The sequence below is a fragment of the Vulpes lagopus genome, chromosome 1 (genome assembly GCF_018345385.1).
Source record: "Vulpes lagopus strain Blue_001 chromosome 1, ASM1834538v1, whole genome shotgun sequence".
NCBI classification, from domain to species: Eukaryota; Metazoa; Chordata; class Mammalia; order Carnivora; family Canidae; genus Vulpes; species Vulpes lagopus.
The window spans coordinates 120892557-121107230 of NC_054824.1; the positions used below are offsets into that span (position 1 = coordinate 120892557).

The 214674-nt window shown below is 46.5% G+C and overlaps 1 protein-coding gene and 1 long non-coding RNA gene across 2 annotated transcripts; one reads left to right on the forward strand and one right to left on the reverse strand.

Annotated features, from left to right (window-relative positions):
- Positions 1-61237: 61237 nt before the first annotated feature.
- LOC121489950 lies at positions 61238-70774 on the reverse strand. Its single transcript, XR_005987464.1, has 4 exons — positions 70660-70774; positions 64588-66306; positions 63249-63365; positions 61238-62362 (listed from the first exon to the last, which is right to left on the reverse strand). It is a non-coding gene; the product is annotated as an uncharacterized LOC121489950 (long non-coding RNA).
- CABLES1 (Cdk5 and Abl enzyme substrate 1) lies at positions 70241-189317 on the forward strand. Its single transcript, XM_041753429.1, has 10 exons — positions 70241-71319; positions 121185-121256; positions 127198-127290; positions 145642-145719; positions 163565-163661; positions 164905-165061; positions 166073-166176; positions 180367-180473; positions 181668-181875; positions 184972-189317. The coding sequence occupies exons 1-10, from the start codon at positions 70385-70387 to the stop codon at positions 185110-185112; spliced, it is 1992 nt and encodes a 663-aa protein (XP_041609363.1). The 5' UTR covers positions 70241-70384; the 3' UTR covers positions 185113-189317.
- Positions 189318-214674: the final 25357 nt, after the last annotated feature.

Consider the following 214674-nt stretch of genomic DNA (forward strand, 5'->3'; position numbering starts at 1 on the left):
TACAAATAAAGCGGCTGTGAGCATTCATGTAGTGGTTTTTGTGTGAACACACATTTTCATTTCTCTGGGAAATTGCCCAAGTGTCATTACTGGATCATATGGTAATAGCAGATTTAGTATTTGGAGAAACTGCCAAACCATCTTCCAGAGCGGCTGTACCATTTTACATTTTTCGAAGCCATGTATGAGGGATCAGTTTCTCCACATCCTTGTTGGCACTTAGTATTAGCGACTATTGTAATAATAGTCACTATTTTTTATTTTCACCACTCTGATAGATATGTAGTGATATCTCATTGAGGTTTTCATTTGCATTCCTCTGAAGGCTAATGATGCTGAACATCCTTTCACGTGGTTATTTCCATCTGTATATCCTCTTCAGTGAAATGTCTCTCCATACATTTTGCCCATTTCTAACTGGATTTTTTTAGCTGTCGAAAATGGTTTACATTGAAATGGAAATCTACTTATTTTTGTCAAGAGGAAGTCCATCTTGCAAAATTTATTTAAATGGAAGTCAGCTTTACCTCATAGCAATTTCAGAGGTGCTAAGGCTATTTATGGCTACCTGGTGAGTACCAGGGTTTTTAAAAAAGATTTTATTTATCTATTCGTGAGAGACAAGGAGAGAGAGGCAGAGACATAGGCAGAGAGAGAAGCTGGCTCCCTGTGGGGGACTGGATCCCAGGACCCTGGGATCAGGACCTGAGCCAAAGGCAGATTCTCAACCACTGAGCCACCCAGGTGCTCCTGAGTACCAGTTTTGTTTTTTTTTTTTTTTAATTTTTTTATTTATTTATGATAGAGAGAGAGAGAGGCAGAGACACAGGCAGAGGGAGAAGCAGGCTCCATGCACCGGGAGCCCGACGTGGGATTCAATCCCGGGTCTCCAGGATCGCGCCCTGGGCCAAAGGCAGGCGCCAAACCGCTGCGCCACCCAGGGATCCCTGAGTACCAGTTTTTAAGATAGGATCAGAAAAAAATAAATTGCGTGCACTCCCTGGATACTTAGGATTTTACTCCCTTCTGGGGCTAATGCTTCACACACACACACACACACACACACACACACACACACACACACACACTTTCCACAGGTCTGCTTGTTCATATCCATTTTTCAGCAAACGGGTATCAAGCCTATATGAACTGCATCAGGTGAAGGCATAGACTGAAGTGGCTTGTCTCAATCCAGAGCATCTATCAGCCCCTGTTCCATGGTGAGGACCTTGAGAATCAATCACCTGGGCACAGTTAGAGGGTGAGTCAGACATGACCACTGGTTCCCTCTAGATTTTCTCACTTCCAGAGAGTGAGTGGCTAGCAGGTGTGCCCTAGAGTCCAAAAGGAGGGGAAGACAAATGCCTCCAGACTGGGCATCTGTGGGGGCGGGTAGGAATCAGAGAGCAGCCTCTGGGGAAGGCCGAGGACTGTCCAGCCTTCGTCAGCAATCGTAAGCTTTCAATGTTCTGCGCCAACCTACCTCATCAAAGCTCTCAACATATCAGCCCAGGCCAGCACTCTACAACTCGCTAAGCTGTTCCAAGCCTGACAAAAGATTTTAAAAATATATCCGAAAGTGCTCACTCCAAGCTTTGATTCCACTGTCTGCACATCCTTTGATGTCACATAAAAACTTTCGTCCCGTTGCCCTTGCCCTTCTGAACACAGTTCTGTTTGGTCAGAGAAACCTAAGATGTCTGTTTTCTAAAGAAAGAAAGAAAGAAGAAAGAAAAGAAAGAAAGAAGAAAAGAAAAGAAAAGAAAAGAAAAGAAAAGAAAAGAAAAGAAAAGAAAAGAAAAGAAAAGAAAGGAAAGAAAGAAAGGAAAGAAAGAAAGGAAAGAAAGAAAGGAAAGAAAGAAAGGAAAGAAAGAAAGAAAGAAAGAAAGAAAGAAAGAAAGAAAGAAAGAAAGAAAGAAAACTTTTCCCATTTCATTTTATATTTTCAGTTCCTTTTAGTCTGTAAGCTGACATTGGAGCACACTAATTGGTTATGTTATTTTTAAATGAATTTTTAATGGCAAATAATTTGTTCCATCTGGAAAGAGGCTGATGGTATTTTCAGCAACCAGGCACAAATCAAGATGGATTATTTCCAGCATTTAAAAAAAAAAAGTTTATTTAGACCCACATCATCCTGGTCGTTCAGTGTCAGCGGCATTTCCTGATCCTAAAGAGGGCTGAGCCCTTGGCTGCTTCTGTCATCCCTGAGGCCACCTGCCTCTCACAGTATTAAAGACTTTTGCTCACCACACTCTTACCCTTCCATGGTTTCTGTCAGCCAGTTTCAGGTGGTTGCTGGGGACTCCTGTGGTTCACACTGTGGTGGTAGTTCACACTGAGTTCAACCCAACCATTGGCAAAGGCATTAGGTGGTGTTTTGCATCAGCCACTGAACTTGGCTTCTCCAGGTGCTGTTCCCATAGTACATAACCTCTCCTGTAAGAGGAGGGAACAGAAAGAGCCATCAAGCACTTAGAGAAAGCAAAGGATAAGATAATCCTGGGGTCCTGTTTTGATCCATCCAGCTCTCTCATTTGCTGTCCGGGAGCTCCAGAACTAAAGGCATTCATAAAAGAAAGGAAAGAACGGTTATTTATACACATTCATAGCAGCATTTTTCACAATAGCCAAAAGGGAAACAACTCAAAGGTCCATGCAGATGAATGGATAAACAAAACGTGATCTATATGTACAAGGAATTATCATTCATCCAGAAAAAGGAAGGAAATTCAGACACATGTTACAACCATGGGTGAAGACATCATGCTAAGTGAAATAAGCCAGACACAAAAGAATAAATGTTATTATATGTTTCTTCTTACCTAGGGTACCTAGAGCAGTCAAATTGACAGCAACCGAAAGTAGAACAAAGGTTGCCAGGGACTGGGAAAGTGGGAAATAGAAAATTGTTTAATGGGTATAGATTTTCACTTTGGGATGATGGAAAGTACGGGAGACAACAATGTGAATGAATTTTATGCCAGTAAACTATACACTTAAAAAATGATTAAAATGGTAAATTTTGTATGCTTTACCACAATAAAAAAAGGGGGGGGGAGGAAAAATGTTTGTGTTCTTCACTGCCCCCAAGTCCTTTCTTAAAGAAAGGCAATGGTTAGCAACCAAACTAGCCAGTGGAGTGCTGGTAAATGTTTATCAACCGGCTTCCCAACAACAAAATATCTGTATGCAAATATGTGTGCAGAAGTTTATTATAAATTTTATTGATATGAAGGATGTGAGTCACATGATTTACAAATGATAAAATATACAAGCTCTTGGAGATCAATTCTCAATAAAACTGAAAAAATATATACAAACTTTTCATTTTAAATTCCTCATAGGCAACTAATTTTCACGAAATGATTTCGTTAACTTTTGCTCAACTCTTGTATCCACAGCCAACAGTGGTTGCAACGGATGAACAAATATAGTTCTGACATGAATATTGGTTGATATTTAATTTAATAAGACAAAAATGAGACAATAAAGACAGGTGAGAATATCACATCAATGATGAAAGCAATTGTTTTTAATGAATTGGATGATAGTTTTTGTACTGTGTTGTTTTTAAGTAGGCTCCATATCCACATGGGGTTTGAACCCAGAGATCAAGAGTTGCATGCTCTATCAACGAAGCCAGCCAGGCATCTCTTCCCTCTCTTCTTGACCTAGCATAACAGGGACTTATGCTTACAAGGGAAATTAGACAATCAGAAAAGAAGGAGAAACTCTACAGGATGTATTTTAGGTGGGAATCTTGGGGTTGCTGCCCATTAAATGGGATTTCTTTTTTTAAAATATTTTTTTAAAGATTTTATTTATTTATTCATAGACACAGAGAGAGAGGCAGAGACACAGGCAGAGGGAGAAGCAGGCTCCACACAGGGAGCCCGATGTGGGACTTGATCCCGGGTCTCCAGGATCACACCCCAGGCTGCAGGCGGCACCAAACCACTGTGCCACCAGGGCTGCCCTTAAATGGGATTTCACTAGTGAGAAAATCATATCACAGAAGGTGGGAAACCTAATAAGCCCTATGATAAAATGAGGCAATAAAAATAGTGCAAATTTCTATTTATTTTTTAAAGATTTTATTTATATTTATAAATGTTTTAAATATTTATTCATAAATATGTATTTATTTATTCATTTATTTATTCACAATCACCTTTGGCTGTTGTGAATTTACTTATTCAATATTTATTCATATTTATTTAAATATTTCATTTATTTATTCTGTGTCTGTGAGAGACAGAGAGAGAGAGGCAGAGACACAGGCAGAGGAAGCAGCAGGCTCCACGCAGGAAGCCCGATGTGGGACTCGATCCCAGGTCTCCAGGAACATGCCCTGGGCTGAAGGTGGCGCTAAACCACTGAGCCACCAGGCATCCCTATTTATTTATTTTTTAAGTAAACTCTACACCCAACGTGGGGCTGGTACTCACAACCCTGAGATCAAGAGTCACATGTTCTACTGACTGAGCCAGCCAGGTGCCCCAGAAAGTATTTAAAAAACAAAACAAAAACAGAAAACTCAGTGACATCTGGTCATCAAATATTATGTAATTCATGGGCCCTTTTAAAGAGGAAAAAAATGTTGCAGACTTAGGTTAAAAGAAAAATAATTCTCATGGACCCTCAATATTGCCTTAAATGATTATTATGTTTTTTAAAGAGTACGAACATAAACTAGGCATAAAGTCCATATGCTTATAACCCTCATATAATTGTAAAAATAAATAAAAAATAAATACAAACAAAACCATCCATAATACTTTAATAAACAACATTAATTTGATTAATTTAATGTGATGAATGATATTCTTTTTTTTTTATTTGATGAATTATATTCTTAAAAATAAGTTGCCACTGTTGGGGTTTAATTGGCCTGTTGGAAAAAAAATAATCAGTGAATAAATCTTTTTTTTTTCAGTGAAAAAATCTTGACTTAATCAGTGCCAATAGCAGGCAAATTGTGGCACCCCTGATCCTTCCAGCGTCCCCAGCTCTTCCCTGCTATATAAATGTCAGGGGCGGAGAGCCCTAGCTCTCCTATAAGGAAGTTTCTTCTCTCTTATGTTTTCTCACATTTGTCACTATTAATAAACAAACAAAAGAAGAAAAAGCAGGGAGATCACATTCACCACTTAGCTCATAAATGTATTTGGAGTTTAATTTTACAGTATGAAAGGTTGCTTGGGGAAAATTTTTTCTCTTGCTTCATTTTCCTATAACTGATTGTATATTGCTTGAGACCCCACTCCTGTCCAGCAATGAGAAATACCTTACCAATACAGTCCCTCCAAGGGGACAATAGTCTCTGGTGGTCTTCCTGGCAAGTAATCCCTCTCTCATTGCCATTCCCCAGCAAGCAGGTGGCACCATCCAGCATCACCATAAACAGAATCTACCCTGGGACTGTGTCTGTAGTAGAGGATGGTGCTAACAACAACTCGCACCCCACTTTCTCTTTTCTACTGGAACTATGATGTGCTTTCCTGCAGGCGGCGGGCTGTCCTGGCACCCTGCACACCCCCCACGCCCCCCCACCCCGGGGTAGCCCCATCGTGCCCTCAGGTCTTTCCTGCCAACAGAGCTCTGTGCTCGCACCCAGGTCCCTGACTCCCTACCCCCACTGAACCAGAGCCACTTTCTTAGCTCCAGTCTGAGGGCTTTGTCCTCTGCTGCCTGGGTGGAATCTGGAAAGGCAGGAGGTGGGAGGAGGTGCCATAGTCAATGCCCGACAGAGACTGGGCACGGGCATGACTTTGTGTTAAGTATTAGCGCTACAGCAAATTCTGTGGACTTTCAAGGGGAGCAGATTTTGCCCGCCGTCCCCCCACCCCAAGATATGCCTCTTTGGCATAATTATCTTAAGCTGATTCTTTTGGTTTTTAAAGATTTACTTATTTATTTGCAAGCGGGCAAGGGGCAGAAAGAGGGAAAGGGAGTCTTAAACAGAGCCCGAGGCTGGGCTCGATCTCACCACACTGAAATCACAACCTGAGCTGAAATCCAGAGTTGATCGCTTAACTGACTGCACCACTCAGGCGCCCCTTAGGCTGATTTTTTTTTTTTTTAAGAAACTGCAAACACAGGGTAAGCTAAAACTGAGAAATAACCCTTTTGTAGGAAACATTTACAAGAGAAATCTCCATTTGTAAGGGTGTCTCCCACAGGACCCTGGAAGAGGAGGACATCTAAATCTCTAGAGATCTGTTATCAATGGAGAATGCAAGGACTTCAATCTACAAGACAACTTTACCTCTGCTTCTCCTGGTCTCCTCCCATAACACACTCTCCACCCCCCCCCCCCCCCCCCCCCCACCCCGCATCTTTAGTTTTAAGCGTATTTGCTTTGGCCCTTTTGGGGGGTTCTGTTTTCTTGGGCCTCTCCCTTTCTATACAGGAGGTATATCTGTTATTAAACTGTCGTTTGTTTTTCTCCAGTTACTCTCTCATGTCAATTTAATTATTAGACCAGCCAAAGTGCCTGGAAGGGAAGAAGTAAAACTTGTCCACCCCTACGTCCCCCATGACAAACCAGCACTGGGAGTACATCCTGAGCACCCACCATAAATGTTTCCTTGGTGGCAGATGCAGCTCCGGGGAAACTTTCATCTACGGCCACTACTAATCACAATCGAAGCTAATCGGACAAGAATCAACACAGAATGGATAAGATCAACCATCTGCAGAAGCAAAGCACTTCAGTCGTCAACAGGAGCCAGCAGCTCTGCCAAATATAATCAGGAGACAGAGCACCTCTGAAGCCAATCAAGAGACCAGAGGTTCTCTATCATGTGGGCCACTCCATCCTTACGCCTGGAGTCTATTTTATTTTATTTTATTTTATTTTTAAAGATTTTATTTATTTATTCATGAGAGACACACAGAAAGAGGCAGAGACACAGGCAGAGGGAGAAGCAGGCTCCATGCAGAAAGCCCAATTCGGGACTCGATCCCAGGACCCGGGATCACTCCTGAGCCTCTGGGGATCACGCCCTGAGCCGAAGGTAGATGCTCAACTGTTGAGCCACACAGGCATCCCAGGAATCTTTTATAAAGGTGCTTGGATGGTTCAGTCAGTTAAGCATCCAACTCTTGATCTCAGCTCAAGTCTCGATCTCAGTTTCGTGAGTTCAAGCCCTGCTTTGGGCTCCATGCTGGACATGGTGCCTACTTTTAAAAGACTTTAAAAATTAACCTATTTTGGGATGCCTGTGTGGCTCAGTCGGTTGGGCGTCTGCCTTCGGCTCAGGTTAGGGATTCCAGGGTCCTGGGATCGAGCCCCATGTCAGGCTCCCTGCTCAGTGAGAAGTCTGCTTCTCCCTCTGCCCCTCCCCTCCACTTGTGCTCACTCTCTCAAATAAATAAATCTTTAAAATAAAAATTAACCTTTTTTAAAAAAAAAATTAGCCTATTTTATCACATTGTGACTGATGACCTGATAGAAGGCTGGTGTGCTCTGTATGCTAGAATCTAGGAGAGAGAGCCAAAGAGTAAATATTTATCAGTGTTCATCCTGTGCTGGAAATACTATATGTTTGACATGTCACTGGATAAAATAAAAGCCAACATTTGCAGGACACTTGCTGTAAATGCCTAGCCACAGGTAAGGAAGCTTAAAATCCACTCTCAGTTAATCCTGACAAACACATAATGAGGTAGGTTTATTCATCAGGCTTTTGTGAGTTTGATTATTGTGAATCAGTCTCCTTTGGGACTGATTTGCTCTGAGGGATCAAATGATACCCAATATCTGAATTTGCAAAGCTAAAAGTTTGGAACATAGTGACCCCGCCAACATTTAACTACCACGAGGGTGCCAGGCTGAAACAGATGGCTGGACTGTCTTCAATCATCTTGATTACAAAAGAGATCATCTGTTCCAGCCCTTGGTTGACCCAGGCAGCTTATCAAAGTCATGTTTTTATTGCAAGATGCTAGACTCCAAATATGCAAAACCCAGATTGGAACAGAGACGTGACATGGAGTTCAAATGGGCCAGTCCCTGCAGAAACTGGAACTGTTTTCATCATACATGCTTTACTTCAAGGACTCATAAATAGAAACAAGAATGCCTTTCACTAAAGACAGGTGACGCGTCTAGAATGGCTTTTAGGGAACAAGAGTAGGCACAGAGCGGGAATGCATTGTCAAGGATTCTAAGTGCCAAAAAAAATTTAAAAAAAAAAAAAAAAAAAAAAAGGGGATTCTAACTGCCAGGAAAGGAGAGGAACCTCTGCTCCCAAAAAGCCATCCTTTTTTTTTTTTTTTTTTTAAGATAGATTTATTTATTTAAATATTTGACAGAGAGAAAGAGAGAGAGAGATAGCACAAGCAGGGAGCTGCAAGCAGAGGGAGAGGAAGAAGCAGGCTCCCCACTGAGCTGGGAGCCTGATGATCTAGGGCTTGATCCCAGGACCCTGGTTTCATGATGGAAGCCAAAGACATACGCTTAACCATCTGAGCCACCCAGGTGCCCCCCCAAAAGAAGCCATCTTGATAGAAGATTGAAAACTTGAATTGGGCAGCCTGGGCAATTTTGGGCACAAAGCAGTTTGGCGCTTTGTGATCCTGGAGACCAGGGATCGAGTCCCACATCGGGCTCCCTGCATGGAGCCTGCTTCTCCCTCTGCCTGTGTCTCTGCCTCTCTCTCTCTCTCTCTGTTTCTCATGAATCAATAAATAAAATATTAAAAAAAAAGAATACTTGAATCATCAACATTATAATCTTACTGCAACATGTAAATATCTAAAAGAGGGAATTATAATTATTCTGACACAGCTTAATGTCAGTCTGAGCTGCTGACTCTAAGACAAGTGATTGCCCTGTGGCGTGGGGAACACCCATCCGCTGCCCTCACATAATCTAAACCAGCAGGGCTGGAGAGGACTGTCATGCTGCTATTGCACCAAGATGAAAGTGGCTAGCTAAGTGTGCCTGGTTTGGTAATTAGACCCTTTACGACAGCTCTCAAAAGTAAAGCCAGATCCAGCAACTTTTTCTTTCCCCAGCAACTTTCTTTGATAACAAAATATTCCTGCCTTCTTCCAGACATGGAAATATACAAAAGTATAAAATATGCATGTGTATGTTTATAAAATATGTATAATGTATTGAAAATCAGAGAAAACTTATAAAACAGTATATATCTATGATCTGAAAGACAGCGAGACAGCCTCAAATACGTACATACAGATGAATAAATGGGGATCCATGTTGCATCAATGTGGACGCCATGGAGATGTGGGCAGAAAGGAAAAGGAGGGGCACATAGGTGGCTCAGTCAGTTGAGCATCCAACCCTTGGTTTTGGCTCGAGTCAATGATCTCGGGGCTGTGGGACAGAGCCCTGCATGAGGCTCTGCATGCAGTGCAGAGTCTGTTTGAAATTCTCTTCCTCTTCCCCCACCCTCTTTAAAATAAATAAATAAATAAAACTTAAAAAAAAAAAAGAAAGAAAAAGGAATAATTTGTAAATATTAAATATATATTTATATTTTATTTATACCCATTTATTTTTTAAAACACTGCTTTTACATATTATATATAATATAATCCTCTTATATATTATATATAATATATTCATATTTTATTTATACATATATATTTTTCAATATTCCTTTTTCTTCCTATCCATGTCTCCTTAAAGTCCATGATGGTGCAGTATCTTGGGTCCCCATTCATTCATGCCCCCCTGCTTTCTCCTATTCTTCCACAATCAGATAAGGGAGATAAGATTTCAAACAATGAGCATAGTATTTGTGGTATTTTAGTTTAAGGATGTGGGGAGTAGTACAAAAAGGCAGCTATTTCCAACAGGACACAACAGTTCCAATGAGTCCAACCATCTCTTTCTTCTTCTTTTTTAATTAAAACAAAAAAAATTTTTTTTAAGTAAACTCTATCCCCAATGTGGGGCTTGAACTCATGACTTGGACATCAGGAATTGCATGCTCTACAGAGGAAGCCAGCCAGGCGCCCCTTCAACTGTGTCTTTCAATCAAACCAAGCGTGATCTGTCCATACCCCAGTGAAATCAGAACATCTAATCCTCACAGGTCTCCATGGCTGTGTGGACAGAAAACATTGACCAGTCTGACCAAAAGCTAGAGCCAGGATAATTCTCAGAATTTTCCTATTGCAATTTTTTTCCTATTTCAATTTTTTAAAGAGACAGTTTCAGAAGGGTGGCAATGATAAATTGAATGAAAGTTTGGGTGAGCCTGTGGACCAGTGAAAATAATGCCTTTTTAAAGATTTTATTTATGTATTCATGAGAGACAGAGAGAGAGAAAGAGAGAGAGAGAGACAGAGGCAGAGGGAGACACAGGCTCCCCACAAGGAGCCCAATGAAGGACTCGATCCCAGGCTCCGGCGATCACAACCTGAGCCAAAGGCAGACACTCATCCACTGAGCCACCCAGGTGCCCCCAATAAAAATAATTTACAGGCTGAAAATGTTTTTTACAATTTGACAATTTTTTTTTTTTACTGATTAGTAAAGTAATATAGCTCATTATAGAAAATATAGCAAAGCATAAAGAGACAGAAAAGACTCCAATAGCCCTTCTCCCACCGTGAACAACTGTTTCAACTTAAGAGGTGGAACTAAATGAATCTTTCATGATCAACAAATGTCCTCAAGTATTCTGGTGTCTGCCCCTCATTCTAAGAGTTTCTTAACCACACTCTCAAAGTCAATGACACTTCTTAGGCCAGCCTTAGTCTTGGACAGAGTGGGGAACCCCTATAAAGTGAATGTTCAGGGCCCTCAAGGAGGCTTCTGCCCAGAAATACTCTGTTCCAATCTGCTCCCCAGAACCAGAACTCAGGGAACAGCACCTGTTATTTCACGGTGAAAGTGGGCTAAAAGTAAATACCCATTGCCTTAAACTCATTCATGCTAAAATGTAAATAAGAACTGTTTGATGTTTCTACAAGGCATCTGTGTTAGGAGCAGGGTGCCAGGAAAGACTGCCTTTCAGGAAGGAGCCCTATTTGTTGGTGACTCTTTTAAAGCCTAAATGGGGCCCTATCATAACTTGAAGCATGGCTGTTCTTTGAGCAAAAGCCACAGAACTGGTGCTTGTTCTACACTGAAATGGCACTATGGCACCTCTGTCAACTGGGAGAGAGGCTCTTGCACACAAAGTCAAAACACAGACATCCCTTCACGTCTACCTTCTCCACCCCTCCCTTTTTTTTTTTTAAGATTTAAAAAAATTTTTTTTTTAATTTATTTATGATAGTCACAGAGAGAGAGAGAGAGAGGCAGAGACACAGGCAGAGGGAGAAGCAGGCTCCCACCAGGAGTCTGGTGCAGGACTCGATCCCAGGACCCCAGGATCACGCCCTGGGCCAAAGGCAGGCACTAAACCACTGAGCCACCCAGGGATCCCCACCATCTTCCCTTTTGAAAATAGCCTCTTACTCTCACATCTCCTAACTGTTAAAATTAATTTAAAATAGCAGTGAGACTATCAGGCCAAGTTGTCCAGTTTCACATGAGAATTTTTCATCAATCCCCAGGACACAATCTTTCACAATTTGCGTCCATGTCTGAATTAGACATGGTTCTGAGGTCATTGAACCCCAAATGGGTTAAATCCCTTGAATCGGCTTGTAGAAAGAGTTATCCTGTGTATTTATTAAATAAAATTATCTAGTGTCTTTCAGATTCTTTTACAATGAACTAATTCCCTTGCTTCCTGGGAATTCTTTGATATTCCCAAAGCTTCTGGCACATCTTACATGAGACTCTTCTAGGTTCTTCTTCCTTAGAAACAGGAAGTTGACAAAAAGTCCCAAACATTTATTTTAGTTCCCAAAATTGGGATGGATGTCGAGCGAGTTCCAAAAATAGGAATAGCCGTTCAACATTGAATTTTGCCTTTACTAAAATAGATTTAAATTTAGTCTGAAATTTATCCAAGACTCACCTGACTAGGTTTAGAGGCATCTTTACACTCACAAATATTTTCAGCTCTGAAAATATTATCCCTGGAAAATTGCTTTATTTCCATTCTTTGACAGAATAAATTATTTTAATAACAAACATCACTGATGATGACAGCATGCTTTTCATTGAACTATTCTATTCTCTTTCATAACAGGAAGTGCTCGCTATATTATCATCTATGGGTCATTACACCTTGTTGCCTATTTGCTTTTAATAATTTGTTGAGACGAGGGATGCCTGGGTGGCTCAGGGCATGATGCTGGGATCTGGATCAAATCCCACATCAGGCTCCTTGCAGGGAGCATGCTTCTCCCTCTGCCTCTGCCTCTGTGTCTCTCATTAATAAATAAAATCTTTAAAAACTTTTTAATAAATAACAAAATAATTTGTTGAGGCGAAATTGTTATATAATTAAAGTGTTTTCAGGGTCTAGGTGGCTCAGTCCATTTCTGCCTCTGGCTCAGGTGATAATCCCAGGGTCCTGGGATCTAGCCCTGAGGAGGTGCTCTGTTCACCTGGGAATCTGCTTCTTCCTCTCTTTCTGCCCCTCCTCCCTGCTCATGCTTGCTCTCTCTCCCTCATTCTCAAATAAAATCTTTAAAAAAAATTAAAGTGTTTTCAAGGGAACTGTTTCAAAGTGAACAGTTCAGAGGCATTTATTGTAACATTCACAATGTTGTGCAACCACTATCTCCATCCAGTTCCAAAACATTTCCAGCATTCCAAAGTAAAACCCTGGGCACGTGAAGCAATTTCTCCCCATTTGCCACCACCCCCAACCTCCCAGGCCCTGGCAACCACCCAGCTGTGTTCTATTGCTCTGGATTTATCTATTCTGGATCTTTCATATAAATAAAACCATACAATATGCAGTCTTTTGTCTAGCAAAAGACTTAGGGTCATGGCAAGAACTTCATCCACAATGTCAGTACTTAATTCCTTTTTATGGCTGAATAATTTTCTATTGTACGTACATATAATAATTTGTTGATCCATTGATGGGTATTTGGTCAGTCCTACCTTTCACCTGTTATGAATAGTCCTGCTATGAACATGTTTGTACATGTGCCTGTTTAAGTTCCTGTTTCAATTATTTTGGGTATGTATCTAAAAGTAAAACCACTAAGTCATATGCTAATTCTGTTTAACTTTTTGAAGAACTGCCAACTGCCTTCCCCAGTGGCTATACCATTTTATGTTCCTACTAGCAATGTATGAAGGTTCCAATTTTTTAACATCCTTCCCAACGCTTTTTAAGATTTACTTACTTACTTACTTACTTACTTACTTACTTACTTATTTATTTATTTATTTATTTATTTATTTATTTATTTATGAGAGACGCAGAGAGAGGCAGAGACACAGGCAGAGGGAGAAGCGGGCTCCATGCAGGGAGACTGACATAGGACTCGATCCTGGGTCTCCAGGACCATACCCTGGGTTGAAGGTGGCGCTAAACCACTGAGCCACCCAGGCTGCCCCGCTTTTCTTTTTTTTTTTTTTTTTAAATAATTGTTACATAGAGTAACTGGCTGGCTCCTTTTAAAAAAATTATTGTTGGGCAGCCCCGGTGGTGCAGTGGTTTAGCACCGCCTGCAGCCCGGGGTGTGATCCTGGAGACCCTGGATCGAGTCCCACATCAGGCTCCTTGTGTGGAACCTGCTTCTCCCTCTGCCTATGTCTCTGCGCCTCGCTCTCTCTCTGTGTCTCTCATGAATAAATAAATAAAATCTTTAATAAATAAATAAATAAATAAATAAATAAATAAATAATTATTGTTATATGGGGTCAGTTGAGCATACGACCTCTGACCTTGGGGTTGTGGGTTTGAGCCCCACGTTGGGTGTGGAGAGCACTTAAAAATATTTTTTAAAATAATTAAGAACAACATTATTGGGATGCCTGGATGGCTCAGCGGGTTGAGCGTCTGCCTTCTGCTTGTGTCCCGGGATCCTGGATCAAGTCCCGCATCAGGTTCCTTGTGGGGAGCCTGCTTCCATCTCTGCCCCTCTCTCTCTCTCTCTGTGTCTCTCATGAATAAATAAAATATTTAAAAAATAAATAGATAAAATAAAAATAATAAAATTACTGTTATAGCCATCCTAGTGTCATCGCCTGTTTTTTCTAAATAAAGTTTTATTGGAACATAGCCATGTCCATTCATTTACATGTCTATGGTACTTTTGATACAATGGCAGAGAGTGTATGACCCATAAACCTAAAATATTTACCATGTGGCTCTTGAGAAAAAGTTTTCTATACTCTGGTTTGGACGATTAGCCCTTCTTTTTAATTTGTCATTTCATTTGACAGCTCCCTCAAATAAGACCAACTAGTATTACGACCTTGGATAAGTTAACTTATTTTTAGTCTTATATTTCCTTATCTGTAAAAAGATACAGTAGGAAAAAAAAGATACAGTAGGCCTACTTGATTTCTAAGTTCTCTTTTGGAACTTTATAATAATCTGAAAAACTATGGTACTTCCAAGATGGGCAATTAATTTGCAGTTTATATTTTTTGTAGTCTGCAACTTGCTCAGCTTTCTTCTGGCTTAAATTAATGGTTTCCTTCATAATTCTCTTTGATCTATTCATCATGCAAGTATAGGACAGTAGCCAGTTCCCAGCTCATGCTGTTCCTTCTCTGTACCAAGATGCAATGATTTGGTGGGATTGTCCAGGAAAGTGAGGACAAGCAAGCAAGTGAAAATTCCTGGCTCCTCTAGCAAGGAGAAAAGAAACCCTATCAAAACCAAATGGGGGACTCCTGGGCGGCTCAGCAGTTTAGCTCCTGCCTTCAGCTTAGGTTGTGATTTCAGGATCCAGGCTCGAGTCCCACACCAGGCTCCCTGCGAGGAGCCTGCTTTTCCCTCTGCCTGTGTCTCTGCCTCCTTCCCTGTGTCTCTCATGAATAAGTAAATAAATCTTTAAAAAAACAAAAACAAATGGCATCAGGGGCACCTGGTGGCTCAGTTGGTTAAGCATCTGCCTTCGGCTCAGGTCATGATCCGGGGTCCTGGGACTGAGTCCTGCATCAGGCTCCCTGCTTAGCAGGAAGTCTGCTTCTTCCTCTCCCTCTGCTCCCCCCGCCCCCTCTTTCTCAAATAAGTAAACAAAATCTTAAAAAAAAAATAAAAAAAAGTCTTCATTAATGGTTTCTAAAATACACAGCTGTGCCCAGTTTAAGAGAAAGGGAAGGAGAGAAGAAGTGAGGGAGAGAAAGAGAGAACAGACCATTTCGTGGTATGTTGCCAAAGGAATGCTTGACGGGATGAGCACTGGGTGTTATTCTGTATGTTGGCAAACTGAACACCAATAAAAAATAAATTTATTATTAAAAAAAAGGAATGCTGACATTAGACACCTCATATTAATAACCTATTTACCCCCTTAGAAGGCTGTAAGGAAGAATGAGATACTTAGCAGGCATCTCAATATGCCAAGAGTTGGGTGTGGATGAGACCCCAGGGAACACTGTAGCCTGGGCCCTCACTTTCAAAATGAAGAAACAGAAGTCAAGTTCCTGGCCCACATTCACTGAGGGACTTGGCTGCAAACCATGGATAAGCCCAGGTGCCCTGACTCCAATCCAGAGAAAGGAAGTACCAGTGCGGACAGAAGAGCGGATGCTTTGTAACTCATTGGATGACATGTATATGGCGGCCAGGAAGTAAGGGGGATGTTCTGCTGGTGTGACCATTCTGACACCAGAATAAGTGTTGCCTGCAGTGGTCAGGAAGGACATACCTGGTCCACGGAGAGCTGTAAAACATACCTGGGCATTTCTTACCCTTGGGTCGCTAAGATGGTTTACATGAAGCCACACCAAGAATTGGGCCCTGTGTTACGGTTTACTCATCAACAAGCTGGAGTGTAATGGGTAAACAGACTATACACACTCCAGAGAGGGCTCAGAAGGTGGGTGTCCAACCTTGCGCACACAGAACCAGGTGTTCTTAGCCAAGTACAACGGGTGCCCCAGCTTGGCCAGGTGTGACTCAGTTGAACCAACTTCTGTCATCAGCAAATCCTGCCCAAATATCCCCTGTGGTCCCACCAGCGGCAGCCCTGAACTAACTGCTACTTGATATGAAGCTCTTGTTATTATTGTGGAACATCCTCTAGTTCTGAAATTGCTCCAAGTTCATTTTCTCGGGATGCCTGGGAGGCTCAGCGGTTGAGCGTCTGCCTTCGGCTCAGGGCGTGATCCTGCGTTGGGATCCCCGCGGGGAGCCCGCTTCTCCCTCTGCCTAGGTCTCTGCCTCTCTCTGTGTCTTTCATGAATAAATAAAATCTTTTTTAAAAAAGTTCATTTTCTCCCCAGCTCTACTGAGGCATGATTGACAAAAATTTTATCAATTTAGGTTGTATAACATGATCTTTTTTAACGCGTACCATGAATGTGTGGATTGATATATGTGTCCATTGTGAAAGGGTTACCACAATGAAGTTAAGGAACACATCCACACCTCAATTAGCTAACTTTTTTTTTTTTTAACTTCATTTTTAAAATCCAGGGCCACCTGATCCCTATTCAGGTGCCCTCTCTTGCTGGTCCCCCTCCTTCCTCTCCACACTTTTGTCTCCTCAGCTGGAAGGCACAGGTTCTATATTTCGGCCAACTTCTACAAATCTCTCAGGACTCAAATCCCATACCACCTCCTCCAGGAAGTCTTCCCTGACCCCATCGCTTTCCCATCTCACATTTACCACAGCATGGATCATACTCTAACATGCTTTCCCGTTTACTTGTCCTCCGTCACAGCGAGTTTGTCTCTGGAGGCCAGGCACTGGCTCTTCCACCGCTGCCTCCCTCACATTTAGTTCCCTAGCGGCTTGCAGCAGGCACTCCAGGATGGAAGGGATGAAGGAATCAGTGATCACGGGGCCACCTCTCCCTGTGAGCACCCTCCCTGATGAGGCTCTGGGAAGGGGCTTCCCTCATGGGTGCTTTTCATAAGAGGGCAGACTTTTGTCCCCATGACCCTGCTGGGGTGTGAGCCAAAGCTGTCCTCATCTGGCTTTTGTTCAATGGTCACCACCTACGCAGTCCCTCGGCTAGAAACCAGGACGTGATTCTTGGCTTGAGTTTTCATACTTGCCTCAATAACTTCTCTTCAATTCTCCTACTGTCACCTGCTGCAGAGGGCATGTACCCCCCAGAGATGAGCTGGGGAGCCAGCCTCCTGACTGCACTTCTTCCATAGCACCTGAACCTAACTCCGGAGCCAGCGCAGCCACATGGCTCCCCTCCTTAAAGTCTCCCTGGCTCCCTGCCCCAGCGGTCTGCAGGATCCCCCCCCACCACCACTACCGAGCCTCGGTTCTCCCCAGGTGCCCACTGATGCCACCTGCCCACTGGAAGTCCCACACTCTCTCCTGACTCTGGGCCTGTATCTGGTTGTCTCCATTTCCCCCTTCCTTGAACCCCTTGGACTCCTCCCCAGCTCAAAAATCGCCTTCTCCGTGAGCTTTCCCAGTCCCCCCACACACTGGGCAGTCCCCTCCTCCTACCGCCAGTCTGGCCCCTCTGGGAGCACCTCCACCTACCAGACTACCTCCTCCCCAGTTACCTGTCAACTCCCCAAGGGCTGTCCCTGCTTTACTCACCTCTGCAGCCCTGACAGCGAACACCCTGATGAGCAAGAGAGTTGCCTTTAAATGGGTGTCCAGGCCAACTGGGCCTTGGGGTCCTCCTTAGGCAGGCGGTCCAGGGAGCAGAGAGGCAGGACTCCAGCCCGAGGGAGGCGCCCCGGGCTCGTGTTCCTGGTTGGAAGCCAAATACAAACATAGGCAACACCTGCCTTCTACCAGCTGAGAGTCAGCTATGGCTCTGCTAATTTTGCATGCAAAACAGCCACATATCATGCCCGCCCAGACCAGACCAGGCATTGGTCCTGTTAGCAGAAAAGAGACAGGGCTGAGTGGGGAAGTCTGGGTGACAGCAGCAGCTGGGCAGCAGAGGAGGCCAGTGGCTGGTGATGAAGGGGCCCCAGGCAGCGCCTGGTGGGACTGCTACACTCCTGGCCCTGCTCGGCTGCTATCACGGAGCACGAGATCCATCTCATTCTGGCAGGACACATTCGTCTCCCCTTCCCAGCCAGCACCTTCTGGGAAGCATTACGGGTTTCCGGGAAGAGCCAGGCCTGGGAGCTGCGGAGACCTGGGCCCGGGTCCCAGCTCAGCCACTGCTAGTTATGTGATCTCAAGCAAGTTACTTAACCTCTCTGGTCTTCACACTCCTGAAAAAATTAGGAATTAAAAAAAAAACTTACTTTACAGGATTATTTACTCTTAGCGAAAATATTTTTTGAGTCATTTGTATCATCTCTTATCTAGTCAATGGGAATATATAAGTCTTTAAATATTAGTTCCTTTTCTTTCTTCTATTGATTCCATAGTCTAAGCCCAGAATCCTTAGAGGAATCCCCTTCATTCCTTCTCTCCTCCAGGGTATGTTATATTTCCCCCAAGGAAAGATCATCTGATAATAATAAAAGATCATCTGATTAGTATTGTATATATATTTCTATATTATATATATTAAATATACACTTCTATATTATATATAGAAAACTATAAAGTGCTCTGGAAATGTGATCAATTATATTATCACTATTCTGTAATGTTTATAATAAATATAAATATAATAGTAACACCTAATACTTGTGAGGTATTTCCTATGTGCTAGGCACTATTTGAAGTACTTACATACATTTACTAATTTAGTGCTCTTAACACAAAGAGGTGGAGATTTTACAGGTAAGGGAAAGGAGGCCCAGAGAGCTAAGTAAGGAATTTGTCAAGGTCACGCAGCCAGTAAGTAATGAAGCTGGGATTTGAACCTGAGCAGTCCAGTTCCAGCCCATAGTAAGAGCCAGTATGCTAGAGATCATACAGTTTAGCCCGTCTGGATGATAACTCGTCTGCCTAGCTGTCTCTCTCCCCAACCCCTTCTTTTCTCTTCTCTCTTCTTCTCAGCTGAAGAAACTAAAGGGCAGGCACTTAGGGCAGGGTTAGGCGACATGCTCAACGTTACGCGACTACTATGGCGTTTGTCCTGAGCCCCCTCCCTGTGCCCTTCCTATGACATTGGGCAACCCTAGACAATCACTATGAAAGCAAATGGCTGAAATTAGTTACTATTTTGAGTAAATCATTTATACGACTTTATCCTTTTAGTTGTAACGATCATTTGAATGTATCAGATCTGATGCTTAAGAAAAATGTATTTCCATTAGATACCACAATGTTTATTTTTGTTTAATTAACACCAATCTGAAATGCATTCTTTGTTTTTGCTAGTGTTTCAATTTCCGCCCCCAGAAATATTTGTGCTGTTGTCTTAGTTTCAATTAGCTTTTGCTGTTTTCCTTGGACTGGGTTGTTTTGATGGGATGGGGGCGGAGTATTTCTAGTCATCTTCGAAGCTCTGCATCCCCAAAACCACAGGAGCCACAGCTCAGAGATGACATCGACTTCAGTCAAAACAAGCCCAGGGTGCTCCGTGAGCTCAGCAGCACTGTGTCTCAGTGGCAGGGTGACCCTAAAGCTGAAGACACCCAGGGGCATCCTGAACACCAGGAACAAACCCTCCCCTGAATCTTCATGAACTTTGCTCTTGAATCGACTGGGGTCCCCACAATCCAGAACCTAAGTCTCGGGACCAATGCTTTCTTGTGTCAAAGGGGTTCATGACCCAGCAGATGAGAATCAGTGGGTGGCATGGAGAAACTGGGGCTTAAGTTTACAGAGGGCAGGGCAGCTGGTGAGACATGTTGGGAAGAAAACTTTGCAGATAGAAGAATTTCCCAGCTCACCTGTACAAGTCAATGCATTCTGAGTTTTGATTTCCTCATCTGTGAAATGGGAATAATAATACTTGTCTTGTTTCTTCCCCAGGGACCAAATGAGGAAATTAAGTAAATGGGATCAGTTTGAAAACTATGAAGTGCTCTGGAAATGTGATCAGCTATATTATTGCTCTTCTGTAAGGTTTATAATAAAGGAAGTAGCATTTCCCCAGAATAGCATATATAAGAGTGATTTCCACTAAAATGCACTAGAAAAAAAAAATGACACAGCTCATTATGAGAAATATCTATTGCATTTTTAACCTAGGAAAAGAGGGACAGCTTTGCAAACATAATAACACAACAAAACACAGCAAGGTAGTGCTGGATGGGGACTTACTCATGGGCACCAGCCCTAAGTGTTCCAGACACCTGGAAGATGGTGAGGCCAGTGACATGCGCACCATGGAAGAGCCGAGCTCCTCTATGTGCACAAGGCTGGACCAGACAGAGTTACTGGGGCTCCTGCCCCAGGGTAAGGGTAACCCAATGTCAAGGCAATGTTAGAGCACGCTATGGATATGTTGAAGCCCCAATCCCCAAAGTGGCCATATTTGGAAATAAAGTCTTTGAGAGGTAATTAACATTAAATGAGGGCATAAGGATGAAGTCCTAATCCACTAGGACTGGTGGCTTTGTAAAAAGAAGAGCTGTCCCTCTCCTTCCCCCCATTCCCTCTCCCTCAGACAAAAGGCCACATGAGGACAAATCAGCCAACTGCAAACAAGGAAGAGAGCTGTCACCAGAAACCTAACCCTGCTGGAACTCTGATCTGGACTGCTAGCCTCCAAAACTGGAAGAAAATAAATTTCACCCAGTCTATGGTGTTCTATTATGGCAGCCCCAGTAGACGAAGGCAGTGACAATGTCTTCATTTTTGTTTTAAAACTAAAAAGAAAAAAAAAAAAAAAACTAAAAAGAAAAATCAGGTTTTCTTTAAAATACTCTGAAATTGGGGATCCGTGGGTGGCTCCGTGGTCTAGCACCTGCCTTTGGCCCAGGGCACGATCCTGGAGTCCCGGAATCGAGTCCCACATTGGGCTCCCTGCATGGAGCCTGTGTCTCTGCCTCTCTCTCTGCCTCTCTCTCTCTCTCTCTCTCTCTCTCTCTCTCTCTCTCATGAATAAATAAATAAAATATTTTTTAAAAATACTCGGAAATTTCTACCCATATGTCAATAAAAACGAGAAAAACACAATTCCAGTGGAAAAGTCTTACTGGGTACACTTTTGTCTCAAGGTGATCGCTTAGAGAAAAAGAGATTTCACAGCAGCCTGCCTGCCCTTTCTCCTCAGAATTGGTCTGCTGTCTCTTTTTTTTTTTTTTTTTAATATATTTATTCAGAGAGAGAGGCAGAGACACAGGCAGAGGGAGAAACAGGCTCCATGCAGGGAGCCTGACATGGGACTCAATCCCAGGTCTCCAGGATCACACCCCGGTCTGCAGGCAGGACTAAACCTCTGCACCACCAGGGCCGCCCAGTCTGTTCTTTTAAAAGTTCACAAAATCAGGGGCACCTGGCAGGCTCAGTTGGAGGAGCGTGGGGCTCTTGATCTCGGGGTCAGGAGTTTGATCCTCATGTTGAGGGTAGACTTAAACAAAAATTTCTTTAAAATTCAGAACATTAGGGGGCACCTGGGTGGCTCAGTGGTTAAGCATCTGCCTTTGGCTCAGGAAGTGATCCCGGGATCCAGGATCAAGTCCCCACATTGGGCTTCCTGCATGGAGCCTGCTCCTCCCTCTTTTCTATGTCTCTGCCTCTCTCTCTCTTTGTGTCTCTCATGAATAAATAAACAAAATCTTTAAAGAAAAACATTAAAAAGTTCACAAAATCAAAAATAAATAAATAAATAAATAAATAAATAAAAATAAAAAGTTCGCAAAATCAGAGGATACCAGAGTTGCAGAGGATCTTAAGTGTTACTGATCCAGTCGTGCAGCAAAGCTTTAATTTCATTCCTACAGTGAACACACTGAAAACTCACATTTTGGATTTTGACCACCTGCCATCATATCCTGGCTCTCTCGCTTCTTGGCTGTGGGACTGAGAAACTTGAAAAATCTCCAAATCCCAGTCTTCTCATCTGTAAAAGGGGAATCATAACAGCATCCAGCTCAGGCCTGTTGTAAAGAAGAAATGAAATAATATACCCCAGGGGAGCGTCTGGCACCCAGTGAGGGACCAGTTAATGTTAACTTATTACTATCAATCTTAGAAAAGTCAGACCCAGGATACAAAATCCTCTGCGATGAAGCTAAAGCTACAGACCTCCCATTGGAGAGTCAACCCCAGGGCCTCCCCGCCCCCCAATTAGCTATCTATGGCTCACTAAATTAAAGCCAATTAACTGAGTTTCTGCGGAAGGGTAGGAAAAGTATTAGAAGTGAATGAATAGAACTAATTTAATGAAATCCAATTCAGGAAATCCTTTCGCCCAAGACAAGTGAAGCCATTGTCTCCATGACACAGAAACGTATTATTTGTGCAAATGTGCCCGCTGCTCCACACAATGAGCACCCCTGCTGGAGTAGTGTGCAAAGGGATGTCAACAGAGAGGCTTGCAGGATGCAGGCCACTTCCCAACTTGGAGAATGGCTGGCCCTGGAGGATGCAGAGGATGCACCCTAGGCTACGGGGCATGAATATGGCCCAGCTTCCTGGAGCACCAATTTTATGGAGCAAAATGCAAACATTTGCATGAATTTTAAGACAATATCTAATACCAGAAAGAAGAACCTTCTGACATATCATATTCTGTTTCTGGCTGAGCGTCCAGTCCCACAGTTGCCTGTGAACTAGGCTTTGCCGGGGAGCTCCGGGGCAGGGGGAAGAGCCCAGGACCTGGAGGCCAGTGCTTTCTGGACTATCCCAGCAGCCTCCCAGCTGCTTCCTTCTTTCCCACAGAGCGATCTTTGTCAAACTGGACAGGCTCAGCCCCTCCTCCCTGAGGAAACATCTTCCACACCTCCCTCTGGCCTGTGCAATGAAGTCCATGTTTCTTTAACTTGTCACAAGGCCCCACAGCCTCACTCCCCACAGCCTTTCAAACACCTGGCTCCCTCCACACCTCAGCCCCCAGGTCTCCAGCAGGCTTTCCCTGTCCTTCCAGGGCTCCCCTGCGGGCCTGCAAAACCCTGCTGTGGGAGAGTTCATTAGCAATCCCCTCCCTCCACCCCCTCCTCCGTACCCCCACTCGTCCCCTACCTCCCCTACCTCTGTCTCCCTCCTGAGCCCCCACCCCTGGTGCCCAGAACGCAGAGCAAGGTTTACTACCCTGAATACGGTCAGCACCTAACTCCCAGGATTCAGGGGCAACTCAAATTCCTATTTAACTGGCCGTCCGTAGGTAGGCGCTATGACTAGGATTCTGTTCTCATTCGCTTTTCCAGTTTGCAGAGAAAGTCTCTTGATGAGGTTTGAATTGCTCTTTTGAAGTGAAATCTCAGCAGATTTCATTTCCAAACAATTAAAACAGGAAGTGAAATTCTAAAGTGCACTCCACTGTGACAAAAGTCACATTACGAAACCCAAATGTCCTTGTCTGGTAAGTGGCTCCAGTGGCAGGGGTGGCATGACTTCCCCGACTCCCCGCAGTTGAGATTCCCTTGAAATTCAACCCAAAGAAGTTCTCAACGCGTTTATTTCACTGGAGACCAGCAAGACGTCTGAGGGTTTTGGATGCCAGAGGAAGCCCCTGCAGCCGAGTCGGATGGCGGGAAGAAGGGGCTGCAGCGAGCCAGGCCCGTGGCCAGCAGCAGCTCAGAAGACGCGACAGTGTTCCCTTTAGTTAAAAAAAAAAAAGTTTGGGGAGGAAGTTTGGTGTCCCCGGGCAAGTTCTGACTTCACTAAAACAGCTGAGCTAAGCCCTGCCCTCGTGTTCCAGAAAGAGGGACAAGAGAGAAGCCTGCCTGCCCGCACAGCAAGGCGAGGCAGCTGACACCGTGGCGCTGTCCCGCTCCTACGCAGCAGCCCGGGCCGCCGGCTGGCCCCGCGGTTTAGCGCCGCCTCGGGCCCAGGCCGTGATCGTGGGGTCCCTGGGGTCCCAGGGTCGACTCCCGCGTCGCCCCCCCCCCCAAAGAGCCTGCTTCTCCCTCTGCCTGTGTCTCTGCGTCTCTCTGTGTCTCTCATGAATAGATAAATAAAACCTTTAAATAAATAAACAACAAACCAACCGCTGCCCACTCTTATCCCAAAGAATCCAGCAAAACCTGACTTGCTGTCAGGACAGCACCAGTTCTCAAATGCTTCTGGTTTTGTCTGATCCTATTCATTTCTTTATTTTGTTGTTGTTTTGCTCTTCCCACAACCGGAAGTGAACAATCATCAACAAACAAATGAACTACAGAAAAAGAAATCAACAGGCACACAGGAGGGTGCGGGGCACAGGCGCCTGTCCCAAATGTGGGGTTTTTTTTGCTTTTTTGCTTTTTGTCATCCATCTATTCATCTGACAGTTACTAAGCTTTATCGTATGGAAAGTCACTAACACAATGGTAATTTTTTTTTTTTTTAAGATTTTATTTACTCATGAGAGACACACAGAGAGAGGCAGAGACACAGGCAGAGGGAGAAGCAGGCTTCCAGTGGGGAGCCCGATGCAGGGCTTGATCCTGGGACCCTGGGATCAGGGCCTCAGCTGTAGGCAGACGCTCAACCCCTGAGCCGCCCAGGTGTCCCAACAGTAATGGTTCTTTTTTTTTTTTAAAGATGTATTTATTTATTTATGATAGACAGAGAGAGAGAGAGAGAGAGGCACAGACACAGGAGGAGGGAGAAGCAGGCTCCATGCAGGGAGCCCGATGCAGGACTCGATCCTGGGACTCCAGGATCGTGCCCTGGGCCAAAGGCAGGTGCTAAACCGCCGAGCCACGCAGGGATCCCCAACAGTAATGGTTCTTATGCTGTAGTGCTTACATTCACCCCAAGACTTACTAAAATGCAGACACGGGACCAGAATCCCCCGGTTTCTGCTTGTGTAGAGATGGGTTGGGGCACTGCAATTTGCATTTCTTAAAAATTCCCATGTGTTGCAAATATTACCAGCACTAGGAGCACAATGTGAGAAGCCCTGCCTGAATATATCCACCGTCAAATCCCTAGAAGGCCCAGAACTTAGGCGATGGTTCAATAATTACTCATTAAACTAAATTGGAGCTACTTTGAAACACTCCTGGACTCCCTGAGATAACAGGCCGGCTTGTGCAAATATTTACACGCGTTTTCGGCTGAGACAGACGCAACCCTGCAAGAACAACTTAATAGAGCACAGTGCTCTCATTGTATGTCAAGTATTCAGCTGAGAACAGGGTAATTCGCAGCTGATTTAGTGGTGAGTCGACACAGGTGTGGACATCCTGGGAATTATTGAGAAAAATAGGAAAACTACTTTCTCATTTTTACCACCTGTGCCTGCAGGCTCGTCCTCCTTTACTCTTTTTCATCCTCCCTCTCCACCTTGTCCTTTCCCTACTCTCCCTCTTCCCCACCCTCCCCCCTTTCCTCCATCTCCACAGGGCTATCAGTGAATATTTGTACAAATACTTTGAGTTGTTTGGAAGAGAGAAACTGTATTGTTGCCAAATGAAATAAACAATTCCTCTGTTCTTTAAGAAGGTAGATAGGGCAATAGTATAAAAAAAAAAAAAAACCAACCCAGCCCCCCAAGTTGTCTTCCTTCTAACATCTTATGTATGAAACTTCAGGGTAAACAGACCAAAGGCTCACTTTTTTATGACTTTGAAGTCTATAGTCAAAGGTGATTTGTAGAGTGGGTTTACCAGTTGGCTATTTTATATAATACTTTTATACTTCTAATGGTGGTTTGTTTTCTATAAATAGTGTCATATCAAATATCTTCTTGTGTTCTTGAGTTCTCTCACTATTTTCAAGGTTTTTTTTTGCTACTCACCAAGTGGCAAACCTGGAGAATTGTAAATTACATAGGCTTATAATTTAGCTTTTGTTCCCTCTTGGTTATCTTGCAAAGAGAGAAAGTAACTTTATAATTCTTACAATTTAAAAAATATTCATCAGCCATTAACTTATTTGTATTTCGGATTACCATTCCAGGTAAAAAGTAAGTGAGCATTTTAAGTGCAATGTGTCTCTTATACTTCAATCTGGTTCTTTTTTTAGTGTTTTGGTAACTTTTTTTTAAAAGATTGTATGTATTTTAGAGAAAAAATGTGCAAGGGTGGGGAGAGGAGCAGAAGGGAAGAGAAAGAGAATCTCCAGCACACCCCCTGGTGAGCATGGAGCCCTACTCAGGGCTTGATCTCATGGCCCTGAGATCATAACCTGAGCCAAAACCAAGAGTTGGATGCTTAACTGACTGAACTACCCAGGTGCCCCCTGTTTTTAAAGCTTTCTTTTCATTAATCTTTAAAAGATGCACCATATATATGCACCCAGTGGGGGAAGCTACAAAGACACCTAATGAAATGTCTGGTAGCAGATCTTTTTAATATACCTCTGTATCGGAATCACAAATAGCACATTTAACTACAGGAGCTCTAAAGTTTAACCTTAGCTTTAACCTTGTATATAAGGAAAGGTTGACAATGTAAACTGAAGCTGTCCTCTCATTAAGCTGCACAAATAATCTAGAGGGTGGCCATCAACCACTCAGAGGCTTAATGGAAAAGAAACAGACCTCCTCTGCTTCCTAATACATAGCATCCAAACCAAAATCACAATGGTTCATATGAGAGCCACAGAATATTATTAGCTCTACGGTCCCTACACACTTTCATAATGGTGAATGGGAGATCCTAGAAAAGTGTACAATCTCCCAGAGGTCTTTCTTGTTTTTAAGGATAAAAGATAGGAAGAGATGACAGATGGATAGATGATAGATAGCACCTATCATTTATTGAGCACTTATTGCATGATAGCTGCTGGGCCAATTGCTGAATCTTTTTTTTTTTTTCAATTGTGGTGTAATTCACATGCCATAAAATTGACCCTCTTAAAATTGTACAATTCAGGGGATCCCTGGGTGGCGCAGCGGTTTGGCACCTGCCTTTGGCCCAGGGCGCGATCCTGGAGACCCGGGATCGAATCCCACATCGGGCTCCCGGTGCATGGAGCCTGCTTCTCTCTCTGCCTCTCTCTCTCTCTCTCTGTGACTATCATAAATAAATAAAAAATTAAAAAAAAAATTGTACAATTCAGTACGGTTTAGTATATTCACAAGGTTATGTGACTATCACCACTATCTAATTCCAGAACATTTTTATCACCTCCACAAGATAAAACTATTATAAAATTAATTTTCTATGTAACAAGATAAAGACAATTTTGACCTCTTAGTGGTGGTATAAGAATTCCTTACAGGAAGAACCTTGCTTTTGCTGAGGAGATGTTTTAATAAGGTCAAATTGCAGAGCAAGCGGAATGTGACTGCATGACAGAGGAAGAACTCACTGTGGCCTCCTGAGAGCGAGGGGCCGAGGGCAGGGAGAAAGGACCATGCTGAAGCAGAGGTTCTGTTCAGTTCACTGATATAGCTCCCAAATGTCTGGAACAGTGCCTGGCACATAGCATATGCTCATTATGTGTATGTTGTCTGGTTTCCTTCTACATGTATTAGATTTCAGGCTCTAGTTATATCCATATCTATTAGAGCATGTTTTATTTTATTTTTAAGATTTTATTTTGTTATTATTATTTTTAAAGATTTTATTTATTTATTCATGAAAGACACATTGAGAAAGAGAGGCAGAGACACAAGCAGAGGGAGAAGCAGTATCCCTGCGGGGAGCCCGACATGGGACATGGGACTCAATCCCACGACCCCGGGATCACACCCTGAGCCAAAGACAGGTGCTCAACCACTGAGCCACCCAGGGATCCCGAGGACAGGTGCTTCTAACAATGAGTGTACAAGCTCTCATAGGGCCTAAGAGGCAAAGCAGGCCCTAGGGGGTATGTCATTTCTGAGACAAGTAAGCAGAAAAGGGGAAAGGGACTTTGATTTGGCTTTGGGGCTGAAATCTACTTATACCAAGTATAATCCAGGTACATAGATTAAAAAAACTATTACCTACTTAAGACATACAAAAATTTAGAGGAAAATACAGGCAACACTGTATATCCAGTCTCTTAGCTTAAGAAATAAAGCAGCATAGTCTCAAATGAAGCCCGTTTTAGCCCTCCCAGATCCCACACTTATCTTACTCTAGAAATTACCACCGAGACACATTTTTAAAATAATTTCTATGTGTGTTTTAAGATTTTCTATGGATGATAGCATGTATATGCATTGTTCTGCAACTTGTTTTTTTACCCAATATTATATTTGGGGAACTTATCCATGTTGATGAATGTAGCTCCGATTCCTTTATCTTAGTGGCTAAATAGCACTCCTTTGTATAAATATATCACAATTTAAAAAATTCTCCTGTTGATGACCATTTCAGTGGTTTCCAATATTTTGCTATTATACGCCATGCTGTTAAAATAATCTTGCCTCTATTTCCTTGTGTATATATAGAAAAAAATCCTAGGAAATAAATTACTTGACTTGAGGGTATATACACTTTAATTTTTTTCTTTAAGTAAGCTCCACACCCAGCATGGAGCCCAATATGGAGTTTGAACTCATGACCCTCAGATCAAGACCTAAGCTGAGACCAAGAGTTGGATGCTTAACCAACTGAACCACCCAGGCACTCCTACACATCTTTAATTTTGCTAGTGATAACTCAGTTGCTTTAGTGGTTATATCAATTTATTTGTTTATTTATAAAAAATTTTTAAGCTTTTATTTATTTACTCATGAGAGACACAGAGAGAGAGAGAGAGAGAAAGAGGCAGAGACACAGGCAGAGAGAGAAGCAGGCTCCCTGCAGGGAGCCCGATGTGGGACTCAATCCCGGGAACCCAGGATCACACCCTGAGCCAAAGGCAGACACTCAGCCTCTGAGCCACCTAGGTGTCCCAATTTATTTATTTATAAAATTTATTTATTGATTTAAGCAATCTCTGTGTGCAATGTGGGCTAAAACTCATGACCATGATATCAAGAGTCACATGTGATATCAAGGCTGACAACTGAGCCAACCAAGCACCCTAGTTGTACCAATTCACACTCTCATGGTAGTTTGTTCCCAGAGCTCCATATGGTCCCTAACCTTTGTAATTATCAGCCTGCTTTTTTTTTTTTTTTCCAATTTAGCAAATGTGAAGTGTCATCTCACTGTGGTTTTAATTTACATTTCTCTGATTACTCGTGAGGTTGAGCATCTCTGCATATATTGGTCATTGTCTTTTTAAAAAATCTTTTAAAGATTCAGGATCACACCGTGAGCCAAAGTCAGATGCTCAACCACTGAACCACCCAGGCATTCCTAAATGGTATTTTTTAGATGTTTATTACTGGCATATAATAATGCAATTGGATTTTTGATATATTGATATTATGTCCAGCAACCCACATATGTTCTTAAAGTTAGAACTTTAACGTGTGATCTTCCCGCCAATTCTTAGTGCTTCTTGGACACAAGGGACTCGTTTCAGTTTTCAAACCTTCCTGTGGATGATTTTTCAAGTCAGTATTTTGCAGAGTGTCAGGCATATTGCAGACACATTCAATAAGTATTTGTTCAATAAATAATGGTCAAAAGAAGACATTTTCATTTGAAGAATTATGCATTTCTCTATGATCTGCAAGTTCCGTATTCAGCTATGTAAGCATTAAGAATATGATATATGCATCCCCTCTCTTCCAATTTTATATAGGTAAGATCTGCTTGAAATAAATATTGAGGGCAGCCCCGGTGGCTCAGCGGTTTAGCTCTGCCTTCTGCCCAGGGCGTGATCCAGGAGTCCCTGAATCAAGTCCCACATCGGGCTCCCTGCAAGGAGCCTGCTTCTCCCTGTGCCTGTGTCTCTGCCTCTCTCTCTCTCTCTCTCTCTCTGTGTGTGTGTCTCTCATGAAATAAAATCTTAAAATAAGAATAAATAAATAAAATTTTAAAAAGAAAAGAAAAGAAAAGAAATATTGAGAGCAACCCTGGAAAGAAGGGAAGAATGGAATACCACAAGTTGATATCTAGGGGGAGGTGAGGAGAGAGCACTGTTGCTAGGCAACCGACTTCATTCCAGGCAGTTCTACCAGCAGCATCTCCTTTCCCTCCCTCCTCTTCGTCATCTCCTCCTCTTCTCAGGTTATAGACTGAGATCTACTTTCCCTCTTGGAGAAGGCATGTTGGCACTAAGTTCAGGTTGTGATATAGTGTTCATTCTGTGATTATAGATCTGGATTGTTGAGACCTAAAAGGAACCTTAGAGACACAGTGGCCCTGTCTCTGAAACCAATTATCCCCTGATGAGGAACTCATAACAGAATGTCGAATCAGATGGGAACTTCAGGGTAGGAATTATGGGTTCTGCTTTGGTATTTGAAGTGATTGTGGAATATCCAATATGCACACCGAGAAGTACGTGAGTGGCAGCAGCTGAACTGTTTGAAGAAACCTACATTTACAGGTCATCAATTCAGTGTGAGTGGAGGTTGATGTCAAGACAGCAGACAAATCACTGCAGAGGGTTTGTAGTGTGAGAAGAGAAGAGGCTGGGCATGGAGCTCCGAATATACCACCTCTTAGAGGAAGGAAGGCATGGCCAGAGGAAGAGATGCCTGTCAAGGATGCCTACGGGAAGGAGCTGGAGCGGTAGGAGGTAAAGGAGGGCAAGTTTTTGAGAGGAAGTGGGAAAGGGGCAGATGCCAAGGAGAAGTCAAGGACTATCAGAGAATGGACTTAGTGCAAGACGACCACAGGTAACCATGGTTGGTGGATGAGTTCTTTGCCCCTTGTCCTTGGAATGATGAGGCCCTGATCTGGCTGGTTTGGTCAAGCCACTTAGCCTCTATGGGTCTCTGTTTACTCATCTATCAATCTGGACATGCTAACAACCTCCTTCAGGACTGTTCTAAGGATTACTAAAAAGATGCTCAGTGTGTTGGTGATATCTCTACCCTTCACTCTTATCTTTGTCTTCTCTCACCCAAATCTCACCCTTGGAGCCCATCTGACAGCCTCATACCTCCCAGATCATCTGAGCTTCTCTCTGCAAATTCCTTTCTGCTAATTCCTAAGTGTTTTCTGAAAACCTTATTCTGATTCAAGCATTGCATGGTAGGAGAGGGCTGCACGGCTTCCCTCATCCTGTACTCCCCAACACTCCTGCAGAAGCACAACCCCACCCCATTCAGACCTCAGCCATCCCTTCTGAGCAACTTGTATTCTCTGGAAGTTGAGGGAACAAATGAGGCAAATGTCTCCTTGAAGATACACTGTCCTTTGAGTGATTCTAAACAAAGATATTATATAAATAAATAAATAAATAAATAAATAAATAAAATAAACAGATATTCAATTGACCCTTTTGTTTTCTCCCCTGAAAGGATGTATGGTTGCTAGGAAACCAACAATAGGTGTTAACCACACCTGGCAAGAAAATGCTCCAAACCTGAAGGGTAATTATATTCAGAAGAAATATTAGCTGCTGTTTAATGATCATATTTCAGAAATTTAATTTCATGAATATTTATCTAACTTGTACATGCAAGGAACTTGCAAAGCACGGATCTGATCACACCATTCCTCAACTCAAAGCCTTCCATGCCCTTCTATTCACAGAAGGAAGTCAAAACTGCTTGACCTACAAAGCCAGCCTTGCCTTACTACACTCCCTACTCCAGCCTCACCTGGCCACTGCTCACACTCTTTCCATTCTACCTTATGGGTTTTCCTGAAATCCCATCCTGCCCTTGTCTCCACAATGACTCATCATTGCTTTGAAGATACTATTAAGTCCAAACAGAATGAATTGCTTGTTCCCGTTCACTGATGATTTCAGTGCATGCATTCATTCAAGATTTTCTCTACTATATACTCAGAACCTACTAAGTACTTATTTGCCTTCTTTCTTTATAGGACACAGTTGGTTACTGTTCTATTATTGGCTCTATCATAAGGATTTCCAATTGGTGACAAAACTATAGCAACTGGTAATTCTTTGATTTCACAAATTATGGTCCTGACTTAACAAATACAGAGTTGAGAATTTTAAAATTTAAAAAGCAGCTAGTAATTATCCCAGAGTGGTTTTTAAAAGATTAAATACACCTTGTTACCCAATCATGTTTAGTACAGCCATGGGAGATGTCCTCCTATATCAAGGCTTTATTTGGGTTTCATTAAATTTGGATGTCCCCAGAATGTTTCTCCTTAAGAAAACAGATATTGTGTGGGTTTTTTTTTAAAGATTTATTTATTCATGAGAAACACAGAGAGAAGGCAGAGACACAGGAAGAGAGAGAAGCAGGCTCCATGCAGGAAGCCCCATGTGGGATTTAATCCCCAGACTCCAGGATCATGCCCTGCACCAAAGGCAGATTCTCAACCTTCTGAGCCACCCAGGCGTCCCTGAGAACAGGTATTGTTTGATGCTCCTTAGCTCATTCCTAAGGAAAGAAACGGCTTCCCCTCATGATACATAAACAATTCACTAGTCATTAGCCATCAAACCAGGATTACTAAGATAGCCAACTTTTGTTTTTCTTTGACACATGCTGAAAATTCTCTCTAAATCTCTTGGCACAAATGAGCCCCATTTCATGCAGCCCTACATTTCACTGGCTGCCACTGTGACAAAATATCTGATGGTGCAGTGGGTCTTTGAATGTCTTTACTTTGCCCCCCTTAGTATGTTCCCTTGAGGTGGGGTGCATTTCCCAGCATGATCCTAAATTACAACCAGTTGTATTGCCAGAGTCTAGTGTGAAAAGCAGAAACCAATTTGAGTATTTTGGAGGGAACTTAATAGAAGGAATCCAATATGTAAGTGATGAAAGAGTAGATAAGCCAAACAGAATAGCAACAGCTGGAAGCTGCTAAAGCTGAGAGGGCAGAAAGGGTTCATGGAGCCCAGGACTTGGCATCACCTGGAAGAAGCCTATACCAAAGAGGAGAAAATGCCATAACCAGAGACAGCCCAAGGTAGACACCAAGGGAGGAAAACACCATGGCTTCTCCCTTTCTCCCAACTCCAATCTTCCAGGAGTTTCCCTTGGTTAAATGGAAGCTACATCAAACCAGAGGGCATGAAACCTGAGAAATGTTGTTCCCTGAAATAGCAGACTTATCTAGAGGCAGGAAAAGAGCAGGGGAGAGGCAGGGAAGGGATCTGACTGCAAACAGGAACACAATCCATGTCTTGAGCCCCAAGGATGCAGCTCTGCTGCACCAAATGTTTTTTCTGATTACGTTAAAAAATCCTTTTTCTAAGGGAGAAATTAATACCTCTGCATTATAATCATGTCCCATATTTACCCTTTAAGTGGCTTTCAAGTAGTTTATCTCCAATTAATAAATGTCTTTCTTTTCAATATTTAATATCCAAATACCTGCTCATAAAAATGCATCTTACTCCTATTTTTGCCAGACTTAGTCCCTAGAGGTTTTCTTGGTATGGTTCTATGTTTAGCAGAACTTTCAAGTAGCATGTTGAGAGCTTTAGGCAAATTTAAATAATCTCCTTTAAATTAGAAGGAAACTCTTAATGCACTGCAGGATCCCTTTAGCGAGGCTGAGCTCCAGTCATCTGAAAGTCATTTGCCCCAAACATTCAGCATGTAGTCCTGGGAAATTCTGTACATGCTGGGAAGATCAGAACTATGTAGTGCAAGTAGGAATCTGCTAAAAAGCACCTAGAAAAAGGGGAAGCAACATGGAAAGATCATATTTCTATTCACAATTAAATAGGACTATTAAAATCATATAGTTACTTTTGGAAACTATAGTCTTCAGAAACTCTTGCCTACATTTAAGGCACAATATATAACCCCTTTACTATCATCATCCATCTTTTTTATTATAAAAATTATAAGTGTTCATTATAGCATATTTGAAAAAAGAGGGAAAGTATAATAGTTAAAATTTTTGAAAACTAATAACTTCAACATTGAAAGTTAACCTCTATTCTCATTTGAATGCATGTTGTGTGCGTGGGTGTGTATAAAAAAAAACCTGTGGACATACTGTACAAGCAGTTACGTATCCTGATTGTCATCCTTTACCATTTTATTCTGAGGATTTCCTCATACTGTAATTTTTCTCATCGAAAAATTATTTTAATTGGTTCATAATATTCCATTGTATGACTGTACTATAATTTATTAAGGTATTTCCCTTTCGGTAGACATTTAGGAACCATGCTGCCACTTATGTCTTGACAAGCCAATATGAAAAGACGTGGGTTTAGTCTATAAAAAGGAAATACATCATCTTGAAAGAAGCTGGCATTTCCTCTTCTCAGGCTCTGATTATCCCTCTTAGCTTTGGTTCACATTAACTGCTTCCAAAGGCTTCTCTTTCTGTTATTTTGAAGAATAGGGGTGAGAAAAGAGGCCACCATCCAAGGAACTCAGACCCAAGGGATGGCCATGGATAATTATCTGAGTGATAATTGTGAGGAAGATAAGCCTTGTTCTTGTTTATAAATTGCAGGTCACTGCTGACATACTTTAGAGTTTATTTATTTATTTTCAGATATATGTGTATTTATATAAAATTTAAATGTTTACATATAACTTCATGAACTAGTGATATAAACATGGACAAAAATATAGACATAAAATTATTTTTTTTAATTTTATTTATTTATTCATGAGAGACATAGAAAGAGAGAGAGAGAAAGAGAGAGGGAGGCAGAGACCCAGGGAGAGGGAGAAGCAGGCTCTATGCAGGGAGCCGGATGTAGGACTTGATCTCAGGTCTCCAGGATCATACCCTGGGCTGAGGGAGGCGCTAAACCACTGAGCCACCTAGGCTGCCCTAGACATAAAATTAAAAAATATTTTACAAACAGAAAACCATTGTGCACGGTTCTACAGACATATAGGCATAAATATAAACAAAAATGTAGACTTAGAAACAAGAGCCTAGCCAGGCATATAGATATGGCTTTTGTTATTGGCCCATCCTCCTTTTTCTCTTCCCTGCTAGTATTTCACCTTTATTAGGAGAACAGGTGAAGTGAAACTGCTCAAATATGACTTAACTGCTGAGATACTTCGGGAAGGTATAATTATGTGCTGCAGATATGCTGCAAAATCCCGCAAGGCACTACGTAAATCTTCCTGAACCCCTTGTCAAGTGGCTTGCTTTCTGTAGAGATAAGAGTGATACAGAGCTGGGCGAGGTGCCTTTAAACATTCTGCATTTCTTCTCCTTGTGTGCATGCAGGCCAGAGGAACTGCTCACTGAAATGCTCTGCCTTTGCTAACATGACACACAACCAGATTTCTTGCCCAGATGAATAAATGTTGGCCTTTTCACTTGGGCAAACTTTTTAAAACAAATTTATTTTTTACTTTTTTTTAAGACTTTTATTTATTCATGACAGACAGACAGAGAGGCAAAGACACAGGCAGAGGGAGACACAGGCTCCCACAGGAAGCCGGAGGCGAACTCCATCCCTGGATCAGGGATCATGCTCTGAGACATGTGCGTGGGTGTGCATAAAAAACCTGTGAACATACTGTACAAGCAGTTACGTATCCTGATTGCCAACCTTTACCATTTTGAGGATTTCCTCATACTGCAATTTTTCTCATTAAAAAATTATTTTAATTGGTTCATAATATTCCATTGTATGACTGTACTATAATTTGCTATAACTTTCTCTGGCATTTGTAATTCATCACTCACTTCTAAGCATCGAAATATATATATATATATACTCTTATTTGTCCATTGCTTTTATCCATCGCAAAACACCCTGAGACGAAGGCAGATGCTCAACCCCTGAGCCACTCAGGCATCCCTAAAAAAAATTTTTTTTCCTAAAAATTTTTTTTAAAACAGAGGATATATGCTTGGGCAGCATGAACATGCGTCTTCTCCTTGGTGTCAGCTTTGTGCTCTGCATTACTTTTCCAGGGCAGTGCTAGAGGTATCCATGCTTGCCACTGTCTCCTGCACTGATGGTATGTGTTGGGAGGTAGCCAGCTGGATGAAAGTGTGTCTCAGACTGCAGACCTAATGACGTCATTCCCATCAGTCCTCTAGTCAACTAACTAATCTTCATATATTAAATGAACCTCAGTTTGAACTCAAGACCAGGTCCCTGGAAGAAACACTATAAGGCAAATAATTTTAGCTAAATTGCTGATCCTCTGGGGCACCTGGATGGTGCAATAGGTTGATCATCCGACTCTTGGTTTCATCTGGGGTGGGGATCTCAGGGTCCTAAGATCAAGCCCCCTGTCCTGCTCCAAGTTCATCGTGGCGTCTGCTTGAGATTCTCTTTCTCCCTCTCCCTCTGCCCCTCCTGCTTGTGCTCTCTCTGTCTCTCTCTAAAATAAATAAATAAATCTCAATCAATCAATCAATCTGATCATCTGATCAGATGGAATTTCCCATCTTGGGAATTCCTAAGACATTCAACCCAGAGATGCCTGAGAGTTGATTGAGGTGTGTGTGTATGTGCAAGAGTGAGATGGAATGGAATGGGAAATGTGTGTTGAAAAGAATCTTGTCATTTGAAGAGTTATATGACAATATTCTCGCAGTAAAGAGCATGCATATCTAAGTGCAAATTAAAAGCGATGGACAAATAAGAGTATATATATATATATATTTCGATGCTTAGAAATCCCCATTGAGTGATGAATTACAAAAGGCCAGAGAAAGTTTTGGCAAAGTGCCTGATTTGATTTATTTGGGATGTCCATTGGGTTTTCTTGTTCCTTTTGTATTGTTCTAGCAAACATTAATGATTTGGAGTGGGATTGGTCCCTAGTAGTCTTTACAGCACTAAAAAAGAGGAGTAAGTGAGATGATGCATAAAGAATTCAGCTCAATGACTGATACACTGAAAATACTCCACAGATGTCAAATGCCATTAGTATCCTCAACAGTATCTTCATTTGAATAGGACCTCATAGCTTACAAAGACCTTTCACATTCATTTACACTTTCAGTTGCGACAACAACAAAGGGAAATAGGCAAGGATGAGGATCCTTTTTATCTGCAGGTACTTCTACACTGTAGTTCATGATGATGACTTGCTCGCTTGCTGATGGCATTTAAATAGTCACTCAGGCCTGAATTATTATAGACTTTGATTTTGGCAAAAGCAGATAGGCTGAGTGGACAAGGGTGGCAAAGTACTCTTTATTCTAGCAGACCTAGGCTCCAGACTCCTTGCTAATGAACTGTTTGATTTTAGGCAAGTTACTTAAATCACTCTCAGTGTTTGGCCAATGCCAATAATAATGATAATAATAATCCCTCTGTGCCCTCTGCCCTAGGGTTAACGTTAAAGCACAAAGGAAGATAAAGTAGCCAAAATTATGTCTTTTTAGGAGTGGAACATAGGAAAGTGTTTGGACAAGACTATTCTAAATAATAGTGCACTTGCAAATTAAATATAACAATATAAGCATTCTTACATGGTGTTTGATATGAACATTTAACATCCCCTTTCTTCTGCTGGATCTGCTTGCAGTCCGGTATACAGTAATCCTTCAAAGTGTTCCTAACATAGACTTACTCTCTTTTTAGAACTCAACTAGAGGCAAGTATCTCTGGGGGAAAAAAAAAACCCAAGAGGATAGCCATGATTCAGGACAGACTGGCTGAAAATTTGCATCCAGGTCAAAGTCATGGCTCCCCAAATAAGCTGAAGAGCCCAGGGGCCTCAGTGTCAATGGTTTGGTACTTATGATTGCTCTAGATTAAGGTTCATCAATTTGTTTTCAAAGAGCTGCCCCCAAAGTCAGCAAGGCTAATCCGTTCTAAGCACTAAGCAATCAAATAGCCAGCAAACACATCCCACAGGGGTATGAAGGAAGAAAGCCGGACGCACTGTCCTAATCATTTAAGAACCAGTCATAACAGAACTAATCATCCCAATGTTCTGTTGAACATTGGCACTCAACCATGAATGGACTCGGCTTTTTTCCCCTCATTTTCTTTCTTTTTTTTCTTTTCTTTTCTTTTCTTTCTTTCTTTCTTTCTTTCTTTCTTTCTTTCTTTCTTTCTTTCTTTTTTTCTTTTTTTAGATTCTGTTTATTCATGAGAGACACAGAAAGAGAGGCAGAGACACAGGCAGAAGGAGAAGCAGCTCCATGCAGGGAGCCGGACGTGGGACTCGATCCCAGGACTCCAGGATCAGGCCCTGGGCTGAAAGCGGCGCTAAACCTCTGAGCCACCCGCGAGCTCCTATTCCTGTCATTTTCAAAATATTTTATAAACACAACTGAAAAGCAATCTTTTTGCTTCCATTAAATGCTAGGATGAGGACTGTAACTTGAGTACTTCAGAAGGACACACCTTTTCCAAATTAGCAGGACAAGCAAGGAACAAAATAAGAGGGTTGGTTAAATCATGGGCTCAGGGTTCCCAGCCTGGCAGAGAGCTTTCCAGGGAATGCAAAGAGAGGCAGAAATAGAAGCAATATTTGGATGGGGTTAAACTGTATTTTTCTTTCCCCAAGAGAAGATGTGGCTATCAACTGCCTACTACAGTTCACCAAACTAGCACGTGTATGATACAAACAGCTGCTAAAACCAGAGCATGTGACAAATTCTTAACCTGGCTTGGAATTCTTGTCTCAGAAAATAGAGGAAGCAAGGAAGGTAGCAACAACCCCGGGTTTATGTTTGGTGAGGCAGAAGTAATGTGTGGGTGATATAGAAGGGTGGATGGGGTCCTGGAGAATAAAGCATATGTTTCACCTTACCCTTGTTGACTCAAAACACCTACAAAAAGTGTCAAAAAATTTATCAAAAAGATACATACAATGAATGAGGTCTGTGATTTGCTTCAAAATCATCCAATGGCAGCAGGGAATAGGTGGAGAATGGGAGGTGAGGGTATAGAAATTACTGGAATGTCTATAAGCTGGTCATTGTTGATATGAAGTGTTAGATCCATGGGGGTTCATTATGCTACTCTCTCCATTTGTGTATGTTTGACATTTCCCATAATAATAAGTAAAACAAAACAAAATAACATATGACTCATTCCAAGGCTAAAAAAAAAAAAACTTTAAAAGGAAGAATGACTTTAAAATATGACAAACTTTCAGAAAAGAAACAGCTTATTGATAGAGGCACAAACAATCCCATTTAGGGAGAAAATGTGTGTTTTTGGAGTGTGGGGTGAGAAGGCAGCATCTAAAGCAGTGTGACTCAACTAGGAGCCATTTGGAAATTTGTGGGGACATTTTTACTTATTGTAATCCCTGGCAAGGCTGGCTCTCAGTGCTAGAAGGCCATGAATGCTAAAACTCCTTTAATCCGAGGAGCCCACAACTGTTTCCTCAATGCCAGTAGTGCCCCCACCAAACAGCACTGATGGAGGAGACCAAGGACCAAAGTGATCACTGAGATGCTCTTCTTATTAATCTGATCTTAAAATCAGACTGTGGTTCGTAAAATCATGGTCCATGAATGGGAAGGATAAATAGTAAAGGTGCAATGAGAAAGGCCCACGTGGAATTGTAAAAAGTGAGTCAAGAAAGCCAAAGACTGAGTGGTCAGCAGTATCTTTAGGTACAAGAATATAACATTTACAGGTTTCAGAAAAAGGGGATAATTTCCTCTAATCTAGAAAAGGTAGCAGAACCATAGTTAAAAGAGAATTGGAGAGCAAAATAATAAGAGGATGAAAGCCCCACCAGGAATTTCTACCCATATCCCAACAAGGCTGCATCAGAGTCACCCTGGAAGACTCAACACTCACCTCAGCCTCTGGAAGTAATCCTGTCCTTAGTTTCTGTTTTGTTTTTTAAGATTTAATTTATTTATTCATGAGAGACACACAGAGAGGGGCAGAGACACAGGCAGAGGGAGAAGCAGGCTCCATGCAGGGAGCCCGACGTGGGACTCAATCCCATGACTCCAGGATCACGCTCTGGGTGGAAGGCAGACGCTCAACTGCTGAGCCACCCAGGCGTCCCTAATCCTGTCCTTATTAAGGAAAAATCTAATAAACCACGGGCCAGTGGCTCCATCGGGGGTTGAGCAGACCTGACCTCTGGAAATAGTGTGCCTGGTCTAGCCATGCACACTGTTGATCTGGCCCTAGTTTCAAGGAACTCTTAGAGCTCACAACACACTGAAACATCAATTCCAAATGTCCAAAGACACCAGAAGATCGAGTCCTAAATGAGTTGCACAGACAGTTAATGGCATAAGTCAAAGAAAGGAACAACAGTGGCTCAAGTCGGTAATGGAGAAAAGGGATATAACCCTAATATTAAAAGAGGAGCAGGTTTTGAAGAACCATAGGAAAAAAAAAGAGGATGCATTTGTGGAAAGTAGAGAATTGGGGAGAGGAAAGACAACGAACAAAGACCTCATGCTTTGACCATGTCTTAGTTTAGGACTTCATGTCTATGAACTTTCCTAGCTGGCATGTGACCTTCCTGTCTCTCTCAGCCCTTGGTATTTCTGAGCTCTCCACTTCCACAGCACACCTGCCTCTGACTCATCGCTGTTCAGGCCCTCAGGTTTCTATGTACGCTGGCCTCACATCTCTCACATCTCTTGGCCAAATGCCCTGATATCTCGGCCTCATACAAGGCGGTGTCACTGGCCACCCTTGGACAAACAGCCCAGACATGTTCCCAAGAAAGGGAATGAGCAGTGCTTCACTATGAAGCAAATTCATAATCTTCGGATGCTCTCATGTATCATGAGAAAATTTGTCTAAAAATGTTCTCTTTTTCTCTCTAGGGATAGATTCCTTTTGATTTAATTCACATTTTTAATTCCTAAAAATTGGTACCAAACCTGACAAAGAGAAATTCACTTAGACGCATCATGAGTGATAGACTGGAATGTTTTCAAATAATATTTGGTAAAATTTCTGATAACTGAATTGGTAGCAGGATGATTATCCGGAATCAGCTTAAAAAGCTTTGATCTGGGACGACTGGGGGGCTCAGTGGTTGAGCATCTCCCTTTGGCTCAGGTGATCCCGAGGTCCTGGGATCGAGTCCCACAACAGGCTCTCTGCATGGAGTCTGCTTCTCCCTCTGCCTACTTCTCTGCCTCTCTCTGTGTCTCTCATGAATAAATAAATAAAATTAAAAACAAAAAGCTTTGATCCATCGGCTCCACCCAGAGTTGATACATCTATATGAGCTGTGATACAAACTATGCCCAAAATACCTGCTTTGTAATCCATGTGTATGTTGGGGTGTAGTAATCATGATAACCTAAAATAAATCATCATGATCCTCTCAACGTGATTTTTAAAAACTGGGTATCATACATCTTTAATACCTTAATTAAATTTTTGACATCCACAGTCTTGTAATTAAGGGAAGATTTTTTTTTCTTCTAAAAATTAGAAATCATACTTCCTGATAAAATGCCCAAATACTAATAAAAATGCATTAAATTTTTCAAATACAGTTCTCTTGGAGGCATATGAGGTGAGGGCCAGCAGAACACTGTTTTTCTTTATTTACTGGCTCTGCCAACACCATGTTTGGGTTCTTGGGTTGGTGCTTATCTGAAATCATGTTGACACAGGCATGAATGTTCTGAATTTTTGAAGTGTGTGTGTGTGTGTGTGTGTGTGTGTGGCTGTTGTTGCTTGCTAGAGCACATTTCTCTTAATGAGGAGCTTTTGAGAAGCTGTAAAAATTTCACAACATATAGACATTTGATAACAACAGCATGTACTCCTTGGGAAAAACAACTGGAGCTTCAAAGCAGTTGATACTGTTCTCGTCCTACTGTTTAGTATAAAACACTTGGGGAGGAGAGGATAGTAGAGAGTTTCAATGAGGGCAGTTTTGTAGACGGTTTCTAGGAAGATCACAGCTTAGACACATCTTTAGTGTATTGGCAATTGAGTTTTTAATTAATTAGTTAATTAATTAATTAATTTATTTTTAAAGAGTTTGTTCCTTTATTCATGAGAGACACAGAGAGAGAGGCAGAGACATAGGCAGAGGGAGAAGCAGGCTCCCTGTAGGGAGCTTGATGTGGGACTTGACCCCAGAACCCCAGGATCACAACCTCAGCCTAAAGCCACCCAGGTGCCCTGGCAATTGAGTTTTTAGAAAGATTGTACTTAGCTCTCTATTTCGAACTTTCAGACTTAGTCTGTTCCACATTTTAATAGATTCAAAAATACTAATATCAACATAAACTGATGAAAGGATTTCTTCTGAACTAGAAAGTTCAGAAACTAGAAAGAATACTTTTCTTTCCCATAGAGCCTGAATAGGACATGAGATAATGACTCTAGCACAGTGTATTGTATATAAAGGGTTTTTGAACTCATTGCTCACATGTCTGTTGATGGATCATTAGCAAAAAGCAGATCAAAGAAAATATTAACATAAACTATGAAGTTCAGACTTCTTCAAACCCCAAACACATGGAGTCTGATTCATTGAAAGCAAGGATGCTTCTTTCTAAATTCTTATTCTGGTCTTTAAAATTCTTCAACTATGTTTAGAGAATATGTCATCGGCTCATCTTTGCATAGCAAACACACTTAGGTTCTAAGAAACAAATTGTAAATATGATGTTAATTTTATATAGCATAAAATATGTGAAGAATGTTGAATGTTATGCTCATACCATTGATTTATGGCCTCCATCTCTGCTGGACTCATCTCCTCTGTTGGCTGCAGAAAGCAGGTCAACAAGCCAGGACAGATGTGCAGCCTCCCTGGGCCAGGCTGAGAAAACATTCCTTGAGTGTGTTGTCTCCAGCCCAGCTGTTTGTCCAGCGGTACTGACAGAGCCAGCAGGTCACTTCTGGATCCCGGCCTGCTGAGTCCTTCCTGCTGTTGATGGGCCAGGCACAGCACTGTGAGTTATGGCTCTGCAATTCTAGGTATCAGTTAGCTTTCGTTTATCTTAACAAAACAAAACATCCCCCAAAACTCAAATAAACAAATGGCTTCATTGAACAGGCTACTTAAAACCATTTTTTAAATCAGCTTGTCCAACAGTGAAAGAACAAAAACAGCCAAAAGTTTATTAAATGCCCCTCCTTTGTTCCATCCTCACCCCTAGTGCTAATTTTTTCAGTGTTCTGGAATTCTCTGTCCTTAAAAAAGAACACTGGTAATGAGTTTTCACTCGTGCTCCTTTTGACACCAAGTGAGGATGCTTTTTTCGCCACATCAACCAATTCTGCAGCTCTCTGGACACCTGTGGATGTCGCACAACTTAGTTCTGTTCTGACGCTACTCGGAATTGGTACAGACTCCACAGGTTTAAGGGTTCAGTCCCACAAGACTGTTCCCACTTCAGATGCCAGCCACAAATCCCAATTTGTCACTGGTACTTCCAACCAACTGGCTTTAAATTCAGTGTTCTCACACACACCGCCCCCCCTTAGTTTTGATAATTAACCAGAAAGGTTCGCAGAACTCAGAAAAACACTTTACTTGACTATTTCTGGTTTATTATAAAAGATTCAACTCAGGAACAGCCAAATGAAAGGAATGCACAGGGCAAGGTAGAGGGGAAGGCCATGGACCTCCCATGCGCTCTCTGGGCACGCCAGTCTCCTGGCACCACAGTGTGTTTACCAGCCCAGCCGCTCTCCAAACCCACTGTCAAGGGGTTTTAGGGAGATTTCATTGCACAGGCATGATGGATTAAGCCATTTGCCACTGGTGTTTTTTTTTTTTTTTAAGATTTTATTTATTCATGAGAGACACAGAGAGGCAGAGACACAGGCAGAGAGAGAAGCAGTCTCCATGCAGAGAGCCCGATGTGGGATTCGATCCCAGGACTCTAGGATCACGCCCTGGACCAAAAGCAGGCGCTCAACTGCTGAGCCACCCAGGTGTCTCCCACCTTCTGGATCCCGGCCTGCTGAGTCCTTCCTGCTGTTGATGGGCCGGGATCCAGATGGTTGAACTCAATCTCTAACCCTTCTCCCTCCATGGAGGTCCAACTCTTTAATCATGGCTTGGTCTTTCTGGAGATAAGCCCCCACCATGAAGCTATCTCAGGGGCAGCCATGAGAAGCCTAATTAGAACAAAAGAGCCTCCTATTACCCAGGATATTCCAAGGGAATTAGGAGCTCTGTGTCAAGAACTGGTGACAAAGACCAAATACATACATATCTTTATTGTAATCACACAGGTTTGTTACTTCTATTGATTCAGAATACAGGAGAACAAACCCCATTACTCCCATCTTTTTGCTTCAGTGCCACCAATCCCACCTGGGAAGCTTGCCAGCAGATGCTAGCCTTCACAGCCATGAGAGACGGTTTCGGTTTAGGGAACATTGCTTTCTAGAAGCCTCCTTCAGCTTACCTTCCATTCTGGCTCTTGTGAGTCAATTGTCTGTTGATTGGTCACTGTGCTAAAAACAGATCAAAGATGGATACTAAAAATAAGTTAGGAGGTTCAGGCTTATTCAAGCCCCTGGCACACAGAGTTTCACTCATTTGAAGTGACTCTTGGTCCACAGATGAAGACAGCTTTTCTCCTTATCCTTGCTATTTGCCTTGGTCATGAGCTTCCTTGGGGGTTTGGGTAGGAACCTGTGAGGACCTTCGACCATGGGAAAGTGGAGTTTGACTCTGCTGGGCCCAGCAAAATCGGGGAGACCTAGCCAAGAGGGAGCAAGGGGGGAAGACTCCCATCCCCTCCAACTGTTTCTACAGGAACCCTGAAGTCTCCTTGCTGCTCTGTCCCTCCTCCACTCCACACTCCCTAAGGTGTCTCACAGATTCTCATCTAAAAGTGGCTGTTGGGATCCCTGGGTGGCGCAGCGGTTTGGCGCCTGCCTTTGGCCCAGGGCGCGATCCTGGAGACCCGGGATCGAATCCCACGTCGGGCTCCCGGTGCATGGAGCCTGCTTCTCCCTCTGCCTGTGTCTCTGCCTCTCTCTCTCTCTCTGTGACTATCATAAATAAAAATAAAAATAAAAAAATTAAAAGTGGCTGTTTTTCCAATTTCATTTAAGAGTAACTTCCCAAATGTGTGGGAAATATCAGAAAGGGAGACAGAACATAAAGACTCCTAACTTTGGGAAACGAACTAGGGGTGATGGAAGGGGAGGAGGGCGGGGGGTGGGGGTGAATGGGTGATGGGCACTGAGGGGGGCACTTGACGGGATGAGCACTGGGTGTTATTCTGTATGTTGGTAAATTGAACACCAATAAAAAATAAATTTATTATAAAAAAAAAATAAGAGTAACTTCCCCAGGGCTCCTGCAGGGCTCAGTCAGTTAAGCATCTGCCTTTGGCTCAGTTCATGAACCTGGAGTCTGGAATGGAGCCACACATCAGGCTCCCTGCTCAGAGGAGAGCCTGCTTCTCCCTCTCCCTCTGCTGCCCTCCCCCATTCTCTCTCTCTCTCTCTCTCTCTGCAAAATAAATAAATAAAATCTTAAAAAAAAAAAAAAAAAAAAGAGTAGAGTCACCTGGGTGGCTCAGTGGTTGAGTTATCTGACTTCGGCTCAGGGCCTGATCCCAGGGTCCTGGGATAGAGTCCTGCATTAGGCTCCCCACAGGGAGCCTGCTTCTCCCTCTGCCTATGTCTCTGCTTCTCACTCTGTGTCTCTCATGAATAAATACATAGAATCTTTAAAAAAAAAAAAAAGAGTAGCTTCCTGATATATAACCATGTATTCACAAGTACATTTTGGGATACTCTTTTCTCAGAGGCTCTGAAATATTTCCAGGTGTATAACAACTTGAGTTTTAAGCTTAGGTTGTTGGTCACCTCCTAAAAGCATCAGTGAGAAGTGGCAAGAGGAACCAGAAGCTACAGCCCCGGAACAGATGAGAGCTTTGAACCTCAGCAAGGCTGGGAAACACTCCAAGAGCAGATGTCACAGTTCTTCCCCCCAAGACCTCCTAAAAAGCACCATGAGAAATCCAGGAACCTCGAAGCCAGGGCCCCGCCTTACACAGCTCCAGGGGGAGCCATTCAGAGGCAAATAGAGTGAATGACCCTCCCTTCCCCCCTGGGCTGTGCAGAACCGGCCTCTGAGAATGAGAATGGTGACATTCTCTGGAGACACACACCACAGGGAGCTTCCTGGGAGAAGGGCTGTTTCCTGTCCTGGGCCTGGAAGCCCAACCACCACCCTGAGAGGATGTGGCCCTTGGTACATAGGACAGAATTCTGTTCTTCATCCACCCAGAGTCCTCCCTGAAGGCCTCCCCTCCTACTTTGGGAATAGCTCAAACTTTGGGATGAGGGATTTTGAAGCCTGGTTCCGCTACTTGAGGGTGCTGTGGGTTTGGGGAAGTTAGTTAACCTATTCTCCAGGGTCTCATCTGTCAAGGGAGTTAACTGTGTCTAATACTCTGTTATCACACCCAAGAAGGACAGTTCTCCCTCTCCTGGTAGATTCTGGGCCTTTGTTGTGGGGTTTGGGTAGGGGAGGAAAATGAGAAGGTCCAGGGTAAGCTGATTTGACTTATACAGGAAGAACAGAGAGCAGATATAGGAAGAAGGAAAGATCCTTTGGGAAAGAAGGAGCAAAAGAGGAGAGAGAAATGCCAGAGTCGGCTGAGCTGGGGGAAATCTGGGGGGTGTGAAGAGGAAAAAGAGGACAGAGATTCAGGGGAAGCCGAGGACAGGCAGGACATTTGAGGCATGTTTAGAGAGAGAGAGAGAGAGAGAGAGACATGGGAGGCTTTGTATGATTATTAAACTGTCCTTTAGGGACACCTGGGTGGCTCAGTGGTTGAGCATTGGCTGGGGGCATGATCCCAGGGTCCTGGGATCAAGTCCCTCACTGGGCTCCCTGCAGGGAGCCTGCTTCTCCCTCTGCCTACATCTCTGCCTCTCTCTGTGTCTCTCATGAATAAATAAATAAAACCTTTTAAAAACAAATAAATAAAAATAAAATGCAGCAGGTCAAGGGCTCAAACACACCATGATGGCCCTGGTCCCTAGCAGGTGTGGCTGCCGGGCAGGGAAGCCACCCATTGGATATGTCCCTGAATGTATTGTTCTTTGTGGTGGTTCCAAGTTTCAAGCCTGAACAAGGGTGATAGAGAATTACAGCCTTCTTTGACTTCATGATCATGGGTCACGGGTCCCATGAGGTACGATACGGAGACGACCACTCTGGGAATCCCTGAGATGGGTCATAAACTTTCTAGAAGCATCCACGCAGAGCTCATTTACGTTATTCAAAGCTTCCTGTATCCAAAAGAAATCTCATAAAGAGTCAGCTAAATCACTCATACATTTTAAGACATTTCCTATACTTTTGACACTGGTCAAAATCATACTAAATGCAAAAAAAAAAAAAAAAAACCACACACACACACACACACACACACACACACACACACACACAAAACCTTCAAAGTCAAAGGAAATGTCTTTGCTTATATTTATGGCCAGTTGGGTATTCTCCATTGTGAACTGACAGGCTTTAATATCTGATGCAAGCATCTGAACACCCATATATTTTAAAACTTTTCCTTTTTCTTTGTTGTTGGTCCTGTAATATTCACTGGTTTAAGTGGTCCCCAAAGTGCCATGGGATAGTTTTATATCGGAATTATATTTGGAAATAGAGTCCAAGGAATTCATGAAGCCTGAACCATAGGCTTATGTTACTTTTTAGTTTTAGAGACTATTCCCATCAGATTTCTTTGTCTGATTTTTGTGTATCCTCATAAAGCCAGGAGCTAAATAAAGAAGAAAATAAGTAAACTTTGTTTCCTTCTTGTGCTCCAACCCTCACACCCATCTCATTTTTACTCTGTTGCAGGATGCTGTAATTCCCTAAACCTCCAGCCCCTTGTGCAGTGCACAGAACAAACTGTATTGTCCCCTTCTTTCTGCCGAGACAAAACAAAGCAAATAAAGTGAATCCCTTGCCCATGAAACAAATGCTCCTGACAGGGTTGACATTTAGATTTCGAAGCCCCCCCAACTCACAGATCTCTCGGCATGATGCAGACCCAAGGGCAGAGAACCTGAAGTACATTTGCCAGCCCGAGGGCACACAAAGCACCTATTCCCACAGTCTTAAAAGATTTACTGCAGGACGAGTTACAAGTACAAACATTCACCCAAATTCCTCCCACCCCCACTCTATCCTCAGGAGAGAACAGGCCTTGTAAATGTGTGCCTATGGGGCCCCTGAGATGTTTTCAAGGGAAACAGCTAGAACTTGCATTCCCATCTATATTTCAGGGGCAACTTCCACACCACTTACAAGAAATAATTTTTTTTTGCCCTGAATGGAAAAAATGTTCATGCAGAAAGTTTAAAAATGCAAAAAAAGAGATCTGAAAAAGGAAAATCACAGAATGCTAAAATTTTTGGTGGTAAATCCTTCTAGGATGCTTTTATGCATGTTTATATTTATGGAATATATATATGATGGGGAAAAAGTGACTCCACGTTTGCTAGATAAATTGATTTTTTTGAATTAACTATATGTCATGGAAATGTTCCCACTTTATTCGATATTATTTCGTATGAGCATTTGAAATGGCGATTTGAAATGCTTGCATTAAAGGGGCACTATGATTTATTTAACCAATTTACATTAATCTCCATTGCTGGACATTAATCCCAATTTTCTGTAATTAAAATCAATACTTCTGAGGTATCTTTGTATAAACTTCAGTAATATGTTATTTGGCCTAAGTTAGGGGATGTGGAAATGCCAGGTCACAGAGCATGCCCATTTTAGGGATTTTTGACACGCAACTCTAAATGTCAATTTTCAGTGTTTCTAGTCTTGCTAATATTGCAAATTATTTTAATAAAAATACTTTGCCAATGTGATAAAAGAAAACAATGGTTTCACTGTGTTTTTACTATGAATTTATATGATTGCTAATGAGATTGAAGGGCTTTCTTCACTGTTCATTAACCATTTATATTTTTCTTTTCTTTTCTTTTTTTTTAAGATTTTATTTATTTATTCATGAGCCTGATGCTGGACTCCTCCAACGTCCCTGGGACCATGACCTGAGCTGAATGAAGGCAGACTTTCAACCACTGAGCCATCTTGGTACCCTATTTTTCTTTTTGTTTTGACTATATCCTTTCTTTAGTTTTTTTTGCAAATACTTGTCTTTTTCTTATAGATACAGAAGACCTCGTCACACGTTCAGGATAGTAACCCCCCGCCCCCTTTTTTTTTTCTTGATAGTAACTCTTTTGACAGAACATGAGAGACTCTAACTCTGGGAAACAAACAAGGGGTAGTGGAAGGGGAAGTGGGCGGGGGTATAGGGTGACTGGGTGACGGGCACTGAGGGGGGCACTTGACAGGATGAGCACTGGGTGTTATACTATATGTTGGCAAATCGAACTCCAATAAAATAATATACAAAAAGAAGGATGGTAACCCTTTGTTAATATATTGGCAAGTTTTTCCAGGCTTGCCATTTGCCTTAATTGTATTTATGATTTTTTTTAATGTATAGAAGTGTTTTATTTTTATGTTTTATGCAGTAGAAACTATTAATCTTTATGTTTTCTAGCTTAGCCTGTATAGGCTTACAAAGTCTTCTCTCTAAGTCCCACAGACTTTTTTTTTTTTTTTAAAGATTTTATTTATTTATCCATGAGAGACACACACAGAGAGAAGCAGAGACACAGGCAGAAGGAGAAGCAGGCTCCACGCAGGGAGTCCGATGTGGGACTTGATCCTGGGCCTCCAGGATCAAGCCCTGGGCCAAACGAAGGCAGGCGCTAAACCGCTGAGCCACCCAGGGATCCCCAGTCCCACAGACTTTTGTCAATAAATCATAGCCATATACTATACTGTCTTGTCATAGCTCTTCTATTTTTGTGCAAGGTCAATAGAGACTCAAGGCCAGGAAGAGCTCTTATGCTTACTTTCTGCTTACATGTCCTGTGCTTAGTCAATTACAATTCATTTACTAAAAACATATTTTAAGGGATGCCTGGGTGGCTCAGTGGTTGAGCATCTGCCTTTGGCTCAGGGCGTGATCCCAAGGTCCTGGAATCTAGTCCCACATCGGGCTCCCTGCATGGAGCCTGCCCCTCTGCCTCTCTCTGTGTGTTTCTCATGAATAAATAAATTCTTTTAAAATATATATATATTTTAATTGAGCACCTCCTGTATTCCAGGATTATCAAATGTAGATGACATAGACACCTGTACACAACTACTTCTTTGTGAATTTTACCAGCATGGACTGAGTAATTTGCATGAGAACATGCAGCGACAAGGACGGGAAGGGAAGCGGATGAATTTTTTTAAAGTCCCTGCCCCTTGGAAATTTAAAGTTTAATGCACCCTTGAGGTTTTAAAGAAACGAGATTTAGAAGGCATGTGAATAACTGCAATACAAGGGAGAAAATATAAGTAGCTTGGGAGATGGGTAAAACTTCTCAGCACTCCCACATTGGGGATCATGGAGGGCCTGTAGAGAAAGTTGCCTCTGAAGGAAGCTTTCCAGATGGGAGTTAAGGAGAGAGCACTCTCTTCCTCCTGCCCTCATTGAGGAGGAAGCAGGCACAGTTGACCCAACCTCTCCCTGTAGTACTATAAAAAAAGGTTACCAGTGAAATATGTTTGTATCAACCCACAATGCCCAGAGGAGTAGCTCAGAGAAAAGTTAGCACTTCTTGGCACTGCCTCTGGCATTTACAATTTTTTGTGGTATTGTGGGGGGTGTAGGTAATTTTCTTTGTTACATAGTTAAATCTTCTCATTTTGTGTTTTCCAAAGATGGCTGCACTAATATATATCCCATCTCACATGCTCTTCTCAGAATGTGACTGTAACAGGTTTCATTGAGAGATGGAGTCTATGTTCCCTGCCACTGAGCCTGGGTGGGCCTCCCTAATTGCTCAACCAGTAGAACGTGTCAGAAGTGCTGCTGCATGATATCCAAGGCTAGGTCCTAAAAAGCACTCCTAGCTGGCTCTCCTCTCTCTTGAGACGCTTGCTCTCTAAACCCAGCCCAACGTTGTGAGAAGTCCAGGCCACACGAAGGCCACACAGGTCTTATCAACAACCCCTGCCAGGTTCCTGGTCAACAGCAAGACCAGTGAACAGGAGGAGTTGAGGCTCATGATGTGATTTACATCTTGGAACAAGTCTCCTGAAGATTTGGGGTGGGGGTGGGGGTGGGCAACAGATCAGGCAGGGAGGCAGGGAGAACAGATGGGAGGCTATAGCCATAACCCAGCACAGAGATGATATGGTTAGGGTATAGCAGTGGGGTAGGTGAGAAGTAGTCCTATCTGGGAAATGCTGTGAAGGTAGAGTTGATGGGATTTGCTGATGGATTGATGGGAGTTGGGAGGCAAAGAGAGGAGTCAGTTATAATGCCTGGATTGTTAGCCTGAGCAGTTGGGTATTGGGTAAGTGATGGTGTCATTTATTCAGATGAGAACAGCTGAGGGAAGAGCAGCTTTTCAAGGCAGGATAGTCAGTAATTTGATCCTGGGTGTGTTCTAGGAAGAGCCTGTTAGACATCCAAATGGAAAAGCTGACTAAACAGTGGGAATTGTGAGTCTAGGGCTCAGAGTAGCTTAAGCTGGAGATACAAATGTGGGAATCATGGCATACAGATGGCATTCCAGATATTATTGCTGTGTAAGAAATGACCCCAAAACTTGGCTGTTTTAAGTGGGGTCAGGACAGGTTCTTGCATTGGCCATTGGCTGGGCCCAGAACCAGGCCTCTCTAAGGGGCACTAGCTGGGGGCTCAACTGAGCCCAACTCCTCAGTCCCACATAGATGATCAGTCAGTACCTCCAGGCTCTCAAGTGCTCAGTCTTCCATAACACAAGGCAGGGTGGATGGTGGTGGCCATAGACACCTCCTATAGAGAGGGGGTGGCCCCAACCCAGAAAAACCTTCCTTTTAGATTTATTTTATTTTATTTTATTTTATTTGACAAAGAGAGAGCACAAGCAGGGGAAGCAGCAGGCAGAGGCTGAGCAGGGAGCCCAACTCTGGACTTGATTCCAGGAACTGGGATCATGACCTGAGCTGAGGCAGACAACCGACTGAGCCACCCAAGTGCCCCTAGAAAACAATTTTTGCCCCTTATTCTTTTTTTTTTTTTTTAAGATTTTATTTATTTATTCATGAGACACACACACAGAGAGAAAGGCAGAGACACAGGCAGAGGGAGAAGCAGGCTCCATGCAGGGAGCCTGACTTGGGACTCCATCCAGGTCTCCAGGATCAGGCTCTGGGCCGAAGGCCGTGCTAAACCGCTGGTCCACCCGGGCTGCCCTGCCCCTTATTCAAGAGCTATAGGAGCCTCCATTTCACTCAACTTAAAACTTAACATCCAAACAGTAGCATCTCGATTTAAACTTAACCTGACTTCAGTTTCCTTTAAAGGTACTTGGTGAATGTTGTCTTACATCCTGGAGCATTTCCTAAACTAGGAGAATCCAAAGGTAACTATGTTCTCACCTCCAGGAAACTAAACTGCCAGAAGTTCCCTAAATGGCAGGTCCCAGAGAACAGCGCAAAATAGTTAAGTCCCTCTTCACAGAGACCCCACTAAAATAGTTAAACAGTCCGTGTGTTAGAGCTGGAAGGTCCACGATTGTGTAGCTGCCTTGCTGAAATGGGTTCTAAGCTCTCCAGAGTCCTAAAGAATGAGGCGGGCGCTGTTCCTTGACTGTTGCTCCTGCTCATGCAAATGATGCCCCTATTACACCCAGCAGCGCTTAACTACTAAGCTCAAAACAACCACATAGCAATTGGGCCCACTCTAGGGGGTGGAGTAGGTCCCCTCGCTGTTTTGTGGTTTTATGCAACTCGTATGTTGTGTACAAGGAGACTTGACCTGGGGCAGGCAGCAAGAAATGTGTAATTAGAAACACTTCCCAAGGAAATTACGGTGACAAGTGAAGGCTTGAGGATTTCCGCGGGAGCCCGGAGCCGCAGATCTTCATTATAGGTACTTGGGAGGCGCAGCTGCTCTGCTGAAAACCGTGTCTAATTGCTGAGCGGCTGGATGCGGGCCGGGAGGCCAGCCCAGGGCCGCGGGAGCCGGAGCCAGGAGGGGTGGCTATGGCAACACAACGCTCCATTTTTAAACTTTTCATTGCATAAAAAGGAATTGCTTACGTTTTTCTTTTTCTCCCGTTCTCCCTACCAATTTCAGAGTTTGCACCGGCAGTGAATCCCCTCTAGGTCTAACGTTTCCTGGTAGCTAATGACTTTCTGGGTTAAATGCTTTTGACTTTACCTCCAACCAGTCATTAATTAGGGCTCCAGGAAGCAGTTTCCAATCAAATTATTGTTTAACCAAAATAAAAGAAAATGCACTTTTACTGCTGTCAACAACAATTATCAACCCTCCCTCTGAGTCGAAATGGGGATGGCAAAGTTTTCAAATTTCAGAAGTGTCCCTCTGGGGTCAGTTCAGAAGGGCTTTCTCTAAATATGTCGAAGTTGCTCTGAGTGCCCTTGAGACCGTTCGCCGTGGGCTGGAAAGATGCTGACCCAGTGGCAGGAAAACTCCAGAAGTTTACACATTCACCTCCCTGGGTCCCCTGTCATTCTTTGTCAGTGTCCTTCTAACTTTGCTGTTAAGCCAAACGCCCTAAATGCTACCATGGGGGTGCCTGAGGGGGAAAAGACTGCTCCCCTGAGCAGTGGATATGCAAAACCCACGATAATAACCCCAACTCCCTGAGTCCCCACAATGTGCCTGGCAGGTGCTCCGCCGCATGGTTTATGCACACAGTCTCCAGGGAGCTCCATCGGCCCCGTGGGGAGAATTCAATCATTATTCCTGTTTCACAGTTGGGGAAACTGAGATTCAGAGAGGCTAGCTTGGCCAAGATGTACCACATCCTGGTGAGCAGCAGAGCCAGAACTCGATTCCCAGTCGCCCCGTCAGAGCCTTCACTTTTTTTTTTCCTAAATGTTATTGTCTACATTTCCTCTGATTTATTACCTATGTCTTATTTGTGGTAAAATACAGATAACAGAAAATTTACCACCTTCGCCGTTTTGAAGTGTGCACTTCTGTGGCATTAGGCACCTTTGCACTGGTATGAGGTCATCACCACCATCCATCTGCAGATTTCCATCTTACAGAACCAAAACTCCGTTCCCATTGAAATACAGCCCGCCATCCCCTCTTCCTTCACATCAGCCCCCAGCAGGCACCATTCCAACTTCTGTCTCTCTGAATTAGACTACTCTAGGTCATGGGCTTATACAGTATTTATCCTTTTCGGGCTGGCTTATTTCACCTAGCATACTGTCCTCAAGTTTCACCTACAGGTGTCAGAAGTCCCTTCCTGTCTAAGGCTGAATACTTTCCAGTGTGTGTATACAGCACAGGTGTTTGCCATTCACCCCCAGGTGGACACTCAGGTTGCCTCCACCTTTTGGCTGTTGTGAATAATGCTGTTGTGTTTAACTCTTAACCACTAAGACACATTGAAACTTGGAGTGACTCTTAAAGGGGGGCACACAATCCTTGGGTTGCCTAACATCCCAAACTGCCTATCGGCCTGGTAGCATGTGGCCCATCAGCTCATCCAGAAGGCACCACCTTCAGGAAGAAAGGTGCCTGAGGCCAAAACCACTTGCAGTTTGGCTACCTGGAGCTCCACAGCTCCTACTGGCTTCTTCCACCTGGTGGCTCCCAGTGGGGTCAGGGGTGAGCAGTGTTCCCTTTCCCTACCATAGGGGCTTTGTGGAAGTGTGAGGGGCATTCCGGATCGTTCTATGGCCTGGTTTGGGGGCACTACTGATATCTAATGTGTAAGGCCAGAGACACACATTAGGCTCCCTGCCATGTGTGAGGCAGTAGCCCACAACAAAGAACTGTTCTGCATCCTGAATCACTTGCAAATGTCCCATTAAAATGTATCTTGTAAGTGAAAACCTCATTATAATTATCTGAGCCTGAAACCTAATTATGTTTTACAAATGAACACGCAGTAATTTTGCATGGTTTTTATATGATTTTCCAGGAATGCAACTATTGAGTCAATTGAGAGAGACTGCCTTTTATACTTGTAACTTTACCTAGAGTTGGTCACTATTTTGGAAAAATCACTGCGACACGATTCCCGGTATTTTGGTTGCAAAAATGTATATACAACTTTATCAGTTACATTCATTTGAGTTTTTTCTTTCAAGTTTTTATTAAATTCCAGTTAGTTAACATCCATGGTAAAATTGGTTTCAGGTATAGAATTCAGTAATTTATCAGACACATACAACACCTAATGCCCATCATAGTAAGTGCCCTCCATAATGCCCATCACCCATCTAACCCATCCCCTACCCCACTCCCCTCCAGCACCCCTCAGTTTGTTCTCTATAGTCAAAAGTCTCTAATGGCTGGGATGCCTGGATGGCTCAGCGGTTGAGCGCCTGCCTTTGGCTCAGGTCGTGATCCTGGATTCTTGGGTTCGAGTCCCACATCGGGCTCCCTGCATGGAGTCTGATTCTCTCTCTGCCTGTGTCTCTGCCTCTCTCTCTCTTTGTGTCTCCCATGAATAAATAAATGAGATCTTTAAAAAAAAAAGTCTCTTATGGCTTACGTCCTGATCAGTTACATTTGAATTGGCACATTCAGGAGAGTCTACCTTCAGGAGTAAGTGCCCAATTCATTTTTTAGGTCTTTCCAGTGTAGTCCTGCCCGAGTATTTACATATTGAAATATACATTGTATTACTAAAAAATTCTAGTCTTAAAAAAAAAATCTTCTTCTAGTCTTTTACTTCTTCATTATACACTCAAGGCCATTATATCACTTTTATTTTTAAACATATGTGTTAGTTGATTATATTAGACTATAACTCCTCATCCAAAATTCTTGAGGCCAGACGTGTTTCAGGATTCAGAATTTTTCAGATTTTAAAAAAGTAGTGTGGTGCACACACGGTATATTATATAACCCCTCAGCGGGGTCTGAAACAGCATCCTATAATCAAACACACTAATATTTCTACAGTAAAACATAAATAGACAGCGTGGGATGAGTAGAGTCTATATGTAGCTTTGGAGGAGTTCAGGGCAGATTTTGCTGAAAAAAAAAAAAAAAACTTTGAGGAGGCCTGGGTGGCTCAGCGGTTGAGCATCTGCCTTCAGCTCAGGGCTTGATCCCGGGGTCCTAAGACCAAGTCCCACATCGGGCTCCCTAAGGGGAGCCTGCTTCTCCCTCTGCCTGTCTCTGCCTCTCTCTCTCCATGTCTCTCATGAATAAATAAATACTTTTTTTTTTTAATTTCAAAAACTTTGGATTTTCAGCTTTTGGGATTCTGGATTAGGGATAACAACTTCAATTACATGTGGCTCTCACTTGACCAAATGAAGAGGAATGAAAAGCCTTTGGCACTGAACCATGGCTCCACCCACCACCTGATGTCAGTTTCCCCTAGGGGGAAACTTCTTCCTTCCTTCCCAAAGCCTCTTCTAGGTTCAAGTGAATGCCAACCTAGAACCTTCTTTCCTGTCTGTCAGCTCCTGGATCTTTATCAAATAACTTTGTCAGGTAAGGCATCACAGGTGGTGCTGCTGGGATGTCTGCCCTGAATCCATCACTGCTCCCAGTGGGGGCCCTGTGTGCTTCCCAGCCGGCCTCCTTGCCTTCCACTCTCATCCCAAAGGTAAGCTGTTCTCTCTGTCTGAAATGCCTGCTTTATCCCCCTTTCCTCTGGGTGACGGATTCCTTCTTCAAGTCCCAGGTTCAATGTCACCTATTTAGGTGATTTCCCCAAAGCATCCAAACAGCTAATGGCATCTCTCAGACAAGATCTCATAACTCTTGGTATGTTCATTCATTACAAAACATATATTTTTGAGTGTCTACTATGTGTCAGACACTGGACTAGGCTCAAAAATGTGGGCCCTGTATAACCTTGGATTTCACTGGATTGTGTCTCCCAAGGCCTTGCCTCACAGCATAAGACACTCATCAGCCTTCTTTTCTTGGCAATGGAACAGGGGTTACCTCCAGGGCGCCCCTCCCAGGAACAGTTCCGTTCCCACAGAGACAGGAACTCGCATTTGTAGGGCAGTTACTTAATGTGCCAAACACTGCAAAGTTCTCTTCTCTTTAGAAAGGGGACACTTTTCTGGTGTGCCCAGAAGACAGAGTCCCAGAATAAATGTGTCATCTTTCCAGAATGTTAATTTCACTCAAAGATTTGAGAGGGAAAGTTAATTGTGTAAGATAAGTACTTTAAGACATTTTTTACATGACATCAATTGTTGGAGATATTGTGGAGCAGAGTGCTAAATGAACACATTTTTCTCAATTTAATTTATTATTTGAAGAGGTAATATATGCATGAGACAAAATTTGAAAAACATGAAAAAGAGTTTAGAATGAAACTGTAGCCCTCTGTTCTCCAGCCACCTGGCTTTACTCCCAGGAGGCAACTAGCATTCCCAGGTTCCTGGGAATCCTCCAGGAGATTATCTATAGGTAATACAAGTAAGTGCTTATGTACATGGTTGTTGTTTTGTTTTGTGTAGTACAAATGATAACATAAAACACACACTACTCTGCAACTTTCTCTTTTTAGATAACACTACATCTTGGAGGCCTTTTCATAGCATGTTCATAAAGAATTATGTCATTATTTTAACAGCTGCACAGTATCTCACTGTATGGATGTGCCAGAGTTTCTTAACCAGTCTGATGATGGCTATTTCTAGTAGTTTCCTTGTATAAACAATACCTCAACAAATATGACCTGGAATATTCTTCATCTGTACATATGTTAGCATATCTACAGAAGACTTCCTAGACGTGAATCACAGGGTATGTGGTAGGGTCCAGCTGCCCCCAGAAGAGCTTTTCCAATCTCTACTATATCAGAGTCTCTGTTTCCTCATCCCTTAGCCAATATACAATAGACAATAATGTGTTCTCAAACTTTCTGGCCTTGGCCAGTCTGATGTGTAAAAACTTGTATCTCACTAGAGTTTTTATTTGCTTTTCTTAAATTATGTAGAAACTTGAGTATTTTTTTTTAAGATTTTATTTATTTATTCATGAGAGATACAGAGAGAGAGAGAGAGAGAGAGAGGCAGAGACACAGGCAGAGGGAGAAGCAGACTCCATGCAGGGAGCCCAATGCGGGACTCGATCCCAGGACCCCAGGACCACGCCTTGGGCTGAAGTCAGGCACTAAACTGCTGAGCTGCCCAGGGATCCCTCTCTCTTTTTTAATATTTGTGATCCATTGGTATTTCTTATTCTAGGAATATTTTTTCATATCATTTGCCCATTTTTCAATTAGATTGTTGACTTTTTTGTCAGTATTTAGGATTTTTTAAAAAAGATTTTATTCATTTATTCATGAGAGAGAGAGAGAGAGAGACACACACAGGCAGAGGGAGAAGCAGGCTCCCCACAAGGAGCTGGATGTGGGACTCAATCCTGTCCCAGGATCATGCCCTGAGCTGAAGACAGCCGCTCAACTGCTGAGCCACCCAGGTGTCCCAGGAATTTCTTTCAATATTTAGGAAAGGTACCTTTTGTGATTTGAATTACAAATATTTCCCTTCAGTATGTTTGTCTTTTGATTTAGTTTGGCCCTTCCCTAACCCCCTCCCCCCCATATAGTTACTTGTAATTTTTTTTTTTTTGGTAGCTGGATTTACCTTTGCTTTTATAGCTTCTGAGTTTTTTCTACCCTCATTCTTAGAGAGGCTTCTCTCCTACCTGAGATGATTAAAAAAATATTTGCTCATTAATTCATGCCTCCAACGATGTACTGAGGTCTGACTGTGCCAAGCACTGCTTTAGGTGCTGGAGTTGCCCTGCTGAACTAAGCAAACTGTGAATGTGTGTTCTGAGTTCCTAGTACTTTTCTTAAGTACTTTCATGGTTTCTTTTTTCTTTTCTTTTTCTTTTTCTTTTTTTTTTTTTTTTTTGCAGTTAAATCTTTCTTCTGTTGGGAACTGAATCTGGTATAAACTGTGAGGGTTCTTTTCTTTTTTATAGATTTTATTTATTTATTCATGAGAGACACAGAGAGAGGCAGAGAGGGAGAAGCCGACTCCCTGTGGGGAGCTTGATATGGTACTCAATCCCAGAGCCTGGGATCATGACCTAAGCCAAAGGCAGTTGCTCAACCACTGAGCCACCAGGTGCCCTGGATTTTTTTTTTTTTTCCTTCCCATCTAGCAACCCAGTTGTCCCACCATCATTGACTAAACAATTTAATTTTCTTTACTGATTTGAGATGTCAGTTTTATCACATGCTAAATTCCCATAGTTCGTATATTTTTAAGTTAAAAAGAGGATGTCAAAGAAATGTCCTGCTTTGGAGCACCTGCTTCTCTCTTGCCCATGGAGGGAGGCAGAAGAACCTAATCTATAGAGGGAAATGAGCGGGAATCAGGCACTCGAGGTTACCAGGCAGGAGAGGGCAAGTCCCCAGGCATTCATGTCCAAGCTTCTCTGTGTGCCTGGCTGGGCTTTAGCTCCTACCCTATTTCCCTTGAGACTTTCCTATATCTTTAGAACAAATTCTCCTTAAGCTGTGTTGATAGGGTTTCTGTCATCTGCAATCAAAGGGATCCTAGGAAATGGCTGAACTAGGCCTGATCCTAGAAAGGTTTGTTTCCCAAGTGTTCACTCGGGTGTATCACAAATTGGGGCCAGAAAGCTATTTCAGCTTTGAATTATGCCTCAAAGGGCAAATAGAGTGCGTGATCTTGGCTGGCCTAGGGGCTCCAGTGGTGAGTGTTGCCAGCCATGCACCCTGTGAGCCCATCTGTAACCACATGACTGTGCCCGTACCAACTCAATGCCTACTTCCCTTTCAGTGGGATAAAGACAAAAAAAAAAAAACAACTTGTGATTTAGAAACATAAGATCTTAGGGCACCTGGGTGGCTCAGTCAGTTAAGCATCTGCCTTTGGCTCAAGTCATGGTCCCAGGGTCCTGGGATTGAGTCTCCTGTTGGGCTTCCTGCTTAGTGGGGAGTCTGCCTCTCCCTCCCTCTCTGACCCTCCCCACCGCTTGTACTCTCTCTCAAATAAATAAATAATCTTTAAAAAAAAATAGAAAGAAAAATAAGACCTTAGCCTTTCCATGAGGCCACTGTGTGATGGTGTAGGACAAGAACTCATGCCAAAATTTAGCCTGCATTTTCCCCTCTCACGTGTTCTCTTCTCCCTAGAGTACTCTTGGTTCTTTCACGAATTACAGCTGCACCCCATCCCCCTGCTGTTGGAAATCTGGAAGCCAGTTTCTCCTTAATGTCTCGTGCACTTGACCCTACTTTTCCATTGTCTCTGCCAATCCCAAGCCTTACTGCCTGTTGTAATAGAGTCCTAACATTGCCCCCGTGCCTTTGCATGACCCAAAATGTCCCTTCTCACATGTACACTAGAGTCCAAGTTCAAATATCACCTTCTCTGTGGGGTTTCCTTGACCTCTAGGATTTGGCTGTTCCCTGCTGACGCAGATCTCCACCCTGAGATATTAGAGAAGGAACTATGCAGGGATCAGCTGTGTGATCAGAGGCACGTCACCATGCTTAACTTTTCTGAGCCTGTGTCTTTATCCATCAGGCAGGATAAACAGCAGGGCTGTGCTGAGAATTCAATAAACTAGCATGTAGAAACGACTATTTCAGGGCTTGCATGTAAAAGGGAACCCACTCTTGTTCCTTTTGCTCTATTTCCCCAATTTTCTCAGCAGGTTGTTAACTCTTTAAGGTCTGGGACTTTGCCTCACTTTGAGTGCCTAGCAGAAAGCATGGCATAGAGCAGCTCAATAAACATATAAATGGAAGAATGAATAAATATCCCTCTTCACTCCTTTAGACTCTCTGTTCAACCCCAAATGCACATTTGCCAAATTAATGCTCTGTCCATTTGGCTCTTGACATGTTACTTCTTGTTTAAAAATCATCTATGGGGGTGTCTGGGTGGCTCAGTCAGTTAAGCGTCTGTTTTTGGGTCAGGTCTTGATCCTGGTCCTGGGATGGAGCCCAGCAACAGGCTCTCTGCCGGGGTGGGGGTCGTGGGGGTGGGAGGTGCTTGCTTCTCCCTCTCCTTCTTCCTATTGCTTCCCCTGCTTGTGCTCTGTCTCTGTCAAATAAATAAATAAATTTTTAAGAAAATCATCTATGGCTCTCTACTACCTATAGGCTCAAATTCCTTATTTTATCTTATTTATTTATTTTTAAGATTTTATTTTTGGAACACCTGGGTGGCTCAGTGATTGAACATCTGCCTTCAGCTCAGGGCGTGATCCTGGGATCCGGGATTGAGTCCCACATTGGGCTCCTTGCACAGAGTCTACTTCTCCCTCTGCCTGTGTCTCTGCTTCTCTCTCTGTGTGTCTTTCATGAATAAATAAATAAAATCTTAAAGAAAGAAGATTTTATTTTTAAGTAATCTCTACACCCAACTTGGGGCTAAGACTCACAACTCTGAAATCAAGAGTCACATGCTCTGCTCACTGAACCAGCCAGGCGCCCCTCAAATTACTTATTTTAGATTCAAGGGTTTCATGATGTGGCCCCTATATTCTGTTTTTCTTTTTTTTTAATTTGTTTTTATTTATGATAGTCACACAGAGAGAGAGAGAGAGAGGCAGAGGGAGAAGCAGGTTCCATGCACCGGGAGCCCGACACGGGATTCGATCCCGGGTCTCTAGGATCGCGCCCTGGGCCAAAGGCAGGCGCTAAACCGCTGCGCCACCCAGGGATCCCTCTCTTGTGTTTTTCAATCTTATATCCCACTATTCACTGCTACAATTCTTTCAATGTAACCGTTCTGGCCAGTGTACTCATTCCCAGTCACATCCAAAAAGTCCTTTCCTTTCTTATCCTTCATTCATTCTCAGCCCCCTTACCAAAAGGCATTTCCTTCATCTGCATCCTACTCAACAACAGCAGAGAAAGCTAGATGCCACTTAATATCCATAAAGAAACAGAAAAAAGTCCCCAATAATTCTACCATTTGTTTGGGCACATTTTATTCCAGAATTTATTTCCACGCATTTAAAAATATTTTTAAAAATTGTTAATTGAGAGGCACAGTTCCTACAATGACCACACGCTTATTTATACTTAGATAAACAAAACAAGCAAATAAAAATCACCATAATCCTGCTGGCCAGTGATTTAACTCTGGTCACAATGTAGCCTTTAGATACATATTAGTATTTAAAACAATAATTCCATTCATTGTTTACAAAGTTGAAATACTGTGATCTCTCTAGTTTCTATTCTGCTTTATTTGGTTAGCATTATTTAAAAAAAAAACATTGTTCATGTCATTAAGAAAGCTCAGTAAAGATAATCTTTTCAAAAATAGAGGCACAGTATCCCATTGTTTGAGTAAACCATAATTTACTTAGTGTTTCCAATGTTCACATTTAGGGCTACTTTTTTCAAGTTTCCTTTATGTAAAATAATGCTGCAATGAATATTTTTGTGCATAAATCTTTGACCTTGTTTCTCAATAGCTTCTGAGGATTATTACATTAACTACATTACTGGGAGCCTGGCTGGCTTAGTTGGAAGAGCATGCAATTCTTCATCTCAGGGTCCTGAGATCAAGCCCCACATTGGGTGTGGAGCCTACCTAAAAGAAAAAAATAATAATAAAACAAAAAGCAACAACACATTTCTGGGGTGCTTACCATGTACCAAGCATTTACTGTACTGTTAGTGCACTGAATCCTCATAACAATGTTAAAAAGTAGATATTATTCCCATTTCACATATGACAACACTGAAGTACAAATCAGTTACATGCTCTATATGCTCAAAGCATCATAGTGGGGGCAAAATTTAACCTAGCCAGTATGACCCCAAAGCTCATGCTCTCTATCATGAACTTTTTTTTTTTTAAGATTTTATTTATTTATTTGTGATAGACACAAGCAGAGGGAGAAGCAGGCTCCACGCAGGAGTCCGACACAGGACTCGATCCCGGGACTCCAGGATCACTCCCTGGGCTAAAGGCAGGCGCTAAACCGCTGAGCCACCCAGGGATCCCCTATCATGAACTTTTTAAAGCTCTTCATACATATTGCTACCGGACTTTCCAGAAAGGTTGTTCCAATCGACACCACCAGCAGTATGAGTGTCTATTACTCTTAATCATCTGTCTTTCTTCCTTCCTTGCTTCCGTGCTTTCTCTTTCCTTCTTTCTTTTTCTTTTTGAAAGATTTTATTAATTTATTTGAGAGAAAGAGAGAGTACACGCAGAGGGGAGGACCAGAGGAGAAAGAAGGAGAAGGAGATAATCTCCAGCAGACACCCCGCTGAGTGCAGAGGCCAGACAACAACGACTTGGGTCTTCATCCCAGGACCCTGAGATCCTGACCTGAGCCAAAACCAAGAGTTAGATGCTAAATGGACTGAGCCACCCAGGAGCACCATTAATCGTCCTTCTTTCGAGGGATTGCCAGGCATTAGCATTTCACCTTCTGTGAGTCTTCTCTTCATGTCATTTGCGCACTTACCAGTCAAGGTTACCATGGATCACCAATCGGCCCAGCTGAACTTCCCAGTGGCAGGCAAAGGGGTGCTGTTTCTCCCAGAATCTGGGCACATCCAACCCAGTCTGATGTGACAATGACCTAAGGAAATGCAAACACTATAAAATAATGCTGTTATGGGGGTTGGGGGGGGGGGACAGAGAGCTCTGTAGGCCTGCCTGTTTATTCAGAGTTTAGAGGAGCCTTCATCCGAGGCCTGTGCTCGCAGGCCGTATGTCTGTTGCATGTTTAGCAGCTGTGATTACAGGAGAAGTGCTTTCTTCTTTGTTCATGAGCTAGCTGTGCATGCATACCAGTATAATTTTTTTCAAAATGGTTTAATTTCAAAGAAAATGAAATGAAGAGTTTGCTATGATTTAAGTATAAAGGTACTACAACAAAGATAATGCATTGATTTTTTTTTTTCTTTAAAATACTAATACCATAAGAACTCCTCAGTTGGATGATGGGTGGCATTATGGGCATGAACAATGCCCTGCTGGAAGACTGAGGACATCTCATGGAAGCATCTGAAATGTATTTACCTAACACAGTCTGATGCCAGATTTCTATCATGTCCTCTGCCCACTTGCTCAATAGCATGCCTCTCTGGGGTTCCTTGTAGAAAGACACACACAGCCACCACTCACAATCATCCACTATGTGCTAGACACTTGGGAAATGTTTTACACATGCCCTGGCTCTAACCCGCACAGGTAAGGTAGGTAGGACTTGCTTTTGCCTTGAGATGGAGAAGCTGAGGCCCAGGGGTCATGGGGTTAGTGAGAGAGTTGGGATCTACAAATTCAAGCCTGTGTCCTTTGGCTGTGGCCTCCTCCTGTTATGTTTGTGGGATCGGCCACTTCACCCTAGATGGCTCTCCCTTCTCCTTAGCTTCATTCCTGATGGATTCCTGATGGATTCCTGATGGATCAGAGGAATTTGAAGAGTAAAGACATTTGCACTATTGTCTTTGGATATCTACCCTAAAAACATTGTGGATATGAGGAAGGGTTTTACTGAAACACATCTCTCCAGATTAATGAGATATCTAAATCCATTCTTGGCTTGAACTATTGCCCTTAATAAATTAGTAACACAGGCTTATGTGACTATTCATACAGTCTAAGGACGTGCCCCATCACCTATGTTTCTCAGTTTCTCATAGAAGTTATAAAAGCCTGGAGGCCCTACATCATCCGAGGCAGGGACTGTAGTAAAATACCATTCTCCCTCTGTCCTCCACATAGTGTGAGGGGTCTGGAGGCAAAATGCTCCTATGTGGGCCTAGGTGTGGACAGTGGCAGGGTCTGGAGGTACCAACCACGGAGGGAAGGGCAGGACTTCATGCATGACAAGGAGACTTGAAGGATCGCACTATGGCAGGAAGTCGCAGGAGTGCATCTTCCCTGGGCATCTCCTGTGTAGGAAGATGAGGGTGTCTTAAGTGGCTGGTGGTAGGGGCAAAGGCTGAAATAACCTCTGTTTTAGGAGGTATGCTGGGGTTTAGCTGAACTCCATGCCTACAGCTCTTTCTTTCAAATACTGATGCATTTTCGGTGACAATATGGACTTAGCTTTCTTTGCCATTAGTTTGAGGGCTCCAGGACAGGATCACACTCCGTTCTCCTTGGTATTCACAGAGCCTAACACAGAACCTAGCATGGGATTGGCATTTAGTAAATACTGAGATGAGGACCATGAGTAAGTCACCTTTTATGATCTGCTATACGCGACTCTATGTACTCACTGACTTCAATTCTTCTTTAAATATCTGAGCTTCTAGTCAAGTCTAATTTAGATGTTGCATTTGGTCTCAGATGTCCTGGAGAAATTAAGGAAGGAAATTAAAGTATCTGTGCCAAATTGTAAAGGGAAAACAGTGACACCTCTCGTAACTCACTGCCCGTCTCCCTGGCCAAGAGAAGCGAGAGAAACCATCAGAAATCCCCATGGGGGAAAAAGAATCCCCATGGGAAAGGTAATTGCAGGGAGAAGAGCCGGGGTGTTGAGGGCCATGTCTTGGGCATTCTCCACTTTTACTCTTGGCAACGGAACTTTCATTTGACGAAGGGAAGCAGCAGTTTCTCACAGGCACTCTGCCTGTATTTTAGACCTACTAGCCTGGTGTGAGTTCTCGCCGTGCGCAGCAGCCTGGGCTTTTATGGAACATGCAGTAATAGAATCTGATCCAAACTGAAGGTGGCATCTGAAGTTTCTCGTGGTCTTGCCTCTCTGGCAGGACTAGTGAAAACAACAAAAACGTGGAACCTAAGATATTCTGGTCTTTGTTGTGTGTACCTTTTTTTATTTTGCGTTTTTCTAATAATAGCTGCCTACTTAAGATCCTCTGCTAGTTACATAATTTATATGATCACGAATCCCCACAACTCTGCAAGGTAAAATATTATGAAACCTACCTTTACAGATGGAGCAATCCATGCAAAAGGTTTATAATCTTCCCAAGCTGGGACCCCAAAAAGCACAAGTCTGAAAGAACCTAAGCTGGCAGCGGAGCCCCTTGTTTCCACAGTGTCAGATGGCCTTTGTTCTGAGCGCCATCCACAGTCATCTCTAAGCTAATCTTCAGACCTCTTGTTCTGCAGAATTATTTTTTTTAAAGGGTCAGTGATTATTTGTAGGTTCTTTTTCTTTCTTTTTTTAATTGACTCCCATCCATGTCAATCAAAACAGTTGATGCATGCAGAAAAAGTTTTCAGAATGGGTACTGAAAAGGGGCAATATGAAACAGGGTGGGGGTGGGGGTATCCAAAACACAAAACACCTTGGCAGATCAAGAATTACATTTCAAGTTCTAGTCCTCTTTGCTTGAAATCCAGGGAGGAATTTGCATGCAGAACTTCCTCTCTCTGAAGTGTCCTTCCCTTTGCTCCTTAGCATCCAGGTCAGTTGAAATTCTGGCTCTTGGGCAGCCCCGGTGGCCCAGCGGTTTAGCGCCGCCTTCAGACTGGGGCGTGATCCTGGGGACCCAGGATCGAGTCCCACATGGGTCTCCCAGCATGGAGCCTGCTTCTCCCTCTGCCTGTGAATAAATAAAATCTTAAAAAAAAAAAAAAAGAAAAAGAAATTCTGGCTCTTACCTCAGGCCTCCCCCACAGGACCGACCTCACTTCAAATAAAAGGGTCCTGCCTCATATTCTGATAACCTTCACAGTACTAGTGGGATTGCTCATTTGAGCACTTAATCAGAGTCTGCCTCCCATTGTTATTTAAATGTGCCCTGAGCTTTAGCTTTGTTTTCCACTATTTTTGCTCTAGGGGGCACAAGGGCAAAGGACTGCGCTTTTTTTTTTTTTTTTTTCCCTTTCCTAGAGAGGTGGTGCTATGTTTCATTGTTCCTCAATAATATTTAATTAGTGATTAAGTAGTTGAAAAATAAGTGAATTTGGAATAAATCCGGGAGTAGGCAGATTGTGCTGGTAGAAATAACAACTGACTTTTTTAGAAAAGATTTTATTTATTTATTTAAGGGGGGGGTGGAGAGAGAGAGAGAGAGAGAGAGAGAGAGAGAGAGAGAGAGAGAGAGAGAGATCAAGCACATGTATAAGCAGGGATGAGGGGCAGAGGGAGAGGGAGATGCACACTCCTCACTAAGCAGGGAGCGGGACTCTGGGCTCCATCCCAGGACCCTGAGATCATGACCTGAACCGAAGGCAGATGCTTAACCGACTGAATCATCCAAGTGCCCCAACAATTTACATTTTTAAAAGTACTTTAAGGTTTACAAATACGTCTGAATCGGTCTCATTTGTACCTTGGGATAACCTGCAAAGGGAACTGGCTTGGAGAAGTTGCTCTTGAAACTCAGATCCTCTTCCTCCAAAGTTTGTACTGCTTCCATGATAGTTGACTTTTAAGTTCAAATATAAGATTAAATCTGGAGATGGACCTCCCCATAAAACATCCTCACCAGCAGAGGGCGCAGGACCACGTATGGGTCTTTGGATATGACAGGTTTGTGTACTGGCTCAGCTGTGAGCTAGATGTCATTGGGCAAATTATTTAATTTTTCTGAGCCTCATCCGTAAAACATTGAGAATAACACACCACCGCCCCTCCTTGCAGGGTGCAAAGAGTTGGACATGGAAATATTCTGTGGCTGGCACACAGTAGGTAAACAATAAACCGTATCTCATGATCCCTATATAAGAGAATCGATCACAGGAACAGTGTGGAGGTTAAATAAGATATTGATTCTTATTTGATGCTTTAATAAATATTTGAGATTAGTTTGCATGTTTGACACTGAAAATAGGCAAAGAGTTATATGAGATGGAGAAAGAAATGAAGATGGAAGAAAAAATTGACATTGCTGGCAAGAGTGTGAAGAAGCAAATTGGAACAACCTTTGGATGGGAAGCCTTGAAAACATGATGCTCCATTTGCCCCAGCATCTATTTAACCTAAGAAAATATTAGTGGATGGCAGCAAGATTTAGAAAAAGGAAGTCATCACCACTTTCTTTATAACAGCAAAAATGGAAACAACCTAAATATTTATTATAGGGTACAGGTTTAATAATTATAATCTCTCCATCGAACTTAACATCATGCAATCATTAAAATGATTCTATAAAAGAAAATTCTAAGTGAAAAGATGATCACAACATAACAAGCAAAAATCACAAGACGCGAACAGGATGCTTTGACTTGTTTAAAAACACAGGAGAAATAAAAAGTTGAAGTTATCTCCACAGCAGATGAGATTGTTAGTGATGGGCAGCCTGGGTGGCTCAGCGGCTTAGCGCCGCCTTCAGCCCAGGGCCTGATCTTGGAGACCCAGGATCGAGTCCCACAACCGGCTCCCTGCATGGAGCCTCCTTCTCCCTCTGCCCCCCTCTCTCCTCTCTCTCTCTCCTCTCTCTCGGTCTCTCATGAATAAATAAATAAAATCTTAAAAAAAAAAGATTGTTAGTGATGCTTTTTTATTAAAACTCCTCTTTACCTACCTTATTCTCAAAATGCTGTGCAATTTACATTTATCATTTTCGTAATAAAAAACAGGTATTTAACATGAACAGAGTTGGTGTCTTTCATTTAACACAGCCAGACCAGTGGTCACACAAATTAAATTAATTATAATAAAGCCACTTGGAAGTTTCAAGGTAGTTAGTTAAACAAAATAATCAAACTCCTAATGAAATTTCACAGAGCTGGTCACCGAGTTTTGACTTAGCTGCTATATAAGGCTGCTATAAATAGATCCCATTCTCCACTTTTTCAAAAAGGCCTAAAAATGGCATAAAATGCCTAAAAATGCCTAAAAATATGCAAAGGGTCATACGCTATGTTTGTCCTAAGCAAATGTAACCTGAAACTCACCCATATCTCATATACTCCAGGTTGGCTGCACATCTCTGGACAGGGTGTATTTGCTCTACATTACTCAATTTACTTTCCTGAACTTGAAGTGGAGTGGAATTTCAATGTAGTGTTACCCATTAGTTCCAGGGCTAAATTTAAACCTTTAATTAAATTAATCCCTTGATCTTAAACACATTGCTTCTCCCTCTGAAAAGTGTAAGAGAGGTGTCTTAGATGTCGTAGAGCTTAATAAAGTGCATTTGGTAAGTCATCTCAAACGCATAGGGAAACCGGTACTCGTTTTCAGATCGCTCCCGGTGCCTCCCCCGCCCCCCATCCCGCCCCAACATACTCCTCTGCCAACACAGGCATTTGTTGGGGGTTGGGGCCGAGGTCCAGCATTCTCTGACCACTCCCAGTCTGCTGCTCTGGAACATCACCGAATCCTTGGGCAGGTACCCATCTTAAGATATGGTAGGTGCCAAAGGGATGTTTATTTAAAAAAAATGACAGAAAGTAGCGGTCCATATCTTCCCCAGTTTACATGGGATAAAAAGAGATCAAAATCCACTAAATGTGCAGGGTGACAAGGGGAAAAGGGTGTGAGGCCATCATAGCTTATCTCGGTCCTCACAGTAAAAATTGATGTTGGCCTTTGCTAAGAGATGAAAAGTGACAGCACCATCGACTGGGGATGCGTACATCAGCCCGCCCATACAGGAGACGTTCGGCTGCGCCTGGGCTCTTAGGCACCGAGGGGTGTGGGTGTGTGGGTGTGTGGGTGTGTGTGTGTGTGGGTGGGTGTGGGTGTGTGTGCATTTATCCCCGGGGCTGTACCCTCGGCCCTCGGCCTGGGAATGAACGAGACACAACCGTAATAGCTCAGCGACCGCTTGGAGGTGGGGCTGTCCACGGACAGGCTGTGGACCTCCGCGCCTAACTATTAATAAGGACCCACTTCGCAGCGCCCAGGGGCAGCGCGGGGTCCCGTTAACAAGCTCGTGGGCCAGATCCCAGCGTCCCCCAAGTAACCACCCTGCGGACCCACCGCTCCCCGGGACCGCACGCCCAAGCCCCGACCCCCGGGCTCCGCTCGCACCACCGCCGCCCCCAACTCCCGGGGCGGGCGCCGCGGCACAACGTGCTCGCCTCCCGCCGCCGGCTCCCGCGCGCCCCTGGAGCCTCGCGCTCCCCGCGGGCAGCTCGGGCCGCTGCGCCGCCGCCGGACCCCTGCCCCGCCGCCCGTTCGGCTTTCCCTTCCTCCTCCTCCTCCTCCTCCTCCTCCTCCCGCCGCCTGCCTCCGCGGCCGCCGCCTGCGGCTTTGTTTTCCTCCCAGGTTTCATTCCCCACACGTGATACCGTGTTATTGCAAAGAGCGCTCCGGAGCGCGAGCGCAGGGCGCGCGCACCTATAAATACGGGCTCCCGGGCCGCGCCGCCGGAGCCCGCGAGGCGGCCGCGGAGGCGGGGACGGCTCGGACCCGGACCCGGACCCGGACCTGGAGCCGGCGGCCGGCCGGCGGCGAGCTAGCGCGCGACTCAGCCGGCACCCGGCAGCCAGCAGCCGGCAGCCAGCAGCCAGCCGCCAGCCGCGCGCGTGGCCCGGGGCGGCCGCGTCCGCCGCCGCAGCACCGAGGGCCGAGCATGGCCCGCCCGCGGGGGGGCCGGGCCGCCGCGCACGCCGCCCGCGCCCCGCGCCCTGCCCAGCCCGGGTCACCGGCGCTCGCGCTCGCCGCTTAGCACTCGGGCGCCGCTCGCTTCTCCGGGCATCGCGGAAATATCGCCGCAGACGGACACAATGGCGGCGACTGCCGCCACCACGGCCGCCACCGCCGGCACGGCCGCCTGCAGCAGCAGCAGCAGCAGCAGCAGCGCCGGCACCGACGCCGCGGGCACCAGCGGATTGCAGCCGCCGCAGCCCCGGCCCCGGCCCCGGCCCCAGCCCCAGACCCAGCCCCAGCCCCAGCCCGCGGCTGCCGCGCCGGCCCCGCCGCCGCCGCCGCCGCCGCCCGAGCCCCCCAGGAAGCCGCGCATGGACCCGCGGCGCCGCCAGGCTGCCCTCTCCTTCCTCACCAACATCTCGCTGGACGGCCGGCCGCCGCTGCAGGACGAGGAGTGGGGCGGCGGCGAGGAGGGCGGCGCGGCCAAGCCCGGCGCCGGCAGCGCCTGCGGCGCGAGGACTCGGCTCAGCCTGCTCGCCGCCGCCGAGCGGGGCGGCTGCAACGCGCTCGCCGCGGCGGGCACGGCGGCGGCGGCGGCGGCGGCGGCGGCGGCGGCGGCGGCGGGATGGGGCCCCTGCCCCCCGCAGCCCGCGCCGCTGCCGCCCCTGGCCCCCGGCGGCCACGCTGCGGGGCTCGGGCCCGGGGCGCCCCGGGGCTTCCTGAGCCCCCTGGGCGCGGGCCGGGCGTCGGGGGAGCAGCCCCAGCCGCCCCGGCCGGCGCCTCCCGCCTCCTGCGCCCCGCCGCAGCTGCCCGACGGGCCCGGGACCGCCGGGCGGGAGGAGCTGGAGGAGGACGATGCCTTTTTCAGCGTGCAGGTGCCGGCGGCCGCCTTCCTGGGCTCCGGGACCCCCGGGAGCGGCAGCGGCAGCGGCAGCCGGGGTCGCCTCAACTCGTTCACTCAGGGAATCCTGCCCATCGCCTTCTCCAGGCCGACTTCGCAGAACTACTGCGCCCTGGAGCAGCCGGCCCAGGGGGCCAGCGCCAGCGCCTTGGAGCAGCTGCAGAGGTCCCGGTGAGTGTGCAGGGCGCGACGCGCACCTCCCCCGCGCCCCTCCCCCGCGCCCCTCGGGCTGGCCGCCCCCGCCTTCGCCGCGCCCTGCGGGATCCCGAACCAGAGGGGCAGAGGCCGCAGGGCGTGTGCGTCGCAGGTGTGTGCGTGAGCCCCCCTCGCGGGGCGGCGGCGTCACGCTCGGGCTGGAAGTTGCGGGAGTCGGTTCCACAGCCGCCCCCGGACCTCGCATTTGCAGGAGGGAGATCCCGAACCTCTAGAAACCCGGTCGGGATCCGGAGGCGCGCGCTCCCCACGCCAGGCAAGACTTGGCGGGGCGCGGAGCCCGGCGGAGGTGCGGCTGGTGGCGGCGCGGCGCGCGTGAGCCCGAGCTTCTGGGAGACTCGCAGCGAACCCCTGCAGAGGGGAGTTGCTGCCTGCGTGTCCCAGGAAAACTTGGGACTCTGCCTTTTGCTTTCCTGAGAAATAGAAGAGCCTTACATTTCCTAGCACCGGGCGGGCCTTCCGAGTTTGGGGACTGGGGATAATTGGGCTTGAAGGTTTTTTTTTTTTTTTTTTTCCATCCAAGATGAACTTGCTAGAGCTCGTTAAAAGCTCGAATTTGCCAGTTTAAGTCATCTGCAGGTTTTAGGCATCTCAGCAAAACCATGAACATTTGCTTATTGTGAAGGAAATAGCTGGAGTTTGTCAACATATGTTCAGAGGACAGTTGGGAATTAGGTCTGTGTAGGGAGCGGGACCGAGTTGGGAAAAGAAGCGAGTGGGGAGCAGTGGAGAAATGCAGGCCTGATTCCTGGGAGGGAGTATCCTCTCGTTAGTTAATAAGGCCTCCTATGAAGTCACTTATAGCCTGGGCTCCACCTTGGCTCAGTCATTTTAACCTCTGGGGGCCTTAATTTCCCCTTCTAAAATGGAAACATTTTGCAGGCTTGGAGGAAGGAGAACATTTTCTGTGACAGCCTCTCTCCTGTACTGCTCTCCCCAAAAGCTCAGGCTTTTTCTGGCCTAAGTAAGAAGGTGGCCTATTGGAAAACTTAACTTCCTCCCCCAACGGACAAATGGGGAAAAACAAGACAGGCTCATCCAGAAATTTGCTCTTGAGTTTCCTTCTTCCCACAGGGCGAAATCTTGACCCTGCCTGATGTGTAGCCTCACGGTGTGATTGCTCATGGTTGCAGGGAGGGGCGTGAAATGGAGAGGCAGCGTGGTGTTTGCATGGATGAGTTAGCGATGCTGGCCACAGGTGACAGTATGGCCCTGGCATTTCTTGTCAGAGCACGCATCTCCCCGCTAGTGGGCAAGTGCACAAGAGGGGAATTCCCTTCTGGGTGATTGGTGCACACTCAGCAGCTTCTGGGCAGCTTGCTGTTACCGCTTGATATCACACACTGGTTCATAATGACTCTGTAGTTCAGGCCTAAGCCCAGCCAGGCCAGGGGGTCATGACAAGAATTGTACTAAACATACATGTTATTCTAAGCCAGTGTGCAAGGCTGGCCTGTGTCTCATGGTTAGACAGATGTGTTCCTGCGCTAGAAGCAGCTGGATTACCTCACACTTATATTTTTAAGTAATCTCTGCACCCAACATGGGGCTGGAATTTAGAACCCTAAGGTGGAGAGTTGCATGGTCCACCAGCTGAGCCAGCCAGGCGCCCCAGTGTTAGTATTTGTGATCAAAATAATAGCCAGAATTTAATCTCCAGTCTCATAAATATGAACTCCTTGGATGTTGTAGTGATCTCCTCACCCTCCCAGCACACACATTACGATGAGTCAGTCAGTATAAGGTGCTTCCTGACAGTCACATTCGTCCTACTACTTAGGAATTATCCATATCTGGCAACTTGATAAGAGGCTTCTTCTTCTTCTTCTTCTTTTTTTTTTATTACAGCTGTCAACAGAAACAGCATGAAATTTAACGTACAGAGAGGTGGTAAATGGGTAAAACAGGGATTTAAGAAAGGCCTTGAAGAGCCTTGCTTGGCCACAGCTGTTGGAGTGGTCATGAACTTAATCTTCTAGGATGCTTTGTTTCCTACACCATGCTGCTTTTGAGACTTTTGTCAGAAGCGTGCTGCTTTTATGATCACTACAGCCTACTTCCACCTGCCTAGGCTGTGTGATATAGGGTACAAACTCATTGAATACGGCCCAGGGCCAATTTATAAGAACGCCTTTGGCTTTTCCTGGTGGTCCTCCTTCAAGAAACCCTGCTAGGCAGGGTGGTTCCATATACTACTTCATGGGTGTTCTCTTGGGATGTCCTTTTTAAATCAAATTAAACCTTCCTTGGATGTGTCTCTTACTATTTAAGGAATTCCATAGAACCTTGCTGCTCAAAAGCGTGGGCTCTGGAACTTGAGCTTCACCAGAGTTCTTAGAAATGCAAACTTCTCAGGCCGCACTCCAGATTACTTGAGTGCAAATCTGCATTTTCACAAGATCCCCAGATGATTCATATACAAATGAAAGTTTGGAAAGCATTGCCATGGTTAACCTGAAATCTGCCTTTTAGAATGAACTTGAGATGTCCTCTATTGAGTGTGTTATGATTATATAAAAAATCAGAATTTCTCAGTCTAAAATCGTGAAACACTTTGTGTTCTTTCTGCCTGGACACTTGTAAAAACCAATCATTGCTTGTACTTGCAGATTTTAAAATATGACAGAGGAAAATTTCTGTGCCCAGGCCTGGGGACTACTTCTGTGCTTAGGGCTGGAAATTTGACGTATATGTCATTGACTCTGCACAGCCACCCTATGTGTAGATTGTGCCACAGACCCAGTGTTGGCCGAGAGAGGAACCCGAATCTTTGACATCCAAGTCTGGATGGTGATACCTTCCATGTGGAAGGCCCTAGAACACTTTTGGAGCTGTTGACTATAAATGTTTGGAATACAGCAGGTCAGTCATTCTAGTGTGATTCTCTATTCTTTAGCCACCCCCCACCCACCCCCTACATATTTAATCTTTGTTTGGGCCCCTACCTTTTGCTCCTGTTTCCGTTGGACCGTCTAGGGAACTGTGTCCTGCGGGCCTGGGCATCTTCCAGCCTGGTGGACAGGGCTCCAACCCTGGGAAGCCAACATGCTGGGGTTTGCTCTCTGGCTAGGTGTCAGAGGTGGGAAGCCAAAAAGATGCCTTCTAGCTTGACATCCCGTTGTGTTCTCTGTTTGGGTGGTGCCAGCTGCTTGGGGAAGGTGTTAATAGGTGAAAGGGAGTGTAAATTTATAAGGTGTGTTTTTAGGCTTCCTTTCACTTTAGAAATTTCATCTCTGGCAGCAGCTGGCAGCAGTCCTGGGTTGCTCCACCTCCTTGATCTTCTGAATGGCAGACAGCCTCCCAGAAGCAGAGTCGAGCCTAGGTGAGCCAGCAGTGTGCCACCGGGCCTGACAGAGGACCCTGCACACAGTGATCTGGGAATTAATTTAGAAAAACATGAGGGTTTTGCTTCTTCCAGCACCTGTGTTAGCATCGTGCCTTATGGGTGGAGAGTTAGCTCTTACATGGGAAAGAGGGTGCGTGGTACAAAAGAACTCCCAAGTCTTGGGTTCAAATTCTGAAGTTACTGCGTGATCCTGGGCAAGTAATCAGCCTTTCTGGGTCTGATTCCTCTAGAAAGCCTTGGCCTGGTCTTGGGCCCTTTCATGTGTGTATTGGGCTTACATAATTGCTGAGGGCTGACTCCGTGTGGGCGTGTCCCAAATGCTTGATATCCAGGCTTCTCAAATGTAAATATTTTTAGAATCATCTGGGACCTTGAAAAAAAAAAAAAGGGGAAGATTCTGATCCTGCAGGTCTGGGAGAGCCTCAGTTCTGTATTTCTGACAGCTTCGTGGGATGCAAATGAGCACAGATTTTGAAAAGGAAGGCTTTTCTGGGTACTGTGATTGTCCCGGTTGGTTGTAAGAGCAAGGAAACCAGGTGTCAGAAATATTAAGTAACATACTCAAGGTCACTCAGACCAGTTGGGGCAGAGCTCAGGCTGCTTTGGATCTTCTAACCACCCCTCCCTCTCCTTTGCCCCATTGGGGTGAAGGTCCATGTGCTGTAACTGTAGTCCTTGTCTTCACTGAAAAGAAAAACACATGTGGGCTCACCAGGGGATGGACGTTTCCCCTCAATTTTGTCACCTCCCTGCTTTGTGACATGAGGCACATCACTACTCATGTTCCTGTTGTAAGCCACCTGACCTGTCTGGATTTTAGAAATCCGTACAGGACTTTGGTCTCCTCCGGCAATAAGCAAACCCAGGTTATTAAGCCATCTTTCCAGCAACATGAACTGTAGAGGCCAGAGCTGCAGTCCCAGGCAGGCCAGGCCCTGGTCTGGACGCTTACCCAAGACTCTGCGGAGGCTGTGCCCTGTCGGGGTCTGAGGTCAGTGGCCCGAGGTTCACCCGCTGCCCTCCCTCGTGCGCTCACAAAGCCTGTAATGTTGTGGGTGAACTCAGAAGGGGAAATAAATCGGAAGCCTGCTCACCGCTGGCAAGTACCCAGGAAGGGCAGCTAGTTCAAGTGTGACCTTTTGCCCTTTGGAAGGGGGCAGGGCAGCAGCAGCATGGCTCTGTCCCATGTCCCTACAGCTGTTCTGGGGAGCTCCGCCTGCATGGACTTTTTCCCATAGGAAGGAGAGCTGTTAGGTGGGGAGAGGGGCCCAGGGCAGGTGGCCTCTAAAGCACACTGGGAAGGAATGGTGGGTGAGGCCAGGTGAGGTGACCTGTTGAGCATCAGGAATGCCAGTCAGCCCTTGGCAGCTCTGGATTCTGGGTCAGCCCTGGCTGTGCCCAGTAACCCTGGATGGGGTCACTTTACACCTTTGGCCTCAGTTTCCTCATGGACTTAGAGGGCTGGGTTAGATGAGCTGCCGCCTTCCTGGCCTGGGGCTCTGAGTGGTTCAGTCCTGGGCCTGCCACCGCCGAGGCCGGGGTGTAGGTATGTGTTTAGCTCGGGATGTGTAGGTAACCTAACCTTAGAATCGGCTGCAGAAGTGGCATCCACTTTGTCCCACGTGGGCGCCAGTTGGTGGGACGTGTGCTGACGAATGAGGGAATGAGTGGATTCCCCCCAGTGTAAGGGAGAGCTTTACAACCCCTTTGGCTATACTCCCTCTGGCAGTGAAGGTGTCATAACTGGACTGGTCACTTGAAGAGGCCAGCCAAGCTGGAAGCCACTGCCTCATGAGTTGGTCAGTCTGCAACTGACACCACCCCATTGAAAAAGAGATCTGTACTAATGTCCTCTCTTGCTCAGGGGGGGTCATCAGGTTTGCAAAGCACTTTGTAGACCTTGATTCCAGCCTAACGACGTGGAGGGGCAGGAATCCATGGTCACAGAGTGGGCAAAGGGTGACTTTGCAGGTGCTCTTGTCAGGTATGTAGTAGAGGAAAATTCTAGGTTGGGAACTTACTGCCTTGTGTCATTTATTCAACAAACATTGAACAGCTCTCACTTATGAGCTGCCAGTGTGCTAATCGTGGGAGATAGAGACCTGAAAGATGGTCCCTGTCTGTTGGGAGACGTAAATAACCGAAGTGGGCCAATGAGCACTTGGTGAGAGCTGAACCTGTTATTCACTAAACGCCCTCTCCCCTGGGACCTGGCTCTGGGCCTTGACACAGTATTTTTATTTACCAAACATGTCCCAGGTGTTCTCCTGAGCGCTTGATGAGGATTAAGCAAGTTGGTGTGTATAACCATCCGCCAGCACTCCTGCCTCACCCCCATTGTGAGGCGGAGGGTCCCTGGAGCCCGGACACGCAGGCCAGGGGTCCAGGTTCAGAGGCAGGCAGCCTGGCTCCGGGGTCTGTGCCTTCACTGTGGCTTGATGCAGACTCATGAGCGCTTGTTCACCTGGGCTCAGCCAAACTGGGCAGGAGGCGTGTGTGCGGAGGGCACTGCTAGCGCCCTGTGGCTTCCTCACTTAGGTTTCTGGCTTTCTGGCCTTTTGGGGGGCTTCTGTGGGTGAGGGCCCAGAGGATGGGCCTGGGTGGACACAGATTCCTGAGACCCCAGCAGCCCAGTCCGGCCCAGAGCTTGCCCTGCCTCCCAAACTCTTCTCAGCCACATCTGGATTTCTCTCACTTCTGTTGCTGTTTTGATGTATCTGCTGCTTTACCAGATGCCTTACGTTGTTTACAGCGTGGCGGGAATAGGCGTGAGCCTGGCACTCCGGCACTGTTTGTGGCCCCAGGGCCCTGATGTGTCCTTTGTGACCATGACCACCAGGCTCCCACCTGCGAGATGGGAATAATACTACCTCCATCTGGGTGTGTTTCCTTTGTTTGGACCCTCTGTATCTTCTCCCTCTGTATCTCTTTCCCCCAACTCAGGGGTCCGCTGACTGTGGCCCAAGGGCTGTTTATAAATAACATCTTCTGGAAAGCAGCCACACCCATTCATTTTTGTATTGTCTTTGGCTGCCCTGGTGCTACCAGGCAGCACTGAGTCCTTGTGGCAGAGACCACATGGTCCACAAGCCTAAACCATTTATTCTCTGGCTCCTTACAGAAGACGTGTGCGGACCCCTGGCCCTCGCCCAGCACTCTGGACCTCGGAGGTGTGCATTGGTCCCTTAGCCCCTCCCTGGCCACCCTCACTGCCCTTGCCTTCTGGAGGCTCCTGGCTTCTGTTTGGACTCACCCACTCCTTCTCTTCCCTAGGCTGCTAGAGGGAACTTTCTGAAACTCATGTCTGACCCTGTCAGGTTTAAATTCCTTGTATTTCATGTGTGGCCACCTTCTGGCAACCACCACAACCCCCCTGAACCAACCTCACCCCCATGCTGCCTGTCATGTCCATGCTGTGCTGGCTTTCCTCAGGGCACCCCAGGCTCTGACTCTTCTCCATGGGAAGAGTCCCCACTCTCCACCCCGCCCCCCCAGAGGCCCCTTCATTTCTGACCCTTCACCCTGCAGAGCCCTCATGTTTGGCACCAAGGGCATTGTCTCAGCATTGACTTTCTGTCTTCCCTGTGGGTCTGTACCTACTTGGCTGGACCCCTTTCTGGGTGTTGGCCCCTCGGGGGGCTTGTTGGTGATGATCTGGAGCTGGCTCTCAGCAAGGTGGAGAAGCTCCCTCTATAGAGCAACCACAGAACCAAACAAAACCCACATTCCCTGATTGTTGGTAAGGCAGTTTGATCCCAAGACACTGACAGACCCTCTTAAAATTCTATGGGGCACTTTTTTTTTAATAATAAATTTATTTTTTATTGGTGTTCAGTTTGCCAACATACAGAATAACACCCAGTGCTCATCCCGTCAAGTGCCTCTACGGGGCACTTTTATCCGCAAAGCCTCCCCCTTTCCCCAGCAATCCTGGTGACCCCCCCTACAGCTTTTTTAGGTCTTTTTATTTTAATGGCAGCGGTCACCCCCAACCCTTTATTTGGTAAAACCGCCTCCCCCACCGCCTCCTTCCTCAGTTCTGCAATAAGTAACCTCCCCAGGTGAATGTTGTGGGCGTGAGTCAGGTGATATAAGCTGTACCCCCATCCCACCCGCCCCACCCCTGCCCCGGGGGAGGGGAGGGAACAAGCATGGGGTTCTCAGTGCCTTTCAAAATCCTGTGCACTTCGCAGGCATCATTTTGTTTCATTTATGTAGCTATCCTGTGGAATAGGGATGCTATGTCTTAGAGCTATGGGGGCTGAGGTTTGGAGAGGGTAAAGGAAACTTGCCCAAGGCCTAATTGGGGTCTAGGGTTGGGACTTCGACTCTGGTTTCTCTGGCTTCTAAGCGGGTTCTGCTATAGACCCAGTGTGTGATAGCTGGCTCCTATACTGTGGTAGGACAACCAACTGGGGGATCTGAGCTGGTCGATACCCTGAATCAGTCCTGCTGGGATAATTTCCACCCTGGGAATCCATCAACTTTACAAGTCAGGAATCCTGACACCACCCCCCCACCCCCCTCGGTTTACTAACACGTGTATCAAGGCCACACCACACATCGTTTGGTTCCATTCTCCCCCTGGGGGCTGTGCAGAATGTCACCAGCAGAGAAAGTGTTGAAAACCAGAGGGTTTTTTGTTTTTTGTTTTTTTAAAAATAAGAATCTGTTCCTTCATACGATTTTGTGAATTTCCTCAAAGGCCACCCCCACTTTCCACCTCAAACACTGGACCCCCCCCCCCCTCAAGTTTCAGCCTACTTGCAATTTAAAAACCAAGCCTTATCACAGACACAGTGGAGCTCAAACAGACCATTTAGCGTTACGTGTAGGAGTCACAAAAGTATCAGGCATTCTTCCCTTTTACAAACTTTGTGATGCTGTATTTTTGTTTTTGTTTGGTTTTTAAAAGCTTCCAAGAACACATAACTAATCAGAGTTTCCTGGGTCCCCCCCCCCCCTTTTTGTTTGTACTAGCATTTTGGATAATTGCATACTAGTTTATATTTAACAGGGTTATCATTAATGTGGTTTGGAGTTTATTGCTGCACATTTAGTTACAAAGGCAAAAGCTTGTAAAGCAGCATATGCAAATACTGGAAGTTTAGGACTTGGACTATTATGATATGTGTATGTGTGAAAGGGCCTGGTCTTATGCTTGATGATTAAGATCTTATTTATTCATGAGAGACAGAGGCAGGGATGCTCCCTATGGGGAGCCTGATGCGAGATTTGATTCCAGGACCCCAGGATCACGACCTGATGCTCAACCACTCAGCCACCTTGATATAAGGCCAGGGTGTACTATCATGGAACTGAACCTAAGTTCAATTCCATGATAGATGACAAACCAGGAAGAAAATAGTAAAATATGGAGAATGCTAAAGATGCATAGCACATTGGCTTTTATTTTGAAGCACTTTACTCATTAACCCGGTGATTTATAAAACCAATGTTTATTACCTGGTGTCTCCTTTGATTGTCTTAGGAAGGGGGTAGGGAAGGTCAGGAACTGGAGGTCAGGCAAAGTCTCTAGTTTTGCTTAAGGACAAACGTTGGCATGCTAGAGGACAAATGGTTGGTCTGATGTTGAAAGGTGGTTCTCATTAAGTATTACATTTAATGAGTTGAATAAGGTTTGCTTTTGGAGGGAGAATAAATAATGAAGAAGGAAGATTACTGATGTCCAAGGTCATGTAGGGGTAATTGGGGGACTCGATTTTATCCATCACAAAACAAAGCATCTTATGATGTTAGTTCTATTTGCTTGTTCAGGGCTCTACAGTTTACAGAATGTTTTCATATATAATATTTTCATCAAGTTTAAAAAGGCAATGTGGTAGCCGCTTTTATAAATTAGGAAGTCAAGCCTATTAAGAACGAAGAGGTCCATGGTCATGAACTGTGTGTGTGGCAGAGCTGGAATTTTGTGTTCAGTGTGCTGAAGTACAAAGAAATATTGTGCCATAGTTTTGGCTAGCCAGTGCCTCTCAGCAGGCGGGTGTGCTGATTTTCACGTGATAACCTCTGGGGCAGGCCCAAGAAGCCTGGTTGTGGAATATTTCCCCAGTAACAACCTCTTGCTCCAACTCCTAGTTTGGTGGTATTCCTGCTTCTTTGCCCCTTGCTGCTGGGCCTCCTCCTAGCTCACTGGGCGAACGGAGTCCAGGCTGGAAAGACCAGCTTTGGATTTGGACGGCTCTGCAACGTACAATACTTTGAGGCACCTCATTTCACCCTTCTGAACCTCAACATCCTCATCTGTAGAATGGGATAATGCCTTTGGGATATTGCAAGCACTAAACTAAGAATGCATCATGAAGCACCTCACAGAGGTTTGGCTCTTGGTAGTCGATCAGTGAAAATAAGAGCTGGTAATTCCACTCAGAATTGCCCTGTGCCTTTTCTGGTCTGTTGAGAAGTAGTTGAGCCACTTGACAGGGTCTGCTAAGATCATCTGGAACACAGTTGTTTGCCTTGGTGGAGCTCATGCTATGGTACACTGAACAGATAATTTGCTGCATTGTTTTAATTTCATAAATAGTAGTAAAGTAAAATCAGAGCGATGAAGGAAAACAATACCCTTTCCATTAGGCCCTGCATTTTGCCTCTGTTTACACTGGAGTCTTGACAGTTTCCATTGCCAAATTGTCTCAGGGACAGGGAAACAAGGAGGGCTGAATTCACATATTCAGTGTTGTACCCTTGGAGCAGCAAAGTGGCTAGGTTAAGGGCGACAGCTGATCTGGCCTACACGCAGGCAGGTGGAAGATGCTGCCCGGGACACACACGGGACTGCTACCCCCAAAGACAATTCTAGAAGATGCACCTTTGCTCGCTCCCTTTGCAGAAGCCATAGCCTCATTCTGTGGTCTGTGTGTTGCCTGCCCAGCCTCCTTTTCTAAGCAGGATATCCTCTTGAGTGTGAGGGACCTTGGGGCACCCCTGGGGCCCATGTGTTCATGACCATGGAGTCAGTTGGGTGCTTCTCTGGTGGTTTGGCCTCCTCCCCTTCCCCTCACTGTTCATAGGTCCCTTTGCATGTGGCCTCAGCTCCTTTCTTTGAATAGAGTTAGAGTTGAGGCTTTGTCTATGGCTCCCAGTGTGGCTTGGCATTGGGTTGGCAGCAACCCACACCTGTCTTTGTGCTAGGTTGTTCACATGCCTCTGTGTGGACAATCAAGTGGGTTCACTGTTCATAGATCAGTGGGGCCAGTGCCTGCCTTCTAGGAGAGAACTATAGCCCAAGGCAGCTGGGCTCCCCGGTTGCAAGAGAGGTCAGAGTCCCGCAGCTGTTCCTACAGGGGGAGCAGAGGACCCTGAAGCTAGGGCTGCAGGCAGTGTGATGGCACAGCTCACTAGTACTTAGTTGTGGACATGAGCTTTATTTCAGAGGAAGGAGGGAGGCTTTTGAATAGGGGCAGTGTGAGCAGAGCTGGATTTTTGACAGCCGGAGGCAGGTCAGAAGGAGGAGGATGGACACAGAAGTACCTTATGTTTTTAGCCCTTTTTAGAAAATGTTATTTATTTGACAGAGCACAATTAAGGGGAGCAACAGGTCGAGGGAGAGGGAGAAGCAGGCGTCCTGCTGAGCAGGGAGGCCGATGTGGGGCTTGATCTCAGGACCCTGAGATTATGACCTGAGGTGAAGGCAGATGCTTAACCTACTGAGCCACCTAGCTGCCCCGTCTTTAACCCTTTTGGCATCCTAGTTGTCACTTCAGAAAGACCTAACTTGTGTGTGTCCAACATTTTCGTCTTTAGGGAGTTCATCTGCTTTTTACACTTGCAGAATTTTAGGAAGAGTATCAGGAGGTTCATGGAAGCTTGAAAGTTTCTCCCTAAGGGAGGGGGGTGAGATCAGTGATGAAACTGTTGGAGGGGTCCCAGAGGACAGTGGGGGCCTCTGACCATCACAGATACGTGATGCTAGCCTGTCATCGTGACATGGATGGAGGGCATGCCCCTCAGTGGCAGCATTACTGGTAATCTCTGAGGTCCCTTGGGTTACCTACCTCTGCAACCTTTGAAATGTGTACTGGGTTGAATAATGTCCCCAGCATTCATGTCCACCTGGAGCCTCAGAATGTTGACCTTGTTTGGAAGTAGGGTCTTTTCGGCTGTAATTGGTTAAAGGCCTACTGGAGTAGGGGAGGCCCCGAAGCCGGGGGCTGGTGTCTTCATAAGAAGGCAAACATGAACACAAGAGACAGAGAGGAGAACACCAGGGAGGATGGAGAGAGACTGAGCAGGCATCTATATGCCAAACAACTGCCAGCAAGCACTAGAAGTGGGAAGGAGCAAGGAAGGACTCTTCTCAAGAGCTTTCAGAGGTAACCAGCCCTGCCGATACCCGGATTTTGGATATCTAGTCTCCTGAACTGTGAGAAAATCAATTTCTGTTTTTCGAAGCTGCCCAGCTTGTGTTACTTTGTGATGGCAACCCTGGGAAACACCAGAATGGCGGTGTCTCAGAGTCAGACTTGGATCTGGTTCTCTGCATGTATGGACCAGCCTTCCTCTTCCTGGCCAGTGGGAAAGGACAAAAGTCCCAGTGCACAGCCCAAAGGCATGTCTCTACGTGGCTGGGGCACTGTGGAATTTGGGGAGGAAAACCTAAACTCTGTGGTGAACAGTTCTAGTTTTTTTTTAAATTTATTTTATTTTATTTTTTTTATTTAAAGATTTATTCATTCATGAGAGACACAGAGAGGGAGGCAGAGACATAGAGGGAGAAGCAGGCTCCATGCAGGGAGCCCAATGTGGGACCCGATCCTAGGACTCCAGCATCACACCCTGGGCTGAAGGCAGACGCCCAACTGCTGAGCGATCCAAGTGTCCCAATGGTTCTAGTTTTGATCAGTTCTTTTGTCATAGCGGCGGACCAGTCGTTCTCAGAATGTGGTCCCTGGGCATCACCTAGGATCTCATTCGAAACGCAGCTTCCCAGGCCATACCCCAGCCATCCTGAATCGGACATTCTGGAGCTGAGGACCAGCAGTTGCTGTGGAGAAAGCCTCTTGTGTCTCGAGCTTTATTGTACCTCCCGGAAGGTGTAAACAGTGTATGGTGTAATGTGACCTCTTTTTTTTTTTTTTGCTTCAACACAGTTATCCTAGTGTGAATCAGTGGAAGTTCTCTCCTGGTGCCAGACTCTGTCGAGAGCCCAGGTAATTCGGGTTTGAAGCTCCACACAACTGCTTTAGGCTCTGCTTCCCCCCCCCCCCCCAATCTGTCTGGTGAACTTCTACACCTGGCTCTTTTGCATTAGTTTTCCCTGCCTCCTCTGGCATCTCATTTTGGAGGTCTTAGCATTTTTTTTTTTTTAAGATTTTATTTATTCATGAGAGACAGACACACAGAGGCAGAGACACTGGCAGAGGGAGAAGCAGGCTCCATGCAGGGAGCCTGATGTGAGACTTGATTCCAGATCCCAGGATCATGCCCTGAGCCGAAGGCAGACCCTCAACCACTGAGCCACTCAGGCGTCCCCATCAAGCAATTCTGAAGAATGCTATGGAGGGAGTTGTGAGTCTGTCTGCATCTCTTAAATCTAGTGGCCGGGAAAGGTTCTTCTAAGATAGCAAAGCAGTTAGCCAGTCAAGATGGGACATAGGGGTTTCAGGCATTGAGAACCATGTGTCCTGGGGCCCGTAGATGGAAACATGGTTGATGTGTTTAAGGGAGAAGGCGGCCAGGGTAGTTGGACCATGGTGGATGCGGGGCCAAGGGAGCTCAGGCCCCAGAGTTGGGCAGGGGTTGTAATCCGCCAAACCTTGTAGAACATGGTGGGGAGTTCCCACTGCCTTTTTTTTTTTTTTCTCATGAGAGGGGGGTGGGGGGAGAGAGGGGCAGAGGGAGAAGAAGGCTTTGTGCAGGGAGCCCAATGTGGGTGGGACTTGATCCCGAGTCTCCAGGATCAGGCCCTGGGCTGAAGGCGGCGCTAAACTGCTGTGCCACCTGGGCTGCCCAGTTCCCACTGTCTTACAGCTGCAGTTGAAAGCTGTTGGAGAACTCCATAGGGGAGTGGTGCTCTCTGGCTTATATTTTAAGGGCCCACTGACACCTGTGTGGCAAATTGATTGAAGGAAGTCAGGCTTGGATGTGGGGAGACATTTGGGAGCCTCTTGCCTTCAGGTGAGTATCCTGCCAAGAGACATGGTGGCCTGGCCGAGGGTGGAGATGGCAGGGGAATAGAATGGACAGAACTTGCGGGTGACTTGCTGGTCCCTGGTGTCATAGAGCTTACGTCCAGTTGGAGAGAGATGTGGATAATCTCCCAGCAAGTGTAAGATGGCCGCTGTGGTTGCATGTTAAAGCAGGGAGGTCCCTGGTCCTGTCACAGCCTGCCATAAGTGCCACGGTGTGTCTGACCCAGCTGTGGTGGGGAAGGCTGGCTTGTGGGCGTGCCTGCTGAGCTAAGGTCTGGAGGGTAAGCAGACATTGGGGCCGGGTGAGCAGTTGGCGGGGCATGGAGGACTGCGCAGGCCCCAAGACCAGCCTGGGAGCCCCAGAGGAAGCTGACCAAGGGCCAGTCTAGAGCACAGAGAGTAAGAAGGGCGAGAGAACTCAGGGCCACGCTGGGGATGTTGATTGTCACCATGACAGTGGTCGGGAAGCCATCAGAGGGTTTCCATCAGGGTGGAATCATTTCCAAAACCTTGGTTTGGAAAGGATTATGCTGCTGCAGTGTGGAAGAGGATGAGATGAGGGGAGCCTCAGGTGGGAAGGAGGAAACCAGGGTCCACCCCTGGGTTTGATCGAGGAAACCAGGGGTTTAGGACTTGGATGTGGTTTGGCTGTGGAGGGTGGGAGAGAGGGGGGCATCCAGGGCCACGCCCAGGCTTCTAGCGTGTGGACTGATGACGCGGCATCCCTTCCATCTCTGGGACGGGGTAGGGCACAGACACGATCCAGTGCTGTGAGATTAAAGAGAAAAACTGTAGACCCGAAGAGGACCTTCTTTTTTTTTTTTTTTTTTAAAGATTTTATTTATTTATTCGTGAGAGACACAGAGAGAGAGAGAGAGAGAGACACAGGCAGAGGGGGAGATAGAGAGAAGGAGGGAGGGAGGGAGGTAGGGAGGGAGGGGAGAGACACAGGCAGAGGGAGAAGCAGGCTCCATTTGGGGAGCCCGACATGGGACTCGATCCCGGTCTCCAGGATCACACCGCGGGCTGCAGGCGGCACTGGGTGCTGAGCCACTGGGGCTGCCCAGCCTTCTTTCTTCTTACTGTCTCTGTGCCACCCTCTCTCCCACCACCCCAGCTATGCTTTTACTCTCCAGAGTTTGAAGTGACCTATCTGTAGGATCATAACTTTTTGAGTGAAGATGCATACATTTCCTTGTTCTTCTGACATGGAGAAGGATATTCTGCTTAGGCAGAGATGATCTCAGGTTTTATGCTCATTCCCAAGTTTTTTGACCTAAAAATTCTAATCCTCTTTTAAGGTCAATGATGAACATATCAACTTAAAAAAATACCCTAAAGCAGATTGTATTAATTTAATTTCAGTTAAAGACTTAAAAATTTTTTTTGAGATTATATTTATTCATTAGAGATACAGAGAGAGGTAGGGACGTAGGCAGAGAGAGAAGCAGGCTCTCTTTGGGGAAGCCCTATGTGGGACTTGATCCCAGGACCCCGGGGTCAAGACTTGAGCCAAAGGTAGATGCTCAACGCCTGAGCCCTTCAGGCATCCCTAATTGCTTTTTATTAAAGAAGAAAATACCTTGAGTGAGATAAGATTTTCCAAACAATTCCTAGTTCAGCTTGTGCGTATTGCAGTTCGTTACCAGGTGCTGAAATCCAAATGATCTGAACGTGGGGGATAGGGATAAAGATACATTCTTCACGACTTAAAGAGCCACCCCTTGAGAATCTGCATGATGGCCGGCTGCAGGGATTCAGTGTCGGGGTGACTTCGTACTTGCTCCGTGATTCAGTGTAAGGCCAGGATGCTGTGTTAATATTTCAGCACAATTGTGTCTCTTTCTTGTTTTATTGGTGGTTTTTCATCATAATGGCATGTTTACTGAACATTGACATTCTGAGCTGAACATTGACATGTGGAAAGCACTTCACATCCCAGATCTGCTGTTTCCTGGGTGTGACCTTGGGCAGATTCTGTAATCCCTGTGGAACCCAGTTCTTATCTGTAAAGATGAGGAAATAGTATTTAATAATCAGACACCTCACGGTATGACTGCCAAGATTAAATCCAGTGATTTCTGTAGAGCACTTAGCACAGCGCCTGGCATGTAGTTAGTTCTCAGTAAATATCCAGTGTGGTTATTGTATCCCATATACTCTGCTGGTGCTCTGCATATCTTGTAGGGGCTGACATCACCCTGTAAATGAGGGAACTGAACTCTAGGGAGCTTGCTTTTCCCGCCAAGTCACGTAGAGCTCGGCAGAGCAGGGATCCTGTCTAACCTATGAGTCCATATTCCTGCCACTGTGCATTATTGGCTGTGACACGTGCATACTTTTATCCAAACACGTTTTGTGACCTTCCTGACCAAAATGGGTTCTGTTTGAGAATTCAGGTGGTGTTTCTTGACGCTCATACTGCTCAACACTTTCACTGTCTAAGAATATATGCTGATGTTTGAGTCATTTACCGATTCAGCCCATGTTTGACTATGGATGTGTCAGTAGGGAGCAACTATGAGTAGATAGTGACGAAACCAGATTGTTTTAATTCAGCCCTGTTTGCATCAAATGCAAGTGAATAATTGAGGCCAGGCAGATTGGAAGAGATGGGAATGGTATATTTCAATCCAGTCTCCCAATCTAGATACACCCTCTCTGCAAGCTGCATTTCACAGAGCTGGAAAGAATTTAGCCTGTAGAGCTTATTAAGAGGTGTGACATTTGTTATGTGTGACTCTAGTTCTTTCAGAGCCAGGAAAATAAAAGTCAAGATTGGAATATAAGGAAATGGATAAGATACGTGCAGACTGGTGAAATCTGGGCAAAAAAAAAAATATTTACACGGGAGTTCAGCTTTGATTTTATATTGTCACAAATTGTTACCAGATGCCTGCATTTCAGACAGACTCCCGAGCTGATCTGAGAGTGTGAGTTGGAAAACAAATCGCTTTGCCATTTGGAATGCTGATTGATATTTTAGAAGTTTCTTTTTGTTTTCAAAGGGAAAATAATGCATATTCCAGGCCTAGCAAACAGAACTTTTATAAATGGCAATTAACAGAAGATGCCCAAGGGAGGAAGTCTCCAGTTTCTTTTTATAACCCTGGCAAAAGTAATTGAGGTGACATTTTATTAACATTGGCATCTCCCACTTGCGCTGGGAGCTAGCTCAGCCTTGTATAACCACGTCTAGAGCTAGTAGTTTCATTTCTATTCCCTTCAACCTCAGGTCAGAGTTGAAGCACAAGAGAACTTCTGTCTGGGGCAGCTGGCCTCATGTGGTCCCCATGTGGCAGGACCCCAGGCTCGTGGGGTGGCTTGTACATTTTCCCCTATGTTTTTTTTTTTTTTTTTTTAATAGCTTTTAGTTTTGGGTCTTAGGTTTCGACTCAACAGTGTTCCCTTATCCTACAGCCCATTTTTCCTGCTGGCATTTGAATGACTCATAAGATGAATTTTGAATGGCCTGACACCTCTCTCGTGTTCCCTGAATGCTTTCTAAAAGGTTCTGCTGTGTAAGAATATATGCTGATTTTCTCATTTTGAGTTGTTGGAGAGTTGCCGGGATGGCTGAGAGAGCTGAGTCTGAATTCTGGCTACACACCTTGGATGCTGTCAGACTCTGGTGAGAATCACTCTCTGAGGCTCAGTCTGGAAAAGGGAATATCAGATCCGGGTAGTTAGAGGACTATAGGGGTGGAGTGGAGTGAGGTCACTCCATGGCTTCCAGATGAGCCTTGGTATTTCCTACAGGGGCCAAGCTGTAGACTTTGAGATGGACAAAAAGGGACCTTGAAGAGGCCCAGAGGGGTGAGGCTGCCATGCAGTCCTGAGCATCATGTATGTTGGAACAAAAGGATGGCACCCCGTGCCCTTGCACCCTGGGGCTAATGTTGGTCAAGGACTTCTGAGCTATGGACAGAGACCTAGAGTGTGCCTAGACTGGGTGAGCCAAGTACTTTGACATTTCTTCAGAGTTCAGCCTCCCATCTTTGTCTTCCTATGTTAATGCCTCTACTCTAAGGGAATGAATTTTTAATGTAACATTTTTGGCTTATACGTTGACCCTTGAACAACATGGGGTTTAAGGGTGCGGACTCCCCACGTAGTCAAAATCTATGTATACTTTGACTCCCTAAAATCTTTTTTTTTTTTTTTAAAGATTTTATTTATTCATTCATGAGAGACACAGAGAGGGAGGCAGAGACACAGAGGGAGAAGCAGGCTCCCTTCAGGAAGCCCGATGTGGAACTCGATCCTGGGACTCTGGGATCACGTCCTGAGCCAAAGGGAGACGCTCAACCCCTGAGCCACCCAGGCATCTTGACTTCCTAAAATCTTAACTAATAATAGTCCTCCATTGACCGGAAGCCTTACTGATAACATAAATAGTCAACTACCACATATTTTGTATGTTATATGTACCATATACCAAATTTTTAAAATAAAGTAAGCAAGATGAAAGAAAATGTTATTAGGAAAATCATAAGAGAAAATAAGTTTATAGCACAGTAACGTAAAAAAAAAAATCATGTATAAACAGACACCCCCCCCCCCATTCAAACCTGGGTTGTTCAGGGGTCATGTGTATAGTCACTCCCATTACCCACAGTAGTCGCGTTGGGTCAAGTCATCAAGTCTCCCGTGAGCGCTGAGTTGGCTGCAGACACAGTGCTGGACCATTGCTCTGAGGGGACGGACAGAGTTGGGCTCCCGTGAGCCTCTGGTCATCAGTCAGTTGATACATAACCTTGTTTTATTTGTGTTTCTGTTGGAAGTTACTAACTCATTGACATTGAACTCACAACCAACAATAACTCAGGCCTGAACGAAGCTTCTCTCATACGCGTCTCTCCCATGGGCACATTGCAGCCTACTTGTACTTAACACCAAAGAGCACTTCAGTTCTTTGCCTGAGGGGCATTTTAAACAGCCAAATCAACAAAAATGCAAAAAATGTGGCACCAAAAGTACATTGAGAAAGACCCTTGTGTACAGTAGGAGAGCAGAGACAGGAAGGCAGAGCCTCGCCCTGTCACCTCAGCTGTTTAGAATTTTCCCTGCTCTGCATGTGCACAGGGCTGTGAGTGACTGCAGAAGCATTGGAAGTATTGATTTGGGGGGTTATAAATACATCTTATTCTAGCAAGCAAGTGAATTCATGGCTACGGAATCTGCAAATAAGGACAATCAACTAGTTTTTTTTTTTTTTTTTTTTAACAGGTGTTTATTAAGTGCGTGCTGTGTGCTGGAGGCTCCCCAAGACTGGGATGTCTTGGAAGGCTGTGTTTTCTGTTTTACAGAGGCCTGCCCCATGTGTTCTCATATTTATTCCTGATAACCCCCTTGATAGGAGAAGGGCTGGCTTTACTATCTTCCCTTTATTGACCAGAAAGCCAGAACCAGAGAGCTGACCTGACTCTGGGTCGCAGCATCCCCACTAAATCTGAGTTTCTGGCTCTGAACCCTATTTTCTTTCCACTGTGCTGTGCAGGGAGATATAAGTACAAGATAGGATGAGTGCTTCAAACAGAGTTTGAATGCTGACATTTTTTAAAAAGTATTTGAGACAGCATGAGCAGGGGTGGGGGTAGAGGGAGACAGAGAAGCAGGCTCCCGCTGAGCAGGGAGCCCAGTGCAGGACTTGATCCCGAGATCCTGGGATCATGACCTGAGCCAAAGGCAGACGCTTAACCAACTAAGCCACCCAGACGCACCTGCTGACATCATATTTTAATACTGTTTAAAAAATTCTCTTTCTAATAATTTCTCTATGATCTCATTAGATAAAGGTGGCAGACAGGATGCCTGGGTGGCTCAGAGGTTGAGCGTTGGCCTTTGGCTTGGGTCATGATCCCAGGGTCTTGGGATTGAGTCCCGTATCAGGCCCCCCACAGGGAGCCTGCTTCTCCCTCTGCCTGTGTCTCTACCTCTCCAGTGAATAAATAAATAAATGAATCTTAAAAAAGAAAAAAAAGGTGACAGCATAAATTCTGAGGCCAGACTCTATTTGAATCCTGGCTTTGCTACTCACTCCATGATTTTGAGTGACTTGGAGTACTTTATAAGTAAAGGAAAACCTTCCTGACTCTTGGTTTCCTCATTTGTAAAATAAAGATAGTATTAACACCTGCTGTGTGGGGTTAAGGTGAGAATTGTGGGAATTAATTCATATTTAGTGCTTAGATCTGGGCCTGGCATATTGTAAGCCGCTGTGTGTTAGCCATGATTATTATTTAGCGTGATGGGTACTCAGGAAATCCGTGTCGAGTCAGTCAACGATGACTCTAAAAATTAGGCAAATGGTAACGTATGGTTGCAATTGCGCGGCCCAGAGCCAGGAGGAAATTTTGCAATTTTCCAGTCCTTTTGATCCATTTGGGTAACATAGTTCAGACCTGGAAAATCTGTTTTAGAGCTTTATTTATCCAGTGTTTGACTGTCAGCAGATTAAACGGACTTTTGTCAAGTCTATGTCATTTTTGGTGAGTGGACAGCTAATCAGATGAACAAATATTAGTGGGCACCTGCTGGGTGCCAGGCAACCTGCTGGGTTTAATCGTCCCTGCCTGTGAATATTCAAGTAATAGAAGACAAGAATATAAGATGTCATATGGTTAAGGCATATAAAGAGCACATTTCCATGTTACCCTAAAATCTCCATCTTTATAGCTACCAAAGTGTATTTAATTTTTTTTTTAAAGATTTTATTTATTCATGAGAGACACACACAGAGAGAGGCAGAAACACAGGCAGAGGGAGAAGCAGGCTCCCCACAAGGAGCCCGATGTGGAACTCAATCCCGGACCCCAGGATCATGCTTGAGTCAAGGGGCAGATGCTCAGCCTCTGAGCCACCCAGGCATCCCACCAAAGTTATTTAAAACTGCCAGTTTCTCTTTGCTTCCTTCTGCTACTCAGCATCTGGTAGAGACCTTAGCAAAAAGTAGTTGTGTGCCTCATACAGATGGCGATACCACATCATGTGGAGGGTCCCCAAATGGAAGCCATCCCTGTACCCTTCAGACCTATACCTTTCTAAACAGACATCAGGCAGCCAGCCCGTTTCCTTGGTTTAAGTACCTTTTGTGCCACCAGCAGAAGTAACTGCAAAGGACGCAGCATTTCCACATCTGTGCAATTACAATATGGTAGTCATTTGGAAAATCGATTATTTTTCTTTTTCTCTGGAAGGCCCAATTTGGGGCATTCAGATTACTTTCTGCATTTCTCCGTCCCCCCATGGACCTAGGTCTCACAAAATTAAATCTTTTCTGCGAGATGCTTTAGTCAGGAGCAAGGGCATAGGGCAGTAGACTGAGAGCAACACAGTAGATTCCTGTTTGCTCTCTGGAAATAGGGTTTGGAAGTTTGCATCCCTGGAGGGTGGTGGTGGTGCCTTTCTGATTTTCCTTACCAAAAAATTGCAGACCCTGAAGTCCTATTTGTCCTACTATCTAATAGTAAATGTAAACTTTGCTTTGCCTAAACTGCTTGCATTCATGATAGAAGCTCATAACATAGAGTTCTCTTGTTTGAAAATTCCTATTAAAAGGGTACCTTTCCTATAAGCAAGTGTTTTGTGACATGTTTTAAGTAGACCTTTTACCCTAGTATAGTTTTTTCTACTGTATACTTTTTTTTTTTTTTTTTTAATCGGCGAACAAATGATTCTTTCTTCGGAGTCTGTGTTTACTCAGCCTGAGGCGACGGTGTGAGATAACACTGCTAAATAGATTCTAGTCAGATGATCCTGGCTGTGCGAGTTTATAAAAGACATCTGTTTAAGTTCAAAAATAAATAATTAAAACACATGCACAGACAAAAGGTTGTTGCTCCTAGCAAGATTAAAATAAGTCTGCTGTGTTACAGAGATTCTTTATATTTTTCTAGAAAGAACTTGATTTTCTTCATTTCATTGAAAGAGCTGGGTAAAGAAAATGATAAAGGTTTAACTTTTTGTTTAAACTCATTGTCAAGTTAAAATATCTTCAAGTGGCAGTAGGATACTTTCGTGTCTCTGGAGAATTGGAAGGTAATTCTTAGCTATGGCCCTTTTGAAATGACCTAAATAAGAGAAGATTCTCCCAAGCAAGGACTTTCAAAAAGATGTGTTGATTTTTAAATAGTTATTTTGGTGATGGATTACTAGAGCCTTTATTTTTTTTTTTTTTTTTTTTTTTTTTTTTTTTTTACTAGAGCCTTTAATTGAGACATGGGAAAAGACTCAGGCAAAGGCCTCTCCTAGTTTTCTTTTGCCAGCCCTCTGCCCGGGGTGCGGGGCCAGGTACACGGTGTGTGGTGCAGGGGATGCCACGCTGCTGTGTGCTGCCCTGGGCTGCTGCGGTGGTCACCCCGTCTGTCCAGCTGACCCTTCGTGGAGGACCTCCACCCATCTGTTGTTCTACAGTCAGCAGAGGGCCCAGTGTTGGGGGGAGGTGGTCCCAGGTGTTCCCCCCCAGATGGTTCCGAACATGCTTTGCAGGGGCCGTATGTCCTGTCTGGTCTTCATCCTGACATCCTTGTCAGTAAAGCCCTCTTCTTCTAATTTTTTTTTTTTAAGATTTTATTTTTAGGGGCGCCTGGTTGGTAAAGTGTCTGCCTATGTTCCGGTCAGGATCTCCAAGGGTCCGGGGATCGAGGGCTCCTTGCTCGGAGGAGAGTCTGCTTCTCTCACTCCCTCTGCCCCTCCCCCTGCTTATTTTCTCTGTTTCTCTCAAATAAATAAATAAAAACCTTTAAAAAAAAAATTTAAAGTGATCTCTACACCAACTGGAACTTACAACCCTGAGATCAAGAGTCGCATGCTCTACTGACTGAGCTAGCCAGCCAGCCCGGTGAAGCCCCCCCCGCCTTTTAAAAGATTTATTTATTTATTTATTTATTCATGATAGACACAGAGAGAAAGAGGCAGAGACACAGGAGGAGGGAGAAGCAGGCTCCATGTCCGGAGCCTGATGTGGGACTCAATCCCGGGACTCCAGGATCATGCCCTGGGCCAAAGGCAGCCACTAAACCGCTGAGCCTTGGATCCCAAGGGCCCCCTTCTTAACACCAACTGGCCTGGGGACTGTGATAAAAATTTTGCTTTGAAAAATGGGAAAAAACCAATCCTCACTTTATCTGTTATGTTTTGCCTTCATACTTTCTGATAAAACACTTTACTGATGCTTTTTGGGAATCTTCTATGTCAGAAAAGTTGTATCTTAATGATATAAGTAAAAACACCTGTGATCCCATTACTGCTAACACTTTGGTCTTACTCCTGGGGTAGGGTTCCAACTTTCTTCCATTCTCCATCCCCTGTTCCTCAGGCCTGAGCTCTGGTGACAGGGATTAGAGCAGGCATAGCATGTGGACACAGACTCTGCTCTCAGAGTTTGAGGATGTGTGTGTGTGCCACACTTTTGTTAAGTGGTAGCGTGCTTTACATGTTAAATTGCCTTTTTCTTTTTCACTTAAAGCAAAAATGAGCTGCATTTGTATCAAGAAGACTCAAAAGAAATAGTTGTGGTAAATCCTTTGCGAGCCAATTTTTATTAGATAATCACTTCTAATGATCGCTGGGTATGTTACGTTCTTTTTAAGCAAGATGCTGTTAGTTAGATAGCCAGCTGCTTAAAGTCCTGTTGTCCTTCCAGAAACTTAGGTGGCATAAGGGAGGCATGTACTTGACGTTTGTTTTCCTTAGGCTCATTCTTCCCGGAAGTGTCTATGGAGTAAACATATTTGCTGGGGGCTGGGCATAGAACATTGAACAAATTGTCATTGGTTTTCACCCTCAGGGAACTTAGAGTTCTAGACAGGATGCAGACAATTAGAGAAGTAAATAAGTACAAATTTGGGTATAAGATGTGATAAGTGCCCTGGAAAAAGAGAATGTGGGCTGTGGAAGAGATTAATGGAGGAGGGAGAGCAGCTTCCATGGGGTGGAGTCAAGGAAGGCTTCTTGAAGGAGGTGTCTTCAGCAGTTGGAAGAGAAGCCTCAGGTATACAGGGAATGTGTGGGAAAGAGTTAAGGACAACAGCAGGAACGATGACCTGTTCCAAGGCCATGTGGCTGAGAAGATCCCATTTGGGGGAAGAAATGAAAGATGGCCATTGTGCCTGAGAATTATAGGGTCAAGGGGGAGAGATAGGCAAGACTTTTTGTGCCTTGTGGCACTTCCTGAAGGGTTTGTAGTTTCCCTTAGTGCACTCAGTGGGTTTGAAGCCCAGAACAACAAGATCTAGCTAGTTCACGCTGGCTACCCAGGAGATGAGATGAGCCCTGACGACGAGGGTTCAAGGCTAAGTTCAGAAGTGTACTGGGCAGTACTTACGGCTGCTGAATGTGGATGTGTTGGGGACGGGAGTCAGAGATGAGTCTTGGCTTTGTGACTTGGCTTCCTGCTACCACAGACTGAGCTGGGGCAGCCCAAGGAGAACTGGTCTAATAGGGGAGGAGGAGGATGCTGATATTGGTGCTGCCCTGGAGAATGCCACGTGGAGGTTTAAGGAAGGCAGATGGGCACACGCGGGCCTGGAACTCCAGAGTGAGGCAGGTTGGTGAAACAGATTTCTGCATCATCAGCATACAGATGGTGTTCAAGGCCAAGGCAGAGAGGGTGGACTCGCCTGGGGAGGAGGTGCAGAGAGATGACAGAGTGATTGTTTAGCTCATCTAAGATCCCAGGGCTGAGAAATTGTAGAGCAGGCAATTGAACCCAGGCGGTCAGGTTATCGAGTCTGGGGTTCTTATCTAGTATGCCATGCTGCCCTCAGGGATCTGCAGCACCCCTCCCCAGGGGAGGTCTTTTGCTGCACTTCTTTGGAGGGGCCAGGGCTATAATAAGGAAGTAGAATCGGTTGAGAAACTTCTGTAGTCTGGAATACCACTTTCCCTGGAAGTGTCTAATGGCTCTTTCAGCTCTGTTTGGATATGAATATGAATTTGGTTATGAATGGCCAATTTCACCTTGCAAGTTAGGGCGAGACTGTCCCCCTTTTGTTGTTGGCTAGCCCCTCTCCCCCAGGGTCATCATCACCAGCCTACCACAAGTGTGCCGCCTGACCTCCCAGGGTCCCCACGTTAGCCAGCAGTGCAGGCCAGTGCATGGGCCACTGGTGGGCTCTGTGTTTTCCAGGGTATTTTTTAAAGCATCTATACCTGAGTGGCAGGTTGCAGAAGCAGGAATGAGCTTGTTTTTTTTTTTTTTCCCCATGTTGGGTTTAACTACAGGCCCAGCCTCTGCTGAAAGACAGGTGTGATGTTGGGAAAAGATGGGTTTCTCTGCATCAGAAATTGCTCCCTCCATCCGTAAATCAAACTTAACAGAGTGTACCATCATGCTTAAGCCTCACATAACATAGAATTCACCATCTTAGCCATTTGCAAGCGTACAAGTCAGTGAATAGTACACACATTGTTTTGTGATTAGTCACCAGAATTCTTTTCATCTTGTGAGACTCTAACTCTGTACCCATTAAATAACTTTGCCTTGTCCCTTCTCCCCAGCACTAGAAAATAAACCACTGTTCTGCTTTCTGTCTCTGAATTTGTCTATTCTAGGTGTCCCATATAAGTGGAATCATACAGTATTTGGTGGTTTTTTTTTTTTTCTTTGATTTTTTAAGTGAGAATGAGAGCAGGTGGAGGTGCAGAGAGAGAGGGAAAGAGAGAATCTCACATCCCAGTGCAGAGCCTGACTCGAGGCTTCATCTCAGGATCGTGAGATCATGACCTGAGCCAATATCAATGAGTTGGATGCTTTAAAAAAAAAAAAAAAGAGTTGGATGCTTAACTGAGCCACCCAGGAGCCCCTAGTAGTTGCCCTTTTATAACTGGTTTATTTCACTCAGCATCAAGTCCATGTTGTATATGTGTTAGAATCTCCTTCCTTTATAGGGCTGATTAATATTTCATTGTGTATATCCATATTTTGCTTATCCGTTCATCCGTCGATGGACATTCAGGTTGTTTCTACTTTTCCACTATTGTGAATATGGCTATGAATGTGGGCATGATAAATCACACTGAAGATTTTACTCCCCGCCCCCCCCACACCCATCTAGAAGCAGGCTCTCAGGTGATTTACAAAGGAGAGGGGAAGGTTGGTTTGAAGGCAATGATTCCTTATCAGACTTGATGCTTGAAAGTTCACATTTTAAGGGAAATGACTGATTTCCTGTCTACTGGAAAGAAGCAATTCTAGGGATTTTTTTTTTGTTCATATGTGTGCAAGCAGTTGGTGAAGAAATTAATCATGATGGGCTCTTTTATCAACCTTTTGTTTTATTTCTTGCCCTCCCACCCTATTTTTTTTTTCCAGTAATGATGCCAGTTGATACTTTAATACTACTCAGAATACCATAACAGTAAAAATTTAAATTTCTCTATATAATATGAATACATCTTTTTCCAAAACTGTGTATTTTTTTTCTGATAAGAAAGAGGAATAGCTGTGTGAGACGTTTAGAAGAAACAAATTCAAATTACCCCTAAACCTATCACCCAGAAATGACGGAGATGATGAGATGACACTATTGTTTTGGTGTAGGACATGCACGCATATGGACAGGTTATTATCTGTCATAGTTTGTTACAGTGTATGTAAATGTTCTCTCTTTTTAAATACTAGAGTCCAAATTGCACATACTGTTCTGTAAGTTTACTTTTTTCACTAAGATGTTGTGAACACACACACATACACACCCCGCCCCCCTCCCCTTGTCTTTAAATCATATCCTGCGTGTGACTGTTGCTGTTCTCAGAAATGGACTGAGTTCTCTCCCTGGTGCCATCTCTGGAGGCAGGTGTCCCCCAGGTTCTGTGTCAGGCCTGATTTCTCTGCTGAAGATCTTAAATGGCGGAGGAAGGGTGGCATTTCCCTCAATTTACAGTAGGAAAACAAGGAGAAGTTAGCTCTGAATGACCTAACCAGAACTGGGGGGGGGAGCTACAAATAGAAACCAGAGCGCTCATTCACTGCCTGGTGCTCCAGTAACTCTATAAAACTAATCTCAAGATCGCTATCAGCGGAAATTATTTTCCCTAATCTCCTGGGAGTATGCTTTTAATATTTATGTTTGCTTAATGGTAATTTCAATTCCACGTCTAATTTTTTTTTTCTTCACTTAAAAAAACCCGAAAACTTTCCAGGCTTCTTTGGGAGACTTGGGGATGTTTCCTCTCACATGGCTGGGAACCTGTGTGTGCCTGGGACTGGCCCCTCTCCACCCCCACTGAGAATTCTCAGGCCAGCAGCAGGCCAATTTTTTCAAAAGCTCTTTGGAAATTTGGGGTCTGTTTTATTTACCAGATGCCTCTGTTTTTGCGATTTTATTAGGTCTCTCAAATACTAGCCCTTAAAAGGGCTAGCAAGGTGCCATCCTTAGGGAAATCATATTGGTTAGATTCCGTCAGTTGTCATTTGTATAGTGCTAATTTGGTGCTAATTGTTTTGGGGGGGTTTGAGGTGCTGATTATTTTGTTCATTTAATGGGTGTTTATTGTGCACCTAATGTGAGTTAGTCCTGGACATTAGGGACCTGTGAATCACTTAAGAGAGCCAGACCAGGAAATCCACCAGGACAGTGCAGAGCTGCAGTGACAGCAGTGCTCGGGATGCCATGGGAGCAAGCAGGGGCTGTGCAGACAGGGGCTAGAGGGAGGAGGGAAGGGCCATTCCAAGCCACAGTGCCCTTGCAGCCCAAGGTATGCCCTGGCGGGGAGGCTCTGCCTCCTTGGAGGGAAGGGGGTGGAAGGATACTGGGGCCTACAAGGGCTTGTGCCCTTCCGTCCTTTCCCCTGCTTAGAAGCAACAGGCAGTTTCTCATAAAACACCATAGGGCGGCTCTCTGGGTGACCCCCATGGCTGTGTGCTCAGGACAGACCATGGCAGCTCTGGGAACTCCCTCTGCTGCTTCATACCTGAGACTCCTCAGGATCACCCAGAGGCAACCCCTGAAGCATCTAATGGAACTGATACTAGTTTGCCTTTTAGGAGTAAAAACAAAACAGAGGTGGAACTCAAACAGGTATTTGCCTACTCGTGTTTATTGCAGCATTATTCACAAGAGCCAAAAAGTGGATGCAGTCTACATATCCATCAACAGATGACTGTCTCAACCAAATAGTGGTATATTTTATATTCAGCCTTAGGGACGCCTGGGTGGCTCAGTGGTTGAGCATCTGCCTTTGGCTCAGGTTGTGGTCCTGGGATCGAGTCCCACATCAGGCTCCCCGCAGGGAGCTGGCTTCTTCGTCGGCTTGTGCCTTTGCCTCTCTCTCTGTGTCGTGAATAAATAAAATCTTAAAAAAAAAATTTCTGACACACATACAACATGATGAACTTTGGGGACATTGTGCTTAGTGAACGAGGCCAGGCATAGAAGTACAAATGTTGAATGATTCCAGTTACGTGAAGTACCTAAAGTAACCAAAATCACAGAGACAGTAACAGGGTGGTGGTTTCCTGCTGAGAGGAGTAGGAAGTTAACGTTTCATAAAAGCATAGAGTTTCAGCATGGGATGAAACATTGGAGATGGATAGTGCTAATGGTGGCGCAACAATTTGAATGTACTGAATGCCACCAAATTGTGCCTTTAAAAATGACTAAAATGGCCATTTTATGTTATGCATGTTTTATCGCAATAAAAAAAGTGTTAATGGCAGAAAAAAGCAAGGCATAAGGATGCCTGGGCGGTGCATCAGTTGAGCGGTTGACTCTTGGTTTTGACGGGGGTCTTGATCTTAGGGTCATGGATCGAGCCCAGTGTTGGGCTCCAGGCTCAGCGTGACACGGAGTCTGCTTGAGATTCTCTCTCCTTCTGCCCCTCCCCCTGCTTGCCCACTCTCTCAAATAAATCTGAAAGGAAAGAAAGGCATAGAGCAAAGCTGAGCTCTGGGCTAGGGCTGAGTGTTGAGCCTGCAGGAAGAGTGCCTGGCCCCTCTGCTTCCTTCCTCAGGAGGAGCTCCCCCTCCACATTGCCTCCTGTGATGAGGACAAAACAAGGCCCTCCATGCAGCAGAAGAGCAGTCAGATGTTTGCACATGTCCATCCGTGCTGGAGGGTTCCCACCATGGGTACCCAAGTTGCAGGGTCTCCACTAGGCTCTGGTCACCTAAAGACCTGGTCTGGTGGCTAAATACATTAAGCCTGTAATGTTGGACCTTTTACAAAAAAGCGTCCTAGTCTTGTTAGGAAAAAGTTATTCTGTTAATGGAGTCTTAGAGGTCTGAGAGCAAAGCTTGCTGTGGCCCAGTCCAAGGTTCCAATTTTTTTTTTTGTAATGTACAACATTTAATTTTAAAATGTTGATACTACAATATATAAAAATAACTATTATAAATGCACATAGTGTATTATATAGCTGCCAGGTTTACTTTTTTTTTTTTTTTTTTAAGGAAACTAAGTTACACTGTGGTTAAGACTTGTTATCTTCACCCTTGAAAAAGCCCACATTCTATCATAATGATGTATGGTCAGACTTAACAGCTCCAATTGTTAAACACTTGGATCAAGTCATAACCAGTTTTATTGCAAAAGAATTCTGCACATTGATCAATTCTAGTACGTGAATCTCTACCCATCAAGTCATTAACATCCAGAAACACGCATCATGAGAAGCAAGAAATATCCCCCGTTCTTCTGCATATTAACAACTTGTTACTCCTGAGCGACTGTGATCACATCACTGAGGCCTGTGACAGTCACTTTTTGCATTCATCCTAAGGGAAAGATGGGATGATTTCAGTACAAAGGCAACACATTCTTAAAAAAAAAAAAAAAGGGCAACACATTCTAAGCAATTGCTTACCAAAAAAGTCACAAATTAAATTAAAATATTTCATAGAATTTACTACAAAACACCAAAAAAAAGTGCCTTCACTTAAGTTCTCCCTCCCTGTATCCAGCGAGCCAACCGGATGTCTTTGGGCACGAAGGTGACTTACAGTGTATGGCACCCACGTTAGTCTCTTCAGATGAGCCTATCAGGTGTGCTTCCCTGGCCTCCTAAAGCATACCACTCAAAACCTAGAGTAGGTTTTGAAATCCTGGACAGTCTCCCTCATCAACCTATAGAAAGGCAGCTTCCAGGTGGATTTCTGGTAACCACAGACCTTGTGAAGCTCAAGGGTCCCGGGCCTGTGGCCTTGAGGATTTTTTTTTCACCCCACCAGCAGAGGGGGCGCTTCTCCCCGGGGCTTTGGTGGCCAGCTATTTGCAGGGTACCATTCCAACCATGGGTTTACAGGCTGTCTGCTTGGCTTGGAACATTTTTTTTTTTTTTAAAAGATTTAATTTATGAAAGAGAGTGGAAGGAGGAGCAGAGGGAAGAAGACAAGCAGATTCTGCACTAAGTGTGGAGGCTGAGGCGGGGCTTAATCCCTTGATGCTGAGATCATGACCTGAGCAGAAACCAAGAGTTGGATGCTCAGCTGGCTGGGCCACCTAGGTGCCCCGGGACCATTTTCTTTTACCCCAATGTCTGAGATCGGTTCTCTACACTGAGCTGCTCTTGCTGCCCAGTGAAGAGCTGCAGTCACCAAGCAAAGACAAGACCTCCAACAAACAGCCTAACTAACTCCTCTGTGCTCCAAAGCTAATTTTTAAAAGACCATCATACCTCCCCAGTTGGGTAAAACTTTCTTTGGTAAAATAGCTCTCCTTGGAAAATAAACTTTGAAGTTGTTTGAAGCTTCCTTTCAAAGGTAGCAGAAACAGAAAGAACTTCATTTGAAACAAACTTCTGGAGAACTCATCAGAATTTGAAAGGACTGTGGGACAGATGTGTTGCTTGCATAAATAGTGAGGGGGGTTGAAGTGGTTGGTGCAGAGGCTCTCCAGAGACTCCTTGGAAATCCCAGTTGGGTTTCCCTTAATTGGAGCCAGCCGCTGGTGGGGTCACAGGTGGCCTCAGGGTAGTGTGGCTCCTTCCTGGGCGTGGGGGTGGCCCTGAGTGGGTCAGCTAGCCCTGTGGGAAGGAGGGATCTCCGGGCAGCCCTCTATCCTTCCCAGTTCTCCTCTGGAAGACAGCCCCATTCCTTCTTCTGTAAGACACTTGTGAGCTGTCATTCTGGAAAAGACGAGACAAAAGAATGCATCTTCCTTTTCAAAGTGCCACCTCAGACTGTCATATAGACACTGCTCCGTTCTTTCTCTACCACCTCCTGGCTCTGTGACCTTGGGCAGGTTACAGAACATGTCGGGACCTCGGTTTCTCTATCTGTGAAATGAAAGAGTAGCACCCACCTTACAGGGGTATTGTGAGAAGTAAACACAAAGATGTCTATAAAGCTTTTAGCAGAGTTCTTAGTATGTAATGTTCACAAAATGAAGTATAAATGTGTGGCCAGGACCTGCCGGGTTTTTGATCTGGTATGATGTCCCTCCTGAGAGCCTTAGTGCAGTTGGAAGGAATGTCTGAGCATACACAGGATGACTGTCCCCTTTCTCCCACACCTTTGCCCTGGGCCTCTGGAGGGTTGGGTGGCAAGGATACTTCTGACCTTTATGTTCAGTGTTCGTGGCTTCCAAGACCACACACCCACGGCTCCTCAGGCAGCATGTTGGTGGGCTTTGCATCCCCTTATGCCCTCATGCTTTTTTATTAGTCTAAAATCAGAAGCCAGACTGCTGGGGGTTTTTATGAAGCTGAGAAAATGGGCACTTGATGATTATGAGGCATTAAATCTTGGAGCCACTTTAATAGGCACAGGCCAGCCTCAGAGTGAGTCTCGTTTGTCCTGATGCTTGACAAGCTTGTTTCGAAGGACACACATGTCAGAATCCAGGAAAAGAATGTCTCAGACTGGAGGGGGTGGGGGATGTATGTCTCAGACTGAGCAGGGAACAAGTACAAATTGGAGGGGCGTTTCAAGTTGGAAAGGTTAAAATCTTTTTTCCCCCCCATAAATGTCAGCTGCAAAGAAGGCAAGAGTTTACTCCAGATGAGCAGATAGTGTTGTGAATGATTGGAGTCTCGTGGGCTTTGGTAGCACGTGACTTACGCAGCTGGGCGGTGCATGGTTCCCTCCCCTGGATCAGTGATCTCCTGGGTCCCTCCCAGCGCTGACACCCAGGAAGCCTTCCCTGGTTTGCTTCTCCTTGGCTCCACCTGGCCTGAGCTGGAATCCTCCCTCCTCCTTGCTGCCATTAACACCTTGAACACACCTGTTGGTGCACCCTCTACTTTTATCATTCTCTCTCAATGGGTCTGCCCACCGATTGTTCCTTTTTTTTTTTTTTTTTTTAAGATTTTACCTATTTTTTTTTTAAAGCTTTTATGTATTCATGAGACACACACGGGGGGTGGGGGTGTGGGGGGGGGCAGAGACACAGGCAGAGGAAGAAGCAGGTTCCATGCAGGAGGGTGCCTGATGTGGGACCTGATCCCAGGACTCCAGGATCATACCCTGAGCCGAAGGCAGATGCTCAACTGCTGAATCACCCAGGTGTCCCAAGATTTTATTTATTTCAGAGATTGAGTGAGTGTATGCATGAGCGAGGGGAGGGGCAGAGGGAGAAGCGGACTCCCTACTGAACAAGGAGGACCCCCCCCCCCCCCATGGCTCCATCCTAGGACCCTGGGATCGTGATCTGAGCTGAAGGCAGACACTTAACTGACTGAACTACCCAGGCACCCCGAACCAGATTATTCTTGAAGGCAAGCACCATGCTCTTTTCATCCTCGATTGCCCAGCACCTTGTCATGGGTGCATAATGAGGGATGCATGATTGGTTGAATGCACATAGTTTATAATTCTGGTGAGCTTTGTCCCAGGTGGTGAGGGGAAGTTTCCCGTCATATATATCCTCCTCTTTCCAGCCCTGCATACCTTTGTTTATGCTTCTATTTCATGGTAAAGCTTTACAACGACTTTGTTTTGTTGCTATTTAACTTTTGACAGATCAAAGTGTTATCATTTTTCCTTGCAATTTTTAGGAATCTACTCAGTTTTCAGAGAGGTCTCTGACTTCTGTCCTAGTGTTACTTTGGTCATCCCTCAGTTTTTCTCTAGATAGTTGCCACACCATGGAATCCCAACTGCCTGGGACTGATCCCCATCAGGCACCCAGCCACCACGTGTGCCTTCACTGAAGTTCTGGTTCCCCGTGATTGCATTGGCCTTGTGTCTATGCCAAGCAGGCACAGCTCAGAGCTCACCTGCATCCCAAGCTCTGGCATGTGAGAATCTTTTTTTTTTTTTTTTTTAAAGATTTTATTTATTTATTCATAGAGACACACACAGAGAGAGAGGCAGAGACACAGGCAGAGGGAGAAGCAGGCTCCATGCAGGAAGCCTGACGTGGGACTCCATCCAGGGTCTCCAGGATCACGCCCTGGGCTGCAGGCGGCGCTAAACCGCTGCGCCACCGGGGCTGCCCTCTTTTTTTTTTTTTTTACACCAGGTAGCTCTTTATTTATTTTTTAAAAAAATATTTTATTTATTTATTCATGAGAGACAAACAGAGAGAGGGGCAGAGACATAGGCAGAGGGAGAAGCCCGCTCCATGCAGGGAGCCCAATGCAGGGCTTGATCCTGGGACTCCGGGATTACGACCAGAGTCAAAGGCAGACACTCAACCGCTGAGCCACCCAGGTGTCCCTAGCCCTTGAGAATCTGACTAAAGTCTGGAAGTTTTTTTGTTTTTTTGTTTTTGTTATTGTTCCCAAGACTTTATTTATGTATCAGAGAAAGAGAGAGAACATGCACAGCAGAGGGAGGAGGAGAGAGAAAATCTTAAGCGGGCTCCATGCCCAGCAGAGCCGGATGTGGGGCTCCTCTCACTGTCCTGAGTTCATGACCTGAGCTGAAATCAAGTCGGACTCTTAACTGACTGTGCCACCCTGGTGCCCCCAAATCTTGAAGTTTTATTAGAGTTGTGTTTGCTCTGTCTCCATACTAGGTCTTGAGCCACCCAGCAGGAGGGCCACATCTTAGTGTTTCTTTGCTCTTCTTTGTATCCCTGACGCCTAGGGCTATGAGTACTTGTGTGCATTTGGTGGTGACAATATGACAATGCCATCTTGCTTAGGGTCTCATAATAGTGACAGTTGAATCTGGAACCTTGCCTGTTACTCCTGCCACCCTGTTAGCACTATCCTTTGCTTGGTAGCAGTGGTTTTAGTCTTTTCTTGGGATCACATAGACTCTTTCAGAAAAGAAGTGGATGTATACACATATACATGCTTTACATCTAGTTTTAAAACTGCATAGAACCCCTGTGCTGGGAAGTCAGGCACCCCAGTTTAAGGATCCTGTACTAAAGAATGACACCACTGAACATCCTAAGGGAAGGGGCACCTTGAGTGCTCAGTCGGTTAAGTGCCTGGCTTTGGCTCAGGTCATGATCTCAGGGTCCTGGGATCAAACCCCACCCACATTGGGCTCTGTGCTCAGGAGGGAGTCTGCTTTTCTCTCCCTCGGCTCCTCCCCCTGCTCTTGTTCTCTTCTTTCATATAAAAATAAATCCTTAGGGAAATAAAAAGGCGGCTGATTGCATTTATTTAGCCCATTGCTTTCCAAAAACACTGGTTGAAAACCATGTATTCCCCCCCCCCCCAGGTTGTTAAGAATATATTATTTTCCACAATAACCATGTGGTATCATACGGAAGCCCTGGCATAAAGAGGCCATTCAGACCTTTGGGATAGGCTTTTGCAAAGAATCTAATAAACAGTTGAATCCACATTACATCTAAGTGAATATTCATGTGGTTTTAGGCAGAGCTCTTATGCCGCAAATTCGCTTTGGAAACCTTTCCTGAACAGCCTGGTAATTAGAACTGTGGTTGCTAATTATGTATACGGTGAGGCAGATGCGCTAATAGTATATTTTCAAAGGGCTCGAAAGAGCTGTTAAAAAATTAAACTCCCTCCCCAGACGCTGACAGGAGCACAGAAGCACCTCAGAGGGGGGATGGTCTTCCGCCTTGCTTCTTGGATGCCTGAAGGTGCTCTGGATTGTCTCCTAGAAAACAGGATCAGCCTTTAATAAAAAGGGAGTCCTTTGCCAGGGCAGCTTACACTAGAGGCTAGGGAAATGAGGAGTTATGGAAATTGAAGTCTCAGAGCTCCAAACAAACAACACTTTGATGTGTGCGTCATGGAGGTTGCCTGTTTGCCCTGCAGGGAGAACGGGGGGGGGGGGGCCGGGGGGGGGAGAGCTGGGGGGGCAGCAGGTGTTGGGTGATGTAGTGCTTGAGGCTGGGTGAAGGTGATGAGCCGGCTTGGCTTTGCCTTTCCGGGGTTTGCCCCATTCACCTTCACTTCGTACCTACTGCCTGCTGCTCTGGGCTGGAAACAAACCCCAAAAGACCAGTTCAACCCACCTTCTAAAGGAAAAGAAGTCGCTCTGCAGCGAGGCAGGCTTGCCCTCCTGATGTCTGGCTCGGGCCTGGGCGGGTCGCCCAAGCTCTCAGGCTCTATAGTGCTGGTCGAGGGAAATTGAACCAGATTTCTAGTTTGAAAAATTGTGTGATCTAGAGCTCTGAGGATCTCAGCGGGAGCTTTAGCAGTTCCACAAACACTTGCCTTATTTTTCACTATGTGTTTTTCCTCAATTTTTCTCTTTCTATAGCATATATAGTTTAGCATTTATATATAATATGTAAGTATTTTAACAGCTTGATTGAGATATGATTCTCACCACCATCCATTTAAAGTGTACTATTCACTGGGTTTAGTATATTCACAAAGTTGGGCAACCATCACCACTGTGTAATTTTAGGACATTTTCGTCACCCTGAAAAGAAGCCCTGTGGCCATTAGCAGCCATTCCCTATTCTCTCCACTTCTCACGCCCAGCACTGGACAACCACTAATGCACTGTCTCTATAGATTTGCCTGTTCTGGGCGGTTCCTATCATTGGAATCCCATAATATGTGGTCTTTTGTGACTGGCTTCTTTCACCGAGCGTCATGTTTTCAAGGTTCATCTATAATATAGTTGTATATAAATATTTTTAAAACTGCAGTTAAGATATAAGCCCATTAGTATTCTATAGCAAACCCTATCACATGGGTGACCATGTATGCGTTAATTAATTTGTGCTGCCAGAGCAAGTTGGTTTTGTGCAATCAAGCTTCACCTGCCACATCTACTTAATTGAACTGGGTCCTGAGATATTTAAAACCAGTTACCATAGGCACCTCCTTATCTGTATCAATTGAAATTGTACTGTACAACCAAGATCAAAAGAAACAAATTAGATGCTGAGATTGATCTTAGACTAGAAATGTCATCCATAATTCCTGGTTTTGTATTGTCTGTCCATCAAAATGGCTTCACTGCTGTGGTTGAGTTATAAGTAGACATCTAATTTGTAAAATTTATGATTATTCTAATCTGTTTTGCATTTTGGGATATGATATAAAATTGGTTTGAAAAAAACATTTTGCTGCTCAGAATAATCAGAAATCTTACCATCTCCATAGTGTTACTTTGGTTTGGGACCTTGTTCTCAGTATGGCTTTGGCTCCTATTGGCTTGCCTGAGGGTCTCTCGGAAGCAGGTAATATCCATCCTTGCCCTCTGTGGGCTTATGGTAGCTGCAGACAGTCATCTGTGCTGCTGTACTTTAGGATTTTTTGAGCACTTACTATGACAAGATAATGTAGGTATTGAAGGGGTTTCAAAGAAGGGAAGACTTACCTGGTCAGGGTACTTGCAGTCTGGCTGGAGATACAGGGTACAAAATAAGAATAAAACCAATCATTCTACAAGCATCTAGATATGAGTATTTCCTAATATGGTAAAGATACCAAATGTAGGACTTCAGAAATAGGGACAGCTTCACAGAGCAAGTGGCTCCACACGGTGCCTCAGGAGGAGAGGGTAGGATTTGGATGGCTGAAGAGCAGGTGAAGCAGATTCTGAGTTCTCTTTTGAACTAAGATGTGATTACCCTTGGGGGCATTCCTTGCGCCATAGACCCTGTATGAAGCCAGTGATTCGGAAGTCCTCGTCCTCCATTCAGCTTCAGTAAAGGGACTTAACTTTGTGGGGCAGGAGAAACAAGGCATTTTGAAAAGGTCTTCTGGAAAAGAAAGAGATCACCTGGGTCCCTCCTTAGGAGAAAGGATGCTGTTACTTGAAGCCGGATGGACAAGGAAGCATCAATCTTTGTTTCCATAAGCTGCTATTGAGCCTGGGCTGAGGTTAATCTGAAAAACTAGAAAATAAAGATTGATGGAACCCCATCAATCCTGAATTTGCTATAAATAATTGCATGCTGTTTCTGAGCTGTCAAAATCCATTTCTGCTGAAGGCCCTTTAGAACAGAGAAAGGTCAAGCTGAGAACCAAGGGAGAAACTCAGGGGAGCGATTATGCTGGAAGGGCAGCTTCCCAGAGGCCCCTCTAAATACTGATGTGGAAGTAACCAGCCTGCCTGACTCCCTGCTGGTCCTAATTAAATTAGCTCCCGTTGACCTCTCACCTTTCCAGGACTGGGGAGCCAGGGAGAGGAGCACACCTCCCATCAGAGTTGGGCTTTTTGCTGGGGCTGGTGCACCTCGGCCTTTGTGAGGCAAACCCCATAGAGCTAGGCATAGAGAGCCCTCATCTTGCTTTTGAACTGAAAGTAAGTGTGTATGTGGCAAAGGCCTTGCAAAGCACCAGTAAGTCCTCTTAGTAATGGGGAAGGAAAGTGCAGTCATCCATGCTCAGGCCCTTGTCAGGATGGGGTAAAGAGAAGGCCCCGTTGTGAGGACAGAGAAGAGGGTCCAGGATGAAACACGCTTCCTGAAAGGCTTGAGATCAATGGAAACCTCCCATCCATCAGGTACAACTCAGTGCTCGTCAGCCTTCACCAGGCTCAGGAACTGGGTGCAGTCAGCCTCTTTATAAGGAAGCATTCCAGCCTACTGCGCCTGTACCCTCATTCCCCGACAGAAGCCCTGCAGGTGTTCTGCACCTCTTGTTCTGCCGTCAGACCAACAGGACATGCTGCAGGAAGGTGCACACACGCACCTCCTCCTGGAACCAACCCTGTCCGTTTTATTGGAGGCCTGTTTGCTGACTCCTTTTAGATTCTTCCCTGACTTTGCTTCAGAGGATTCCTCTGTGTCTGAGACCTGCCTGGTGTTCCATCCTGTTCAGCTCTGGTAAGGCAGGTGTAGGAGAAATCCACCCCGCGTTTTACCTTTTGAACCTCCCACGCTAGCCTGGTTGCTCCTTCTCCTTGCCTCTTCCCAATTAAATTGTGTTTCTCCTCTGAGCTCACTCATGCCCTCCTCCCCTGCCTCCCACACACTCTGTACCTGGTCGGTCCTGGCCTTAAACTCTGGGTCCAGGTCCGAGATTCCCAGTTGCCCTCCCCCACCTGGCTCAGGGAATCCTGAGCAGAGGACACCTGGATTTGATTGCTTGAATTCTGATGCCCATCCAGAACATACATGAGCTGGCTCCATACTTCTTGCACTGGTTCTGTTAGATTGACCGAGCTCTTTTGTCTCCAGGGTGAAGTCAACCCTTTTATTTTTGAGTTGTTTTCCATTGTTCATGTCTCTTTCCCATTCTCTGTCCTGGCTTGGTACCTGCTCCCACCCACCTCCAGCCCCCTGGTTGGTATCCAGCATGTTTTGTAGCAAGGATGGCATCATTTATCTCTTAGCTACACAGAACCAACCTTTCTGGATCCTGATTTTTTTTTTTTTTTTTTTTTTTTTTTTTTTACCATTATACCTGCTTTCGTTTTTGCTTTTCTGCATATTTGGTCAACTTGGTTCTCTCAGCTCCAGGGCAAGGCCCTTCCCTCCAAGGTGAGGCTGAGCAGGTTTTGGGATGCAGCACTGTCCCCCAGCCTGTGGCGCTGGCTGGCCCCTTTACTTCCTGATACCCTGTGGATGTCCCAGGACCTGAGCAAGGGCCTTTGCGGTGGCCAAGTGTGCTGTGTGACACTGCTGTCTTCTGGCCATTCCATCTAGTCCCTTTGTCAGAGGAGTTTGAACTTGTTTCCACAGGGAATCCTTGTGGCTCTTCATGCTGGGGAGTGATACGATGGGAAAAGGTATTTTGTAAGATTAGCAGAGTGGTGGTAGGCAGGATGGCTCCGGGCACCTGAGGGGTGAATATCTGGCTGGTTACTAAATCCTGCCAACAAGTCCATTTCTGAACAGCTTAAATACTGAGATGACCTCACACCTTAGTTTTCCAGGATTTGGTAAGTCTGATGAGAACTTTGAAATGAAAGTACACTCAGGCAAGCCAAGTGCCTTTGTATTCTCTGTAAACATTTAAAGTTGCATTCTTGACCTGCATATAAAATTGTAAGAACAGAGGCATCTCAGTGGCTCATCTGTTAACCGTCCATCTTTGACTCAGGTCATGATCCTGAGGTCCTGGGATCAAGCCCCACATTGGGGTCCTTCCTCAGCTGGGAGCTTCTTCTCCCTCTTCTGCCTGCTGTGTGTGTGCGAATGTGCATGCGCTCTCTCTCTGTCAAATAAATAAAATCTTTTAAAAAAATGTAGAAACATCTTATTTGAACAAGCTGATTGGCAACTCTTAGTGTATTGATTTTTAAATTTTATTTCTGCCTGACCCGTCAGTTAAACTTTTTAAAAAAATTTATTTAAATTCAATGTGCCAACATATAGTACAACACCCAGTGCTCATCCCATCAAGTGTCCTCCTTAGTGCCCATCACCCAGTCACCTCATCCCCCCCACCCACCTCCCCTTCCGCAACCCTTTGTTTCCTAGAGTTAGGAGTCTCTCATGGTTTGTCTCCCTCTAATTTTTCCCACTTAGTTCCCCTCCTTTCCCTTATAATCCCTTTCACTATTTCTCATATTCCACATGTGAGTGAAACCATGTGATGATTGTCCTTCTCCGATTAACTTACTTCACCACGGATAATACCCTCCAGCTCCATCCACATCGAAGCAAATGGTGGGTGTTCATTAGAAACGTTAAAACATAGCCACTTTCACAATCAGTTTCCATCCCTCCTTTTTTTCAAATTTGAAAAAAGATTTTTATTTGAGAGAGAGAACGAGCAAGTATGAGCTGGAGGGTGGGGCAGAGGGGGAGAGAGAATCTCAAGCTGAGTCTGCACTGAACATGGAGCCCAATACAGGGCTCAGTCTCAAGGTCCGGAGATCATGACCTGAGCAGAAATCCAGTCAACTGACTGAGCTACCCAGGTGACTCCCTCCTTTTCTTAAAGATGTTCTCTCCTCCTCCTCCTCCTCCTCCTCCTCCTCCAGATTTTATTTATTTATTTGACAGCACAAGCAGGGGGAGGGAGGAGGAGACGGAGAAGCAGGAGCCCAATCTGGGATTCCATCCCAGGACCCTGGGATTATGACCTGAGCCGTAGGCAGATGCTTAACCAATGGAGCCACCCAGGCACCTCTATTTTCCTTCTTTTACAAGAAAGATTTCCATGACCCGCTGGGGGGTTTGAATTGTTTCCATCTGCGTCCTGGGAATGGAGCTGGCTTTAGACGTATAAGCTGCTCTGGGTAGTGGAAGTTTTTCCTTGCACAGGCAAGCCAGCTGTGTGTCCTTTGCTCAGAGGCCTAGCAAGGGCTGACTGGTCCTGTAGGGAGGGCATTGACTGATTGCCCCAGCCTCGTGGCCTTGCCCAGCTGGTCTGCCACTGCAGTGTTAGATGCCACGGCTCTCCTCTGGGATTTCTTTCGCGGTCTGACAGGCAGCCGTTGCCAGGTGAGCAAGTAAGGACTGTACTCTGATGCAGCATCACCTTTGCTGCTAGACAAAGGTTTAGATCGTGCAAAGAAGAATTAAGCATGAATTCTTTTTTTTTTTTTTTAAGATTTTATTTATTTATTCATGAAAGAGAGCGAGGCAGAGAGAGAAGCAGGCTCCAGGCAGGAAGCCCAATGTGGGACCCGATCCCAGGTCTCCAGGATCACGCCCTGGGCTGAAGGCAGACACTTAACCGCTGAGCCACCTGGGCGTCCCTTAAGCACGGATTCTAATACACACATCTTCATGCTGAAGCTAAGGCTGATTTTGCTTTAAGACTGACTGCCTATGTATGTAGCTTCTGTTGAGAGGTGATGGCTGACTTCTTTCTTTGTGATCACCTGTGCTTTGTGCTTTGGTGCAAAAACCGTCATTGTCTTCACTGGGCACAGTCTAATTTGACTTCTGCTAAAGGAGCATCTGGAATCTTGGCTTTAACTTTTGCCAAATCATGAACAAAGTTATCAAAACTTAGTTGCTGCATCTGTAGAGTAAGCTTATGATGCTGTGGTGCCAATGACTCGGAGCTATGTTGGAGAAATGAAGTAAAAATGCACTTTAGATGTGCACTTGGCCTTCAGAGAACCTGGGATTTGAAAACTGGCATTTTCACAAAAGGCATATCAATAAAGGTGTATTTCTTGTATATATGGAGGTTCTTCTCTTTAGGGTTCCTTTAACTAGTAGACTTCTGGGATGCCTGGTTGGCTCAGTGGTTGAGCATCTGCCTTTGGCTCAGATTGTGATCCCAGGGCCCTGGGATGGAGTCCTGTATCAGGCTCCCTGCAAGGAACCTGCTTCTCCCTCTACCTACGTCTCTGCCTCTCTCTCCCTGTGTGTCTCACTAATAAATAAATAAAAATTTAAAAAAAAAAATAGGTTCCCATAGTAAATAAGTTTACCAATTATAGATTTCTACTCTGCTTTCCAGGAACACCTTTTGTGCATGAGCTGAATGCTGTTTTTAGAACAAAAGAATAGGTCTGTAATGTGGAAATGCAAGAGATGCAGGCTGGGACCTCAGGACATTTCACAAAGAGATTTTCTACTAAAAAGGCAAGCCCTGCTAGTTTCTAGGTTAGTGGCCTCCGTGTCTTTTCTTGGAAGCTATGAACTCTTAAGTCAGAAAAGGACACTTAAGAGATGAGGCTCCTCCCTTAGTCTCTTGGCTGAAGTGGGACTTCTTTGTGGCCAGCCCTGTCTCCTTGCCCACAGCCCCATAGCACCAGCGTTACCTGGGGAAGGGCGTCAGCGCCCTGATCATCCTCAGAGTTTTCTGAGACCCCAGCAAGGTCTCAGACCACTGCTCCCACACTTGCAGGTTGACATTGTGAACCTGCAGGCATTGGACCCAGGCCTCATGGTGAGGTTGGTGCCCTACTCCTCTTGGTGGTCCCCCTCCTCCCCTCTCTGCTGACCTTCTTCCTCACTTGCTGGTTCACAGCCAGAGAACAGGGTACCTGGGAGAGAATCCTGGATTCTCTGTTGGGCCCATTCTAAATACCCTGCTGAGGTGCTGTGAGTATCTCCATTGGTGGAGACAGGTTGCAGCTTTATCCCAAGGTAGGGTGCTGTTCCCAATGCCCCTTGCTTTTATTAAAGTAAGCTCTTTTTTCTTTTCAGTCTCAATCACAGACAAATATATGTATATTTACATTCATAAGTAGATATGGAACTAGGAAAGGGTCTGAGAGGACATACACCAAACTCTTAAAGGGTGCCCCTGGCCACTGGGTTTGTAGGTCATTTCTCAGTTTCTACTGCATATGTGTCCTGATTTGAAATTTTTTAATGGTGAGATTTATTACTTTAATAGTCACAAAAGCAGTACAGATTCCACTTGAAAAAATGAATGTGTAATAAACTCAAACAGAAGAAAGCCATTTTTTAAAAAGATTTTATTTATTTGACAGCGCGTGCAAGCATACAAGCACAGGGAAGCGGCAGGCAGAGGCAGAGGGGGAGAGGCAGGCTCCCTGAGCAGCAGGGAGCCCAATGTAGGGCTCATCCCAGGACCTGGGGATCATGACCTGAGCTGAAGGCAGACACTTGACTGACTGAGCCACACAGGCACCCCAGAGGAAACTCATTTTAAACATCATGTCTTACACCTGTGACTACTCAGCTGTCCCTCCCTTTTCGCCCTCCCTCTACTCCTTGCTGTAGTGTGGCACTGGGGAGCTTTCTGAGGATGATTTGGGGGCTTCTAGTTGACCAGACTGGGAACTCGTATACTAAATAGAGAGAGCCCACTCACTGATAATTGTGTATAGAAAAGCACTGAATGAAAGGTCAGGTGCTTTCTGGGAAAATTCCACGACAACCCACTTGCCTGATGATGGAGTTCATCATTTTATTCAGCCATTCTTAATTGTACACATGCTCTATTCCTAGGCCACACAAGTGAGGAAGGCATAGAACCTCATGTTTGCTAAAACATGCTCTATTCCTAGGCCATACAAGTGAGGAAGGCATGGAACCTCACTTGAGCCAGCCCACTGTCTAGCGTGGTTTACTTTTATTTGGGGAAGAGAGATGGTTTAGTGGGTGAAAGACAGATACAAAAGCGAATAAACTCCAAGTGTGTGTATGTCTTATGACTATATTAATGGGCCATTTGTGTGGTTGTATTTTTCTTTTTTTGGGTCATAATAACTGAGCAGATTTAAGCCATGACCTCAGCTTATCCATCACTGGTGTAACTGAGGAATCCGTGATGCCCTCACACCCTCCGCACCTGTGAGGACATAACTGTGCCCTCCAGTGGCCTGGCTTGTAGCCAGCAAGGGGGCTTCGTACATGGGGAGAGCTGGAGCCACAGAGGAAATTGCCTTTTTGTGAGGATAGTGATGGCTGGCTCAGATGGTCCAGGTTCCTCCTTGCTGAAAGCTTGTGTTTTGCTCTGAGACTTTTTTTTTTTTTAAGATTTTATTTATTTATTCATGAGAGACCCACAGAGAGAGGTAGAGACCTAGGCAGAGGGAGAAGCAGGCTCCCTATGGGGAGCCTGATGCGGGACTTGATCCCAGGACCCAGGATCACGACCTGAGCCAAAGGCAGACGCTTAACCATTGAGCCACTCAGGTGCCCCTGCAGAGATTTTTAACGGGCCCCAGGGGTTCCATTGGGCAGCCAGGGGAGAGATTGTTGATCCAGCCTTACTTTCTTGTTTGACACTGAGGCTAAGGCCAGGGGCCGCTTTCCTCAGTGCTTGCTGGTCCTGTCAGTGTCACATGCTGTCCCCAGCAGTGCCCACTGCCTAACATTGGCTTTCAAGTCAAGCTGCTGCTTTAGGTCACCCCTTAAGGGGACTGGCCTTGGCCAGCTGGCCCAACTGGACCCAGGATGATGCCACCTGGCCTCACTGATCAGTAGGGGCAGCAGCGAGCTTAGAGTCCAGCTCTGGCAGTTACACCCCTGTCCACACCAGCGCTCTCTCTCTCTGAGGCATTCTGCTTTCTGCGCTAAGAAGAGACGGCCCCTTTTCAGAACCTCTGATGAAGAAGCCCTGGGCACAGCTCCCACCTTGCCCCTCACATTCCTGGGATCCCCAGAATCTCTGGCATCTAGGCTCACAGTGGCTGTGCCCAGGCCTTTTGGGGTGGCCGCCCTCAGTTTGTGTGGATAGTTAGTTGTTATTCCTTCCCTGAAAATGGAGCCAGTGACACTTTTGTGCCTAAAAGACACTTTCAAAATACTGGCCCCAGGTCTTACCTTGTCCAGTCCTGTTACCCACTCACATGTTTTTCTGTGTGATTTTCTTCTCCCTTCTCCCAGTGACCTTTCCTTAGGTGTTCAATGTAAATGGGTTCATTATAACCAGCCCTGAGTCTCAGGAGCACACAGTGACTTGCTCTGCAATGAACCATCAGCTGTAATGATAAGTGGCTTAATTTGGTCCAGGTAGGTGTATCCAGATAAGCAGTCTTGTCATAGATTTGCACCTTCCTTGTCTAGACAGAGTCCAGCGTTCAAAAGATAATGTTCTCAAATGAGTCTGGGGGCTTTGAGGAAACTGATGTGTACAGTCGTTGAATGTGAGCCACACTGGCCTCAAAAGCATCAAGGGACAGTGTGGAAGGGCCCAAATTGTAACTGTCAGACAAGGCAGGGAACCCTGACGATTTGATCTGAGAAACCAGTCGTGGCCTCTTCCCACTTAATGATGTGGACACATAATGCTTGGACTTACTTAATGTCTGCTTGCTTAATAAGAAGGTATGTATTCTTTATCAGTCATTAAAACATGCAAAGACCTCTGCTTGGTAACTGCCGCATGATGAGGACTTTGCATAGTAATGGAATTAGTTTATGAGGCAGACTGCAGGGTGAAAGTGCCAGGTGAGGGTTGGCCACCTGCCCTGAGCCTTCTCTTCCATTTTGGGCTTTCTGAGGCTAGAAAGCAAAATGAGAGGTTATTATACACCTCAGAAGGATCTAGCAAGTGGCAAGGAGCAGAGATGAGCACCACTGGGATCACACCACAGGGTGTACCCTTGTGGCAGTGAACAAAGGTTTCCTATGTGGGAAGGGCAGGCACCACATCTTTGTTTTCATGGTGCTTTTTGACTGAAATGTTCTTTGCAAGTGCTGCATGTCCATCTTGAAGAATACAGTTGACCCTAAACAACATGAAGGTTAGGAACACAGCACTGGCCCCCATCCCCACCCTGTGTGCAGTGGAAAATCTGCATGTAATTTCTTACTCCCCCACAACTACCAAGTAGCCTGCTGTTGACTGGAAGCCTTACCAATAACAAATAGTCAATTAACACATATTTTGTACATTATATGTATTATATACTGTATTCTTACAATAAAGGAAGCTAGAGAAAAGAAAATGTTAAGAAAACCATAAGGAAGAGAGAACAGACTTGTAGTACTGTATTTATCAAAGAAGTTCACATATAAGTGGACCTGCGCAGTCAATCCCATGGTGTTCAAGGGTCAAATGTATATTGCTTGGTTCCATCCATGAAGGAGGGAAGCACATCCACTGACTTTAAAGGAATAAGTGGGTATTTGGGGTTTGGGTTTTATTTCCTTTAAGGATTCCAGCCTTAAATCCATGTAGGTGTGTATGAATCTATAACTGTTCAGCTCATGAAGAAAGTATCAAATATACTGGCCTTTTTTTTTTTTTTAAAGGTTTTATCTGGGGATCCCTGGGTGGCTCAGCAGTTTCGCACCTGCCTTTGGGCCCAGGACACAATCCTGGGGTTCTGGGATGGAGTCCCTTGTCGGGCTCCCAGCATGGAGCCTGCTTCTCCCTCTGCCTGTGTCTCTGCCCCTCTCTCTCTATGTCTATCATAAATAAATAAAAATAAACCTTAAAAAAAATAAAGGTTTTGTTTATTTATTCATGAGAGACAGAGAAGAGAGAGGGAGGGAGAGAGAGGCAGAGACATAGGCAGAGGGAGAAGCAGGCCCCCCGCAAGGAGCCCGATGTGGGACTTGATCCTGGATCCTGGGATCACACCCTGGGCCAAAGGCAGACGCTCAAACCACTGAGCCACCCAGGTATTCCTGCACTGGCTTTTAGAAAACAAACCCTGGGCACCTGGCTTTGACTCTTGAACTTGGGGTTGTGACTTCAAGTCCTACCGTGGGCATACAGATTACCTTTTTTTTTTTTTTTTAAGATTTTATTTAAATGAGGGATCCCTGGGTGGCGCAGCGGTTTGGTGCCTGCCTTTGGCCCAGGGCGCGATCCTGGAGAACTGGGATCGAATCCCACATCGGGCTCCCGGTGCATGGAGCCTGCTTCTCCCTCGGCCTATGTCTCTGCCTCTCTCTCTCTCTCTCTCTCTCTGTGATTATCATAAATAAATAAAAATTAAAAAAAAATAATAAGATTTTATTTAAATGAGAGAGAGCACTGCGCAAGTGAGTGGGGAGAAGTAGAGGGAGGACAAGTAGACTCCGTGTTGAGCACTGAGCCTGATGTGGGGATTTGATCTTACGACCCTAGAACACAACCTGAGCCAAAAGAGTTGAAACCCAACCGACTAAGCCATTTAGGCTCCCCCATACAGATTACTTCTTAAAAGTCCTTATAAAGGTACAGAAAAATACATTCAAACTTGGTTCTCTTTTAAAAGATACTTATTTTTAAGATTTATTTACCTTTAGAGAGACAGAGTGAGCACGGGGAGGGGCAGAGAGAGAATCCCAACCAGACTCCCCACTGAGTGTGGAGCTGGAAGCAGGGCTTGATCCTGAGACCCTGGGACCATGGCCTGAGATGAAACCAAGAGTCATTTACCCAACCAACTGAGCCACTCAGGTGCCCTGTAAGATTTTAAATAATCTTTCTATGCAGTATGGGGCTTGAACTCACAACCTTGAGTTACATGCTCTACTGACTGAGTGATTCAGGCACTTCTCAAATTTGGTTATTTTCCAAATAAGCACCTTTCTTTTCTGGTGTGGGAAAAGCTGGATACAGCTTTTTCATAGGGAAATTATCAGATTATGTGCTTTTGTGAATAGACCTATTTTTCCAGGGTGGGCACCTTGGTCTGAATGTTAGATGAGAGCCTATGGGGTCCCAGCCTATGCACCAGGGCCTTGTCTGTTTACCATGGGATTCACTTGGCATTTGCAGCTGGAGTGCCAGCCCTGCCGTCCTTGGAGGGGATGAGAGGCAGCCTGAAATGCTGGAGGAGCTTGAGGGATTATTAACGAGATTGCTTAGAGATTGTCTCATGGACTCCCCCTGGAATATGAGCTCCTCAAAGACAGGAGTCAAGCCTGGGTTGGCTTTATGTTCCCCACGGGTGAGGCTCATAGTTGGTATGGTTGAGTGTGTTGGCACAGGGTATGTTAAGAAAATGCACATGCCTCGTCTTTGCTGGGGCCTTCGGTTGTATCCTTGCTCCCCAAGGACCCAACCCCAGAACTTCTCGGTGGATCTCTGTTAGGATCATTGAAGGAGGGAGGCTTTGAAGTTGGTCTCTCACCCACCCTGGTGGCAGATTGAATAGAAGATTAAAATGTCTATTTACTGGTTATCTGAAAATGCTCTTCCACAAAAGAAGGCTCAAAGTTTGACAGAATTTTTTTGAGATTTTCAGGATCTGAAACCTATACTTTATGTCTGCCTATGGCTAAAAGTTACGTCTAATGACAATTTAGACTGTGTACTTAAATTAATATTTGACTTTTAAAAAAAATATTTGACTTTTAAGAATTCAGAACACTATCCAGAGATGAACAGACTAAATATTTTAATGATTACCTTCTAGCTCTGGAGGAGACAGTGGTATTAAGTGAGAACAGTGCACAGAGGCCTGAGGGGACTAATTGTCTAGGTGGCCAGTGCATCAGCAAAGGTGGCATGCAGTTCTTAGAGGGTGTAGGTGTCAAAGGAGCATGTGACTCAGGTGGGCTCAGGCACAAGGCATTTCGGGGTGACCTTGCTTGCTATTGGCTGGGTTTGGAGGAAGGGCCAGAGCTAGGACAGCCAGGCTGATCCCAGTCAGTTGACCTGGGATGAGGGAATGGTGGGGGAGGTGTCAGGACAGGAGGCAGCCCCAGTTGGGGGAATTAGAGTGTTGTCCAAAACCCAGTAGCTACCAATCATTTTTTGCCCCGTGAGGAAATTGAGGCTCAAAGATTAAGGGGTTTTCTAAGATTCCAAAGCAATGCATGGCCCTTATGGAATTCACCTGCCTCTGGATGGGGAACATGGGGGCCCTGGTCCTGGAGAGCTATGATAGATGAGAATGTGACTGACGGGGTGTTTGCCCTGTTCCAGCCTGAGTACATGGAAGGGCTATGTTTCAACTGATGGCCCAGACACTTCAAAGCCACAGCTGCAAGGTGCTCTCACGGGGGTCCTGGTGTAGCTGAGTCCCTGGAGTTATGGGGCCGCACAGGACAGTATTACTTACTAATGAATTGGCCACCTATAAAATCAACACCTATAAAATCAGTTCCCGAGAGAGAGAGAGAGAGAGAGAGAGAGAGAGAGATGTGTGTGATGACTGTTGTGGAAAGGATTTGATGTCAGAAGATTAAGAAAGGCTCTTGGAAATTGATGAAGCCAAAAAAAAAAAGAAAAAAAAAATTGAAGCCCTTGAATCATTTGCAAAAATGACCTTTCTGATGGTCTTATTGAAAGTAAAACATAAAATGGGGATCCCTGGGTGGCACAGCGGTTTGGCGCCTGCCTTTGGCCCAGGGCGCGATCCTGGAGACCCGGGATCGAATCCCACGTCGGGCTCCCGGTGCATGGAGCCTGCTTCTCCCTCTGCCTGTGTCTCTGTCTCTCTCTCTCTGTGACTATCATAAAATTAAAAAAAAAAAAAAAGAAAAGAAAAAAAGAAAGTAAAACATAAAGCAAAAGGTTCAGGGTAGTTGGTCAGGAAAAGGCACACACAAAACGAAAGAACGCTTGTTTCATTTTGTTGTTCTTTGGGGACAAATTAGAACATGGTTACAATTGCATGTTCTTAACCTACTTTTTTTTTTTTTAAGATTTTATTTATTCATGAGAGACACGGGGGGGGGGGGGGGGGGGCGCGGCCAGAGAGAGAAGCAGGCTCAATATAGGGAGCCCGACGTGGGACTAGATCCCAGGTCTCCAGGATCACGCCCAGGGCCGAAGGTGGTGCTAAGTCGCTGAGCCACCCAGGCTGCCTCTTAACCTACTTTTATTGAATGTAATATAAAAGACTTATCTTTCTCATTATAGTCTCCTTTTTTTCAAGATCAAAACCCAGTCATATTTTTTTCTATCTACCCCCCTCAACCAAACCATTTACTATGAAATGATATTCTTTGTACAAATGGATTGATTGTAAAGTTACCAGCCTCTCCATGCCACCCTGGTCCCTATACCAGATATTCTTAACTAGGACCTGTTCTTATTTTATTTTATTTATTTATTTATTCATTTATTTTATTTATTTTATTTATTTTATTTTATTTTATTTTAATTTTTTAATTTGGCAAAAGGAACTTGATTAAGGAGATTTTAGCTGGTGGTTTGAGATTCTTTAGCAGCCCGGAAAAAAGAGTCCCATGTCTTGTCTAATCATGCTCTGAGGTCTATTCTTACTGGTCTCTGAGAAACTTTCCCAAAGGAGTCCTGTCTTACTTGTGTATAGTTGCTGTTGAAATCGTGGCCATCAAGAGACTATAACTTTTTTTATTGCATCCTAATGATTTTGAGAATTTATTTAATATGATTTTAAAATTTAGTATTTATCAGTTAACCTGGTTCAGACCACAGGGTAGTGGAATACTTAATAGTATTATCTAATGCTTTAGAAAAACTCCACACAGTATCCAAGTTATAGAAGGGGCACCTTGTCTTTTTTGAGGAAATTGCAGCATAAAAGGATCACTTAATTCCCTGATCACCATAAAGAGGTCTTATTGACTGGAGAGAATGCTCAGGATTCAGCAAGGCAAGATGGGCCTGGCATTCAGGGTGCGTGCAGGCTGGGAGCATCGTAGCTTTTAGAGACAGCTTTTGTCCAATCTTTTTTTTCCCCTCTTGATATACTTTATTTTTTCGAACAGTTTTAGATTTACAGAAATGCCTGCTCCATTATACGATGTGGTTTTAACTACTAAAAAGGATTTTCCCCCCTCTTTCTGCAGACGTCGCCTTATCTCCCAGAGATCATCCTTGGAGACCCTGGAAGATATTGAGGAAAATGCCCCTCTACGGAGGTAAGTTTTTACTGTTGCACTTATGTGTATGTAAATAGCCTGCAGCGCAATACGACAGAGCCAAAGGTGGTGGTTGTTTTTTAAGTCCTCGATCTACACAATTAAATTCTTTTAAATGATGGCCTGATCCCCGGACCCATCGTTTGGAAACCCCAAGCCTGAGGGCCGTGAGAACAGTATTAAACTTCAGTTATGCGTTCGGAAAGCCCAGTTTGCATGGTGGCTCTGGGTGCTGTCTTCCTTTCCAGTGTGAAAGCTGCTGCTTGTTGGAGACGAGCCAGCCCATCGTTGTCCCAGTTTTCTTAGGTGCAGTGACACAGCCATCATGATCCTGAGTTGCATTAGCAGGTGCCCGCCACGTGACTCCATCACCGGTTGCTGGGGAGAGTGGATGAGGATAGCTGTGAGGGCCTCCCAGGAGCCGACAGGGATTTCTCCGTTGGGGTCAGAAAGCCACCTGTGTTTGGGTGACAGCAGTGCGGAGCTGTGCCCGCCCTCATCCGCCGCCCCCCATCTGTGCCCACCCCCCGCCCCCCACCCCCTTTAGTGGAGGAGACCGTATTCACACAGCACACCTCTGTTACCCTCGCGGTGGCTCAGCCGGGGGGGTGGCGGAGTGTTCCTTCTGCAGAAGGACGCTTCACGGGGCATGCGCGGCGGCTTCACGGGGCATGCGCGGCGGCTTCACGGGACATGCGCCGCGGCTTCACGGGGCATGCGCGGCGGGTGACGCAGAGGGAGCCCGGAACCCAGGTCTGCGCACCTCGTGCTTTGGGCCCTGGAGCGGACTCGGGAGCGCGGGTGCCTGGTTTGAGCCTGGGAGGGTGTTGCTGTGGACCGAAGCCTCTCACCCTGGAACCTGCCTGCCCCTTCCCCGGCTGGGGCTTCGCTCCCTGGTTAGTCCTGTCCACAGACCAGCTGGATGGAAGATGCAGCATAGACAGGTGATAGATCTGATCGAGAGTATTGGGTGGGGGATCCCGGAGTGGCCCAGCGGTTTGGCGTCGCTGTCAGCCCAGGGCGTGATCCTGGGGTCCCGGGATCGAGTCCCACGTCGGTCTCCCTGCATGGAGCCTGCTTCTCCCTATCCCCATGTCTCTGCCTCTCTCTCTCTCTCTATCATGAAATCTTAAAAAAAAAAAAAAAAATTGGGTGTATCAAGCCTCGCTGCTGATGTCTTTCCAAAGACAAAGTCAGCGCCAGCCTGTATTTCCACCTTTAAAGTCGTTTTTGGAAACGTACGTAATCTCTGGGACCAACTTCGGGTGAATGGCGTCTGGCTGTAATGTAGCTTGGGTGCTGGGAGAGGGCTGTTTCCTTAGATAGGCCTACAAAAAGCTGAGCAAAATGCCCACTTAGCTGCCTCTGGCCCAGAATCATCCTGAGAAGGGAGGAAAAACGAAAAACGTTCTCAGGTGGCACTGAGCGGCTTTGGCATCGGAGCAGGTAAGGTCACCCTTGCCACAAATGGGGAAATCAGTGACTAGAACTCAAAGAGCTTCTGGTATTTGAGATGCCTCAGTTAAGGCAGTGCGGTAGCTGCGAGTCAAGGCAAAAAACCAGGTAAAAGAATGTCATTCTGTCCTCAGGGATTCCAGGTGGTTACAGAGAAAGGGCGAGGAGCTACGTGCAGGGTTTCTGATCGCCTGCGGCTTGGTCACCTCTGTCCTCTCCTCCCAGAATCCACCCAGGCTGGTCCTCTGACCTCTACCCCTCAGTCGTAGGATACCACAAATGAGCACAGTAAAAAGGGCTTCAGCCACTACTGAGCTACTACTTATCCAGCTCTTACTTACAGAACAATATACTTAATTTCCAAGAAATCTTGTATAAATGTAAAATTTTAAAGACAAGTCTGAAACCAAGGAAATTAAGCCAATTTGGCCAGTTTGAGAAGGCTTTATTTTCCCTAATAGACTTTTTTTTTTTTTTTATAAAGATTATTTATTTATCCATGAGAGACAGAGAGGGACAGAGACACCGGCAGAGGGAGAAGCAGGCTCCACGCAGGGAGCCTGATGTGGGACTCAATCCTGGGACTCCAGGATCACGCCCTGGGCGGAAGGCAGGCGCTAAACCGCTGAGCCACCCAGGCTGCCCTAGACTTTGTTTTTAATTTAGAAAAAGTTCTGATATTTATTTAGGCAGAGCACTGGGTACTTTGCAGAATTGTTAAATGACTGTATTGTACACCTAAAACTAATAAAAGGCTGCATGGAGCTATCCTAGAATTAAAAATAACAGCTAATTAAGACATGTATTTATTCCTAGGAAATAAAAGTAGCATGGGCACACCAGAACAGATATTCATTTGGGAGTCTAGGGGCCTGAATCCTTGGCTTGGTTCTTTTACTAACTGGTTACATGGCCTTAGACATTTTATGTAGCTTCTCATTTTTCCCATCTGTAAAATGGGAGAGCAAACTGTGACTGCCCTCTGAGGTCTTTTCCAGCTCCCAGTTTTGTGAAATGAATGTACACTGAAGTGTTTTGGGAACTGTGGGGGCGGAAGGGTATTAGCCCAACTTGCTTTTAAACTCAGCACGGTGACTAAATGGCTGCAAGGCATCTATTAAAAACCTTTTGCATAATTAAGTGTATCCTGTAATCAGTGCTAACAAGAAAGAGCTAATCTTTCATTAAATTAGTTTTTAATTTAATTCTATCCTAATTTAATTTTGCATCACTTAAGACGTATGTTTTTAAATGGATACTGAAATTAGTTCTTTGCTTAACCTGCCACAAGCTGAGTGCTCAGTCTTCCAGTTTCCTTGGCAATTGTTGCTAATGCCACAGTTCTCTTTTAAAACATTTCTTAGATTCCCTGGTGGTTTAGTTGAAAGCTTTAAAAAATGCAGGACAACAAACAACTGTCTGAAGGAGGGGCTAGATTAGTAGCATATGCCCTTACAATTGGGTGCTGCTCCATTCTTTTTTAAAGTCTCGCCTTTTTCCTGCATCTCAGTTTACTGGTGAGTTGGTGTCCTGCACCTACCTACAACTCCTGGAGTTAAGCATTCATAATAAGAGGCTTTAGATTAAGGAGTTTTCCACCTGCCTGGTGGTTATCTGGTATCCTAATATTAAGGACCTGAGACATTGCTACGAGGTGTCCAGAAGAACCTCGGTTTGGTGGTGGCAAATGTGCCAGCCATCTCCACCTGCCCCTCTTTTCCAGCCTGTCCGGGTTGGTGGGTGCTGGCTGCTGCACCATTCAGTGATTACTGGCTCCTCTTCCTTTCCATGTGAGTGCCAGCAACCACCTGTGGCCCTTTTGCAGCCTTCCAGTTGTAGCAGAAGGCCAGGGAATTTTGTGCTCACACCCAAAGGGTTACAGCTCTTCTTTTTGCAGGCATGGGAAGCAGAGAGCAGCTCAGGTCTTCCCTTTTCTGGGCTGGGATCAGTACCACCTTCCTGCTATGGGGGCAGGCATACCTACCCTCTATCCTCATAGTCCAGTTCTTGGCCCACTAGCTCAGGAAACTACTGTTTGGGGGGAAATGGTAAGAGTATGAGGACACTTCTGGACACTTGGCCCTCTCCAGAAACCAGTGGAAGCATAGCCTTAAATCAGAGATTCTCTTCTCTCCAGTGGCTGCATGTGTCTAGAACCTTCTGCAGTGTGTCTGAGAAACATTTGGGGACCTTGGGTGGCCTGCAGACTCCAGTCATTTTGGAGGTAGAACTGCGGCAGTTTGGGGTCTTGGATCTGCTTCCAGAGAGCTACCCAAAGAAGGCAGAGTGAGGCTCCCATCCCCTTGAACCTCAGTAAGACTAAATCTGGGTTTGGAAGCTTGGAGTGGAAAGGGGGATTGATGGGTGCCTTCTGCTCAAATCCTGCCTGAAGGCCACAGGAAACATTGACTAAATACAAGTCTTTCTTTAAAAGACTCTAAAACCAAGAATTCAGGCTCCTTAGTGGCAGTTAAAATTTTAAGAAGATAGGAAGCAAATAGTAACAAAATCTGCATGCATTGTAGCTGATGGGCTGTTAATAATCACAACAGTGAGATTTGTATACAAATATTTACATGTGTATATACCTGTGTGAATGTGAATGTGAATGCTTGTATTTGATTGTGTCACTTGACAGTTTATGAATTTCTTTTTTTTTTTTTTAATTTTTATTTATTTATGATAGGGACACTGAGAGAGAGAGAGAGGCAGAGACACAGGCAGAGGGAGAAGCAGGCTCCATGCCCTGGGAGCCTGACGTGGGACTCGATCCCGGGGCTCCAGGATCGCGCCCTGGGCCAAAGGCAGGCGCCAAACCGCTGAGCCACCCAGGGATCCAAGTTTATGAATTTCTTGTGTATACCATTAAGTTTAATCCTGATAACAACACTAGGAGGGATCTGAAATAATTACTAGTGATAAGTCGGGGTATCAGTTGTAGTGAGTTTGAGGCTGGAGGCAGGGAGGATGGTGGTTTCTGCTGAAGTGTCTTTCAGGGCCATATGGGCCCAGAGCATGGTCTGTGGACCCTGCCCTGATGTGGTGGACCTGACTTGAAGTGGGGGGCTTTCCCTCCTCTAGACCCAAGGACTGGGGAACCCTGTTTTCCTGATGAAAGCTGTGAAATGTTTGCTACTATGTCTTTGATTTAGCCTGTGCTCAATTGAATTCAGTAAGGGTTTTTTTTTTCCAGCTGGGGGAAAAAAATCATTCTCAGCACTCTTAGGGAATGGCTTTTGGGAAGACTGGTCCTTACTGGAGGGAGGAGTACGGGGGTTTGAAGGGATGTACCACCTGACATCTGTGCCAGGGACATCACCTGGTTTCCCTCAAGCTGGGCCCTTGGAGTCGCTGTGCAGGCCTGTGACCTTGCCCATTCCCTAGTCCTGAACCCAAACATGCTCCCAAGCCCACTTGCCCTCAACTGGACCTCCTTGTTGGGTCATCTTGTTAGTCTTCCCTGAAGCCTCCAAGTTCAGAACTGACTGAATTCAGGTGGTGGCTCCAGCCCAGAGCTCAGTATAGCAGGCACTGCCGCTCCAAAACTCACTCTTTGAAGCCTAAGAGTACGAAGGTACCCACGCCCCATGGCAGGAGCCAGCCCTTGGGGCCAATGGTCAGAAAAGTTTAAGTAGACCAAAAAATTGGTAGCAAAAACCCAAATAGAAACATCCCAGCTCTCTTTCTCAAGACAAGACCAAACTTCAGACTCTTATTTGTTGATTTTTTTTTCTTGCCCTTTTTTTTATTCTTGCGGTTGTAAAACTTTAGAATTTGCCAGGTAACTTTGGGGAAAAAAAAAAAAAAGACAAGATCTTTTTAGCCTTATGGTGTATTCTGTTTGTCCTGTAGTACAAGTGGTGTCCTATATTCCAGGAAAAAAAATAATTTGAATCCAAGTCATTTTGTTCGACAAATATTCACTTAAAAATACATCTTGGGGGGAAAAAAAGAGAACAGCCGTTCCTTCAAAGTAAAGCCGTGACTTCCAGGCGTAGTCAAGTTAAGCATTGACGCAGCTGTCCAAGTTGTTCAGGCCAGAGTCCTGCTATGGAAGAAAAATGATTTGGCATTGCTCTTAAACTGAATTTTCCAGTGTTTTTCTTCCCTCTGTAAATTCTTTAAATTTACAGTTTTCTGTTCCCGTTACCGGTGTTGATACAGGAGGATTCTTTTTAAGATGACAAGAAAGAATAATGTCTTTGGAATCCATGCAGGTTCTGTTATTGTAACTGAGGACAATAGTTTTCATTAGCTGGCTTTCCAGAGACCCATATAAATGACTATCAGGATTATCAAGGAAGTTGTCTTTCGTTGGAGGTTTTTTTTTTTTTTTAAAGCTACTTTGCTTCCAGCCGTATTGTCCTCATTATCCTCGGGGTGATTCAAACCATTTGTCTGGTCTTCCTTCCTGTCTTTGTGTGGAGATGTCTCAGCTGTCTTGTGGGCAACTGACCCATGTTTTTGAAATGACTTTATTTTTCAGATGTCGAACTCTCTCAGGTTCGCCCAGACCAAAGAACTTTAAGAAGATTCATTTTATCAAGAACATGCGGCAGCACGATACCAGGAATGGCAGGTACTACACTAACTGAAGCCTCCCCGCCAGCCTCCCTGCTGTAGGAGGGGGGTGGTCCAGTGAGGATGGGAGGATGGGGCTGTTTGTGTGGCCAGATCTCTGCACAGCGAAGCCCACGCTGTTCAGATGAACAGGACCTCATATAACCTTTCCAAACAGATTGTTTCCACCCCACTCCCACTAGCACCATCCAGAGAAGTCTACAGAAAATAATGCTCCCTGATAGCGACCAAAGGCTTGGTGAGATTTTCAGGCTAACTACAAATGGAATATTTAATAGCACTCAAATATATTTTTATAGAAAACCAAGCAAAAGTGCATTTTTAAAAAATTGTCTGCTTTGTTGGGTTTTATCTTCTTTTTTTTCACTAGGGCTATGTGCTCTGGTCAGTAAAGATCCCACCAGGTCTGTGCTCACACTTGGCTTTGTCGCTAGCTTTGACGACCCGGCAGGTTCTTTTTGGGCACCGATTCAGATTCGTGGGCCTGCTGACGGCTGGAGCACGTGTTTCTCCAGCTCTTCCATTGCTTTTTTGGAAAATGCTATTCAATGAAAATTAGTGTAACTGAAATTTATATAACTATGATAATAAAACTCCTGGCAACAAATAGATCAGGGTTGTTTGGCACGCATACATTTGTCCAAAGGGCTGAGTCTGTTCATGGCAACCTCATGGCAGCACAGGAACAGAGCTCCAAGACCTGTTGGTCCCTGGTGCTCTGTACCCTTTGCTCCTCCCCACTGACCTGTGACCTGCAGGGTGGTTTCCCCATGATGGCACCCTGGAGCAGAGGTCCTGTGACAAAGACCATTTTATTTTATTCCCTCCAGATGCACAGAAAACTCTATAGACCCTACTAACAATCTCTGTTCCATACCAAATGAAGATTGCCAGAAAGTGTTTTTTTGTTTGTTTTAAAGATTTTATTTATTCATGAGAGAGACAGAGACACAGGCAGAGGGATGAGCAGGCTCCATGCAGGGAGCCTGACATGGGACTCCTGGGTCCCCAGGATCATGCCCTGGGCTGAAGGCGGCGCTGAACCACTGAGCCACCCAGGCTGCCCTGCCAGAAAGTCTTGAGTTAGGTGTACAGACTAAGGCCCAGCGTACCTGTCTGTAATTTGGTAGGAAATACACTGTACAACCCTAAAGATAACACTAATGATTACAGTTTTTGAGGACTTGTTTTCTTGAAGTTAATGCCTATTTTTTAAACTGACTTAAACAGGGAACATAATTTTATAGCTGTTCAGTGGTTTCAGAATAGGAGAACCGAGCTCCCTCATCAACCAGTGTTTATGTAGTTGGTGTATATTCCTAAATACAGAGCTTTTAGTTAAAATGTACCCAGCTGTCGTCTGTTAAAGAGAATATTCTGAATTTCTCTCACTTAATCTTACTCTCACAGTTATTGTGCCTTATTCCCTTAGCCATCCTGTTTTATTTTTCTTTTGAGGCTCATACTGATCTTAACCTTCACTCAGAAGCCATTTTTAGTATAATTACTCATCGTTTATTTACATTTGTGTCCTGTTAATCTCCTTAACCATAAAATAAACCTAGATAGCCTTTAATACCTAAATCAAATCAAGACAAAGCCAGAGGAGTGGGCTAGACTAGTAGCATTCCCCACCTCTGGTGGTACTGATGCTGTGGAGGATGCAGAGGCAGCTGACTACCTGTCCTGGTGTGGTAGTGAGAGGATGTAGCTAATAAAACATTTGGGCTGATGGGATTGCCAGCATACAGGACAGAGTCCGCCTTCCCGGCACACCCTTGACCCAGGGACAACACAAACAGTCCTGAAAGCATGCAGTTGCTAGCAGTTTTGCTGGGGAATTTTCAGAGGGAGCCAGGAAGGATTATTAGCTTATCTGAAGATCTGAGAATTGGAATTTAGGGCAGGAAAGCAAGCTAAGAGCTATTGTGGGAACCACAGGCTGTGGGTTGTGCCACAGCCAGTTGTGTCTACCCCAGTGAGAGCTGCTTCTCCTGTGCCAGAGGAAAGATAAAAGGGCTGGAGGTACTCTCCCTTCTTCCTCTGGGTTAGTAGCAAGGATGGGTTGTCCTTAGGTAGATGAAAAGAAAGAATTTGAGAGGACACCAGGAAGAAAATATGGTTTCTGAGGCAACAGAAGGAAATTCTGGTCGAGCTGATGAATGGGAGGATGTGACCCAGCCTTTTGAGAAAAGAAAGAATTGGCCCCATCATAGCCAGGCAGCATTAGGTTGTCCTGACAGAGGGACATGTGGATGAGCTCTAGTCCAGCAGTGGTGGGGAGGAGGGATCTTGGTCATGCTCGGAAGGGAGGGTGGCTGGTGCATCGGCAGGGGTGTCCAATTCTCCCACCTGTGGTGTACCGAGGTGTATGTACCACTATACCAGATGGTGCATTCTTGCAGCGAGGATTGAACTCAGGTTTGCCTGCGGGTGCTGGGAAGGAAGGAGGCTTTACAGAGAAGGCTGGAGATGTTCATTGAAGAGCTTGAAAGTCTGTACTGAAAATGGAATGGTTGGAGTACTGATATCCTGCCTTTTCTTGTACCTGGGGAAGGGGACCAAGAAGGGGCCGGAAGAGTCCCCCAGGCCCAGTCCCACAGTGGCTCCCACTCATGGCTGTGCCAGCTTCCAGGTGTCCTTGTGATCTGTGACTAGCACACACCAGGCTCTCAAGACTGCAGGCCCACCCTGGGGCCCACTTGCTGCTCTGGAACTGAAGACCTCAGTGTTGAGGCAGCTCCATGCCCAAGCCTGCTGACTGGGTGACAGAAGCACCACCGTAGAAGGGGATTGGGCTCCAGGCTCAGCGAGAACTAAGTGCAGCTGACACCAGGACAGGGGAGCAAGCAACTGTTCTGGAACTCAGTGCCCAACCTGTGGGTATGAGAAACAGTTTAAAATAAGAAGGAGAAAACTCCTAAAAACTGAGAACCAAATATGGTAAAAAGACAACACTTGCATCAAATTCAAGTGGACATAACAATCAGGAATCTCAGGGTAACTGCTTAGAAACAAACATTGGGGTCTTGGGCAGCTTCATGTTCTCCCACTTCTCTCTGTGACGTTAGACGAATCTCAACTACCGTGAAGTAGAGATGAGTACCTTCCATAAAAGGTGTGGTTCTGATGGAGAATGGAATCTACTCGAAGGAAAACCTGTCTTCACCTTCTTCAAAATCAGTGAATTCTGTGTCATTGGCCTTGAGGACCTGCTGGAAGGCTTTGGGTGTAGGTAAAGTACAGAACACCAAGCTCAGGGTGTTTTGGGGTCATGTTGCAGACCCTCAAGCCAGTTGGGGGTAAAAGAAGTCTACAGCCTGGACACAGGTTACAGATCCAGTGATGGAAGCTTCCACTACACTGTTGGGACCAGATGGGCATCATGTGTTCTTTTTTTTCTTAAGATTCTATTTATTTATTCATGAGAGACACAGAGAGAAGCAGAGACATAGGCAGAGGGAGAAGCAGGCTCCCTGCAAGGACTCTGATGTAGGACTAGATCCCGAGCCCTGGGATCATGCCCTGAGCCAAAGGCAGATGCTCTGCTGAGCCACCCAGGTGTCATGTGTTCTTGACCAGCCCTGAGTAGTGCTTCATCTCCTCACAGGTTGGGGAAGTGGTGAGGGGTGCTGCAGTGCTCTGGTCCCACTTCTGTTGTAACAAAGATAGGTAGGTGATGGGGAAGTTATGTTGGACTTGATGGTTGTGAAAGGAAGCAGTGCTTGGCTGGGTTTTAGGAAGACATCTCAAAACGTCAGACTACAAAATGGTTTCTTGTGGCTGCAACCACATTGGCAAAGGGGATTATAAAATATAAGTATCATAAAGTGATAACGGATAACATGTATTGAGTACTTACTGGGTACTAGGTTCTAAATACTTTATATGCTTTGTTTCATTAACTCCACTCAGTGGGTATTTGTTGAGTAAGTGAGTGGGGAGATCTTTTAAATAACTTCTGGTCTTCAGAACTATGTATCTTGAGGAATGGAAAAAATTTAGAAACAACCTTGTGAGGAATGTTTTGCTGTTGTTGTAGGTAGAATGACGCCCCCGAGAGATGTGCATGTCATATCCCTTGGACCTGTGAATATGTTTGTTCCGTGGCAAGGGGGAGTTGAGGTTGCTGACCAGTTGGCCTTGGAGTAGCAGGATTATACTGGATTATCTGGGTTTGCCCAGGTAATCACCAGGATTCTTACAGATGTAAGAGGGAGGCAGAACAGTCAGTGTCACTGTGATACAGCATGAGAAAGACTCCACTCCATGCTGACTTTGAAGGTGGAGAAAGGGGCTGTGAGCCAAAGAATATGATGGCCCCTAGAAGCTAGAAAGGGCAAGAAAACAGACACTTTATTCAAGCCTTCAGTGGGAACTGGCTCTAACCCCTTGATGTTAGCCCCATGAGACCCATTTCAGAGTTCTGACCACCACAGTTATAAGATAATAACTCCGTTGTTTTAAGCCTTGGACTGTGGTAATTTGTTACCGCAGCCATAGGAAATGAAAACACTCATCATCCCAATTTACAAAGGAGGAAGCTGGGGCACATGGCTGGAAAGCAGGGGGTGGAATCCAGATCCAGGCATCAGATTCAAGAGCTCGTTCTCATAATCAAAAAGGAAGGTGGGTGGTAAAAATCCAAATATTCTAAGACAGCATATCATGGTAGGTTTTGAGAAAACCATTGAATTCTGAATTTAAAATCCATTAGACAAAGGGCAAAGGCTAATAAAAGAATGGTTTAAGTAAACCTATAAAAATAGTTTGAGGAGCTCTAAAATCCAGTGTGAAGTAAAGAGTGAAGAGAAAGAAAAATTGACACCCTCATACGTGGCTGTGGGAATATAAAATGGTACAGCCATTACGGAAAACAGTTTGGCAGTTCCTCACAAAGTTAAATATAAAATTATCCTGTGACCTGCAATTCCATTATTAGGTATATACCTAAAATAATTGAAAAGAGGAATTCAAACAGATAGGTGTATGTCAGCGTTCATAGTAATGTCATTTACAATAGCTAAAAGGTGGAAACAGCCCAAGTGTCCGTCAGCAGATGAATGGATACACAAAATATGGTATATCCAAACAAAGGAATGTGATTCGGCCACAATAAGGAATGAAGTGCTAATATATGCTCCAGGATGTATGAATGCTAAAAACATCATGCTGGCTGAAATAAACCAGACACAAAAGGTCACATGGTGTATGATTCCATCTGTACAAAATAGCTGGACTAGATAAATCTATAGAGACAGTAGTAGATTAGCAATTCCCCGGGGGATAGAGTTTCTGTTTGGGCAGTGAAAAAGATCTGGGAATGGTGATGATTGCACAGTGTCATGCATGTACTTGATGACAAATCATACACCTAAAAATGGTTGTCAGTTTTATATTCTGTATGTATTTTGTGACAATAAAATGCCAGCAATAGCCAGGGGGCTTTTAAAACCATGGTCAGAAGAGGGAGAGAAGGGATGGTAAACTTCTTGGTGTTGATGATACAAGGATGGAGCAAATGTTAGCTGCTGGCCCTGTTTTCACTTCTTCAACAAGCAGAACTGTGAAACGTAAGACTCTAAACAAGGTAATGTGCTCTGCACGCCGTAGGCACCCAGGAAATAGATACCACTTCGTGTGGAATAAGTAAAGACAGAAGCCTTACGTTTTGAAATAATTGTTAGTCTTTAGGATTAGATCCCAGGAAATGGAAGGAATTGAGAAACACAAATGATTTTTTTAAATGCCACAGAGAATGAAAGAAGTTCTAAGTTGACTGCCAGGCAGATGTTGCCTTTAAGAAGTCAAAGAAAAAAAAAAAAAAGTCAAAGAGACCAAGGTGGTAGCAGAGGGGGAGTTCTAACAATCATAGCAGCCTCGAGCAGATTGCTGGGAGAGCCCCAGAAAGGACTGTTCAACAGATGGTTTGTGTGCTTACAGAAAAGAGTGGAGGTTGCTAGCCGTCACGTTAGGTTAGCTTCGTCTCTGTACTGATGGAATGACTAGGTTAGGAAGTTAAAGGACTGCCGTAGTCATGACATTTCTTGATCTCAGCGAACTGTTAGACTGTTCCTCATTATCACACAGCCCACCGTTCACTTGGTAATGTGAAGCTAGAGCACCTGCCAGCAGCTGAAAGCTGTGAGCCAACCACAGTCCACCCAAAGGGGATTCGAAGAAGCATGGCACATGGTATTCTCTTGAGCATGTTGCCCCCTCTGCACCCCTCTGCAGAGCCAAGGCCAGTAAGCCTCACTTGGGCAATACAGGAGACCAAAGGCAGGAGAGGGGCAATGTGTTAGAGATAAGAACCATGTACCTCGGTTCCCCAGTGGCTGGAAATGGTAGGCCTAGCTCAATGAGGTTAAACTCAGCAGGGATAAATGCAATGGAGGTCAATGGGCATTCACTGTACAGGATAAAGGCTTTTCAGAAGTTCGTGGGAAACATATCTTGGAATTTAGATGGTGTTTTCCAGAGAGGCAGTGTGTCATAACTACAAAGTCAGCTATTTTAGCTTGTCCTAGTGGAGAGAAACATATCCCTTTCATACCTAGCCAGGGTCAGTCCCATCTGCCCTGTAGTGATCAGCAGGAGTGTCTTGTTTTAGAACACTGGATTTGTATTGGGAAGGCCTCATTGCAGGGGCCTAGGATTTTCCAAGCCCCTTTCCCACGGAAGGATGGATGACATGTAGTGAGTGAATAGGAACTGCCAGTGTCCATTTCATTGAACTCCCAGCCCCTTTTGGGGGAAGGAGATGTGCATCCAGACAGTAATGCCCAGCAAAGTAGTTCCATACCTACATAGAATGCAGAATGATAGGTGTAGTGGTACTGGCACCTGCCCTGTGCCCAGGACCGTTTTAAGTGATCCTGCTTCAAGGACTTACAGGCTAGCTGGGGAGGCAGACAAATAAGTACATCCTGTCAAATGGGATAGGTGTGCTATGGAGGAAAACTGAAGCAGCTGAGGGGTTTGGGGTTTGGAGGTGGGGGTTGGGGCAAGGCCTCAATGATAAGGAGACTTTTTTTTTTTTAATTAAATGGGCTCTACACCCAGCTCGGAGCCTAGTGCAGTGTTTAAACTCATGACCCAGAGATCATGACCTAAGCTTAGATCAAGAGTCGGTCACTTAATGGACTGTCGCACCTAGATGGAGAGACTTTTAAGCAGAGATCTGAAGGAAGTGAGAGAGCCAGCTCTGTGCTGTCCCAGCAGGGAAGGGCATTCAGAGTGGGTGGAATAGCACTGCAGAGTCACTAATGCTGGAATGTGGCTGAGGGGTGTGCCTGAGGAACTGTAGAAAAGCTGGCATGGGAGGAGTAGAGAGAGGGTGAGAGGAGGAGATGAGCCCTGAGAAGTCCTGGAGGATGGATTGTGATGATGTCGATTTTTATTGTGAGCAAGTTGAGAGCTGTGGCGGGTGCCAGGCAGAGGACCAGTGTGGTCTGGCCTGCATTTGAACAGGAGCACTCTGGCTAACCAAAAATCAAGGGCAGGCATTGCAGGACTTTCTGGTAACCTTTTCCTTATAGAAAATTAGAGGATGTGTATATTGTGTATCATCTTTTAAAAATGAGTTTGTTTTGATAACGAAGTTTTAAAATGACTTGAAGTCTTTAAAAAACAATTACAAATGTATGAGCAAACCCTCTGTCATGAGAGAGAGATGGCCAGTGATCCCATGCCAGAGCATCTAGCACAAGGCCCCTGGACATCCTGTGAGGAGGGTGGTTGGCAAGTGGGAGCTGTGGGCAGCTTAGTCAGTAGAGAAAAGCCAGTCACCGTTCGCTCTAATATGCATCTGTGCCAAGAGCCCCTGCTGTCTGCTGAGGAGGAGAGGCTCAACAGAAGTGAAGACAAATCTCAGTCTCAGGGATAAGATACACGCTTGGAAATGACCCATCATCGCCAGGCAAGCTGGTGCCGGGGAGAGCCAATTGCTGGCCAGGTAGAATAGGGCCATCAGAATGAAAGGTAGCACTTTTGAGCATGAAGCTTGAAGACTAGCAGGTAGCCTAATGACCTTTTGGGACATCTCAGTCTAGTGACCGTCATGGTCCTATTAGGAAAGGACCTTTTTTCTTGGTACTTCCAGTTCATGAGCCACAAACGTTTGTCTTTGAGAATAAGAGGAGATAAGAGCCCTCACTTCTGGTGGGTGATGCCCTGCCTCGGGCATAGAGCTGTGGGCATCCATTTGGAAATCATCTGGTTTTCAAACATCTGCCTGGTATACAAGTGATAGCTGTCAAGTACCCTGGAAGTAATTGCCCACCGCTTGGGTCTGCTTTGAGAATCATTTCACTCTGCACAGGCAGAGAAGTGTTCTTTCCAGTGACTGACTGGGCCGTCTCATCCTTTGGGAGGAATTTTCAGAGACGTTTAAAGGGGTTTGAGATGGAGGTGGACAAAGAAGTGAGCTAGAGTGTTGTTTCTTTCAATTGTGGACTCACTCAGCAGGAAAGAAAAGATGTAAAAGATTTCCACTTCCCTTATCTGCTTTCCAAAGTCAGGTGGTAAAAGTATGGTAACTGAAGTCAAGTTGTAGCCTTTCCTTTTTATACTGAAAATTTTGGAGGGAAGGCAGGGGATGGGTAATAACTAAATTAAGACCTTGCCTGTGATCTCATCAGTCCCAATCTGTCAGCCTAGTTTAGTTTGAAAAATGAGTTGGAGGAAATGGCACATCTCAAAAAAATAAAATGAAACCACTAGTTAAGTTCTGGACTGACCTTCTTGAGAGAAGAAAAATGTCATTGCCTTTCTCCCTGAATTGAATACATCTGATGTGATAGATGTCAAGCATCTTCTGTGAGGCTCCGTGCAACATCTGCCTCTCCCAAGCATGCCTTTCCCATCAAGGAACTTTTCGTCCTTGTCAGAAGACCAGAACCTGCCATCCCACGTAGCACAGGCTGGCAGGGAAGTATCTTCATTTGCATCCACTAATGTCTGTAACCAGCGGTCAGGAAAGCTCGGGCCTGGGGGTCAAGAAGCCTTCAGCAATCCCCAGACCTCACTTAGACTACTGGCCCCAAACGGCCCTGGACCTGCCTTTCGCATGCTCACCCAGCGACTTTCCTTCCCATCTTCCCTGGTGGTGGGAGGAGCCGAGTGTGTCTACCACCTACTAGGGATGCTTGTGCCTTGGGGCCAGCACCCCATGCTAGGTTTTATTTTTTTTTTAATTTTATTTTTTAAAGATTTTATGTATGTATTCACGAGCGACACAGGCAGAGGGAGAGGCAGGCTCCATGCAGGGAGCCTGACGTGGGACTCGATCCCAGGACTCCAGGATCAGGCCCTGGGCCAAAGGCGGCACTAAACCGCTGAGCCACCAAGGCTGCCCCTATGCTAGGTTTTATTATTCGCACCTTTTTAAGAAGCCTGGGGGTTAAATGGGGACTCTGCACCTTTGGAGCTTTGGAGAGAGATGATTTTCTGTGCTTCACATGTGCAGACATATTTGAAGTGTGCAAGCACTTGTTGCTTCTTTTCAACTAGTTTGATTTACAGGAAGTAAAATGAGTCATAGAGAAATGGTTCGAAAGTTAGAACCACCAATCTCTTGGTGGTTCTCCCTCAATTCTCTGCTTGGTGAGAGGGCCTGGGAGCCCCAAGGTGGACCAGGTCATGGTGCCCACCAGTGCTGACTTGCGCAGCAGTCAGAGGAGAAGACTGATGCAGACGGCTTCAGTCTGGGGCCCAGGGCTCAGGACACAGCTACCAGGGCTGCCCTGGAAGCACATGAGACCAGGTAGCGGGGGCTCCATGGCTCCAGGGGAGACTTCCTAACTCTGCTTGTTTTCTTCCTACCTCCGTTACTGGCTGCTTTGTGTACTTCCTGCCCGCCCCCCCTCCATCTTTTGCTGAGTCCCAACCCCAGTACTTGAGGATGTGATCTTATTTGACTCTAGCTAGAGTCATTGCAGGTGTAATTAGTTGAGATTAGTTGAGGGGGCGAGGTGAACCTCTAATCTGACTGGTGTCTTAGTTAAAAGGGGAAAATTTGGAGACAGACCTGCTGCGCACAGGAAGAATGCCATGTGGCCACGTGAAGGTTGGTGTGATGTTGGCACCTGGCGAGGTGCTACCAGAAGCTGGGAGAGAGGCCTGGAGCAGACCCTTCCCTAGCTCCTTCATCAGAGAGAGCATGGCCCTGTGGACATGGTGGGCTCAGACTTCTGGCCTCCCAGATCAAGAGACAAGCAGTTCTGGGTGTAAGGCATTCAGCAGGCAGCCCCTCGTTCCGGCAGCCCCCACAAACGCATTCCCTTTCTAGCTCACAACTGTTAGGAGCTCTGATGCCTGTCCTGTTTTAGGGCCTGTTTTAGGGAGCTCGTCTAGCCACCGCTTTGGTGACTGTCACCGTCCCTCTCTAAACGGCTCCCAGGCTTCCTGAGCCCCAGGACCCACTCCCTCCCCAGCTCAGGAGGCCTTTCAGGAGCAGGCCTGCAACCTCACTAGTTTCTACTGCTCTTCTGCCACCAAGCCACCATCCAGCTATGCAGAATTATCTACAGTAATTGTGTGGTTGGAGGAAGAGTTTAGTAACCCGTGGAAGAAACATCCACAGAAATTACGTGTGTAGCTTAAGCATTGTGCTTTAATTTAAGGCATTATTTGTGGTCATCTGTTTAGGTTTTTTTTTTTTTTTTTTTTTTTTTTGATGCCTTTTCTTTGCATCTGGGCCTGTGGATCAGACTCTGTCTCTGGCATCAAAACCACATACCATTATTCCCACCTATTGCTGCTATGTCCAGATTGGGCTTCTTTATTTATTTTTTAAGATTTTATTTTTACATAATCTTTGCACCCAACGTGAGGCTTGAACTCATGACCCTGAGATCAGGTGTCATCTGCTCTTCTGACTGAGTTGGCCAAGTGCCCTAAGATTTTAATTTTTTTAAAGTAATTCCTCTACCCAGCATGGGACTCAAACTCACAACCCTGAGATGAAGAGTCACATTCTCTACTGACTGAGCCAGCCAGGCATCCCCGGATTGGACCTCATTAAAGTGACCCAAGGATTTTTAAGTGCAAAATTCTATTGGATTTTCATAGTGTTTTCCTAATCTTTTAAAGTTGTTTCTAGCACCCAACCTCTTTTTTAGTGACTTACCTTGCTTGAATACTTTTTAAAGCATTTGGTGCTTTTTGTAGCATTTCTCCTTTTTTCCTTCACATTTCATCAGTTTGTGCAGTCTTTATTGAACAAGTACAAGCAAAAAGTGCCACTGGCATAAACAGGTTGTGGATTCCATAAGTAACTCTTAGTAAGTGTACAGTCTAGTGTGGGTATTCTAGCCTGAGCTTTAAGCATGCTGTGGGTGTTGGACAAACTGCCTCACAGAGGGGTGGGGAGACCCTGGTGGATCAGGTACGTGAGGTCAGCGAAGAGTTTTCTTGCATAATCAGAAGAGTTTTCTTGCATACTCAGTTCCTCCAATAGGCCTCTCTCTGCTCTTTCTCCTCTCGGCCTTGACTCATGCAGTCCCTCCACCAGCTTATCTTCTCCTTGCCTGTTATCTCTCAGGTCTTAGGCGTCACTTCCTCCAGGAAGCTCACTTTGCCTCTCTCAGGCCGGGTTAGCTGTCCCTTGGATAGCAACCTCTATTTCTCAATCCGGGCACTCCCACCCCTGTGTAAGTGTATTTTCTACCCAACCATAAGCTTTGTGAGGATGGAACTCCTGTCTTTGTTTTTCATCATCAGATCCCCAAGGTCTGGCATAGAGTAAGTGCTCAAAGTATTTGTGGGAGGCAGAAAGGAGAGGCAGATCACACACAGCTGTTTCTCAAAGGTCCTCCACCACTCCTTCCACTGTAGGATAAGGTCCGTGCCCTTACATGGCAGTGAAGGCCTTTGCTATGGTGGTAGCAGTGCTGGCAGTCACAGGTGGCAGTGCATGTTGGGGTGGTGTGAGCAGTTGTGACAAGTAGATGAACACAGCTATTGATGATGATACCACCATCTTGTATTTGTGGGCTACTTAGCGCAGCCCTTCAGATGCTTTCTCTCATCTAACTCATGCCCGCTCTGTGTCCCGCAGTTGCTTTCACTCACTGCCTGGGAGCCTGACACATCATGGCAACAGTCATGTTTCCCTTCATCCCAGGCTCTGCGTTGCCTGTTCTTGCCTGTTGGACTCCCACTCCTCCACTAGGACCGAGCCCGGAATCCAAGCATCTGCCCCTGGCTTCAGCCCTGCCTCTTGCTCGGGCTTCTAGGTCTCTGTTCCCCACGGGTTCCTTCCTTTTTCCTACTCCCAGAATTAGGAGATTGTCTTTTTTAAAGATTTTATTCATTTATTCATGAAAGACACAGGCAGAGGGAGAAGCAGGCCCTGTGCAGGGAGCCCGATGTGGGACTCATCCTGGCACCCCAGGATCACGCCCAGGGCTGAAGGCAGGTGCTAAACCGCTGGGCTACCCAGGGATCCCAGGAGATTGTCTTTATCCCACTCCAGGAGGGAAGAGACAAAGCTCTTTGGGGGAGAGTGGGCTTGGAATGCCCTCAGGTTGTCTGCTCTTGCCCTCCGCCCAAATACAGCACAGGCAGGGGCGGGTGTTGTGTGTGTGTGGTTTTTTTTTTTTTTTTTTTTTTGAAAGATTTTATTTATTTACTCATAAGAGACAGAGAGAGAGAGAGAGAGAGAGGTGCAAAGACACAGGCAGAGGGAGAAGCAGGCTCCATGCAGGGAGCCTGACATGGGACTCAGTCCCAGGTCTCCAGGATCATGCCCCCTGGACTGAAGGCAGTGCTAAATCGCTGAGCCCCCCTGGGCTGAGGGGTGGGTGTTTCTAAGGAGGAAAAGTATCCTCCACCCCCACGACTAATAAGAGTTTAAATAGAGGAAACAAGAACATCTTGATTTTGGTTTAATTTTCATTCATCTGCTGTATAATTGTCAGCCCTTCAGAAAGCAAGGGAGGGGGGTGTCAAGGCTCCCCACCTTCCCCAGCTGCCTAGCTTATAACAAAGTACTGTGGGAGGAGGAAGCAGTTGAGGGGGGCCAGGGGCTAGAGAAAGTGCCTGTCCGGCTCTGGTCCTGAGAGTTCATAATATTGGTTTGTTTTCTGGCATCAGTCTTAATAGCTTTACCTTCTCCATGCACCAGCGACTGGCCTGCCGAGCGGGAGGCTTGTGTGTAACCGTGGGAACAAAGTGACTGAGCTGGATTCACTTTCTAGGGCCACCCTACAAATCATCATGGACTAGGTGGCTTAAAACAATAAAAATGTGTGCTCTCACAGTTCCAGGGGCTGTAAGTCAGCAGTCAAGGTGTCAGCAGGGCTTGTGCCTTCTGAAGGCTTTGGGGAAGGATCATCTGTCACTTCTCCCAGCTTCTGGGGGTGGCTGCTCGTCCCAGGCGTATTTGGCTTTTGGCTGTACTGCCTCTGCGGTCACATGGCTTTTCCTCTCTGTGTATCTGGGTGTCTCCAAATATCTGTCCTTACTAAATCCAGCCACTGGGTGTAAGGCCCATCCAAATTCGGTGTGAATGCATCCCAACTTGATTACATCCGCAGAGGCCTTGTTTCTGGCCACATTCATGGGTGACATGGACTTGAACGTGTCTGTTTGGGGAACACGATTCAACCCAAACCCCAACATTTGGAAGTGTGTTTTTTTTCTTTCTTCCTGGTCATGTAGGAAATGAACTACAGAATTGGGGAATGTCACACACAGGCTCCTGGACTGTGTTCATGCTCAGCCATCATTGTTGCGAATGTGATTTTCTTTGCTCTAACTTCAGATGTTAGTAGCTTGTTTTTGTGTCCTTAGGAACATATTTCTGCTCTCAGGAAATATTCCACCTGGGAGGGATTAAACATTCTCATAGCCAACCGAAGCGTCCCAGGGTTCTGGAAATAGAACAAAAAACCAGTTTTCCGTGTTAGAGGGAACACATGAGAGTCCAAGATGGCATGAGCTACTGCCTGGTCAGACATTGCTGCCTCTGAGCTAAGGAGTTGAGAGCAGATTGAATGACTGTAGGCAGCAGTGCTCTGTCAGCCATCTCCTGGCTACTGGGAGCACTCCATATCTCAGAGGCAGGGTGTGCCTTTGGAAGCTTTGTGGCCTGAAACCCTAGCTCCCTCCTACCAGAACTTTCCTAAGCAACTAAGCAAGGAAATGAAGCTCTGTGAAAAAGAAAGATGGTACTCTTAATGCGTCCTGGAGAGGTTTGGAAAACATTGTGTATTCAAAGCCACTCTGCCCTTGTGGGCTGCAGCCATGGGAGCTTTTTCCTTTATTTTGTTTTGTTGTGTTCTCCTTCTCTGGCAGATGTTTGTATGGAAATGTGATCTTTAGTTCCCTAAAGACCTACTTCTCTGGAGTTAATTCTTTTGAAGTTACGATCTTTTGTGTAATGCTTTCTGGTTACCTTGATTCCAAGTCAAGTGTTAAGCATCACAGAAAGGAAAATTCTGCGGGTTCTGCATGCAGTTTGAACATACAAGAAATAACTACAGCGAATGTGGCTGTCTTGTGTTCTTGAAAACTACCGTCCAATTTAATTCTTTCACAAATACAGAAGCACTTGAAGAAGGCAAACGAATCTGGTTTCCTTGGGGATCATGATGATGGATATTTATTTCCCCAGTACTGACAAAAAGGGAAGCTGCAAATTCACAGAATCCTCCGGGTTTGGGATACAGCAGTTGGTCATGACAGGCCTGTCTTGAGGTTCCCACTGCTCAGCCTTCCTTGTAGATGAGATAGAACGTGAGAGCTTGCCACTTGTTGCCTGCTCTGGCTAAAGCCTGAAGCCCCTCCTGGATTCAGAGCTACTTCAGGAAACATGTTGGATGCGTTCTTGGGAGCTCTTAATGGCTATTTCCAGCTCCCCAGGGCTTGAACAGCCACAAACCTCTGGAACTGCTGTCTGGGTCTCCACTCTGGAATCCTCTGAACCCTGCATATGCATAATGTGGGAATCAACAGGATGGTTCCACCCAGAAATGGAAGGGAAGTACCTAAAGCTGCTGTATTCCTTTCTTACCTCCTCCCTACTCCAGCTGCTTGAGAATGACCAACCAAAAAAAAAAGGACCACCCTACTGGATTGTTGGAAAACATTCCGCATTCATAGTTGCTTAACTTGACCTATATGCATTAGAATAACACGCTTTTCTGAATGAGACTCAGGCTGTCAGCCTCTTCTAGACCTAAATGGTGAGGATTACACCGATGAGCACTCAATTAGAGAATAGTGCAACCCATTTGCTAATAGGCATGTTGTGGTTGTGAATTTGGAAAGAATATTTAATTTCACATGCATTTATGTTCTCGTTGTTTTTGTTCTATTAAAAATGTCCAAACAAATTCAGTGTGTGGGAAAGAAGCACACATTAGCACTCAATAATGAAGAAAATGCTCAAACACTAAGCCAGTTGAGTTTGTTTGATACATTCCTTCCTCTGTGTTGCAGAAGACATGGATATTGAATGCTACATGGAATGAGTAGTTCCAGGCTTTTCTCCTGGGTGGATGGTAGGGGTTGTTTAGAGAACCTCTACCCTTCTATCTAGAAAGTTGCTCAGACTGAGCAGAGCAAGAGAGTGAGGCACCATTGGCACCAACAGCCCTGATGTTAGGGCTCTTATGATGAGTCACCCACTGGCCCTGCCCATTCCCAACCTGGTCACCTGCAGGCCAGGCTGGAAAGCCACTCTAGAAACTGGATGAAGGCAGATTTGGTGTCCAGGGAGTCCATGGACACCCAGTCAATCCCTAGGAGCAGACTTCTCCTCCCCCTCTTCCTCCTTCCTCCCTCCTCCTTTCTTCTTCTTTCTTCTTCTCCTCCCTTCCTCCTCCCTTCCTCTTTCTTCTTTTCTTCTTCTTCTTCTTCTTCTTCTTCTTCTTCGAGAGAGAGAGAGAGAGAGAGGGGGGGGGGGGGGCGGGCAGAGATGTAGGCAGAGGCAGAAGCAGGCTCCATGCAGGGAGCCTGATGCGGAACTCGATCCTGGGACTGTGGAATCACGCCCCGATGATTCCAAAGGCAAATGCTCAACTGCTGAGCCACCCACCCAGGCTGAGGCACCAACAGACTCTTCTAATAAGTCTTAGAGAAGGCAAAGCATCAAGGCACATAGTGGTAAAGAGTATGGCTTTAGATCCCCAACTGGTTTCATCTGCTAGTTTGTCACCTTTGGCGTGTCACTTACTTGCTTTCATCATTTGAAGCATTTAGAATTGAGCATCTGATGGGTACTTAGTAAGTATTAATAATATAATGTCCACTTACGTAAATGTATAGTCGCTATACTGTCAAGATCTGTCACTGGTCACCCTGAGTGTGAGAGCCCAAGGAGGCTGGCTGGGTATGTTCAGCAAAGTGGTATGCTTGTGATTTATTTAGCTCTTAGCCCTTGAGCCCTGGTGGCCCACTCTGGATGTGGCACTATCATTCTTGGAGCAGTGACAAGGTTTAGGTTTGTGGTATCTCATGAGAAACCTCTCCCTTGAGAGAGGAGAGACACCTCTGTATGAGTAATCCACATCTGTAGGTCACGTGTGTCATCCTTCAGTTGCCCTTGGACCACACCTTTGATATCTTAGCAGGCCTTTGTATTTTAGCACAGAGGTCTGAAGGGGTCCAGAATCCAGGTACCATGCAGGTAAAATTTCCCTCAATCCAAAAAGGCAATCCCCAGTAAAACTAGTTAATATATATATATTGAGTGTTGTTATTTGCCAGGCATTGTTCCGAGCAATATTAGTTAAGGAAACTGAGGCTCAGAAGGGTTAGTAAGAGGTCCAAGGTCATACAAAGGTGATACAACCGATATTGGAAGCTGTGATTATAGGTTTAGTCCTATTAACCACTGTTGACATGAATCACTGTGGGGTGAACAGACAGCCTTGGTCCTGCCTTCCCAATGATGGGGATTGAGGTGCTGCTCTGAAGCATGGCAGCATCCTCACTGTTTATGGACGGCTGCCATGTGCTCAACCCTTAGACTCACCCTCTAGAAGAGGAGGGAGGCAGTGGTGAGCAGCTCTTTGTCATTGGTGTCTTCCAGAAGTGAAAATAAGGAGCCATTGACAGCACCAAAAAGGGAATGAGTAACTCGGTGAAGGAGGAGGAAGTGCTTCTCAGGGCAGTGGCATCTGAACCAGGTTTCAAAGAATAAATAGGAGCTCACTAAGCACACTAAGTTGGGCATAGCAGGCAGAAGAAATAGCATGCAAAGGACAGGGATATGAAACGGCAGGGATCTTTTAAAGGTGGAGGACAGCAAGTCCCTTAGCTTGGATGGATGATCAAGTGCAGGGGTGGGATAAGGGGATGTCCTGTTTGTTGAGCCTGGAGAAGCAGAGAGAGCCAGAAGACGGGAGTATGCTTTGCCATGCCAGGGAACCCAACTTTATCCTGGGCAGGTGGAAAATTTAATATTACAGTTTTAAAACAAGGTCATAATCTCCCAACCTTGATGCAGTTAGTAGTATTTTTTTCTTCTGCTTTTATCATCATAATTATTGAAGAAAAAGATTACAAGTCCGTAAGTTCCATATCTGATGTGTGTTGCTACTGTGTTTAAAAAAATGTTAGTTTTTAAATCTCCTCCACTTGTTTCTCTTTTTTTTTTCATCAGCAATTCTCTTTGGCAAAAGTTATTTTCATATGCCAGGATAAGTACTTTTGAGTTTTTTAAAATGTTTTCTTAAGTGGACTTTGATTGCATAAGAGCATCATGCAGAACTGTTTCCAGTAGTATCTTTATAGCAGGAATGGAGGCTAAGACTGATTATGTAATTGTTCCCTTAATTTATTCTCAGAACCTAACATGCTGCCAGCATATATAAAAAAAAAAAAAACAACCTAACGATCACAATGGTATCTGAGTGTCTCTTGCTCACGGTTTCTGGCACTATTGCTCTTGCATTGTTCACTGCAGAGTAGAAATGGATGGTTTCAGTGCAGCATGACTGTTTGCAGCACTGGGCACCCCAGACTCATGGCTCTGTCTGTCCATCTTGCTGTGCAGCCCACAGCCAACCACTCTCACTAGAGAGGATTCATGTATACTCCTTAGAGACCCTCACCGGTATCTCACATGTTAACCTTTGGATAAGGAGAGGCAGCATACTTCTGCTGCGCTGAGGTTGCATTTTGCAAGGAGCACAGAATACCATCTGTCAGAGGAGGCGGCGGCAGGAGTGTGCAAATATTGCTGTGAATTCCATGAATGCTTAATTGCTCCGGTTGGATGTTTTTTGTTTGTTTGGTTTTTTTTTTGGTTTTTTTTTGTTTGTTTGTTTTTTAATTTAAGAGTCTTTGCATTTAGTTTGTTGTTTGTTCTTTTTTTTATTTGTTTTTTATTTTTTAGAATAGTCCTTATCAGTGGCAGAAGATCCTTCTGTAGTATATTTTCCGTGCTGCCCTATCGTGACAGTGCCCAAGTTGGGTATGTATATGCATGCTTGTTTTATAGTTCTCTGGGTGAAAAGCTGTGACACTGTGTGCATAAGGTGGCTACCCTTTCCATTTCAAAGAACTTGCCTTGCTTTGACACTGCAAATTGAATACTTGTAAATATGGGGGGGAAGAAAGCTCCACTTTCTTTTCAGCCAGGAAGCTTCCTTGTTACTTTGTGTGTGTGTGTGTCCCCTCACCTTATTACCTCCTGTTTCCAAATGTACATTTTATTACCTCTTTCTGTAAAGCAAGAGCAATCCGGGGACCCATCCCATTCCTCAGGGCCATGTCAACTTTTTGGAGAAAGGTAGGTGAAGAAAGGAATCAAGATAAACCATATGAACACCCTGCCTCTTTGCGTCTTGGGCTTGGGGCTGGAAACTGATGAGCAAGCTGGAGCAAATATCAAAGCAAAATGGTACCAGGAACAGACCTATGTGATTTGCACAGGCCAAAGGAACACTTACTTCTCTAGATCAACAAGCCCCTCCTTTTGCTCTGAAGAAAAGTAGGTAAGTGAGGCTCTGTCCTTCTGTCCATGCAGAGCCTTCCCTCTTCATTTTCCATGCCAAACTCTGCTCTTGTCCACTGAGTCTTGACTGCCTTGCCCCTCACCTGTCACTGCATCTGGGATTTGTCGTCAGGGAGCTGCTGGTATTTAGAGTAGGGATAGCTCACTGAATAGGATGCCAAGAAACTTGGAGGATGTTGGCTGTGACCTCTACAAACTAAATGCTGGACTTGCCCTCTAGACACTGTCATAATGACACACTACCCATTCATGACCACTGTCCGTGGGAGGGCATTGTGGTGCCTGGTGCTGATTGACCATTTATTCTTCTTTCACCATACTCCCCGAGCTCTCCCTAGTCCTCCCTGGTCATGGACCAGCTCTCCCTGGTCCTCCCTGGTCCCGCCCTAATCCCCCAAGACCTGTCAGACTTCCACCTGTTCAGTTCACTGTGGTCCTTATTTGCGCTCTATGCCATAAGTGTCGTGGGACAGAGAGTCTTATTCATGAAATTCCGATTCCATCATTTATTTGATGTGTGCCTTAAAGAGTAGCAGTAATCTTACTGTTTACTGAGCACTTAACTTTGTGCCGGTCCTTTTCATTCCTTGCATCCTTACAACAACCTTGCAAAGTAGGTGTTCTTGAGAAAGTAACAGCAAATCCTTCAGCTCAGAGGTTCAAGAATCACCTAGGTGTGGCCAGCTGAGTTGCCAAGAGACCTCAAGAAAAAGTGTGCTTTACCAGCCTGCTCCCAGGTTTGGCTGCACCTGAGAGCAGGCTTACTCCCTGTGGACACTAGGTTGTACCAGCTCACAGACCTATGCGTGACCCAGAAGGCCAGTCCTTTCATCTTATGCAATTCATGGTGGCCCCAGGGCCCAGATTATTTCAGTGTGACCAACCTGTAAGCCCATTTCCAGGGAGTTCCAGAATCAGTGGGAGGCTGTCTGCAAGTATGTCCTCTCATGGCCAGCTTGGATGGTCGCTCTGGGGTTGTCCTTATTTTAATATTTTCCTGGGCTTCCATTGCTAACCTTTCTGATTGATGTATTCTTCCATTGGCTACGTCCCATTTATTCATTTACTGAGTGCTTATTATGTGACTAGATACTGGGATAAAGATAGTGAAAGATCTTGGACCTAGTTCCTGCCTCCTGGAACTTACAACCAAGAAGGGGAGGGAGACACATTAAGATTTCACACACGATTAATTACCACTTTTAATTAAAGCTAAGGATATTCAGTCAGGTGACTGCCAAATCTTCCTGGTTCAGAACTCATTCGGTTTCTTTAACATAATCTGACTTCTCTGTGCTTTTGTTTTAGAACTGTTCATGTTTATTTCATTCTGGAATGGTGATCTTATTTCCCAGTTCTGGGACTCCTTCATATAGTAGCCAAGTACTTACCCTGTTTTGTAGATAGGACCACTGATCCTCAAGAATTTTTTTTTAAGATTTTATTTATTGACAGAGAACACAAGCAGGGGGAGGGGCAGGCAGAGGGAAAGGGAGAAGCAGACTCCCCTCTGAGCAGGGAGCCTGATGCAGAACTGGATCCCAGGACCCTGAGAATATGACCTGAGCCAAAGGTAGATAGTCAACCATCTGAGCCACCCAGGAACTCTGATCCTCAAGAATTATGGTCTCAAACAGCAACTTTGGGCCAGAATGGGAATTTGAACCTAAGTCTGTCCATCTGTCCAACTCCAGAACTTTTGTGAGTCACCGTGGCCCACAGGCAAAACAAGTTCCATATTAACAGAAGGCCGTCTGTGAAGTGGAGCTTCTATGAAAACTGCCTCACAGAGATTAATAACTAAGACACCTAGGGCAACTGACTATGCAAGGTCCAGCACGGCACCTCACACAAGGTGGTAGATGGGGCCGACTTGTCAAGGACCCCACATTTCATAAAAGCAGTGTTGGGGGTCAATGAGAATTTGAGAGACTTGTAGTTTTTTGTGGGCGGGACACTTGCCTCTGAGCCTCTGCTTGTTCCTCTATACAATGGGCATCTCACATTACTTACCTACCCATGTCGTTACTGAAGATCACTGTGTTGTAGGCAAAGCTCGTGGGAGCACATTTTACCTTAAAACTACCTAGGAAGAGAGGACCCAGACTATGACTATGGCATCCTTAGTAGACATATATGGCCCTCCACATCTTTGACATGTGGAGGAAATACTAGCTGGCAGCCAGGGTGCTGGGAGGAGGGCATCCATCACTGCCTGGGTCTCCTGGACTCCTGCTGGGAAGGCCCCGTGGGTTACAGGAGGGTATGTCACAGGGTTGGCAGCACATCTAGCTTGTTCTGCTGGCTGCCCCAAAGGAAGCAGCAGAGTGTTTGTGGGATCATAGGATGTAACGTTTTACAGCTTTGACATGAATAAACTCTCCTCCTTCAAACTTTATGAATAGGGAAACCAAGGTGCAATAAGGTTAATTTTCTATAACAAAAAAATTATCAAGTCCATTGTAACGCCTGACAGAGAAAAGAACATATTTCTGTAGCATATTTTACTTAAGTGCTCACACAAGAAATTATGAACACCATTCAGAATACTGTAATTTAGCAGCAGGATGAAGCAGCAGTTCTGTTTTTTAAATTTTTTGATGAGCAGACATTCTGTTAATGAATAACTGCCATTTAAAATTAGGATTATTTTTACTAATTACTGGGAAACTGCTATGCTCAAATAATAAAATATTTATACTAGTAAATTATATATATCTATATATAATATATATAGTATATATAATATATACTATATATATTATATACATACACATATATATTATATACATAATATATATTGTATATATATAGATGTGTATATATATACACATTTATATATAATATATATATAGTATATATACACTATATATTTTATCGTTCATGCCTGTATTAACTAATAGCTTTCTGCTGGAGTTCTCTGGGACACAAATCATAAAATTTCAGGGGTGGAAAGGACTTCAGAGATGACATGGCCTGGTCTCCTTGCTTCATAGCTGGGGCCCCTCAGGTATACGGGTGGACACTTAGCAGCACCAGAATCCGGTACCCCAGCCACCTTAGCCTGCAGATTTTGTTCTTTCTGGTCACCATTTTTCTGTTGCTTATGCACATGGACTGAGCCACAGGTGCCTGTTTATTCCAGACAAGTGTAAACTGTCCCCCCTACCCCTCTAAAAGGGGTGATATACAGCTCCAAGTCCACCACAAGGAAGTTTTAAAAACAGGAAACTCAGAAGTTCATCCAGTGTGTACTTGAACTTCTTTTACAAGGAAAGCATCTATCAGGATAGCCTTATCTCTTTCCGGTTCTGTTTTCTGGCTTCTCATGCTGCACTGGAGCTTCCCAATTCTGGCTCCCACATCTGGGCTGGTCCTGCCTCCCACCCTGACCCCAAAGCTTTGTTCTTCGTTTTAAACTGAACTGAGCACTTACTTTGGCTCCTGACATCAGTTGACCAAAGCAGACAGACCAGTCTCAGGAGAGGTTTTACCATTTATTTGTTCAGTTACTTAATCACTCATACATTTCTTCTGCCCGAGTCCCTAAGCAGTGTGCAGTTGTGGCACAGAGGAAGGTGTTCAGTGAATTCAGACGGAGGGATCAGGGAGTGCTCCCCAGAGACAACAGGTCTTCATTGAGATGTAGAAGTGTGAGGTCTTGGAGAAGTGGAAGAGTGTACTCCAGCCTCACGGTTGCCTTCTGAGGATGTAGAAGGTGGTCCGGCCCCTTGTGAACTTCTTGGGAGGCAGGATGGGAAAGATTCTCTATAATGCCTGGAACATTAAGAAAATTGAGTAAATTGCCATCCAGGCGGGGCTCCCATTGCTAACCCACACTGCAGCAATGAGCCCTAGGTAGTGAGGGGAGTGGGTAGAGACAAGTGAGCTGTCCTGGGACACCAGGTCCTGAGATGTCACTGCCACAGGCCCATCACTCAGCTTGCCCCAGGTCGGTTTCATACAACGTGGAGCTTTGACTAGACTCTCTAAAGATCTGCACACTCTGTTCTCATCCCTGTCAATTTTGCTAATGTGGAAGCTGTAAGTCTGGTTGAACGAGGAGTTTATGAATGAGGCATGCTGTTCACACTTTCCATCCACCAACGATCAGCTGCTTCTAGAGCTCCTATCTGAATAATTATTCTCCATTCAATTTTTTAAAATTTGAGTGTTTTTTTTTTTTTTTTTAAAGTGCAGGTCTAATGACTGCAGTTTTATTTGATACATGGTTTCCTGGTGTGGGCTTAATCACCCCGGGGTTGACATGCAATGTCTGGAGTCCTTTTACATGCCATCAGGTTTAGACTTCTAAGCTAACAGTAGAATCATTCACCGTGATTTCTAGAGCTTCCACTTGAAGCAGACTGCCCTGGTTATTTAGCAAGTACCGTACTCTTCAAACTATTCTTTCCTGCCTTGATTCATAGGTAAAGATATTTGAGAAGAGAACATATTTCCTTAAGGTTAGCTGATTAGATAGACCCACATCTGTGTGAACATGATAGTGGAAGGAACGCAAGCTGAAGCGTAAATAATGCTTATAGTATGCTGGGTGCTGTGCTAAGGGCCCTTATACATTTGCTCATATAATCTTCACAAGAGCCTCATAAAGTAGGTTCTGGATTATCAGTTTGGATACGAGGTTGGGGCAGAGACTGCTGTAGCAGTGGTGGCTGAGTTAGAAGGGAGGGTGGGAGGGCGGGCAGGCCAACTCCAGGCTCTGTGAGGTGCTGTGTTCTCTGCTTTGGGGCAAACAGACCCCACAGGAGCAATTCCCAAAGCACTAATGCACAGCTGAGAGCTTAGTGTATTTTTTTTCACCATCATGCCCTGGGGCTCCACCTGCTAGCTTGGGACCAGTGACCATTGGGTAACACTGCCTGGCAGTGGGCATCTGGGTATTGGTGGAGCTCTGTGTACGTGCGATAGGAGGGCTACCTCCTGGGGACCTAGTGGCTTTGGTGCTAGGTGGTGACTTTCCAAAGGCTTTGGAGGTTGCCAGTTTACACTGCAGGCTGGCTCCTCCAAGGGCAAACCCCAGGCATCTTTGGGTGGAGTCTTGTGTGAAAGTAATCTGTCTTAATTCCCCCGAAACTATTTGTTGACTACAGAATAAGAGGGTCTATAGAGAGTGGGGAGGTGGTCACACAGTGCAGGTATCAACATGGTGGAGGCACCCTGATTCATGGTCCTGAAGTGCTGCTGCTTATGTCTCCCCAGCGCCTACCCAGCCATAGCCGGGTCACCTTTACACCTTCCTTCTCATTACACCACAGATGGAAAATGCTTCTCTTTGAGAAAGTGTGTCAGATAGTTACATTAGCACCAAACATGTCTTCACTTCACAAAAGCATTCGTGACAGGGCTTTTTTTTTTTTTTTAAAGCTTTCTTGCTTGCTAATAAGCTCTCTTATTTCTTAAAATGTCATTTGACTTACAGAGTTTGCTCACATATAACACTTCAAGAAATCATCCGTTAGATAAAACAAGATGCGTCTAATAACTGTTCTTTGTTTCTGCTCTTCCAATTTAAGAATTCAGACTCTTGGCCTGTCTCATGAACCCACAGTGGCTCTGATGGGCATGGGGTGGGGGAAGGTGGAGTGCAGGGTGGGATATACTCAGACAATAGGATCCTCACTGACTGTTGCGGGGAGGCCGTAGATTTGGGGTGGTTCACAGAATGTCTAGGGAAGACAGAAAGCAGGATAGACAGTGCAGCTGGAATAAACATGTGGCTGTGTTGGCTGTTGATGCCTCCACCCCACAATTGGCCATAGCTCAGTCCCTCAGGAAGTGTGGATCCCTTTCTTACTGCTGGCCCCCACAAACATGCTTTCTTGAGTGAAGAAACTTTGTGTTTTCAAACAAGCCTGTAGTTTGTAAAGAAATAGAGGAAAATGGCAAAAAGAACAAAAGACCTTGCATTTACCCAGATAAATAACCCATTCCAGCATGCATTCTTTCCTGAAGTTCTAAATTTTCCATTGGCTATCTTTCGGTTTCATCTTGAAGAACTTTATCTTCTTCCTTTACTATTTCTTGGAATATGGATCCATTGCTTCAAGTTTTTTTTATCTGAAAATGTCTTCGTTTCACTTTCATTTTGTGTTAATTGGTTTTTTGTTTTTGGTTTTCAATTTTATCAAGAAGACAGTATCCATACATACCCAAATCCAGGTGAAAGCAGCACCACCAGCCCTGCAGCCTCCCAGCCCTGTGCTTGAGACTGGTGCTGCTGGCACCCCTCGTTCCTGGCCCAGCCCCTTTGGCTCTCTCCAATGCTGGCTCCTCTGTGACTCATCCATGACTAGTGAGTGCTGAGTTGAGGAAAACAGGACTGAAGTCAGATGTGTGGGAGCCCTCACACCCTGAATGTCATTTTTCTTACTCTAGGTGTCTGACCCCTGCTGAAAGCCCCTTCATGCTTTTCTAGACTAATGAACCCAGAGACTAGGGCTTGGGCTCTAGCGTCAGTTCTCCTCAAACCCATCTTGTGGCCTGTCTTGTTGGCCTTATTAGCAAAATGCCTGGCTTCTTCTTGCCTTTGGGACTTCTAGACTTGGTGTAGAGTTTGAAAAACTGGTCTTGCCCCTCATCCCATTGGAGCTTCTTATGGATGGAACTCAGACCTCCCCTCCAAGTCCCTTTCTCAGGCCACTTTCACAGTCCCTCTAATGCCCCACTTCAAGGCTCTACTAAGAGTCCACTCGTATTTCATGGTACCCTTAGACGTGTCATCGATAGCACCTAACAAACATTTTAATATCTTTGTTAAATTTGTCCTTAACCCTCCTTGAGGGTGTGGATTGTGTCTTAGTACTCAAGGCATCACTTGCATTGCAGTGTGCGTAGTAGACACTATTTGTTGAATGAATGAATACAAACAGTATTTTTGAGGATCGTGTCTCTAGACCTTGGAGAATGGCTAATTATATGCATATGTCACACACACACATACACCCCGCCCCGAATGATGGCCAAACCCTTTACTTCAACAGGAGCAAGTACTCTCTTAAGTCCTCAGCCTGGCGCCTCATACTTGTGGGCATCTTGATAGGAATGGCAGCATTGGATGGGGGGTCATGAGGAGGGTCTGGATGGTACTAAGAGGATGATTTGTCATGGACCTCTGTACCCTGTTTTTCTGTAAATGACTGTCACATCCACAATGAAGGTTGTTAAGCCCCCCTGCGGGGGGGGTGGGGGGTGTCAGGCTGCATGTAGGTGCTAAGCCTTACCCTTAATTAGGTCCCCTCACCTGACCTACCCAGCCACGTGACTCCCCAACATGTTAACTTCACCAGCACAAAGAATCACTCATGCTGTGCTCCTTGAGTTGCTTACAAATACTAACGCCCTGAATGTTAAGAATGCCAAGGGCCTTTTTGCTGATGTCACACCTGGTGTGCCCAAGCCCCATCAGAATTTCCTGGCTTTCAGCTGGCTTGGTTTTCTAGCCTTTGATCAACGTGTGATTTTTCCCTTTTGTGTATACTGCTTTTGCTTAAAGCAAGGGACATCTTTGAATTGATTTTTGTATGGAGTTCGAAGGGGTTGATTTTCCCAGGGCCAGTATTCCCCAAGGAGCAGTGGGGAACTTTATTTTGTCACTGGTGCCCTTTTTGTGTTGGGTGAAGTGAAGCTCTTGCCTTGGTCTTTCTCACCACTCACTCGTACCTTCACACACTGGTGTGTGTTCTGGTCCTCGCTGTCTGGTCTTTCCTGGGGCCCAGTGTGGCCATGTCTAATGAGGTGCGTGTGTTGGGAAGATGTCAGGATTTACCAGCATGCTTAGATTGAAGGCTGGCTCCCACTAAGCACTAACAGAGGTGAGTTGTCATTCATAATGGCAAGCCTGTGAGCTGTGCTCAATGAGCGAGGGTGTAGAAGCTCCTCCTGGACATAAGCGCATTGCCACTTCTCAGTGTATCCCCAGGCTGGCTCAGTAAGGACACTAGACACAGAAGATTTGCCACGTGACGTCACACTGTTTCACATGAGTTCAGTGGTAAGGAGCACACTTCAGCTCCAAAGATAGACCTTTAGAGCCAGAAGGAATTTGGAGATTATTCAGTCCTGTGATTTTCAGACTTTTTTTTGCTGAAGAAACCATTCCTCCAATACAAATTTACACAGAATGCCATAAATAAAATGGCTAACCACAGAGTTATTCCAGAAAAGTGGGTGGGAATGAGAAGCCCACTCATTTTCACTCCATCCTTCACAGTCCCAGTAGGAAAACCACGGTCCTCCATCCCTGCCTTCGGCGCTCGTGGGCATCTGAAGCCAAGGATGTAGGTTGTGTGGGATAGAGCTGGTGCTCAGGCCGAACCCTCAGTCTTAGCAAATTAATTAGCTTTGCTGGTTCCAGGCCTACTCGTCTATAAAACTGGCTGTGATGTCAGCCTCAGAGTTTTGAGAGTATTAAGTGAAGTATCATGTATGAAAGCTCTGAGCACTCTGCCAGGCTGTACATAGTAGGTATTCCTCAAACGTTCCCTTTGGTTCCATTTTTGTCCAGTCACAGAGCTATTTCATTGTTCTAAGTTTGCCCCAACACAGCAAATCTGTCCGATTCATAATGAGTTAGCCAGCATGGTGTTTCTACAGACACAAGGGATTCATCTTCAGATCTGCTTTTATCTGGTCTTTATTTTCCTCAGTGGTATGTGCATATTTTTAAAAATCTAGGATGTATGTAAAAATGAAGGTCATTTCTCGAGCCCTACCTCCTGAACAAAACCTTCATTAACACTTTGGTCTATTTCCTTCCAGTCTTTTCTCCCCCCTTACCCTAGTGCATGTGCTTGTATGGAATATGAAGAGATGATTGTTTTGTTTTGATCTTTCCTGCTGGTGGGAAGAAGCTTTGCCAAATCCCACCTTTCAAAACAAGCTATTGGAAGCTGGTCACTGAAAAGAGGAACAGATGTTGCCCGTCTTTTTCACTATAACTGTAACATCAAACCTTCCCATAGCTGTAAACACTCTTCTCAGATTAAGCTTGTAAATTATACTATTTTCTGGGAAGAGTCCCAGCCTTAAACCAGCTCCTCTTCTCTCAACCAGCAGTTTGCCAAGGCTCAACTGAGTCTCTTTGCCTTTTATCCACATGAGTCACTGCCTTCTCTTTTCTAGTGTGGATCTGTGGTTTGGCTTGGCAACCCTTTGCTTACAAAATACATTGCAAGCAAGTTTCCCGACTCTCTTAAGTAGGCAGACCCTGCTTGCTAATAAACAGCTCTTCCACACCTCTACCTAAGACCACTGCCCCCTCCTCTTGCACTCAGCCTTGTCCTCTGGGCTGCTGTGCCGTCTCCATGGGACCAGGAGCTGCAAAGGAATTTATGGGTTCAGAAGTAGAGGGCGGGGAGAAGTTGTAAAAGGAACATCTTAGGAGTGAGAATCCTAGGGTCCTGAGAAGGAAAAGGAGGTTCAGAGAGGGAGGTAGAAATAATGCAAACCTGACCCTCCTTAAAATGTTGCTGAAGGTCAGCCCCAAACCAGGAAACTCAGAGTCCACTTTTTTCCTATTTCTTTGCCCTCTTACACCCTCTGACCTGTTATTCCTACAACCACGGCTCTTGCTTTATTGTGGGGCTAGTTTAGTGATATTATAGGCTAAAAGAGCATTGTGTGGACCTAATCTCCATTTGTAACATTGTGTCAGTAGGAAAATGCATTTTGAGTTACAGACGGCCAACTCAAAAGCTTTGGAACATAACCCACTGGAGTGAGAGACTGCCCACATTGTATTGAGGTCAGTCCTGGGACTGTCTCTGCATACGGGGACTAACCCAAGTGCCCAGATGCACTTTATTTCCTGAAACATACAGACAGCAGTGGGTATTTCTTTATATAGGGACCCAACCAGAAGAAAGTAGCAGTTAACCCAGTTAACTTGTGACTCAGGGTTAATGTAAAATAACCACGCTGTATGATTCCAGCTTGATGATGTGTGTGTAGAAAAGGACTCATTCAGATAACCAGACCTGACTGAGTGATAGTGACTGGGTTCACTTACTACGGATGTATCCACGACTGTGTCGTGAAGAAAATGGCCTCTCAGTGCAGCACGAAGTAGGAGCATGTTTTAAAATAGCAGTGTCCACGGGTGCCTGAGTGGCTCATTCAGTTAAGTGTTGGACTCTTGATTTCGGCTCAGGTCATGATCTCAGAGTTGTGAGCTCAAGCCCCTCATTGGCTCCTTGCTCAGCAAGGAGTCTGCTTGATGTCCTCTCACTCTCCCTCTGCCCTGCTCCCCACTCACGTGCACGCTCTTTCAAATAAATATCAAAAAAATAAAATAGTGCCCACGTGGTATTTGTTGATGTCCTTCTTAGCTTTCAGCATGGGGGCATTTCAGATGAGGTCGTCCTCTTGGGTCCATTTCCCAAGTGTTGATCATTTTGTGACATAGAAAATGGCTTTTTCTGAGAGGGGGCCTCAAAGCCTGAATACCCCCTGCCACCTCCTCGTCTTCCCTTCCCACTACCCCCCAGAACATCTCTTCATGGTGGGAAATTATGCATTCAGAAGTTGTGTTTCTTTCCTCACACCAACCATGTTCCCACACAAAGACAGACTCTGGAATGATCTCATGGATGAATCATCCCGTTATCCGGCTGTTGATAGGAGCTGCCTTTAGACAAAGATTTTGGTGTAAGCTACATTAAGGCCCCTTCATTGTCTGCCAGTTACCCTTGGGGGGATGGCTTATCGATGGAGTGCTGTAGACTAAAAGCTGCTTTGATGTCACTTTTTCCTGTCAGCCCTGAGCTTTGTTCCACTGACTGAACTGTGTAACGTTCTGCTCTGGTACAAGTAAGCAGCCCCAATCCAAGATGGCAGCTGTGTTGTATCTGAAGAGGCGAGAAATAGGACTTCATAAACTATGATAAATGCTTGCTTATATCACTGAGTTCCAGTAGATGCATAATCTCTTAATTAAAATTAGCTCACAAGTGGTATTTCCTAATCCAGCTTGCAAGCTTTGCTCTCTGCAGCAAATCTGTTTTTTGAAAGATCTGGAAATCCTATTAATATTTAACTGGCTTTAAATTATTTATGTATCAAAGCGTTTGACCTATTGTTGTCCCTTAAAGAGCAAGAGCCCAGTGGTGCTTCCGGCTGGCATTACGAGGTCTCAAGTTTACAGCACCATTAAATGATCGCAGGTGGAAGGCAGGCCATCTTGGAAGCTGAAAGCCCTGGAAACTAGTTAATGGATTATGCACACACAGGTCCATCTACTTACCAGGTGTTAAGTATTTAAATGTTACATCTTTTTTTTATTAGTAATATTGGTTCGCTAATTGCATGCTCCTTTAGGAAAAGACCTTACCTTGAACTTCTTGTTATCTAATACAGCATCTTGTTTGATCAATTCCATGCATTATAGCTCTGTGAGCAGAAAAGGTAATGAAAGATCATTCTGCCTGTTACATGGGATGAAATCAGGATTTGGTTGTTGTGTGGTTAACAGCGACCTAGGTAATCCCCTTTGGGCACCAGGATATCTAGATTGGCCATCTGCTCTGACCAGATGATTCCACAACTTCAAAATCATGTGTATTTGCTCTTTGCTGTGGGAGCCAAAACTAAGACAGGTCCAGGGAGTTTCCGACCACCAAGTCACAGGCTTTCAAGGAGAGCTATATTCAGTGAATTGTGGGGCGGTCCTATGAAGAATAGAGTTCCACTCCACAAAGAACCAGCCTGTGTTTCTACCCCTTTATATAAGGGTATAATTGCTGCTTGGCTATCTCTCCAAATGCATTCTCATCCCCTCCTCCATCTTCTGTGAGCCCCTGCACTGTCCCCCCTTAAACATCTCATATCCACCCCCATTAGCCAGACTTTGTAAGAAAACCTTTGTGCTGGGTTTTCAAAGTGTGTCTGTTGCTTACAGCTTCTGCAAAAGAACCTTGAATAGATGAGAAATGAACTCTTGGAGCTAAGTAGGTCTGAGCTATAGCGTCACCCGGGCCTGTGGAAGAGAAGAAAACAGACCCTTGCATTGTCCGTGGTTCCTGACCACTGGTTCTATTAGTGCCTCTGTCCAAATGAGATCCTTCCCTGTGATGCGGCTAACCATGTTCATCTCTGAGTGCAAGCTACAGCGTGTAAACCGCAATGCACACAAGTTTGGACAGTATCCACATATGGTATTTGAACTTGCCTCCATTCCATTTTTAGAAGGAGGTGGAACATAAATAAATTAATATTTGGATGCTACATGTATCTGGGAAAAATAATCTTCCAGGCTTTTCAAAGAAACTGGAAAGTCCAATTTCTGTCTGCTTTCAATTACTTACAGCTGCAGTTCCACAGTACCTAGTTCTGTCTCCTGGTCTCGAAGGGTTAATGTTGGCTTTGGCGCCAAGCAGATATTTCTGTTTTCATACACCATTTTAATGAGAATTCAGAACAATGATGTTAGAAAGAAAACATCAAGATTTTATCAGTACTCCCCAGGGACTTCTGCTTATGATCCTTTTTCACTGGAGTTTTTAAAAGATTATTTCTGGGTGAACCAGCAATATTATTCAGAGGTCCTCTCTGTAGGCAGCTCTTCCTGGCTCCCCAAACACGGGGGCATCCTGGACCATAGGTCTCTCTTGCTTGCTATACACTCACATGTAAGTCCCAAGCAATTACCATATCTATAAATTAGGTGGTGCGATGTGAAACCACTGTGGGCACCTTAACAGCATGTTCCATTATGGCTTGTGTTAACACAAGGTTTCAGCAACTCTTATGAGAGCACTTAGCTAAGGAACCTAGAGAAGTTTGTCAGCCTCTTTGTGAAAGATTGCCTTTTTCAGATGCCTAGAGTCTTAATATAGAGAAATTAAAAACCTAAGAAACTAACACACTGACCTAGCTTAGACAAGATCTGTGTCATGTTGCTTGGACATGTGGCTATGCAAGCAGATGTGTATGCAAGTGTCCTCTTAATTCAGTGCCACCAAAATGACAGCCATGAAGTTAGTGTCAACCTCTTCTTGAATCTAAGGCAGAAAAAAAGGAAAGCATGCCCTTACCTGTTGCCACAAACCTGTCAATTTTCTGGAGCAACTGTGCTATTACTATGTAGATGACGTTTTGAAGTTCAAATGGAGCAGATAGGAGTACACCAGGTGTGGAGTGCAGGAAATGTCTCATTTCTTCTTTTAAAAAAAACCCTCTAAACAGGAACTGTTAGCCCCTACCCCAAACCCCACCCCAAGGCTGAAGGGAAATTAAAACGTAATCATCACTGGGTATCCTCCTTTCTCCCCAAGATGTGCAAAGGACCTGGAGTCTTCCATAATGCCTTGAGTTTGAAGAGCTGTGCTGCTCTGTGCCTCATGTAGGCACATCCTGTTCCCAGAATGCTAAAGGGATGCAGGGCATGAGTCCTCTTTGAACCTGAGTCCCACAGTGATCCTCTTCCTCCCCACTGAGGATAATCCTGTGCTGGTTCCATCTGTAGGGTCCTGCCTCTCTCCCACCTCCTCTGGGTGAGCTGGGGCTTGGGAGGTAAACATCCCAAGGTAGTGGCCAGGCCACTTGGGGGAAGGCTTGCTTGGTCCATTACAGTAGCTGCTAGCTGTGTTACTAGCTTGCTAGCTTGCTATTTAAGTTAACTAAAATGAGGGAAGCCTGGCTGGCTCATTCAGTAGAGCATGGGACTCTTGATCTTGGGGTTGTGAGTTCAGGCCCCATGTTGGCTGTAGAGCTTACTTAAAAATAAGATCTTTAAAAAACATATATAAAAAATAAATTAACTGAAATGAACAATTTATTTCTTCAGTCAACTCATCACACTTCAAGTGCCCAGTTGCCACACAGCTAGTGGCTACCCCATCAGACAGTTCAGATGGAGGAAAGTTTCCATAGGAAATGGTATTGAATAGTGTGGGTCTCTAATGAGCAATTACGTGTGTTTTCTAGAAGCGGTTGAGGGGGGGACCCACTGCTCTTCTAGCTTGTTCTCTGATTCAGCTTGGCCTTAGTTTACTGAGAAAGGAGAACGATACAAGTGAAGGGCCGCAGGAAGTGATGGCTGCAGTGAGCTGACCCACACAGTCATTCTGGAGAGATGGGTTCCTGTGGTTAGGTGTGGTGGAGCTTAGCCCGTCGCCCTTTGTCTTCCATGTGGTCCAGTCCTGAAGGACTGGAATAATCACTGGAGCTAAGAATTCCTGTTTCTTTAAATGTATTTTGAGATTTATCTGTTAAGCGGAATCTTGGGCTTTATGTGAACGCATAAAGTTTAATGCGTGTTATGGCTCCATTTCCCTTGGGGCAGGCATCAGGAAGCAGAGGGGATTGTGGTTTGAGCCGGTTTGGTTCTGTACATGGGGTTCAGGTTCTTGCTCTGTTGGCATTGCCCTTTGTGAGTGCAGGCATCCTCTCTGCCTTTCTTTGCTTGAGGAGGCAGTGGGGTGGGTGGTCTCTGGCATGTGTACACCCTCAGGTTGGATGGGGTGGGTACATCCAGCAGGGAGGGTCCCCCTGGCCAAGACAAGCCTTCCCAGGGAATCAGGAGCCTGTGAGCACATGGAGTCTGATGGGACGGTGCATGCTGGAAAAACACCCACGTCCCCTGCCGTCGGTATAAACCAGCACTGGTGAGACAGCGAAGAGCCAGGCTCCCTGGCTTCTTCAAGTAAATACTACACAGCAGACATTGTGTAGATGGGATACAAATGTGGAATGAGCCTCTGTCCCTGCCTGCAGCCAGTAGTTCATTCAAGAGCACTCTTAAAATGGGCATATTTTAATATCCTTATTTCTTTCGATTTTCTCACCCCATGAAGATAGGCTGTGCTTTTTAAATTAGTTTCAGCCCTAAGTCACATTCTGTGTCTGGCAAAATGGAAACAAGGAGACGGTTGTTTGGGAGTTGGGAATTTGAGGCACGTGCTTGCTGGGGTGCGCATTAGGCGAGGAAGAAGTCCCGGAAGTGAGCCGAAGATCCTTTAATGAAATGCAGGCACTGCAGCCTTTATATCTGCTCCCCTCCTGGGCTGCCATGGCCATCCCCTTATTCCTTGCCTGGTTCAGGTTCTTGCTCTGTTGGCATTGCCCTTTGTGAGTGCAGGCATCCTCTCTGCCTTTCTTTGCTTGAGGAAGCCTTTTAAGAGGCGGGCAGTGGGGTGGGTGGTCTCTGGCATGTGTCACCCTCAGGTTCCCGTGGCCTTGCTGAGCCCCACTCTGCTCCCAGCTGCAGGTTTGAGGTCACTAACGAATGCAGGTCTCTGTTCACGTGTTTTATAAAGTGATGTGACTTAAATCATCCTGGATCTCATGGTACCTCGCAGAGGAGGTGCCCCTGGGAGAACACACGAATGGCCTGAAAGTACTCCCATTGCTCACAATGTTTGGAGCTCTGGAGGGGATGGTGTCCACCTTCTACCAGAGTGCTTACAGTTCTGAGTTACTCTCCTATTCTGCACCATCCCTTAGAGTGAGCTTGATGTCTGGAATTACCTGAAGTCAGATCTGGTCAGTAGGATATGGTAGTGGGTGGGAGGAACACTGATTCTAGTAATAGCTTTCAGAGCAAATAAATACATATAAATACAAAGCTTGCAGACTGGGATGGGTTGATTGCTGCTTTTGTGTGACTGGACTGTTGATTGCGGAAGGGACACAGAGAGTTTTGAGCATGACCATAGATAGGATGGTGTCCCAAGGAGACTACTTTAAACAAAGAAACAAAAGTAATACTAGATGCAAATTTTGGCTTTTTTTTTTTTTAAGATTTACATATTTTAGAAGAGTGCGTGCATGCACAACCCTGGGTGGGGGGCTGGGCAGCTGGGCACAGGGAGAGGGACAAGCCGACTCTCCCATGAGCGCAGAGCCCATGCGGGGGGGCTCGATTCTAGGACCCTGAGATCATGACCTGAGCTGAAATCAAGAGTCAGATGCCTGACTGAGCCTCCCAGGTGCCCTTTGGCTGTTTCTTTTAAAACTGTCACACTTCTGCATTATAGATAGGATTATAGAGCCAGTGATTGCTCAACTAAATCAGAGAATCCCTGTTTTTTCCTTCCTAGGTGGAGAGGCTTCTTGTCTCTTTTCCCCTCACTCACCTTGCTCCCTCTCTTTATCTTGGGCCTGGAGAGTCCTGCCTGTACATTTTGTTTGTTCCTGCTTAGGTTGTGGGAGCCAGCCCCTGAATTGAATATGGTGCCTCCCTCCAGGCCACCCAGCAAAGCCACTGCCAGTCTGAGATGACTTTTTGACTAACAAGCACCACGTTATAGAGAAAGAAACTGGAAGACAGTCCTTCCCAAATGTGGCAAGGGTTAAAAACTGACAACCCAGGTTGCACTGCATATCAACTGAAACAGTGTCTATGGATGGGGTCCAGGCCTTGGTAGTTTGTCAGAGGTCCCCAGGTGATTCTGATCAGCAGCCAAGTCTGAGGACTACTGTAAGGAGGGAGATTGTCCTTGACAATGTGAGCAATTACACCTGAGCTTAAACATAGCCAGCTCAGTCTTCCATCTCTCAGACAACAGGATGTGCTACAAACGGTATTGGATGCGATAACAGTCTATAGCCTACTATTCTGGTGACTTTGGCAAGCCACTTAGCCTCCTATGGGCTTTTTCATCTATAAATAAGATAATAATCACAATACCTGTCTAATAGGGTCCTATTAAGAAATGAGAGAGACAATGTGTGGAAGGCTTTGTAAATCATGAAGTGCTGTATAAATGCTTGTTAATACTGGAGATCATTCTTTTGTAGAAATATACTCATTTTCTAGGTCCCCTGGCGAGATAGCTGGGATGACTCTGGCGGCAGTAATTCCTTTGTTACCAGCAGTAATGCTGGAAACTGTTTAGGACCAGAATTCCTTTCTCTCAGCTAATAAAGGGGGCAGCGAGGAGAGGTGGTCTCCCTTAGCTTTAAAATGAAACCAATGGCCAGAGCCTAAGAGCCATTGCCCCATAATGCCCCGGGAATGCTCCCTGTCTTCCTGTTGGCTGACTAGGAGCTGAGGAGCCTGGCGGAGAGGAACATCAGTATTCCATGGGCTTCTGAGCCTGACTTTCATCTGCAGGCTTTCTGTTTCACTGGATTTCATCTATATCAGAGCGGATGAAACAAAGTAGAATTGCCCTCAGAGTGTTATTGATGGGCCGCAAAGGAAGCTCAAAGGGCTGTTCTGTTGGCCAGGGCCCCTTTGGTCATTTTCATCAGTATGACTGTGGTGTCTTTTGTGGGAAACGTCATCATGGCTCTTTTGAGTACAGACTGAAGTGTTTTTTCTTGGGCCTGTCCTCCCCAGGGATTTGAAGTTGGATGGAGGGAAGCAGTCATCAGGTGCTGTGAGCTTGAAAGAGATCATTGGTCTTGAAGGCGTGGAGCTGGGAGCTGACGGGAAGGTAAGGCTTCCTGGCTTCCAATCGGCAGGTCGTGCCCACACCACTGTGTCAGGATGCCGAGGCATCATGACACACTGTGACCCTGGCTCTTGGTACAGGAACCAGGTCTGGGGCCCATCCCTGCTCCCCTAGCATGCACCCAGAGATCCACCAAGCCAGTGAGGAAATAGCACGAGTATTTCTCTACCAGTGCTACTCATAATGGAACGCAGGATACTGATGAGTATCTCACACCCACATGTGCATGCTCTGGAATCAGAGGACCGGTGGTTTGAATGCACATTGATTCATGGTGTCAGCAAACAATGTTCCCGCCACTAGAAAGTTTGTTTTGAGTGGGAGGAGGTTGGGGAGAGAGGCTTCCCACGGTCCTAAAAAGCTGAGTCTCAGCCTTAGCACCTCACAGGAAGGCTGTCACAGTTCTCCTTATCCGCAATCCAGTGAGCTGCTGGGTGGAAGTCCAGCGAGTGAAGTTGAAAGATGAACTTTCTGTGCTGGATCCAGTCAGTCTTTGCAAACCCTTCAAAAGCCTGTTTATGGAGATGATGCAGGTATTTGGAGAAGCCATCCCACAGTAGTTTGCTTCCAGCTGAAGCTGCTGGGGCAGCATATGACCTCCTCACCTCCCCTCTCCCAGAACAGCTGGTCACCACTGTGTCTGGGTGACATCAGCCCCGAGCTCACAAGCAGGGGTGCATGAGTGTGCTTCTCCAAGCAGGTGAAAAGAAAAACTTGTTCTGTGTTCATTGCCGAAGGTTGAGCGTTCACCTAGCAATGAGGGAGGTGAGCTAGAGATCACATCTGCCAATGAAACATACAGGAGGCCCCAACCCCTCATCAGACACTCTTGGGGCCTGATGTGTTCTGGGATTCTGCACTTGGTGGGTTATAAGGCTTGTTCAGTGTTTAAAAAAAAAATGTAGTCTGTGTGTCATGTATTACACAACATCCCAGCAGCTTCTGGGATAGTTCTCAAACACACTAACATTTCTACCACATAACATGAGTATTCACATGAAGTGCAATATTAAAACTATATATAGCTTCAAGTCAGTTGAATTTAGGTTTTGGCACAAATAAATACCAAAATAAGTTTCATTTCTGATCTCACTGGATTTTAGAAGTACAGATGTAAGAATATGGACATGAACTTGGTGTGGTAACATAGCTTGGTTGGTCAGGATGCATAGCTAACATTGCCTGGGAATAATCTATTTTGCTCATTTTTGTTTTCACCTTTTAGACTGTTTCTTACACCCAATTTCTGCTACCCACAAATGCCTTTGGAGCCCGGAGAAATACCATAGACTCCACCTCCTCCTTCTCCCAGTTCCGTAACCTGAGCCACCGCAGCCTTTCCATAGGACGTGCAAGCAGCACCCAGGGGAGCCTGGACACAGGTAACCTTGGGTGGGGGCTAAGGCCAGGCAGTGCATGGCAGAAGGTGCCTTGGTGCACAGCATGTGTTGGGTCTTCTGTGTGCAGACTGGAGGATGGATGCCTCTGGATGGTGTGTGAGCCCATCCCACGGGGGACATGACTTTTGGGCAAATCTAATTTCAGGCCATACAGGTTCACAGCCAGGCCATAGGGGGACCTCATCAGTGAGATGTTTCAGCCACCAACACCCAAGCTCCCTCAAGGAGAAATGCTAAGGCCATCTGTACTGTGCAGATATGGTGGGACCACCTCCCCTACCCCCCAGCCTCTCTGCCTGGGTCTTGCCTGTATTTTCGTAGTGTTCAGATTTGGATTAGGTGTGGGAACGTTTTGTGACTCTCATAGCAGGTGAGCTAACATGGCCAACAAACACGAAGGAAGGCTTGCTTGCTTTCAGCCTTGCCTCATCAAACCTTTGTAAACCTGAATAAGGGAGAAAACTATACAAAGCAGTATTATTTTTATTCTCAGAAAAATTCCAGGGGCACAAGAAGTTCCTCAGACCTGTCCAGGTGCTGAGTCTGGATGCACTGTCCTTATGTTCCTGCCATCTCTGGTCACTTACAGCTGTTTGCCCTGGTGCCTGCTCTGATCTGTGTTTGTACAAGACACGGTAGCCAGCCCAGAAGCATTCACTCTAGAAACCTGCAGCTCACATGGCCGAACTTGAGTTGCTAATTGGATCTACAGGTTTAACTAATGCACAGTTTTGGTGCTACATTTTGTAATCCCAGTGCTCGCTGCATCTTTTGTGCTCTGGGAGGTTTTGTGCTCTCCCAGGTCAGGGGGAGTGATAAATAATTTTCCAAAGTGGAAAAACTGTCCGAATGTTAAGTATTTGGTGATCCCTTGTGCAGGGGACATGCTTCATCAACAAGTGGAGCTATCTCCTGAGGGACAGAACATGCAGTGTGACTTTTTCGGCTCAATTCCCTGGGGCCCCTATTGATTATTTTGTGTATGACCCTCAGGTAGCGACCTGGGAGACTTTATGGACTATGACCCAAATCTCCTGGATGACCCCCAGTGGCCTTGTGGCAAACACAAGCGAGTTCTCATCTTTCCTTCATACATGGTGAGTAGCGGAGGAGAGATGGTCTGTTTGCTCACTCCCTCAGCCTCACCCCTCAGGCCCCTCAGGCATGCCCATCCTAACAGGTGGCTGCTCTCTGGAGTCTAGGGGGCTTGTTCACACACTGCTCAGCCTAGGGAGCTTCTGGAGGCTCCCCAGTGTGGGTTGCTCACAGAGTAACCAGCATGGGCTGGTCCTGGGTTCTTCTGGGCACCTGACCTGCATCAACCGCTTTGCCTACCAGACTAGCTCAGGGACCCTCATCTGAGCTTACACATCTGTAGATGCCCCCACCTCCACCCCAGGGGAGAACCAGTTCCATCAGATTCAGCTCTGTCTGGAGTTCCCTGGTGACTGTAGGCTTCCACGTGCACTCCAAACAAACAATTGGCACTGGGCTCCGAATGACAGAATTATCTTTTGGGAGAGTGAAGGTAGGCCACTGTGGGCGTTAAATGCAAAACCTTTCCTTGCCATTTTTACTTCATGGACTCTTCTTGTTTTTCCCTTTGTGGTAATCTTGGTTTCTGCTTTTGGCTGACCACCATTTCCCACCACTTGGTCTGCCATTTCTCCAGACCCCAGCAGGGCCTGGCTGGGTCCTTGTACTTTCTTGGGGCAGACTTGCCCGGACTGAGCGGCTCGCAGATCTCGGGCAGCTGTGGAGGGCGGGGAGCGCTGGGCTTGTGGGAAACCTGCCTGGCCAGGCCTGCCCCACACAGCATCAGGCAGGAGAGCACTGACCCGGAATGCTCCCACCGCCTCCCTGACGGGCCCTGGGGGGGCAGGGGCGGGCACAACTCAGAACATCCCGCTCCAGTTCCCTTGCTCCTGCCCAGCCCGTGCTGTTCTCAGCAGCCCTGGCCTTGGGAATGAGCACACGGTCCCTTTTTCTCTTCTGGGTTCTTGTGTCTGCAGAGGCCAGAGTGGGATTCCATTTACTCAAAGGGCCCCTGAACGTTCACCCTGAGCTGAGAGTTCTCAGCCTGGGGGATCCACCCTCCAGCCTCTCTTTTTCTTCCCTGAACATTTGGCAAGTGGCTGACACCAAAGAAACACCAGGCGGGACTCAGGTCCTCGCTACTTGCTCCCAGCATATATCCTATTCTCCCATGGCATGCTGAGTCAGAATGAATTACCAAAGGCACTGAGTTTAAAATTGCCCCTGTTTCTCATTCTCCCATCCTCATTCTGTACCTCTTAACTCAAAAAGGAGAACCAGAGCCATTTATAATTTTTTGTCCTGCTCTGTGACCTGTAAAGATTATTTACTTTTACAAAACCAGGGCTTATTCATGTAAGCTAGCACGTAATAAGTATTTAATAAATGACCAGAATCACCACCCTAATGGAAAGGAGGGAGCAACTGAAACGTCATGCCTTGTGTAGGAATAGGATTCTTTATGTTGTTCATTGCTTTATTTACTAAGTAACGGGCAGGAAACTGTGGCTGGGGGAGTCTGAGTGAGACTGTCACCGTTGACAGACAGGAAGTGGGGGCCAAGGCTAGAGCTCCTTCCCTGGTACTCTTCTCACTTGGCCTGTGACTCCCATATCCCTCAGCAGTCAGCGGCAGAACTGCCGATCTCAGGGTAGGACGTGACAATGACTCTTTAGGGCCAACAGTTTAAAACTCCTGTGTGACCAAGAGAATAAGAGAGGGCACTCTTTTTGATCGACTGGGATTTGGCCAGGAGCTCGTCTGTAGGTCATGTTGTGTCTGGTGATAACATTGACTCTCCTTCTGAGGCCTTGTGTCAGGCTGGTGCCAGATCTTATTTTTTTTCTTTAGATGGTTTCACTGTGAGCTTCGAGGTTCTGGGCTGCAGTCTTCGTGTGCATGCCTGTGCACACAGGTAATTTTTCCTCCTTGGACAGTGTGCTAGATGATTTGCCAAGTCAGCATATATGTCCTCTCCTCCTTGCTTTATGTTCCCAACTGGCTCATTTTTCATTTTACCATGTTGAATCTGCAGCCCCTGCTTCCTGTAATAGTACATGTTTTAAAGAATGAAATGGCTTGTGAACTGCATTTTCTGGTCAGTCCCATAAGATGGACATCTCTTCTGGCTGCAGAGATTGGTACTTTGATCAAATATGGGACGTCCACTTTTCAACATTGTTCTCTGTCACTGATATGCATGTCCTGTGTTATTAAGAGCCTCAAACTGGCCCCCGGGAGACTTCTTCTCTAGAAGCAGGCATGGAGTTTAGGGCTGTTTCACATGCAGCTGACTTGCACGAGTAAGTGTGTGGGTTTGGGTTTTGGTTGGTTTGCTTGAAGATACACAATTTGCCCATTCAGCCAGTGTTGACTGAGGCCCTACTATGTGCCAGACCAAGTGCTTCCTTATATGGTGGAGAACAAACCAGCTACTATCCCCATTTTCCTCAGCCTTACAGTGGGTAGAGAAGTCAGACAGTGAACAAGCAGATAAGTCACTATAGTCGTTAGGAGAGGGAAGAAAAGTGGTAGGAGGTTATGGGGGCAGGGTAGGGGGGTGGAGGTGGGAGGTCAGCCTCAAGGAAGGTTTCCCTGAAGAAATGACATTGAAGGTGAGTGTGAGTGGTAAGAAGGAGTAGCCATGCCAGGCCCCAGTGGGAAAGGCCCATGTGCAAGACTCTGTCTTGTGAAGGGATGAAAGAGAGTGAGTGTATAAAATCAGTATTTTTAACAATAAAAGTCACTGTCCTTCCCTCTACACATGTGCACACACACATGCACAAGTGGAGAAGGCAAGCCCATAGACTGATGATCCTGACAGATTTTCCATCCTTGACCACAGGCACCCAGAGCTGTGTTAGTTATAGGTACTAACTACCAAGGTAGACAGATCTACAGGGTTACTTAGGCTGTTGAAAACCTTTGAAGATCTGGGGCCATCTTGGTCTGTGGGTGGGTGGGAGATGAGCCCTCATCATTGGCAGGGTGCTCCTTGCAGACAGATGTCAGGCCTCTGTGAAGTCTGTGCACCCCCAGCTCGTCTGTCCCCCTTCCTGGGGGCTTCCTTTCATGGTCTTTGCTGGAAGATTGGGAGGGAGGCCAGCCAGGAGCCAGGTTTGACTGTATGTGCAGCACTGCCTGCATCCCTTCATACGGGCTGCCAAAGCATGTGGGGTCCTGCTGCCTATGTCTCTTCTCCTTAGGTCACCAGTGCAGCTCGAAGGAGGCCAGCTCAGTGGTGGTCTCAAGCCTGAGAACCAGGGGCTATTGTCCAGGGTTTTGGGGTGTTTTGCTCCTGTGGAATTCCAGGGCCTGAGATGTTCATGTTGCCTCTGCAGAATCAACTCAGAAAGTGATGAGCTAAACCTTTTGTTCTGTCATATCTCCCAGCTACCATTTTTTTTTTCATATTAAGGTGTAATTTATGTATGGCCAAACGTACATGTTTTAAGTGTAGAGCTCCATGAATTTTGTCATCTCTGCTTTAATCAAGAGAGAACATTTCTTTCCCCTTAGAAAGTTCCCTCCTGTTCACCCTGTCCTGCCTCCTATCTGCAGAGGCAGCTGCTGTTCTGACTGTATCACCATAAACTTATTTTGTGTATTTTGGTGCTGGTGCTTTATAAACACAGTCTATGTGCTTCCCCCCCACCGGTGGTCCTCCTTTCACAGAATCTAATATGAGACTCGCTTATGTTGCATGTGTCGGTAGTTTGTTTGTTTGTTTGTTTGTTTTTTAAAGAGCTTCCCCATTCCTTGTATGGATACGCCCCAGTTTGTCTATCTACAGTCCTGTTGATTGACATTTGGGTTTCTAGTGTAGGGATACCATGAATATTGCTGCCATGGGCATTCGTCTACAAGTCTTTTGTGAACATGTATTTTCATTTCTCCTGGGTAGATACACCTAGGAGTGGGCTTTCTGAGTCCTAGTGTTGGCAATATTAATCTGCTAGGATGTAGTTGGATGTGTATTTTCGTTCACATGTGTTCTAAGTATGAGATAAATGGGCCACTCATGGCCACAGTTGCCTTGCCTTCAGAAACGGGAGAGTTCTAGAGGTGAATGTTTCCTTGAGGCCTAGAAAGAAGCCTGTTATGTACAAAGTTCAAGCGGCAACCCTTTACAACTGGCCTTGCATTCATTCAGAGTTAACACTGGTTTTTAACTTTGATCTCTGAGAGTCACTCCCACTATGAGCCACCGTGAAAGGGCAAAGGGGAAATTTTGAAGTTAAAAAAAAAAAAAACAACTTCTGGGTCGGTCTGGAAAGCCAAGTCGCAGCTGCCTCTGTGGTTTTGGCCCTGAAATTTTTAGACGGTGACCACAGAGTAGGAAAGTCTGGTGAGCCTGCTGGCTACACACAGGTTCTCAGAGGGCCAGCGCTTAATGACGGTGTTTCTCGGTGTGGCGAGGGCGGGCCCAAGGCCTCAACTCAGAGCCCGCTGTTTCCTGCCCCATGGGCTGCCTGGCTTGTAATTAAAGTTTCACCAGAAAGTGGTTGTTTATCATTAGAACCTGGCAGCTGAAGTCAGTAGTGGTTTTGTTTGTTCTTCCCCTTTATGGGTGTGGAGAGCAATTAAGACGAGAAAGTAAGCAAAAGAGCTGACTGAGATAATGCCAACACAGTCAACGTTATTTGAATGCATATCTGGATCCTTTTCCTATCCCTCTTGAACCATTTTGACATCAGAAGAAAAACTGACTATACTAATCTTTATGACGTCTATAGATATATAAACCTGGAGAGGACATCTCTTGGATTGATCTTGATAAAGTGTCTATTCGTGTATTAGTATTACGATCTAACTACTCATAGAAAAGCCCCTCCTGGGGTGCCCAGGTGGCTCAGCAGTTTGGCACCTCCCTTCCTCCCAGTGTTGTGATCCTGGAGACCTGGGATCAAGTCCCACGTCCGGCTCCCTGCATGGAGCCTGCTTCTCCTGCTGTGTCTCTGCCTGCCTCTCTCTCTCTCTCTCTCTCTCTCTCTCTCTCTCTGTCTCTCATGAATAAATAAATCTTTGAAAAAAAAAAAGCCCCTCCTTCCTATTCCAGACCTCCCCAGTGTTGTGGGAATATGTCTTAGAACTTTCTCGGCACGGTAGGGATTCTGAGCTGTGAGAAATTGGAAAAATTGGTTAAAGGAAGACTAAGTCAACCTTCTGTATGGTAGGCAGTTGGGCTCTGGTTTCCCTCACATACTTCTCTTCCACTGAAAGCTCTCTTGATGACAGAGGTACTTACCAATCTGCAGGGTGGGTTTATAGAGAGCCCTGGGGCTCTGCCTTGTAAGGCTCCTTCCAGGGCCCTCAGGTTTCACGGTGCTTGAAACTCCTTCAATTCAGGAGACCCTCCTTAGGAAAAGGAAAAGGAAAAGTAACGAGTCATTATGCTAACACCTTTGCTAGGCCTCCTGAGACCTGCTTGAGGGGAAACTCTGCCGGGTACCTGCACAGGAGCTGAGCAGTGGGGCCTTTGAGACCCGTCAGCTTTTGGTGCAACTGTTAAGAATGCCTTTGTAATTGCCCTGTTCCATTGTGGTAGGTTTCGTTTTCTGGCTTTTAGGGTTTTTTGGATTGAGTGTATGTGACAGCTTTATTGGCTGTAATTCACATATCATACAGTTCACTTCTTTAAAGTGTATTGGGGTGCCTGGCTGGCTCAGTCGGTGGAACGTGCTACTCTTGGTCTAGGGGTTGTGAGTCCAAGCCCCACATTGGGCGTGAGCCTACTAAAAATAAGAAATGATAAAGTGTATAATTAAGTGGTTTGTAGAACATTCACAAATTTGTGCAGCCATCACCATAATCAAATTCAGGACATTTTCGTCATCCCAAAGAGAAGTCCCTATGCCCTCAACCCTCCACCCCCTCACCCCATGGCAACTACTCACCTACTTGTCTGTCTTGGTAGACTTGCCCATTCTGGACATTTCATACAAATGGAATCCTACACTATGTGGTCTTTTGTGTCTGGCTTTTACTTACATAATGTTTTCAGGCCAGATGTAGCATGCATCAGTATGGTGGTTTTCTTTTAGTATTTTTTTCTTACAAAAATAATACAAAATCAAATATTAGTTCTACATTTTACCCAACATGCTGTTGCATCTGCTCCCTTTCTATTTATTTGTTTCAGATTTTCAGTGACCATTTTGTGGTCTTTAACATGATACTCCATTCACAGTTCATCAGCTCCTGCTCTGAGGCAACTGCTGAAGAAGCGTGTATTTGGAAGTGTATCCGAATACTGTGTGTGTGTGTGTGTGTGTGTGTGTGTGTGAGAGAGAGAGAGAGAGAGAGAGAGAGAGAGACAGACAGACAGACTGAATTCCAGGCCACATCCACCCAGTGTCCTCTTCAGTGAGTTGAAGACATCTTTCAAAAAGTTTTTCTGTATTACCAGATAAGCATTTGACAAGTTTCTGAAACTGGACCTGCTTTGTGCCTTCTGGCAAATCCACATGGCAGCTTAAACCTGGAGCCAAAGTTGTTTTTCCTGTGTTTCTCTCGATGCTTTGTAAACAATTTCATTTTGGTGAAGAGCTGCTCCCCTCAGGGCAAGGGAGGGAGAGTAAATCTAGGGTTATGGATGTGGAATCCAGTGGGTAGAAATAGCAATAAATGCTGCCCCGGGCTACAGAGGCCCTCCACTCACTCCCACAGTTTTCCTTGTGATTTACTGGCCTCTTGAGGGGAAGGGAAAAATTCATAGAAGAGCTGAGATGCCCATCTGTTTGTGGTTAGGTTAGCTAGATCCAGTGAAGGCCACTGGTCTACCTTAGCAGGCATAGAATATCTGCTTCCCAGTGTCTGGCGGAGCTTGGGGTGCCCATAGATGCGGGGCATCTGTGCAATCAGGCAGGCTAGGTCCCGTGATGCAGTGGCCCTTGGAGCTGGAAGGAGCTGCAGAGAGCACGGCCCATCAGCCCTCCTTCCTTTGGAATGTTCTGCCCCCAGGGGCTCCTGTGACCCAGAGGGGAGCTTTAGCAGTGTCTAGGGCAGAGCCACATCTGTTCAGAGCTGCCTGGGGAGATGTGGAGGGCAGGAGAATAGGGAACAAGGAGGGACTTATCAGGCCCTGAAGCAAAAACACTTCTCTGTTTCTGTGGAAACCAGACCAGCAGCGAGCCCCCCTTCACTCTCCAGCATTGTTATCGGAGTATCTGTACACCACCCCCACCCCCCAGACCGGCCTCCACTCCCTGCCTCACCTACCCCCACCTGAGGCCCTCATTGCACAGCACCATGACTGTGATGTGAGCCAGGTAAGCCCAAGGGCATTTCTCTCGCTGCTATCCTGATAAGTCAATCTTTGTTTTTTTAAAGCAAAAGATACCAGTGTGTCCACAATAGAGGGTAGACTCTTCCAGATAGATGACTAAGTTCTGGTCTTACCGTCTCTTCCTGTCATCTCGAAAGGTAGTTATGGTGTCAGCCCCTCCTGACCTGGCCTCCCATCTCTGATGGGCAGGCCCCTTTCCAAATTGCACCTCTGGACATTCTACGTTCTGGATGGTCTCCCCACAGCCGACCTTCCTCTCTTCCCTTCTATGCAGCTGTGTATACACAGCTTCCTTGTAGGCAGGCAGCTGCAAGAATGTGCGCTCAAGCTACCTCTCATTCCAAGAGTGGAATGGCCGTTCTGCAAAATCACAAGCACCACAGAGAACTGGAGCTAACTGCCTGCCACACCGCCTGGCCCAGCTGTCAGCCTCTGCTGTGGTCTTTAACATGATACTCTACATGGAGCTCTACATCTGGCCTATCCCATGGCCTGGAATTAGGTGGCATTGAAAACATTGGTCACTCAGTCTGTCCCAGGCCAGGAAGGAACCACAGCCTGTTTATTAGCACTTTGATTAATTGTAATGCACACTGACAAAACCTGCGCGTTGAGTCTATATATTAGACTAGTACATAGGAAAGTACATAGGAAATGTAGCACCTTTAATTCATTTTCTAGTATATAGGAAAGTATAGCACCTTTAATTCATTTTTCTCTCAAGCCAGAAGGACTGAGTAACTGGGGGCCCGTAGTAACCCTGTGCATGCAGCTCAGCCTCCAGTGCTACCTCCTTGGCTCATCTCTGTCACTGGAAAGAGGGTTGCTGCCTTCCAGCTGGTTGAGAAGTCCCACCTCTCAAGACGTTGTAAGGTACCTCAAGACAGGACCACACAGGAGAATCATGGCTGCTTATCTTCCAGAGAATAATTGTGAACAGGAACTGGAACAGAGGACAGCAAAGACGATCATCCCCTCTGGAAACTGCCTAATGTGGCGGCCCTGGGCTCAGGGTGATTCAGCCAATACCCAGAGTCTGGGCTGTGCGGGGTCAGTATGGAGCAGTGGGCTCAAGGTGCAGTGGGCGAACAAGGGTCTGGGAGCAGATGGCCCTGACTGGACTCCGAGCAGGTTGTTTTTTTTTTTTTTAAGATTTTATTTATTTATTCATGAGAGAGAGAGAGAGGCAGAGACATAGGCCCCTTGCAGGGAGCCCGATGTGGGACTCAATCCCGGGTCTCCAGGATCACGCCCTGGGCTGAAGCCGGTGTCAAACTGCTAGGCCACCGGGGCTGCCCCAAGCAGCTGAGTTTAAGTAGGACCTGAACAGCCCCACAAATCTCGGGGTGCCTTGCCGCAAGTGATGGGGAAGCCATATGGAGAAACCGAAACACAGAATCCTGAGCGGTTACCCTAAGCACCCCTGCATGGTGGAGCTGGGGTCCGACCTGGGGGTTCTGGCTCTAGGGTTTGTGATTTCCTCCTGCAGACCACAGCTCAGAGAAGCAGAGACAGAAGGAAGACTGAAGAGAGAGCCTTATCCCAGCAAGCACAGGAGGTGGGAAGAGAAGAAAGTGGGAAGTGCTCCCATACTCTGTGGCCAAGGCCAGCAGCACCTGCTGTCTGGGTCAGAGCTGAGGCCAGTGGAGACAGCTAGGATCAGAGCACAGCAAGGCTATGTAGTAGCATCATTATGAGCAAGCACCACTGCCCTGGGATGAATGGTGCCCCTGAAAAACAGGTTGACGTCCTAAGCCCTAGTACCTCAGGTGGCCCTAAACCTGTAGGACTTGATGTCATTACAAAGAGACCCAGAGAGAAGACGGCCATGTGAACAGACACATGGTGAGAACACTAGGTGATGAATGGCAGAGACCGCAGTAATGTGTCTACAAGCCAGGGGATGCCTGGGACCAGAAGCAAGGAGAAAGCAAGGAAGGATTCAGGCCATAATTATAGAGAGAACAGAACCCATCGGACTCCTTGATCTCGGACTCCTGGCCTCCAGAGCTGAAACACTGTAAATTCCTGTTGTTAAAGCCCCGTGGCCTCTGGTACTTGGTTATGGCAGCCACAGGAAACTGATGTGACCACTTTGGCATTATCTCCCTGCCCAAGGTGCTCAGCCTGACCTTTACAATTTACTACCATCCTCCTCCTGTCTTGAGTCTGGAAGGCCTTTCATCGCCCCAGCCTGCCTCACCGCCATTGATGTCAGCAAACCCACTGAGATGATGGCATTGTTGGGCCCCTGCCTCACACACAGTGGCCACAAATTTACAGTAGTCCGTGTTCTCTCCTTCCCCAGGTGCCTCTGGACTTCCCGAAGCAGCCACCCGGGGAGTGCTGGGCCCAGCTCTCCCACATCCCTCCTATGCCTTCCTCCAACAGAGCCCCTCCCTCTGCCACACTGCCCTGAAGGCTGCCCACCCCCTGGGGGTCAGGAAATGGGCCTTGATAGAGATGGAGATCTGCAGAGATTACCCCACCCAAAAATGTACCATATCTATTTTAGAAAAGACCCAAAGAGTAGCCCAGTTAAAGCCAAATAAGTGGAGGATGAGCCCAGTGAAAGCCAAATAAGTGGAGGATGCCAGCAGGCTTTCTACTCCATGCTGGGAGCAGTGGCAAGGACATGACCACAAGGCTGGAAAGTCCACATAGGGAGCGTGATGCAATGTAACCCTGGAAGGCAGGGCTCTGCCCCCGAGAAGATGAATTCGAGGGCTTGGCTCTCCCTGTAGCTGGCGTGTGCTGTCCTCACTGGGGCCAGGTGCTCAGTGTCTGCTCACTGGCCCCCTTCTGGCCCCCCCCCCCCCCCCCAGGACCAGCCTGGAAATAAATGTATGTGTCCACTGCTCTCAGGAAAAGTAGGCCCCGGCTCTTAACCCAAGAGCTAGGACAGGGTTGCTTGTGAAAACAAGAGTCTCTCCTTCAAGGCCTGAGTCCAGGGTTGCCGGCTAAGCAGGATTTAGTGTTTGTGAAGTCATTCTGAAATTCGAACTGGACAGGAAGTGGTGTGTGAGGTTCCTCTGGGGTAAGACTTGGTGCCCTGATGGGCCTTCCTGCCCACAGACCCTCCCCATGGGCTCTGCCTTTACCCTATGTCTTCCCAGGTGAGATTTGCTTATGACGGCAATCCGCACCATCAGGGAAAGGAGTGCGTGCCTCCTCAGTTATGGTTCCATGGTGGAAGAATGGCATCCATGCAAACTAGTTTACAGAGGAAGGGGTTTAGCATGGGATACTCAACAACTTATGGAGGCACTGGAAAGGCTGACCACACAGCCTAAGTTGGGGTTTCAGGGATGATCCCAGACCCACACTGCAGAGCCAGGCCTCCCCTCACCTCTTCCTTGATCAGGGCCCACGTTGCTGGTTGGGAACATAGAGTGGCTGCCAGTGTCAGACCTGGTGCTGCCACTGCCACCCTCGAGTGCCTCTACTGGTGAAATGGGCACCCAGGCAGGACTCCTGGACTCCTGCCGACACTTGGCAGAACAGAAGCATGGCTTCCGCATTATGGTGCCCTCTTGGGCTGGTGCATTGATGGAAGGAATTGGAATCGTATTTGGAATCCCAGCTGCAAAGGAGTCAAGAAGTACAGCCAAGTGGGTCCTGTTTGGGGGGGGGGGGGTGTCGGATATCCGGACCACTGCGTATAATGCAGCTGAATCGCTGAGGAGTGCCCCGACAGCCAGGGCTTTAGGGAAGCCGGTCCAGCAGGAGGTGGCTCCAAGCTCAAGCGTGGATGGGTGCTGCCGGGTGAGGAGACCCAGGTGCGGGGAAAGTCTCCTGGGAAACATCACGATGTGGATCCAGGGCCCCACCCTCGCATGCTGACTCGCCGCGCCTGGAGCAGAGCCCGGATTTCTGCCATCTCCCATTTCCATGCTCTTGATAAAATTCTCCAGTGTCCTTTAGGTACATCATGTTCTTGTTCAAGCTTCAGGAAAACCCCCTGAAGCAGCCTCGCCAGGTGTTCTTCCTAGTTTCAGGGAGGGGAAGCTGAATCCTCAGGAGGTTGAGTATCTTTCCTGGAGTTGCCACGTGGCTGGAGGCAGAGCCGCTGACAGCAGTCAGCCCTTCCTACCTGCTGCCGCTCTCGAGTTATCTCCACTGCTCATTTTAGCCTGATGAATGGAACTGCACTGAGGCAGTACATGTGGCGAGCTGGGAGACCCGGCTCCAGTGCCGGCCCCGCCCCGTCACCCCTCTGAGCCTCTGCTTCCATACCCGTGAGACGAGGTGGCTAGCACACACCTGCAGGCTTCTCTTCTGGCAGTGGGAAAGCAGAGCTGCTGTGGTTGCCACAAGGAAGGCTCCAGACCACCCTTCCCAGTACAGGATATCCTTGCTTGGGGCTCACAGGGCTTCAGTCTCCAACAAGAGCTGGCGAGGGTTTTCTTGAGACTTTGATCCACCAAGGAAGAGCAGGAGAGGCTGGCTCTGGGAGTTAGGGATGCCTGGTGTGGGGCAGAAGAGAGGGAGGGAGGGCTGGGTATTTAGGAAACAGAAGTAGTAGCTGATGGGCCAGTGGGCCCAGCATGAGGTAACGGTGTTAGATGTAGTTCCCCATTCTGCTGCCTGTTTCCTAAATGAAAAATCTTACATCCTGTTCAACCCGGAGGAGACGTCTGTTTGGGATGATAAACGCATCTTGGAGGGCTGCCACAGGGGAAGCATCCACTCTGCCAGACATTGAGTGGCCTCCATAAGGTCCCATACTTCCCTCCTCTTGCTGCCCAGCAAAACGTCACTACACACAAGTGTGTGCCTGCATCTGTTTGCACCCTGGTGCCACACTGCCACTTATTTGTTCCTTGCCAGCACTTCACAGGTGCATAGAGTGGCTACCAGAACCAGCATGTCCTGGGCCACCTAAGGGAGAGCCTTCTTGATTGGGCCAGAAAGACAAGGTACCACAGAACTCTTGGCATTGCACTGAGTCTGTTTTCACCCAGAATTTGAGAAAGTTCCATAGGAATTTGGTGGAACCATTTGAGTTCATCTTGCTATGGTTTGCCTTTACTTGCCAAGCTGTTACAAAGGTGCTGCTAATATCAATGTGAATTTGGATGTGCTGGCTCTTTGTCTCCTCTCCGTTACTAACGGACACCAGAGGCCTTCCACGTGCCTGTACAGCCAAGCATCTTCTGAATGGAGGTGTTTACAGATAGCTACCCACTTGTGCAGGAGCCCTGGAGGAAAGCGGTGATGCCTCCACTAGAAGAGGCCAGGCCACAGCAGCCGTCCACGGGACTGTTCCCTACCCAGCAGAATCCAAACTTGCTCTTTTCTCGGGCTCTGCCTGGTGAATATCACTGCCTACAGTCAGCCAGAGAGGCATCAGGCATCCTTGTTGCTCTTCGAAAGTAGGATCCTGAGGAGGAGAAGTGAGGCTAACCTGGTGAGATCCAGCCAGAGACTGTTACGTTCAGAGTTGATAGCATACGGCACAGACCGACCAGGAAGACCCAGGTCCTCAGAAGGACCTCGAACGAACCAGTCTTTAAGGATGGATAGGATTAAAAAGGGGGAGGGGGAGGGCATCTGACTGGCTCAGGCTGTGGAGCCTGCAACTCTTGATCTTGGGGTTGTGAGTTCAAGCCCCGCATTGGGTGAAAGCCTACTAAATAAAGGAGAGGGGAAGAGGAAGAAACCCAAGGTTTCCAGGATTGTTAACAGTAGCTGACACCATGTACACATGATGGAAGATTATCCAGCCATTAGAAGGAAGGGAATTCTGGGCAGCCCGGGTGGCTCAGTGGTTTAGTGCTGCCTTCAGCCCAGAGCCTGATCCCGGGGATCAGGGATTGAGTCCCACGTCAAGCTCCCTGCATGGAGCCTGCTTCTGCCTCTGCCTCTGCCTCTCTCTCTCTCTCTCTCTCTCTCTCTCTCTGTCTCTCAAATAAATAAAATCTTAAAAAAAAAAAAAAGAATTCTGACACATGCTACACTGTGGTTGAACGTGGAGAACATTGTGCTGAGTGAAACAAGCCAGCCACAAAAGGACATACTGTATGATTCCACTTGGATGAGAGACCTAGAGAAGTCAGAGACTGCAAGCAGAATGGTGCTTGCGAGTGAGAGGTGGGGTGGGGGGGAACAGGGAGCTGTTGAGTGGGGACAGAGTGATGAAAGTTCTGCAGATGGATGATGGTGATGGCCACACAGCATGAATCGACTTCATGCCACTGAACTGGATACTTTAAATGGTAAATTTTATGTGGTGTATGTTTTCCCACAACTAGAAAAATAATAGCTAACATTTATCAAGTGCTTGCTGTATGCCAAGTGCTGCTCAGAGCACTTCTGTAGTTCTCAAAATAGCCACGTGAAGGTAGACACTGTTAGCTGTTCTCATTTTACAGATGGGGAGCCTGATGTGTGGGGTCATTAAATAAGTGTCCCAGGGTCAGATGACTCACGATGGTCACATGTGGATTGAACCCTCAGGTGTGCAGATGCACACCCCATGCCCTCACCCCTGTGCTGAGTAACAGACTGAGGCACAGGACCTGCAGGAGGGACCGGAGGCTGCTGTTTCCAGATGTCACCCAGTCCTGCCGTAGCAGGGATTCGTGTTCTCTCTGCCTCCAGAAGCCATGTGCTGTTCAGATGCTCAGGCTCAGTGGGGCCCTTGATGTGGCTCTCTTCCAGGCTCCCCATTGCTCGGTGGTGTCCGAGATTGTCGTTGGCCATAATATACATGTAACCGTTCACCCAAGATCCCTATATATTAAAGAGTGACCCAGGGTATACCTGGGTGGCTCAGTCAGTTCAACGTTTGGCTCGGGTCTACCCTGAGATCATGACCCACGTCCAGCTCCCTGCTCAGCGGAGTCTCTGCTTCTCCCTCTCCCTTTGCCCTCCCCACCCCAGGCTTGTGTTTTTGTCTCTTTCAATTAAATAAAATCTTTAAAAACTTTAAGAGTGACCCAAGTTGTCCAATCTGTTACAGACCACAGTAATAGACTATGTGAAGCCCTCAGATCTCAAGAAGGACATGAATGAGACCTTCAAGGAGAAGTTTCCCCACATTAAGTTAACACTCAGCAAGATAAGGAGGTAGGTGAGGATCAACATCCACTTGAACTTTCCAAACCCTTTCCTGGTGTGCATTAAGCTCGTGCTTTGTATGGCTGGTTCCTCCTGTAGTTCCAGGGAAATCATTTACACAGGTGTGTGCAGCAAGATGAGGCTCATCCGATGCTGGTGGATGCTTGCCTGCATGAGTGAGAGCCAAGGAAGAAGGACAGAAGACCGAGCTCTTGACATGAGTTAGTTGACAGGGGTCTGGGGGGAGCTTCCTTAAGTGAAAGAATAATTACTTCATACTGTCTGAGGCTTAACAGTTCAGTAAGGGTTATGTTACAGAAAACTCATTCTCTGCTTTCTCAAATGTAGACAAAACAGAAAACGGTTGGTTGGATAACATTTGAGATAATTCTTCACCCACAGTCATTCACCCAAGAGTTGACAGCCACACCTTACCTTTAAGCATTTGGCAAAACAAAGCAAAATCAGACCCATCTTTTCCCTGTAGCTGATTGGATTGACTTCGTGGTGACCCACATGTGCCAGCCTGGAGAGAAGTCTGGGGTTGTGTGTGTACACCAGGACAGATTTTCAGTGCATGTAGTGATGGAGGCTAGACTATGCGCCAACACGGCGTTGGAGTAGGTGCCAATATTTACATGCTGTGTATTCCAATACTGACTTGATTCTGGCATGTTCCAAGCCAGAGAAGTGTGAGAAAAGTGATATATTCACACTTTGTCCATTTGCTGGGTAGCATTCCTAAGTACACTGGCTGTTTTGCTGTTAGCCTAACCCCTCTTCTGTCACAGTTTCTGAACATGACGGATACTCAGCAGAGTTGACACCAAGCACCTAATTTAAATCTATAGGTGTCTCTCTGGAATGATCATAATTCCCCTCTGCAATTTCCCTCTTTTCCCTTGGACAGCTTTACTTCTAGTTTCTAGAGACCCTCAGACACCACCTGGATTCAGTGTGGTCTTCTGTGTCCTTGTTGACATGGTCAGTACAGTTTCACCAACAGAGAAGAGCCCTAGCAACTTAAGTCTGTTGCCCACGTATAAAGGAAATTTACCCCTTGGGATTTAGTCCCATTCCACGTCACCCTTCTGGGAATGAGAAAAAGGAAATGCTTTCGGGATGCACTAGTCTTTTTTTTCTTTGGGGTCCTCTGAAACTCCCGAGTTCTAATAATGTTCCTTTCTTCCTGTCTTTCTATAGTCTGAAGCGAGAGATGCGGAAGCTTGCCCAGGAGGACTGTGGCTTTGAGGAGCCCACAGTGGCCATGGCCTTTGTCTATTTTGAGAAGCTCGCCCTCAAGGGAAAGCTAAACAAACAGAACCGGAAGCTTTGTGCCGGAGCATGTGTACTATTAGCAGCCAAAATCGGAAGTGACCTCAAAAAACATGAAGTCAAGCATTTAATTGACGTAAGTGACCTGAGTCCTGTTGCCTGAGGAAGCATGTGGGAAGAGCCTGGTTGGTGATCCTGCCCAGGAGAATTGCTAGTACCCACTGAGAGACCAGGGCTGTGAAGTCATCCTGCAGTGCAGGTCAGGCCCCACATCTCAGGCTGCTCTAGAACAGAGGGATGATCCACTTTGACAAGACCGAAGATCCCCAGTATTGGGTCAGGCCATAAAAATCCATTTTCAGACACCCTGAGGGGTGAAATTACTCTCAAGCCACAGAAGCCACTGCAGTGGGAAGGGGACAGGGGCTTGTGGGCAGTGTGACCACAGAATGTCCGTCAGACACATTGACTCAACAGACCTTGGCTTCCTTTGGCCTTAGTTGTCTCTTCTTTAAGGAAGGGCATGGGTTTGATTGAGTGGTACCTCTTCCTTTTAAAGGAGAGCCCCATCAAAGCAAGGAAACCCAGATCTTGGGTGCAAAATGCCTGTTTTGAAATATACTGTATTCGTAGAAAACTTGAGATGCAATAAAACCAACAGATCAGGTGACAGTTGCCATTGAAAAGATAGCTTCCTATCACGGTTCCCAAGAGAAGTGGCTTAGCTCAGTCTGCTGAGCAAAATCACATTGACAGGGTGGCTTCAACAGCAGACATTGACTTCTCACAGTTCTGGAGGCCCGGAGTCCAGGATCAGGGTGCTGGCGGCTTCGGGTCCTGGCAAGAGTGCTCTCCTTGGCTTGTATGTAGATGGCCTCCTTTCATTGTGTCCTCACGTAGCAGGGAAAGAGATAGGCTCTCTGCTCTCCTCTAATGGCACTCATCACATTGTGAGGACTGCACTCATCAGCTCCTCAACCTGACCACATCCCGGAGCCCCCCAGTTAATATCTTGTTGGAGGATAGGATTGATGGGGACACCAAACCATGGGGAGCCATGTGGGGAAGTACTGTGGTTGGTCGTGAGGCAGAGGAAGAAGGGGGAACTGTGGGCTGGATGGAGCCTCCTGTTTCCATGGGAAGGAACAGGCAAGGCAGGGTAAGTGGGCTTCAGACTGGCTAGCTAGAATCATTCCAGTTGACTCTGGGGCAGAGGAGCTGTCCTTACTGGTTCCCCTGGCCCTGTGTGAAACATTTGGGCAGGTGGAGAGTGGTCTGGAGTGTGAGAAGGGGATTGAGGAGATGGTTGAGGTATGTCTGGGCCTTGGATGGGTTGGTTTTGCATACAAAAGATGTACCCACGAGTAGTTGGCTGGTCCTAGAAGGGGGGTGGGGGCGCCCTCTTGGGTCTGCAAGGCCCCAGATGGCCAAGCGTCAGAATACAGAAGCTACAAGTTGTGGTCACTGCGATACCCTGTGGGCTAGTTGTGCGGCTAGATCAGGGGCACGGGAGGAAGAGCAGAAAGGGAGCTAATGTAGGTACTTCCCACCTAAGAGCATTCTTTTTGCTTTATCATTTTTATTTAAAGTTTACAGTTCAGGGGATCCCTGGGTGGCTCAGCGGTTGAGTGTCTGCCTTTGGTTCAGGGCATGATCCTGGGGTCCCGGGATCGAGTTCCCCATCGGGCTCCCTGCATGGAGCCTGCTTCTCCCTCTGCCTGTGTCTCTGCCCACCCCCACCCCACCCCTGTCTCTCATGAATAAATAAAATCTTTAAAAAAAAAGAAAGTTTACAGTCCACTGATATTAAGTGCATTCATATTGTTGTGTGGCCATCACCACTGTCTGTCTCCAGAACTTTTTCATCTTGCCCAACTGAAACTCTGACCCTCTTCACCACTAATACTCCTTTCCCTCTCACCTCCCAGGCCTTGGCCACCATTCCTTCCATCTCTGAGTATGACTTCGGCTGTCTTGCATAAGTGGAATCATAAACTATTTGTCTTTTGTGACTGGCTTGTTTTTCTTAGCATTATGTCTTCAACATGTGTCAGAATTTCCTTTTTAAGGCTGACTATGTATAGTCCACATTTTGTTTATCCATTCATCCATCGATGGAAGAAAGTGTTAAGTCAGTGCTTTACTTTTCTTTTCTTTTCTTTTTTTGCTTTACTGTTTCTAAGAAATGGTGCATAATTGTCTAGCTTGTAGAGTATATACTTCTAGGAACATGGAGGGCATCTTTGGTTATCAGATCTGAGCGGAGAATCAACAGGTTTACATAGATACTCCCTGAACTAATCTTTACAAGCACGGTGTTAACACACATGTAATTGTAGTTGAGTAACATACTGTCCAGCAAAAGCTGATAGTGTCCATGCAGAACGTACAGTTCCAGGCAATGGTTTGACATTTGCAGTAGCAATTAACCTGACTCGAGGTCCCATCCTAGTTAAACAGTCTGAACGTGGCCACTAATGTCTCTGCTGGGGAGTTGTTTTTATTAAGCCAAAGCAGAATGTGCCCTGGCGAAAACAAGGCCTTTCCTACCCACCTTCCCGCCAGGTTCTTCTTCTCTACCTCTGCAGCCCTCACAGCTGGGTGGAGTGAGAGGCAGTGCCCGAGGCGAGCCTCAGGCATGAGCTGAACACAGCTGTGTGCTCAGGCCATCCACACCAACACTCCCCAGCTGTACGACGCCCTGAACATGAGGTGATCTCAGCAGGCCTTGGGTGCTCGTGTGAAATGAAAGGACCAAACTACACAGTCAGCTCACCTAATCCTGAGCTTATCACATGGTCACTACTGTCGTAGGCGATTTGCTGTCTTTTTAGTCTTCTCTCCAAGCCTCTACTTGAAACAGGTGTTGAGTTTGGAGCTCAGCATTGCAGTTTACACCCCATGTTTTCTCTCATCTGTGAAGTGGGCATAAAAGTAGCATTGACCTTGCAGGATCATTGAGAGTAGTAAATGGAGTGATGGGATGGATGTTGGGCTCCAGGCAGACCGTGGGTCTTGGGGGCGGTTGGATTCCTTCTCCACTAGGTCTGAGACCAGGAAGTACAGCTGATGGGCCGCTCCCCCCGCCCCGCCCCTTCGGCTGCATTCCTGCCCATAATGGGTTTCTCTGTAAACACTCCTTGGTGGGTGGATAGAGAGCTTACACGAGCAGAAGCCTAGGATTTTGATTTCAATGCTAAAATGTTCTTGGTTTCCTTTCATTCTGTTGCAGAAACTGGAAGAGAAGTTCCGGCTGAATAGACGAGAACTGATTGCCTTTGAATTCCCAGTGTTAGTGGCCTTGGAGTTTGCTCTTCATCTGCCAGAGCACGAAGTCATGCCCCATTACAGACGCCTGATCCAGAGCTCCTAGCACAGGCCCCAAGGACGGGTAGGGACCGCTTCCTCTGAGCTTGTGGAGCAGCACTTACTACTGGAAATGCAGAAACAGAACTCGACATACCAACCTGTTTTCCTCTCAACATGTCTTTGTGGAGAAGCAGTACCGGAAACTTTTCAGGAAGTCCTGGTCTGGCTAGCCGGCATGAGCCGTGAGCGGGTGATTACGCGGCAGCTGAAGGGGAGACCCGTGCAGGAGGTGGCCAAGGGCCTTTCAGCTTTCACCTGGCTGGCATTCCCAGCTGTCCCCGCCCTGCTGGTCTTCTGGGCACAAACAGACCTCGCAAGCATGGTCCATGGTCTCCCCTGCAGACCTGGCCCCACGCAAGAGAGCAGAGTTCTAAAGCAGAAAGGAAGAGAATTTACAGTGGCTGGGGGAAGCTTTTAAAGGATACCCTTACTGTGTCAAAACAGTTTGCCAATCTGTTTTTGTCTCCGCTCTTAGAGGTGTGCGCACACACCCAGGAGGGAAGGAGGCGTGAGAGTGTGAGAATGTGTGTGTCAGCTGCCACCTGCCAGAGCACGGACCTCTGCCTGGGGGCGAGAACCAGCCCGACCTTCAGCAGTTCTAGACCATCTCTGGGCAACTGCCCCTCTCTCTCTACCAGATTGTCTGACATCCTCCGCCCTTAGGAAATGCCATAGTTTCTGTTACTGCTCCTACCACCAATGGGACAAAGAGGACGAGTCCTCGATGCTGGACAGGCCACATGGAAAGGCATGAAGTGTGGCACTCTATGCCTTTCCGAGGCCGCACCGCGTGCTTATGGTTGACCTTCGCACTTTCCCGCTGCGGAGACGGCTGGGGCTGCTCCGCGGTGTGTATCCTGTGCTCTATGTTAGAGTGCATAATAAGCACATTGATTGTGCTCGCTCTATATACATGTTTTCTAGAAATCCAGAGTAGGTGGGAGACATATGATTGGTGTTTGGAGGCGTCTGACCGCTGGGACAGACTGCATCTGAAGCTGAGGTTCGGTGGACGGGAGAGGCAGCAACTTCTCATCGCCCCGTCCACTGTCTGTGCAGAACTTCCGCTATAACTCGTCCTGCCTGGCTGGCACGTCAGGGGTCCCGGGGCACGTCACAGCCACAAGAGCTGTGCCTGCTGGACTTCACTGGACAGGAGGAGGCCCGGGTGCCCGTAGAAAGAAAATTAAAATATTTTGTTTCTATATACATGTATGTGTATGTGTAGACACACATGTCACCGGTCACCCCTTGCCCAGGATTACTGATCGCTGTGCCACCATCCCCACTTGCACACAGATGGGAGCTCCTCACATCAGCTCAGAGAGCAGGTGACAGGGAAGCCGAGCACGCGGCTTTAGTTAGCGGAGCCGGAAAGAATCCCGACAGTGGCACAGGATGGAGGGATTTAAGGAACAGCTGGGGAAGGAACAGATTACTCCCCTTCCCCAGACTCCTAGATTTCAACCAAATTCAGTACTAAATATTTTGCTAACAAGTATCCTGGGCTGGATTCAGTTTTAAGACCATGATTTTGTTGGGGGCCATGATGAACACGACCTCTAAGTCAACTGACATTTAAGGGGAGGGGTGCCAACTGTTGCTGAGGCGTAGTGTTCAGAGCGTCTCTACCGCCTGAACTAAACATGCCATTGACCTTCCTGTCCTGGTGGCTGGCACATGCTGCCCTGATGAGCCACCCCAGGGTCGCAGCCTGCTCAGCTGCCCAGGGAGTGCCTGGCAGATGGGAAGCCTTTATGAGGAGCAAGGCCACTGGCATCTAGGAACTGCCCACAGAGCTCCCCACTGTCCATCTGTCTTGAATCTCCTGCCAAGCTCAGGGGGACATCTGGTGGGTGACCCGTGCCACCAGGGTCCTTCCTGTGTTTCAGAAATCAAGCTAATGTTCTTGAATTTGGGGCTGTTTGGTTTTTAGCATTTATCAAGATGAACTTAAGTTGTTGGTCCATTATTTTAAAAAAAACAAACTAATTTTAAACTATTTTGGCCTGTGGATTTGTTGAGTTGGGGAATTTTATTGGTTTTAATTTAGTCGGGAGAGGGCTCAGAATGAAAGATTTTGTTAAGAGGCTGCTTTTGCTTGTCCTTAACGTGGGCTTTCTAAAGGTGGGGGAGGATGAGACGGAGGGTAGGGGACGAAGCCCACTGCCAGGGCCACCCCTGTGAAGTGCGCCCCACACACTGCTCTAGCCTTGGGGCCTTGACAAGGAGTCAAGGAGCCTGAGCCTGTGTGGAGAGGAAGCGGGCCACTTGGCAGACTGTTCTAGAAGACCTTGAGGCTCTGCCCTTTTCACCCTCCACCACAAGGGGCAGCTTCAGCCCCCCCTGCCAGTCCCACTTCTTCAGACCCGCCCTGAAGCCTCCCCAGCTCTCCCCGTGCACACACGTCTGTGGGGAAGCCCTGCCTGGCCACGTGCCCCACAGGATGGCACTAGCGGCTCTGCCTGACTCGGTTTCCCCACATTGGACTTGTCAGGCATGACTATTAAGAGACGGATACCAACCAAGCAGACAGGCTAGTGCAGCCCCGTGGGGAGGAAGTGGCTGCTGCCGCCCTGTCCCAGTGTAGCTGCCCCGGGGCCTGGGCCTGCACAGGCACAACAGAGGTCACCACTTTCCCTCCATCATCCCCCTTCCCGCCCCCCGTCAAACCTACACAACGGGAACATACCAACTGCAAAGCTGTTCATTTTTATGTCTTTTTCCTTGTTTTTAACTAAGAATTCCCCTAACTGCAGTTGGCGTGGTCTTCACCCAGTGGGCCCATTTTGGGGTGGCCCCTTACTGCACATGAGCCCCTCCGTACTAGAGGCCCTGCCCTGCAGATGCGGCAGCAGGTGATGCTGGAGACTCCTGCCCTCCTCCTTACTCTGTCCCCTCATTCTCCCAACAGCAAGAAATAAAACTATTTGCAGCCCCTGCTGCCGAATTGTTCTTTCTCAGACATTTCCAGCTCCAGCTCTCCCTCCAGCCTCCCCCTCCGCTGCCTCCACAACCCATCCGAGCCTGAGGCCACCTTGCCCCCCTTGCAATCTGCCTCTTTACAGTCCTGTTGTGGGTGCATTGACTGCATTGACGGGGGAAGGCTTCGAAGACAGCTTGTGAGGGGGCGGCCTGAGGGCCTCTTCGGGGCCGTGCGGTCAGGGACAGCAGGGCCAGGTAGGAGAGCGCTGGCAGCCGGAGAAGGGAGGAAACCTCATGACTATAGACCCGGAGTCCTGTGTCCTCAACACCAACTTAAAAGGTGGCTTCCAGGAGTGCAACTGTGAGGCACAACTGAAGTAAAAAGCTATTATAAAAGAAATAATCGGTGAAAGGAATGGTCTTCTTGCTGCCAGGGGAACTCCCTGCAGAAGGCGCAAGTGCTGGCTCAGAGCCCCCGCCCCATAAAGGACCATTCAGACTCCTAAATAGATATTCCAGAAATTCTGCAAACAAGCCTGGTTGCAGCAGGAAAGCAGGCCTGGCGAGGATGGCACTTCCTCTCTGCCCTCGCCCGCTGCCATCTTTCTACTCCAGGTGTGGTCCGGGCACCAGCAGCACCCGGGGGCTTGTTACAGATGTGGAATTCGCATCTTAAGATCTCATGAAGATTTGTGTACACTAAGATCTCAGAGGGACTGTTCCTCTGATAAGCACAGGAAATAAAGTTCTTTGTCTACAAAGACTAACCACTCATAGAGTTGTCTAAAATCGAAAAAACAAATGCAGAGATACTGTAGATGGTTTTTAATACCAAAAACAAAAGAACAGCACCAGGCTCTCACCGAAAGGTAGTTTCGACTGTCAGGTTATGTAGCCACTGCCCCTAACATTTTCCGGATGCACGTGGTCAGATTTAAACCGGACTGCGCTACAGCTCACATGCTGCAAATCCCAGCGGGCTCACCGTGGATGGCCTCATCCAGGGTTGGCCAGGGTCACCGTTCAGGTGAGGCCTGTGTCCCAGGGTGGAGGATTGCAGTGGTGGAGGGTCAGGGCTGCTGAGGGTGCTGGAGCAGGGGTCCCCTCTAGTATGACTGCGGGCTGCACGCACACAACCTTGGCAACCTCCTGGAGGAGCAGACTTCTCAGTTTGCTTTTTCAGTGGGGTCCACCTACCACATTAGGATTTTATTTGAGGGCAGCCCGGGTGGCTCAGCAGTTTAGCGCCGCCTTCGGCCCTGAAGTCCCAGGATGGAGTCCCGCATCGGGCTCCCTGCATGGAACCTGCTTCTCCCTCTGCCTGTGTCTCTGCCTGCGTCTCTCTCTCTGTCTCTCTCTCTCCTCTCTCTCTGTCTCTCATGAATAAATAAATAAAAACTTAAAAATTTTTTTAAAAAAGGATTTTGAGAGAGGGAGCACACAAAATGCAGGGAAGGGCAGACGGAGAAGCGGACTCCATGGAGCAGGGAGCCCCACTTGGGGCTTGATCCCAGGACCCTGGGGTCATGACCCGAGCCAACACACCGACTGGCACCCCTACCTACCATTTAAAAATATATCTTATGTTGGATTCTGTGTGTGTCAACAGGGACTCCCAGGCCTGCCCGGGAGGGGCTTCCAGAGCTTGAGGAAGGAGCCCTGGGGGTGGGTAGAAGTCCTCTTTGCCAGGTGCCAGGATCCTCGTCTCCAAGGGAGCTCTGAGTGCAGAAGCTAGAAAGGGCAGTGCCAGGGGTGGGCCAGATTCCCCCGCATGGGCCAAGGCAACCGGCTGGCAGTTGCTACTCAGGTCAGTCGGGTGCACAGGGGCAGGCCAAGTTAGAGCCGTTGTTTGGTCCTAGGAGTAAAGGCCAAGAAGACCAAGAAGATGGACAGACAAATCCAGGCCACTGGACCAGGGCGCCTGGCCAGGTTGGGGAGAAGCCAGAGCCGTGACCTGTGGTAGGAAGGCCACCCCTTGGACGGGAGGGCTGGTGGGCAGCCGGGGGGCCGCGTGTTCACCGAGGAGATAGCACACGCCCCAGCTGTGCTGCACACTCAGAGCGCGAGTTCTCCCGGGGCCCTTACACGAACTGCACAGTTAGGGATCACGGCTCCCATTTCAGAGCCTAAGATGCAGCCTCTGAGAATCACCTCCCCAGGAGCTCACAGTTACAGAGTGGTAAAGGCAGGATGCAAATCCAGATGGCTGATTCCAAAGCCCAACCAGCTCTCCCGCCTCAAGCCGGGTCAATGCCGAGACGCTGAGAACGTGGGAGCCAACGTGGCTCAGCAGTTTAGCGCCGCCTTCGGCCCGGGGCCTGATCCTGGAGACCCGGGATCGAGTCCCACGTAGGGCTCCGGGCATGGAGCCTGCTTCTCCCTCTGCCTTTCTGTGTGTCTCTGCCTTTCTGTGTGTGTCTCATGAATAAATAAATAAAATCTTTAAAAACAAACAAACAAACAAACGTGGGCGCCCGAGCCGGGCTGACCTCAGATGCCCCCACCTGCCGCCCCAGGCCCCCATGCCAGGCGGGGCCTTCCCCACGCACACGGCGGGGGGGGGGCGAGGCCGTGTCACAACGGGGCCCAGAGAACGGCGGGGGGTTGCGAGCCGCTTGAGACTTCACACCCCCGACCCCAAATGTCTCTGGCAGGACACAGGCCCCCCAGGTGCTCCCAGAGACCCTTTCAGGCTCTCGACCACAGGCTTCCGGCCTGGAGCAGCCTCCACCACCTGCAAGCACTCACCAGGTCGGTGTTGCTCAAGTCTAACGGGCTGTCATCACGGGGCAGTCCCCCCATGGGCACATGACCCCGGTTCTCTGCTCAGGCCTTGCTCAGCTATGACCCTGCAGACCCCCCCCGCCCCATGTCCCCTGCCCTCCGGCCGCTGCTTCGGTTCTGCCACCGGTGAACAAGAGCAGCAGGAGGAGGCCAGCTCGGCGGCTCCACGGCCCCACCCCACCCCACCCCACCCCACCCCACCCAAGGAACCCTGCTAGTCCTGGGGTCTCTCGGCCTCCTAGGTCCCCTAACCTGTCCACACCTCCACAGTTTCTGCACTGAACTCACTTTCATTGCCCCCCGTTGCCAGGGCCCACCCCACCTGGCACAGCCAGCTGGCAGTCTAGAACAGCGTTTCCTCAAGCATGAGCAATCGGGAAAATGAGCGTTCTATATTTCCAAATCATTCTGGAAGCAAACAGTGGAAATCGTCCCACAAAACCATCAAGAATGAGTGAGAACAGGCGAGAAGATCACATGCCTTTAAAAAAAGAAAACCGACAAAAGGCAGTTTGGCTACAATGAACCTGACCCTAAAATCAGCCCTCCTTGGGGTGCCAGCGGTATCCAGGCCTCCTCCCCACCAAATGGTCATTCCTTTGGAACCTTAAAGTTCTTCGTCATTCCCCTCTGAGGGGAACAGGAGGGGCTTTGAACAGGATTTGAACAGGAGCTGGTCATGGAAGTTGACCAAAAAAAAAAAAAAAATTCATTGCATCCAATGGGGAGGCTGATGACATCTTCTGCTAGAACTACTCACTCTAAATTATTTTTTAAAGACCCTGAGTTCCCGGGACCCCTGGGTGGCTCAGCGGTTGAGGGTCTGCCTTCAGCTCAGGTCGTGATCCTGGGGTCCTGGGATCGAGTCCCACATTGGGCTCCCTGCAGGGAGCCTGTTTCTCCCTCTGCCCGTGTCTCTGCCTCTCTCTGTGTCTCTCACGAATAAATAGATAGAATCTTTTTTTTTTAATTTTTATTTATGATAGTCACACACAGAGAGAGAGAGAGAGAGAGAGAGAGAGAGAGAGGCAGAGACATAGGCAGAGGGAGAAGCAGGCTCCATGCACCGGGAGCCCGACGTGGGATTGGATCCTGGGTCTCCAGGATCGCACCCTGGGCCAAAGGCAGGCACTAAACCGCTGCGCCACCCAGGGACCCCAAATAGATAGAATCTTAAAAAAAAAAATCTCAATTTTGAGAAAAGGTTAAAAAAAAAAAATCTCTGCATTCTAGGCCCCACCCACCATCTCAGCCCCAGTCCTACTGGGGTGCAGTGGGGTGAGGCAGGGAGCGCTGAGTTGGTCCTCCCAAGGGTACACCTCAGGGGCGATGGGACACTGATGCTGCTCAGGCCCCTGGGGATTCCAGCGCAAACAGGACATCCTAAATTTTTAGAGTAAAACTCCAGGAGGCCCAAGGGGCCAGGCAAGTGTATAAAGATAGAAAGAGAACAGAAATAACTGTTGATGAGAAGCCTATGACCCTCGAGCCCAAGGACAGCTGGGACGAAGAGCAGTGGGGAGCCACATGGTCAGCAATGGAGCAGGGCCCCCACGATGCTCTCCTGGCTGAGTGGGAGCCCCAGTCATCTCACTCTGGAGGACAGACACTGAGCATGGCCCCATGAGGGTGGCCCGGGCCTTCTGCTCGTTCACCCAAGGCCGGCGGCTGAGCCCACTCATCCTGCTGGCCAGGCCAGATGGGTCCTCCACTGGGACCAGAGGTTCTTCCTGCCTCCACACACTGAGATACACACACAGTCACATTACACACATGCACACACACACACACACACACACACACAGCATTTGCTGTCATTTTCTCCTGACTCAAACCATCCACTTGCACATAGTCAGGTGGGGCAGGTGCCAGCAGTGGGGGCAGAGGGAGCAGGAGACTGTGTGTGCCCTCCCTGTTCCACCAGCTGTCACCTGGAGCTAACCCCCAGGACGTTTGTGTTCCCCTTCCACCTCTCCCGAGGGAGGCTGTGATGTGTGGCAGTGCGCAGGCTGTTTCACTCAGTGACTTGAACCCCGCCCCCAGAGGCACCCCCCATTCTTGCCCCTGCAGCTGGGTGGATGGAGGTGCTGGCTCCAGCGCGGGGACCCAGGAGCTGAGCGGGGCACGGTGACAGCCTCCATGACTGCAGAAGCAGGTAGCTCCTGCACCTGTTGGCCCGCTAAGGGGCCCTGGGTGCCTCCCTGCTGCCTTAAGCCCAAATTACACTCTGCCCCCCACCCATGCTGACTGTGGGGTGGTCCTGGGGAGACTATGAGGCCCCTGTGGCATCAGTGCTTCCTCCCGGGGCCCCCACCACCAAAGGGGTTCCACAGCCCCGGCTGAGCTCACCTGGACAGCTGTCCTGGCAGGTGTCACCCCGCCAGCTGGGGCAGCCTAGGGGCTTCTCTCAGCCAGTCTCCTCCCTTCCAGAGGCTTCCCACGTGCAGGACCAGGGAGCCTTGGGCAGGTGGGCCGGGCTGCCTGGCCTGCTAGCCCGGGTCCCCCACTGAGCCTGCCCCCCCACTCTGGTGGAGGGCGTTGTGACAAAAGGCCTAGAGAGTGGGGGGCCCGCTGCCCCTCAGCCCTGCGGCGGGCCTCCCGCTCTCTCCCCGCTCACCCTGCGGAAGGTGAGACCAGCTCAGTAACTGCGACCAGCCAGGGCTCAGCACAGCACCCCAGCACCCCAGCACCCCGGGTGGGAAGACGGGCTGCTCTCTCACCCTTCCCTGCGGTCCCCGCTCCTGCCTCCCCACCCCCCTGCAGCCCAGCAGGCCGCCCAGGGCACACGGAATGTCACGGGTGCGGTCCCACATGGCCAAAGCCCCGCAGCCCCACAGTCCCAGAAATTCAGGTTCTCACAGTTCTTGAGGCTGGAAATTCAAGGCTGAGGTGCCATCAGGGTTAGCTTCCTCCAGGGTCTCTCCTGCTGCCTCTTCTTCTTGTCTCTGTGCCTGAACATCCCTAGTGTCTCTTTGCGGGTCCGAATTTCCTCTTCTTAGAAGGACAACCGTCAAACAGGTGAGATCTCTCCCACATGGGCCTCATTACCCTCACCTCCCTCTTTTAAAGGCCCTGTCTCCAAAGAGCATCACATTCTGACCTCTGGGGGGTTGGGCTTCAACACAGGACTTTAGGGAACACATAGTTCAGCCCATCTCGCTCACAGTGGGCATTACATGCCACCAAGTCAAGGCCATTCATGTGTCCACTCGGGTTCTGCATACATGTCAAAGTCTAAGCAGCCTCTTCTGGATGGGATGATTCCTGTCCTCCACCCAGCCCTGCTGCCAGCACCCAGGTGGGTCTCCTGAGGCCCTGGATTGTTCTGTGGTCTTTCTATCTCAGCCCAACACCAGCCCCTAATCTTCTGCTCTCAGAAAGGGTTTGCTTTCCAGGCAGCACATATACTATAAAGGGGAGGGGAGGGGAGAGGAGGAAAGGAGAAAGGTAGGGAGGGAGGGAGGAGTTGCCTTCCTCTTCCCTACCAGGACACTCTGCTTCCCAGTCTTTGCAATGCAGTCACTTTCCTCACTGGCTCATCTCCCAATTGCCTTTGTCACAAGCTCTCCAGGCTGTCCTACCCCTTGCAGTCAACCTAGAGCCTGCATTTCTTCTTTCCTGTCTGGCTGACACCCCTCTGCACCTCTCCTTCACATCTGGGATCTCCTGCCCCATCCGAACCTCAAAGCCCCGTCTGGTCCTTGGCTGCCACCTGTCCTCCTGGCCCAGTGAAGGGCCTCCTGCTGTACACAGTCCCTCTCCCCCTTGCCAGGCTTCCTCAGCATCTTCATACACATTCCTGCCTCACAGCTACTGAACACAGGTAATCTCTCCAAGCACACTGAACATCCCACAGTCTCAATTTCGCCGAAACCTCCGTGGTCATCCCAAGTTTGGGAAGTCCCTTTAATTCCCAATCACCTTTTGGGGATGAGGATTTTCTGTAGCTATCTGATCATCAAAGTCCCTGAGGTCTCACTTTCGAGAGAGCTTATTTGCTCTGCAGGATTCTGAGAGCCCACAGGCCACAGCAATTTGGTCTCACCAAGTGATCCAAAAAGGTGTGCTAACTCAACCATCCCGAAAGAGCACAAGCTTTTTATTTTTGCAGAGTAAGTAAAATGACTCTCAGGAAGTCTCTAGCCTAGTTCTAAACCAAAGCATGAGTCCCAGCTGCTGAAAACTGAATAGGAATCAGACCTGTAAGGGGAGGCAGAGAAGGAGAATTAGATATTTATTATGTAGACTTTCTCAAACTGAAACAGTTCTCTTGATTCCATTTAAGACAAGATCTGGGCTTTTGTTGTTGCCCAGGGAAGTTTCCAGAGCCCAGTTACTATTAAGGACAAATTTTCTCCTGGAAAACTAGAGATCTGATGAGTGCTTGTCAAAGTACAGTGTCCCAGTAGGACCAGATGCATCAGAATCACCTGACATGACTTTTAGAAATGAAAAAGCCTGGGAATTCTAGAATCTCTGGGACTGATAGCAGGAATCCATATTGGCAACAAGTTCCCCAGAATTTTCTACATTGAGAAGTTTGAGAGTCATAGCTGTTAGTGAGAGGGGCCGTGGCAAGTAACAGATGGAAGGCAAAGACCGATCTGCAGGGCTTCTCAAACTTTAACAAGCATGTGAGGTTGTTAAAGAGCAGGTGCTGCTCTAGATCTAGGAAGGAACTCGAGATTTTAGGGAGCTGGGGTTGCTGGGCCAGAAGTCACATTTTTTTGTAATTTTAGTAGTAAGGATCTGGAAGGCATGTTTCCTTCCCATTATCTCTATGTGGTTTTGTGTGTGTACACACTACAGCAATTAATAGCATAGCATATTCACATGGTTTATCTCCCCTAGGGAAAGAGGCTATTGTTTTTTTGTTTTTCTTTAACAAATGTATTTTTTAAAGATTTTATTTATTTATTTGAGAGAGAGAGTGTGAGCTTGAAAGCACAAACAGGGGGAGCAGGAGATGGAGAAGCAGGCTTCCCCATGAGCAAGGAGCCCGGTGTGGGGCTCAATCCGAGGACTCCAAGATCATCATGACCCGAGCCGAAGGCAGGCACTTAACTGACTGAGCAACCCAGGTGCCCCGATCTAAAACAATTAAATCCTTGTTTTAATAATGATTCTAAGCCTTATTTAAACAACCACTGCCCTCTCGAGCAGCCACTGGGGACACAGCACACAAGAGTGATTTAAAGAAAGGCTCTGGTGTCAGAGGTGCAAGTTCTCATAACAGGTTCTCTCTGCCCCTCACTCCCTGAGTGAGCTGGGGACAATTATGAAACCTCCCCGAGCTTCAGAACTTACCTATAAAATGGGGTTGATTCTGGCTTTTTCTCTCAGGAGGTGGTGAGGGGTAAAGAAGATCATGAATATAAAGTATACAGGTAGCACCTGACACATAGCATGTATTCACACATCACCCATTAGCAGTAGGGCCTAGTAGAACCACGTGGGGGATTCCTCTTCTGGGTCTGGCACTGAGGGCCAATTCATAAGTAGGGTAAGAAATTAGTCTCTTAAGATACCTTCACCTCTGGTTTGACCTGAGACACTATGATTCTGAGCCATCACCTGTTCCAGTCACTTTTGGCACCAAATGACTTCTGATATGTTCAAGAAATAAAATCCAGCTTTGTCTAAGTCTGCTTGGGCTGCAATAACCAAAATACCATAGAGTGAGCAGCTTAAATAATAAATGTTTATTTCTCAGTTCTGGAAGCCCAAGATCAAGGCACCTGCAGACCTGGTGTCTGGTGAGGGACCTCTTCTCTGGTTTACAGATGGCCATCTTCTCATTGTATTCTCACATGGCAAAGAGAGGGGCAAGTTCTCTTGTGGTTTTGTTTTTTGTTTTGCTCTTTTGCAAGAGTGTGTGTATGCATGAGCTGGGGGTGGGGTGCTCAGGGGGAGAGGAGGAAAAAGAATCTCAAGCAGACCCCACATTCAGTGTGGAACCCAACCCGGGGCTCGATTTCACGACCCTGAAATCATGACCTGAGCTAAAATCAAGAGTTGGGAGACTAAGCACCCAGGCGCCCCTCTTGTGTTTCTAATCCTCTCATGGAGGCTCCACCTTCATGACCCAATTACTCTCAAAGGTTCCATCTCCAAATGCCATTGCTTTGGGGGTTAGGGTTTCAATTTTGGGGGACACAACAGTCCATAGCAAGCCTTAAAGAAAGAAAATGGGTAATTAATTTCAGAAGATTTATTCCAGTGATGCTCTGAATGATGTTGGTGTCCTTGGAGCAATTGTGTGGCATCTGTCCTGACTTGCCCCCAGCCTTCCTTCTGCCTTCATTCTGATTGGTTGCCCTTGCTGTGGAGGTGACAGTCCCCATAAAAGGACCCCTGCATGGAGGCCACTTATTCTTCGCCTGTCTCTTCCCCCTTCCCCAATCCAGCCTGTCTATCACAGCTCTGGATCATGCCTGGCATGTGTTCCAAATAGATGTTCCCCCCACATGGTAGCAAAATTCAATCCACATATTCTTTTGGCCTAGCACTGTGCCAGGTACTGGGGCCCAGTAGTGAGTAGTAGTTACTACATACATGATAACTATCTCGGTGAAGTTCACAGGCTATAGAGAAGACAGACAGTCAAATGGCTGCATAACTTTGACAAGCCCTACAGTAGAAAGGTTCATGATGTGTTAATGAGCATCTAGTTGGGAGCTTTGACCTGGTCAAGGAAAAAATAGGAAGAAGTGATGCTTGAACTGAGATAGGAAAAATGAATAGCAGTAAAATGGGCAAGATGAGAAGGAAGAGATTTTCTAGGGGGAGAGCATGTGGAAAGCCCCAACATCAGGAGGGATTGTGGTGTGTGGTTCTCAACAAGACCACAGAGATATATAAGGTCAGTGTATTAGTCAGGGTTCTCCAGAGCAACAGAACCAAGAGCAAGAAAAGATGGATGGTTGAATGGATGGATGAATGGATGGATGGATAGATGGATGAAGAGAGGGAGAGAGAGATTGAGATAGAGTTAGATAGGCTTATATGACTATGGAGTCTGAGAAGTCCCCAGATATACAATCAACAAACTTGAGACCCAGGAGAGTTGATGGTGTATTTCCAGTCCAAGTCCAAAAGCCTGAGAACCAGGAGAGCCAAAGGTATAAGCTCCAGTCTGAGAGCCAGCAGGCTCAAGACCCAAGAAGAGTGGATCTTTCCATTTGAATCTGAAGGCAGGAAAGACCAATGTCCTAGCTCAGATAATCAGGCAGGAGGATTTCCCTCTTACTCAACCTTTGTGTTCTGTTCAGGTCTTCAACTGATTGGATGAGACCCAGCAACATTAGAAAGGGCAACCTGCCTTAGTCTACCAATTCAAATGTTGATCTCATCTAGAAACATGGCCACATGTCTGGGCACCTCATGGCCCTGTCAAGCTGACACATCGAGTGAACCATCACAGACTATCAAGGGCCTTGTTGACCACAAGGAATTTATCTTTATCCTCTGGACAATAGAACATCATTAGCACGTTGAAACAGGGTGATAAAACAAGCAGATTTGTGATTTAGAAACTGAATTTGGGCAGGAGTCTTGGGGGAAGCTCAACAAGGAACAAGCAGAAGCAAGGGCAGACCAGTCAGGAGGCTTCTGTAATGATCAGAACATGGGGTGTCAGCTTGGGAGTGGGCGGTGATTGACACAGAGAGAAGTAATAGACCTCAGACATATTTAGGACTTGGTAATGGATATGGGAGGCAAGGAATAAAGAGAGGTCACAGATGAACCCCACTTTCTAGCCTGGACAATTTCAAGGAGGCCAGTGCCCACACGAAGGTGAGAAGCACCCAAAGAGGTCCAGGATTGGGAGGGAAGAGGGTGAGTTCAGGCATCCACATTGTGACAGAAGCCCTTCAGCAGGATAGAGTTTTCACTGAAATGTGGGACTACATTTCCTTTTGTATCCAGGTGTGGCCAAGTGTATTGTTTTTCTGAGGCTGCTGTAACAAAGTACCACAAACTGAATAACTTAACCTACATGTGTTGTCTCATAGTGGTGGAGGCTGGGAGTCCAAAATGGAGGTGGTGGTTGGGTCAGTTCTTTCCAAAGGCTCTGAGAGAGAATTTGTTCCCTAGTTCTCTCTCGGCATCTGATGGTTGCTGGCAATTCTTGGTGTCCCTTGGTTTGTAGAGGGACCCCTCCAATCTCTGCCGTGTCTCAGTGTCTTCACAGGGATCACCTTCCCCTCTGTGTCCATCTGCATGCTCAACTTTCTAACATCTTGTAAGGACACCAGTCATGTGATTAGGGCCTACCCTAAACCAATGTGATCTTATCTTAACCTTACATCTACAGAGACTCTATTCCCAAATAAGGTCACATTTACAGGTACTTGTTAGGATTTGAACCTATCTTCTGGGAAGGATGGTAGGCAATAATTGAACCCATAATACCACGTGACTTTGTTTGTTTTGTCAATGGAACATTAGTAGAAGGAATATGATTTCCCAGGCCAAAGCTTTTAAAACTCAGATGTGGCTTTTATACTCCCCTTTTTCCTACCAAAGGACTTTGGGACATGCCACCCTAATATGTGCCCTTTGGCATACTGGTTATTTTGAGCTGAAGGCACTTGAAAAACAGTAAGTGCAATGGGAGGCTTTCTCTGCACTCTCCTTACCTGCCTAAAGTCAGATCCTCCAAAAGAAACTTGGTTGTCATAGGTTCCCTCTCTAGGGAGTTTCATCAACCAGGGAAGATCAATTCTTATTACAGGAGACAAGATTAGAAGTCAGCACCACAGCCTGACAAACTGTCACATACTGTCTTCCCTCCTGTCTGTTCTTTCATTCTTCCTAAAAATCATTTCCTCTATCTGGGGTTGCTTTACCTCTCTTTCCCTTCCCTTTAAGACAGTATATAAGCTCTCAATTCTCATCATATGTTTTTTTTTTGGGGGGGGGAGGGGGGGTTATTCACTTTGTTTTTTTCTGTGATGCCCCCAAGCACATAATAGTAAAAATGAATGAATTTTCTATTCTCCTGTTAATCTGCCTGTTGTCAGTTTATTTCACAGACCCAGCTATTAAAACTAGAAGGACAGAGGGAAAGCATTTCGTTCCTCCCCTACACTACCCACTGGATAAGTGCAGAGGACTCTGAAGATACTGCAGGTGGCACAGCCATCAGATGGAAGAAACCCAGATCTTTGATTCACCATGTGGGAGAAACAACCAGGAACTCCACTCTGGACCTGTGTATCGGGGAGGAGTAAGCTCTTACTATGCTAAGCCCCTGAAATTCGGGAGTTTGTCACAGTGCTAACTTTACTTTCCAGAGATCTTGACTTGCAAAGGCTGGCAGACATTCAGAGGAGATGCCATGCAGACATCTAGCCCCAAAGGCAGGTCGGGCTGGAGATGTACGTTTATAAATGATGTGTGCGTAGCTGGTAGCTGGGCTACATGAATGCATGGCATTGCCACAGGAGCAAGCCTAGAGGGAGGAGGGAAGCCCCAGGCTCCGGCCTGGTGGGGTGATAATGTTTAATACCTGGATAGACTAGAATGAGTCTGCAAAGAAGAGAAAGAGTGGTGAGAGAGAGGTGGCAGGCCCTGGGGTGTGTAAGGTCACGGGCACCAAGGAGCCGCAGACCCAGACCTTGGGAGGCCATGTGTGAGGAAGCTTGCAAAATATCAACCGGATTGAAAGACAGGAGGGTCACTGAGGATGAGCACTGTTTTAGAAGGTGCCTGAGATCAGGTTGGAGGGCTGAGGAGTGAGAAGGAAGCAAGAATCAAGCAGAGAACATTTTTGATGAGTTGAGTTGTGAATGTGAGGAAGTCGCTGGGGCTGAAGCTCGAAGCTGGGAGCCAAAACCTCCTCGCCCACATTCGGCCTGGACGCAGAGAAGTGAAACCACCCCTTACTGCCCAGTTAGCACAAGGTCGCTATTCCACTGGCTTCATTAGCATTTCTTTACTCTTTGGGGACTGTCCTCCCAAGCGAATGGTGCAACTGTTTACTACAGAAACTTCCCGCAAGAGCCATCAACTCTTCAATGAGAAGCAAGCCTGGAGATGCTTTGAATCCCTCCCCTGCCAGCCCCACCAATCCGGCTGTGGGATGGGGCTTGTTACTCACTCCTTGATCCCCCTTGAAAGACTCACCACCAATTCTTGATGCATGCCCAGCTTGTCGTCCCCCCTCTGAAAACCAAGCTTCTCTGGGCTGCCCGATGGCCCTCCGCAGCAAGGCGCAGTGGCTCCCTCTCATCGGTGGCTGTGTTGGCCTTATTTGGGGAGCCAGCTCCTGATGATGGGATGAAGAAAGAAGTCAAGTTTGGCGTTTTCTGTTTCTGTTTTGTTGTTGTTAAGGAAGACTCAAGGGTGTTTAAAGCCAGTTGAAAAAGAGGGGTCTGATAACCCAAAGAGAGTCGTGGTCAGGTTCCTGAGGTCGCAGGAGAAGCCAAAATCAAAATGAGCTGAGAAAGAGGGATTCATGCTAAGCTGGACAGGAGGCACTCAACGTAAAAGCAAGGGGAGCCCAGTGCCAATGGAAGCTGGCTCGTAGGGATGAGATGGAGGGTGAAGTTCACATCATCGGACAGCTTCTATTTTCCCTTTCAGTAAGAGCTGGGGGCCATCAACCCGGAAGAGGGGAGGGCAGACAAGGAGAAAGGGGTTTGGGGAGAGTGAGAGTGTTTGGAACAGTCGTGGAGATCCAGGAGACTGAACCAGCCTGAGAAAAGGACCAGTTGGTTCTGTGAGTACAGAGCTGCCATTTGAGATTGGTGCTGATGGGTGTCTGGAGGATGTAATGTGCCCTCCTGTTCTATGACCCCTGAATGAGCACTTCGGGGGTGACTGCATGTTTCATGCTCACCTGGATATGTAAGTGCTAAGAGACCTAAAAGTCACTTTACTTCATTGCCACATTCCATTTATTCCAAGTCTACTGTCACTGAAAGCCAACCACTGTGGAAAGCCATCGTGGATGAGGATAAAGATATTGATAGTAATATCTACTACTTATTATGTGCTGGGTACTGTGCTAAGTGCCATGCATACATACATACAGTATATGGACACGAACATATGTATATACACATATGGTTAATGTACACAGTCTCACACACACACACATATATACACACACACACCCATTTTGCCCACTTAATTATTTCAACAAAACTATGAAGGGATTATTGCCCATTTTATTTCATTTTTTAAAGATTTTATTTATTTATTTGAGAGACAATGAGAGAGAGAGAGAGAGAGCATGGGTGGGGTGAGGGGCAGAGGGAGAAGCAGACACCCCACTCAGCAGGGAGCCTGATGCAGGGCTCCATCCCAGGACCTACTTCCCCTGCCGTCTTGGGTACCCAAAGTCTCTCAAGGCAGCCTTCCCACCTCCAGTACTGCCCTTGCCCTGCCTGCTGGCCCCCAGGTGCTGTCCCTAGATCGCCAAGGGGCCAGAGCAGTGCAAAGTTCCCAAAAAAGGAAAAGTCCCCCTCTCCGCTTCAGTTTCACTTTGATCCCACTGCTCATGGTCCCCAGGGTCTTCTGGAAAATACTTGTGACTTATGCCTGGAGCAGCCTTCACATCTTGAGCTTAAAAAACGAGTCCCTGAGGCAGGGGTGTGTGTGTGTGTCTCTGTGTGTGTGTGTGTATGTGTGTGGAGGGGGGGGCGAATATGTCAGTGTGTGAAAGAGTGCGTGTGAACAAGCGTGCATGTGCATATGTGTGTGCGTGTGTATGTGCCTGTGTATGAGCATGTGCGTGGTGGGGTTGGGGCAGTAGTGGGTAGAAACTTAGCAATATTCTGCATGTCCCTCCTCATCTTTTCCTCACCAACTTGTGTAAACAGGCTGCCCGCAGACATCAGGCTCCACCATGTTGCTCTGGCCCCATTGGGTGGTCTGATTCCAATTTACCTCAAGCCAGGGCCTCTGCTATTGAAGTAATACTTATTTGTTGAGCTTTTGACCTAAAACTGGGTGGGGCACCTTGGGGCCACTCCGGGAATACGGACCTTGTCCTCTGGGGGTTGCTGAGGCAAACCTGAGGCCCATAGCTCCCTCAGGGCACCATGGCTTCCCCATCTGACTGGAGGGGGAGCAATCTGGAAGCTCAGAGTGTGTAGGGAGACAGGCTGGATTCACAAGGCCAAAAGGAAAATTCAGGGTGGGGGGGTCCTTCTGACCCCCATTCAGGAGCTTGGTCAGGAAGAGTGATTTGCTTTGTTTGGGGAGGAGATTTGATGAGGACAGGGATACCCGTACTCCAAGGTCATGGTCAGGGAGCCCAGCTCTTACACGGGGTCAGAGAAGGGGGCATGGGTGTTAAAGAAAGTGCCTATCCCAGGGAAGCTGCTTTTAGATGTCTGAAAACAAAAATTTTGGTGTTGATGGGGTGCCTGGCTGGCTCAGTCAGAAGAGCATGCGACTCTTGATCTTGGGGTCGGGAGTTCAAGCCACACGTTAGGTGTAGAGATTACTTAAGTGAATACATACATAAAAACTTAAAAGAAAGAAAGTGCATATTCCTGGGGAGCTGCTTTTCAGATGTCTAAAAAACAAAACTTTTGGTTTTGAGAATAAAGAGCTGAGAGACACTAAAGAGAGACACAATGTGAGAGACACAAATGTAGGATTCCACTTAGATGACGTGCCTAGCAGAGGCGAATTCATACACGCAGAAAGTAGAATGGAGGTTTCCAGGGGCTGGAGGAAAGAAGGAACCAGGAGTCATTGTTTGATGGGTCCTGAATTTCCATCTGCGGTGATGGTTGTACAGCAGCGCGAATGCACTTAATGCTGCTGAAACAGATGCTGAACATGGTCAAAATAGTAAATTTTATGATAGAGGTATTTTACAATTCTTAAAGAAAATAAAGAAATGGCCCAGGAGGCGAGACGCCGTGTGGGAAAACAAAAGGCCCAGGGCAGTGTGGGCCCAGACCAGGAGAAGAATGTTCCAGAAGGGGACTCCAGCGTGCCGTGTGTTGGGTGCCCACAGTTCGGAGTTCTTCAGCCCACTATTAATAGCATGGTCCCGCTGCGTTCACTTGAAGTGATGTGGAATATAGGACCCAGTTGTTCCCTCGCGGGCTCAGGGCTCAGGCCGGCTAAGGCACCCCAGCACCAGCCAGTCCCTTCCTGCCCAGGCTCCACCCTCCCTGGCCTCTCTGCAGTTGCCTCCCGGGTGATGGCAGGACCCACACAGTCAGCAGCAGCCACCTCCTTCAGGGGGTGGTAGCCAAAGAGATAGTGCTGTCCCTCCGCCCTGCCGTGGGACCATAAGAGAGGAGCTCTGCAGGACCTAAGGGGCTCAGGGCAGGGGTTCTTTCAAAAAGTCCTTCTGCTCCGCTTCCCTTGTCTTTTCCTTCTCCGCTGCACCTGGCGTCACCTATAGTGACCACACTATGGCTGCAAATCGCACCTCCCCAAGTGTGGGGGATAAACCAACAGACATTTGTGATTTCTCTGCCTCGGGGCGGGTTGGACACTTCTGCTTACCTAAGCCGAGCTCAGCTGATCTCAGCCGGGCACACTGATCCCAACCAGTCTGCAGTCGGCTAAGGGCAGGCTGGTCTAGGATGGCCTTGGCGGGGGCACTTGGCTCTGCTCCACATGGTCTCTCATCTTCCAGCAGGCAAGGCTGGGCTTGTGCTGGTGGTGGAAGCTGTCAAAGAAAACACGCACTGGACGGAGTTAAGCGGGCAAGGGAAACTACCCTAGACTGTTGCAGGAGAGGTCAAGACTATGGCTACAGGGCAGACACTGCACTCAACTCTGAGTCCAACAGAGAGCTGGGGACCTATAGCCAATGGGCAGACTAAGGGAATCAGTGGATGGAAAAATACTGAAAGGAACTTAGTTAGGGATGGGGGAAGGGTGGGGGGAGGGATGCTTGCTAAACTGGCTTGGCAGGAATCTTGCTGAGCTGAACCCAGCAGCCAAGGAAAAGGCCTCGTGGAGAAGAGGCCTCAGAGAGGAGTCCAGGAGAGCAAGTGGAAGAGTACAAGGCTTCTTAAGGCCTTAGCTCAAAGTTGGGAGTGTCCCTTCCACTGCTTTTACGGCCAAAACAAGTCTCAAGGCTGGCCCAGACCCAAGCAGTGGTGAAACAGCTCCATCGGGTTGCAAATGGCTGGGGCACCAGCCTGGTGGAACCCCGGGGTCATCTTTGCGATGCTTCCCTACTCTTTTCACCGGAAGACCCTCTTCACCCACCAAGACCCTGGGGCAGAATGTATAGCCCCCACCGCTAAGCCACAGCGCCATGCCACATCCTGTGCTCTGACTTAGCCCGTAGCCTGGCCGAGCATGGAAGGCTTGCCTGCCCTGGAGCCTACAGACTGGAAAGTGCCAGAATCGGAACCGAGGCAATCTAGGGGCTCCGACTGCTGAGGTTCTTGAGACCAAAAGGAGAAAGAGTAAGATGGGAAACTCACGAACACAAGGAATATAAATCAGAGGCTTGGCCTTAGGGAAAAGTAAGCTCTGGTTTGTCAGAAATACGTGGAGCCTCACACGGGGACTCGAACAAGACTTTTTACAGAAAATTGTAATACTAATAATGGCCACCATTCCTTGGCCATCCAACATGGCGCTAGGCACAGTGCTAATGCTATACATTTAACTGTGCTTCGTTTTCATTTTATTTTTTAAAAAGATTTTATTTGAGAAAGAGAGAGAGAGAGAATGAGCTGCGGTGGGGAGGAGGGGGAGGGAGAAGCAGACTCCCCGCTGAGCAGGGAGCCCCCCACGTGGGGCTCAATCCCAGGACCCTGGGATCATGACCTGAGCTGAAGGCAGGATGCTTAACCGACTGAGCCACCCAGATGCCCCTGTCCTTAATTTTTAAAACAGTCCAGGTATTATACATTTTTATTGTTATGCAAATGAAGACTCCCAGTCCGAGACCCCTGAGTCGGTAAGTGAGAGGTGTAAGATCCATCCGGGCCACCACGCACAGAGCACCGCCAGTGGGCACGGTCTGCGTGAGGCTCTGAGGAAACACTGATAACCAGCCGTGGGCCCCGCCTCCGAGGAGCTTACGTAGAGGGCAGAGCAGACAGCAGGGTGGGGGGAGAACTTAATTATTTTCTCCAAATTAAAATGGTTGCAGGTGGGGGGCACCTAGCTGGCTCAGGGGTTGAGCGTCTGCCTTCAGCTCAGGAAATGATCCTGGGGCCCTGGGATCGAGTCCTGCATCGGGCTCCCTGCATGGAGCCTGCTTCTCCCTCTGCCTGTGTCTCTGCCTCTCTCTGTGTCTCTCATGAATAAATAAATAAATAAAATCTTAAGAGAAAAAAGTTTGGAGGTGGGCAGCCCATGGCTGCCATGGTAGCTCCGCTGTCTCGTCAGCAACTCAGGCTCCTTCCAGCTTCTGCTCCACTGTCCTTAGGACAGTTTCCAACCTGAAGGTTGTCTCAGGGCCCAAGAGAGATGCTGAACTCCAGCGATCATGTCTTCCATCTAAGAAAGAAGCTGCAAGAAGGCAAGAGGTCTACCCATGTGAGCTCTTTGAAGGAACTGTCCCCAAGTGTCACCCACCAAGTTCTGCTTGGCCTGTACCCACTCAAATAAGCTATACAGGCTGTACAGGAGGCAGGGGTGCACCTTTTAGCCACATATACAGCCTCTCAAGTAAAACTGACTGCTATCACTGCTACTACGAAGTGTCAGGGGTTGAATTGTGACCCCCACATAAAGGTATGCTGAAGTCCTCACTGCCAGCACTTCAGAATGTGACCTTCTTTGGAGATAGGATCTTTACAGAAGTGATCTGGTCACAATGAGGTCTTCAGGGTGGCTCCTAATCCCCAGCATGTCTGGTGTCCTTATAAAAAGAGGGAATTTGGACACAGAGACGTGCATAGAGAGGAGACCATGTGAAGAGACACGGGGACAAGACGCCCGGAACAGACTGTTCCCTCTCAGCCCTCAGAAGGAACCAACCCCTTCAAAACCTAGTCTCTGACTTCCAGCCTCCAGAGCTGTGAGGCAATATATTTCTGTTGTTTAAGCCACTTGGTCTGTGGTACTGTTACTGTAACCCTTGCTAACAAATACAGTGAGGAAGAAGAGATGCACACTGGGTAAGCAGTTAGCGGTCTCCACGCCAGCATCCTAGAGCTGTGCCTCCGAGCTCCAAGGCTCCAGTGGGGGCGGCAGACCATGGTGAGCTTGAACAGGGGGTGAAGACAGGGATGGGGGTGGGGGGCTGCAGAGGTGGGAACCAACCCCAGCACAGGCCAACAGCTTCCCTCCATCAGGTCCATTCCCCTCACCTGAGGGGAGGTTACAAACAAGCCTCTACGGGGCCTCCACCAAGGCTGTTGCTGGGAACCTGGACATGGCAGCTCCCAGGGATGCTCTCCATTCTCTGCCTTCTGGTCCATGTCCTCACATCACGTGCATATGAATCTGTTCAGTCAGGGCGCAAACTCCTCCATTGGCCATGTTTGTTTTTCCCTCTTGCCCAGGACAGGGTGCTTCACTTAGACATGACTAGCAGCTGACAGAAACACAAACATAAAGCACAGGTTTGACTTGGTTGTACCTTCAAGAGCCCCAGAGTGAAAGAGAACAGTTGCTGGGAGCTCAACGGTTAAAGAGTCACCACCTGCCCCGAGAGTGGTGAGCCCTCCTCCACTCCCCTGTCCAACTCCACCACACACGGGAGACCCGGACCCTTTATTCCCCAAAGCACAACCAGCACCAGAATGTCTTGCAATGAGAGACTTGACTGAAGGCCTGAGGATCAAATGGGGCATCACTGAAAAATAAACAAGGACCGGAGCCCCCAGGGCTCTGGAAGTGTTGACCGACCATGACTACCTGCTACCTCTCTTCTGAACTCTCTCACCTACCTCCAGGTACCAGGGACCCCCATTCCTACCCCCACTCCCAGTTTTTCCATGCCCCATGTTCAGGTCTCCTACCCCAGGCAAAGATGTGGCTGCTCTGGGAAGGAGCCTTTGATAGGAGTTTATGAAGTACTTAAAAACCTGAGCCTAACACAAAAGGCCATGTATTGCATGATCCCTGTTCACATGAAATCTCCAGAACAGACAAACCTGTAGATGTAGAAAGTGAATTGCCTGGTCAGCCGGAGCAGAGTAGGGAGGAATGACAATGAGTGCAGGGTTTCTTTCTGGTGTGATGAAAATATTCTAAAATCAGATAGTGGTGATGGTTGCAGAATCCCTTGAACATACTAAAATCCACCAAATTGCACATTTTAAATGGGTGCATTTTGGGACATGTGAATATATCTCAGAAAAGCTGCTTTTTTAAAACAAAGCTCTGTCGGCGGTCTTCTTGTAGGCTCAGCACCTCTGTGAGAACAGGGAATGGATATAGTGACCCATGAACAACTAGGTTTGAACCAATCAGGTCCACTTGTACCTAGATTGTTTTCAAAAAATATACCTAAAATACTACAAATGCATTTTCTCTTCCTTATGATCTTAATAGCATTTTCCTTTTTTCTAGCTTAAATTATTATAAGAATACAGCATATAATGCATATAACATACAAAACACATGTAATCAACTGTTTATGTTATCAGTAAAGCTTCTGGTCAACAGCAGGCTATTAGTAGTTCAGTTTTTGGGGAGTCAAAAGTTCTACGTGAATTTTTGACTTGCAAGGGTGGGGGAGTCAGCACCTCTATCCCCTGTGTTGTTCAAGGGTCAGCTGTACTTGCTTTCCGTCTACAATCACATGGAAAGTCACAGGGAGCTGCTCCTGCCAGAACAAGGGAGAATCTGCCCGGGGACAACCTCACGCTTCCCTTTGGGAGGAGGATCTGCGTCCGGCCTCACGGATGTGAGGAGGCAGGCCTACCTTCAGCGATGTAGTCGTAGATGTAGTCGCTGGTGCTGGAGCAAGCGGAAGCACCTGCAACCTAGACGAGCCCCCGCCCTGCCTTGGGGAATTCACTGTGCGAGTGTGATGAAGGAATGAAGGAAGGGGTGAGGAGAAAGTGAAGGAATGATTGACCTCACTTGCCAGGACACAGAGAGCCTGGGGAGCCCCTAGGATTCTACCTCTGACTTAGCACCCTCTTCCCCAAGATCCCCGAAACTTCCAGGGGCCCTGCAGACCCACTGGCCCTGGGAACGGAGGGGGGCTGGGGGGGCTGGATTAAGTCCCTGCACTTCCAAGGCTCCACTGCACTCCCTGAGGCTCCTTCGGAGTGAGGGTGTGAAGACAAATGGGCACAAAAGCCTTGCCTTGCCAGCCCTGTGGGCCATTTTGCACCGCAGGCAGGAAATAAATGACTCAAATGTTCCTTTTGGCTCAGGCAGTTGTTGAAATGGGATTCCACTCTCAGCTGCCAAGGGCGGGGAGCGGAGGGGGAGAAGGGGGCGCGGTTCCTTCAGACCCCTCCCCGGTGGATCCTGGATGGAACCACACAAAGCTTCATACACCACTGTTTGTTTTACTAAGGGCAGGACGCTGCTGGTCAGGCTGCAGAGAATCAGCTCCCTGCAGGAGCAAAGAATCCCTCATTTCACGAGGAGCTTGGGGTGTCCGCTGCCTCTGAAAGGTTCCAGGACAGAGAGAGTCTTGTATAGGTTCTGGAATGCTCTGGGCCTTCCTGGTGGTTTGGAGGACCCAGGAGATGCCCAGCAGGTGGCTTGCGAGGGACCTGGGTGGTGATGCCTGGCAGTGAGGGCCACCAGTTGGGGGGGAGGGGAGCTTGTCTCCTCTGGTTTGCTCAGAATCCAGTGATCTGGGGCGGGAGGATGAGGTGAGTGGGCAATGCCTGTGGACAACCCATAGCATGGGCAGGGGCCACGGAGATGGGTGGTGAAAACATTCTGGAGCTCCTCTGGTCTCCTTTGGGCTACAGAGCAGGGAGCTTGCGGAGGTGTCCTGTCCTGTCAGTCTCCGAGGCCTCATCTAGAGGCTGGACCTTCAGGACTGTAAAGAGTTAATGATAAAACATTTTGGGAGCACCTGCACCCCATACAGAGCACCACGGGCACTTCCTTCCCAGCATTTAAATCACAGCCGGGCTGACCCAACCTACCTCCCCGGCCTCTCACAGGCTTCGGCTTTGGCACTCGGCTGCCACTCCCTGAGCGTGGTCAGACCTCCCTGCCTCCCACTCTGCTCACTGGTCCCTGCTCTCCTGTCCCCTCGCATGGGAGGGGAGGGCCCACAGGTGGGCTGAGAGCTCAGGCAGCCTCCTGCGAGTCCTCCCACCCCCTGTAACTGGCCTCAGGGAAGTTACTCACCTTCTCTGTGTCTGCCGCCTCCTGGGCAAAAAAACGAGGCCACAAGCAGTTCCTCTACCAGAGGCTCCTTGGGAGGCTACAGGGAGATGCCTCAGGAGCGAAGCACTTGGAGCAACACCGGGCGGCGCAGGGCAAGCCTCAGGGCCTGCCACACGGCCCCGTACATCTCTAACTCGCTGAAGTGTGTGGGAGACGCCGCACGTTCTGGAAGAGAAGTTCCTGACTTTTCGGGAGGTGCTCAGAAGAGTCCGTGCTTCCTTTCCCAGCTTTATTCTCTTAAAAGCCCTTCACTCCCTGAAATGCTCTTATTTCCTTGTCCGTCTCTATCCGCGCTGGAAGCAAGCTCCAGGAGGGCTTGTCTTGCTCACGGTTCTGTCCACGGGGCCCGAGCAGAGCCGGACGCCAAGCGGACTCTCGATATGTTTTGAATGAACAAATGTGTAAAGGAGGTACCTCAACGCCAGGTACAGATCTGGCCTGTACTGGGGCTCTGGGCAAGCCTGGCGCCGTCAGCCGGGGCCCTGCTCCTGGGGCTAGAGCTCAGCTGGAGCGGGGACCGCTTCTCCCGAGCAACGGTCTGCTCTGCGGAGGGGCTCAGAGCACAGACTGGAGCCACCAAAGAGGACCAGAATTCTAGGACCTCTGTCTCTTTATCTATTGCTGTGGGACAAATTTCCCTGAAACTTAGTGGCTTAAAACAATTTTACCTTATCTCATAATTTTGTGGTTAGGAATTCATGCAGGTGCGGCTGGGCTGGGTGATTCTTCTGCTCCAAGTGGCATCAACTGAGGTCACTTGATGACAGCCAGCTGGCAGATGGGCTGGTCGAGAGGCTCCAGGACAGCTTCCCTCACAGTCTGGTAGCCTGATGGGATGTCTAGAAGGGGGTGCTCGGCAGGGACTGTCTCCTGGAGTGCCTGCACCTGGTCTCTGCAGCACAGAAGCCCCATGGTGGTCAGACTTCCACATGTCAGCCCAGGGCTCCCAGAGGCTGCTCTAGAAGACTAAGGTAGATGCTGCAAGGCTACTTTTGACTCGGCCTTGAAAGTCATGTAGCATCACTTCCACCATGTTCTACTGGTAGCAAGCAAGTCACAGAGCTAGCCCAGGTTCAAGAGAAAGGGCAAGAAACTTCACAGGAGAGTGAATACCCTTGGGTGGCGGTGCAGGCATCAGGGGAACAAGCTGGCACAGCCTCCCTCTGCGTGGGGCTGGGGGACAGAACCTGAAGAGAGGGCAGGACCAGGAGAAGCTCAACAGCCTCACTCCTTTGACTGGCTTTCCCAGGAACAAGAATCAAAGAACCAGTGACTCCCAAAGAGTCCCAACCACCTGAACTTCCAGATGATTCCATATTCTATTTCAATACTTTGCCCAAGTCAACTACTCAAAAAAGATACCATGTTCCAAGCGTTCACAACCACCTATTGTATTTGTACATGCTTATGTGTTTCAGCCAGATCTGTAGCTGTACACCCGCTGGTGGGCCTGCAGACCTAAATGTCAGTCACCCAGGCTCTTCAACCTTCAAATCCTTCAGCCACCGAAAAATGCCAGTCCCTGGGAAACCGAGCCTGAGAATTCAACAGTGGCTGCTTGTTCTGGAAACGTTACGAGCTATAGTTCAGTTGGGAGCAGTGCCATTTCCAAAGTGCTGCAGGTTGCTCCAACCCTGTGCAGGGTGGACCTCAGACACAGCCTGAGGGGGGAGGTGGGTGGGAAGCTGGGACGCAGGCCACAGACCCCACCTTTTAGCAAAGACACAGCCTCCAGGGAGAAAGTGACAAGTGGCCTCACAGATGTCAGGAATCCACATGGAAGCACTCATGCGCAGAACTGATAACTCCCTGTAAAATGTTCCTCCTTCACAACAGAACTCTCTCAGGTGAAGATGCGCAGGCTTAATCAGAGAGACCTGGGCTCGAGCCCTAGCTGGATGACCCTGGAAAAGTCATGGAACCTCCCCGAATCTCCTTAGTAAAACGGAGGAGAATGTTGCTTGCCTCACCACTGGTAAAACTAAATGACGTGACACACAGAAAGTACCTAGCACAGTGTGTGGCATTTGATAAGCATTCAGCAACTGAGTGTCTTAGATGTTGTTATGGGGTTGGTAACCCCAGCAGCTGCTGCCAACATCCGTCTCCTTGCCACTTCCCTGGCCCAGTGTAGATGAATCGCTCCAAATTAGCACTGACCAACAGACACATCATGTGAGCTAAATGTAGAGATTGCAATTTTCTAGCAAGCCCATTAAAAAAGATAAAAAGAAATGAGAAATTCATTTTGATAACATTTTATTTAATCCAATCTATCAAAATGCTATTTCGATCCATAACCAGTATAAAATTATTACAAAATATTTTACATCCTTTTTTTTATATGAAATCTTTGAAATCAGCATACACTTACACTTATTTACAGCACATCTGAATTTGGACACATACCATTTCGGTGCTCAATGGCCACATGTGGCTATGCTGGGGCAGCCTACAGGATGGCACAGGACCAGGACAATAAGTTGGGTGGCCCTCCCTGTTCAGAGCTAAGCGGCCTGGATGTTGGCAGAAGTCTGGCCTGTCTTGAAGATGCAAGAGCCCTCCCCTCACAGCCCCCACCCCCAAGGATAATAACTATTTTTACAATACTCTCCAGCTGAGTTTGAAGAGAAGAAAAAGAAAGGCAAATTACCATGAAAACAAATGGTTTATTTTTCTTTATATCCATAGCAAATTAGGAACAATACACAATCATACAGAACCTTGCCTCTCCTAATAGAAAGCATACTCTTTATTTGTACAAATGAAAAAAAAAAAAAAAAAAAAAAAAACAAGCACCATGGCTTTGACTTGGAGCCAGCAAGGTCAGGGACCATCAGGACCCAGACAGGACATGGTGAAATGGATCATCTTCCACAGAAGGGAGTGCTGGGGTTGCCTGGAGATTCCCACCCAGAGAGGGGCCCAGGGAGCCACAGAAAATGACAACTAAGGTTGCACTAATCTGGGCCAGCCCCTGGCTCTACAGACCTCTGGGCTCACCTGCATTCAGAGCTGAGCATGTAAATTTGGGCATAAAACATAGAAGTTAAGGTTTGGGGGTGGGGGTGGAGAAAAAAGCCCTAGAAGAGATGGAGGTTGAAGGAAACAGAGTGGTATAATGAAGAAACACCTTAATCCTCTGCCTCCTGCTAATGTCAAAGTAAGAAAAGATGTGAGATTTTAAAACAATGAAACTAGACCACTTCCTTACACCATACACAAAAAAAAACTCAAAGCAGATTAAAGACCTAAATGTGAGACCTGAAACCATAAAAATCCTAGAAGAGAGCACTGGCAGTACTCATTCTGACATCAGCTGTGGCAACATCTTTCTAGATCTGTCTCCTGAGGCAAGGGGATCAAAAACAAACTAGTGGGACAACATCAAAATAAAAAGCTCTGCACAGCAAAGGAAACCATCAATAAAACAAAAAGACAACATACTGAATGGGAGAAGATATTTGCAAATGATATATCCAATAGGGGGTAATATCCAAAATATATAAAGAGCTTATACAAAAAACAAACAAACAAACAAACAATCTGATTAAACAATGGGCAGAGGACCCAAACAGACATTACTCCAAAGAAGACAACCAGATGGCTGACAGACATGTGAAAAGATGCTCAATATCACTCATCCTCAGGGAAATGCAAATCAAAACCACAATGAGCTATTACCTCACACCTGTTAGAATGGCTAAAATCAAGAGAAGAAACAGCAAGTGTTGTGAGGATGTGGAGAAAAGGGAGCCCTCATGCACTGTTGTGGTGAACGCAAGCTGGTGTAGCCTCTGCGGAAAACAGTGTGGAGGTGTCTCACCAAATTAAAAATAGAAATACTATATGATCCAGTAATTCCACCCCTGGGTATCCACCCAGGGAAAATGAAAACAGTAAAATATGAAAAAGACATATACACCTCTATATTTATTGCAGCATTATTTACAATAGCCAAGATATGGAAGTAGTCTAAGTGTCTACTGATAGATTACTTCTGGTAAAGAAAATGTGATATATATATATATATATATATATATATATATATATATATATGCAATGGAATATTATATATATATATATTATGGCTGTATAATATTCCATTGCACATATATATAGAAATACTATATGATATATATGTGCATATATATATATGCAATGGAATATTATACAGCCATAAAAAAGGATGTGGTCATGCCACATGAGGCATCATGGATGGATCTTATGCTAAGACAAGCCAGACAGAGAAAGATAAATACCATATGACTCCACTTACAAACAGAATCTTAAAGAATGAATAAACAAAGAGTGGAATCAGAACTACAGAGTACAAACTGATGATTGCCGGAGGGGGTACAGGGATGGGCAAAACAGGCAAAGGGAAGAGGGAGCTATAGGTTTCCAGTTATGGAATGAGTAAGGCATGGGAGTAAGAAGTGCAGTGTAAGGAATACAGTCAAAATTATAATAGTGATGTATGAGGACAGGTGGTACTCTTGTGGTGAGCAGAGCATAAGGTATAAACTTGTCAAATCACTAAGTTGTACACCTGAAATCAATATAACGTGTCAACTCTACTCAAACTTAAAAAATT

Bases quoted from the DNA above. Each gene is read 5' to 3' on its own strand.
- CABLES1 (XM_041753429.1), top strand. From the start codon at position 70,385: ATGGCGGCGACTGCCGCCACCACGGCCGCCACCGCCGGCACGGCCGCC. The intron at 127,291-145,641 runs GTACTACACTAA...TTTATTTTTTAG, and splicing joins CACGATACCAGGAATGGCAG to AATAGTCCTTATCAGTGGCA. The intron at 165,062-166,072 runs GTAACCTTGGGT...TATGACCCTCAG, and splicing joins CCAGGGGAGCCTGGACACAG to GTAGCGACCTGGGAGACTTT.